The 236,416-nt window shown below is 47.8% G+C and overlaps 1 protein-coding gene, 1 non-coding gene and 1 pseudogene across 8 annotated transcripts; 1 reads left to right on the top strand and 2 right to left on the bottom strand.

The window, feature by feature from the left end:
* Nucleotides 1-788: 788 nt before the first annotated feature.
* On the bottom strand, nt 789-145,603 carry NCOA3 (nuclear receptor coactivator 3). 7 transcript variants are annotated; one of them, XM_062204317.1, is made up of 24 exons: nt 145,503-145,603; nt 76,577-76,657; nt 38,873-39,009; nt 36,049-36,153; nt 35,111-35,283; nt 34,271-34,371; nt 32,634-32,808; nt 31,658-31,846; nt 31,363-31,464; nt 25,976-26,116; nt 25,599-25,746; nt 24,546-24,937; nt 23,256-24,118; nt 22,373-22,508; nt 19,638-19,832; nt 18,253-18,510; nt 18,032-18,158; nt 16,659-16,830; nt 9,524-9,817; nt 5,971-6,075; nt 3,544-3,772; nt 2,818-2,992; nt 2,350-2,491; nt 789-2,077 (listed from the first exon to the last, which is right to left on the bottom strand). In XM_062204317.1, the coding sequence occupies exons 4-24, from the start codon at nt 36,141-36,143 to the stop codon at nt 2,066-2,068; spliced, it is 4,224 nt and encodes a 1,407-aa protein (XP_062060301.1). In that variant the 5' UTR covers nt 36,144-36,153; nt 38,873-39,009; nt 76,577-76,657; nt 145,503-145,603; the 3' UTR covers nt 789-2,065. The 7 variants fall into 7 exon arrangements, with proteins under 7 accessions (XP_062060301.1, XP_062060299.1, XP_062060303.1 ...); XM_062204315.1 differs by lacking the exon at nt 38,873-39,009; XM_062204319.1 differs by lacking the exon at nt 38,873-39,009 and having other exon boundaries at nt 3,544-3,769.
* LOC133768202 (BTB/POZ domain-containing protein KCTD1-like) lies at nt 95,287-95,980 on the top strand (annotated as a pseudogene).
* LOC133769267 (small nucleolar RNA SNORA14) lies at nt 133,117-133,249 on the bottom strand. The gene has a single exon (XR_009867158.1). It is a non-coding gene; the product is annotated as a small nucleolar RNA SNORA14 (small nucleolar RNA).
* Nucleotides 145,604-236,416: the final 90,813 nt, after the last annotated feature.

Below are 236,416 nucleotides of genomic sequence, written 5' to 3'. Positions count from 1 at the left end.
CGTCCTTCCCCCTCGAACGCCCCACACGGCCAGGGCGGCGACCGAGCTCTGCCTCTGCTCTGCCTTCCCCGGACGGGAGAAGGTGTCTGCAAAGAACGATGCTTATTAACTGTGTAATCGAGGGGGAAGAAACTCGCGATGCTTAGACATTGTTGGGAAAATAAAGTCCCCCCAGTGGTGGCTCTGGAAACATCAGGGCTCACGTCCTCATGCCACAGAAGTTGAATGACCACACCTTCAGGGGGACATCCACAAAGTTAGCTGAAGGTGTTAAAACATTTTTTAAATTTACCTGCCTCGATTATTGCTAGAAAATGATGCCAAGGCGGGCAGAGAGATCTGAAATTCACAGATATTCGTTCAACTGTTGGAACCTAATAAAGTAACCCTGATAAAAGGAATTAAACTTGATTTCCCCTCCTACTCCCAATTACCTAGAACAGGTGCCAAGGAGAGGCAGCCTCAGGAAAGAGTAAAATGGAGAGGGGATGGGCAGGGACGCTCAGTGGGACTGTGGCTCTGAACCCCAGCAACGCTGTTCTGGACACGGCGCTTAGGAAGTCACCCTGACTGTTCTACCTCAGAGGCGTGCAGCACCAGCGGTGGGAGCAGAATGGCAAGGCAGCGGAGCAGGCACCAGGAAGCGCGCCCAGGCTTGCACTCCTGCGACCTCAGTGTGGGATTCAGATCCTAGCAACCAAAGTCTTAGTGCGCTCCTAGAATGGATGAAAAGACAATTAAAAAAATAACTGCTGTTGTTATAGACTGCTTAAAATCCAAGAGATTCCTTTTAAGTCAAATCGCTTGTTTTTAATTCCTGATTTTAAGTGTTTATTTCCCCATATCCATTCTTTCCCAAAATTAACAAAAGTGCTTAGTTCTGGTGGAGGAATTTAAAATGTAAATGCCTACATCTAAACAAATGATCTCTTAAAAAGCATGGAGATTGGGAGATTGGAAAGGGTGAGGCGGCAAAGGCTGGCGGAGGACAGGCTGCCTTCACCTCCCCCGCCCCCCGGCTGCACAACTCCGGGGTGGCCCGTGTGCCAGCAGCCGCGCCACACTGAGCTTACAGAAATCAACAATGTTAAATATTTCGCTTCACAAACTTTGTAAAAATGAGTTGTGATCTACAAAAAAAGGTATATACATATTTTACATAATACAATATCTTAAAGGTCATATTTACAAAAAAAAAATATTCACAGAAACACTGCAGAATTCTGATTCAGAATGCAGTACCTGGCCTTGAGTTTTCAGAGTTTATTTTCAAAAAGCATTATTGCTCTACCATATAGGCAAAGGGTGACACTAATATTCTTTAAAAAATCATAGTTCTTGTCCAAGAGATTAGACAAAAACCAGGAATGTGGTTCATTCCTCAAGACCTCAAGAATATTGCATTTATCCATTACTTTTTAAATAAAGTGCACACGGCTGCACATCAGCATGTGAAAACTTTGCTACTGCTGCAATTAAATACTGTCATCTCGTTTTCCCTTCTGAAAGCCAGCGACCATCAGTGACAATTCCCAGAGGTGAAGGATTACAGAACATGGGGGCAATCAGTCTTCAGAGGAGAAAGCCCGGGACACAGAGACAAGGGACAGAGTCGCTCCGCACCAGCCAAGGGCAGAGCAGGAACCACTTGGTGACAAAACACAGGACGCTTGGAACTGTGCTCTTTGTCCAGTACTGCAGGGAGAAACCGGATGTTCTCCTCTGCTTCTCCAGTGTTGTCTGGCCCACCTATTTGAGAGACGTTGGCTATCAAGGCAGAAAGAGGTGACACTCCGTGGCTCCAGGATTACATCCCTCGGGGGCAGAACGTCAGAAAGACTTCTGTTCCGAACGCGGGGATGCACAGGGTGGGAGTACAGGTAGGTGTTGCACGTCAGCTTCAAATCCAGTCCTGCTCAAACAGCATCACTTGGAACTCCCTTGACGGGGCTCACAGCCGGTCCCTTCTTCAAGTCAGACCGCGCAGAACGAGTCTTCCCTCCCAACAGTCCACGTGCGGTGTCACCTGTACACTGATCTCCTTAGAGGGCCTGGTGTCGAGACGTCAGCAGTATTTCTGTTAACAACCAGAAAGAACAGGAATAAAACGGGCACTCAGCACAACAGAAGACAAGTCCCAGTGTCGACAGTGATGGCCTGCAACGTGGCCTGGCGGGCTCCGACCCCTTAGTCCCCAGTGCCAAAGTGTTCTCAATTACTGTACTTTAAGTGATGCGAGGACATCCGAGTGAAATCCTACACGGGACCTTCGGATTACAGGGGAGGGAGGGAGGCAGTGGTTCTCTCCAGAAAACAAGAACTTTCTGAAAAAGGAACAGATGTCCTTACCGGGTCAGGACCCATGGGCATGCCGGCCATGGGCATGGGGCTCACGTTCATCTGTCCCAAGTGGCCAGCGCTGCCGTTCATGTGCACCATCCCGTATGCTGCAGGGTTCGCCTGCTGCGCGAACTGCTGCTGGGCAAAGGAGCTGCAGAGAAAGTGCGGCATTAGCTCGGGAGTCACTCAGCGGCTCGGGGCACACAGGGCGAGCCCATCACCACGTTAAGACCACCTAGGTAGGAAATACTGGGAGAGGATCCTGCCCACAGCCAGTCTTCCACTTATGCTGCCTGTACTCGGGGCCACTCTGGGCTTGTGTGCAGTATGACAGGTTCTCAAAACGGACACAACCGACACCATCTAATAGCCCAGGCCGTCTGAGCTCCCCACCCAAGCTGGCTGAAAGCGCAGAGACGTCGACTCCCTGGCCTTTGGCACTGGGATGTGAAGGCTCCTGAAGTCGCTGGTCTTTACCTGCTCCTGGCCAGGCCTCCTGACGGCCAGCCCTTCATCTCTGAGGACTGATACATGGGTGCAGTCTGAGGGTGCTGCAGCATGGGGTTCTGGGAAGGACCCATCCGCGATGACATCATTGCACTAGGAGGACTAGCCACTCTTCCAAAGGTTGGGTCTGGCTGTTGTCCCATTCCTTAAAAGAAAACAGAAAAAACTAAGTGCTCCGGCATCACTTTCCCATCCTTCGGGAACAGGTGCTGATAGGAAGTGCACAGGGTGTCGCCTCCCAGCTACGCCTGCTCCGGACCGAGTGACAGCCACAGTGGTGGGCTCACCACAACAGAAAGGCTGCCCATCTAGGGCACACGAGGGCCACCGTTTCCATGGTGATTCTGTGCCCAGGGACTCACTCTAGTCGCACCAACGCCCCTCGCATCCCAAGATGGCTGCATCCAGAAACGTAAGCTGTGACCCCTTGTGTCCCACAGCCTCTCGAAGGCAGACCAGCAGAGAAATCGGCCTCACTGTAAGACGCCCATGCAGTGGGAGCCCGGAAGCCCCCATGGTCCATTCCTGCCTCTGACCTGGCCAGGCCTTCTGATACCACCGAGTTCCCACCCTGGGGCACAGAGGCAGCAGTGAGACAGGGCGAGTGACGTCTGCTCCTCAGGTGTGCCGATCTAGTGACGCTCACATCTTTCACAACGTCACTCGGGGAAAGCACACCCTCCCCACCCACTTTACCGTAATTTGGTGGATATGGAAACTGCTGTGGTGGCGCCTGTGGCATCGCAGGTCCTGCCAAAACCCCATCCATGCTGGGGGAGGCGGTCACATTGGGGGGCGGGCTGAAGGCTTGGGTTTGCTGCTGCTGCTGCTGCTGCATCAACATGGCCACCCTCTGCTGTCGGAAGTGATGACTGAGCAGCTCTCTGCTGCGCTGGGCAACCATCTGGGCATTCAGAAAGCCCTGCTAACACCCAAGGAGCAGTGCAGTTACATATCCATAACACGATCCAGCCAGTGCCCTACACACGGGACCCCACAACACATCGGGGGCAGGGAGAAAACCACCCAGTGTCTATGCACCAGTCTTTACGATAAAAGCTTTTAGGCTGTTGGGGGGGGGGGGGGGGGAGACCTGGAGATTATTTGTAGCTAGGAAACACAGGGAGACAAGTTGTCACGCTTTTAATGTAGCTAGAAACACTTCTCACAGCGACAGAACAGTTAGCATAAAATCTGAGACAGACTCTTCAGAAACCAGGAAATAAAACTGTTTCTTAAAGGGCAAGACAGAGTGTGCTGGGTGGTAGAGGAGCGAAGCGGGGGGGGGGGGGGGGGGGCACAGGGCTGTCTCCGAGGACCCGCCCCAGCTCCTGCGCTCTCTTCTACTCCTAACAGAGGCAGAGAAGACCCTGAGGCTGTCTCCGAGGACCCGCCCCAGCTCCTGCGCTCTCTTCTACTCCTAACAGAGGCAGAGAAGACCCTGAGGCTGTCTCCGAGGACCCGCCCCAGCTCCTGCGCTCTCTTCTACTCCTAACAGAGGCAGAGAAGACCCTGAGGCTGTCTCAACTCTTCCGCTGCAGAGCATCGTTTCCAAAAAACACACTCGCATCACCCTTTTCGGAGGACATCTAACAGCTTATACAGGACGTCTGATTATCAAGAAAATAGAGAGGTTCTTCTAAGTGGGCATAGTGAAAATCAGGCATTTCACAGGTTTAAAAAAAAAAAAAACCTGGTTTCCTACCCCAGAAGGTGACTGTCATGTAGTCATCTGCCTCATTCACATTAAGAAAATACCTGGGCACCCTTTCCACCACTGGCTGCAGACACAGAGTTTAACATTCCCTGCCGTTATGGGAAACAGGTCATCCCAGACTCATTGAGAATGGAATTATATATCATTTTCTTTTTCTTTTTTTTTTTTTTTTTCAGAAAGCTTTTATTTAGTGAATATAAATTCCATAGGTACAGCTTTAGGAATTTCTCCCCCGATACCCGCCCTCCCACTCTCAATCCTGTCCCACCTCCTACTCCCTCTCCCATCCCATTCTTCATTAAGATTCATTTTTACTTATCTTTATATACAGAAGACCAACTCTAAGATTTCAACAGTTTGCACCCACACAGACACACAAAGTATAAAGTACTGTTTGAAGACAAGTTTTACTGTTAATTCTCATAGTACAACACATTAAGGACAGAGGTCTTACATGGGGAACAAGTGCACAGTGACTCCTGTTGGTGATTTAACAACTGACACTCTTATTTATGACGTCAGTGATTACCCAAGGCTCTTGTCATGAGCTGCCAAGGCTATGGAAGCCTTTTCAGTCCACAAACTCCGACATTATTTGACAGGACCATAAGCAAAGTGGAAGTTCTCTCCTCCCTTCAGAGAAAGGTACCTCCTCCTTTGATGGCCCATTCTTTCCACTGGGATCTCACTCACAAAGATCCTTCATGTAGATCATTTTTTGTCACAGTGTCTTGGCTTTCCATGCCTGAATGCTCTCATGGGCTTTTCAGCCAGAAATGCCTTAAGGGCTGATTCTGAGGTCAGAGTGCTGTTAGGGTGTTTGTCATTCTGAGTCTGCTGTGTGGCCTGCTTCCCAGGTTGGCTCATTCTCTCTGTTTTAATTCTATGTATTGTTATTACCAGATACTTGGTCTTATTTTTGTGATGCCTTTGACACTTAATGCTAGCTATATGATCAGTTACACACTTAATATGAACACTTGAACATGTAGGATGGCATTAGTACCACCCAGCTTAATGGGATTTGGAGTCCCATGGCAAGTTTTTAGCTTTATCCTTTCTTTATACTTATAATTACCAAAATTTTACCTAATGACCCTGTGGTTTCACAATCCAGGAACATAGAAATGTTTACAGGTTATTTTAAATTCCTAAAAAGCCAAGAGACAGCTGCTATACATTAAAAGATACTAATCAGTGACTTTAACGAAGACCCCCTCCTCCTTCTCTGATGCCTGTCATCACCAGCAAGAGAGAAGAAGGGAAGAGAAAACGCTTGATGGGGCTACAGAATGGCTTCTTACAGGAGAAATTCGGAATTGGTCTGTTTAACACTCACTGGGCACCAAGCATGGGTCCTGCCTGTGCTGGGGATGGGCACTGAGTGAACGTGGAGAATGGCTCACCTGGGAGCTCACCTGGGGCTGCACCATGGGCCTCATCACTGCAGCACCACCAGCAGCTGGATTTTCCATTTTCATTTCGAGTGCCTGACGGCTCTGATTCAAAAACTGAAGCAAGGCAGGTTCGTTAGAATGCAAGTGAGCACGTTAACAAGCCCCAAACAGCTCTCCAAACCCTCAGCACCAGCGCCTAAGGTCAAGACATCTCCAGATCCATTGATGTGGCTAAGCCACATCTAACTGGACCAGTACACTTTCCCATGCAAAAGGTTAATGACGAGGTGGATGTTGTGTGTGGCACAGTGGTTACGCTGCTGCTTGGGGTGCTTGCACCCTATTATCGGAGTGCTGGTTTGAGTCCCAGCACCTCCTGCTTCTGATCCAGCTTCTTTGACAGGCAGAGTGGATAGAGAGAAAGGAAAGAGAGAGAAAGGTCTTCCTTTGCTGTTGGTTCACCCTCCAATGGCCGCCGCGGCCGGCGCACTGTGGCAGGTGCACCGCGCTGATCCGAAGGCAGGAGCCAGGTACTTATCCTGGTCTCCCAAGGGGTGCAGGGCCCAAGGACTTGGGCCATCCTCCACTGCCTTTCCAGGCCATAGCAGAGAGCTGGCCTGGAAGAGGGGCAACCGGGACAGAATCCGGTGCCCCAACCGGGACTAGAACCTGGTGTGCCGGTGCCACTAGGCGGAGGATTAGCCTGTTGAGCCACGGTGCTGGCCTGATCCAGCTTCTTAATGCAACCCAAGAGGCAGCAGGTAACGGCCCGAGTGTTTGGGCCCCTACCACCTACAAAGAGGCCCAGATGAAGTTCCAGGCTCCTTCCCAGCCCTGGCTGTTGTGGGCATTTGGGAAATAGACCAGCACATGGAAAACAGAGATCTATCTTCATCTCACCTTCTTCCCCACTGGCCACTCAAGAAATTGAAAATAAACATTTAAAAAAAGGTTAATGATGAAAAGTTCTTGCCTAGTATATAAAGCCTTACTGTTTGGCACTGGGAGAAAAATCAAAGTGCAACTGTGCAGTTTAAAGAGTATCTTCAAGGGGCCAGCGCTGTGGTGCAGTGGGTTCAAGCCCCGGTCTACAGCACCAGCATCCCATATGGTCACCAGTTCAAGTCCCAGCTGCTCCACTTCCAACCCAGCTCTCTGCTGTGGCCTGGGAAAGCAGTGGGAGATGGCCCAAGTCCTTGGATCCTGCACCCACGTGGGAGACCCGGAAGAAGCTCCTGGATCCTGGCTTCGGATCAGCACAGTTCCAGCCATTGCGGCCTTCTGGGGAGTGAACCAATAGATGGAAGACCTCTCTCTGTCTCTGTCTCTCTCTCTCTGCCTCTCAAATATATTTTTTAGATTTATTTTTATTTATTTGAAAGAGCTACAGAGAAAGATCTTCCATCCGATGGTTCACACCCCAGATGGCCGCCACGGCCGGAGCTGTGCCCATCCAAAGCCAAGAGCCTCTTTCTGGGTCTCCCACGTGGGTGCAGGGGCCCAAGGACTTGGGCCATCTTCTACTGCTATCCCAGGCCATAGCAGAGAGCTGGATTGGAAGAGGAGCAACCGGGACTAGAACCGGCGCCCATACGGGATGCCAGCGCTTCAGGCCAGGGCTTTAACCCACTGCGCCGGCCCCAAATAAATAAAGAGCATCTTCAGGATTACTCAGGCACTTGGTTGGTCCCCACGCCTCGTGGTGTGGGAGGTCTCTTGGCATGCTCCTCTGCCCACAGGCCCCTTCTCCCTTGCAGCCTCTGGTCTACTCCCTGGGAAAACCTGGCATGAAACTCCTGGTTTAAATCCCGATTCCTTTCTCCCCGAAATAAAGCTGTCCCTTTCCTGTGCGTTTCTCTCACTACATCAACACTAAAGCTTAAAAATAAATAACTAACTAACGAGCACCTTCAGGATCATTCAGGTACCTCAGGAAATAGGTTTAACGTGATCAGAGTAATAGTGAATAAAGTATTTCCTCTGCTACCTTTCCCTAAGTAACTGCTAGTGAAAAGGAAAAAAAGATAAAAAGTAAAAGGATACAATGGACCCATCGCCACAGCTTTCCCAAGTACCTACACTGACTTTAGGGTTGTTCGTGCAGCGGAGAGTCTCGAGCTCAATGGATCCAAAGGCAGCTTAGTTCTGCCACATTTAATGACAGAATACTCAAGACACATGCAGTAGAAATTAAATCTTGAAGCATTTGTGGGGAGGCAGGAGTGTGGCCTAGTAAGATGCGCGTGCACATCAGAACAGTGTTTGAGTCCCAGCTCCAACTCCTTCCTGCAGCTTCCTGCCAACAGAACCCCTGGAGGCAGCAGTTTGGCTCAGGTGGTCGGATTCCCCCACCTGAGTGGGAGACACGGATTGGGCTCCCGCCCTTTGATTTCAGCTTCCCAGCCACTGTGGACATTTAGGGAAGGGAGCCAGAGGATGGGAGCTTCCTCCCTCTCTGCCTCTCAAATAACTTTTTTTTTTTTTTTTTTTAAAACGTGTAGAGTTATAGACAGTGAGAGAGGGACAGAGAGAAAGGTCTTCCTTCTGTTGGTTCACTCCCCTAATGACCGCTACGGCCAGTGCTGCGCCGATCTGAAGCCAGGAGCCGGGTACTTCCTCCCGGTCTCCCATGTGGGTGCAGGGCCCAAGCACTTGGGCCATCCTCCACTGCCTCCCCCGGGCCACAGCAGAGAGCTGGACAGGAAGAGGGGCAACTGGGACAGAATCCGGCGCCCCAACCGGGACTAGAACCCAGTGTGCCAGCGCCACAGTCAGAGGATTAGCCAAGTGAGCTGCGGCGCAAGCCAAATAACTTTTAATTAAAATTAAAACATTAGTTGGGGGTAAGGAAACAATGACAGAACAGAAATCTTATCCTAGGATATTAATAGAAAGCTCCGGTTCTATAAAACTTCTAGATACCAGAAGTTTCAGAAAATGTGCTAAAATCAAGGTTTAGATATTTGGTTACTAGTATTAAGGACTTTAAGAAAACAAATTACCTACCTTTAAGAAATCAATGATCACATTATTCCCCCTAACAGAATTCCTTCTGGTATGTGTGCCTTTTGGACCTATCCAATGGAATGTTCTACAGAAAGGTGTCCATGGGCCAGCACCGTAAACCTCCCACCCCGACCACTGGAAGCCCATGTGGATGCCAGTTCAAGTCAGTCCTTGGGCCCCTGACACCCACACTGGAGACCCAGAAGCAGCTGCTGCCTTCAACCTTGGAAGATTCCTTCTCTGTGTGTGTGTGTGCGCGTGCGCGCGTGTGCATGCGTCCCTATCTCTCTAGCTTTTTCAAATAAACAAATCTTTAAGGGAAAAAAAAAAAGAGGTATCCAATTCTAAAACAACCACTCTTAAGCAAACAGCCATCTGTTACAAATCTTAACACAGAAAGATTTCCTTTACTTGACAAGAGAGAGAGAGAGAGAGAGAGAGAGAGAGAGAGAGAGAGAACCAGTGGAAAGAGCTCTGAGGAACATAATCCAAAAGAAACTAAAGCAGTGAGGCCAGAAGAAAGGCAGGTGGGCAACCCAGAGGACATGACTGTTACCTGCTGGCCCTGCAGCCTCTGTTGAAGCTGCATTCTAAGCTGCTTGGGGGTGTTTGTCCGGGGTCTCATCATGCTGGCCCTGGGGTGCACTCCTTGAAGAGGGAAGCTGCCCTGCTGGTTCATCTGATTCATCATGGAGTTAAAAGACGGGGACTGTCCCTGCAGATTAAAGCCTCCTTGCATGGGAGGCCCCTGTGCAGGGTACGGCTGCCCATACAACGCTGCCTTCTGTTCCATCGTTACTGCTGCTTCTTGGCCTTGGAAAGCATCCTGTTTGGGCTCCAGAGCTTGTCCCTTAACATCAAACACACAAACAGAACAGTGAAGTACATCCGTGAAAGCAAAGGAGGCTTTAAAGGTGAAACATGAGCAACCATGCTGCAGAATTCCAAAAACAAAATCAAATTTATTTTCTTACCATCTTAAGTCTCATACCCTATCAGTTCATGGCCACGACCTAGTGCCTAGCACAGAATCTCACACAGGGAGACACTCAAACATTGTGTGAGCTAAATATTCACAACGTATTAAACACTTGGAGAAACGGTATTTGTTCCAGATCAGACTTCTGTGCCAACAAACAAGTATCTCCCAAGCCAAGTATAAATCAATCTAAGGCACTGCAATCAGTGAATTCTCCTGCAGTTTAGATTTCTGAAGGCAGCAAGGGGCGATCTTCAGGAGAGGGAGAGGCAGGTAAATCAGCAAGTGCTCACACGTTCCCTTGGCATGTATTCACCAGATGAACAGAACCTACAGGAGGCCATCTCGGCACTCTCACGGGGAACAAAGAAATCACTATGCTCAGCAAGTACTGACGAGACCATGTGGAGGCCGTCACTTCCTGTGTGCTAGGACACGCACAACAGCATCCAGCAGGTGGCAGGAGAAAAAAGTAAAAACCCTACTTTTAAAAACTTTTATTTATGGGGCCGGCACTGTGGCTCACTAGGCTAATCCTCCGCCTGTGGCGCCGGCACCCCAGGTTCTAGTCCCAGTTGGGACACCAGGTTCTAGTCTCGGTCGCTCCTCTTCCAGTCCAGCTCTCTGCTGTAGCTTGGGAAGGCAGTGGAGGATGGCCCAAGTGCTTGGGCCCTGCACCCGCATGGGAGACCAGGAGAAGCACCTGGCTCCTGGCTTCAGATCGGTGCAGCACCGGCCGTAGCGGCCATTGGAGGGTGAACCAACAGAAGGAAGACCTTTCTCTCTGTCTGTCTCTGTCTATAACTCTACCTGTCAAATAAAAAAATTTTTTTTATTTATTTGAAAGTCAGAGATAGAGGTCTCCTCATTGCCACTCACTCCCCAAATGCCTGCAGCAGCCAGGGCGAGCCAGGAGCTCCAGGTCAAAGCCAGGAGCCAGCACTTGAACCTGGATCACCCACAAGGAGGGCAGGGACCCAGCTGTCTGACTCATCCCTTGCTGCTCCCAGGGCACACGCTGCCGAGCAGAGCTGCACTTGAACGCAGGCATCGCAACTACTGCACAGAACCCCCTGTAAAATAAACTTTCTGCAGGAGGAACCTGCCTGCCGTGCCACAAGGCTCTCGGTCACAGGCTGGAATGCTCACCCAGCATGCATCAGCACCCCTGACAAGCCCCGACTTCACCCTGTGGGAGTCCGCGACTCCACTGCTGGTTTTCTTCTCCCTCTGGCCTTCCTTTGGACGAATAACAAGAATTTGTATCAGAGTTCAGCCCCAGACTCTCTTCTCTCTACTTGGGCATTCTCACCCACACGTAATAACAGGAAACTTTTGCTTCCAACACAAACATCTCCAAGTGCTTAGTTTTATTTATGCAAATAAATGCCTGCTTTCCATCATTATCTGGACACGCCAGGCACCTCAGATGTCCCTGTGCCACTCTCCATGGCCACCCCACTCCCCACCCCAGGACTCAAAACAGCCATCCTGACTCTTCACCTCCTCCCTTTCCCTGTGTGCACACAGTCCACCAAGTCCTGACAGCTTTTCCACCATGACGTATCAAGCACCCTTCCTTTCTTTGCACATCACTGTTCCCTACACGTTTCTTGGACTCTCGCAATAACTGGCACCCAAGCCTCTGCTCTGTTCCACCACGCCCTCCGGACGGCAGTCAGAGATCTCCTAAAGCAAATCAGGCCTGAAGATAAAATATGGCAGACTACCCAGGCATGTGTGCATGTACCTTTCTCTTGTGAATACTACTAAAATGAAGTAAAGAACATAGCCAGAAAAAATAATAAACATAAATATATTTAAATATAAATTTAAATATAATATAAACATTTACATTAAATTTATAAATATAAAAATAAGGAAGGCGACCAGATAAAATACTTGATAGGTATCTAGAAGACAGGAAGTGCATGAAGGAGTAGGAGCCAACTTCCACAGCAGAGAAACACAGGCCTCGTGTGCCGGCAGGAGAAACACACATACGCGAAGTGAGCAGACGGAGCCACAAGAACCAGAGAAGCTGGACAGGAGCCAGCAGAGGACCAGGTTCAGGGCTGAGCCCGAGTGAGCCAGGAGTCGGAACAGAGAAACAGGGAGTCGACCACTTCTCTGACCACTTCCTGCCTCCCTCAAAGCCCAGGTTCAGGAGCTCCAAGTGCAGCAGAGAGCAAGATGAGGGAGAGGCCAAAGACTGGAAACTGTGTATCTTACATATTGGTGATTTCCAACAAAACTCTGTACTTTGTAATTTTATATTCCACACCATGAGATCATCCTCTCGTCTCCCCAGCCTGGCTTGCTAAAATGCAACCACGCAATAAGATTCCCAGGCAAGAAACGGAGCCCTCGTCTCCAGAAAACACGTAGACAGTGCCTGGGAGGTGGGACGAGTGGTTTCCACAAGCTGCAATCTGGGGACTCCTAATTAAAAGCCCAGCTCCCTATCCCTTCCTAATAATTCTTTGTAAATGTGAGCAGGACCAGTTGTCTTTACGGAGTCTCAAATCAACTTTTTCTGCTTCTTTAATTTGAGATACAGAGAGAGTTCTAATTTACTGGTTCTCAACCCAAATACCCACAATGGCAGAGGTGGGCTGGGCCAGGCTGAAGTTGGAAGCTAGGAACTCAATCCAGGCCTCCTACCTGGGTGACAAGAACCTACTGCTGCCTCCCAGGGTGTACATTCGCAGGAAGCTGGAGTTGGGCGGAGACAAGATGTTGGTATCCCAACGGTGCCTCAACCACGAGGCCAAGTGCCCAGCCCCAAATCACCTTTTTAATGCATCATTCTTAGACAGTGAACAATCATCAGATATTTGAGAAAAGCTTCAAACATAGAAGTGACTCCAATAAATAGTAAGGAACTCAAATGGCCACACACGTAAGAACAGGAATCTGAACGGAAAACAACTCAATGATAACACTAGATGCCAGAAAACTACAGAAGAACTTTTCAACGTTCTAAGAAGAAATTATTTCCAACCTAAAGTCTAATGCATGACCAGACATGCAGGGAAGACAGAGCAAACATACTTGCAGACACAAAAATACCCACACATTTTTTATCTCATACAGTAGAAACAGATACATTAATAAAAGCTATGTTGCAATAAAACAAGGAGTAAACCAAAAAAATGACTCGAGACCCAGGGAACTGGTAGCCCAACACAGAAGAACAATGACAAGCATGGAGTAAAACAGAAGAGACTACAGGACAAAGGGAAGGAACTGCTGGCTTTTTAACGTGTTTGAACATGTGGAAAAAATGAGAAATGGTATAGTTTCCTTAGACTACCTATCTGGCGGACAATTATCATTAAGTGGAAACAGCGAAAAAGAAAAGACTATTACCAACTAAAAGATATAAATGATACACACGCCACCCTCGACACAGCAATAAACTGAACTCTGGAACTACTGACTGTGGCAGCCCTAAGTGTGCCGCGGCACACAGCCCATGCTCCTGTACGATGCAGAGACGATCGGGCACGCTGGGGCACACCGCGGGGAGAGGCGAGAGCAGCTCAGAGCCGCAGCTTCCAACCTAAAACTCGGAACTTCAAAAAAAGCTCTAGAAGAACCCAATCACTTTTCACTAGCAGCAAACATGATAGCAATGTACATGAAATAACACCTCTCTAGGGCTGGCGCCGTGGCACAGTGCGTTAATCCTCTGCCTGCGGCGTTGGCATCCCATATGGGCGCTGGTTCTAGTCCCAGCTGCTCCTCTTCCAATCCAGCTCTCTGCTGTGGCCTGGGAAAGCAGTGGAGGATGGCCCAAGTGCTTGGGCCCCTGCATCCACATGGGAGACCGGGAAGAAGCTCCTGGCTCCTGGCTTCGGATCGGCGCAGCTCTGGCTGTTTGGCATTTGGAGACTGAACCAATGGAGGGAAGACCTCTCTCTGTCTCTCCCTCTCACTGTCTATATAACTCTACCTCTCAAATAAATAAAAATCTTTAAAAAAAAAAAAAAAAAAAAAAAGAGGCCAGCACTGCGGCTCACTTGGCTGGCTAATCCTCTGCCTGTGTTGCTAGCACCCCGGGTCCTAGTCCCAGTTGCTCCTCTTCCAGTTCAGCTCTATGCCGTGGTCTGGGAGGGCAGCAGACGATGGCCCAAGTGCTTGGGCCCTGCACCGGCATGGGAGACCAGGAGGAAGCACCTGGCCCCTGGCTTCGGATCGACGCAGTGTGCCGGCCATGGTGGCCATTTGGGGGGTGAACCAACAGAAAAGGAAGACCTTTCTCTGTCTCTCTCACTGTCTAACTCTGCCTGTCAAAAAAAAAGAAAGAAAAGAAAAAAGAAATAACAACTCTATCTACACTGTATACTCTGTGTGACTAATTTTGTTTTGGAAGTATTAATTATATATTTTGCTGTAGAAGTGTTTGAACACAAAACTCAAAACTCTACAAGGGGTATACTATGTAACATATGGTATCTTTGCACCATTTCCTCTTACTAAAATCCAAAAACTCCAGAATTCCAAAGAATACCTGGCCCCAAGATTCTCAGATAAGAGATTATAAATGTGTAATCGATTACTTACCAGGAATTCAATAGATATAGACTAAAGTTGATAAAGAGACAGCTAATAAACAAAATAAGCAAAAACAAAATGAGCAAAATAAACAAGGAGTGGAGTTTCATTACCTCCAGAGGAGAGCAAGTAACTGGTATTTCAATAAAACTATTTTGGGGCCAGCATTGCAGCATAACGGGTTAAGCCACTGCCTGTGACGTCCGAAGCCCACGTGGGTACCAACTTCTGAGCCAGCTAATAACGTGCCTGAGAAGGCAGCGAAAGTTGTCCCGAGTGCTTGGGCCCCTGCACCCAATGGGAGACCCAGATGGAGCTCCAGAATCCTGGCTTCAGCCTGGCCCACCCCTGGCTATTGAAGCCATTTGGGGAGCAAACCAGCAGATGAAAAGAGCTCTGTCTCTTCCTCTCTCTGTAACTCTGCCTTTCACATACATCAATCTTTAAAATTTTTATTTTTTTATTACACACTTTTCATATCAAGTGACAAATAGACTGTTTTGCAAAAACTAAAAAATTAATCACACATAGAAGGAAAACAAGTCTCATCACTACCCAGCTTCAAATTCTTCTATGGCTTCCCAATTCTGTAAAAAACTTTCCAATTCCTCAAAATGGCTCTGTGGGGGTGGGCATTTGGTCCAACAGTTGGGACACTGCCTGGGACACCTGTATCCCATACCGGAATGCCAAGTTTGAGGACCTGCTCCTCTTCCCATTCCAGCTTCTGGCCATACCCTGAAAGGCAGCAGGCGATGGTCCAAGTGCTTGGGACCCTGCCCCACACAGAAGACTCAGACTTAGGCAGACCGAGTTCCTGGCTTCAGCTTGGTCCCTCTGGGGCCCAGCCCCAGCTGCCGCATTTGGGAAGTGAACCAGCGGACAGAACATTGATCACGGTGTGGGAAGTGAACTAGCAGATAGAGTATCTATGTATGTGTGTCTCTCTGACTTTCAAATAAATAATTTTTTTAAATAATAAAAACTTAAAATGATGGCTTTGTGGATCTGGGCCTCCACTGGCTTCTCTAACATCATTTAACATCACTTACCCTCTGCTCTGCTGATACTCACTTTCTAGAATCCCTAAGCTCTCTACCTCCTAAGGACTTTTGAGTTTGCTCTTCTGGGATGCGCTCCCCAAGCTCCCTGTGTGGCTGGCTCATTCTCATCCTTCATGTGTCAGCCCCAGAAGAGCCTTCCTGGCCACTCAAGTGAGCCCTCACTTATTCTTTATCTCATTCCCCTGGAGTTGAAAACAAAGAACTTTTTAAACTAAAAAACAAAACTGAAAGCAATCTCCACTACAAAGAAAGAAAACTAATTTGCAATACGTTAGACAACCACCATCCTTCAAATCTCAACTCAAACATTTTTTTTAAAGAAAATTTTTATAACCTACTCACCCCTGCCCCTACCCAAAGAACAGGTCCTTCTAAGACGCAGCCTCCAAGCACCAGATGCCTTTCCTGCCACTTCTGTTACACCACAGGCTCCTTGCCTGATGTCTGCTTTGCCTGTCGAATGTGAGCTTCGCGAGCAAGAATGACTTTGCTTACTACTGACCCCTCAGCCTGACTGTCACACAGAAGACAAGTATTTTTGAACAAAGGAACAAATATATAATCCTCTAGCAAATAAAATAAAATCCCCATCCAAAACTATAAACACACATAAGTGCATCTGTTTCAGATATACATCTACCGAATGCATCTATTTCAAAAACACAGATTTGTGAGTGGTGTTTTCACAAAACTGGAGACATAAACAGAAAGAGGAGACAAAGGTACTGCATTCAGATCTGGTTTAAGATAATAAACAATGTACAGAGCGCATAATGGTTGGCCAGGTAGCAAAGGTAGCTATGAAAACAAGAACTCAAAACAAAAAGCAGGACTTTTTAAATTATATAGTAGTTTCACTAAACCTTTCTGTGCTTGACTAGAGTGTAACATCTTTATAGAACAGTAGGTTGCTCGCTGGAAGTGACATCACAGTCAAAAAGTTTGTTTTCTAAACTTGATGCTATGAATGCAGTGAAATAACACGAGTAGGAAAAACACGTCGTACAGGCATTCTACATGGCTCTGTGCGCACATGCACCCTGTGCGTGGTGCACACACACTCCTACTTCTCGGTTAATGCAGCCTACCTGATTCACAAGTTCAGGGATGCCCAGGGCTCTGTCAATTTCCTCCAGGCCTGTGGCATCTGTGTTGCTCAGCAGAGTGTGCAGCTGGTCCAACAGTGCTCTCTCATCACTCTGGCCCTCCAGGTTAGAAGGTGGTCCAAGGAGATCATCCAGGGAATTCCGAATAAGGGGCCTACAAAGTGACTTGCAATCATTTTCAATAGTACTTTTTCTTTTCTTTTTTAAAAAAGACATTAGCTCATAGTATCCATGTGTACTATTTTGAATGTACAATAATACCTCACATGACTAAATAGTAAACCATGTAATAGAGAACAACATACGGCATCAGTTTAAACCTAAGACCTACAGTTTTAAAACTTCACCAGGTCATCTTAGAATACCACACATAGCTCCAACCATATTCTGCCACCAAAAAGGATCGTCAGACCTTAGGCTTTTGGAGAACAGAAGAGACTGGGGAGGGTGCTATTTTCAAAACAATAGAAATGGTAGTAATTATGATACTTGAAAATTTGGTAAGGCAACAAAAGAAGAAAGGACAGATACACTGAATTACCATATTATTTACTGACAGCAGCTACACAACTGCCAACACAGCTTTGTTCTACTTGACCCACACGACTCTCACTGACAAGCAGAACACAAGTCCACACACCCACAGCAACGCGCCAGTTCTCCACCACACAGAAGTGTGCATTTGAAACTATTTGTGCACCACTGCACAGAGAAACATTCAAGTTAATAAGCTCATGAAGTTGTCGTACTAACTACTGCATAAAGTGGTTGTTTTTTCTTTATTTACTGCAGAATTTGAGTCACAGTTAACACTGACAATAATAGTCTCTTACATGCAAATAAGTTACTGAGCTACATCAGATACAGACTGAACCTATACTCTTTCACAGAATTTACAAGGGCACTACAGTGTACCTTCACCATCATCACTGAAATGTTTAAACAATTTTAGAAAAGAATTAGCCAACCCATAAAAATTAATTTTCCAGAAAGCTAAGGCACCTTTTATACAATCCCTGGGGCGTGTATCTATCTTGTCACACGGACACTAACTTACCCCCCACCCCCCCAACAGGGAATTCTGAAAGACAAGCATCCAGGACAGGCTCTGAGGCCTGACCTGAGCAACACTGACGGCTGCGACGCAGCTCTCTCCGTCCCCTCTGACAGGAGCCAACTGCTTTGCCTCAGCCTCATTGCTCCTCACTGTTCGGAGCTGTGCCCCGCAGCAGCCACGTATCTCAGTTACAGAGAATTTTCCCATTCTCTTTCAGATTCGTTACTATGCTCATACTCTTTTTCTAGATAATCCAACACTAAACATTTTAGGCAGAAGTCAAAAAACAAAGCCTCACCTATTTTGAGTGCTATGCGGGCCCTGTTCCATGGACAGCATGCCATCTGGCCAGGAACCTGACTGGTTAGACGGTGCTGCTTGGCCATAAGGATTGACCCCCATTCCCATGGGAATCTCACTAGGCCCTGGGGAGGAAAAACCACAAATTTCTAAATAAGCCAATATCAGAAACTACTCTAAAATGCCCAATGTCCTTGTTTTAAGGACGGGGACACTTACTCATTTGAACCATGTGCTGCTGGGGCTGCTGCTGCTGCTGCTGCAACATTGGTCTCGCACCCGGGACGCTGTCGGACCGCAGAGGCAAGGAGGGCACAGAGCCCCCCAGGGCAGGTCTGGGTAAAGACGCGTTGTAATCTGCTGCTCTTCCCATGGGGCTGGAGGTCATAGGCTCCATTCTGGCAGCCTTCGAGCTCGGCAAGCCCCAGTCTCCCGAAGGAGGAGTCGGATTCACAGGCACACTTCGGTTTGGTCCACCTAAAACAGGCAGAAATCATTAGGTCTTCCCCATATTATAACGAACTCTTCCTTGTATCATACCAGTGCGGTCATAACATTCATCAACCTTGACAAAAAAAAGTATCCTGTCATCCCAAGAACAGGGGTGACCAACTCTGCCCAGTGCTGATGGGTTACTGTTCTCACGTGTCCAACACAGAACAAGACCAACAGTTTAAACAACCAAAGCATAGAATAAATGGACACGCATGAAAGAATGCTCATGTTAAGCCTGGTACCCAACAAATATGTATGATTTTTATCTATCAGTTAAAATTTTAAACATGAAAGCTGGGGGCTGGTGCCGTGCCGTGGCAGGTAAAGCTGCTGCCTGTGGTGCCAGCAGCCCATACGGGCGCTGGTTCAAGTCTGGCTGCTCCACTTCCCATCCAGCCCCCTGCTGTGGCCTGGGAAAGCAGGAGATGGTTCAAGTGCTTGGGCCCCTGCACCACATGGGAGACCTGGAAGAAGCTCCTGGCTTCAGATCGGCTCAGCTCCGGCCATAGCGGCCATCTGGGGAGTGAACCAATAGATGGAAGACCTTTCTCTCTCTCTCTGCCCCTGTGTAACTCTGCCTGTCAAATAAATAAGTAAATCTTTTTTTAAAAGATTTTTATTTATTTATTTGACAGGTAGAGTTACAGACAGTGAGAGAGAGACAGAAAGAAAGGTCTTCCCTTCGTTGGTTCACTCCCCAAATGGCTGCTACAGCCAGAGCAGAGTCGATCTGAAGCCAGGAGCCAGCAGCCAGGAGCTTCTTTCTTGGTCTCCCACGCAGGTACAGGCACCCAAGCACTTGGGCCAACCTCCACTGCCTTCCCAGGCCACAGCAGAGAGCTGGACTGGAAAAGGAGCATCCAGGGCTAGAACCCGGCATCCATATGGGATGCTGGCGCCGCAGGCGGAGGATTAACCTAGTGCGCCACGGCGCCAGCCCTGTAAATAAATCTGGAAAAGGAAAAGGACCAGGAAAAAGAAAAGAAAGCTGGGGGGGAGGGAGACTTACTTACTACTGAGTCCCAATTATTTAAACAATTTTAAGTGTCTTAAATTTTCTTTGCCAAAAAGAAACTTTTGATCCCAAATACTAACTAGAAATAACATACCCGTATTTGAGCCATAACTTTCATGGGTATCCATCACTCTGGGGTTCCCACCCAACACAGGCTGCTTTGGTAACATGGGAAAAGCACTCATGTTCTTTACTGGGGGACTTGAGCCAGCAGAAACAGGGCTGTCTAGAGACGCCGCTCGGCCGTACGGAGGACGAATGGACTGCACAGATGGTGGGCTTCTCAAACCTGTGAAAAACAGAGGCACAACACGTGTACACAGATATCCCCTGATAACACAAAAAATTGAGCACAAGACATAAACATTACAACTCTCCAACCAAGAGTGTCTGCCTCTCATGAAAACAAACACTACCTTCCTTTATAAACGAACACTAAGGAGAGGGTTTCATGCAGTGGGTTAACAAGTCTGCAACCCATACTAGAGCACAAGTTCAAGTCAGAGCTGCTCCACTTCCAATCTAGCTTCCTGCTTATGTGCCTGGCAGGCACCAACAATGGTCTAAGTTTTGGGCACCTGCCACCACTGTGGGAAACACAGATGGAGTTCCTGTTTGCTGGCTTCAGGCTGGCCCAACCCTGGGTGTTGTGGGCCTTTGGGGAGTGAACCAGTACACGGATTATCTGTTGGGGCTCTGCCTTTCAAGAGGATAAAAGTTTTTTAAAAAAATTTTTTTAATTAAATAAATAGGGGCTGATATGTGCTTCAGCACATTAGATTGCCTCTTTTTTTTAAAGATGTATTTATTTATTTGAAAGAGTTACTCAGAGAGAGAAGGAGAGGCAGAGAGAGAGAGGGAAGGAGGGAGGGGGAGGGAGGGAGGGAGGGAGGGAGGGAGGGAGAGAGAGAGAGAGAGAGAGAGAGAGAGAGAGAGAGAGAGAGAGATGTTCCATCCGCTGGTTCACTCCCCAAATGGCCACAACAGCTGGAGCTGGGCCGATCTGAAGCCAGGAGCCTCGAACCTCTTCCGGGTCTCCCAAGTGGGTGCAAGGGCCCAAGGACTTGGGCTATCCTCCACTGCTTTCCCAAGCCATAGCAGAGAGCCGATCAGAAGTGGAACAGTCAGGACTCGAACCACTGCCCATATAGGATGCCAGCATTGCAGGCGGCGGCTTTTACCTGCTACCCCACAGTGCTGGCCCCTAGATTGCCTCTTGCGAGACTGGTATACCATAGTGGAGTGTTGGTTAGAGTCCCAGCTGCTCCACTTACAATTCAGCTCCCTGCTAATGTCCCTGGGAAAGCAGCAGAGAATGCCCCATACTTGGGTTCCTGCATCCACATGGGAGACCCAGATGGTGTTCAAGGCTCCTGGCTTCAGCCTTCCCCAGGTCTGACCTCTTGATACTGAGTGATTCTGTCCTCCAAGATGCCTGGGAATCTTGCACATTCGCTGTATGTATCCCCCTGCCCATTTAGTAACATTTTGCTCGCTAACTGTGTGTAGCCACTGTAGCTACCCCAGTAGCATAACCTAATTTTGGGATTGGAGAGTGGGATGGACAAGAGAAAACTGTAGCACCGTGGCTGTTGGGCACTATGGTGCCGCAGGCTAAGCCAGCACTTTTGACACCAGCATCACATAGGAGTGCTGGCTGCTCCACTTCTGATCCAGCTCTCTCCTAATGGGCCTGGGAAAGCAGCACCTAAGGTTTCTGCATTGCTTAGTATTGCGAAGTTCACCAAGGTTTCAAACTCCTGGAGCTTCTTCCACATGTGTACTTAATATTTTACAGTGAATATAACCAGATAGGTTGTCTTCTAATCAAACAAGTAATAACATTCGGAATTTCTCCATAATCTTGTTTTCTTTTCTTGTTCCAATCTATTGGACTGAACTAACTACTCATTTCAGTTTAGGAAATAGTGCCACTGAAAATAAATCATCATCATGAATTATTCCTTCACATTTGATACATACAACATATCCTTGTTAAACTGATAAACAAGTAAACACATCGCAACAGGAGAGAGGTTCGGAAAGAGCCAGCAAACACCAGAGAAGAAAAGTACCATGTGTAACGACAAGACTCCCTAGGGGCCAAAGAACAGAGGTTTTTGTTTTTGTTTTTTTAAGATGTGTTTATTTATTTGAAAGACAGAGAGAAAGGGAGGGAGGGTGGGAGGGAGGAAGAGAGAGAGAGAGAGAGAGAGAGAGAGAGAGAGAGAGAGAGAGAGAGAGAGAGAGAAATCTTTCATCCATTGGTCAGCTCTCCAAATGGCCACCTTGGCTGGGACTAGGCCAAGTAGAAGCCAGGAGCCAGAAGCCAAGAGCCTCTTCTGAGTGCTCTTGTCCAAGTACTTGGGTCAAACTCGGCTGTTTCCCAGGCACATTAGCTGGGAACTGGACTGCAAGTGGAGCAGCCTGGACTTGAACTGGCACCCACATGGAAGGTCAGTGTCACAGGTGGCTTAACCTGTCATGCCACAATGCTGGCCCCCAAAGAACAAGTTTTAACCTATAGTTTGAGTTGTTTTTTAATCCAATTCTCTGTGACTAAGAAAAATATATGTCCTAATACCCCAACACCTACTACTCATCTAGAATAATCAAAGATGGACATACTGACATAGTAATTAGAAATGGGAATTTAAAGCAATCAGGAAACCAGATTTTTAAATCACACACATTAAAAACTGGCATAAGAAACAGAGGCAGAGCACCTGTTGTGCAGTTATGTTAGTCACCGCCTGCCTCAGTGTCACAGTACACAAGCGTGCAGCAAAGTTCCAGACAGCAAAAACCAACCTGTTGGTTCTTTCTTACCCAAAGAATTCGTTCCTTGAAACATCTGTTGCTTAGTCCCTAGATGACTACCATTTGTGGATACAGAATTGTTGTAGAAGTCAGAACTGGTTAGATCACCAAGAATAGCATCTAGATTGTCCAACTCTCCAGGTCCCTGAAAACAAAACTTTAAAAATTAACCTGTATGCATTACTAGATACACAAATACACACATACTCATCAGAATACAGGAAATGGGAACAAGTAAACACGAGTTCTCTGAAGTAATAATGCCCAACTTTTAAGCTGGCTTACATGAACCCCATCCCTATTCTTGTTCATATGACGGCTTCAACCACTGAGACAGGTCACTGGATTTGGGAGCAATCCCAAAAGAGCTTTGGTCAATAAATTCGGTATACACCAGGTTAAACGAATTTAAACCCACATCCTAACTGTAAGACCGCCCAAGCCTTTCATGCGTTCACAGCTGTAAATTACCACCTTCTGGTGTTCCTCAAGTGGGATATGGGGAATGATTACATAGAATGGAATTGGATGCATGAAAGTTAATTACTGGGTAACAATAAAAATTATGTTGTTCAAATCTAAAGTTTTTTCCTGATAATTTCTACCATACCCTTAATGACCCAAACTGTTCATTCCAACCAAAAACATCTCCATGAGAAATTTTCAAACTGACCACAAAAAAAGTTACACTTACATTTTAAAATATATACATTTGATATTTCTAAAATGCAGCAGAGTAACTTTACTGAGGCCCAAAACAATGACAGAACAAAAGCAAGAATCATTTCCACTGACTCAACCTGAGATAAAAGATGGTGGTGCACAGCACATCATCTCCCTACTACAGGAATGAAAGGCCGAGACACAGTGACCAGGCTGGCAGACAGGTTACCTCTTCACTCGTTTCCGTCTTGACCTTGGAGTCCTTCTCCTGACTCGAGCTGGGGGTGGAGGAACTGCTGCACGGGTTCCCTTTGCTTTCCACCAGGTGGGGCTGCAGCTCCCTGGCGAGCGCGTCGCTGGGGTCGTCCCTGTCGAGCAGGTACCTGAGGAGCGCGTTGTTCTCCTTCTTCTTGGGACTCAGCTGCTCCTGCTTGACACTCCCCTCCCCGCAGGAGGCCGCGCTGCTGGTGTCCTTCCCGGTGGCCTCGGCAGTGATCTTGGCGACTTCGGCTGGCGAGTTCCCATTCTGCAGCAACTTGTGCAGAATGCGGTGCTTCTCCTGCAGCAGTGACCCGTGCATGTTGGAGGTGGAGGACACGCCCCCCGGGGTCGAGGAGGAGACTCCAGAGGGGCTGGTGACGCTAATGGAGGAGTCTTTACAGCTGGAGTCGAGCGGGGAGTTGGTCAGGGAGGAGTGGCTGCGGTCGTCAGAAGAACAGGTGAGCAGCTGCAGTAATTTCTTGTGGCCTTTGCTTTCCAAAGGGCCCCGCTGGCTCTCTGGCCCCTCAGCACTGCTCTCCTTACTCTCTTTGTCGCCGAGGTGATCTCTACTGTTTGACGGGCAGATTGAACTCTCCACTGGGTTCTGCTCACAGAAGAAGCCTAAGGGACTTTTGGAATCCTGACTGCTCCCTTTATTTGGCTGGGTTACATTCATATTTGGAGAGTTGTCTAATTTGGGGCCTGGTGAAGACAGCGTGGATAAGAGAGAAGTCCCCACGCCCTCGCTGATGGCTTGCAGGGCACTGAGAGAGCTGCTGGAAAAGCTGTGGCTCCCGCTGCTGCTGGCAGATCCCATGGGAGAGTGCACCCCTGGATTTGAGAGAAGTTGGGGAAAGAAGCTATCAGACTAACAAAATGCCACTTAATTCCTCAAAGTTCCTACTATAAGATAAATTACAGTGACAACAGAAAGAAAAGAAGCCACTTAAAGACAAAGAGCAGACGTGTAAGTGCTGCACTGGAAGCGTTTCGGCTCAATCCCCGATTCTGGCTCCTGACTTCATGTTTCTGCTAACACAGGCCCTGGGAGCAGCCGGTGATGGCTAAAGGAGAGGGGTCCCTGACTCATGGGCGAACCTGGATAGAGTTCCCAGCTCTGGCCCTGGCCCAACCCTGGCTGTTATAGGCATTTGGGGAATGAACCAGCAGGCAGGAGTTCTGTCATTGTTCTCAAATAAATAAAAAATTTTTAAATAACTTAAAAAAAAGAAAGAAAAGGAAGTGCCCACATGAATACCTGCAACAGGAGAAAACTGATGTGACGCCATCTTTGGACTACCGCGGTTACGAGGAGAAATCATGATGCTCTGCTGGCTGGGGCCCAGACCAGGACTCCCGTGGGGGGGGCTGCTCACGCTGAGCCCATAGCTGCTGCTCTGGAACGAAGACGGCGACTGCATGCTTGGCCCAGGCGGCAGTGAGGTTATGGTGCTGGAACCCCCATACCGGGCTCCACTCATCTGCCCTGTGGGGCTGGGGTCTGCCAAACCATAGGCCCTGCTGCTCAGCATCTGTAAGCCTTGGTTTGGTGACATGTTCATGCCACCTACAGAACTGTTACACGCAGGTGCAGGAGGTCGAATGCCTTGTCCAACAGAGCTTGGGTTTGGTCTATACCCGTTCTGTTCTCTGCAGAGAAACAAACATCAAACATTCACTGCCAATATAGGTATTCACTGAAGCCCTGAACCAGACTTTTCTTTTTAAAAAAAGATGGAGTAACTGCCTAGGAGTATAACTTCTTCAATGCTAGTCCAACACCTAGTGATAAATTCAATTTAGGCACTGATCAGTTACTAACCTAATAACATACTTTACAACAAGCATGAATACCACACTACAGCACTGTTAACCAGAATCTTAGCTGGGCTCTACTGGAGTTGCCACAGGAGTTAACCTGGAGGAACTTGCAAATTACTCAGGAAAATGAACAGGTGGATATCCTCCCTTCAGGCACTGCCCATTTACCATTAGCAATACCAATAGCAAGAATCTTTTGTTCTTAAAGCATACTTTTAAATTTTAAATTCAGTTTCTAAAAGCAATATAATATATCATTTGAAATGAAAGGGAACAGACATAATCAGATTTTATATGCTCTTTTATCCACAAGCTTTCCTAGGGAGTAATTATTTAATGAATACTTCTTTTCACATAAAAATATAACCTTAAAGAAAACATACCTTAATCTAGGCATCTAAATGCACGTCACCTAATCCAACCTTAACACTGAAACATCTTGAAAACACTGCTGCATTTAGTCCAAGAACACACTAGAACATTTCATTACCTCTGAAGAAAGTGAGTTGACACAAAGCCATGCCGGTCATTTGTTACAGGATTCCGGAAGAGTTTGCTCTTTGTCTGTGCTGTCACTATAGTGCCATCAGCCAGGGAAAACCGATACACTGGGGTTTCTGCATGGCCATGTATATATGCTTTGGGGAAAATATTCCAGCATTAGTAATGACAAGCAGCAAAATAAACCTACGTAAGGAGACTGGACTTGCAGAACTATGGGTAAGCAAAAGTGTGCTCCAGAACAATCCCCCAACACACACACACGTGCACGCGCACACACACACATACACACTATGGCAGTCACATGTATAGTTAGTGTTTCATAGCACACCCAAGACAGCGACGAATCAATTCAAATATCTGTACCTTCTTGATAGTGACGCTTCTGGGTCCCTGGCTGTCCATCATTAAGGCTAAAAAACCTCTGGATACACCTTCGGATGGTATCTTCAAAGCCAGGCCTCATGGAGGACCTCAGAGAATTTGTGTCTATGTTGACAACCTTTCCTATTCAACAGAAAATAAAGATTTAAACCCAACCCAGAAGTACTCACTGGCTTAGCAGTGTGGAGTAAAAGACATTACATCTTTGCTCTACCTCCTCTGCTCCAAATATCTGTTACATCCAGAGCTTTTCTTATCAGGGACAAAGTCGATAGAATACACATTATTTGGTCTTTGTCCAGGTTCCTGGCACAGAATTTCTAGAAGTCTTGGAATTTCCTATGTGACCAGAGTGTCCTGTGTCCTTTACCAGCTCAGCTCCTTTGATCCAGCTGGGTTTATTCCAGAGAAGTGACCTGGGGTGGCAGACTCTGGAAGGCCAGGACAGTGGGCGGGGCCAATAATCACTAAAAGAGCAATGATTAGAGGAGAGAACTTTCGGCACCACCCACTGAACGCCAGGAAATGGGGGAGGAGGTTTTGCTGGAGATCAAGCTTCATAAAAACCTTCGAATAAAAGATCGCATGCGCTTCCAGGCTGATGAACATCAAGGCGCTGGATGGGCTGCACGCCTGGAGGCGGGACTGAAGCTCTAGGCCCCCACCTTCACTCTGCCCATCAATACTTGGTTCTACACATCTCTTCCACCTGGCTGTTCCTGGGTTCTATCTTCTACAACAAATCATTAAACATAAGCACTGTTTGATTTCTTGAGCCATTCCTGCAAATTATCAGACGTGAGGAGGGGGTCAAACAGAAGTAGAAAGCTGCCTACAACTGGCATCTGAAATGTGGGCAGCTTTGTAGAGCTGAGCCTTTAGCCCTCAGGATCTGGAGGAGCTTAAACTGTGGGACACCCAGTGGTCCATGTGGGGAGAGCCCCAGTCAGTGTCACAGTGACGCATGAGCACACAGGAACAGGGCTCTCAGATGCTGTGTGAAACATGAGCGACTCACACAGCTCCTCCTCCCTGGATGCTCATGAGAAGTCCAGACAGTCTGAGGTTTGTCGTCACCCAGCAATAAACCTATCCATAAAACTGCTTGTCTGAATAAACTCTGCCTGCAACCAGGAGGGAAGAGAAAACACTGAAACACACAGAGACCATTTTTCCATCCGAAAAGTCCCTCATCTTTGTACACTTAAAATCTAAACTAAGAGAGTTAATCAAATACCCATTTCCACACTTTTTGCAAGTTTCTGACAACTTCTGTTTAACATCAAACATACTGGAGAAGCCAAATTCACATACTGAAAAGCACTATGAAATAAATGAAGGTGTCCTTAAAGACTGACTGAGTCTTTTTGCTCTTAACAGCACCAGGGAGACTAGCAAGAACAAGCACTTCACAAAACAGAGCAGAAAGGGAGCCCCCTAAAAACCGTGCCATCTGTTTCCCAGGGAAGACTGGTATGCACCAGCTGTATTCAATGTAAGAAATACTGGGGAGCCAGTGCTGTGCAGCACCAGGGTAAGCTGCTGCTGGAGACACTGGCATTCCACCCTGGAGCGCCAGTTCAAGTCAGGCTGCTCTGCTTCCCCACTTCCAACCCAGCTCCCTGCTAATGCACCTGGAAAAGCAGCAGAAGGCGGCTCAAGTGCTTGGGCCCCCGCCACTCCATGTAGAAGACCAGAATAGAGCTCTAGGCTCCTGACTTTGACTTTACCCAGCTCTGGCTGTTGAGGCCATTTGGGGAATGAGTCAGTAGAAGGAGATTCTCTCTCTCTCTGATACTCTTTCAAATAAATAAAGAGTTAAATAAATCTCTTAAAAAAAAAAAAAAAAGATTTGTTTATTTGAGAGGCAAAGCTACAGAGAAGGAGAGATGGCCACAATGGCCAGAGCTGGGCTGATCCAAAGCCAAGAGCCAGGAGTTTCTTCCAGGCCTCCCACGTGGGTATGGCTTTTCCAGGCCATCTGCAAGGATCTGGATCAGAAGTGGAGCAGCCAGAACTCGAACCAACGCCAACATGGGATGATGGCAGGGCAAGAAATGGCTTAACTCACTATATCACAGTGGCAACCCCAATAAATCTTTTATGAAAAAAATATTAGCAACACTGAAGGAACCAAAATTATATTTCATAGCCTCAAAAGTTGTATTTATGTTTTGAAGTGAGTCTTGCTAATCTGCAGAATGAAAGAAGTTGGATTTAGAAAATTCAAACCCATTACTGAGGATGCCCAGGGCAACAGCTGTATGACCAATGTCCATGGATGGATTCTGTCCACAGCAACATGTGCTCCACAGTCAAAATGGCAGACGAGGACTGAACCTCATGTTGTGGTCTTATACCACAAAGGCTTCGCTAAAAATGCAGTGCTCAGATCCAGGCAATCTCATGCCACAGCAAATCCCAAAGAGAATGGAAATCATGACCCGAGATGTGCAACTACCCTGAAAGAAGTGGTAGACAAACTGACTCAGGACAAATTGGAAGAGACATAAAATAGGTCTGTCAATCCATTTATCCTCTATAATACAAGGGGTCTTCGGAAAGCTCATGGAAAATACATGCTATGAAAAATTTATTCATGGTTTCCAAAAATTTTTGCTCCAAAACAAATCTATGTTTTAAATTAATTTTTCCATAAACTTTCTGAAGTACCCTCATATGATCACTACAGCCAAGTTTGGACTGGGAAAATTCACAGAGCTTCCTTAATTTTCTAAAAGTAGCTCTAGAAAAGCTACTAGGAATGAGAAAGGAACAGATGTGGAATAAGCCAATTGATAAGCCATCAGTTTAAGAATCTATTTAAAATTCAGACTTTTTAAAAAGAATTATTAATTTGAAAGGCAGAGTTACAGAGAGAAAAGAGAGGCAGAGAGATCTTCCATCTGCTGGTTCACTTCCCAAATGGCCACAACCGCCAGGACTGGTCCAGGCCAAAGCCATGAGCCTGGAACTCCATCTGCATCTCCCACCAGGGTGGCAGGGACCCGAGTACTCGGACTATCTTCCACTGCTTTCATCAGGCACATCAGCTAGGAGCTAGACAGGAAGTAGAGGAATCAGGTCTCAAACTAGAGATTATATGGGATGCTGGCTTTGCAAACAGGGGTTTAATCTGCCGCACCACAACACCGGCCCCTAAAATTCAGATTTGTAATGAAAATAAGTAAAAGATCTTATTAGTGGGGGAAACAATGACAAGGAAGAACAAATGCACTCCAGAAAAAATACCTGTGCACTGTGAAAGAATAAAAAGATCTGTCCTAAACCACCTCCTCTGAGTTTAGCCTTAAGCCGCGTGACAAACACAAAACAGACGCTCAGAAAATGTGCACTGAATGACACGCAGAAGGGCAGAGGACACAATCTCTCCAGAGCGTTAAGTGCAGCAAACTACAGTGAAACAGAGCACAGTCAGAAGGTGCCACAACTATGGCAAGACAGCTCTGTCTTACACTACGTCAACCAGAAACAATAACACTTCTTATTTAGTATTTTCTAACCTGTGTAGTTGCTGTGGTTTGCATGTTTGAGATCCCCCAAAGGTCCATGTGTCAAAGGCTTGGTCCCCAAATGGTGCCACTGAGAAGAGACTGTGCTCTTGGAAGGTCCTACTCCTAGAACTCTTGGGTAATCCTCCAGAGAGGATAGGCCCACTCCAGTCTCTGCAGCTGGCTCCCATCATGATGTGCTGCCACCTGCTGGTTCTGACCAGAAGGCACAGACGCCTCTGATGCCCAGTCTTGAACTCTGGACTCCAGAACTGCGAGCTAGTAAGTAGGCAGCCTGTGTCCAAGCGTGCCTTATCACGATGAGAAGCTCACTAACACAGTCATGAGGTGGGCATCAGGCCAAGTGGTCAAGATGCCCACATCCCAATCGGAATGCCAAGGTTCAATTCCTGGCTCTGGATCCATACTCCAGCTTCCTGCCACTACAGATCTTGGGAGGCAACAGGAATGGCTCAAGTAAGGTGTTGTCCTTGCCACTGACATAGGAAACCTGGATTAAGTTCCAGGTGTCGACCCTGGGACCCAGGCTACTGGCGGCATGTGGGGAATAAAGTAGTGAATCGGACTATATGTGTGCTCTGTCTCTCAAGTAAAATTTAAAAATAATAAACATACTATTTTTACGATAAGGGAAAATATTTGAGAAAATGTAAAAATGTTCCGTTTCATCTACTTGAAAGGCAGGACATGAGAGAGATGGATCTTCTGCCCAGAAGTGGAGCCACCAGGACTCAATCTGGCACTCTGATGGCAAAGCAGACTTCTTGGGGGCAGCTTAACCCACTGCACCACAACACCCACCCCATGAATTAACTTTTTTTTTTTTTTTTAAAGATTTATTTTACTTATTGGGGCCAGTGTCATGGCATAGCAGGTAAAGCCACCATCTGTAACAATGGCATCCCATATAGGTGCCAGTTCATGTGCCAGGTGCCTCACTTCCAATCCAGCTCTCTGCTCATGTGTCTCGGGAAAGAAGCAGAGGATGGCCCCAGTGCTGGGGCTCCTGTACCCACGTGGGAGGCCCTAGATGAAACTCCTGGCTTCGGACTTGCCCAGCTCCTTCCAGTGAGGCCACTTGGGGAGTAAACCAGCAGATGGAAAATCTGTGTCTCTCCTCCCTCTCTATAACTCTACCTTGCAAACAAATAACTATCTATAACCTAATAATAAATTATACCAACCAATAAATTATATTTAATGTAATCATACATATATAGTTTTTAAAAGATTTATTTATTTATTTGAAAGGCAGAGTTACAAAGAGGCAGAGGCAGAGGCAGGGAGAGAGATATCTTCCAACCGCTGGTTCACTCCCCAAAGCCAGGAGCCAGGAGCTTCTTCTGCATCTCCCACACCGGTGCAGGGGCCCAAAGACTTGGGCCATCTTCTACTGCTTTCCCAGGCCAGAGCAAAGAGCTGGACTGGAAGAGGAGCAACCGGGACAGAACCAGCACCCCAACCAGGGCTAGAACCCAGGGTGACGGTGCCACAGGCGGAGGATTAGCCAAGTGAGCCGCGGCGCCAGCCAAAAATGTATATCTTTATAATAAACAGGTTTAAATAAAAAATACTAAATTCTGATGCAAAATGCTATTCAGAGAGAAAGTCAAGTATCTTTAAATTTGTGGACAAATTTAAGCATCAAAGACAACCACTCAAATACTAATAGCTTTACAGTAAAATTCTTGGAGGGTTATTTAAGAAATACAGAAAATACACAGAAGGCATTCATGAGGTGGGCGCAGGCACTCACATGACAGTGTAGTACACATGGTAGAACAGTCAAGTTTGATTAGCGTTTCCAAAATGAGAATGCGCACACACAGCTTTTACCTGAAAGATCGTGCCTAGTAATAAAGCTCTCGGGGTTAGACGGAAACGCTCTCTCTCCCGTGGTAATGCGGCGTGCCACACAGATCATACAGGACTGCAAATCTACGATAAAAAATGCAACCAGATAAGGACTTCGGGACATCTCTGTTCAAGAAGCAAGCAAGGACACGGAGCCCAACGAGAAGAGTCACAGCAGTGGAAGCCACACAGCTCCAAGTTCGGCTGCTGTTTATCCCACGAGCAATATGTGAGCATCCCACGAACACGAACACCCCAAACACGTGACCGCTCTTACCTTCTCCTTCCTCCATCATAGCCCGGGGCTGAGACAGGGCAAAACACTGCATTGTCTCATGTCTCTGGCGCATCTCAGGACTGGCGTTCGTATCCTCCAGAAGACCATGCGCTGCTTTCACCAGCATACGGCAATTGAATGTGTGGCTCTTTTGTCTCTGGGTCTCATTTGACCAGGAAACTCCATTAACTTTGGAAGACAGATTGAAATTACTTTTGAGAAAGCTGGTAGCCGAGTCAATGCTCATCAAGAATCAAGATGCATTTTCTCATTACCCGTGCCTTCCATAATAATGACACTAATGCTTCACAGAGGCAATATAGAAAACATTTGGATAATTCCAACTTGAACAGAAATCTCACTGAATACTTTGTAACTCACTCCACACTTTGATCCCATGAAAAAACAAATTTTCAATTGCCCAAAGCCATATTAGAAGAGTTTGCTATTGGAGCTGGCATTGCGGCACAGCAGGTTAAGCCATGGCTGTGATGCCAGCATCCAATATGAATGCCAGTTCTAGTCCCGGCTGCTCCACTTCCTATCCAGTTCCCTGCTAAGGTGCCTGGAAAGGCAACAGAAAATGGCCCCTGCCACTCAGGTGGGAGACCCAGTTGGAGTTCCAGCCTCCTGGCTCTGGCCTGGACAAGCCTCAGCTGTTGCAGCCATCTGGGGAGTGAACCAACAGATGGAAGATCTGTCTCTCTCTCTCTCTCATATATATATAGATATGTATATCTATATATATGTATGTATGTATATATGTATCAAGAGATAGAGACATAGAGATGCAGACAGAGATAGAGATAGAGATGGCTCTGCCTTTCAAATAAATTTACAAAGCAGGTAGCTATTAAATACTTGCTTTCTACACAAGTTTGATCTGTGATTTCCTAACAGGTACATTCTGTTTTTAAAGAAATGATCAAGGAAAAAAATTTTAAATATATTTAGAAAATACACATTAAGAGCCTACCTGTAGATTTTGGTAAGTTCTTAAGAAAATCCTTCCTATCTTCTTCATGTAAGATATTGTAGACACTTGTGTTAACCAGGTCCTCCTGCTTATACTGCAGATATTGTGTAACATTTTCTGACACAAATACAATGTTTCCATCTCGATTCACCACAAACAGGAAACCATCCAATGCCTACCAAGGGATCGGTGAATACAGGCTGTTAGTGACGGCTGTAGTCCCCACCTTCCTATGCTGAAACCCTGGCTCTCCGCATGGCTGTGCCCACAGGTGGGACCTCTCAGAGTAACTAAGGATAAAAGAGGTTGTAAGGGACTCTGGTCAGTATGACTGGCATCCTAGTAAGTAGAGAGAGATGCCATTGCAGGGACACACATGCAGAGAAAGGGCCATAGCACCGAGAGACAAACCAGCGAGAGAGAACTCAATGAGAGACCATTCTGCCGACACCTTGACCTTGCACTTCCAGCCTCCTGAATGGCAAGAAACAAATCCCTCTGCTGTTAAAGCCCCCCAGTCTGTGGCACTCTGTCATGGTAACCTTAGACTAAGACAGCAGCCTTAACCATCAATAGAATTTGGAAAAAAAATTAGTTGACAAGAATTACCGCAGGGGCCAGCACTGTGATGGAGTGGTTTAAACCGCCGCCTGCAGTGCTGCCATTCCACCTGGGTGGCAGCTCAATTTCCGGCTGTTCCACTTCCCATTCAGTTCCCTGCTACTGGGTCTGGGAAAGCTGCAGAGGATGGCCCAAGTGCTTGGAAGACCAGATGAAGCTCCTGGCTTCAGCATGGCCCAGGTCCGGCACATGTGGCCATATGGGGCGTGAACCACTGGATGGAAGATTCATTCTCCCTCCCAATTCTGCCTTTCAAATAAAACAAATACAACTCTTTAAAAAATTATGTCATATAATCTGTATACTATTATCACATGAATTTCAAGCAATGTGGTCTTTATGTAATACCACTGTGTACAGCTCAAATTTTACAAAAATAAAAACTACGACAAATAACAGTGAGCTATCATTTTACTAACATCATTGCTAACACCACTAGGATCATAAAAAAGAAAAATAAATTGAAGGGGAAAAAAGACATCTAAGGACAGCATACAGGGCTGGCGCTGTGGCGCAGCGGGTAAAGACGCCGCCCGCAGTGCCAGCATCCCATGTAGGCGCTAGTTCTAGTCCCGGCTGCTTCACTTACTATCCAGCTCTCTGCTATGGCCTGGGAAAGCAGTGGAAGATGGCCCAAGTCCTTGGGCTCCTGCACCTGCATGGGAGACCTGGAAGAAGCTCCCGCCATTTAGGGAGTGAACCAGTGGAATGGAACCTCTCCCTCTGCCTTTGCCTCTCTGAAACGCTGCCTTTCAAATACATAAATAAATATTAAAAAAAAATGTGGATGGGCCCCTGCTACCCATGTGGGAGACCCAGATGGAGATTCAGTACCTGGCATCAGCCTGGCCCAGCCCTAATTGTTACAGCCATTTGGGAAGACTGAATCAGCAAATGAAAGACCTTTCTCTCTGTATCTCCCTCTCTACTGCTCTGCCTTTCAAAGTAAATATTTAAAAAATAAGTATCAACAAGGCACAACACAGTACTGGATGGCCAAAAATCTCTACACTTGCCTGAAGTAACAGGGGTCCCAACGCGTCTTTATCAATCACTCCCTGGCCCGTGGAAGACACGTCAGCTTTCTGAACGTCATCATCATTGCAGATAGTTTTTCCTGAAAAGACAGAGACAATAGTATGAATATAGCAGGTTTTTCGTTACAGATTAAATCTACCTTCGATAGTCCATCAGACACAAAGACACAGATACATCCATACAGAACATTTCCTGGTAAGAGATAATGCTACAGTTTTAAGTTAAAATTAAACTTTGTAGTGACCCGGGAAAGCTAAATGTACTATTCCATGGCTTCCCGAAAGGAAACTAACATGTGACAGGGTAGCACAATGACCTTCTTCCAACTCTGATCTGTTTCCTAAAGGACAAAGATGGTCAATCCATCATCCTTTCCCAGGCACTAACGCAATCACTTGTGGTCTATCTAACCAAGGTAGCAAAAGGGCCAAACGCAGGGGCTGGCATTGCAGCCCAGCATGCTGAGCTGCCGCCTGCAACTCCAGCAACCCATATGGGCTCTGGTTTGAGTCTTGGCTGCTCCACTTCAGATCAAGCTCCCTACCAATGACCGGGGAAAAGCAGTGGAAGACGGCCCAAGTGTTTGGGCCTCGGCCACCCATGTATGAGACATGGATGAAGCTCCTGGCTTCTGGCTTTGGTCTGGCCAAGCCCTGGCCATTGTGGCTATCTGGGTACTGAAGCAGTGAATGGAAGATCTCTCTCTCTTCCTCTCTGTAACTCTTTCAAATAAATAAATTTTTAAAAAGGGGGGAAGGGTAAAATATAAACAAATAAGTTTCTCCCAAAAGACTTGAGTATTTCTTACTTTGTATTACCTTGCTCTTTTATCTGACGAATCTGTCTTACTGTTTCCTTTAAGATCGCACATTTATCTGGTTTGACATTGAAAGTATCAATATCACTAAGATTTGCAGATATCAGTTCAGCCAGCTCTTCGATATATTTACTCTCCTGCTCCCGTCTCCACTTTTCACCAGTGCAGGCAAGACTAAGAAGAAAGGAAGAAAGCCATGATGTCCCCATCGGAAAACAGCAATGAGAGGAGCCAGCTCTCTGAGCAGCAGCACTTTCATATGGAAACAAACTAATCTCAGCCAACAGAAATGATCAAAACACTGCATGGGAGAATCAGTATGACAGGAGAAATTCACACAAACCTAATTCAATTCCACCTTTTTGTTAGGTGTCCTTGGGCAGAGCTAGTCTCAGTTCCTTTATCTGGAAAATAGGAATAAGTAATCTTACCTAGCAGAGATAATGAAACAAACAAAGTATAACCAAAACAGGGATGGCTACGTATTACTCATGGTGAGGTTCTGTTAACTGTGGAATGTTTATTTTTCAATTTTCACATTAAAACTCATAAGATACTGACCTTTGCAAATACTTAAATCTACAGAGTGGCACCGCACAGATAACAGTATTTTGTTTCTTTCTGGTTTTTAAACTTTAATTTTATTCAGGAAAAGAAGAAAATGTCACAAAGTCAAAATAAGAACTTATAATCTCTAAGGACACTGAAGATTCTTATAATAACCTTGATCATCCACCCCTAAGTCCTCCACCCTGGGAGTGGATTCTTAGAGTACCAGGCTGTTGCCATAATTTTCTACCTTCTATCTGAATCAGCAATTTTGAAAGCCTCTAAAAAGAGTCTAGCCAGAGAATAAATAAATGGAAGCTGCAATGCAATCCCCTCACGGAAGGAGCTGGGCAGGGGAGCCCATGAGGCTCCTGCGCAGCAGTCACGTACCCTGGTCCCGGGGTATCACACGGCAGCTTGCGCTTTCGCGATTCACTGGCCAGAGGATCCAAGGAGTTTTCTCCCAGTCCACTCATCTTGAACATACATCAGCAACTAAGAAAGAGCAAGAAATAAGATAGAAGCATTATAAAACACCCATGACTCAATGAAGATGTTACATGACTGACCGTATCTGGTAATTCAGTACTACTTTGATTTCTAAATTGTTAGATAATTCCCAACACTCTTCATCATAAATTACTATACTGAAACTACCCAAATCATATTCCACTGTAATTATTCAGAATGTCTAGCTCTGAAGCCACACCCCAAATCTGAGTGTGAATTCAATTCCAGTCCCTGCTGCTCTGCTTCCCATCTAGCATTCCTGCTAACAATGCCTGGGAAAGCAGCAGGTGATGGCCAAGTCTGTGGGCCCTGCCACCCCACGTGGGAGACCCGGATGGACTTCCAGGCTCCTGGTTTCAGCCTGGCCCAGCCCTGGCTGTTGTGGCCATTTGGAGAGAGAACCAGTGGACAGAAGATCTCTTTCTCTCTCAGTCTCTCTCTCTCTTTCTCTACAACTCTTTCAAATAAATAAATAAATAAATGTTAAAAAACGAAAAGAATAATACACCATCCTCATATTCAATAACAAGAAGAGACAGTCAAGTCTTCAGAGTTGACAAAATCCTAAACTTTATTTATACTCAAGTAAAGCACAAATAAAATCTTCTCTTGTAATTTGGTAAGAGGTCTTCAAATGATAAAAGTCTAGATTACTTAAGGTCTTTTCTGGTAGCACTCTTTCCCTTTGTATCATTCCATTCATACTGATCACTCAGTGAGCTTTTTCTTCTATTACATCAAAAGAAACCTAGACTATGTAAATGACATTGTAAAACTCTTCTTTGAAAGTAGACATAAAACAATGAAACTCCTGAGGTTAGGGAAACATTTTGACAGTGATCCACAGCAACAATTATTTTGATATTGACTGATGGAAAAATAGTATATTTTGGTTAAAGTTTTATTGAAGAAAAAGATAAATGAGATTAGTTTTTCTTACTGAGAAAGAGAACCAACTTTATTTTTTGTCACTATTTATTTACATTTTTGTCATCACACACAAAAAAGTTGATTCAATCAAAGCCACGGTTCTCAATGAATTCCAGTTAAAGTTTTTAACAAAAAAAGCCAATTCAGAGAATTAACAAGAGGACTGAGAAGTTTATTATAAATATGAGGTCCCGGCTTGACTCCATTTAATTTTCTTAAATATTCCTAAATGTCCACATGGACGTGATCCTCCAGGACAAAGGGACCACAGAAGGTGCTGGAGAACCAACTTTAACACACAGTAGCTTGTAATTCAAGACACCTACAAAGCCTTTACTTACTAAGAAAGTTTATCTGTAGTAAACGCTTGTTTAGGACAAGACAATGAGAACCATTGAATTGTATGTCAATAATCAAAGTCCAAATAACAAATGTCCACTAGGTGGCAGAATACTACCAGAAAGGAAGACAGGGCAGTGGAGGCCGGCCCAAGTGCTTGGGCCCTGCACCAGCATGGGAGACCAGGAGGAAGCACCTGGCTCTTGGCTTCGGATTGGCGCCACACCGGCCATTTGGGGAGTGAACCAATGGAAGGAAGACCTTTCTCTCTCTCTCTCTCTGTCTATAATTCTGTCAAATAAAAAAATAAAAAATAAAAAATTTTTAAAAAGATTAAAACATAAAAATTAAAAAAATACAAGATGCTGATCACACTTAAAATATGGACTTTTAAAATTTAAAATCACATGAACAATAATCAGGAATTCTAGACAATATAACTGTCTCTGTAGTTGTACTTGATATACACTAAATACCAATGAAATTCATTTTATATTTTGGTAGTAAAGCATAAGGATGAAAGGCTGAAATGCCTCAAAAATTTGTATTTTTTCCCTTGACATGATTTTAAATGAAAAAGAGAAAGTAACTTAAATTTGACTGAAAGTGACTCAATATTATGATTTTAAAGCATAACTCAGAATCGCACAATCTCAGGAAAACTATATTTTCAAAAATTTCAATGTCAAAAAAAGTCATCATCAGGTCAGCATTGTGGCATAGTGGGTAACCCCACCACCTGCAACATGGGCATCCCACATGAGCACCGGCTCAAGTCCTGGCTGCTCCACTTCCGATCCAGCTCCCTGCTGAAGGCCTGGGAAAAGCAGCAGAGGATGGTTCAAGTGTTTGGGTACCTACCACCCACATGGGAGACCCAGATGAAGCTCCTGGCTTCCATTTGGCCAAGTATTGGCCATTGTGGCCATCTGGGAAGTAAACCAGCAAATGGAAGATCTGTTTTTCCCTGTAACTCTTTCAAATAAGTAAAAACAAAAAGCCATCATCATAAAAGACAAAGTGTAAACAGTACAGATCCTAGACTGACTGGATCCTGTACTAGACAGAAGAAAATGCTATGAAGAACATTGAGGGACCTTCGCTGTGGTACAGTGGGTTAAAGCCCCAACCTACAGCACCAGCATCCTATCTGGGCGCCAGTTCAAGTCCCAGCTGCTCCACTTTTAATCCAGCTCCCTGCTATGGCCTGGGAAAACAGTGGAGGATGGCCCAAGTCCTTGGGCCCCTGCACCCATGTGGGAGACCCAGAAGCAGCGCCTGGCTCCTGGCTTCAGATCGGCTCAGCTCCAGCCATTGTGGCCATTTGAGGAGTGAACCAGCAGATGAAAGACCTCTTTCTCTCTCTCTACCTTTGTAAAATAATTTAAAAAAAAAAAAAAAAAAGAACATTATTGGGTTCGGCGCCGTAGCTCACTTGGTTAATCCTCCTCCTGCAGCATCAGCATCTCACATGGGTGCTGGTTCTGTCCCGGTTGCTCCTCTTCCAGTCCAGCTCTCTGCTGCGGCTCAGGAGGGCAGTGGAGGATGACCCCAAGTGCTTGGGCCCTGTACCTGCATGGGAGACCAGGAGGAATCACCTGGCTCCTGGCTTCAGATCCGGCCGTTGCGGCCATTTGGGGAGTGAACCAACAGAGGGAAGACCTTTCTCTCTGTCTCTCTCTCTCTCTCTCTCTCACTGTCTATAACTCTACCTGTCAAATTAAAAAAAAAAAAAAGCATTATTGAATCAATAACAAGACGAAAATGGACAAAAATGGACAACAGATAAAAAGTGTCTGATGAATGTTAACTTACTTAATGTATGAACTATGTTTATGTAAGAACTACCACTATTATTATTATTTAGTCCTAAGCAGCCATCATCTATGCAAATGACCCTGAGAGGATGGCAGGGATTGTAAGGAGACCAGGCAGCGGGCAGGAGGAGAGAAAAAGGAGCGCAAGGGTGAGGAAGGTCTGGGAGCGATGCTGACACAGGCTTTTCTTGGAGCGAAGAGAAACTTAACATTCCCTTTGCACTACTCCTTTTCTTACAAGTCTGTCTTAAATTTAAGATTACTTCTAAATTTTAAAATTTTACTTTGATCTTTACAATATTCATATTTTAAAAGAGTGATTCCTTAAGCACAACAGAATTCCAGCTACATATCAATAGCTACAATTTATAGTTCAATATAAATCAATAGCTAGGCTTTAAATTTGGTTGTTTTAAACTGAGTGGTAAACTATCCACTGAGTAATAGTCTTTTATTTCAAAGACACAACTTATGTTAGATATTTATATTTATATTACTCTATATTAAACATTTCCTTACTTTGGTATCAAACACAGTTGAATTTCTAAAACTGAATAGCACTTCTTTCAATTGAAAGACATGTTAGTCTGTATTTTCAATATTATTTTCTTACTTTGCTATTAAATATGAGCTGAATCCTCGGTACAGTGTACAGTATTATAATACATAATATATGGCCAATAAATGTTTTCAACAGAGGCTGGCATTGTGCCATAGCAGGTTGGGCCACTGCCTGCAACGCTGGCATCCCACATGGGTGCCAGTTTGTGTCCCAGCTGCTCTACTTCCGATCCAGCTCCCTGCTAATGGGCCATCATCCACTGCTTTCTCAGGCACAAGTGTTTGAGCCCTTGCCACCCACACCCACATGGGAGACCCAGAAGGTCTTGGCTCCTGGCTTTGGCCTGGCCTGGCTCCCACTGTTGTGGCCATTTGAGGAGTCAACCAGCGGATGGAAGATCTATCTCTTCCCCTCTCTCTGTAACACTGCCTTTCTTTTTCTTTTTTTTTTTTTTTAATTAATTAATTAATTTTTTTTTGACAGGCAGAGTGGACAGTGAGAGAGAGACAGAGAAAGGTCTTCCTTTTCCGTTGGTTCACCCTCCAATGGCCGCCGCGGCCGGCGCATCGCGCTGATCCGATGGCAGGAGCCAGGTGCTTCTCCTGGTCTCCCATGGGGTGCAGGGCCCAAGCACTTGGGCCATCCTCCACTGCACTCCCTGGCCACAGCAGAGAGCTGGCCTGGAAGAGGGGCAACCGGGACAGAATCCGGCGCCCCGATCGGGACTAAAACCCGGTGTGCCGGCGCCACAAGGTGGAGGATTAGCCTAGTGAGCCGCGGCACCGGCAACACTGCCTTTCAATAAATAAATAAGTAAACCTTTTTTAACAATGTTTTGAGTAAATGTAAGGAATATTCAACTATCACATTTAGAAATTCTTTCATTCAGATCTTGCAGATAATCATTCAATGTAAATAGAAACATTAAACATAATCATTATATCATTAAACATGATAATTTATCAAACATGATAATCTCCTAAGATGGAAAAAAATCAGTAAGCATAATTATCACTCTAAATCCAAAATGCATACATGCCATTTGTGTCAATGGCCATTTACATGGATAGAGAAACCTAAACATATCCTAAGCACACATACACACACAGCTCCTTCTCCTGGCCTGCAGGAACAAGCTATAACATACATAAGCCCTCAAGATCTCTCTGCTACAAAGTTTACTCTCTCATAGATCCCTGATCCCCTGGTCACAAAGGCAACTATCCAGAACAGTACTAATGCAAAATCCTAAGTCATAACCACAGAAATGGCATCTGCCCGAACACGTACAGCTACTCAAGATACAGCATATTCCCCATACTGCATTATTTTATTAACAGGTTTGACAAATGTAACAAGTTACAGCAAATTTACTTCAGAAATAAACAAGATCAAGAGTAAATAACAAACTATTATAACTCAAAAATCAAAGTAGAGCAAAAACATCCGTCCTAAATTTCATTAAATTCAAGAAAATGCTCCACAGGAAAAAAAGTATTTCTGCCCTCAAAAACGCTCAAGTCTGTAGAGTACAGTTCATTAGCACAAATGACTCACACTCCGCACACCTTCCACTTGACATTAATCTAGTTATAAACTAAACCCTACAGACAGCACTTGTTTTACTGCCAAAGCTGCTTTATGCTTCTGGTTGGGAGGAGAGGTAAGGGCACCTAGGAAACTTCATGGAAAAATGAATCCACAGGTAAGGGAGGACAAGCACTTGGGCGTGTAAAGACCGGAAACACCCACATCAGAGGGCCTGGGTTCAAGTCCCTGTTTCAGCTTCCTGCCAGTGCACACCCGGAAGGCAGCAGTCGGGTCCCTGCCACTGCTGTGGGAGATCCAGACTAAGCTCTGGGCTGCTGCTTTTGGCTTGGCTAAGTCCCGATTATTGTAGAACAGGAGGAGTAAACCACAGGAGGGAAGTTCTTGCTGTCTATCTCTGCCTTTCAAGTAAATAAATAAAAGCTTAGTTTACTTTGGTACAAAAAAATTTTAAGGGACCATTGTGGCATAGTGGGTTAAACTGCAGCCTGCAATGGTAGCATCCCATATGAGTGCTGGTTCAAATCCTGGCTGCTCTACTTCCAATTACACTCCCAGCTAATGTGTCTGGGAAAGCAGTAGACGGCCCAAGTGCTTGGGCCCCTGCCACCCACACGGGAGACCCAGCTGGAGTTCCAGGCTCTGGCTTCAAGTTGGCTGTTGCAGCCATTTGGGGAGTGACCAAACAGATGGAAAGATTTTTCTCTCTCTCCCCATCTCTCCCTCTCTTCCCCCCACCCTCCCCACTCCCTCTCTGTGTCTTTCCTTCTGTTTCAAACAAATGAATAAATCTTTATAAAATTTTTTTGAAAGCCATGGCATATGAGAGCTGTTCAGAAGATTTGTAAAAAACGTGTATAATACAAAAACTATGAATAGATTTCAAAAAGTTTTGCACCCAAATAAACATCTTCTAATTACACTTTCCACAAACTTTTCTGAGTACTTTGGTAGATTACTCTTTTTAAGGTATAAAAGGTAAATTATCTAGCATAAGCACACTAAACTTACACCATTAGAGTCAAATCACATGGACCTGGCCCAAGAAATTCTCAGTTAAGAAACACAGATCAGTAACAACTTATGCTTTTACATCTTAAATTAGAACACATCTAGTTTGTAGGATATATGGAGTAAGAAAAATCCATACACAAAGGGGAAAAATATAGCAGAATCTCATAGTATTTTTCAAGGGACAAAGTTCATGTTGAATGGGGGAAACCCTACAGGCTGCCTCCCAGTGTGATTCTCAGAGTATTTTTTTTTTTTCAAACAGGTAATTCTGGTTTATCTCCCAAACGCCCACAACAGCCAGAGCTGGGTCAGGCCAAAGCCAGGAGCCAGAAACTCCACAGCTACTGGAGCTGCCTGCTCCTGCTGCCTCCCAGGGGGTGCACTCTCAGGAGCAGGGCATGCATCCCAGCACTGACACAGGATGCAGGGCTTCCAAGTCACCTCTAGACTACTACACCAGATGTCTGCCCCTCACAGTCGCGTGATTAGGAAAAGCTATCTATAGCCCTGGTGGCGCTGCCTGCATCGCTGCCACCGACCCCAGCCCTGCTTCTGCCACTAGCACCTCGGAACCTCTTCAACGAGCAGACGTGCTCCTCAGTTGTGTGGCGCTCTTGGTCCCACATGTGTGGACTTTCCGAAGAGCAGTGGAGAGCCACAGAGCTTTCTCCGAGGTTCTGACCTGGATGGCATTCAGTAAACTGGGGTGCCTCATGCTATTGCCTTGGAAGTAGAACTTGAGACGGGATCTAAACTGTCGTACATATTAGCGAACATGTTGGCCTGGTGACTAAGTCTAATGAAGCTTCCTAAGGGGTGCTGAAAAGCAGTTTCACCAGGCCATGAGATGCACAGATTTGCAACCTCTCTGCTGGGGTTGTAACTAACTTATTTGGACATTTAGCAAAGGATTTTTGTTGTTTAGCATTTAAAGTGTGCTTATCAGGCCAGCGCTGTGGCTCACTTGGTTAACCCTCCACCTGAGATGCCGGCATCCCATATGGGTGCCGGATTCTAGTCCCAGTTGCTCCTCTTCCAGGCCAGCTCTCTGCTGTGGCCCGAGAAGGCAGTGCAGGATGGCCCAAGTGCTTGGGCCCCTGTACCCGCATGGGAGACCAGGAAGAAGCATCTGGCTCCTGGCTTTGGATCGGCACAGCACCAGCTGTAGCAGCCATTTGGGGAGTGAACCAACGGAAGGAAGACCTTTCTCTCTGTCTCTCTGTCTATAACTCTACCTGTCAAAAAAAAAAAAAGTGTGCTTATCATTTGTACCAACTGACCTTTCCCAAAATCATGCAATGTTGAGTTGGGTCGTAAATCTATTCCCATGCCAGAATCTTATCAATACATAAGAAATGTAGAAAGATTAGGTGCCAAAATATCCACAACACTTGGGTATTTTTAGTATCCTGCAGAATTAGAATCCCACGAACTATGAACGCTGTAGACCTTATGTGGTTTGTTCCTTCAGTCATTGCAAACACTGAAAGTAGGGACTCAATGGTTATTTGCCTGCTCATTTCATGTTTATATCTCCCACAACCACTGGTTATTTTTAAACCAAGTCTGATTATTTAATGTTTCTATAAATCTCATTCTTTGCTATTAATAAAACCTCCATTTTTAAAATCTAACTGTACAGAAGCACATCTTCAACATCTTCAGACAAAAAAAAAAAAGCCTTTCAGTTAACTTAACATTTGCACACGAGGTGCAACTTCACAGGGAGGACCTGAAAAAACAACAGAGGGGCTTACTAAATATTTTTAGTTAAACGTTGCCTTTGTCTTGCACAAAACATGTAGATGAACCTCCTTAATTTAGGAAATATTTTTTTTTTTGACAGGCAGATGGACAGTGAGAGACAGAAAAAAAGGTCTTCCTTTGCCATTGGTTCACCGTCCAATGGCCGCCATGGCCGGTGCACTGCAGCCGGCGCATCACACCAATCCGAAGCCAGGAGCCAGTTGCTTCTCCTGGTCATCCATGCGGGTACAGGGCCCAAGCACTTGGGCCATCCTCCACTGCACTCCTGGGCCACAACAGAGAGCTGGCCTGGAAGAGGGGCAACCGGGACAGAATCTGGCGCCCCGACCGGGACTAGAACTTGGTGTGCCAGCGCCGCAGGCAGAGGATTAGCCTATTGAGCTGCGGCGCCGGCCTTAATTTAGTAAATATTTTTAAGAGGGACCAGTGCTGTGGCATAGTGGGTAAAGCTGCCATCTGCAGTGCCAGAATCCCACATGGGTGCTGGTTCAAGGCCTGGCTGCTCCACTTCCTATCCAGCTCTCTGGTATGGCCTGGGAAAGCAGTGGAAGATGGCCCAAGGGGGCACCTGCAGCCGTGTGGGAGACCCAGAGGAAGCTCCTGGCTCCTGGCTGAGGATCAGCTCAGCTCCAGCTTTTGTGGCCATCTGAGGAGTGAACCAGCAGATGGAAGACTTTTCTCTCTGTCTCTGCCTCTCTGTAACTCTGCATTCAAATAAATAAATAAATAAATAAATCTTTAAAAAATATTTAAGAGGTAGAGATGCTTTGTTATTGTAGCTTAAAAAAGACCATAAAATTTCTGAAATTCTTTTGATGTTTTCCATACTTATTAAAAGTTGTTTACCAACTTATTTCTGTTTGAAGCACGTCATTTTTCTTCCCAATCTCTTGCCAAAAAGTGGGTTTCTGCTAATGAATTGGGCAGAATCTAATATTTTACATGCCTTTTGAGCTGTGTAAGTTGATATTTGAATATCTGATAATTTGTTTTATTATGTAATTGATAAAACAGTAATGTGCATTAATATTAGTTCAACCGTGTACTTCTACTGTGTACGAATGCGTGGTTACAGTTCTATGGGAGAAATAATTTGTCAAGTGTTCACCAGCTTGTGTAAGAGCTTAAATATCTAAATAAATAATGAAACATTTATCATTAAAAAAATCTAAATAATCAATTAATATCAAGCTTCTTCTAAATACTGCTTTCCTACAGCTGAAGATTATCACCTACATAGATGAATAGGATCAGGACATAGCTGTACACACACACATACCCCAATTCACAGTTTAACTGGAAATGATATTTAAACGATCTTCCAGGTTAAATATAATCCAATCAGAGATGATTTTTGCAAGCCTCTTGTACACACTATAAAAAAGGACTAGAGTGGGGAACTTTTACTGAATCAGAATCAAAAGCAAACATAAATGCAATATTTCAACAGGACCTCCAGCACAGATTCTTGTGCCACTTTTGCAATTATTTCCCTTATCTGAAATGTTTTTATTGAAAGAGGTTTTATGTTATATGACTTAGATGTATTAATGTGACAATGCACACACTTAAGGAGATTCTGTGCAATTATTCAAATACAGAAGAGTAGCAACTTAGGATACCTTTCAATGCTACTTTTCTGTTATTCCAAAAAGTCAGAAGCACATGCATGATATGTTGTAAAATGAGCAAGAAGCATCAAGATACTAGATAGAATGTTTTGAATAAACACCATAGGCCTTTCTATACGTAACAATCAAGCTATGAAATATATTAAAACTTAGGCAGCCACAGAATATAATTGTTAGAAATAAACATTCATGAAATAATTGAGGCTAAAAAGCAGCAAAGGCTCATACTTGTAGCTCAAAAATGACAAACTTTGGCGGATGACTTGGAAGTATTAGCAGTTTTCTTTTTGGTTATTTGGGGTTTAGACAGGAGAAAAGCTTGATTATATACAAATGGACAAGGACACAGGAAGTACTCTCTGTCCAAAAGGAAAAGATATCAATCAACAATACCAGTGTGTTCACTCTGAGCAAGAAGTTATCTTGGAGACCTAAGAAATGTCATGCTATGCCAAAATGGGGGTAGATTTGCCAGTAAACCTCAATTGGTATAGATATCCGCTAAAATATATCATTTTTCCTGAACTGATTAGGGAGAAGGTAACTTTTGTGGCAATATAACACTGGGCATATCATACATTGGTAATTACACACAAGTAATATACAAAAGTACATATTATTCCTCTGGAACTACAATATATTTTAATACTTCATAACCAACAAAATACTTGTATATCAAATATCTCTTGCAGGGCTGGTGTTGTTGCTCAGCAGGTTAGGCCACCACCTGCGACACCAACACCCCATATGGGTGCCAGTTCAAGTCCTTGTTGTTCTACTTCTGATCCAGCTCCCTACTAACATGCCTGGGAAAGCAACCGAGGATGGCCCAAGCCCTTCGGCCCCTGCACCAACCTGGGAGACTCAGATGAAGCTTCAGCCTGGACCAGCTCTGGCACTGCAGCCATTTGGGGAGTGAATCAGCAGGTGGAAGATACCTCTGTCTCTGTCTATCCTTCTGTCTTTCAAATAAATAAATCTTTAAAAGAAATATATTTCTTGGGTATTTTATTCACCACCAGCACCATCACCACCACAAAAACAAACCAATGAATCACATTTCCAGCCAGTTAGCAGAATCAGTAAGAGCACGGACGGGCTGTGACATCCATAGTGCAGGGGCACGTCATATAAGGCTCAAGGACAAGAAGCTGCTTGACTTGGGCTGGTGCTAAGCCTGCTTTTCCCCTCATGTTCCCAAACCTAACTATTACTCTCCAAGTCACTGGATTAACTGATTCCTCTGATGGCCTAACATGATTGGCCATGACCTTATCTCCACTTCAACCAGACAGTGGTTCACACAGCAAAAAGAAACTGAGGGGCCAGTGTTGTGGCCATTTAGGGAGTGAACAAGCAGATGGAAGATAGCTCTCTCCCTCTGTCTCCTCTCTCTCCCTCTCTCTCTCTCTCTGCCTTTCAAGTAAATAAATCCTAAAAAAAAAATAGAAAATTTGAGATCAGAAAAGCAGAAAATATACCCCTAAAGGAGAGTCTGCCAAGTATTTTTATCCCTGGGTTTGTCAAGATTCAACACGGAGGCCAAGGACTTCCGGATGCCCCAGCAGGTACTCAGCTGGTCCTCTGAAGTCTGCCCTCTTGCACAACACCTGGTTAAACATAGTAATGAGGGAGACGTTCTCCGCATCTCCTGAGAATCACAGTCACTTAACGAAATTTTTCAGTCAACATCTGTGGATTTGAATTGATTTACTGAAAACTGCTTGAAAGACCACAAAGAGCTGAGACTGCTCCAGTCAAAAACAAGACTGGCTGGAGGGCGGGGTCGGCCAGGAATCAAAGCTTCTGGGAGGAACTCGAGGCATCACACACAAAGGCTGCACTGGAAACTCAAGTTATAGATTAGCATCCCTACTCAGACAACTCAGCCGCAGCTACCGTTAATTAATCTAAAGGCTTAGTTCTACACGATCATTTTTTCTAAAACACCAAAATAAAAGGCTTTTTTGTATGTTACCCGTATGCTGAGTAGTAAGTACAGCTCCAGCAAAACTGGCACTGTGGAGGGAAAAACTGAGTGGTTGCCCCTCTTCCAGGCCAGCTCTCTGCTATGACCCGGGAAGGCAGTGGAGGATGGCCCAAGTGCTTGGGCCCTGCACCCCATGGGAGACCAGGAGAAGCACCTGGCTCCTGCCTTCGGATCAGCACGGTGCGCCAGCTGCAGCGCACCGGCCGCAGCGGCCATTGGAGGGTGAACCAATGGCAAAGGAAGACCTTTCTGTCTCTCTCTCTCACTGACCACTCTGCCTATTAAAAAAAAAAAAAAAAAAAAAAAAAAACCAAAAAAAAAACACCTGAGTAAAAATATAACCAGTTGTATCCAGGGGTCAGGGGAAGAGACAGGTACATAAGCCTTCTTCCTCACCAGCTGGATGATTCTTCCAAGCAGGGTCTCCTGCCTTTACGCTTCCTGTTAACCATGGAAAGGAGGACAAGAACCACAGAGTGACTAGGAGAAAAGGTTTAAATAAAAACAACATGGCAATACCCTTTTGTTAAGCTGCTAATAATTGATTATGTCTAGTAGGATACAGCATAAACCAATAATACAATCAATTTTCAGCTTGATTCAATTACAGCTCAAGCACTAGGCACTTTAGGTCCAAGAAACAGAGATGAATGACACCATAAACTAACCCTCCAACTAGCAGAAAACATATAAAAAATTCCAATGTTGCAGTACCACAGCAACCCAACCAATAGGAAACCAAATAAAAAGTATGCACCTGTCACCTACAACAAACTACCCTGGAGAAGATGACACACACAAGCGAACAGTATGACCTTAAGTCCTGCTAGTTTCTCCACATCTATCTTTATAATTCCAACACATCGGGAAAGAGGCTAGCAAGGAACAACAAAGTAAAAAAAGCAACGGATATAAACTGAACTGAAAAACATTTGAATGTAATTTAACTATTTCATGCAAAAAGTTTCGTTCTCTCTTCACCATCTGTACGCTCTGCCTTTTCACTCTTAATCAACAGGCTGACTGTAAGCTCCTTCAAATTTATCCTCAGGTTTAAAACTGATGAATTGGAAGTCAAACACCACTCCTCAGGGGCTCCGATCCCATAACTGGACATACCAATTAACAAACGCAGGTGTTAGTTTCAACTGGAAGCTGTTGCCAAGAGACTTCTCAACCTCTACATGGACAAAAAAGTGGAAGTTCACAAATATACACTGTGCAGAAGGAGTTAATTCCACCTAAATTGAATTACCCTCTCCTGACAGCATCATAACTAGCTGTTTAACTCTTGTTTTAGGGTTACACTGACTCCTACAGTTTAATGCACTGAATCTATCTGCTCTCTAAGATCTAAATTTATAAACTTCAATTCAGCTTCATTTTAAATATGAGTCATCCCTTTTTTCATTACCACCAGCAGCAGCAGCAGCAGCAGTCACCGAAGTGATCTACATTCAAAGTTTTCACAAAGGACAATCTCTGCAACACTTCCTATTTTGTTTTAAACCTTAAGTCACTCACTTGTTTTTTTTTGTTTTTTGACAGGCAGAGTTTGACAGTGAGAGAGAGAGAGAGAGAGAGAGAGAGAGAGGTCTTCCTTTGCCGTTGGGTCACCCCGCAAATGGCTGCTATGGCAGGTACCAGTTTGAGTCCTGGCTGCTCCACTTTCTGATCGTGTTCCCCTCTAATGCTCCTGAAAAGTGGAGAATGGCTCCAGGGCTTGGGCCCCTGTATACACCGGATGAGGCTCCTGGCTTTGGCCTGGCCCAGCCCTACTCTTTGCGGCTGCGCCAATCCAAAGCCAGGAGCCAGGTGCTTCCTCCTGGTCTCCCAAGCAGGTGCAGGGCCCAAGCACTTGGGCCATCCTCCACTGCACTCCCGGGCCACAGCAGAGAGCTAGACTGGAAGAGGAGCAACTGGGACAGAATCCGGCGCCCCAACCGGGACTAGAACCCGGTGTGCCGACACCACAGGTGGAGGATTAACCAAGTGAGCCGTGGTGCCAGCTCACTTGTTTTTAAATCTCTCATATCTCTCTAGAATATTCCTATAGATCTTGTTGCACTGTCAACTCTATTGAAAATATCCCAGCTGGCACTGCGGCAAGGTGGGTAAAGCCTCTGCCTGCAGTGCCAGCACCCCATATGGGTGTTCAAGTCCCAGCTGCTCCACTTCCAGTCCAGCTCCCTGCTATGGCCTGGGAAAGCAGTAGAAGATGGCCCAACTCCTTGGGCCCCTGCACCCACGTGGGAGACCTGGAAGAAGCTCCTGGCTCCTGGCTTCAGATTGGCCCAGCTCCGGCCGTTGCAACCATTTGGGGATTGAACCAGCAGATAGAAGACTTTCTCTCTGCCTCTGCCTCTCTGTAAGTCTACCTTTCAAATAAATTAAAAAAAAAGAAAAAGAAACACCTTGAACCTCTCATAGAAAGTCCCTCCAACCCCCTTTTTCAAAAAAAAAAAAAAAAAGGATTTATTTGAAAGTCAGAGTTACGGGGGGGGGGGGGGGGGGTCCGTCCATCTGCTTATTCACTCCCCAAATAGCCACAAAGAGTAGGGCTGGGCCAGGCCAAAGCCAGGAGCCTCATCCCGGTCTCCCAGGTGTGTACAGGGGCCCAAGCACTTGAGCCATTCTCCACTTCTTTCTCAGGAGCATTAACAGGGAACATGATCAGAAGTGGAGCAGCCAGGACTCAAACTGGTACCAAATGGGATGCCAGCGCTACAGACGGCAGCTTAACCTGCTGTGCCATAGCACCAACCCCAAGTTCTCCCTTCTTTATCCTAACGTTCTTTTCATATTTTCATTGTAACATTTTATACACTACATTCTGTTTCTATTTACTTTTCATCTCTGTCTATATTTTTTCTAATTTCTTCTAATTTTTATTTATTTAGTTTATCTGAGAAATAGAGAATCTCCCAACTGCTTATTCATTCCCAAATGCTCCCAACACCTGGCACTGTGCCAGGTCAAAGCCAGGAACCCAGAACTCAATCCATGTCTCCCATGTATGTAGCAGAAACCCAACTGCTAGAGCCGTCCATCACCTGCTGCCTTCCGGGGTTCAGCATAGCAGGAAGCTAGATCAGGAACCAGGAAATGAATCCCAGCACTCCAGTGTGGGATGCAAGCACCCTAACAGATATATTAAGCACTAGGTCAAGTACCTGCCCTATCCACTCTCAGTATTTTAAGCTTTAAATCAATATAAAAACTTGTGTAAGACTCTTATTACAAACTTCTCTTTTTTATTACTTGATATCACCATTCCCCTAGTTCCTTTTACCAACTCTTATTCTTCTTTGCATTCTCTTTTATCTGTTGTACTGTGATCAAGCCCATGCCTTCCCAAATTCAGAAGTCCATTGTGGAAGGAAAGGGGAGGAAAAGAAGTCACAAACTTTATAGAACACTTTCACTACTTTGATGTGTCATTTTCCATTTAGGTATTCCCTGCCGAACATAGTGCCTTCTGGCTGCCTATCCAATAAAACTCAAGGGCTTGAATCCTTCCACAGCTTGACTATGATATAATAAAAGACAATACAGCTTCACTGGAATCAAACTTAAGAGTTCATCCCAGTATCACTTCAGGTACATACCTTTCACCTGTGAAACCCTGTCACATGTACAACTGAGGATAATCATACCTTACATTTCATGTCTATTTAAGGATAGAAATCTATACACAGCAAGCAACTGACAGTGGGAATAATGGCGATCCCTCCAAAGTACACAACACCAAGAACAAAGATGTATGTTCAGCAACACTAATTTTGTTCTCATTTGAAATACAAGTAACTACAAATATCCCATACGGCAACCAATTAAAAAGATTCAGACACACAGCAAATTAAGCAGAACTATTCAGGCTATTTGAAACTTACAGATAGCTGACTGGAATTCAAAACATTTTCCCACTGAAATATAGTGGTGAGTGGCAGCTAGTAGCTAACACAGTTATGAAAACAGAATAAACCAAAAATATTGTCTTAAGAACCCATGATGAGATAAGTAAGTGCATCAGGGCTGCTGAAAGCATAAGAGTTAAGCCGCTGCCTGCAACCCTGGTATCCCACACGGGCACCAGTTTGAGTCCCGGCTGCTCCAGTTCCAATCCAGCTCCCTGCTGATGCATCTGAGAAAGCATCAAAAGATGGCCCCAAGTACTTGGGCCCCTGAACCCACATGGGAGACACAGATGAAGCTCCTGGCTCTGGCCTGGCCCAGCCTCAGCCATTACAGCCATCTGGGAAGTGAACCAGTGGATGGAAGATCTCTGTCTCTCTGTAAATCTGCCTTTCAAATAAAATAAAACTTTAAAAAAAAAAAAAAAAGACTCTAAAGACGACATTCAGGTATCTTCAAAGGTACTAGGTACATACAATACATAACATCCCTGGATTTGTGCTTTAATATTTCTTTGACAGACATAAATATACCTATATCAAAAGTATTATTTATACGTAAGGTTGTCCCTTTGGCACATGATAAAAATATACACAGCAATGAAAACAAGAGAGAACAGGGAAACAAAATATTTTAGCCCCTACTCATCCCCAAGAAGAAAGAGCTGGGGGCCGGCACTATGCACTGTGGCACAGCAGTTTAATGCCCTGGCCTGAAGCACTGGCATCCCATATTGGTGCCGGATCAAGACCCAGCTGCTCCACTTCCAATCCAGCTCTCTGCTATGGTCTGGGAAATCAGTAGAAGATGGCCCAAGTCTTTAGGCCCCTGCACCCACGTGGGAGACCTGGAAGAAGCTCCTGGCTCCTGGCTTCAGATTGGCACAGCTCCAGCTGTTGTGGTCAATTGGGGAGTAAACCATCAGATAGAAGACCTCTCTCTCTCTCTCTCACTCTCTGCCTCTCCTCTCTCTGTAACTCTTTCAAATAAATAAATAAATCTTTTTTAAAAAAGTAAGAGCTGAAAGAAGAGAAGCAGTATGGAGATAGAAGGCAGGTGAGCACAGAGTAGAATAAAATCTGATATAAATTCAATTTTTAAAAAAATAATGTGGAGCCAGCCCTGTGGTGTAGTGGATAAAAAAAGCTGCCAGCTGCAATGCTGGTAACCCCATATGGGCACTGGTTCAAGTCCTGTCCACTCCACTTCTGATCCAGCTCTCTGCTTTGGCCTGGGAAAGCAGAGGGAGATGGCCCAAGTTCTTGGGCTCCTGCACCTGCGTGGGAGACCTGGAAGAAGTTCCTGGCTGCTGGCTTCGCTTGGCCCAGCTTCCACTGTTGCAGCCAGTGGGAGTGAATCAGTGGATACTGCACAGTAATAAATAGAAGCATACACCTCAAAAGGTCCAGGGGCAAGCGCTGAGGTGCAACAGGTTAAACCACCACCTGCAACCCAGGAATTCCACATGGGTGCTGGTGCCGGTTCCAAATCAGTCCTCTGCTGATGTGGCTGGGAAAGCAGCAGAGGATGACCCACATACTTAGGAGACCTGGATAGAGTTCCAGACGCCTGGCTTTGGCCTGGCCCGATCTCGATCACTGTGGCCATTTGGGGAGTGAACAAGCAGATGGAAAATCAATCAATCAATCTCCTTTCCCTACCCCCACCCACAACTGTGCCTTTCAAATAATATCTTTTTTAAAAATATCCACAAAGAAAGTAAGGAAGCACTTTCACATCATGAACCTTTGGGAGAGATGGGGAGCACTGACCAGAAGGTTAGAAAGTATCAAAACCTAAACTCTAAGCAACAGTTACCACGTTATTTGGAGCTAAAAATCTTCACCACTAGGTCCCAACTACCCCAGGGAAATTTACAGCAACCACAGTACTCAAATGACTTAAAACATGATGCAGGCTGGGTTTTTCCTTGTTGGTGTTCAAAGGTCAGTTTTGGGATTCCTGACTTTATAAAGCTTCTTTTTGTTCTTCACAAAACCGATTTATGCATGTCTAGTAAATGAAGCAAGCGCTACCTCATTTTTTTTTTTCTTTTTTTTTTGGTTAGAGCACACCTGAGGCACAAAAATTTAATTACAAACTTCTATAAAATCAGTCATGCAACTAAATTGGTTAAAACCAAAACCTAGGGACTGGTGTTTTTGTACTGCCACTGCTCACAATGGCAGCATTCCATAGGAGTGCTGGTCCCAGCTAATGTGCCTGAGAAACCTGCAAAGATGGTTCAAGGGCTTGAGCTCCTGCTACCCATGACATGAGAGACCCGGATGGAGTTCTTGGCTCTTGGCTTCAGCCTTGGCCATTATAGTCATTGGGGATTGAACTGGCAGATGGAAGACTTCTCCCATCTCTATAACTCTGCCTTCCAAATAAATTAAAACATAAAACTGCTCCATTTCTGATCCAGCTCTCTGCTATGGCCTGGGAAAGAAGTGGAAGATGGCCCAAGTCTTTGGGTCCCTGCACCCATGAGGGAGACCTGGAAAACACTCCTGGCTTCGAATCAGCTCAGCTCTGGCCGTTGCGGTTATCTGGGGGAGTGAACTAGCAGATGGAAGACTCCTTTCTCTCTCTCTAGCTCTACCTCTCTCTGTAAATCTATCTTTCAAATAAAAATAAATAAGTAAATGAATGAATAAGTAACAATCCCATGGCCAGTGTTGCAGTACAGTGGGTTAAGCTACTACTTGTGACATTAGCACTCAGGTTCAAGTTCTGGCTGCTCTGCTTCCAACCCAGCTCCTTGTTAATGTACCTGGGAAGGGAGTGCAACATGGCCCAGGTACTTGGGTCCCTGCCATCCCAGTGCTGACCAGGATGGATGGACTTCCTGGCCTTGGCCTGGCCAGCCCTGACTGTTGCTGGCACTTCAGGAGTGAATCCACAGATAGAGGATATCTCTGTTTCCCTCTCTGTCACTCCTTCAAATAAATCAGTAAGTCTCTAAGAAGAATTCTCACCAAGTGTTTTAAAGAGTAGTCAATTCGGCCGGCGCCACGGCTCAATAGGCTAATCCTCCGCCTGCGGCGTCGGCACACCGGGTTCTAGTCCCAGTCGGGGCGCCGGATTCTGTCCCGGTTGCCCCTCTTCCAGGCCAGCTCTCTGCTGTGGCCCGGGAGGGCAGTGGAGGATGGCCCAAGTGCTTGGGCCCTGCACCCACATGGGAGACCAGGAGAAGCACCTGGCTCCTGGCTTCGGAACAGCGCGGTGCGCCGGCCGAAGCGGCCATTGGAGGGTGAACCAACGGAAAAGGAAGACCTTTCTCTGTCTCTCTCTCTCTCTCTCTCACTATCCACTCTGCCTGTCAAAAAAAAAAAAAGAGTAGTCAATTCAACATATTGTATATTGTTCAACGAGACAAAGAAAATATCATTTCCCATGTTATATGCTGGGGATGAACTGCTGGTCAAAACAGTCAAGATTTTGTTTGATTTTTGGCCTTCAAGAAACTGATGACTCAGTGTGAGGGAATCAACAAACTATTAAGTACGTCATCACAACTCCTAATATGTGCTGTAAAAAATCCTTACTAAAAATTAATGGCTAACGTGTGATTCAAAGGCAAGAACAATTGGTAACAAAAAAATTATACAGCTATTCAAAGTTCTAAATCTCTGCAGTAAATCTAGTTGTTTCTACTAAAAGAGATTAAAATTGGCCAAAGTTTACTGCTTGGCTCATGCCTCCCTCAATTTAAGTGGGACAGATAAGAGAAGCTACAACTGGGTTTGAATGTGCTACAAAGTACCAAAATTGAGTCACGAAGATACAGAAAACCTAAATAAATCAATAACCAAGAAAGAGATGGAATCAGTGACAAAGACCCTCCCAACAAAGAAAAGCCCAGAACTGGATGGCTTCCCAGCTGCATTCTACCAGACATTTAAAGAACTAATTTGAGTTCTCCTCAAACTATTCAAAGTAATTGAAAGAGAAGGAATCCTCCCAAACTCCTTAAATGAGGCCGGCATTAATTCCACTTTAATTCCAAACCCAGAAAAATATACAATAAAGAAAGATCTATAGTCCAATATTCCTGATGAACATGTAGATGCAAAAAGCTTCAACATAATACCAGCTAACTGAACCCAAAAACACATCAGAAAGATCATTCACCTGGACCAAGCAAGATTCATTCCTGGTATGAAGGGATGTCTCAACATTCACAAGTTAATAAATGTGATGCATCACATTAACAAATTGAAGAATAAAAACCATGACTACCTCAACAGATGCAGAGAAAACATTTGATAAAATACAATACACTTTCATATAACAACTTAAGCAAATCAGGTACAGAAGGAACATTTCTCAATACAATCAAGGCACTATATGAAAAACCCATAGCCAGCATCCTATTGAATGGGGAAAGATTAGACGCATGTCCACCAAGATCCAGAATCAGACAATGATGCCCACTTTCATTACTGCTATTCAATATAGTTCTGGAAGTTTTAGCCAGAGCCAGTAGGGAAGAAAAAGAAATCAAAAGAATACAAACTGGAAAGGAGGAAGTCAAATTATCCCTGTTGCAGATGACATGATTCTATATATATATATGAACCAAAAGACCCCACTAAGAGACTACTGGAACTCATAAGAGAGTTTAATAAAATTGCAGGATCTAAAAATTAACTCACAAAAAACAATAGCCTTTGAATACACAAACACCACAGCTGAGAAAGAAATTGTAAGATCAGTACATTCATAATAGCTACAAGAAAATTTAAATACCTTTGGGCCGGCGCCGTGGCTTAACAGGCTAATCCTCCGCCTTGCGGCGCTGGCACACTGGGTTCTAGCCCCGGTTGGGGCGCCGGATTCTGTCCCGGTTGCCCCTCTTCCAGGCTAGCTCTCTGCTATGGCCCGGGAGTGCAGTGGAGGATGGCCCAGGTGCTTGGGCCCTGCACCCGCATGGGAGACCAGGAGAAGCACCTGGCTCCTGGCTTCGGATCAGTGCGATGTGCCGGCCGCAGCAGCCATTGGAGGGTGAACCAACAGCAAAAAGGAAGACCTTTCTCTCTCTCTCTCACTATCCACTCTGCCTGTCAAAAAAAAAAAAAAAATTTTTTTTAAATACCTGTGGGCCGGTGCTGTGGTGCAGTGGGTTAACGCCCTGGTCTGAAGTGCCAGCATCCCATATGGGCGCAGGTTCAAGACCTGGCTGCTCCACTTCCGATCCAGCTCTCTGCTATGGCCTGGGAAAGCAGCAGAAGATGGCCCAAGTCCTGGGGACCCTGACCCCGTGTGGGAGACCTGGAAGAAGCTCCAGGCTCCTGGCTTCGGATTGGCACAGCTCCAGCCATTGCAGTCAACTGGGGAGTGAACCATTGGATGGAAGACCCCCTCCCCCAATCTCTCCTCTCTCTCTGTGTAACTCTGACTTTCAAATAAATAAATAAATCTTTAAAAAAAAAATTTTAATACCTTGGAACAAATTTAACCAAGGATGTGAAAGATCTATCTCTACAGTGAAAATTACAAAACATTAAAGATATAAATAGAAGACATACCAACAAAAAAATGGAAAAGTCATCCGTGTTTGTAGATTAGAAGAATCAATCAAAATGAGACCAGTATTGTGATGTAGCACATAAAGCTGTCTCTTGCAACACTGGCAAGCCATGTAGGTGCTGGATAAATTCCCTGCTGCTTCACTTCGGATCCAGCTCACGTCCAGTGCAGCTGGTCATTGCAGCCATCTGGGGAGCGAACCAGTGGATGGATGATCTCTCTTTCCTCTCTCTTCTCGCCCCCTTTTTCTGTCTCTCCCTCTTTCACTGTAACTCTTTCAAATAATATTTTTTTAAAAGCAGGGGAAACTTTCTCTGGGAGAACTGGGAATATTTTCAATAGAGTTGACAGTGTAACATGATCTTTAAGAATAGGAATATTCGGCCTGCGCTGCAGCTCACTAGGCTCATCCTCCACCTGGCACCCCAGGTTCTAGTCCCAGTTGGGGCACTAGATTCTGTCCTGGTTGCTCCTCTTCCAGGCCAGCTCTCTGCTGTGGCCCGGGAGTGCAGTGGAGGATGGCCCAAGTGCTTGGGCCCTGCACCCCATGGGAGACCAGGAGGAAACATCTGGCTCCTGTCTTCGGATCAGCGTGGTGCGCTGGCTGCAGCGGCCATTGAGGGGTGAACCAACAGAAAAGGAAGACCTCTCTCTCTGTCTCTCTCTCATTGTCCACTCTGCCTGTCAAAAAAAAAAAAAAAAAAAAGAATAGGAATATTCTAGATAGATATGAGAGATTTAAAAACAAGTGAATGACTTAAGGTTAAAAACAAAATAGGAAGTGTTGTAGTGATTATTCTTTGTTAAAATTCTCTCTCCCTCACCCTGTAGCTGTGTCTTTCAAATAAATTAAATAATAAAAAAGAAAATCATCAAAAGGTACATGCTACCCAAAGCAATTTACAGATTCAATGTGATCCCAAACAAAAGATCAAGGATATTCTTCTTATATCTAGGAAAAAAACAGTGCTAAAATTCATATGGAAACACAAGAGACCCTGAATAGCTAAAGAATCTTAAACAACCAAAAACAAGGCTGGAGGCATCACAATACCAGATTTCAAGACACATTACAAGGCAGTTATAATCAAAACAGCCTGGTACCGGCACAACAACAGGCATGAAGATCAATGGAACAGAATATAAATCCCAGAGGTTAATCTAGGCATCTACAACCAACTGATCTGTTACAAATGAGCTGAAATCAATCCCTGGAGAAACCATCCAACCAACCAAACATCTTCAACAAACATTACTGGGGAAATTGGATCTACACATGCAGAAGCATGAAACAAGCCCCACCTTGAAACTTATACAAAAATCATCTCAAAATGGATTTAGATCAAAGATCTAAATCTGTGACCTGACACCAAATTACTAGAGGAAATCAGGGAAGCTACAAGACACTGGCATAGGCCAAGGCTTCTTAGAGAAGACCCCAGAAGCACAGGCAATAAAAGACAAATGTGATTTTATCAAGGTAAGAAGCTTCTGCACTGCAAAGCAAACACTCAGCAAAGTGAAGAGGCAACCAACACATTGGAAAAAAATATCTGCACACTCTGCAACTCCTAAGGAGTTAATATCCAGAATCCATAAAGAGCTCAAGAAATTCAACAGCAAAACAAACTATTCAGTAAAGAAACGGAAAAGGGGCCAGAACTGTGGCACAGCAGTTAAGCAGCCACCTTCGATGCCAGCATCCCATATGTGCACCAGTTCATGTCCTGGATGTTCCACTTCCAGTCTAACTCCCTGCTAATGGCCTGCGGATAGCAGCAGAAAAATCTTCATGTGCTTGGGAACCTGCACCCAATGAGGGGCCCATAAGAAGCTTCTGGCTCCTGGCTTCAGCCTGGCCCAGCCCTGGCCATTGCGGCCATCTTGGGAGTGAACCAGTGGATGGAAGACTGTCCTTTCTCTCTCTTCCTCTCTGTAACTCTTTAAAAATAAATAAATCTTAGGAAGGAAGGAAGGGAGGGAGAGAGGGAAGGAACAAATAGGCAAAGGACAAAAACAGGCATTTCTCAAAGGATGAAATTTAAATAGCCAACAGACACATGAAAAAATGTTCAAGATCACTAGCCTTCAGGAAATGCAAAACACAAACAACCAAAAAAATCACAGTGAGGTTAAATCTCCTCCCAGTTAGAATGGCTTTCATCCTAAAATCAAAAACAAAAAATGCTAGCAAGGACACGGGGGAAAAGGTACCCTAATGGACAATCGGTGGGAATGTAAACTAATAAAACCATTATTGAAGTCAGTACAGAGATTCCTCAGAAATCTGAAAACAGATCTACCTACCATATGACCCCACCATCCCACTCCTGGGAATTTATCCAATCAAAATGAAATCACCATATGAAAGAGTTGTCTGTATCTCCATGTTCATTGCAGCTCAATTCACAATAGTTAAGATATGTAATCAACCCAGGTGTCCATCAACTGATGACTAGATAAAGAAAACTGGAAAAGAAAACATATATACACTATGGAATTACCACTTGCTTATACTCCTGCGGAACTACAGTTTCCAACTTCTTGTTGAATACTATGATTAGTGGTGAATTAAGCCTGTGATTATAGATTTTTTTTAAATGAGTAAAAAGAAACAGAAAGTTACTCCCAATCATTTTATAAATTTCTCTAATATTCACTGAACAATTTGAGAGTGAGACGTATGCATGATGATCCTTTATCTATAATAGTTACCCATACTTATTTCAGGGTATATTGACTAACAATAAAGTTATTCTCAAATATTGATAAGGGGAGGGGAAGGGAGGAGACAAGAAAGGAAAACAAATATGTCTATGGACAAAGACACAAAGCAAACATAAAGCAATGAGTTTATAACTCAAAAACTGAGTTCTAGGACCACAAACAAGCAAAGGCAGCCAGGAAATCAAATCACACACAGGGTAATAAATGAATGCATGGTTCATAAATAGAAAAAAAAATTATTTTGGAAGGAAGGTAGGAAAAGCTATTAACAATAGCTAAGGTTGCCGTTATACCAAACTGCCACCTGCAATTGTAGAGGAGGTACTACATACAAAACCTGAGTCATTCATTATCTCTGATATTATAGATATAATAGACTCCTAGATCCAAACCACCAGGTATGATGGCAATGGATGAAAGCAACAAAAATGGAGGGACAGATGGTAGGGAGCAGGAGACACATCAAGGAGGACATCAAAACAAAGAAAGGAAAAATTAATTTCCCACTCAAGATGCAAACCATACACCAATATTACAAAGTATATTTTGAAAACGAGCCAAGAAAGATATCTAAGATATTCCTGGAAAACTAATTCAAGATTTTATTTTATTAGGCATTGAAATGAGTTTCAAGTAAATGTGCATGATCCTTAATGAGATAAAAAACTAACAGTCATGAATTTTTAAAAAAAAAAAAAAACCACCAAAACAGAATGGATGTAAAAAGAATGATAAATTTTCATAAATTATTTTGAAAAAGTCATATTGCCCATTATCTGAGCACCAAACAGCCAAACTCTGGATAAATCTGGTTAGAATGGCAAATTCTGAAATGGGGTAGATAAGGTTAATTCCTAGAATGGCAAGAGAAACACATGCGTGCATTAGACAAGAAGCTGATGAAACCAACCAGAGTGAAGCTCAGAGAAGCAAAGTAGCAGAAAGAACAGATTTTTTTTTTTTTTTTTTTTTTTTTTTTGGACAGGCAGAGTTAGACAGTGAGAGAGACAGAGAGGTCTTCCTTCCGTTGGTTCACTCCCCCAATGGCCACTACAGCTGGCGCTGCGCTGATCCGAAGCCAGGAGCCAGGTGCTTCCTCCTGGTCTCCCATGCAGGTGCAGGGCCCAAGCACTTGGGCCATCCTCCACTGCCCTCCCAGTCCACAGCAGAGAGCTGGCCTGGAAGAGGGTCAACCAGGACTAGAACTTGGGGTGCCGGCGCCGCAGGCAGAGGATTAGCCAAGTGAGCCATGGCACCGGCCAGAAAGAACAGATTTGAGGCCAGCACCATGGCTTAACAGGCTAATCCTCTGCCTGCGGCGCCGGCACCCCAAGTTCTAGTCCTGATTGCCCCTCTTCCAGGCCAGCTCTCTGCTATGGCCCGGGAAGGCAGTGGAGGATAGCCCTTGCATGGGAGACCAGGAGAAGCACCTGGCTCCTGCCTTTGGATCAGTGCGGTGCGCTGGCCGCAGCGGCCATTGGAGGGTGAACCAACGGCAAAAAGGAAGACCTTTCTCTCTGTCTCTCTCTCTCTCTCACTATCCACTCTGCCTGTCAAAAAAAAAAAGAACAGATTTGAGTGTCAACTGAATCCCATTAGGAGCTGACAAAATTTACACCTCTGTGCCTCAATTTCCTGTTCTCTAAAATGGACACACCACTACCACTGTAACCTCCAATAAACCAAAAAACACTTCAGTGTCTGGCAAATGGTAAATGCTTCTTGAAAAGCGAATCCCATGGAGCCAGCACTGAGGCACAGGGGGTTAAAGCTCTGGCCTACAGCACTGGCATCCCACATGGGCACCAGTTCAAGTCCTGGCTGCTCCACTTCCAATCCAGCTTTCTGCTATGGCCTGGGAAAGCTGTAGAAGATGGCCTAAGACTTTGGGCCCCTGTAACCACATGGGAGACCCAGAAGAAACTCCTGGCTCCTGGCTTCAGATCAGCTCAGCTCTGGCCATTGCAGTCATTTAGGGAGTGAACCAGTGGATGAAAGACCTCTCCCTCTGGCTCTACCTCTCTCCATAATTCTGTCAAATCAATAAAATAAATCTTAAAAAAAAAACAAAAAAAAAGAAAGAAAGAAAGAAAGAAAATCAAATCCCTCAAGAATCTTAAGAGCTATTGACACAATGTTCTTTAAAAAACATATTTCTGCCTCAAACTATAAAGTAGGTTGGTTTTCAATCCAGATAAATTCAGGAAACAACATATTTGTGTGTTTTTAAATTCTTATATTAACTGCATGACTTAAGCAAATTATCTAAATCTTGGTACCTTGAGAGGATTAAAGAGCAGTCTCTTGGAAAACACTGTTGAAGATGCTCTTGGTCCAGTTTTCTGCTGTACAGAATGCCTGGGACTGAGCAATTCAACAAGAACTGAGATTTACTTGGCTCCTGGTCTGGAGGCTGGGAGGTCCAAAAGCAGGGCATCAGCTTCTCGTGAGAGTCTTGGTCTGCACCGACCTGCAGCCAAAGGGGAAGCCAGCACCCAAGAGGGGACAGGACTTCACTTTATGCCAAGAGTCTAAGGGCTGGCATCGCGGCACAGCGGCTTGGGCCAGTTCCAGTCCTGGCTGCCGCTTCCGATCTTGCTTCCTGTTACTACGCCTGGAAAAGCAGTGAAAGAGTCTGAGTACGTGGGACCCTGCACCTATGTCGGAGATCCAGACTGAGCTCCTGGCTTCAGCCTGGCCCTGCCTTGGCTATTGTAGCCACCTGGGGAATGAATCAGCAGATGGAAGATATCTGTCTCTCCCTCTCTCTGTGTGATTCTGCCTTTCAAATAAATAAAAAATCTTTATTTAAAAAAAAAAAGCCTATTCCCTTGGTACTAGTCCACTTGCAAAATAATGTCAATCCAATACTGAATTACTTTTTAAAGATCCCAACTCTTAATATCATCACAATGGTAATTAAATTTCAAAACACATTTTAGGCCGGTGCCGCGACTCACTAGGCTAATCCTCCGCCTGCGGCACCGGCACACCAGGTTCTAGTCCCGGTCGGGGCACTGGATTCTGTCCCGGTTGCCCCTCTTCCAGTCCAGCTCTCTGCTGTGGCCAGGGAGTGCAGTGGAGGATGGCCCAAGTGCTTGAGCCCTGCACCCCATGGGAGACCAGGAGAAGCACCTGGCTCCTGGCTTCAGATCAGCGCGGTGCGCCGGCCGCAGCGCACCGCCGGAGCGGCCATTGTTGGGTGAAGCAACGGAAAAGCAAGACCTTTCTCTCTGTCTCTCTCTCTCTCATTGTCCACTCCTTCAAAAAAAAAAAAAAAAAAAAAAAAAAAAACCACACACACACCCAAAAAAAAAAAAAAAAAACACACACACACACACGTTTTAGAGGGGACAGTCTAACCACAGCAGATGCTAAGATAGACCAAAAAGGGCTGCTTTTTTTTTTTTTTTTTTTTTTTTTTTTTTTTTTTTGCATGGTTGTTTAGAGATTTTATTTGAAAGGTAGAGCTACTGACATGGAGAGAGGGAGGGAGAGAGCTAGAGATATTGATCTTCCATCCACTGGTTCACTCCCCAGATGGCTGGAGCTGGGTCAGACCAAAGCCAAGAACCAAGAGCTTCATTCTGGGTCTCAGACCCACGTGGGTGCAGGGGCCCAAGCATTTGGGCCATCTTCTATTGCTTTCCCAGGCACATTAGCAGGGAGCTGGAACAGAGTGGAGCAGCCAGGAATTGAACCAATGCCCATATGGGATGCTGGCACTGCAGGCTGTGGCTTAGCCTACTACACCCAGTGCTGGTCCACCAAAAAGATTCTGACAGAGGTCTTGAATTGTTCTTATGTAAACACCTCAAATAATTTCTTAAAATATCTGATATTGTACATTTCTGTCAAAAGCATTTATAAAATGGGCAGGCCCTGTGTTGTGCTGGGTAAAGCCACTACCTGCAGTGCTGGCATTCCATATGGCTGCCAGTTCAAGTCCCGGCTGCTCCACTTCCAATCCAGCTCTCTGCTATGGCCTGTGAAAGCAGTAGAAGATGGTCCAGGTGCTTGGGCCCCTGCACCCATGTGGTGACCCAGAAGAAATTCCTGTCTCCTGGATTCAGACTAGCACAGCTCCAGCCGTTGTGGCCATTTGGGGAGTGAACCAGCAGATGAAAGACCTCTCTCTGCCTCTCTGTAACTCTGCCTTTCAAATAATTTTTTTTTAATTAAAATAAAAGCTTTTATAAAAGAAGAACTATTATTAAATGGGGCATATGGGTCATAAGGATGATTTCACCCTTGAAAATTCAGGTTAACATTCATCACTGATTGCTACCTTTTCCATAACTATAAAGATGGCAACTTAACTAGCCTAAATTTAAAATTCCTTTCACTATGCATCATTCTTAGTAACATGGCTTGCTTTACAAATGCCAGGGGAAAAAAATGGAAAGGAATTCAGGCTTCTTATATTTCAAATGGAACTGAGAAAGAGCTATTTAAGTAATGAAACACAATTTACATGGTACTGTCATTTCACAAAACAGATTTATCAAAAACCTGACTAAAAATCCTCATAAACCATCAAATTTCAAATTCCTTTCCAAGACCTAAGAATCAAATCTTTACACTATTGAAGCATGTCTGGAAATGAAAAGACAGTAGGATTACAGCTGCGCATGGCCAATTTATCTTCTGAAGTCAAAGCATGTCTCTTATTATCTTGCAGCAAGTCAATTTGATCTGCATACCAATATATCAAATGGCCTAAGTATGTGAAACCTACACCAACCACAAAAGGTATCATTTTTAATTAAAAAGTTTGCTAACATATTATGAAACCTTTTTACTTTTATTTGAAAATTCTTTTTAAATTATCACGATCTAATTTTAAAGATAAAGGCTAAGTACTAAGACTAGAAATCAAACAATTCTAATTTTATTATTTTTTAAAGATTTATTTTATTATCTATTTGAAAGGCAGAGGGGCTGGTGTTGTGGCGTGGGTAAAGCCACTGCCTACAAAGCAGGCATCCTATGGCACTGGCTCGAGTGTCCCAGCTGTGCTTCTTCTGATCCAGCTCCCCGCTAACGGCCTAGGAAAGCAGAAGGAGATGGTCCAAGTCCTTGGGCCCCTACCATCCATGTAGGGACCCGAATGAAGCACCTGGCTTCAGACTGGCCCAGTCCTGGCCATTGCAGTCATCTGGGAGTGAACCTGTGGATACAAGATCTCCATCTCTTCCTCTCTTTCAAATAAATAAATATTTGCGGGGAGTGGGGGAATATTCCAACTACTGATTTGCTCCCCAAATGGCTATAATGACCGAAGTTGGGTCAGGCGCAAGCCAGGATCCCAGAATTCCATCCAGGTCTCCTACATGGGTGGCAGGGGCCCAAGGACTTGGGGCATCTTCCTCTGCTTTCTTAGGCCATAGCAGGGAACTGGATGAGCAGCAGAGTAGCTAGGACTTGAACTGCTGCTGATACAGGATACTGGCACCATAAGCAGTGGCTCACTCCACTGTGCCACAACACCACTTGCCACACGACCCCCAATTTTATTTATTTTACACTTCAGTAAAGTTAAATAACTACCTTGGAGTGGGTGTTTAGAGTGCAGTTAAGATACCACATGGATCACCCATGTCCCATTTCAGAATGCCTAGCTTGAGTCCAGGCTCCACTTTGATCATGCTTCCTACTAATGCACACCCTGGGAAGCAGAAAACGGCTTAAAGTACTTGGGCCCCTGCCACTCACACCAGAGATTCAGACTGTGCTCCCGGATCCCGACTTCAGCTTGGCAGAGCTCCAGCTGTAATGGGTATCTGTGGAGTGAACAAGCAGATAGAAGATATTCCTCTCTCTGCCTCTCCTTCAAATAAAATGAAAATAAAGTGTTTAAATTAAAATAACTAGCCCTATAAATATCAAAAAGTAGTTGAATTAGGGAAAAAATTTGTTCCTATAATTTGATTTTCTATATTAGGGCCAAATTCTATGAATAAATTAAACAAGGGTTAAATCACACAATATTAGAACAGTACTACTTAAAGTTTTGGTGGTTTTTTTTTTTTTTTTTTGTTGTTGTTGTTGTTGTTGTTGTTTTTTGACAGGCAGAGTTAGAAAGAGAGAGAAAGAAAGAGAGAGAGAGAGAGAAAGGTCTTCCTTCCGTTGGTTCACCACCCAAATGGCTACTACAGCTGGCGCAGTGCGCCAATCCAAAGCCAGGAGCCAGGTGCTTCCTCCTGGCCTCCCATGCGGGTGCAGGGCCCAAGCACTTGGGCCATCCTCCACTGCCTTCCTGAGCCACAGCAGAGAGCTGGACTGGAAGAGGAGCAACCGGGACAGAATCTGGCGCCCCAACCGGGACTAGAACCCGGGATGCCAGCGCCGCCGGCAGAGGATTAGCCAAGTGAGCCATGCGCTGTCCCTTATATTAAAGTTTTACTTCTAATAGTTTAAAACTCTAAGGAACACAAAATTCCACGGAAATAAATTAAACAGTCTACATTGTTGATCTTCAGATGCTTGTCTACTTAGGTTTAAGATACGAAGCTTTTCAAAGATTTATGGTTTCTTTTATTAATGACAAGCAATACACGATGGAAAATATATATTTAAAGCTTAGAAACATATGTTGAGCATGTGTGCACATGCAAAGCTTTCAAAGTTGCTTTAAAATATGAAAATAAGGATTCTGTTATCATAGAAAGATGTCAGCTTTCAAGCACTCATGTCCAATACATCCTATTTTTCACAAAGCAGAAACCCAGAAAGGGCAATTTTTTAAATCCACCAGCTGCATGCAATGGTTATTTACAGCAAATTCTATTCAAGGTCAGAAGTTTAAAGGCTTTCAATATCAACTTCTAAATAATACAGGCTTTATATGTTAAATATTATATAGACTCAAAACTATATTCTTATTAAAACAATCTTTGAAAACAAAGACAATACTTTCATAAGAAAGTAATTAGGAGTTTGGCACATGAGAGAGCCATTTTATTACAGTGACAAACTGGACTATCTGCATAGCACTTCACTTTTCAGATCACTGAGCTGATATTTAGGTCAATTATATTTCTTAATTAAGTTGCAGACTTAAGTATCACAGGCACTACAGCATAACTGATTTCTGAGTTTTTTTATGTCTATATTTGCCCAAATCCAATATAACTGTCAGGTTTTATGAACAATTATCAAAATCTTATCTCCATCCATTTTCATCAAGAATAGAAAAAGGGTGACTGGGTTATTATAGTAGTTTGAGTGGTTTGTTAATCATATGATAGAAGAATTTTACATTCTTAGTTTTCTTCACATATTCTGAATGCATCATCCTGAAAGCAAAGCAGTTCAACCTTCGGTCTTTGATAACAAAACACAACCATCAACAGGAAGTCCCTTTTAAAAGCATCATTTACAGAGTATATGACCAGTGATTTTTTTAAAACTACCTTTTAAAATAAACCTTTCTATGACTGAAACTAAATCCAAAATAGTTAAACATTTAAAACTACAAATGCATTAATATTATCATACACATCACAGAAACCAGGCTCAGGCACCTCTGAATTTCCTGTCAGTCATGAGTCAGCAATCAGTCATCCATTCACAGCAGAAAAGACGCTTAAAGGCTTGAAAATAATAAAAAGGTGACGAGAAAAGAAGCAGTCAAACCATCTCAAAGTAACCATGGGTTTTTCATTTCTTTTTTTTAAGATTCATTTATTGACTTGAAAGGCGGGGGCGGGGGGGGGGGGGGCAGAGTGAACCATCTGCTGGTTCACTCCCCGAATGGCTGCCAACAGTTGTTGGGGCTAGGTCAATCCAAAGCCAGGCGTCAGCGGCTTCTTTCGAGTCTCCTTTGTGAGCGCGTGGGCTCAAGGACTTGGGCCATCTTCTGCTTTCCCAGGTACATCAGCAGGGGTGCTAGATGGGAAGTAGGGTAGCCAGGACCTGAACCAGCACAGGGGAGGTGACCCACAGGTCGCGGTTTTACCCGTTACGCCACAGCACCAGCACCAGCTTTTCTATTTCTGACCACAGTAATTATTTCTCTTTAAATAGCAAATCCCTTGAAATGATGACTTTTGGTAGTTTTTTTAAAAAACCTTTTGTTATATCTAAATCAACATTTGCTCTCAGGTTTATATCAATTTTTTTTTTTTTCCATTTTCCATTATTTGAGAGAGAGAGATACACAGACCAACAGAGTTCCCATATGCTGTTTCACTCCTCAAATGCCTGCAATAGCAGTGGCTAGGCCGGGACAAAGCCCAGATCCTGGATCTCAATTCAAGTCTCCCAGGAACCCAATTACTTCAACCACCTTGCTGCCTCCCAGGGTGTACATTACCAAGGAACTGGAACCAGTGGTACAGCCAGACTTGAACCCTGGCACTCCCATTTGGATGGGGCAAGGACGCAGGCATTTCAACCCTAAGCCAACATCAATCCCTTCATTTCTTTTTATTTCTGAGTAACAGTTCAAAAAGTTTGTTGAAAACAGATTTAAAAGATGTTTAATTTAGCTCAAATTTCCTTAAATCCATGCATAGTTTTTCCATACTATGCATTTGCATGAGCATTATTTTTAAAAATTTATTTATTTGAAAGAGTATTTTTTAAAGATTTTTTTAAGATACCGTTTCTTTTTTTAAGATTTATTTATTTGAAAGGCAGAGTTACAGAGAAGGAGAGACAGAGATCTTCCAACTGCTGGTTCACTCTCCAGATGGACACAACAGCCAGTGCTGGTACTGGAACTCCATCTGGGTCTCCCATATGGGTGGCAGGGACACAGGCACTAGGGTCATCATCTGCTGTTTTCCCAGACACATCAGCAAGGAGCTGGATCGGGAGTGGAGGACCCAGGACACAAACCGGATATGGGAAGCCAATGTCACATGCAGCAGCTTCACCAGCTGTGCCACAGCACCAGCCCCTCCATGAACATTTTGAAGATCCCTTGATGACCACTTAAGTTGTAGATTTTTTTTTAATTACTTATTTGAAAGTCAGAATTACAGAAAGAGGGGTAGGGGTAGGGGTAGAGACAGAGACATGTACTCCAACCGCTGGCTCATTCCACAGATAGCAGCCATGACCAGGGCTCGGCCAAACAGAAGCCAAGAGCCAGGAGCCGCATTCAGGTCTCCCACGTGACTGGCAGGGGCCCAAGCACTTGGGTCATCCTCCACTGCGTTCTCAGGCCATAAGCAGAGAGCTGGATTGGAAGTCTTTGGGCCCTTGCACTGGCGTGAGAGACTCAAAGGAAGCTCCTGGCTCCTGGCTTCAGATCCGCCCAGCTCTGGCCATTGAGGCCACTGAGTGAACCAGCAGTTGGGAGACTTCCCTCTCTCTGTCTCTGCTTCTGCCTCTTGTAACTCTGCCTCTCAAATAAATAAATATTTTTAAAATTTTTTATTTGATAAGTAGAGTTACAGACAGAGAGAAGATGAGACAGAGAGGTCTTCCATCTGCTGGTTCACTCCCCAAATGGCCACAATAACCAGAGCTGGGTCGATCTGAAGCCAGGAGCTTCCTCCAAGTCTTCCACGAGGGTTCAACGGCCCAAGGACTAGGGCCATCTTCTACTACTTTCCCAGGCCATAGCAGGGAGCTGGATCAGAAGTGGAACAGCTAGGACTTGAACCGGCGCCCATATGGGATATTGACACTGCAGGCGGCGGCTTTACCCACTATGCCACAGTGCTGGCCCCTAAAATTTACTTTTTCTAAAGAAGTACTGCCACATAGAAAGAAAATTCCTTTATCAGCATTTTGTTTTGTAATATTGTAAATACATCAAAAGCCAGATGAAATGACAATGTATATCAATCTCATATTAGAAAATGAATCCTAGGGGCCAGCACTGTGGCATGGTGGATTAAGACATCACCTGCAAGCAACACTGGCGTCCCATATGGGCACAGGTTCTAGACCCGGCTGCTCTACTTTCAATCCAGTTCCCTGCTAATGCACCTGACAAAGTGGCAGAGGATGACACAAGTGCTTGGGCCCCTGCAACCACATGGGAGTTCCAGGCTCCTGGCTTCGGCCTGGCACAGGCCCAGCCATTGCAACCATTTGAGGAGTAAAGCAGTGGATAGAAGATCTCTCTTTTTCTCCCTCTCTCTATAACTCTGCCTTTCAAATAAATAAGTCAACAAAAAATCTTAGAGAAAAATGAATCCTGGGGCCGGCACCGGCATCCCATATGGGCGCAGGGTTCTAGTCCCAGTTGCTCCTCTTCCAGTCCAGCTCTCTGCCATGGCCCGGGAGGGCAGTGGAGGATGGCCCAAATACTTGGGCCCCTACACCCGCATGGGAGACCAGGAAGAAGCACCTGGCTCCTGGCAGTGCGCCGGCCACAACAGCCATTTGGGGAGTGAACCAACGGAAGGAAGGAAGGCCTTTCTCTCTGTCTCTCTCTCTCACTGTCTAACTCTGTCGAATAAATAAAAAATAAAATAAGAAAAATGAATCCTAAAAGAGCCATACAAAAGAATACAATACAGTAGTAAAAATAAATTACACACAACATGGTTGAATCTCACAAGTCATCATTTAATTTAAAAAGCAAGAATTACATTCATTGTATTTTTGTAAAGCACAAAAACTAAATATTGCTCAGGAACACAGTCATACATGGACTAGTAAAAATTTTTTCAAAGGAATTACTAATTCAAATATTTGGATCAAGTAATCGGGTACCTGCTTCCCACATGGGAGAAACCTAGACTGCAGTCCTGGCTCAGTGTCAACTGCTACAGGCACTGGGGGAGTGAACCAGCTGACGGGAGTGCCCTCGCCCCACTCCTATTCTTGAATTATAAACATAAATAAATAGACAAAATGGCTGTTACTTCTGGGATGGAAGATGAGTTCAAGGAGAAACACCCAGAATGCAGGTGCACATTAATGATACTCCCATTCTTAAATTTAAGCAGTAGGTCCTTCCAAACACACTTCCTCACACGTACAATATAACCTTATTTCTATTTTAAAAATATCTGATGTTTAAGTAAAATGAACACTATGAATGAATAAATAATCTAACATTTGAATTAGATATTATGACAAATGCAATCTACTTACTACTCCCATTTAACCCTCATAACAACCTTATAATATCAGAATAGTGACCGGATGAAAGTTGAATTCAACATTATCCCTATTTAATTAAAGAAAGCAGAGAGAAGCAAAATAACTCATCCAAGGTCATACATCTAATAAGTAGTGCTAGGAATAAGAGCCAAGTCACAGAGCCAGGCTCTTAACGATTCCCACCAAAAATAGACAAAATTAAAACAAAAACTATGTCAGCAAATATCCCACCCTTTCTCTCAGTATAACCACACCATGCATTCTCAACAGAACTGGCTTAAGATTCCCAACAATAGATTACTGTTTTTTAGCCAAACCTACTAGAATTTCCAAGCAGGCTAAGGAAAGAAAACAGAAATAACAGCAGCCCATCACCAACCAAGGACTATATATTCTTGACCTATCCCTATAAACATCTTTTAAAAACAATTTTATTTTATTTTAAAGATTCATTTATTTATTTGAAAGATAGAGTTACAGAGAGGCAGAGGTTGGGGGGGGGGGTGGGGGGTGGTCCCTCCATCCACTGCGTCACTCCCCAAATGGCCACAACAGATGGAGCTTGGCTGATCCAAAGTCAGGAGCTTCCTCCAGGTATCCCAAATGGGAGCAGGGGCCCAAGGACTTGGGCCATTTTCTATTGCTTTCCCAGGCCATAGCAGAGAGCTAGATCAGAAGTGGAGCAGCCAGGACTTAAACCGGCACCCATACGGAATAACAGCACTGAAAGCAGTAGATTTACTGGCTAAAAACAACTTTAAATATCTTTATTTTACCAAAATTTTCATCTCAGTCTGACTAGTTATCATCACCCACTTATACTGAGCAAGGAAGCAGCAGCTGCCTGGTAATTAAATGGCTCTGAAATAAAGTACCAGATCTGTCAATCATAGAAACCCAAAGCTGTAAAAAACCTGAGCTCAGGGACTGCATTGTGGTTCAGCGAGGGCCACTGCCTGGGATGCTGGCATCCCATGTGAGTGCTGGTTTGAGTCCCTGCTGCTCTACTTCCAATCTAGTTCCTTGCTAGTATGCCTGGGAAAGCAGTGAAGACAGCCCAAGTACTTTGGCCCCTGCCACACACATCGGAGACCTAGATGAAGTTCTAGGCCCCTGGCTCCAGCCAGGCCCAGTCCCAGCCATTGCAGCTGTTTAGGGAGTGAACCAATGGATATAAGATCAATCACTCAATCTCTCTCTCTGTAATTCTGCCTTTTAAATAAATAAGTCTTATATAAAAAGAGAGAGAGAGTGAGCCTGAGATCCTCAGTAAAACAAGCAAGGAAACTGATGCCAAAATGAAACTACTACTTCTTCCAGTGTCCATGCTGGAAAACCGACATTCTGTGTTCTGTGGCTTTAAGTTCGGAAGTATTATATCTAGGTAAGTAATGACAAAATTAACTAGTGTCCATTTTCCCACATACAGACAACATAAACCTAAAAGCAATTCACCTGCCACAGGCATTTAGTCTAGCAGTTAAGATACCCAGGTCTTGTATCAGAATAACTGGGTCCGGTGACCAGCTCCTGACTCCAGCTTCCTGTTAACACAGGCCTTGGGAGGCAGAAGTGACGACTCAAGTAACTGGGCTCTGCTATCCACATGGCAGACACAGGTTAAGTTCCTGGCTCCCAGCTTTGGCCTCAGCCTTGGCTTAGCACCAGTCACTATAGGCATTTGGGGTAGTGAGAGAGCAGATGTGAACTCTCTCCATTTCTGTCTCACTGACAGATTTTTATTTACTTTTATGTACTTGAAAAGATAGAGTCAGAGAGCCAAAGACAGACAGAGATCTTTAATCCACTGGATTATTCCCAAAATATCCCATGTGAGTGGCACAGAACCAAGTACTCCAGGTATCCTGCTGCCCCCTAGGGTACACTGTAGGAAGCACAGCCAGGGCTCCAGCTCAGGCTCCAGTGAGTGATGTGGGCATCCCAAGTAGCTCTTTAACACCACTGTGCCAAATGTCCACCCCCTCTACTAAATTTTTTTAAAATCCTAAGAGCCAATAGTTCATCTCTTGAAAAAATAAAATAAAAGCAATTCCCTTAAACCGTTAAGAGTTAGTTTATAAGATTTCCATGACTTTGGTTCATATTTTAATTAGAATAAAAGCAAAATTTATAACCAAAATAGCTCAACTTTAGTGATTCAATCCAAATCAAACTAGAAGACAGAGATAAATAGAGTTCTAACATTCCAAACTAGAATGCCATTTTTGTGCCAGTAATAACTTTTCTTCATATCAACATTCTCTACAAGGTATGGTACGTAACTTCAGAAACCAGAATTTTAGCAAAATGTTACATAAAGCCATTTTGATAATTATTACCTCTGTGGCAATGTTTCATTCGTTTATCAAACTATACTGACATAAAAAATTAGCGAAAGAAATTTTCATGAAGTTAAATCCACCAACTTTTAAGAGGCTGACTTCAGAAAGTTAATTTCAAGACAATGAATGATCTCACAGCTTGAGATTCCAAAGTCAAGATTTCAAAACTTCTGTGGTTGGAACTGAATTTTTGTGTTGAATACCACAGACACTTTCAGGACTGGAGGAATGTCATCTAAAAACATCAGTTCAAAGTACTAATGACTTCAGGGCTACTTTAATTCTTCAATAGAAAAAAGATTTATTTTATTTATTTGAAAGGAAGAGGAACACAGAGAGAGGGAAAGAGGTGAAGATCTTCCATCTGCTGGTTCACTCCCTAAATGGCTGCAATGGCCAAGGTAGGGCCAGGCTGAAGCCAGGAGCCCAGAACCCCATCCAGGTCTCCAACATCGGTGGCAACAGCCATCTTTCACTGCTTTCCCAGGTGCATTAGCTTGGAGCTGGATTGGAAGGGCAGAAGCAGGGATTCAAAACAGAGTTCATATGGGATGCCAGCATCACAGGTAGGGCTTAACCCACTGCCCCTCCAAGTCTCTTTTATACACCTAAAGTTGACACTTCTTTAAACACGACCAAGCGGCCGGCGCCACGGCTCACTAGGCTAATCCTCCACCTGCGGTGCTGGCACAGCGGGTTCTAGTCCCGGTTGGGGTGCTAGATTCTGTCCCGGTTGCTCCTCTTCCAGGCCAGCTCTCTGCTATGGCCTGGGAGTGCAGTGGAGGATGGCCCAAGTGCTTGGGCCCTGCACCCGCATGGGAGACCAGGAGAAGCACCTGGCTCCTGGCTTTGGATCGGCGCAGTATGCTGAACCAACAGGAAAAGGAAGACCTTTCTCTCTGTCTCTCTCTTTCACTGTCTAACTCTGCCTGTCCCAAAAAAAAAAAAAAAAAAAAAAGACTAAGCAAAAGAGAATTACACAGTTCTGAATGAAATAATGAGAAATTTAGTTATTGCTTTAAGTATAATTTTTAATACTCTTATCTGGAGCATATATGAAAAATATATTTTGCTTTCTTCATCAGTACTCTCCAATTTAAAAATTACGTTTTTGCAAACTGCAAATTATTTTAAATAGCATCTGATTCTATCCCCAAATTTCAAGGGAACAAAGTTTTTAAGTATCAGCAGGCATTTGGCCTAGCAGTTAAAATACTGGTCAACCCCGCACCCCAGGTCCTGCATCAGCTTCCTGCCAGTGCAGACCATGGGAGGCAGTATTGATGGCTCCAGTGCCAGGGTCTCCCCCACCCACAGGTCTGGCCTCAGCTTCCTGCCAGTGCAGACCATGGGAGGCAGCATTGATGGCTCCAGTGCCGGGGTCTCCCCCACCCACAGGTCCGGCCTCAGCTTCCTGCCAGTGCAGACCATGGGAGGCGGCATTGATGGCTCCGGTGACGGGGTCTCCCCCACCCACAAAGTGCAGACCATGGGAGGCAGTGTTGATGGCTCCAGTGACGGGGTCTCCCCGACCCACAAAGTGCAGACCATGGGAGGCAGTGTTGATGGCTCCAGTGACGGGGTCTCCCCCACCCACAAAGTGCAGACCATGGGAGGCAGTGTTGATGGCTCCAGTGACGGGGTCTCCCCGACCCACAAAGGAAGCCTGGATTGAGTTCCTGATTCCCAGCTATAGTCCCAGGTGGAAGCCACTGCAGGCGTTTGAGGAGTAAACTAGGGAATGGGAACTCTGTCTCTGAACACAAATAAAAATTTAAAGGCAGAAGGGCCAGCATCGTGGCATAATGGGTTAAGCTACCACCTGAATGCCAGCATCCCGTTTCGACACTGATTCACGTCCCAGTTGCTCTACTTCCAATCTGGCTTCCTGCTCATGGGTCTGGGACAGCAGCAGAAGATAGTTCAAGTCCTTGAGCCCCTGCCACCCACGCAGGAGACCCAGATGAAGCTCCTGGTTCCAGCCTGGCCCAGTGCTGGCTGTAGTGGCCATTAGAGGAGTGAACCAGCAGATGCAAGATATCTGTCTCTGTCTCTCCCTCTCTGTAACTCTGCCTTTCAAATAAATAAATCTTAAGAAAAGAAAGAAAGGAAGGCAGTTAAGAGAGGGTGATCTTCCATCTGCTGGTTTACTCCCCAAATGGCAGATATTAAAAGACTCAGAATATTAAGGCCAATTTAAAAATTACATATACACATACATACACACAGTGAAAACAGTAAAAACAGTCTTCTCTACTTTTCATGTCAATAGTGGCATTCTGCACAGCTTTAATATATGTCAATTGATTTATGAAGATAACTAGACCTTAAGTGTTATAACAAATAATTCTCATTCTCATTAGCTGTGACAAGTCTATTATTAAGAAACACAGGGTACACTTGATTCAAGAAGATATTACCTAGGGGTCTGGTACTTGTTCCTGACTTACAGGGACCAATCTCCCCAGTAAGACAGACTGCTTCTTAGCAGATCAAGGGCTTATTCAATTAAGAAAATTGAGAAAAAATGGCTTCACCCAAAATTATGACTACAGCAAGTTAAATCTGATAGAGTTGACTTAAGAGGGACCAGCAATATGGCACAGCGGATTAAGCCACTACTTCAGACACCTACATCCCACACTGAAGAGTCCCAGCCCCTCCACTATAATCCCACCTCCTGCTAATGTGCCTGTGAAGGCAGAAGATGGCCTGAACACATAGACCCTGCCACCCATGTGAGAGACCCAGATGGAGTTACAGGCTCCTAGACACAGCCCAGCCTAGTGCCAAGTATTGCAGCCATTTGGGAAGTGAACCAGCAGATGAAAGCTTTCTCTCTCTGTGACTCCCCTTTTCAAATTAATCATTTAAAAAAAAATTTTTTTTTAATTACCAAAAAAAAAGGTTACTAGCTAGCTCAAACAATCTGGGGAAATTAGACTACAAGGTAAACCATAAACCTAAATTGAGGACGACACGGAGTTTTGACCAAACGCTACTAAAGCATAAGGAAAAAAGGCAAGTTTCCTTTCTGCCTCCCGCCCCGATTTGTGATGTGATGTTTATGTACATGTATATATTCCAAGTTTATTCATTCAACTATTATAAAAACATTAAGCATAAAGCAAGTTTAAATTAAAACACAAATTAGAGAAATTATCTTTAGGAGGTTGAAGCAGAAAAATTACAAAGAATCAATTAAAGTAGAACTGAATTACCTGGCTAACCAGTCAAATGATGTCCAGGTAGCAGTTATTTTTATTGGTCTCTGTGTTCACTGTTCAACAAGTATTTTGATCCTGAGAACAAGAAAAAAAAAAAAAAAGGCAGGAAAGGGTTAAATTGTAATGCTCTTTTCTTCATGTAAGCCTTATTATTAGTCACAAACACAAATTACCTGTTCCCACCCTTCCCTTCCCTGGATATATGAAACAAACAGAAGCTATCAAGTACAGACTCCTAGGAATTTGAGCAAAGGCCTTATTTTGCTATTATCATTCTTACACTTAAAAAGTCAGGTATGATACACAATATTCTTTGTCCACAGTATGCAAAATTGAACCCAGATAATTCGAGATTGAGATACAGAAAACCAGTTCCAAGTCCTGAAAAGTGATCAAAACTAATGGGTACGGAGATGCCCTCAACATGTCCAAAATGAATGCTCAACAAAGTGCAAGTAAGATGACATTAATACCCTGGCAGATGCTAGTGTATAAGTGCCCTGGTCCCAAAAAGATCAATTCCTACCACGTGGAGGGATAAAGCAAGCACAGGGGAGCAAAGGGGCACAGATGTTTCCTTGGCCTCATCATAAAAGGATGCATTTGGGTCACCAAAAAGTAGTATTTCTAAATGGGAAATCGAGGAATGGTGTTTCCAAAACAATACGCAATAGAATACACGAACATGTAAACACATGAAGAAGCTAGGGAGCAGGTTCTGATGTGACAAAGAAATGAGCAATAAAAACATTCACCTCAACTTATGAATTTCCAAATGTAACAACAGAGGAGCCGGCACTGCGGCACAGCAGGTTAAGCTATCATCTGCAGTGCCGGCATCCTGTATGGCGCTGGTTTGAATCCCAGCTGCTCTACTTCTGATCCAACTCTCCGATAATGTACCTGGGAAAGCAGCGGAAAATGGCTTGAGTGCTTGGGTCACTGCACCCATCTGGGACACCCACATAAAGCTCCTGGCTCCTGGCTTCAGCCTAGCCCAGCCCTGGCAGTTACGGCCATTTGGGGAGTGAACCAGCAGATGAAAGATTGTCAATCACACATACAAAAAACCAAATCCCACTGACATAAAAACTGAATATGAGTCTTTCCAAAATATTAGATAAATAAGAAGGTAGAGAGACAAAACTAATTAACTAGAATGTACAGAAAGGTGACTGGTGTGGGGCTAGAGTTGTGGTGTCGCGGTTAGACCACCCTGTGACTTAGCAATCCAGAGTGACAGCCTCATTGCTGTTTACTTCCAATCCAGCTTCCTGCTAACGTGCCTGGGAAAATGACCAATGGCAGCCCAAGAACTTGGGTCTGGGCCACCCACAAAGGAGATCTCCAGGTGGAGTTCTTGGCTCCCAGTTTTGGCCTGGCCCAGCCTAAGCTATTGGGAGACATCTGGGGAGTGAACCAGCAGATGGTTCGCTCAGCCTTTCAAATAAATAATTTTTTTTTTTGACAGGCAGAGTGGATAGTGAGAGAGAGACAGAGAAAGGTCTTCCTTTTTGCTGTTGGTTCACCCTCCAATGGCCGCTGCAGCCAGCGCATTGTGCTGATCCGAAGCCAGGAGCCAGGCACTTCTCCTGGTCTCCCATGCGGGTGCAGGGCCCAAGGACCTGGGCCATCCTCCACTGCCTTCCCGGGCCATAGCAGAGAGCTGGCCTGGAAGAGGGCCAACCGGGATAGAATCCGGACTAGATCCGGACTAGAATCCGGGACTAGAACCCAGTGTGCCGGCGCCGCAAGGCGGAGGATTAGCCTGTTAAGCCACGGCACCGGCCAAATAAATTTTAAAGGAAAAAATGGTGAACGATGGGATCTACGATATCAAAATCTGCATCACCAAGGGGGCAGGGTGGGAGGAATGTCAAACTGAGCTCTGTGGGGCTGGCACTGTGGCGTAGCAGGTAAAGCCACCACCTGCAGTGCCCGGCACCCCATGTGGGCGCTGGTTCTAGTCCCAGCTGCTCCATTTCTGATCCAACTCTGCTATGGCCTAGGAAAGCAGCAGAAGATGGCTCAAGTCTTTAGGCCCCTGTACCCACGTGGGAGACCCTGAAGAAGAACCTGGATTCAGATGGGCCCAGCTCCAGACATTGCAGTCATTTGAGGAGTGAACCAGCGGATTGAAGATTCACTCTCCCGCTCTCCAACAGCCTTGTAAGTAAATAAATAAGTCCTTAAAAAAAATAAAATGAGCTTTGTTGATGGCTTGTCTGAGAGGTGCCTGGAGGCCAGAACAAAGCATCAAACTGAGGGTGGAGAGTTGAGAGAAAATTGGATCTATATAATGCTGACGCCTGGAAAACACCAACAGGACAAAAAGCGGCCACTGAATATTATGGACGTGTTTTTCTTCTGCTGTTGAACATGGAAGGGGACAAGGGCTCCATCATTAATCATATTAAACTCATTGTTCTTTCCAGGCTGCTACTGGCATTGCTCCCAGGGGTTGCCTACTCACTGTCCTGAAATCAGAGATGGAGGAAAACCCAGTATCATCCACTCATCTAGAGAGTAATACAGAGAGTAAGCTGGTTCACCAATCAGATTTCCAGTTAAAGGCTGCATAACATTGCTGATAAATACAACATTCTTATAGTTGATATATTTATCAAGTAGTAAACAAGTTGTATGTCAAAATTATAACATATTTCACTTGCAAGAATCAACTACACCCAGTATACAGCTACAATGAAAGGAGGAAATGAATGTAAGTCAAAATTCTATGAAAATTTAAAATTCCATAAAAAGGTGCCATTTTAGCTTTATAAACTTAATTTTAAAGATTTTACTATTTTTAGTCCTTTAGAAATGTTTTCGCAAGAGCAGACATTACAGCATAGAAAGCTAACTCTCATTTGGGATGCTGGCACCCCTATATTGCATCCCATATCCAAGTGCGTGGGGTCAGGGTCCCAAGGCTTCAGATCCAGCTTCCTGCTGATGCACACCCTAGAAAGCAGCAGGTGATGGCTCCAGTACCTGGGTGCTTGCCACCTATGATGGAGACTTGGACAGAGTTCCTGGCTCCTGGCTTCAGCCTGGTGCAGGCCCTGCTGTTACAAGCACTTGGAGAGTAAGCTACCAGATGGACTATCTCTCTCTCTCTCCCCCCCTTCTCAAATAAAAACTTTTTTAATTTTTTAAAAAATTTATTTATTTGAAAGACAGAGTCAGAGAGAGGCAGAGGCAGAGGCAGAGGCAGAGGCAGAGAGAGAGAGAGAGAGAGAGAGAGATCTTCTACCAGCTGGTTCACTTCCCAGACGGCTGCAACCGCCAGAGCTGGGCCAATTGGAAATCGGGAGCAAGGAGCCTCTTTTGGGTCTCCCATGCAGGTGCAGGGGCCCAAGGACTTGAGTCATCTTCCATTGTTTTCCCAGGCCATAGCAGGGAGCTTGATCAGAACTGGAGCAGCCAGAACTTGAACCGCCATCCATATGGGATGCCCTGGAGGTGGCAGCCCTGCTATATCACAGTGTTGGCCCCAAAATAAACCTTTTTTTGAAAATGTTTTTGGTATCCAGAACACTGGTAAGACATCAGCAACAGATTTTTTTTTAAAACAGTATCATGTTTTTGATGGGGGGAGAAGGAAAAAGTATTACATTATATGCATATTTTATAAAATAAAAACAGGTTTAAAAAAAAAATCTGACATGAGGCCAGCACTGTGGCATGGCAGGTTATGCCACGTCTACAGCGCAGGCATTCCATACAGGATCCGGTTCAATTCCTGGCTGCTCCAGTTCCAATCCAGCTCCCTATTAATGAGCCTGGGAAAGCAGCAGAAGGTGGCCCAAGCACTTGGGCTCTGCACCTCATCTAGGAGACCCGGAAGAAGTTCCTGGCTTCAGATTGGTGCAGCTCCACCTGTTGCAGCCATCTGGGGAGTGGACCAATGGATGGAAGACCCTTCTCTCTCTCTCTCTCTGTAACTCTGCCGTTCAAATAAAATAAATCTTAAAAAAAAATAAGTGACACATATTACACTTATCCTATGACATATACTAGAAAGGATCAAGATGACAATTTATTCTGTGTAGTTATTTAATAAGTTATAATCATAAATAATTTTAAAATTATAATAAATATTTAGTTCTATACATAGTCAACCTGAAAATTTAAAAGATGAAGAGAAAGCAGGGCCGGCGCCGTGGCTTAACAGGCTAATCCTCCGCCTTGCGGCGCTGGCACACAGGGTTCTAGTCCCAGTCAGGGCGCCGGATTCTATCCCGGTTGGCCCTCTTCCAGGACAGCTCTCTGCTATGGCCCGGGAAGGCAGTGGAGGATGGCCCAAGTCCTTGGGCCCTGCACCCACATGGGAGACCAGGAGAAGCACCTGGCTCCTGGCTTCAGATCAGCGTGATGCGCTGGCCGCAGCGGCCATTGGAGGGTGAACCAACGGCAAAAAGGAAGACCTTTCTCTCTCTCTCTCTCTCTCTCTCTCTCTCTCTCTCTCTCTCTCTCTCTCACACTATCCACTCTGCCTGTCAAAAAAAAAAAAAAAAAAGAGAGAGAGAGAGAGAGAGAGAGAGAGAGAGAGAAAGCAGAATCCTTGGCTTTAGAAATCTGAAGTTTTATAAAATCCAGCTTACTGAAATGACCTTGCACAAGCATTTCATTCAATTAACTGCTTGCTTTGTATCTGTTAGATGCCAGGCACTGCGCTGGTCCTTAGAAATACAAGCAAATCATGGTTCCTACAATGAATGAGGAAAAGCGAAGCAGGTATGAAGAGCCCCGCTTTATAACTTCCCTGAAAGGAAGGCCATGTTCATCCAGTAAGCACTTGCTGAGCATCCGTGTGCGACATTGAGCTAGACACAGAGATAAAAGAACCCTAAGTGCAGGGCATGGCCTGTGAGAGTACTAAGAAGGAAAACCTGCCTTGCCATTTTCACAGGGTCGTCACTATTCAAATGTGAAAGCAATTTATCTCAGCCCCAGCCCAATAAAGGACTAGTGAAAACATGTACAATTTTTGCAGTTATTGTCCAGACTTATCATAATCAAAGTTTAGTTTCTTTAAAATAAAAGGCAAAAGAGGCCATCTATGTAAAAATTATATAGATGGAACACAGGAAACATTAAATGGGGTATATAAAGGTAGCTAAAATTGAAAACTATTTTTAAACCAACATATCCAGAAAATTACGCCATACATTTGCTTACACATTGATACTGTCCAGTAATTGAAAAATAGCATTAAATGTTTTTGCAATTTTTCAAATTACTTTGAGATTAAGAACAAAACTAAAAAATCCCGTTGGCAGACCAGTTTACTAGCAGAACCCGTATCTTTGGCTGCGCTAAAGTCAGGAATGACATGGTTACTGAAACAGCCATGCACGCCGGCAGCCTGCTAGCGCATGTCCTGCCTCCCCCCTCCCTCCACCCTCCTTGGCAAAACTGCAAGCAGTGCTGCACGATCAGGCAGAATAAATACAGGAAAGAGGGGTGGGGGGGGGGGGGTGAGCAAGGCCCTGGGCTCCACCAGTGGAAGGCGTTCCACAAGAATTGCTACAGGGTCAAAAGTTTACAGTGGTTTCAATTTCACCTTTTAGCAGCCAATCAGGAAACAGACTGCATGCTGACCCCTCGGGCTGCAAATGAACATTAACTCATTGGCTACCAGGATTGCAAATACTCCTTTTCTTGTAAGGTTTTTCTTTTGCTTTTCTTTATTTAAGGGCAGAAAGGGACTGGGAGAAAGCAAAGAACATCTTAAGTTCAAGATGACAATTTTATTTAAGACCATGTCTTCTAAACAGGTGCTAGAGGGGACAATCAAGTAATTATTTTTCTCCTTGAAATAATTGTTATTATATCCTATAATAACAAACCAAGTATCAACACAAAGAATGAACTTAAGCAGAGATAGAATTGCAGTCTCATGGAGGTAAATCCAAGAACAATACCAAAATAATAGTAAAAGAGTGCTGGTTGTGTTTTTAGTAATGATATTTAATTGTTTACACCCAAATTTTTCTAATTGCATGGATCCCCAACCCCTCCCCAAATCATTAATATAAATGTGGAATATGCCCATCCTTTTCATATTATAGATCTACAGAAATGTAGGTACAGCTCTTAAAGTTTAACTTTCTTTTCTCTATTTCTCCCCCAAACGCAGTACCCAGTATTCCTCTACATAAACTCAGGATGAAACCTCTGGCAATAGATCCAACTGCATCCCTCACTAATTTTTTTCATGTAAATTCCTTCCAAATACAGAAATCGATAAACTAACCCATTAAATACTATTTTCTTTTTTTTTTTTTTTTTTAGAATACTAGTTTATTTATTTATTTATTTATTTGACAGGCGGAGTGGATAGTGAGAGAGAGAGACAGAGAGAAAGGTCTTCCTTTGCCATTGGTTCACCCTCCAATGGCCACTGCGGCCAGCGCATCTTGCTGATCCGAAGCCAGGAGCCAGGTGCTTCTCCCAGTCTCCCATGCGGGTGCAGGGCCCAAAGACTTGGGCCATCCTCCACTGCACTCCTGGGCCATAGCAGAGAGCTGGCCTGGAAGAGGGGCAACTGGGATAGAATCCGGCGCCCCAACCGGGACTAGAACCCAGTGTGCCGGCGCCGCAAGGCGGAGGATTAGCCTGTTAAGCCACGGCGCCGGCCTAAATACTATTTTCAACATTCTATATTTAACACTGAACAAGGCTAAAATGAAGATCTATACTATATACACTTTAAAGTACTACACTTAAAAACCAGATTTAAAAAAAAAAAAAAAAAACCTAGATTGCCTTTGAAGCACTACAGGATAAAAGTATAAAATAGCTGTATTCACTCCTCTCTTATCCAAACATGTCAATTCTAAATCAACAGATAGTGATTGTGTAGCTAGCAATATTTCTCACTGATACAAAAGGCAGCTGACTTTTAGCATTCTACTGATTTAAGTTTACACTTAGAAGCCCCTATAGGTATCATCACGACCTAAAAAAACAATTTCATTTAAGATTATTAGTTCTTATCCAAACCAGCAAAGACACCACAGAAATTTCCGAAAACCCCTAAGTACCCAACATGCAAAAGTACCTTAACTTAGTATACAGCCAAAATGCCCCTAGTTTACATATACTATATAGTGTATAAAATGTGCATAGCAATTTAATGACAGTGTTAAGACAGTAAGTAAATGTAATGCTGATATAGTTATTTCTTAATTTAGCATTAAAGCAAGTAATTTTCTAGTTAGCACTACCAAACCTTCATGATTTAAGTTTATGCATATTTGGCAATAAAGAGTCTATAATTTTAAAAAAGATCTAGTTGATTTTTAACATAGTTTGCAAAAGCTTTATATATCTACATTAAATTAGAGGAGTCTTCTGTATATCTTCCTACAAGATGGCCTCATTCTGAAAGAAAATGGATGTGATAAAATTTTACATCAAGTCAGCATGTTAGCAAGAAGCTTTTTTGTGTGTTCTGAATTTGATTAATACAAGCCAAGGTCACTTCCTGAAAGATGCCTACCACTGCAGCTGCAGGCAAGCCAGGCTCCAGCTCAGGCTGGGGGAAGGGAGTGGGTAACAGCATCTATTACCACTCAGAGAGGATTCCCTCTCTGCAGCTATGCTGGGCGAGGGTGGGGGCCACAGTGGATCCAGCATAGTAAAATTAATATCACTGGCATATTAAAATATTCCTATTCCTTAATATTTAAAAACAAATTTAATCCAATATATAATTTTTCATATCAAGATTATATCAAGGATATCCTCCCCTATGATGTGTAAAAACATTTCACTTTATACCAAATCATTTAATGCCAGACACTGAAGTAAACTTAGCATTCAAGACAATTTAACCTGTACTTGCTACACAAAGTGCCTACAAAGGAAGGCACAGGTCACTGAAGAAAACAGAATCAGACAAATTTCTTTTAAGCCACGTGGTTTTATATAAAACTCATCAATGCAGAAATCTAAAACACAAAAGCCTGAATTGTAAAACTTTTATTCTGAAATTCAACTGAATTATCAACATTAATACAAATATTATACCTCTATGCCCCCCCCCCAAAACAATCCACATCAAAATACACATTATCAGCTACTAGACAATCAACCTCTCCTTGAGTAATTAATAAGAAAATGTATGGAGTAGTTACTATGCACAGTTAGGAAAACATATTAAATAAAGACCCATACTCTTTAAGGCTCTCTATACATTGCTACCAACTGGATAAAATGTTAAACATGGTCAGCAAATTTTGCAATTTTCTATATGTAACCTTGGATAATTTAGATTGACTTTGTGTGCCTTTTTCCAAATGGGGATTACATGTGAACCATAATATTCCACATATAATCAGCAAGACATCTCTGTTTTTAATAGTTGTAGAACAAAACATAGCTTCTCTCTCTTTGCCCCCTTATCAGCATGTTAAAGGCATTACTTCTATTTCCTACATGAATTTAGAATATAATTTTGCCCCTCCCCTGTGGTCCCCACCTTTTTTCTGATTGAGGTTTGGTTCAATAACTTCAACAGAGAGTGAACAAATTATGTTAGACTCTCAAGTCCAAACAAACTGATACTTTTTTAAAAGTCTTTTACTTTTCAATGACTGACAGGAAAGGGCTGCTATTTAGTGAGCACAGAGCTTTCTGTATATGCAAACAGCTTTTTGAACCATTTTAGGAAAGGAAAGGCAACCAAATAAAAACACTCTGTGAGCACTCACTGAATTCAGACAACCTGGGGGGTGGAGTGGGGCTAAGAATAAGAAAGGCACTCAGAAGACATAAAGAAGCTCAGATCCATGCCTTTGAAATGGGACAAATCCAAAGAGGCACAAGGGGTAAATTAGTTATTCATACTACCTCCCCCCAAGAAACCTAGTGGGGCAATGAAGGGGGTGAATTTTTCCTCAATTTCTCCTGGCCTCCATTTTCTTTTTTTCCCCACCACATAAATCATTCCCAAAATAACAAAGAAAGCACCGAGTTGAAACAGTAACCAGCTAGTTTCTTGTCATAACCAGGACAAGGGAAGTGCAATCGGTCCCTCTCAGCTCCAACTAAATCTTTCCTCTCCCCTGCTTTTATCCAAGTGCCCAATGCATGCCTCACTTGGCAAGCAACACAAATTAAACTCAGGCCACAGAAGCTTGTTGCCTGGTCTTCCTGGACCACTGCAGTTTGTGTGCCAAAAATAGAACCAGAAAGGAAATATTGACTATAAAACAAAAGCAAACAAAATAGTGGCCTCCAGATCTTCTGGCTCTGCCAGAATGGTTTAAAAAAAAAAGAGAGAGAGAGAGAGACTCAAATATTTCCTATGGGCTGAAACTGGGCAGACTGGCTGTTCCTTAATCAAAATATTCTGCTTAAAATTTTTAAAACATCTTGTAAACTATTATTACTCAGAAATAATGTAAGAATGTCATTCTCTTAACTTTTTCTTTTTCTAAGATTTAGAGGAGAGGCAGAGCGAGAGCGAGAGCGAGAGCGAGGTCTTCCACCTGCTGGTTCACTCCCCAAATGGCCGGAGCTGTGCTGATCCAAAGCCAGGAGCCAGGAGCCTCTTCCGGGTCTCCCATGTGGGTGCAGGAGCCCAAGGACTTGGGCCATCTTCTACTGCTTTCCCAGGCCACAGCAGAGAGCTGGATCGGAAGTGGAGCAGCCAGGACTCAAACCAGCGCCCATATGGGATGCCGGCAGCACCACAGCGCCAGCCCCTCTCAATTTTTTAAAAAACACTCAGACTGGGGCTGCCATTGTGGCACAGCATCCCATATGGGCACCAGTTCAAGTCCTGGCTATTGCACTTTCCCATCCAGCTCCTTGCTAATGCGCTTGGGAAAGCAGTGGAAGATGATTCAAGTGTGTGAGCCCCTGCACCCACAGGCCAGATGGCGTTCCTGGCTCCTGGCTTCAGCCTGGCCCTAATTATTGCAGGCATTTAGGAAGTGAACCAGTGGATGAAATATCTCTTTCTCTCCTTGTCTCCTTTCTGTCACTCTTTAAAAAGAAACAAAGAAGGTCCCAGCGTTGTGATACAGCAGGTTAAGCCACAGTCTGCAATGCTGACATCCCACGTGAGCACTGGTTTTGATTCACACTTGCTCAGCTTCTGTTCCAGCTCCCTGCTGATGTGCCTGGGAAATCAGACCTGGCTCCAGCCTGGCCCAGCTCCAGCCATTGCAGCCATTTGGGGAGTGAAAAAAGCAGACAGACGATCTCTGCCTCTCTCTGTAACTCTGCCTTTCAAATAAATAAAATATATCTTTTAACATTTTAAAAATAAAAAGAGACAGAGACAGAGAGAGAGAGAGAGAGAGAGAGACACGGAGGGAGGGGCAAACTAAGGGATTCAGGTGATCACAACAGTGGACAATCAAGATTAAGGTGAAAGGAAGTTCCCTGCATGCCGGCCATGGCCATTGGAGGGTGAACCAACGGCAAAAGAAGACCTTTCTCTCTGTCTCTCTCTCTCTCTATCCACTCTGCCTGTCAAAAAAAAAAAAAAAAAAAGTTCCCTACATTTGACACAAAATCCAGTTGGCTGAGATCAATACATGTGAACTTTTTTTAATGTGAGATAAAAGATCAGACACTCCTGGAAGGGGGGGAGAGGGGGAGAGGGGGAGAGAGAGAAACTCCTATGTGCTTGTTTACCCCCAAAATACCTAGAAACCCAAAGCTGGAGCCAGGATCTCAACCCATATCCCGGTGTGGGCAACAACTCAACCACTTGAGCCATTACTGCTCATTAGCAAGAAGCTGGAGTCAAGAACCAGAAATGGGTATCCAACCCAGGTTCTACAATGAAATCCATGCATCTTAACCATTAGCCCAAACCCCTGTCCTAGAATATATTTTTTAAACACCTTTTTGTAGGTTTCATACACCAAAAACATGCACACCATGAACACAGTTAAACTTCAACTGGTCAAATGTGGTAAAATTTAAACATCTAAATAATAATGGCAAGGCAGGAATCTGTCTCAGCGATTAATAGCCCACTTGGGACAGCCACATCTCACACGGGAATATTTTACATTCAATGAACCCACCTCAGGCTGGTGATCCCAGCTTCCTACAGTGCAAACCCTGGAACACAGCAGGTGACGCCCCAAGTAACTGAGAGCCAGCTCCCAGCTCCCATCCTATTCAGGGGCTCTTGAGGCATTTGGGAACTGAACCAGAAGATGGAATCACTCTCACTCTTGGCCTTGCACACTCTCTTTGCCAGAAAAACACATCTTTAAAAGATAATAGTAAAGGATTACAATCTATGGAATAAGCCAAAAATTAGTCCAAAATAAATATAGAGAAATGTCTTCCTTAGAGTAGAAAGCTTTCTATAATAAATATGGAAGCAATGATGGAATTAGAAAAATCAACATTTGGCAAAAGCTGTAATAATTCATTCACAATTCAAGAATCATCAAAAGCAGTTAAAAGCTTCAGAAGTTATGGCATATTTCCATAACTAGACTCAAAAACTCATAGGATATCTTACAGTATCCTCCCACAAATAACCATACAGTGAAGCAGCAGGCAACACCTTGATCAAGTGGTCAGATACTGCAGTAACGGACAAATCTCATGCACATGGTTAGACTAAGAACACATCACATCTACTTGTTTTCTCCTTCAAAAGTACAGCTGAACATGAACATGCAGAACCATGCCCCCAAGAATTGAGGGACCTCCATAAAATAACCGATCTACAATCCTCAAAAGTATCAATGTCATGAAACAAAGATCACAAACTGTTTCAGATTTGACTGAAAATTATAACAAATAAACACATGAACTTTGATTTCTTTTCATGTAAAAGGACATTGAGACAACTGATGAAACTTGAATAAAGCCTATAAATGATTCCATCAATATTAATTTCCTGACTTTTATTATTAGTTTAATAATGTAGATCAATGCATTCCTTAAAAGATATATACTAAAGTAGGTATTTTGGAACTTATTTTAAAATGGCATAGGAAAAATAAGCATATATAACAAGGAGGAAGCAGATATACTATAATAAATGTAAAGATTTGAAGATATACAAAGAATTCTGAGTACTCTTTGCTCATTAGTCTTGCAACTTTCTTTCTAAAATAAAGGGAAAATACAAAAAAAAATTAACAGTAAGTAACAGGGAGAAAAATTTTAAATTTATAAACAACATAAGAAGCTCTACAAGATTAGTGAGGAAAGACAAAGCAGGAAAATGGGCAAAGTATCAGAATGGGCAACGTCACAGTAGTATAAACAGCCAAGAAACACATGAAATAAATAATATTTGTATATAAAATTATGTTAGTGGCAAAAATTAGTAACTTTTTAAGATTTCTTTTATTTGAAACACAGGGTTAGGCTAAGCCACAGGAGCCAGTGACCTCGATATCTGGGCCATGACTTGCTGTGTCCCATGCGCCTTAGCCGAAAGCCGGAGAGGAGGCAGAAGGGCCTGGTTTGAATCAGGCTCTCTGATACGGAATGCAGGCATCCCAAGCAGTTGCCTGATCCACTAATCCACAATACTGGCCCAAAAAATTAGTAAAAGTGCATGTTCTTTTAGGCTGAAGAAATCCATGACAAAGACTATAGAAAGGTATACAGCAAGGACACTCAGCATAATATTCTATATAGGAATGAAATAAGGTGGGGAAATACATAGTGAGCACCAGCAGGGGAATTTGAACTCCAAATTTTTTTATAAGATTTATTTATTTTCAAAGTCACACAGAGAGAGAGAAAGATCTTCCATCTGCTGGTTCATTCCCCAGATGGCAGCAGTGGCCAGGCCTGGGCCAGACTAAAGCCAGGAGCCAGGAGCTCCATGGGTGGCAGGGGTTCAAGCAGTTGGACCATCTTCTGCTACTCTTCCCAGGACATAGGCGGGAGCTGGATGGAAGTGGAGCAGCCGGTACATGAACTGGCACCCATGAGATGCCAGCTGCACAGCTGGCAGCTTTACTCACTACTCCAAATCACTGGCCCTTTACACTCTAATTGGATGTGAGAGATCACAGTTTTTCTATTTGTTGAGTACACACCCAGAAACTGGCACATGACATGTCCATTTCCTGAATTAACAGCCAAGTGGTTAAAAAAAAGACATCCAACAATGTCACATCACATAGCCATGGAAGAGAATGCAGATTTTCATACATAACTCCATGAAACAGCAACTGAAAAAATCTGCAGGCAACATAACATGGTTGCTTTAACATCAGAGTATTTCTACACAGACAGAAATGCTTATACTTGGGGTAGAGAAAGGTACATACAATTTTGATGAGCAACTTAAATGAGGAAATGCTTTTATTACTGTACTTCCTCTTGAAGAGCAGTTTTAGGTTCATAGCAAAATACACCCCCACACATGCATATCCTCACCCGTTATTAACAACCCCCACCAGCGTGACAAACTTGTTCCAACTGATGAATCTGCTACATCATTTATCAAGTCAAAACTGCTGTACTTTCTCAAGCAGTAGGATTACGAATTACATGTTATCAGTCTTTTTTAAACAAACTATAAAGACAATGTTAAATTATTAATGTAATATAAAAAGAATAGATCAGGAAAACAGTAACATTTACCAAGAGTCTTAAAAATCTTTGATCCAGGGGCCAGCATTATGGCACGGCCAGGTAAGCAGCCACACCAACATCCTACAGTATGTGCTGTTCGAGGCCCAGCAGCTCTACTTCCAATCCAGCTCCCTGATAATGTGTCTGAAAAGAGACAGCAGAGGATGGTCTAAGCTCTTGGGCCCCTATCACCCATGTGAGAGGCCAAGATGGAGTTCCAGGCTCCTGGTTATGGCCTGGCCAAGTCCTGGCCATTTCGGCCATGTGAAGAATAAACCAGTGGATGAAGATATCTGTCACTTGACTTTCAAATAAATAAATAAATCTTTAAAAAAAAAAAAAGGATGATTCAGAACCTACTTCCAGTCAGAGCTGTGGCATGGCAGGTAAAGCCACTCATGCAACACCAGCATCCCACATCCTACTCGGATGCCAGTTCGAGCTGCTCCACTTCCAATCCAGCTCCCTGTTAAAGTGCCTGGGAAGGCAGCAAAAGATGGCCCAAGTGCTTGGATTCCTGCACTCACATGGGAGACCCGAATGGAGCTCCTGACTCCAGCCTGGCCCAGCCTTGGCTGTTGAGGCCATTTGGGGAATGGAAGATATCTGTCTCCGTCTTTCCTTCTCTTTCAAATAAATAAAATATTTTTTAACAGAAGAAGTGTACACAAAGTCTATGGTACCAAACACTCACACAAACATTACTTTTAATAATCACAAATGGAAGGGGGCACCATGTGGTGCAGTAGTTAAGTCACGGCTTCGACACCCACATCCCTCCTCAGAACGCCTGTTTGAGACCTGACTATCCCACCTGCCATTTCAGCTTTAACGTGCACCTTGGCAGGCAGTGGTTATTGGCTTACATACTTATGTCCCTGCCACCCACGTGAATGACCGTTATGGAGTTCCTGGCTCCTGGCTTCAGCCTTGCCCAGCCCCAAAGATGCTGCTGGCATTTGGAAAGTGAATCAGCAGATGAAAGATATTTATCTATCCCACACCCCTTTCAAATAAACAAATCTTTTTTTAGAAGATTTATTTATTTATTTATTTGAAAGGCAGAATTAAAAGAGGCAGAGGCAGAGAGAGAGGGAGGGAATCTTCCATGCTGCCACCTGCAGTGCCGGCATCCCGTATGGATGCCGGCCCATTTCTGATCCAGCTACCTACTGACATACCTGGGAAAGCTGTGAAAGATGGTCTGAGTCCTTGGGCCCCTACTACCCACGTGGGAGACCTGGAAGAGGCTCCTTGCTCTGATCAGGCCTAGCCTGGCCATTGCAGGTATCTGGGTAGTGAACCAGCAGATGAAAGATGGATTGAGCAAGCATTCTCTCTCCCTTTCTCTGTAACCTGGACTCCCAAATAAGTCTTTAAATACCAATACTGTATTAGAATTAGTTTATTAATTACAATAAATGTACCATGTACCACACAGTAGGGAAACGGAGGGGGAAATACAAAGTAAATGGGAAGTATAGAAAAATTTAGCATTGAGCAGATAATATAACTATAAACTTGTTACTAGAAAAAAACAGTTTATAGACTTTTTTCCCCATCATATGAATACCAAGGGGCTGGCACTATGGAGCAGTGGGTTAATCCAAAACTGCAGAGCAGGCATCCCATAAGGGCGCCCGAGTCCCAGCTGCTGCACTTCCAATCCAGCTCCCTCATGTGCCTGGGAAAGCAACGGAAGATGGCCCAAGTACTTGGGGCCCTGCCATCCATGTGAGAGACACAAATGAAGCTCCTGGCTTTGGCCCTGCGGCCATTTGAGGAAAGACCAGCAGATGTAAGACTGATCTCTCTCACTTCCCCCTCTTCCCTGTCTCTCCCTCTAACTCTGCCTTTCAAGTAAATAAATGTTTTCTAAAAAAAATTCAAAAAAGGTATCACTTGATAAAGTACTACATAACACAAATTAAATAAGCAAGTTTTGCAATTCTTTTAATAACTGAGTTGCATAAAACTTTCAAAAATAAGGATGCAGAGTTTCAACATCACATTTTTGCTTATGTAAATAATGCCATCCAAAGCTCCCAGGAGGAAAACTCGTGTGAAAAGTCTTCAAAGATTTAAGGTGGGGCTGGCGCCGTGGCTCAATAGGCTAACCCTCCGTCTTGCAGCGCCGGCACACGGGGTTCTAGTCCCGGTTGGGGTGCCAGATTCTGTCCCGGTTACCCCTCTTCCAGGCCAGCTCTCTGCTGTGGCCTGGGAGTGCAGTGGAGGATGGCCCAAGTCCTTGGGCCCTGCATTCGCATGGGAGACCAGGAGAAGCACCTGGCTCCTGGCTTTGGATCAGAGCGAGATGCGCCGGCCGCAGCGGCCATTAGAGGGTGAACCAACGGCAAAAAGGAAGACCTTTCTCTCTCTCTCTCTCACTATCCACTCTGCCTGTCAAAAAAAAAAAAAAAAAAAAAAAGATTTAAGGTGACCTTTGGGTTAATAACCCTAGCAAGCTGGTTCTCAGCAGTGTATGAGTGTATGTATGTGTGTGTGTGTATATATATTTTAAAGATTTGAAAGGCAGAGTGATAGGGAGAGAGGGAGAGACAAAGAGAGAGATGTTCCATCTGCTTTGTTCACTCCTCCGATGGTCGAAATGGCTGCAGCTGGGCCAGGCAGAAGCCAAGAGCCACCCGGGTCTCCCAAGTGGGTGGCAGGGGCCCAAGCACTCAAGCCATCTTCTATTGCCTTCTCAGGCGCATTAGCAAGAATCACAACAGTAAATATAAACTTGCTCTTTGTCTTAATTAATCAGTGTAGAAGATGTTTTTCTCTAAAATTCTCATTCAATTATCCCTAAGGCTTTGCAATCCATCTGCATAACAAAATTGGAAGATTCTTTTTTTCTGTCAACTCAAACATCTAACAAACATCCATGTGCCAGGATGAATATACTGTAACAAAGAATTTTTGCCTTGTCAAAGAGATTGAGCTGATTATCCAAAGAAAATCTATTCCAATAAACTTGCTGAGAGGAATACCAAGTACATAGTGAGAAAATATACAAGCTTAAGTATATATTAGAGAGCTACAGATTGTTAGTGATCCACCCAAAAACCTCAGAGCTCCTTTACCAAGAAGTACTCTTAAAAAATAGAGACGTATTTTAATAGTTTTGGAATAAGCTCAAAAGGCACAAATGCGTAACTAAAATGAATCAATAAGCTCTTTAGCAAAAGCAAAGAAAATATTTTCAATCAGTTTCACAAATGAATCCTTATCCCCAACAATAATCGAAGAGTAGCTGGGTAGATTCAGAAAAGGAAAGCAATACTGACCTTGACAATTCCTAAAAATGACCAAGCCTGCAAGCACTAAGGAGCACCTAAGGTGCTGCTGCTTAGTACACCACTATCTTTTCAGACACATGCACAAACAGGAAATGCCACTTTTTTTTTTTTTTTTTTTGACAGGCAGAGTGGACAGTGAGAGAGAGAGACAGAGAGAAAGGTCTTCCTTTTTGCCGTTGGTTCACCTCCAATGGCTGCTGCGGCCGGCGCATTGCGCTGATCCGAAGCCAGGAACCAGGTGCTTCTTCCTGGTCTCCCATGCGGGTGCAGGGCCCAAGCACTTGGGCCATCCTCCACTGCCTTCCTGGCCACAGCAGAGAGCTGGACTGGAAGAGGGGCAACCGGGATAGAATCTGGCGCCCCAACCGGGACTAGAACCCGGTGTGCCGGCGCCGCGGGTTGAGGATTAGCCTATTGAGCCACGGCGCCAGCCCAAGGAAATGCCACTTTTAGCAAAGGTTGTAGGGAGTAGACAACTTGCACGTGGGCAATTCTTTCAAACACTAGAATGGGAAAATATGTTCAGGCTTTCAAAGCAAAGATACCATTAAACCTCATATGTGAACTTACAGTTTCCCTTTTTAAAGATTTTTCTTTTATAATTTTTAATTAGTTTTTAACAGATTCAATAGGCTTTTCAGATACAATTCTAAGAATATAATGGTATTTCCTTCCTCCCTTCTTCCCCAGCTTTCCCTCTCAGCATTCTTTCCTCTCCTTTTCTTCCTTTTTTTAGTTTTTGAGATAACATTTTTTAAATTTGCATTATAGTACAAAAGGCTTAATGAATGCTTCAAGCCAGCCCTGTGGCCTAGATGGTAAAGCCGCTGCCTGTGACACCGGCATCCTCCCCACATGGACACTGGTTTGAGTGCCGGCTTCTCCACTTCCAATCCAGCTCCCTGCTAACACACCTGGGAAAGCAGCAAAAGATGGCCCAAGTGCCTGGGCCCCTGCGCCCACATGGTAGCCCCAGAAGCAGCTCCTGGCTCCTGGCTTAGGACAAGCCCAGCTCTAGCTGTTTTGGCCATCTGGGGAATGAACCAGCAGATGGAAAATAGATCTCTCTCCCTCTGTCTGTCTGTCTGTCTGTCTCTCTCTCTCTCTCTCCTCTCTGTAACTCTGCCTTTCAAATAAATAAATAAACCTTTTAAAAAAAAAAAAAAAAAAAAAACCTTGGGGGCAGCACTGTGGTGTACCACCTGCAAAGTCATATGGGTGCTGGCTCAAGTCCCGGCTGCTCCTCTTCTGATCCAGCTCTCTGCTATGGCCTAGGAAAACAGCGGACGATGGCCCAAGTGCTTGGGCCCCTGCACTCATGTGCAGACCCAGAAGAAGCTCCTGGCTCCGGATAGGCTCAGCTCTGACCATTGCGGCCATTTACGGGGTGAACGAGCTGATGGAAGACTCTCTCTCTCTGCCTCTGCCTCTCTGCAACTCTGCCTTTCAAGTAAGCTTAATGCTTCACCCACTAAGAGGTTTAACAAGCAAAAAGACCCTAGTTTAGTGGGGATACAGACAGTGGCTGTAAACAATAACTGAATAGAGAAGTTACCATTCACCCATATACTGTAAATTTTAAAGGAATCAGATTATTAAAACTACAGTAGAACATTCTTACACACTGGTTTGACAAAGCCATAAAACAAAGTTCTATAAAGCTCTATTTGGGGCTGCCCCACACACAGGCTTCTCGTTGCAATACCCAAACCTGCCCTAAACCCCTGGCTGCAGAGGGTAACGAAAGAGGGCATTGCTTACAGAAGCGGGTGCGCCCCACCCTCCTTCCGGCCCTCCCTCAGTCCTGCCCGGGCAGACATGTCCAGACCTCTGATCACTAGATCCCCCACAACTCCACTGAACAACCAAGGCATCCCCATGCCAGCACAGCTCACAAAGTTCAATGCGCCCGTGTACATCAACGTGGGCGGCCACATGTACAACAGCCTGGACAGCCTCACCAAATACCCCGAATCAAGAATCAGAAGGCTTTGACGGCACAGAGCCCATTGTCCTGGACAGTCTCAAACAGCACTATTTCATCAACAGAGATGGACAGATGTTCAGCTATACCTTGAATTTTCTATGAACGTCAAAACTCCTCATTCCTGATGATTCCAAGGACTACACTTAGTTATATGAAAAGACAAAATATTTTCAGCTTCAGCCCATGCGGTTGCAGATGGAAAGATGGAAGCAGGACAGAGACAGTGGTCGCTTTGCACGGCCCTGTGAGTGCCTCGTGGTGCAGGTGGCCCCTGACCTCAGAGAGAGGATCACGCTCAGTGGCGACAAGTCCTTGACAGAAAAGGCACTTCCGGAGATGGCTGACATGATGTGCAACTCCGGCAACGCCAGCTGGAATCACGACTCCACGCAGGTCATCAAGTCTCCACTCAACGGCCAGGTCAGCTCAACTCAGTCCAGGTCCTCGGGAGGTTGCAAAGAAAGAGGAATGGAAATTGAGGGCCCCTGCGGGGGAGGAGTGGACTCGTCACTCCTGTGATCTGGATAAAGCAAGAGCCCCTGGACAAATGGACTTATTTCTTACACACAAAGAGGAAAACACACACCATAAAGAACGCAAAAAGAAAACGGACATTTATGTGCAGCTGCGACGGCAAACCCAAGTCCTGGACCTAAAATTGAATAAAAGACACGTTTAGATCCGATAGAGACCACACCTATATTCATATGGGAACAACTGGAGTAGCGATATCAAGGTGTAAAAAATACGTAAGTATGTATATATTAAAAGGTAGGAAATGTAAAAAAGAAAACAAAAAAAAGAAAAAAGGTAATAGCTACACTTGGTGCTGTGATGGCCATGAAGCGTCCTGGGCCTCCCAAGGCCTCTGACCAATAAACAAGGAGTGAGCAGGAGGTCACAGTCCCCTAGGTTTCCATCGCCAACAGCCATCCGTTGTTCATTTTTCCTTTTTCTTTTTTTTTTTTTTTTTAAAGACACCTTGAATTCAGTTCCTTTTAGTTAGAGGTTTCATGTCTGTCTCTCTTTAGGCAGGGACCAGGCAGGATTTCAGAAAAACTCTGAGCACATTGCATTTAAAGAATTTTAGACATGAAATTTTAAATATGATTTGTACAAAAGTCACCCTTTTTTGTGTGCCTCATAGATGTGAACTTTACTTTGTTTTTAAATGGATCAGTTTTGCAAAGGGGCCAGAATTATTACTTGTTAGACTTGCTCCAGTTTGAGTCTGCTACTTTCCTATCATTTTTCAAATTTTATAACATATCAAATACAATAAACTGATTTAAAAATAAAAAAAAAACCTTATTTGGGAGCCGGCACTGTGGTGTAGCAGTGTCAACATCCCATATGGGCTCCACTTCTGATCCAGCTCTCTGCTATGGCCTGGGAAAGCAGTGGAAAATGGCCCAAGTCTTTGGGCCCCTGAGCCCGCATGGGAGACCCAGAAGCACCTGGCTCCTGGCTTCAGATTGGCTCAGCTCCAGCCATTGCAGCCATGTGGGGAGTGGACCAGTGGATGGATAGATGGATGCAGATAGACAGACAGATAGATATTCTAAGCAAACAAGTCTCTCTGGTGATATAGTTATATTATAGCCAATAAATTAATTCATTCATGTATAAACCTAGCAAAAATTCAATTCTCTAAATCCTACAATAACATTTTAAACTGAAATAAACATGAAGTTTTTCTAGTCAGCATTTTTCTTAAGTATAACTAGTCAATGAAAAGCAACAGCACATTATTAAAAATAAGATAATCTCAAATTCAATGAACTGCAGTTGCTAACATCTAACATATCCCCTATAATCCAGAAGAGCCCAAAATGAACTTACAATCTTTCAAATCACCTACTACTTGTATTTGGTTATCCTATATTAAAAATGGTTTTGGGGGCCAACGTTGAGGCATTAAGAGGTTCAGCTTAATGCCTGCAATGCCAACATCCCATATGGGTGTCGTTCAAGCTCAGCTGCTCAACTTCCGAATCACCTCCCTGCTAATGCACCTGGGAGAAGCAGTGGAAGATCACCCAAGTGCTTGGGACCTGCAATAGCTTCTATAGGAGCAGTCACTTGGCCTAGCAGTTAAGCAACTGGTTGGGACTTCCTCGTCCCCTATCAGAGTGCCCAGTTCACAAGCTCTGGCTTCACTCCTAACTCTAGTTTCCTGGGAGACAACAGACAGAGCCCTCATCGCCCATGCAGGAGACCTCGCCTGAGCTCCTGGCTCCTGGTTCCTGGCCTCAGCCTGGCCCAGGCTTGGCTGTTGCGAGATTCGAGCAGTGAACCGGTATGGAAGATCTGTCTGTCTCTATCTCTCTGCCTTTCAAATAAATTAACTTAGTCTAATTTTTTTGTGATATCTACTGTAATCTGGCTCAAATTTTTTCAGTAACTGCAACACTTACCAAAAGGTTTAAAACATTTCTTAAACCAGAACTTTGTTAGATGAGCTCTTCCTGCTTATAATTCATTTAAAAAGGGGAGGGGCACACTATTTGGCCAAAAAGGACTTATTCAGTTTTTTCCTAAAATACCTTAGACTGATATGTAGACAAAAAAAAAAAAATCTGTATAGCATCACATACTAATGTATTTTTATTAGATGAAAGTGTGTCTTGTATACAAGTAAACCCATACAACATCTACTACTTGTCACTCTCATTACTTTACTCACACCATTCTGATCCCAAAGAAACAAGTTGTTTAAATTATGTTAGCCTAGATTCTACCATTAAACTGTCCATGGATGAGAAAACTAAACTTTAGCTAGGTTAAAATAACTTGTGTGGGAAACCCAGATGAAGCTCCTGGCTCCTGGTTTCAGCCCAGCCCTGGCCGTTGGGGCCATAAGAGGAGCAAATCAGCAAAAGGAAGCTCTCTTTGTCTCTCCCTCTTTCTCTCTCAAAATAAATAAATCTTAAAAAAAAAAAAAAATCACATGTTCAGGAGCAGGCCAAAGTTCAGTCTAGTGGTTAAGATATCCATATCCATATCCCACATGGGATTATCTAGGTTTTGGTTGTTAAGATTTATTTTAGGCCGGTGCCATGGCTCACTAGGCTAATCCTCCACCTGCGGCGCCGGCACAACGGGTTCTAGTCCTGATTGGGGTGCTGGTTCTGTCCTGGTTGCTCCTCTTCCAGTCCAGCTCTCTGCTGTGACCCAGGAAGGCAGTGGAGGATGGCCCAAGTGCTTGGGCCCTGCACCCACATGTGAGACCAGGAAGAAGTACCTGGCTCCTGGCTTTGGATCAGCGCAGTGAGCCAGCCGTAGCGGCCATTTGGGAGGGGTGAACCAACGGAAGGAAGACCTTTTTCTCTGTCTCTCTTTCTCACTGTCTAACTCTGCCTGTCAAAAAAAAAGATTGTATTTATTTAATTATTGGAAAGGCGGGAGGGGGGGTAGTGGAGAGACATCCGCTGGTTCACTCCCCAGATGGCCACAACAGCCAGGGCTGGGTCAGGAAGAGGCCAGGAGCCAGGAGATTCTTCCAGGTCTCCCACATGGGGAGCATGGGCCCAAGCACCTGGATCATCTTCTACTACTTTCCAGGGACATTAGCAGGGAGCTGGATCAGAAATGGAACAGCCAGGACTTGAACCAGCTGCCCATATAGGATGCTAGTGTCGCACGTGGTGGCTTTACCCACTGCACCACAAAGGAGTACCTAGGTTTTTTGGTTTTTTAAATATTTATTTTATTTGAAAGTCAGAGTAACAGTGAGAGTGGGAGAGAGAAGAGAGATCTTCCATCCATTGGCTCACTCCCCAAATGACCACTTTGGATGGAGCTGGGTCAAACTGAAGCCAGGAACCAGAAACTTATTCCAAGTCTCCCACATGGGTACAGAGATCCAAGTACTTGGACCACCCTCCACTGTTTTCCCAGGCACGTTAGCAGGGAGCTGGATTAGAAGATGAGCAGCCAGGAATCAAACCAGCATCTATTTGGGATGCCAGCGCTGCAGGTGGCAGCTTAACTCAACACACCGCAATACTGGGCCAGCACCCAGGTTCTAAGACCCAAGTCCAACTCCCAATTCTGGCTTCCTGCAAATTCCTGCCACATGGGAGACCTAGATTTCATTCTCAGCTCCTGGCTCCCATCTCCCTTCACAGTTCAGCTCTGATCTTAGTATGCATCTAGTAAATGAACCAGCTGCATGCACTATGTCTCAAATTAAAAAAAAAAAAAAAAAGATTTATTTTATTTATTTGAAAGAGTTACACAGAGAGGTAGAGACAGAGAGAGAGGTCTTTCATCCGCTGGTTCACTCCCCAGATGGCCACAACGGCCGGAGCTGCGCAAATCTGAAGGCAGGAGCTTCTTCCAGGTCTCCCACGCGGGTGCAGGGGCTCAAGCACTTGGGCCATCTTCTACTGCTTTCCCAGGCCATAGCAGAGAGCTGGATCAGAAGAGAGAGAAGTAGCCGGGACTTGAACCAGTACCCATATGGGATGCTGGCGCTCTGGCCAGGGCTTTAACCCGCTGCACTACAGCGCCAGCCCCTATCTCAAGTTTTTTTTAAAAAATCTTAAGTTCAAACATAATACATACAAAATTCTTAAACTACAGGAGACAATGGAAAATGGCTTATGATGGGGGTAAATTGCAACTCACCCTCCAATTTCTTACATTAAAATCCTAACCCCAGTAACATAGAATGTGACTGTACACAAGTATTCGGAGATAGGATGTTAATAAAGTACTTAAGTTAAAATAAGGTCATTAAATAAATCTTAAAAAAAAAAAATCTATTTGAAAGTCAGAGTTACACAGAGAGAGGAGAGGCAGAGAGAGACAGAGGTCTTCCATCCACTGGTTCACTCCAAAACAGCCAGAGCTGAGCCGATTCGAAGCCAGGAGCTTTTTCCAGGTCTCCCACGTGGGTACAGGGTCCCAAGGACTCAGGCCATCTACTACTACTTTCCCAGGCCATAGCAGAGAGCTGGATCGGAAGTGGAGCAGCGGGTATTGAACCGGTGCCCATATGGGATGCTGGTGCTTCAGGCCAGGGCGTTAACCCACTGAGCCACTGCACCTGCCCCAGGTCATCAGATCTGATTAAATCTGACTGGTATACATATGGGAAGAGGAAATTAAGATACCAACATTCACAGAGAAGATCACATACAGACACAAGAAGCCAACCATGCATCTACAAGTCTTAGAGGTTTCTGAAGGCAACCTTGCCAAGAAATTGGTTTTTGTATGTCTAGCTTCCATAACTGAAAAATAAATGTCTGTTGTTTAAGTCATCCAGTCTGGAGAACTTTGTTATGGTGGCCCTAACATAGATGTCTGTCTAATAGCAGATTGGGTTTACAGACCACCATTGTTTTTCTAATTGCAGTAATTGGTTCCTCAAGTTAGTCTTAGTACCACTTAGAAATTAACATACTTTCAAAGTCAAAAAAATCAAGGATCTAAAGCCAGAGTCAGAAATTATATAAGCAGGGGGCCTTGTTGTGCCTGCAGAGCCAGCATCCTATATGGGCGCCAGTTCAAGTCCTGCCTGCTCCACTTTCGCTCCGGCTCTCTGCTAATGCACACAGGAAGGCAGTGGAGGATGACCCGGTGCTTGGGCCCCTGCAACCACATAGGAGACCCGGAAGAAGCATCTGACTTCATCCTGGCCTAACCTTGGCCATTGCAGCCATCTGGGGAGTGAACCAGCAGATGGAAGCTCTCCTTTGCTGTCTCTCCCTCTCTCTGTCAACTCTGCCTTTCAAATAAATAATTTTTTTTTTTTTTTGACAGGCAGAGTTGGACAGTGAGAGAGACAGAGAGAAAGGTCTTCCTTCCATTGATTCACCCCCCAAATGGCCGCTGCGGCCAGCGCATTGCGCTGATCTGAAGCCAGGAGCTTCTTCCTGGTTTCCCATGCGGGTACAGGTGCCCAAGGACTTGGGCCATCCTCCACTGCCTTCCCGAGCCATAGCAGAGAGCTGGACTGGAAGAGGAGCAACCAGGAATAGAATTGGCACCATATGGGATGCCGGCGCCACAGGCAGAGGAGCAACCTAGTGAGCCACACAGCACCAGCCCATCTTTGTGAGCTTTTAAAAGACCTCTTGCATACCATGTATTTTATTTTCAAAACTATTATTGCACTTGTGGTATTTAGACTATGACTGATGTGAAACACTATTAGCATTTTATGCATCAAATAAATAACTATTACTTATTTTGAAAGAAAACATCTATATTCTGAGTTTGTATACATACCTATTAAAAGATGGTCCCTTCACTCTTGCAATTTGTATGCGGAATACAGACCTTGGAATCACACAGATAAGGACCTAAACCCATGTTGCCATTTATTAGTGACATGGCCTGAAGCATATTATTTCACCTCTCTGACCCTCAAATTCCTCAAGTGTAAAAGAGATCACACTAATATCTTACAGGATTACCAGGATTAGAGAGTCAAGTTAAGCACTTGGCACAATTCCTAACAAAAGGTAGGCACTCAATAAATAGTAGCAATGGTAACATTGTGATCCAAGGAAAATGTGCATAAAAAATAGATGTCACTATTAAACAGGGCTGTAAACATTAATAAAAACTTTCTGGAAGGCGGTTTTAAAATATCTATCCAAGGCCAGTGCTGCAGCTCAATAGGCTAATCCTCCGCCTGCAGGGCCGGCACACCGGGTTCTAGTCCCGGTCGGGGCACCGGATTCTATCCCGGTTGCCCCTCTTCCTGTCCAGCTCTCTGCTATGGCCCGGGAGTGCAGTGGAGGATGGCCCAAGTGTTTGGGCCCTGCACCCCATGGGAGACCAGGAGAAGCACCTGGCTCCTGCCTTCGGATCAACGCGGTGCGCCACTGGCAGCGCGCCGACCACAGCGGCCACTGGGGGGTGAACCAATGGAAAAGGAAGACCTTTCTCTCTGTCTCTCACTATTCACTCTGCCTGTCAAAAAAAAAAAAAAATCTATCCAAACATGAAGCATATCTCTGACATACACAGGCCCAGAAATTCAACTTCAAAGAATCTGTTCTATAGAATATTTGCACAAGTGGCTAATGACCAGAGAAAGCATGTTCTTTTTGGCACTGTTTTAACATCAATCAATAAAGGCTTATTATTAGACTATGTCATCTATATTAGCCATTATTTTTAAAATGAAGTGTATCTCTACATAATGACAAAAAGCAGTGGCAGCATTAAGTATAATATGATCCAACAGAGTAAAAACTGTTTATACAAATACTTGCATGGAAATGGCTATGAATAGATGTGCTTCTGAAACATAAATAGCTTTCACTTTTCACTCATATCTTTGTTTTCTGAACTGTACCATACTGGTACAGCAAATTACACCACCACTGTGATGCCAGCGTCCCGCATCCAAGTGCCAGTTTGAGTTCTACCTGCTCCACTTCTGAGCCAGCTTCCTGCTCATGACGCACCTCTGAAGACAGCAAGCATGGGAGTCCCAGGTGGAGTTCCCGGCTTCTGGTCTAGACCTGGTTGGTGCTGCCACTGGAGAGTAAATAGGCACATAGAAGACCTCTCTTCTCTTTTCTCCCCACCCCCCACTATTCTGTCACTCCTCCTTTCAAATACATAAATTTAAAAAAAAAATGTTTAAAACTCAGGAGCTAGCATTTAGCCTAGCAATTAACATGCCTGCATCTGCCCACAGCCCACATCAGCATGCCTGGGTTCAACTCCCAGCTCTGGCTTCTGACTCTAGCTTCCCTGGGAGGAAGCAGTGATGGCCCAAGCAATTGGGTTCCTGCCACCAACACAGCAATGAGTTTCCAACTGTAGCTTCAGCCTGGCTCAATCTCAGACACTGTGCACATAGAAGGAGTGAACCAATGGATGCAAGTTCTATCTCTGCCTCTCAATGTTTTTATTTAAATTTTTAAAAGCCTAGTTAAATATGTATCTGGAATACAAAATTGCTTTAATGATACCAAAGAAACAAATCTGTATTTAAAATTACACAAATCAGTTTGAAATATTCAACATTGTAGATTAGTACAAACTGCAATTCTCCTTTTACTGGAGATAAACAAAATTTTACAAGATGCTGACACTAGAATTATGAAAATTCACAATCCAAATGGGACCACCTTGTTTTGTAGATGAGGAAAATTAAACCCAACACAGCAAGTGACCTGACAGATAAAGGATCAGCGCAGGGCACTGGCCTCTCAGTCTAACATCCTTATTTCTATATAGGTTGTTGTACATCACAGCTTACAGAGTTTTAAATCAATGCCTCTTTCCAAATGAATTAGCAAAAATTAGTACCATAACTATGCATAAATGAAATAAGGCTTATACTACTATCTGGCATTTTGCAAAACTATTTATAGAGCTCTGCATTTACTGCAGTTTCAAGCATGTAGAAATGACATGACCAGACACTGCAAAGGCGTCTGTGGGCAAAGACAGGTGAAATGTTTGAGAACTAATTCATCCAGCTCCCCTGGAAGTTCCACAACCACTTACATTCTAAGTAGCTAGAAGATCAAATTTTCCAGTCATATATGTTCAAGTAGCATTTCATTTGTTTCACTGGCTCTCTCCTTTCTACAATGCTTCTCATCTCTGATTTCAGTCACTTTCCAACCTCATGGAGGCCATGATTTTTCTATCCCTAAAACAAGACTAATAATAAAGACTACAAGGGGCATTCTCTTCCTATCTTCTTTTATTAAATAACAGTTTGATAACAATATACAAAGATCTTTAATGAACAGCTTTTATTGCATAACATCTATATTTAGCTAAAAGATAAAAACTCAAAGTTAGGACACAGAAAATTAATAGTATAAGACAAAGTGTATGAAATAAAAATCGGGTAAAAAACAGATCTTTAAAAGCTAGTTTGCAGAAAATTCAATGATCATTCTGTTCTTTTATGAACAAAGGTCGAAGCAACTGGCACCTTCAAGGTGCATTTACCAAAAAGAAATATTAAGGAATCTTTGCTCTTACATCAAAAATGAAATCTTAAGGGGTATATATGCAATAACCTGAAGTTGCTAGATGTTAAAAAGGCATAATTGTTATACAATCAAAGCATTATAATATATGACTGTGGTTGATGTATAGATTTACCGTTACCATTTCCCATTAATCTGGAAGGTTAAAATTCAATATCAAAACAAAATATTTTATCAACACTATTAACATTAAATACTGTTTAAAAGTATAATTTTTCTCGAGATGTTTAAGGTGATGTGATAATTAGCTTCGCTTTATCCACTCAGTGTTGATATTTTTCTTTAACAAAATCCAAGTATTCAGAGCTATGAGTGATGAGTGACCTTGAGACAGCGCTGGGAAGGAAGTCACCATGGCAACACTACCACAAAAGTGCCTCATCCTTAGCAAAAGGACTAACCTGGTACACATCAGGATTTAAAAATCCTGAGAACTAGAGCTTCCTTCACGCCAAAAAAAAAAAAAAAAAAAAAAAAAAGGTTTTTAAAAATGCTTACATTAACCTTTCCATTTCAGCCTTCCTATTTATAATTCATGGATGATGATATATACAAATACATTAAATTATCTTAATGATGAAACATTAGATCATGCAAAAATTTTTCTCTTATTTCTAATGCAGGAAAATTACATTGCTAAATTATAAGAAAACTATAATCTTTTTAAATACACATTTAAATTTTAACAGAATCACCACTATTCTAAGCTTCCATTAATCACTGCCAAAAAGCAGCAAACATTTCTTTTCCAGCCTGCACCTTGATAAAGAAAACATGGGGGGGGGGGTTCATTTTAAATTCCAAATACAGAATATGTATTAGTGATTTCTTTTACAACACTAAAGCTCTTGACATTTCATGTTTTTATAAAGTTGATGTCTTTACTTCAGACATAAATTAAATAGGTTTTTCTAGAAAGCATATTCCTTGATAGCTAAGAATGTGGCACACTTTTCATTTTATCACCAATGCAGCCAGCATAAAGCTTAACACCAAACAGGTACCAAAGGACTTCAGATTTTTTTCTAATAGATCTGCAAAAAGAATCTAGAAAACGTGCATGCCATACAACCTTAAATTGACATTTACATTTTTCAAATTTCAATTTCAAAGTTACAAAGCAATAATTTCCAAGATACTATATTTGCATCTTTATAAAATGTTCTATCATTCCTACTTATTCCAAGGAACTAGATTATCATAATTCCTCACTAAGTCAGAAGTTTTAAGGCTCTTTCTCCTAGAATGCAAATTTCTGTTCCTCTTCACCCATAGAATCTGATCATAATGAAATACTATTTTATGCTTGGGCGCATTTTATTGATCATTCTACCTCTGAAACAAAAAAATAAACTGGATAGTTAAATTACATCTGATCATAGGTGCTAAATGTTGAAAAATATTTTATCTGGAGCTATTTCTGCAATCATTATGATAATTATATCCTAATTGTTCCAAACATTTTAAGAGTCTTATTAAATATATACAGTTTAACATCATGAAAACTGTTTAGTTGCGTATGAAGGGAAGTCCATACCATCTTCCTCTGCCCAGGTGCTTTTTAGTTATAAAATTGCTGACGTAAGTAGGCAAATAAATGGAAGGAGTCATGTGAAAACAGTGCCACTCAATCATTTCAATTCAATCTTAATTACATGGCAAAAATCTCAGTGAACAATCAAAATTTTTTTCATGTTCTTTCAGAGCAATCTGATAAATTCCTCCTTCAATTTTGATGGAAACAGAATGGGAAACCACCTGATAATGGTTCACTCCCCAATTGGCTGCAACAGTTGGAGCTGCACCAATCCAGAGCCAGGAACCAGGAGCTTCCTCCGGTTTCCCACATGGGTGCAGAGGCCCAAGGATCTTGAACTGGCGACCATATAGGATACTTGCGCTTCAGGCCAGGGCATCAACTCGCTGCGCCACAGTTTCAAAAACAACTGGAGGGGTGGGGCAGCACTGTGGTGTAGAGTATTAAGCCTCCACCTGTGGTGTCAGCATCCACTATGCGCACTGGTTCCAGTCCTGGCTGTTCCACTTCTGACCTCAGCTCCCTGCTAATGGCCTGGGAAAGCAGTGGAAGATGATCCCTGTACCCACATTAGAGGCCCAGAAGAAGCTCCTGGCTCCTGGCTTCACATCAGCCCAGCTCTGGCCGTTTTGGCCATTTGAGGAACGAACCAGTAATAGAAGACCTCTCTCTGTAAATTTGCCTCTCACTCTCAAATAAGTAAATATATCTTTAAAAAAAAAAAAAAAAAAGAGGCCGGCGCCGTGGCTCAACAGGCTAATCCTCCGCCTTGCGGCGCCGGCACACCGGGTTCTAGTCCCGGTCGGGGCACCGATCCTGTCCCGGTTGCCCCTCTTCCAGTCCAGCTCTCTGCTGTGGCCAGGGAGTGCAGTGGAGGACCCCATGGGAGACCAGGATAAGCACCTGGCTCCTGCCATCGGAACAGCGCGGTGCGCCGGCCGCAGCGCGCTACCGCGGCAGCCATTGGAGGGTGAACCAACGGCAAAAGGAAGACCTTTCTCTCTGTCTCTCTCTCTCACTGTCCACTCTGCCTGTCAAAAATAAAAAAAAAAAAAAAAGAAGAAGAAGAAGAAGAAGAAAGAAAAAACCTCTGAAAGAACAATCAGGAGAACAAGACTCTGTAACTTTCTCAGATCAACAAAAAAAAATTTTTGACAGGCAGAGTGGACAGTGAAAGAGAGAGAGAGACAGAGAGAAAGGTCTTCCTTTGCCATTGGTTCACCCTCCAATGGCCGCCGTGGCCGGCACACCGCGCTGATCCGAAGCCAGGAGCCAGGTGCTTCTTCCTGGTCTCCCATGCAGGTGCAGGGCCCAAGCACTTGGGCCATTCTCCACTGCACTCCCGGGCCACAGCAGAGAGCTGGCCTGGAAGAGGGGCAACTGGGACAGAATCCGGTGCCCCGACCGGGACTAGAACCCGGGGTGCCGGCACCACTAGGTGGAGGATTAGCCTGTTAAGCCACGGTGCCAGCCAGATCAACTTAAAATTTTAAGAGAACAGAAGTTTACTAATCTGGGGGCCAGCGCTGTGGCACAGCAGGTTAAAGTCCCAGCCTGCAGTGCCGGCATCCCATATGGGCACCCATATGGGCTCCTGGCTTCAGATCAGCCCAGCTCTGGCCGATATGGCCATTGGGAGAGTGAACCAGTAGATGGAAGACCTCTCTCTACCTTTTTCTGTAACTCTTTTAAATAAAATAAACCTTCAAAAAAAAGTTTACTAGTTTGGAAATTTATTCCTTTTTAAATAGTCTATTCCTTTTTAAATAGCCCTTTAGAAACAACCATCTACAAATGTAAAGAAAATAGAGGACATAAACACTTAAAAAATGTTTCCCTTCAACTGAATTAGACATCAAATACTTTTAAACACAATGTTACTTGATACTAGCAACAAAAAGTTAACCTATAAGTAGCATTAGAAAACCAATTTAAAGAAGCTGATATATCCACAACAGAAAACTACAGTCTAAAAATGTTCAGAATATATTTTGATATGATCCCATTTCTTTTTCTTATATACCGTTTTATGGAACTTATGCAGATAAAAAGACTAAAAAATACAGACACCAAAATGATATTCCTGAATTTCTTACTCTAAAATAAGTCTTTGCAACACCTTGAGGTGTTTTATGCAAACCCAAGGGAGAAAATAGTGATTTTTAAAATGTTCTCATTAATAACCGACAATTTTTAAAGCACATTAAACGGCATTTTTTAGAGATTTAATAACCCTAAAAGATCTCATCATATTCACAATTGACGTCCTTGCTGCTGTATTCCACTTTGTTCCTGACAGTGGTGTACAGAACAGCACCGCTTTTCTTGGGAAGACCATCCAATAAACTGATACACTCCTTTCCAAACTACTACCACTCTCTTAGTTTGCTAAAACAGAATTACAAAAAAATTTGGGAAGTGTAACATGCTTATATACTTTTTAAAAGCAACCTGCAATCATATTTTTTAAATTATTTTTGGTTTTCATAGGTCAGTCTTTTTAAAAAAAAAATTTTTTTTTTTTTTTGACAGGCAGAGTGGACAGTGAAAGAGAGAGAGACAGAGAGAAAGGTCTTCCTTTGCCGTTGGTTCACCTTCCAATGGCCGTCGCGGCTGGCGCACCACGCTGATCCAAAGGCAGGAGCCAGGTGCTTCTCCTGGTCTCCCATGTGGTGCAGGGCCCAAACACTTGGGCCATCCTCCACTGCACTCCTGGGCCACAACAGAGAGTTGGCCTGGAAGAAGGGCAACTGGGACAGAATCCGGCACCCCAACCAGGACTAGAACCCGGTGTGCCGGCGCCGCAGGAGGAGGATTAGCCTGTTGAGCCATGGCGCCAGCTTAAAAAAATATTTATTTGCAAGTCAGAGTTACAAAGAGAGAGAGGTTTTCCATCCGCTGGTTCACTCCCCAATTGGCCACAATGGCCAGAGCTCCATCGATCCAAAGCCGAGAGCCAGGAGTTTCCCCTAGGTCTTCCCATGTGGGGTGCAGGAGCCCAAGGACATGAGCCATCTTCTATTGCTTTGCTAGGTCATAACAGAGTGCTAGACCAGAAGTGGAGCAGCCAGGACTCAAATGTCTACGATACACCAAACACTCATCTAAGTGTTTGAGATCTATCAGTCAGCAAGAGGAGAGCAGAGGTATGCTTTATCAGGGAAAATCATGTGACCATTAAATACAATAAATAAAAATGTTAGTATATTAGAGAATTAGTATTATGGTAGGAGAGTTTCTAGTATTACTTAGGGTTGTAAAGGTGGGCTTCAGTTACTATGAGGGTAAATTTTGAGACTAGCAGTTAAGTTGCCAGTTGGGCAGCCAGCACTGTGGTACAGCATATTAAGACACTGCCTCTGGGGCTGGCACTGTGGCACAACGGATAAAGCTGCCACCTGCAGTGCCGGCATCCCGTATGGGCACCAGTTCAAGTCTCGGCTGCTCCACTTCTGATCCAGCTCTCTGCTATGGCCTGAGAAAGCAGGGGAAGATGGCCCAAGTCCTTGGGCCCCTGCACCCACGTGGAAGACCTGGAAGAAGTTCCTGGCTTCTGGCTTCAGATCAGCGCAGCTCTAGCTATTGTGGCCATTTTGGGGAGTAAACCAGAGGAGGAAAGACCTTTCTCTCTCTCTCTCTCCCTCTCTCTCTTTCTCTCTCTCTCCAGTCCAGCTCCAGCCATTGTGGCCATTTGGCGAGTGAACCAGCATATGGAAGACTTTCTCTCTGCCTCTGCTTCTCTGTAACTCTGCCTTTCAAATAAATAAGTAAATCTTTTTAAAAAATGAACAAGAGACAGGAATAAAATGTTTGATCAGAGGTTATCAGAGGCAAGTCACACAGGGCTTCATAGACCAAAGTAAGGACTTTCAGTTTCACTCAAGTAAATTGGAGAACCCCTGCAGTGTTTGAGGAAAGGAATGACAAACATTTTTAAGTTTTTAAATGATCCCTGCAGCTGTAATGTTACAAACAGACTGTATGCAGCAAGGGTTAGAAGCAGGAAAATCTGCTAGGGTGTTAGTACAGCAACTCTAAAGAGATGCTGGTTTAGTGGAAGTGTGGAGATGTGATCAAACTCTAGATGCAGGGCAAGAGCTCGGGAGTTCAGTTTTGAACATATTGAGTTTGAGATTTCTGTTCAAAATCCAGAGGCAAAGGTTGACAAGTCAACTAGACATGCAAATGAAGACACAGTAGAGAAGAGTGGGTATCTGGTGCAGCAGCTCAGATTCAGCCTGGCACAACCACATATCAGAGTGTCTGGCTTGCATCCGCCCCCGATTCCAGCTTCCTGCTCTCGCAGGAGGCAGCAGGTGATGAGCCAAGTATTTATCTGGGTCCTTGCCACCCATATGGCAGACCCAGATCGAGTCCCCAGCTCTTGGCTTTGAAATGCCACAGGCCTGGCTGCCACGGGCATCTGGGAAGTAAACCAGAAGACAGGAGATCTGCCTTTCCAATACAATAACTAGTAGATTTTTTTTTAATTAAAAAAAAAAAAAAAAAGAAGAATACTAGAGACTTCTCTTACACAAATACACATACAAAGAAAGTCCACCATAGGTATAGTAAGGGTCCCAAAGAAGAAAACCAAGGCAATGAAACAGCAAAAACAAAAAAGCTAACAAACAAAAGCCTACAAAAAAACTCTTCCAATATTGGGGGGGGGGGGGAGGTCTTGAAAGGACTCCCTGCATACTTATAGAAAAATGAGTCAGACCAACCAATATCAAGACATAAAACTACTATGATGAAAACACTTCAGGTATCTAGACAAAAAAAAAAAAAAAAAAAAAAAAAAGTTAAGTCACTCAAAGAAAAAAGATTGGTATGGGCACTGGACACAGCAGTGAAGACACAGCTTAAGATGGCCACATCCCACACTGGAGTGCCTGATTCCAGTTCACCTCATCCACTTCTGATCCAGCTTCCTGCTCAGGTACACCTAGGAGGCAGCAAACAATGGTTCAAGTACTTAGGTCCCTACCTCATACATGGGAAATCCAGATGGAGTTCTGAGCTCCTGGCTTCAGCTTGGCCTAGCCTATGCCTGGCTGTTGCAGGCATTTGGGAAGTAAACCAATGGATGGAAGATTTCTTTGTCTGTCTCTCTGCCTTTCAAATGAAATAAATATATATACATGTATAATAAGTAGGTGTATATTTATGTACACACACACATACAGGTTGATATCAGACTGTAACAGCTACACTCTACACTAGAAGATAATGAAATATTTCAGATACTCCGGAAAAGAATAACTAGCCAAACCACTTCTTAAATAATAAAACTACAGACAAGTTTCTCAAACACAGTGAAACTCAAAGAATACTGCTTCCATAAGCTCTTCCTGCAGAATTTGTTAGAAAAAATAATTTCAGGGGCCAGCACAATCATGTAGTGGGTAAAGCTGCCACCTGCATTGCCAGCATCCCATATCAGCACCAGTTCAAGTCCCAGCTGCTCCACATCTAATCCAGCTCCCTGCTAACATACCTAGGAAACACTGGAAGATGGCCCAAACGCTTGGGCCCCTGCACCCACATAGAAGACCTGGAAGAAGCTCCTGGCTTCACATCGGCCCAGCTCCAGCCAATGCAGTTATTTGGGAATGAATCAGGCAATGGAAAACTCTCTCTGCCTCTGCCTCTCTGTAACTCTGCCTTTCAAATAAATCTTTTTATAAAATTACTTTCAGATATCTCAAATAACTGCAAAGCCCACATCAACATAAAATGGTGGTAGAGGGCATTTAGCTTAGGAGTTAAGATGCTGGTCATAGGGCAAGCGCTGTGGCGTGGTGGGTGGCCTCTAGTGCCAGCATCCCATATGGGGGGTGGTTCAAGTCTCAGCTGCTCCACTTCCAATAACAGCTCTCTGCTGTGGCTTGGGGAAGCAGTAGAAGATGGCCCAAGTCTTTGAGTCCCTGCACCTGCATGGGAGACCTAGAAGAAGCTCCTGGCTTCAGACAGGCGCAGTTCCAGCCGTTGTGGCCCATTAGGGAGTGAAACAGTAGATGCAAGACCTCTCCCTCTCCCTCCCTCTCCCTCCCTCTCCCTCCCTCTGCCTCCCTCTGCCTCCCTCTGCCTCCCTCTGCCTCCCTCTGCCTCTGCTTCTCTCTGTGTAACTCCAACTTTCAAATAAATAAATAAATCTTTTATTTTAAAAAATGATCCTGGTTATGGCACCCAACCCATTAGAGTAGCTGAGTCAAGTCCCAACTCTAACTTCCTGCTAATGTGTGTGCTGGGAGGTAACCGTATGGGAGATTTGGGTGGAGTTCCTAACCCCTGGTTTCATACTGCCCATCATGGACATTTAGGGATTGAACAAGTGGATGAGAACAGGTTTTCTCACTCTCTACCTCTCCAGTGACTTTTAAAAACTAGAATATTCTGGCTGATTGCCTTAAATGATATTAAAAAAAAAAGTATTACTTTAAATCAGATGCTGGGGCCGGCGCCGCCGTAGCTCAATAGGCTAATCCTCCGCCTGCAGCACTGGCACACAGGGTTCTAGTCCTGGTCGGGGCACCAGATTCTGTCCCGGTTACCCCTCTTCCAGGTCAGCTCTCTGCTGTGGCCTGGGAGTGCAGTGAAGGATGGCCCAAGTCCTTGGGCCCTGCACCCGCATGGGAGACCAGGAGACGCACCTGGCTCCTAGCTTTGGATCAGCACAGTGCACCAGCCGCAGCGGCCACTGGAAGGTGAACCAACGGCAAAGGAAGACCTTTCTCTCTGTCTATCTCTCTCACTGTCCACTCTGCCTGTCAAAATAAATAAATAAATAAATAAATCAGTTGCTGGGAAAGAGAACAGTTAGTAGGTTAGTCCAACAGTATTCCAAAAAACAAATGAATAGAACTCAGTTCTATTACATAAAAGTTTAATATAAAGACAACTAACTAGAACAAGAATGCAAACTTAAAAAAAAAAAAAAAAAAAAAAACACGAATGCCTCTGGCATTGTGGCACAGTGAGCTAAGCCAAGCTGCTGTCTGCAACACCAGCATCCAGTTTTGTAGCATCACTTTCAATCCCACCTTCCTGCTAGTACACCTCAGAAAGCGGCAAAAGATGACCCAAATATTTGTGTCCCTGCAACCCATATGGGACACACAGATGGAGTTCCAGGCTCTCGCCTTCGGCCTGGACCAGCCCAGGCCATTCATTTGGGGAGTGAACCAGCAGGTGGAACATCTCTCTCCCACCATCCCACTTTGCATTTCAAATAAAAAATTTAAAAGATTTTATTTATTTGAAAGGCAGAGTTACAGAAAGAGGGCGAGAGAGCAAGAGCAAGCGAGAGAGCAAGATCTTCTATCCACTGGTTTACTCCCCCAAAGGCTGCAATGCCCAGAGCTAGGCTGACCTAAAGCCAGAAGCCAGGAGCTTCTTCCAGGTCTCCCATGTGGGCACAGGGGCCCAAAGACTTGGGGCATCTTCCGCTGCTTTCCTGCGCACATTAGCAGGGAGCTGGATTGGAAGTGGAGCAGCCAAGACTCAAACCAGTTCCCATACAGGATGCCTGAATCACAGGGGTGGCTTAACCCATTTATGCCACAAGACCAGCCCCAGTAAATAATTACCAAAAAAAAAAAAAAAAAAAAAAGATACATTGTCACAGACTTCCATACCCAGCTATGAAAAATAAAAACAAGCCCAAAAAAGATAAATAGAGACAAACAGAAGAGCTGGATCCTAAAACAGATAAAAAGAGGAAAATATGATAATACTTGTATTTAGTTAACATTACTGTACCAATATTAACGTTAGTTTTGATCACTAAAGTAGGGGAATCTGAATGAAGAATATAAATACTCCATTTTTTGCATATCTAAAATCATTTCCAAAAAAAATCTTTTTAACTTGGAAGTCAGTGTTACAGGGGACAGGGCAGGGAGGATTTTTCATCCACTGGTTTAGTCCCCAAATTGCCACAACAGCCAGGACTGGGCCAGACCAAAGCCAAGAGCTTCATCCAGGTCTCCCACATGGTGCCAGCTCTTCAAAACAGTTTGAGTTGGAGAAGAAATTTTTTTTAGCACTGAAGAATGCAAATAAAACTTCTGTTATTTTTAAATGTACTAAGAAATAAGAGGGTAGGGGGCTAGTGCTGTGGCAGAGCAGGTAAAGCCATCACCTGAGACACCAGCATCCCATAGAGGCACTGGCTGAAGTCCCAGCTCATAGTTTGGGCATAATTTGCCTTGGATCTCTTTTCGTATACTTTATAGTTGGGCCTGTGATGGTGTACAGACTTTCTTGTCTTTATTCTCTGAACAATACAGTATAATGACTATTTGCAGATAATGTACACTATATTAGGTTTTACAAATCTATTTAAAGTATACAGGATGATATGCACAGGTTGTATACAAATATTACACCATTTTTAATTAGAGACTTAAATATATACAGATTTTGGTGTCCATGTAACTAATCTCCGTCAAATATAGGGACAACAAAGAGACAGGGAGAGACAGAGAGAAAGAGATCTTCCATCTGCTGGTTCACTACCCAAATGGCCACAAAAGCCAGGGCTGGGTGAGGCTGAAGCCAGGAGCCTGGAACTCCATCTGGGTCTTCCACACGGGTGGCAGGGGCCCAAGCACTTGATGATCCTCTGCTGCTTTCTCAGACACATTAGCAGGGAGCTGGATAGGAAATAGCCAGCCAGTACTTGAACCAGTGCTCATATTGGATACTAGCACTCATATGGGATACTAGCATCATAGGTGGCAGCTTAAATCATGGTGCCAAGCCAGCCCCTTATCAATTTTTTTTAACAAGAAAAAAATATTGAAAGAAAAAACAGGTTGAATAACATTCCCCAGACCAGAGCCAGTGTCACAGAGCTGCATCCCATCTCAGAGTCCCAGCTGCTCTGATTCCTCTGATTCAGCTCCATTCTAATGTGTCTAGGAAAGCAGAAGGTGACTCTGTCCTTGAGTTGTGATGCTCAGACAACATCTGGATGGATTTCCAGGCTCCTGGACTCCGCCTGCCACCGCCCCCAGCTGTTGTGGCCCAATTTGGGAAGTGAACCAGCAGATCAAAGTTCTTCCTCTCTCCCTCTTTCTCTCAATGCCCTGTTTTTCAATTAAAATAAATTCTTACAGGGGCCAGTTTGTGGCATAGCGTGTTAAGCTGCTGCCTGCAATCCTGTTCTCCCATGTGACCGCTAGCTGGAATCCTGCCTATTCCACTTTCAATTCAGCTCCCTGTTATTGTGCCTAGGAAAGCAGTGGAATATGGTTCAAGCACCTGGGTCCTACCACCCATGAGACTCAACTGGAATTCCAGGCTCCTGGCTTCAGCTGGGCCCAGCAGTTGCAGCCATGTGTGGAGTGAACCAGTGAATGGAAGATTTGTTTTCACATCTCTCTTTCTCTAAGCCTACCTTCCAAATAAATAATTTAATTAAATAAATCTACAAAAAATACGTCAGGTCCACTTTGCAGCTTTTCCACTTTCTAAGCTTTTACTACCTGTTAGTCTGTAAAACAAGTAACACACTGTAAAACCTAATGCTGAGCTCAGAGTCTGATCTGGGAGCCCACCCTGAAACACTGCCAAGCACATCCTCCTGACTCGGTGGCCCATTCTTTACTTTCTGCATATCTTCAATGATATTCCTAGTTCCAAAATGTAGAAAATACTAGTAACATAGGAGGATTAGTGCTTCTTCCTAACTTTAAAAGAAGTTCACCATGAACACTAGGAGTCACAAAAAACAACCTTGGCAACGGCTCAGAAAGTGGTACTGATTGTTCATGTGGCACTCCAGGCAGTCAGGGACGGGAGCTGCCTTCGCTTTTCACTCAGAAGTCTTCTAACAAATGAGCGCTGGGCCAGACTGCGGCAGAGTGCGCTAAGCCTCCACCTGCGGCGCCAGCATCCCATATGGGTGCAGGTTTGAGTGCCGGCTGCTGCTCCACTGATCCAGCTCTCTGCCTCTGGCCTGGAAAAGTAGCTGCAGACGTCCCAAGTGCTTGGGCCCCTGCATCCACGTGGGAGACCCAGAAGAAACTCCTGGCTCCTGGCTTCGGAGCAGCCCAGCTCCCGCCACTGTGGCCATTTAGGGACTGAACCAGTAGATGGGAGACTTTTCTGTCTCTCTTTCTCTCTGTAACTCTGCCTCTCAAATAAATAAAATCGAAGGAAAGAAGGAAAGAAGGAAGGAAGGGAGGAAGGAAGGAAGGGAAAAGAAAAGCAAAGCAAAGCAAAGCAAAGAGAGAGGCCGGCGCCGCGGCTCACTAGGCTAATCCTCCGCCTTGCGGCGCCGGCACACCGGATTCTAGTCCCGGTCGGGGCACCGATCCTGTCCCAGTTGCCCCTCTTCCAGGCCAGCTCTCTGCTGTGGCCAGGGAGTGCAGTGGAGGATGGCCCAAGTCCTTGGGCCCTGCACCCCATGGGAGACTAGGATTAGCACCTGGCTCCTGCCATCGGATCAGCGCGGTGCGCCAGCCGCAGCGCGCCTACCGTGGCGGCCATTGGAGGGTGAACCAACGGCAAAAGGAAGACCTTTCTGTCTGTCTCTCTCACTGTCCACTCTGCCTGTCAAAAAAAAAAAAAAAAGAGAGAGAGACAGAAAGAAAGAAGTGAGTATCTTCTCCATCCACTTGATACCACAGAAGCAAATACATATAGAAAACATGATTTCTTTTACTTTTCAAAGAGTGGTAGTTCCTATGCTCTCACACAGAGGAAAAACTAAGATATGAAAATTATTTATGTTTAGCTTGCAGTTCCATTTGCAATAAACAATAATATGATTTACAAGTAAAGTAAATAATCTCACTAACTGAAAATATCTCCCAGGAATTCATTTCAATCCTTCCCTAGATAACTCCAGCCTCAAGCAATCTCTCCTTCCTCCAAACTCCAAAAGCAATTATTTGTACAATTTATTTGGCAATTAATCCTGCACTGCCTTGTTAAACCTGTTCCATTAGTCTCTGAAATGTTATTTAAAACTTCAGTAGTTATCTAACTCTTGTGTTTATTTCTCACCTCCCCAAACAGACTATAAATTCCTTGAAACAAAAAAGGCTTTTTTTTGTATGTACAGATACACAGAGCAACTAATACACAGTAAATATATTTGTTATATTTTTAAAAAGGGAAAAATCCATTACATTAAGAAAGAACTTACTCTTCAAGCTAGAACTGACAAGCCAATGACCTATTTTGTTGATCTGACTCCTAAAGCAATGTGCGGTGGTAAGAAGCACATGCCTATGAAATCTAAGAGACGCAAATTTGGATTCTCTACCAATTTCTAAATTTCTCAACTTAATCCATGAGCTTCTATTTCTTCATCTCTAAAATGAGAAGAAAAAGGGACCAGGGTTATTGCACACTAGGTTACGTGGACACCTGCGACTCCGGCATCCCTAAGAGGGCACAGGTTTGAGTCCCAGCTGTTCCACGTCCATCCGGTTCCCTGCTAACACACCTGGGAAAAGCCGCACAAGATGACCTAAGGACTTGGGCCCCTGCCACCCACGTGGAAGACCCAAATAAAGCTCCTGGCTCTGGCCTTAGTCCCACCCGTTGCAGCCATTTAAAAAGTGAACCAGGGGCCGGCGCTGTGGCATAGCAGATTAAAGCCCTGGCCTGAAGCACTGGCATCCCATACTGGTGTCAGTTCTAGTCCCAGCTGCTCCTCTTCCGATCCAGCTCTCTGCTATAGCCTGGGAAAGCAATGGAAGATGGCCCAAGTCCTTGGGCCCCTGCACCCACGTGGGAGACCTGGAAGAAGCTCCTGGCTTCGGATCTGCATAGCTCCGGCCATTGTGGCCATCTGGGGAGTGAACTAGCAGATGGAAAACCTTTCTCTCTGTAACTCTTTTCAAATAAATAAAAATAAATATTAAAAAGTGAACCAGCAGATGGAAGATCTGTTTCTGCCTTTCTCTAACTCTGCCTTTTAGATAATCAAATAAAATCTTTTAATATGAAATGATGATATCATAAGCCTCTGGAAGGTTTTGACTGTTAAATGACAATTTATGTAATACCTCTGGTATTCATTATTTTATAGATTCTTAGAATTTTTTCATGTTTTTGTATCTGAAATCAGAATGTGTCATATTGACAATATATCATAGTTTAATTGGCAATTTCACAATTTTTCCAAATAGTATATAAAATAATATGCTGTATACCTGATGGCATCTTTCATTTAAAAGATTTAATTTTGGGGGCTGAGGTCGTGGTATAGATAGGCTGCTTCCTGCAGTACCAGCACCCCATATGGATGCAGGTTATCTACTGGCTGCTCTACTTCCAGTCCAGCTCCCTGCCAATGTCCTGGGAAAAGCAGCTGAAGATGGTCAAAAAGTGTCTGGGCCCCTGCTACCCATGTGTAAGAACCAGATGAAGCTCCTGGTTTGGCCTGGCTCAGCTCCAGCCTCTGCGGCCATCTGGGGAATGAACCACGGGATAAAAATGTCTGTCTCTCCCTCTTCGTACTCTTTCAAAGAAATAAATAAATCTTAAAAAAAATTGCAGGATGCTGGTATCATACGCAGTGTTCCCTGCCCCCATCACAACATTTTGTTTTAGGGATTTTATTTATTTGAGAGGTAGAGTTACAGACAGTGAGGGGGAGAGACAGAGAGCAAGGCCTTCCTTCTGCAGGTTCACTCCCCAAATGGCCGCAACGGCCAGAGCTAGGCCGATCCAAAGCCAGGAGACAGGAACTTCTTCCAGGTCTCCCATATGGATGCAGGACTTGGGCCATCTTCCACTGCTTTCCCAGGCCATAAGCAGAGAGCTGGATTGGAAGAAGAGCAGCCAGGAATAGAATCGGCACCCATGTGGGATGCTGGCGCTGCAAGGCGGGGATTAACCTACTGCGCCACAGCGCCGGCTCCGGCACGACATCTTAAGCTTGATGAAATTTAGTCATAGCTGGCAGCATCCTCAACAAATACTAACTTCACCTTCTTCCTCCCTCATATCCATTCACACACCATTATAGTAAGAAACAACTCCTTCAGATATAAGATGGAAATACCACCAAATCCAGAGTGCTCAGCACTCTGCCATATGGTATGCTCAACAGACAGAAACTTCCTCTACCACTACTCTGAATGTATTCAACAAACATTGAAACACTTGCCACCACTACTGTATGCCTGCCACCATTCTGAGTATCAAGGATAGGAGTAAACAAAACAGATGACTCCCAGTGGAGAAACTCTTATGTTCTACTAGCGTACATAATGTCTATGGGACAAGAAAGGAAAAGTCAAAATTCACAATTCAAACAACATATTGTCCCACAGGTTGAAAAAGTTAACTAAGTAAACCAAAGAAAGATACTAAAATACAACAACCTTGGTCAACCATTGCAATTCCATCAAAAGGCAAAGTGAAGTCTTAGAAGCAGGACACCTGAGCTAATTTTTCACTCTAAATAAAGGTTTGGGAAAAGTCAAACAGCCATAACAGATGCTGAAAGCTAAAATGGGGTAGAGGTAGGGGATAATTTCATGCCTAGTTTCAAAAAGCAGAACACACAACAGTTAAGAAGCCCATATCCACATGGGATTCAGTTCCCAGCTCTGCTCCTGACTCCAGCTTCCTGCTAATGCAGAGCTTCGGAGGCAGCGGGGTGGCTTGAACAACTGGGTTCCTCCCACCAAGTAGTAAGTCCTGGACAGTATTCTGGCTCCCAGCTCCAGCCTGGTCCAGCCCCGAGGCATCTGAAGAATGAACCACTCACTGTTTCTCTTTGAGAAGGGCCTAAAGCTGGAAATTCAAACCAAGTCTCTCAGATGGGTAGCAGGAACAGAATCAGTTTAGCCATCACCCCTGCCTCCCAGGGTTCCCATAAGCAGGAAGCTAAGAACTAGGTACATAAGCTCTTTTCTGGTAGAGGGCTTTTTTCACTCAACTTTGTATTTCCTAGAATGTTTTACATGTGCCAAGTAAGCAATAAATATTCATTATTTATAAAACAAGTCTTGGGGCCAGCGCAGTGGCATAGCGGGTAAAGCCACTGCCTGCAGTGCTGGTATCCCATACAGAGGCCAGTTCAAGTCCCAGCTGCTCCACTTCCGATCCAGCTCTCTGCTCTGGCCTGGGAAAGCAGTAGAAGATGACCCAAGTCTTTGGGCCTCTGCACCCGCATGGGAGACCTAGAAGAAGCACCTGGCTCCTGGCTTCGGATCAGCACAGCTTCAGCCATTGAGGCTATCTAGAGAGTGAACCAGAGGATGGAAGACATCTCTCTCTCTCTCTCTCTCCTCTCTGCTTCTTTGTAACTCTACCTTTCAAACAAATAAATCTTTAAAAAAGAAAAAGTCTTATAGAACTGAAAAACATTTAATGAATTTTACACGGAAAATAATTGAGGAAAATAACTATCCAAAGAACTTATCCTCAAAAGATGTTGGTAATCTAAAGTAAAAGGCATATTACATTACATTCTCCTACCTTGTTCTCAAGTTTAAGGAGAATACAACTGAATTCCAAGAATATTCAGAAAGTTATTAATCACTGAAGACGAATTCAGCGGTTTCCAATAAAATGGTGCTCACTACCTAGTTAAGGATACTAGTGAGACATTGATTATATATAGCATCTTTTTTAAAAAAAAAAAAAGTTATCTATTTGAAAGTCAGAGAGAAGGAGAGGCAGAGAGAGAGCGAGAGAAAGAGAGAGAAAGAGAGAGAGAGGTATTCCAACCACTGGTTCACTTTCCAATTGACCACAACAGCCAGAGCTGAGCCGATCAGAAGCCAGGAGCTTCTTCCCAGTCTCCCACGCGGGTGCAGGGGCCCAAGCACTTGGGCCATCTTGTACTGCTTTCCCAGGCCTCAGCAGAGAGCTGGATCGGAGTGGAGTAGCCAGGACTCAAACCAGCATCCATATGGGATGCCGGCACTGCAGGTGGCAGCTTTACCCGCTACGCCACAGTGTCAGCCCTGCTATACACAGCATCTTGCAGTAGGCGCCACAGGACCAGTTTGACAGCACAGAATAGAAGCTCAAGGAAATAATCACGAGTTCAAATGGACAGGAAGAACACAACAAAAGACAGGGCCAGTGAATCTTGGATGCATAGTCTGACAAGAAAGAAAAATGAAATAAATGTTTCCAGCTGCTCAGGCCAAAAGTGTTTGAATCACCTTGAAGTCTTCTCCCAACCCAAGTCAAATTAAAAAAAATAAAATAAAATAAAATAAAAACACTGTTGATTATACCAACAAAATACACACAGTCTGACAACTCATCACCTCCACTGCCATAAGCTCCTGGCTCCTGGCTCCTGGCTCCAGATCAGCGCAGCTCTGGCCATTGCGGCCAATTGGGGACTGAACCAGCAGATGAAAGACCTCTCTCTCTCTCTCTCTCTACTTCTCCTTCTCTCTGTGTAACTCTAACTTTCAAGTAAATAAATAAATCTTTAAAAGAAAAAAAATTGTTTGTTTGAAAGGCGGTGGGCAGGGGGGAATCTTCCATCCACTGGTCCACTACCCCAAAGGACCACAGTTGGCCAGGGCCAATCTGAAGCCCCGAGCTTCATCCAAGTCTCCCATGTGGATGTCAGGGACCCAAGCACTTGGGCTATCTTCTGCTGCTTTCCCAAGCACATTAGCAGGGAAGTGGATTAGAAGTAGAACAGGGGCCGGCGCTGTGGCCTAGCAGGTAAAGCTGCCACCTGCAGTGCCAGCATCCCATGTGGGTGCCAGTTCCAGTCCCAGCTGCTCCACTTCCAATCCAGCTTGCTGCTATGGCCTGGGAAAGCAGTAGAATATGGCCCAAGTCCTTGAGCCCCAGGACTCATGTGGGAGACCAGAAGGAAGTTCCTAGCTCTCAATCAGCTCAGCTCCAGCCGTTGCAGTCATTTGCAGAGTGAACCAGAAGAATGGAAGACCTCTCTCTCTCTCTCTCTCTCTCTCTGGCTCTACCTCTCTCTGTAACTCTGTCTTTCAAATAAATAAAATAAATCTTTAAAAATAAGTCGATGGGCCGGCGCCGCGGCTCACTAGGCTAATCCTCCGCCTTGCGGCGCCGGCACACCGGGTTCTAGTCCCGGTCGGGGCATCGATCCTGTCCCGGTTGCCCCTCTTCTAGGCCAGCTCTCTGCTGTGGCCAGGGAGTGCAGTGGAGGATGGCCCAAAGTCCTTGGGCCCTGCACCCCATGGGAGACCAGGAGAAGCACCTGGCTCCTGCCATCGGATCAGCGCGTGCACCGGCCGCAGCGCGCCTACCGCGGCGGCCATTAGAGGGTGAACCAACGGCAAAAGGAAGACCTTTCTCTCTGTCTCTCTCTCACTGTCCACTCTGCCTGTCAAAAAATAAATAAATAAGTCGATGAGAAGGTTGCTGGTAATCATTTTTTTAGTTTGTAAATTTCTGTGTTTTTATGTATTCCATATGAGCATGAATTAATTTTATAATAAAATTATAATAAAAAAGAATGCTTTAGTTGGAAGAAAAAAATCAATGATCTTTTTGGAATAATCAAAAATATAATTTAAAACTTGTAACAGTTTCCCATTTCACACAAAGTAAAAAGCTTCAGTCCCTACAAATGTCTAGAAGGCTCCACGGTCAGCTCTCCGATATCTACCCTCATTACTCCTGTGCTCGTTGTGCTCCCACCCAAAGGCCTCTGTTCTGATGCTTCACTATATAAAATGTCCTCCATACCCAATTCTGCACTCCAATATTCACAAGAGACACATCCTAGGCCCTCTACTCAATTATTTCTCTGCAAAGATACTGTGACTGCCCATCTAAAACTCCAACACACACAAACACACACAAACCAATCCCCAGTATTCTTACACGACTTTATTTTTTCCATCACCATTCTGGTCACTGTTAATATTCCTAACATCTAGAAAAGAGCCAACACTTAGCTAACACTCAGTAAATCTTTGTAGAATAAAATAAAACAGGGCAACAGGGGTCTGCATTGTGGGGCAGCTGGCTAAGCCACTGCCTGCGATATGCCAGTCCCTGCTACTCCATTTAACAATCCAGCTCCCTGCTACTGTACCCAGGAGAGCAACACAACTGGCCCAAGTCCTTGGGCCTCTGCACCAACGTGGGAGACCTGCACGGAGTTCCAGGCTCCTGGCTTCAGCCTGGCCCGGCCCTGGCCATTAAAGCCACTTGAGGAGTAAACCAGCAGATGGAAGATTTCTCTCCCCCTCCACCAGCCCTCTAACTCTGCCTTAAAAATAATTAATAAATCTTAAAAAAAAGAATACATGGAACAGAAATGAGGACTTTTGGAGGTTGTGAGGATATGTATGTTTCAGGGGTCAAACACTACAAACTCAATCTCTCAGAAGCAGGGAAAAAGAATCCAAATATAAATAATACTTGATTAACAGTCAGCAACCAGAAAAAGTGAGAGACTCGAAGAATGGAAGGTTGACAGTGGACAAGAAGGCAATTGGTCAGAATGAAATTTAGGCTGAGAGGGGAGGGATAAAACAGCTGCAGACAGAGTAAGGGTTGAGAAGGGGAAGTGCAGGAAGAGCTCAGGAGCAGTGTTACACACACAGGAAACGTCAGCAGGACCGAAGAACTACACTAGGGAAGAACAGCTCACAGGGAAGGAAGGGGTGGAGGACACTCACATTGCCTCAGCCCTATTCCTGTTCAAATCTAAGACCTTGGCGGGCGCCGCGCCTCAATAGGCTAATCCTCTGCCTTGCGGCGCCGGCACACTGGGTTCTAGTCCCGGTTGGGGCACCAGATTCTGTCCCGGGTGCCCCTCTTCCAGGCCAGCTCTCTGCTGTGGCCCGGGAGTGCAGTGGAGGATGGCCCAAGTGCTTGGGCCCTGCATCCCATGGGAGACCAGGAGAAGCACCTGGCTTCTGCCTTCAGAACAACAAAAAAAAAAAAAATCTAAGACCTAACCGTCTAGAAAAAGAGATATACTTAGCCATTAATATGGTTCAAAATGTGAGTAACTTACAAATGTTTCAGACACATGCATCTGTTGTACCACTTTGAACCTTCAAATTCTTCAGTGCAGACATGCAAAGTTTAAAAGGTTAATTCATAAAACCTGAATTCCTCCATTCATTCCTTAATATGTTAGACATTTGTCAAAAAAGAGATGAAATAAGATGGGTAATTATAGTTTATCTGTAACCCCTTCATTGTTCTGCTCTGCCAGTTTACAGAGCAAGGCAACCTAAGCTTCCATCATCGGGAAAACAAGATAACACTGTCTTCCAATCTCAAAGAGTCATTCAGAAGACACAGAATCAATTTTAATGTAAAGTTTGCTGACTTGTGAAAGATTAATAGGAAACTAAAATAGTTAATATATTAAATGTTTCTTTAATCATACCAAATCAATATTGAGCTTAAATAAATCTTCAAAATTTGCTTTTACTTTTCAGAGTATTATTCTACATACTATAAAACCCTATTAAATATTATTTACACAGCACTATCAAATAATTATATATCTTCTCAGATGCATAATAAATCTGAAATAAAAAAATCAAAATCATTTAAAACAGGAATCTGAATGACAAGAGTTTTAAAGAAGTCTGCAACTTTAGTGTTTATGCCCAAATATTCAGGCAGAGATAAAAGAAACATACAATACCTTAGATGTGCAAAGTTACGCACTGCTCATTAAAAGCTGGCCAGATGCCATCTTATCATTGATAGAGTACTTCACATTGCTCTCAGGGCACAACTGCAGTTGCACAGAACCCAGCGGCATAAGCCTGTCTGCACGTCATCACGGGAAGTAGTGGAAAATTTCACAGGCTGACATCCAGAACGTCTGCGGTTCTTTTTCATGTTTCTTTCTTCCTACAAAGCAGTTATTAGACTAGTAGTCACATTTTTTAAAAGCTGGAAATTTCCACTGTTTCTTTTTTAACTTGCCATCTTAAGCGTAAATTGCAAAATGCTCCAAAATTCCAGCATGACAGAAAGAATAATCCAGACAGGAAGGAATTAAGATATGTATCTTCAAACTAGGGTGAAGGGACGGGTAAAGTCACCTGGGATGTGTCTTGCTTTCTAAACAAGAAAAAAAAGTGTTCATGGAGACAATTGATGGTTACAACTTAATATAAACAGAAAAATGTGAAAACACAATGTGAAGCCAGGATTTTCTAATCAGGTGATTGAACAAGCATTCAAAGCCTAATGCTTTTGAATGTATCCAGATAGCTGCAGTAGCCAGGGCTGGGCTAGACCTAAGCCAGGAGCCAGGAGCTCTTCTAGGTCTCCTACGTGGGAGGCAGGGGCTCAAACACTTGGGCCATCTTCCACTGATTTTCCCAAGCCATCAGTGGGGAGCTGGATCAGAAGTGGAGCAACTGGGACACCAACCCGTACCCTTAAATAGAAATAAACTAAAAGGGGCCGGTGTTGTGGCACAGCAGGTAAAGCTGCCACCTGCTACACCACCATCCCATATAGGCACCAGTTCGTGCCCCTACTTTTGACCCAGCTCCCTGATAATGAGAAAAGCAGGAGATGCCCCAAGTGCTTGCACCCCTGCCATTCACATGGCACATACCAATGGAGTTCTAGGGTCCTGGCTTTGGCCTGGCCCAGTCCCAGATATCCTTTGGATATCTGGGGAGTGAACCAATGGATGGAAGATCTCTCTCCCTCCCTCCGTTACTCCGCTTTTCAAATAAGTAATTTTTAAGAAGACCCTTTGAAATATACAACAGATGTACATGGGACAAAGCAAAAGGTGTCAAAGGGTGCATTATGAAAAAGCAAGTCACCTTTCCTCTCCTGCAAGAGACAACCATTGTTATCTTACTCTAGGCATTTATTATTTATGTATTTACATATGCTTTAAGTTTTTAAAAAATTTGTTTTATTTTCAAAGGCAGAAAGAGTGTGCTAGTGAGTGCTCTCATCTACTGATCCATCCTCATATGCCTTCAATGGCTGGGGCTGAGAGCCAGGAATACAATCCAGGTCTCTCCCATGGGTGGCAGTCATCAATTACTTGAGCCATCACTGCTTCCTGTCAGGGTCTGCACTGGCAGAAGCTGGAGTCAGCAGCCAGAAGTGGAAACCAAACCCAGGCACCCCGATGTTGAGACACGGCCATCTTAACTGCTGAACTCTCAAAGCCATGCACATACTTTTAAAAAGTTTTTATTTCTCTCACATTTGGGGGAAAGCTTTATAATGATATATAGCATACATTCAGAGAAGTTTGCAATTATAGCCAAATAAACTTTTATAAAATGAAGACACTCCCGTAACTAGCACTTAGAAATTCTACTCTGTATTTTATATATTTTTTAAATGGTCTTGGAGAATATCTCGTATCTATGTGATTTATAGCTGCCGAGAAATTTCTAGGGGCAAGTACTGTGGTGTAGTGGTTTAGGCTGCCTCCTGCCAAAGCATCCCATATGGGTGCCTGTTGGAGTCTCAGCTGCTCTACTTGCAGTTGAGCTCTCTGCTATGGCTTGAGAAAGTAACAAAAGACAGTCCAAGTCTTTGGGCCCCTGTACCCACATGTCAGACTCAGAAGAAGCTCCTGGCTCCTGGCTTTAGACCAGCCCAGCTCCGGCCATTATGGCCATTTGGGAAGTGAACCAGCAGATGGACAGTCTCTCTCTCTCTCTCTCTCTCTCTCTCTCTTCCTCTAACTCTCCCTTTCAAATAAATATTTTTTTAAAAAGGGCTTTAAAAGTATATATTTTTGGAAGTAGAATGTTGTATCAAAGAGTATGAATTTTTTTTAAATTTTATTTATTTATTTGAGAAGTAGAGTTACAGACAATGAGAGGAAGAGACAGAGAGAAAGGTCTTCCTTCTAGTGGTTCACACTCCAGATGGCCGCAATGGCTGGAGCTGCGCCGATCTGAAGCCAGGAGCTTCTTCCAGGTCTCTCATGCAGGTGCAGGGGCCCAAGCACTTGAGCCATCCTCTACTGCTTTCCCAGGCCATAGAGAGAGCTGGATCAGAAGTGGGGCAGCCGGGACTAGAACCTGCACCCATACGGGATGCGGAGAGGCAGGCGGAGGATTAACCTACTGCCCCAAAGAGTATGAATTTAAAAAGACAGTGCAACTTGCCTCCTGGCAGAGTTTGTATCAATTTACAAAGCCATCAGCAGGGGGCCAGCACTGTGGCACAGCAGGTTAAAGCCCTGGCCTGCAGCACCAGTATCCCATATTGGCTGTGGTTCAAGTCCCAGCTGCTCCACTTAGGATCCAGCTCCCTGTTAACGCGCCTGGGAAAGCAGCAGAGGATGGTCCAAGTGCACACCAAGAGTAAATTGCTTGAGAAATTATATTCCAAAGAATTTAGAAGTTACTATATATATATATATATATATATATACACTCAAGTGGGGATTAGCAGACCATAAATTGTGGGCTGATAAGAAAACTGAATTAAGCATTAGTTTGTTCAAAAGGACTTGAAGATTTACAAGAGCTAACTAAAGGACTTTGATGGACAGTGGAAGGAATTGCAACATGAGGACTTCCTTAAATAAAAATTAATTAACTTTTAAAAAAAAAAAGTGGAGCAGGCAGGACTTGAAATAGTGCTTTGATTTGGGATGCCACTTCAGATGGTAGCAGCTTAATCTTCTGCACCATGACATTGGCCTCTAGTGTGTTTAAAATGTACCTATATATGGGGCCAGCACTGTGGCGTAGTGGGTAAAGCTGCCATCTGCAGTGCTGGCATCCCATATGGGTACCGGTTTGAATCCTGACTCCTCTACTTCCGTCCAGCTTTCTGCTATGGCCTGGGAAAGCAGTGGAAGACGGCCCAGGTACTTGGGCCCCTGCACCCATGTGGGAGACCCAGAAGAAGCTCCTGGCTTCGGATTGGCACAGTTTCAGCTGTTGCAGCCATTTGGGGAGTCAAACAATGGGTAGAGGACTTTCTCTCTCCGCCTCTATAAAAAAATAAAATAAAATGTACCTAATAACACTGGATTGCATTTTTTTATTTTTTAAATATGCTTGTTTGAGGTACAATTTACTTACAGTAAATTCATGTAAGCACACAGTGTGAGTTTTGGCAAATGTAGACACCTTTGTTATCACAATCAAGATGCAGAACATTTTCTTCACCTAGAAAATTCCTTCTTTCTCTCTTGCAGTCCGTCCCTAGAACCATCAACTTACTTTCTATCATGAAATTTTTTTTTAATTTATTTGACAGATAGAGTTGGACAGTGAGAGAGAGAGAGACAGAGAGAAAGGTCCTCCTTTCGTTGGTTCACTCCCCAAATGGCCACCACAGCCGGCGCTGCACCAATCCGAAGCCAGGAGCCAGGTGCTTCCCTGTGATCTCCCACGCGGGCGCAGGGGCCCAAGCACCCGGGCCACTCTACTGCCCTCCTGGGCCACAGCAGTGAGCTGGACTGGAAGAGGAGCAGCAGGGACTAGAACCTGGAGCCCATATGGGATACCAGCACTGTAGGCGGAGGATTAGCCAAGTGAGCCACGGCGCCAGCCCCTCTATGATGAAATTTTGACCTTCATTGAGGTATAACTGACATCTAATTAACAGTTTTGTGTGTGTGTGTGATATATATATATATATATATATATAAATTTGAAGCTTATTTTTACTTGAAAGGAAGAGAGAGATCTTCCCAAACACCCGCAAAAGCCCAAGGTAGGCCATGATGACATCAGGAAGCAGGAATTCCATTTGGGTCTCCCGCATGGGTGGCAGGGACCCAAGTACTTGAACCATCATCTCCTGCCTCCCAGGGTGCACATTAGCAGGGAGCTGGATCAGAGGGGAAGTGGGACTTGAACCTAGGCAGTCCTGATAGGGGATGTGGGCATTTCCAAGTGACAGTTTAACCCACTGCAGCACGTTTACTCCCGCCTATATCTAAACCGCATAAATTAGTGGACTTAAGTAAGTTCCTAGAAAAGAGGAATTAAACGATAAGTTCATTATGGTGCAAAAATTCTTAGATCTATGCAGTTTTTTTCATAATAGGCATTTTTCTGTAACCTTTTTTGTATGGATGGATTTGAAAGACTTTTTGCCTCAAAATGAACTTATCTTTTAATCCCACTTCCATGAACATTCTGTATGTATCCAGCTGTGAATCCATTACCACAATTATAATGATGGACATACCCACTGTACAGCTGGGCCAGGCTAAAGGCAGCAGCCTGGAACTCCATTTGGATCTCCCACCCAAATGAGTGGCAGGGGCCCCAGTACTTGGCCCATCCTCTATTGCTTTCCCAGGTACATTAGCAGGATGCTAGATGGGAAGTGGAGCAGCTGGAACTCAAACCAGCACCCATATCAGATGCTTGTGTAGCAAGTTAGGCCTGTAATCCCCAGTTACTCCACATTTTCATCAATACTTGGTACTATCATTCTTTTTAATATTAGCATGTACAATGGTATTTTTTTTTTTTTAGTTTCCCTGATGGCTAATGTTCAGTATCTTTTCTTGTACTTATTTGTCATTTGCATAATGAAGTCTCTTTTTATATCTTTTGCTCATTTTTCAGCAGGAATGTTTTATCTTCTCATGGAGACCTAAGTTCTTTATTCTAGAGGCAAAGATATTTTTGGATATATGCGTTAAAAATAGTTTCTTTCAGTCTGTGGCTTCACTTTCATTAGTGTTTTTGAAGAGCAGAAGGTTCTAATGTCACTAGAGTTAAATTTGTCGATTTTTAATAAGTTCCGGCTAGAGCAGACACTCAGCCCAGGGGTTAAGATTCCATGTCCTACACCTGCACTCCTAGCTCCAGCTCCTGACCCAGCTTCCTGCTGCTGCAGACTGAGAGGCAGCCGCGAAGGCTCACGTGATTGGGCAGCGACTCTCATGGGAGACCTAGATTGAGTTCCCAGCTCCCAACTCTGCCCTGGCCCAAACCCAGCTGTTGCAGGCATTTTCAGGGTAAACCAGAAGATGGGGAGCTCTCTGTCTCTTAGTCTCTCAGTCTCTGCTTCTCACATTTTCTAAAAATTGTTCATGCTTCTTTATGTTAACACAACTTTGCCAAACCAAGTATCCTCAATATTTTTTGTAAAAAAAAAAAAAAAACTATATATGTATTTATTTATGTATTATTTACTTGAAAGGCAGAGTTACAGAGAGACAGAGGGAAAGAGATAATCTTCATCTGCTGGTTCGCTCTCAAATGGCCCCAACAACCGGGGCTGGGCCAGGCTGAAGCCAGGAGCCAGGAGCTCCATCTGCTCTCCCAAGTGGTGGGAGTGGCCTAAGTGCTCATCCCATTCTGTACTGCTTTACCAGGCTCATTAGCAGGGAGCTGAAATCAGAAGTGGAACAGCTGAGACTGGAACTGGAACTCATATAAAATGCTGGATCGCAGGCAGCAGCCCAACTTGCTAGCCACAACACCAGCCCCTTTCTTCTGTTTTATTCTAGAAAGTTGTATATTCTAGTTGTATTTTTTTTTTTTAAGATTTATTTTTTTGAAAGTCATAGTTAGAAAGCGATGGAAAGACAGAGAGCAAGATTGTAATCATGTATCCGATGGTTCACTCCCAAGATGGACGCAACAGTCAGAGAGCTGGGCCAGGCTGAAGCCAGGAGCTTCATCTGGGTCTCCCCCATGGATTCAGGGGCCCAAGCACTTGGGCCACCTTCTGGTTTTCTCAGGTCATTAGCAGGGAGCTGGATATAAAGTACGGCAGGCAGGTCTCAAATAGGAGCCAATATGAATGCTGGCATTGCAGGTAGGAGCTTTACCCACTATGCCACAATACCAGCCTCAGTTTTAGCTCTTAAACTGAGATTTTTGATTTTTTTGAATTAGCTTTTGTATGTGAGATAAAGCCACAGTCTGGGATTTGACTATCAACTTTTTCTATCACCACTGGTTGAAATCAGAGTAAGTCTTCCAACTTTATTCTCTTTCAAAGTATTTTGTCTGTTCTAGAGCCTTTGCATTTCCATATAACAGTTAAGATCAATTTGTTGATTTCTTTGGTTTTCCATCTTTAAGGATTTTATTTATTTGAAAGAGAGGTAGAGACAGAGAGAGGTTTTCCATCCATTGGTTCACTCCCCAAATGGCTTCAATAGTTGGAGCTGAGCTGATCTGAAGCCAGGAGCCAGGGCCATCTTCCACTGCTTTCAGGGAGCTGGATTGCAAGTGGAGCAGCCGGGACTTGAACCAGAATACAAATGGGATGCCAGCACTGCTGGCCAGGGCTTTAACCCACTGAGCCACAGCACCAGCCCAAACTTGTTAATTTCTTTAAAATGTTTTTGATGGTGATCACATTGAATCAGCTGATCAATTATGAAAAAATTAACATCTTAACAATATTACACCTTTTATTCCATAAACACTCTTAACAGTGTTTTGTAGTTATCAGTGTACTAAGGTCCATATTTTAAAACTACTGAAGCTATATAGTTTATCATATTTTAAAGATTTACTTATTTTGGGGGTCCGGCGCCGTGGCTCACTTGGTTTATCCTCTGCCTGCAGCACTGGCATCCCATATGGGCGCCAGGTTCTAGTCCTGGTTGCTCCACTTCCAGTCCAGCTTTCTGCTGTGGCCCGGGAAGGCAGTGGAGGATGGCCCAAGTCCTTGGGCCTCTGCACCTGCATGGGAGACCAGGAGGAGGCACCTGGCTCCTAGCTTCAGATCACCATAGCTCCGGCTGTAGCAGCCATTTGGGGGGTGAACCAAGGGAAGGAAGACCTTTCTGTTTCTCTCTCACTGTCGAACTCTGTCAAATAAGTAAATAAATAAATAAAAAGATTTACTTATTTTAAAGAGCAAAAGAGAGAGCGCGTGCAGTTCTACCTGCTGGTTCAGCCCCAATTGACTACAACAGTAGGGTATGGACCAGGCCAAAGTCAGGAACTTCATCCTGCTCTGCCACAAGAGTAGCAGGGGTCTTCTGCTGCTGCCTTCGCAGGTGCATTAACAAGATGCTAAATCAGAAGTAGAGTAGCTGGGACTCGAACCAGCATAGGATGCTGGTGTCATAAGTGGTGACCTAACCTGCTGTGCTTCAAAACTGGTCCCTTCATTTTTATCATTTAATTTTTCATTTTTGAACTGAGATTTTATTATGTTGACGTTTGTGCATCATTCCACATCATCTTCAGCCAAGCTCTGAGCAGTTAGCGATTCTCTTATTTTGAGGAGTATTGTCAATAGCATATGGGACACTGGTGGTGGAAGAGGATGCTGAATACTTGATGGTCCACAGCGTTCTCATTCACCTTGAGCTAAAAACTCTTTACCAAGCTGTATTTCTTCAATGAAGAACTTCTGAGGGGCCGGCGCTGTGGCGCAGTGGGTTAAGGCCCTGGCCTGAAGCACCAGCATACCATATGGGTGCCGGTTCTGGTCCCAGCTGCTCCTCTTCCAATCCAGCTCTCTGCTATGTCCTGGGAAAGCAGTGGAGGATGGTCCAAGTCCTTGGGCCCCTGTGCCCGCATGGGAGACCTGGAGGAGGATCCTGGCTCCTGGCTTCGGATCGGCACAGCTCTGGCCATTGCGGCCATCTGGGGAGTGAACCAGCAAATGGAGCACCTCTCTCTCTGTAACTCTTTCAAATAAAATAAATCTTAAAGAAAAAAAAAAAAAAAAGAACTTCTGAACAGCTTCTGTGTCTTTAAGGTCAGGTAACTTGGAAAGTCCAGCTCTCTTGGCAAGCTTCTGTTTCTTTCATGATGTAAAATTCAAACACTGTTTTGGCTGAGCAACTGGACAAGTTGCAAAAATATTTCTTATTGCAACAAATTGACTCCTCTATTGTTGCAAAGGAACATTCCTACAAAACCGAAGTGGACAGGAATGGTTTTGGAAAGTTTCCTTCTTGTAAATCTTTCTTAAAATATGTCACAGATGGGGCAGGCATTGTGGTATAGCAGGTATAGCCATAGACTCGGATGCCAGCATCCCATGTGGGCACCGGCTCAAGTCTCAACAGCTCCACTTCTAATCTAACTCCTGCTAATGGTCTGGGAAAAGCAGCAGAAGATGGCCAAAGTACTCGGACCCCTGTCACCCATGTGGGAGACTTGGATGAAACTCCTGGGTTTGGCCGAGCTCAGCTCTGGCTACTGCTACTACCTGGGGAGTGAATCAGAGGATGGAAGATCTCTGTCTCTCCCTCTAATTCTGACTTTCAAATAAATAAATAATTTTTTTAATGCAGCAGGTACGAAATAAGACTGAACCAAGGAGAAGCACAACCCTTCGGACTCCACTGTGATTTCTACAGCATTCACTCATACTTTGCAAGCATTTACAGTGAGGCTACCAATATTATTTTTAATTTTTAAAGAATTAGAGATAGCCTATCTGTTGGCTTACTCCCCAAATAGCTGCTGAGTTGGGGCTGAAGGCAAGAGTTAGAAATTCAATTAAAGATTTCCCTCGGCCGGCGCCGTGGCTCAGTAGGCTAATCCTCCACCTTGCGGCGCCAGCACACCGGGTTCTAGTCCCGGTCGGGGCACCGATCCTGTCCCAGTTGCCCCTCTTCCAGTCCAGCTCTCTGCTGTGGCCAGGGACTGCAGTGGAGGATGGCCCAAGTTCTTGGCCCCTGCACCCCATGGGAGACCAGGATAAGCACCTGGCTCCTGCCATCGGATCAGCGCGGTGTACCGGCCGCAGCACGCCTACTGCAGCGGCCATTGGAGGGTGAACCAACGGTAAAAGGAAGACCTTTCTCTCTGTCTCTCTCTCACTGTCCACTCTGCCTGTCAAAAAAAAAAAAAGATTTCCCTCATGGGTGACAGGGACCCAACTACTTGAGCCATTACCTGCTACCTCCCAGGGTTTGCACTAGTGGGAAATTGAAATGGGGTATTGAACCCAGGTACTCTAATATAGGATGTGTCTTAACTGACATCTTAGTGTTAAATCAAATGCCTACTTCAGTACTGGTTCTTAAATTTCAGTTTCTACTATTTTTGCTAGTATGTCAAAGTGTAATTTATTTTTGAATACTGACAGGATCTTATAATCTTGCTAAACATTGTTTTAAGACTTATCTATTAGAGTTACACAGAGGAGAGGCAGAGAGAGAGAAATTACAAATTACAAGAGTTACAAATTTTATAGGGCTTGCTTTTAGGGAAAGTATACACTTTCCATATTTTTTGGAAAAGGTTATGAATATTCGAGAGATGAGTGTATATGTCCACTAAATCATCATATATGTTACATACATCCCAAGTTTGGTTGGAGATGGAAATGTAAGCATTATAATTAAGGGAGGCACTGTTGGGCTTTTATGTGAAGAGGTGACATTGAGGACTTGCCTGCAGCTAGTGTACAGATTCATTAAACCCTCTATTGCTGAACTGGGGTTTGGAGTTTCTGTATACCCACACAGTGTGGCTTATAGCAGCCTGCAAGAATATCTGTTCTCAACTAGAGTTGAGTTAAGGTTGGGTTACTCCATAGGTGTTGATGATGTTTTCTGAGAATAAAACAATTTTACTTCATTGTTTCCAGTCAGTATGCCTTTTCTTTTTTCCTGCTTTATTGTAATGGCTAGTGCCTTCAGTACATGTTGAATGCACATTTGAACGTGGTAACCATTGATAACATTTTAGTTGTAGGTTTGCTGATCTGCTTTCTATCAATATAGCTTTGCATTTTGTCAAATTTCATTTACATTTCATCTAACTGGAACCATACAGGACTGCTTCAGCGCTTTCGCTCAGCTTCACCCTGTGAGAGTCACTCATGCTGGGTGTATCAGGAGTTCTACTATTGCTTGGTATGGATATGTACAATGCTGTATTTTGACAGTATACTTAATAGCTTACTGATTTACCAATTGAGCAACATTTTTGTTGTTTGTTTTTGGTTATTATGAGTAGTGCTGCTACTGAACATCTAGATTCAACTCTTAGTGTGGATATGATTGCATGCCAGGAGCTGGGATTGCTGGGTTATATGTTAAATGTATGTTTAAAGAAATGGTGAAACTGTTTACCTGTTAACGGTAAGTGATTGTACCATTTTGTGTTCTTGTTGGCAATACAGCTAAGTTCCAATTTTATTTCCTCGCTGACACGTAGTATTAATAGTCTTACATTTCAACATTCTGGTAGATGTGTAATGACATCTCACTGTAGTTTTAATTCAAAATCCCTTTTATGGGGCCAGTATTACGGCATAGGGGGTAAAGCACCTGATGTCAGCCTCAAAAGATATTAAGTGACACCATTTGCAAGTGCATCTCTGTGCTAAGATTTTTTAATAGACTTTTTTTAAAAAGTGTTTTAAAATTCCCTAAGAAGCTTCAAACTCTTAGACAATGAAGAACAATGTGAAAATTTCATGCCTTCAAGCAGTCAAGCACAGGAAACAGTAAGGTTTTTTTTTTTAAAGATTTTACTTTGAGTAAATAAAATTTTAAAGGGGAGAGGGGGTGGCAGCACTATGGTGTAGAGGGTAAAGCTGCCGCCTGCAGTGCCAGCATCCCACCACATGGGTGCCAGTTCTGACTGTACCACTTCCCACCCAGCTCTCTGCTATGGCCTGGGAAATCAGTAGATGACCCAAGTCCTTGGGCTCCTGCCATCCACATGAGAGACCTGGATGAAGCTCCTGGCTCCTGGAGCCAGCTCAAACCACTGTGGCCATTTAGGAAGTGAACCAGAAGATGGAAGAACTCTCTAGCATGCGCACATGCTATCTCTCCCTCTAACTCTGCCTTTCAAATAAATCTTAAAAAAGGGGGATGGGGGTGGGGATTGTTGTTGGGGCACAGAGGATGTGGGCTTGGGATGCGCACACCCCACACCAGAGTACCTGGGATTCAGTGAGGACACCACTCCTGATTCCAGATTCCTTCTAATTTACACCCTGAGAGGCAGCAAATGAGGGCTCAAGTACTCAGGTCCCTGCTACCCACATGGGAAGCCAGGACTTTGTTCCTCGCTCCTTGGCGCTGGCCTTGCCCAGCCCCAACTTTCAGGCATCTGGAGAGTGAACCAGCAGATGGAAGAACTCTTTCTGCTACTCTTTCAAATAAGTGAAAAAAATAGAATTTTTAATAACTTTAAATTTTTTAAAAAGATTTATTTATTGGAAAGGCAGAACTGGTTCACTGGTTCACTCCCCAAATGGCTACAATGGCTGGAGATGGGCAAGGCTGAAGCCAGGAGCCTGGAAATCCATCTGAGTCTTCCACATGGATAGCATTGGGGCTACCTTCTGCTGCTTTCCCAAGCACATTAGCAGAGAGCTATGTAGGAAATGGAACAGCCAGGAATCAAACCAGCGCTCATATGGGATGTGCATATCACGGGCAGCAGCTTAAACCTCTGTGCCACAAAGCCAGCCCCTTTTAAAAATCATTCTTCAGGGGCTGACACTGTGGTGCAGCATGTTAACATCCTGGCCAAAGCACTGGTATCCCATATGGGCGCCGGTTTGAGACCTGGCCACTCCACTTCCGATCCAGCTCTCTGCAATGGCCTGGGAAAGCAGTAGAAGGTGGCCCAAGTGCTTGGGCCCCTGCACTCGTGTGGGAGACCCAGAAGCTCTTGGCTCCTGGCTTTGGATCAGCATAGCTCCACCCATTGCGGCCAGTTGGGGAATAAACCATCGGATGGAAGACCTCTCTCTCTCTTTCTCTCTCTCTCATAGCTCCACCCATTGCGGCCAGTTGGGGAATAAACCATCGGATGGAAGACCTCTCTCTCTCTCTCTCTCTCTCTCTCTCTGTGCCTCTCCTCTCTGTGTAACTCTGACTTTAAAATAAATCTTTAAAAAAAAAAAAAATCAAAAGCACCCACTGAGCTTTGTTAATAGCTCATCTTGAGCTGCCCACATAAATTTAAAAAAAAAAAACTTATTCTTTAATGTCCTGCACCTGATAACCTGGTCACAAGTAACCCCTTTCCTCCTCTGAACTGGTCTGCCATCTTCAGAGGTAAAAGCAATGTAGGGCACACTGCTTTGTATTAAAGTAATGCTGGGTACCTGGTTGTGCACCCTTGGAGGTCAAAAACCTTGTTAATTCTTACAGTGCATTAAACAGTAAAAGCTTAATAAATACTAAATCATCATACATCGGCATATGGGGAATGGGACAGCCACAGAATAGCAAATTAAAGTTTAAGGCCAAATTGTGGTGTGCTACGCAGCTTAAAGAATTGTATGTGGAGGGGGCTGGCGCTGTGGCGTAGTGAATTGGGCCTCTACCTGTGGCGCCAGCATTCCATATGGGTACCGGTTCAAGTCCTGGATGCTCCAATTCTGATCCAGCTCAGCTATGGCCTAGGAAAGCAGTGGAAGATAGACCAAGTACTTGGGCCCCTGTACCCACGTGGGAGACAGAAGAAGCTCCTGGCTCCTGGCTTCAGATCAGCCCAGCCACTTAGGGAATGAACCAGCATCTCTCTTTCCCTCTCTCTGTAACTCTACTTCCCAAATAAATACATTTTAAAAATCCTTAAAAAAAAATCATGTGGAGACTATTTTATACTTTGGAGAAAGAACAGAAATACCTGCGGTTACTGTGCAAGTTACAGATTACAGGTTTACCTAATGTGGGATCCATACACCTAAGGCTTCCACCAGCCTAGAAGTGGTTGTGAACTTTGAAAGTACTTCCTGAATTCCTCTTTAATGATTCTCAATGCAATTGTTTTAAAACTGGCCGTACTATATCAAGAGGAAACAACCGGCCTTCCAAGATGTATGTGCAGTTATTCTCTCATTGATGGAGCTGCGTTCTCCTAGATGCAGCCAAATACTCCAACAGCAGTGGACACAAAGTCATTTGGTATACAGACTAAAAACACAATTTGGTGAAGAGAACGCTGGGTAATCCTTAAAACATTTTCAAATGAAGTTGCCAAATTCCAATCTGCAAATAAAACCAAGCTGATATAGCTACTCTACAGGGTGACTTAAATTCAATAATCCATTTCACCAATGACAACTTTACTGAGGGGAAAAAAAATTCCTTTGTTTTCTTACTCTTGAAAACTGGGTGGAAAACCTTTTTTTTCTGCCAAGGGCCTTTTGGATATTTATAACATCATTTCATAGGCCATACAAAATTATCAACTTAAAGTTAGCCTGCTACAGATTTATTGAATTTCAAATCCAGCCTAAGGTTGCCTTGACAGGGCCACACCAAAGGATTCTGCGGGCCTTAACCGCCTATGAGCCAGTGGTTCCCCTTCCCTGCCCTAGAATATTGGGGTTCAATCCCCCCCAGTGTGTATGTGACAGAGATGTTTTACCCATTTATGACATACTATGGTAAAGTCAGTAGTTCAGTCATCCTGTCCTGTATTTTCTTTAACTGATTTATTTAAAAGAGCTCACATTCACTCATTCATTCTCCAAATATTCACAAAGGCAGGGCCTGAGCCCAGTCAAAGCTGGAACCAGGAATTCAATGTGAGTCTCCATGTGGATGGCAGAGACCCATCACCACCTGGGTGCAAACCTAGGCACTCCGATATGGATGTGGGCATCCCAAAAGGAGTCTTACCAACCGCTATATGCCAGCCCCAAAAACAATTTATGACTAGCACTCTGAAAGCTGCACCTGACTTTACACTGTAATCTCACATAAAGAACTGAATTCATTATGTTTGGTAATATAAAAGTTTGGTCATATAAATGTTTGGTCAATAAACGTTTGGTCATATAAATATTTGGTCAATAAATGTTAAGTTAAAGACCATTCTACAATTCTATATGATTCCTTAAGTTTACAGAATTTTCTTTAAAGAGTTTTTTTTTTTATAAGTCAGAAGTTGAAAGAGATAATCTTCTGTCCACTGGTTCACTCATTAAATGGTGGCAACAGCGGTGGCTGGGCCAGGCTGAAGCCAGGAGCTTCTTCTAGGTCTCCCATGTGTGTGCAAAGGCTCAGGCACTTGGGCCATCTTCCACTGCCTTCCCAGGTACGTTAGCAGGGAGCTGGATGGGAAGTGGCACAGCCAGGACTCAAACCTGTGCTCATATAGGATGGCAGTGCAGATGGCAGTTAAACCTGCTGTGCCACAGTGCCGGCCCCACAGAATTTTCTAACACAAGCAATCTTGGATAATGATATCTCTGTTTTATAAATTTTTTTTTTTTGACAGGCAGAGTGGATAGTGAGAGAGAGAGAGACAGAGAGAAAGGTCTTCCTTTTTGCCGTTGGTTCACCCTCCAATGGCCGCTGCGGCCAGCGCATCTGACTGATCCAAAGCCAGGAGCCAGGTGCTTCTCCTGGTCTCCCATGTGGGTACAGGGCCCAAGGACTTGGGCCATCCTTCACTGCCTTCCCGGGCCATAGCAGAGAGCTGGCCTGGAAGAGGGGCAACCGGGATAGAATCCGGCGCCCCGACCGGGACTAGAACCTGGTGTGCCGGCGCCGCAAGGCGGAGGATTAGCCTGTTAAGCCTCGGTGCCGGCCTCTGTTTTATAAATTTAAAAACAGACCCAGAGACACTGATCTGCCCAAATCTTACAGCAGCACAAGCTTACAAACTACTTTGAATCCTTCACTGCTAAGTATTCTTTCCAAAGTAACGATTATGGATCAGGTACCAAAAGAGGAACAATTTTCACATGAAGAATATTTTTAAGTTCTGTTTTGAAACTGAGCTGCGGCTGGTGCCATGGCTCATTAGGCTAATCCTCCGCCTGCGGCGCTGGCACCCAGGTTCTAGTCCCGGTCGGGGCACCAGATTCTGTCCCGGTTGGGGCACCAGATTGTGTCCCGGTTGCTCCTCTTCCAGACCAGCTCTCTGCTATGGCCCGGGAGTGCAGTGGAGGATGGCCCAAGTGCTTGGGCCCTGCACCCCATGGGAGACCAGGAGAAGCACCTGGCTTGTGGCTTCAGATCAGCGCGGTGCGCTGGCCGCAGCGGCCATTGGAGGGTAAACCAACGGTAAAAGAGGACCTTTCTCTCTGTCTGTCTCTCTCACTGTCCACTCTGCCTGTCAAAAAAAACAAAAAAAGAAAGAAAGAAAGAAAGAAAGAAAGAAAGAAAGAAAGAAAGAAAGAAAGAAAGAAAGAAAGAAACTGAGCTGCTATTCTTTCCACCAAGAATTATGAACTTGCACTTATAAAACTATCAATTTAGATTTAGATTATGGTATGTGTTTGCTCTAAAGTAGAATAATTTGGTTTCAAATCTCATTTAAACAGCAAAGAATACTTACTCCCAAAGCGCCCCTGCCTCTGTTGTTGTTGCTGTTAAAACCCTTTCCCTCCCCTCCCATGCTTTCTCCTCTTTTGTACTGAAGTACTCAAGTGCGCGAGATGGAGAGACAATGCCACAGTTCAACTGCGGGCTTCCTGCCTACTAGTCAGTCACTATTCTTAAGACTTGAGAACCTTTTTTTTTTTTTTTTTTTTTTTTTGACAGGCAGAGTTAGTGAGAGAGAGACAGAGAGAAAGGTCTTCCTTCCATTGGTTCACTCCCTAAATGGCCTTGACGGCCAGAGCTGCACTGATCTGAAGCCTAGAGCCTGGAGCTTCTTCCTACTCTCCCATGCGGGTGCAGGGACCCAAGCACTTGGGCCATCCTTCACTACACTCCAGGGCCACAGCAGAGAGCTGGCCTGGAAGAGGGGCAACCAGGATAGAATGCGGCGCCCCGACCGGGACTAGAACCCAGGGTGCAGGCGCCGCAGGCAGAGGATTAGCCTGTTGAGCCACGGCGCCAGCCTTCCCATTACTTCTGACCACACTTTTATGGTGATGTTAATAAACTGATGAGGTTGTTGAGATAAAACAATGGGCCGGTGCCACGTCTCACTAGGCTAATCCTCCGCCTAGAGGCACCGGCACACCGGGTTCTAGTCCCGGTTGCCCCTCTTCCAGGCCAGCTCTCTGCTATGGCCCGGGAGTGCAGTGGAGGATGGCCCAAGTGCTTGGGCCCTGCACCTGCCTGGGAGACCAGAAGCACCTGGCTCCTGCCTTTGGATCAGTGCAGTGCACCGGCAGCACCTGTCTCTTTCTCTCTGTCTGTCTCTCTCACTATCCACTCTGCCTGTCCAAAAAAAAAAAAAAAAAAAAAAAAAATGGAGCTGCTCAAGACATGTCGGGGGGAAAGAAATTATCTGCTCAGTTCAACATCAAGTTTTTTCCTCTTTAAAAGTAAAAGCATTAAAAATGGAAGATCCGTGAGTAACAACTTGTCAAGTCACTTCATAAAAAGAATTTTTTCCAGAACCTCTAACACCTCTAACAAAAACAAAAAGACTAACTTATTTTAAACAATATTTAATAAAGACTAATCCCAGTACAACAAAATAATTTCACTAGTCCCCTGGAGTTTGTTATAATGGGATTTAACCTGTACACTCAACATTCAATTAACCATAAGGCTTATCCTAATTGAGGATTATGCTGGCTTCTGCAGGCCTTTCCCATCCATCCATCCACCATGCCAACTCAGCTGCCACAGCTACCAATAGCAAAGCCCCAGGGAGCAGATTAGCCATTACCATGTGATCCCAGGCCAACACTCCCTTCTCCCGATCTCCTACATAGAAAATCAAGGGTTAAACTGAGCCATCTAGTCAGTCTGCTGGCCACAGTGACACCGCATGACCTCCACTCAGAGCCTTTCGGCATGAAACTAGGCATCAACGGACACTTGACAGCAACAGCAGACAAGAATGGCACAGCCTCTCCTGCCAACACAAAAAAGAAAAAATAGGTGGACAGGTGTTCTGAACACAAAATCTGAAAAAAGGCAAACCTGAAAAGACAGTAGTCCGTTTCCCTTTAGAATATAGGCAAAACCTGCTTGCTGGTCAGGTCAGACTCCTCTCCCCTGCCTCTAGGCCACAAACTTCACTACAGTTAGCTGCACAGACCTTTTTGACTTCCCCCGCCGTATACCACCCAGGCCCGCAGCGCCTACCAAACCGAGTTAAGGCCGAGCAAGGTGGCAACTGGCAGTCTGTAGCCTACGATCATCCAGTGCACAGATAAATCGGCTCTCTAGACCCCGCAAGTCTCCCTTTCTGCTCCTGCTGTCTGCTGGCCGTTTTCCTCCTCATTTCACAACTCTTCACCGGAAGGTAGGAGAGGGAGAGGCGATTAAATTCAAGTAGATTCCATCATTTGTTACAGGACTGAAAATAACGTTGGGCTGTGGATAAACTATTCTTGACTCAAAAATAATCATTCAGCTACCCTCTCAGAAAAACAATGAACCAAATGCATTTACCTAGCAAACATTAATAAACTGATGCAATAAGCCTCATTAAAACACAGCCCGGGGCCAGCGCTGTGGCACAGTGGGTTAAGCTGCTGCCTGCATCCCATCCAACCCGGCCGCTCCACTTCCAAATCAGCTTTGTGCTCACGCACCTGGGAAAGCAGCAGCAGACAGACCAAGTGCTTGGGCCCCTGCATCCATGTGGGAAACCAGGGAAGAGTTCCAGGCTCCCCCAGAAAGCACTCATAAACTGGGAGAAAATGCCTACATTATAGTACAGCACTCCATCTCAGTGCTATTCTTGAGAACCTAAAACCAACAGTCACCTATTTTTCCAATCTGTTGAACTACAAGAAATAAGCAAAGTTTATCCACATTTCCAGTACTCATTTTCCGTATCCAGAGCTTTAACCACCCAATAAGAAAAAATTCAGACAGGTACAGGAAACCTCTGGTTTAACCCATGAGAAACTACAGTACCTCTTCCATCATGGGCAACCACTCTGCTCTTCTGGCCCCAGGCAGCACTAAGGAGTAACAAGTGTATTCAATTGTGGCCAATCCGCTAGGCAGAAGAGGAGCCACTGGAGGCTATCCTCATTCTAAACTTGCAACAAATTAAAAGTTTTCAGAAGTTCTATTCCTCCTCTGGCCAAGGTTTAAAACTGTGTAGTTTTAAAAATGCAGAAAGTCCTGAAGCCATGTAGTTTAACAACCAATTAGTAAGAGGACAATAGAAAGGGATGTTTTATCTTACCCTATTGTCTAAACTAAGACATTTTTATTCTTTGAAAAGACTTTTCAAAAACACAGAATTCAAGTTAAAAGAACCTATTCTAGAATCAAACTGCTAATGCATAATAGAATTCTTTGTCAAAGAAAAATTTATCTTTAACGTCATGTCCCTAACATAGCAAGGAAGTTTACTTCAAAAGACCCAGAAGGCACTACTTAGGCACCACCTCAAGAACCACTATTTACACACCTCTTAGAAAAAGGGAGGGGGAAGGGGCTCACTTGGCTAATCCTCTGCCTGCGGCGCCACCACCCTGGGTTCTAGTCCCAGTTGCTCCTCTTCCAGTCCAGCTCTCTGCTATGGCCTGGGAAGGCAGTGGAGGATGGCCCAAGTGCTTGGGTCCCTGCACCCGAATGAGAGATCGGGAGGAAGTACCCGGCATCTGGCTTCGGATCAGCATAGAAGCCATTAGGAGAGTGAACCAACGGACAGAAGACTTTTCTCTCTGTCTCTCTCTCACTGTCTGTAACTCTCTGTCTCTCTAACTCTGCCTGGCAAAAAAGAAAAAGGGTCCAGGGTTCACTCACTTTTTCTCGAATTAATTTAAACTTATTTGCATAAGGGGCAGGAGGTGCTTTACAGAAATAATTTTCTATGGGAGGGAAATGTACAGTATAATCACTTTCAAAATATGGTTTACCTAATATCATCCCTAATGCCCTAGCTCAAATATCACTGAATTTTTAATGAATTGTTAGTAAATTTTAAAAGCAGCCATTCTAAAACTTCTAAAAAGGAAACCTTGCTGAAGTTGTTTTGCATTTGCAAAACCTCTGTAGTTAAGTAATATTTTCTAGCAGAAACATTGCCTGGAACTGCTCTAGAAACTACAGCCTCCCCGCTTGGTCGACAATCCCATCTCCAAAACGTACTTCTATACGCCAAACGGCAGCGTCCGCCTTTTTTTAAACGCTGTTATTTCTATCAATACACAAAATACCTCTGCAATTTAGGATCACAGGCAATTTACATTACTGCTCATTGAAATGCAGGACCCAAAGCAACCTCCATTGACTGCAGCCGTAGTGTTCAATATCATCTTACATGCAACAAACACGGGATTCGTCTCACGTGCAAACAATGAGCCCTGGCAGAATTCTCCCTGCTGAAGCCCCACAGAATGTAATTTCTTCAAGGGTATCAGCAGATAAGGCAACATCACAATCCATTCAGAAAGGGTTTCTAACAGCTAGCAGGCTTGTCATTAAGAAAACAATGTCCCCATCACAGTTTCCCTTGCTTCTGTTCATTCCACTTCCCCGCTCCTGGTTGCCAACAGGGGTGTGCATCCACTGAACATCTCAAAATAACCATCCCGAAGACCTCGGATGCTCTAGAAACTAGTAGCAGGCATCCCTCCGAGAAGGGGGCACTGCACGCTTCAGAGTGGAGGAGGGAGGCTTCCTTTTCCAATCTTTGTACCTGTCTCAGCAAACACAGCGTCCGCGCGCGAACAGTTCTCGCAACTTCCAGGTCTCCACTAGCATTTCAGAGCTTGCACAATTCGCAGAAGACCTAGGGTCCCCCCCTCCCCCGGTCGTCTTCAACAACCTGCTGCCACAACCGCCGGAGCTCCCCTGCGGCCAGGGACCGGTCAGCCGGTCCAAGGCCGGGCATGGCAATCAACGCGAGCCAGCAGTCTCCCCGGCTCCCACCGCCGCCCATCTCGACCCTCCATTCAAAGCCACTGCAGCAAGACAGCTGGCGCTCGCCTTCCTGTTGCTGCGCGGCTTAATAACAAAAACAGGTTGGCCCCAAGCGCTGCTCAGAAACTGCAAAAAGGAAGTCCTCGCATTCAGAAGCGGAGGAAGGGGAAAAAAAAAAAAAAGTTTAGACTTCGAGATTATCTCGGACCCTTCGAGCCCGTCCCCCCGGGCATCGCCAAGTCCGCCGGCCCGGGGGCCCCCGGGACGACGCCCCCTGCCCCTCGCGGCCGCTCCCCGGGTTAACTTTTCCACCCCAGGTGCCCTCGCCCTGCCCGGGAAGCGCCCGAGCTTCCCATCGGCTGCCGGGGCCGGCGGCAAAGGCAAGGGCGAGACCGTCGGTTTCGAGCATCGCACGCTGAATCAATGAGCGACCGAGGCGAGAGGCGCGCCCGGCCCCGAGCGCGAGCGCAGCGCTGCTAATAAAGACGGCGACCCCCGACTGCAGCCCGCAGCGGCCCCCCGGCCGCTCCCCAGCCTGCACGCCGGCGCCCCGGCCGCAGGTCCCACGGAGGACCGCTCGCGCTCGCACGGTCGCTAAATGCCCCCGCGCAGGAGCAGAGCCGGCTCGCAGCTCCACCCCGACCCCGGGGCCGGCTCGCGGGCTGCGGCGGGGGTCCGCGCGGCCGCCCCCAGCCCCTCCGCAGCCCCGCCGGCGGACGCGGGCCGCCCGGGGCTGGGCGCTCCAACTTCAGCGACGGGCGGGCGAAGCGGGCCCCCCAACTCCGCGGGAAGCCCTGGGCGCGGGGACCCCCAAAGCCGGCCGCAGGGAAGCGGCGTGGCCCCGGCACCCCGAGACCCCCTCAGCGCCTCGGCAGAGCCCGGGGGACTCGCCCTCTTCCCCGCGCCTCGCCCGCCGCCGCCGCCGCCGCCTTTATCTCCACTCACCGCCGGCCGCCATCTTCCTCGCAGCTCAGCTTTAAATCGGAAACTCGCCGCTCACCCTGCAGCCGCCACCGCTGCTGCTGCTGCTGCCGCCGCCGCCGCCGCCACAGCCGCCGCCGCCGCCGCCACCGCCTCAGCCGCGGCCGCCGCCGTCGCTGCACAGGAGCTGAGGCGGCAGCCGCTGAAGCCGCGGCGCGGGGGCCGCCGGGATTTGTAGTCCCGCGGCCACGCCCAGCACTACTGGTCCCAGGGGGCCTTGCGCTCGCGGCCGCGGGGTCCGGCGCCGCGCTCGGGCTTCCGCGGCAGAGGGCGTGGCCTCGTGCGAGCCTCGGGGCGGCGTGGGTCCCCTCCGTGTGCGGGGTCCGGGGCAGTGGAATGCGGTCCGGGCCCTGCCCTTCATTTTTTTCATACTTGGCCTCCGAACGTCTGCGGAGCGCCCATTGTGTGTGAAGCCCAGACCCTGAGGGAACGGGGCGGCGCGGGGTGTGCGGCCGGCGGCGGTCGCCCAGCCGGGACCACGTCATCGAAGACGGGGTTCTTAAACCCGCGGACCCCGGGACCGGGCGGAGAGCCCGACGCGGCAGATGAGGCTCGGCTGCATCCGGGTGCGTGCGGATCGTGTGCCGGAGGCCGACGCGGGGTCTGAGGCCGAAGGGGCAGCGCCGCCGCCGGCCATCGTCTGCCCCCCGGCCCGGGCAGCCGCCGCCTCAAGGCTCCCCCGGCCTCCGGAGCCCACGCCCCGGGCGGCAGCCAGAGGCAGGCGGTAGAAACCCAGTGAGGTTCGTGTCTCCTGCAAACCCCTGCGGGAACCTGCGCAGCCCCCGCACAGCTGCCTCCCGCCCTTAGCCACTCCCTCCTCATGCTCACTGCACAGTGCGGCACCCTGGAGCCCTGGGGTCGCATGGCCGTTGTCGCCGTGGCCGGCCTGGAGGTGCGGCACCCTGGAGCCCTGGGGTCGCATGGCCGGCCTGGGCGTGCTGCCCCCACCCCGGAGCCCTGGGGTCGCATGGCCGGCCTGGGCGTGCTGCCCCCACCCCGGAGCCCTGGGGTCGCCGTGGCCGGCCTGGGCATGCTGCACCCCCGGCCACCTTGCACCTGCTATTTCCTCTGTCGCATAGCCCACACTCCTCTCCCCGTCCAGATGTCAGCCCCCTCTTCCGGGCAGCCTTCCTTGATTGCTCTGTTTTAGGTTCCTGACCACGGAGCCCGGCCTGCTATCCCTCTCCCCGGTCTCACTGCCCTTCAGAGCACTCTGATTGTTGGGAACACCCTCTATGGCTGTTGGCTTACCTTGCTTGTGATCTCCCTTCCTCACGAGCATGAAAGCTCGGTCAAACTCCTGTTCTCGTCTGTCCCCGGATGCATCTTCAGCACCCACGGCAGAGCTCAGTCAATATTTGCTGCGTGGATGAATTCCCTTCCTCACAAACCGACAAATAAATGCTGTGCTGCCTGCTCAGATCCAGAGAAGGGACAGAATGCCACCTGAGCAGCTGCACCTGGCTCCCAGGTGCTCCCCGGACATCTCTCTCTGGCTCTTGACAGGCCACTCCCCACCCAGGAGCCCAGGGACCTTCGAAATACCATGTATTAAAGCCCGCTACTTCCAGCTGGACACTTGCCAATGGCATCCCATTGCATCTGAGATAAAACCCAGACACTAACTGACCTGGTCTCCACCTTTCTCTCTGATCTCAAATAACATACCCCCCCCCCCACCGCCAGCCCCCATTTCTCATCCCAGGCGGGACACTGGCATGCCTAAACATGCCAGGCCTCTTCCCGCCTCAGGACCTCTGCACTTGCTGCTCCCTTTGGCCTTCTCTTTTTAATAAATTCATCTGCATAGATTCACTTTACCTGCCTGTATATTTTTTAAAGATTTATTTATTTGAAAGGCAGAAATAGTGCTCGCTTCGGCAGCACATATACTAGCGCTCCGGATTTTAAAAGTTTTTTATTATGCATTATATCAAATGACCACTGTCCAAGTGGAAATTAAGACTTTATGTAGTTTTTATATGTTGTAATATTTCTTCAAATAAATCTCTCCTATAAAAAAAGAAAAAAAAGAAAGGCAGAAATAGAAAGAGAGAGAGAATCTTCCATCCTCTGGTTCACTCCCCAAGTGGCCACAACGGCCGGAGCTGTGCTGATCTGAAGCCAGGAGCTTCTTCCAGGTCTCCCACGTGGGTGCAGGGGCCCAAGCACTTGAGCCATCCCCCCTGCTTTCCCAGGCGCATTAGCAGGGAGCTGGATGAAAGTGGAGCAGCCGGGACTTGAACCAGCAACCTTGCGGGATGCCAGCGCTGCAGGCAGAGGCTCACCCTTCTACACCACAGCACCGGCCCTGGACTGCTCCTCCTCTTGCTCCCTGTTGTCATCCAGGTCTCTGCAGGTTTTCTAGACACACTGCGATGCTTTACGTTCCTCCTAATGAATTCCTCCACCCAAGTTTTTTTTTAACCATCTCTGTCTCTGAACAAAAGCAGAGAATTTGTTTAGTTCACTGCAGTTGCCCCAGCACCTGGCCTTTAGAAGGCACTTAACAAATACTTGTGGGGCCGGTGCCTTGGTGCGGTAGGTTAATCCTCTGCCTGCGGCACCAGCATCCCATATGGGCGCCAGTTCCAGACCCAGCTGCTCCACTCCCGATCCAGCTCTCTGCTGTGGCCTGGGAAAGCAGTAGAGGATGACCCAAGGTCTTGGGCCCCTGACCCCACATGGGAGACCCGGAAGAAGCTCCTGGCTCCTGGCTTCAGATCAGCGCAGCTCTGGCTGTTGTGGCCAACTGGGCAGTGAACCAGCAAATGGAAGACTTTCTCTCTCTCTCTCTCTCTCTCTCTCTCTGCCTCTCTCTGTAACTGTCTTTCAAATAAATAAAACAAATCTTAAAAAAAAAAAAATACTTGAAAAGAAAAGGGAAAGGAAATTGAATTATTGGCTCAAACAGACATAAAGTCCAAAATACATATTCTGAGGCCAGTTCTCGGACTAGGGGTTAAGGGCCAGTTAGGATCCCTTCCATGTCGGAATAGCTGGGTTTGAATCCCAGCTGTAGGTCCTCACTCAAGATTTTCCTAATGCAGACCCTGGGAAGCAGGGTGATGGCTCAAGAACTTGGGTCCCTGCCATCCGCCTAAGAGACCTGGATGGAGTTCCTGCCTCCTGGCTTTGGCCTGGCCCTGGCTGTTGCAGGCATCTGAGGAGTGAACCAGCAGGTGGATGATCTCTCCCTACCCCCTTCATTCTGCCTTTCAAGTAAATAAAAACAAAATAACTTTCTAAAATCGAGGGTGGGTATTGCCCTGCTGCAGGTGAAGCCAGCAGGTCAAAGAGCCCTGTCCAGCTAGCCTTGTAGCGCAGCAGGTTAAGCCGCCACTTACAACACCAGCATCCCAGATGGGTGCCTGTTTGTGTCCTGGCTGCTCCTCTTCTGATCCAGCTCTCTGCTGTGGCCTGGGAAAGCAGTGGAGGATGGCCCAAGGTCTTGGGCCCCTGCATCCTTGTGAGAGACCCATAAGAAGCTCCTGGCTTCTGCTAGTTGCCGCCATTTGGGGAGTAAATCAGCAGATGGAATCTATTTCCCTCTCTCCCTGTCTCTCTGTAACTAAAAACAACAACAAAAAAAAGCTCATCTCTCTCTTCTCTCTCACTCTCCATCACTCTGCCTTTAAAAACAAGATTGATGGATTGATTTACTTACTTGAAAGGCAGAGAAAAAGGGAGACAGAGAGATCTTCCATCCCCTGGTTTACTCCCCAAGTAGCCACAATGACTAAGACAGAGCCAAGCCAAAATCAGGGGCCAGGAGCTTCTTCCAGGTCTCCCACGTGGGTGCAGGAGCGCAGGTACTTGGGCCATCTTCTGCTTTTCCAGGCCACCAGCAGAGAGCTGGGTTGGAAGTGGAGCAGCCGGGACATGAACCGGTGCCCATATGGGATGCTAGTGTCAAAGGAGGTAGCTTTACCTGCTACACCATAATGCCAGCCGCATGTCACTCTGCCTTTCAAATAAAAAAAATAAATCTTAAAAAACAATTGGAGCCGATCGAGTGACATGCTCTGGGAGATGGTCTTGAAGATAACTGCCTTCACCCTCCCTGCTGTCCACAGACGACGTCTCCGGAAGTGGCTGACTTGATTTTCTCTTGCTTGACTTGGAGTTGGCTCTGTGACTGGCTGGTGGGAATATGGCGGGACTTCCAAGCCGAGGCTGGAGATGACTGGCAGCCTCCGCTTCTTTCCTCTTGGAACGCAGCTGCCATGCCGTGGGAAGACCACCCACATGGTGAGACAGGAGACATTGCACTGGACAGCCCTGGTGAGATCCCAGGCAAGAGCCAGCCGAGCTGCCTGCCGTGAGTCAGCCCTTTGGCACGGTCCGGTCTCTGAGGCTCCAGGTGACTTCAGCCCTGGCCAAGAAGCCTGAAACAGAAGAACCATCCCACGGAGCCCAGTCAACCTACAGAATCATGGGTGACATTAAAGTGATTGTGCGGGTGGACATTGGACATAGCCGTTCCTAGCCACTTGGCTAGCCAGATCCCATATCCAAGCCCCACATCCAAGTCCCCTATCTGACCCTGCTTCCGATTCCAGCTCCCTGCTGGTGCCCACGCAAGGAGGCCACAGGTAACAGCTCAAGCACTGGGGTCCCTGCCACCCACATGGGAGACCTGGATTGGTCAGGACATGAACCCAGGCTCACAAACTCATGTTCTTACCTATTCAGCTTGGCTGCCTTTCACAGATTGCATGAACAATAAAGACATTTAATTGTCTCCCTGTAGCATTTGTGGAGGTAGAGTTACAGAGCACGATTATCAAGGACCAGAATCTTACAATTTTTCTGCTCTATCATCTTCAGCAAATTGACTGTCTGTCCCTAGCTTTTAGCCTCATGGTCACAAGATGACTGCCATAAGGCATCAGCTCACAACCAAATCCAAATAGCAGAAAGACGAATGTGTCAAGAGCAATCTTCTATCACCCTTTCTCTCTTTCTTTCCAAATATAAATTTTTTTCCAAAATTGCCCCCTTCTCCCTGCTAAGCAAAGTTCCCCTTACAGCTCATTATGGTAGGGAACTAGGCCAGAGGCCACCCCTAGAGAATACGGAGACGCAAGCATCTGTTATTTCAGCCATGGGCTTCCACTGAGTGATGAGCGAATGCCTCTCAGTTCTCAGTCTCTGCTTCTGCCCCTCCTGCTCTCACAGTGCCCCAAATTCTTCTCTCTTTTCTTGTGTTACAATAGAGCCTCATGGGGTTGGAGCTGTGGCCTAGCGGGTTAAGCTGCTGCCTGTAATGCCGGCATCCCATACGGGTGCTAGTTCAAGTCCTGGCTGCTCCACTTCCAATCCAGCTCCCTGCTAATGGCCTGGGAAGACAGCAGAGGATGGCCCAAGTGCTTGGGCTCCTGCAACCGCAGGGAAGACTCAGAAGAAGCTCCTGGCTCCTGGCTTCAGACTGGTCCAGCCCTGGCCATTGCGGCCAATTGGGGAGTGAACCAGCGGATGGAAGACCTCTCTCTGCCTCTCCTCTCTCTATGTAACTCTGACTTTCAAATAAATAAATAAATATTTAAAAAAAAAAAAAAGTAACAAAACCAGCCTGGCCAGTTAGACAGTGAGTACCAAGCCATAACTCTTAACCGTGAGACTATTTTTTTTTTTAATATTTAGTTTATGTATTTGAAAGCCAGAATTACAGAGATAGAACCACTGGGTCTCCCCCACGGATGCAGGAGCCCAAGGACTTGGGCCATCCTCTACTGCTTTCCCAGGCCACAGCAGAGAGCTGGATTGGAGCAGCCAGGACTCGAACCAGCACCCATATGGGATGCCAGCACTGCAGGTGGCGGCTTTACCTGCTACACCACAGCGCTGGCCCTGGTTTTGTTACTTCGAAAGCTGTGTGATAATGTCTAGTTGCTTGAACTCTCTGTGTCTCCATTTCCTAAAGTAAGAGCAGTAGTAACCATGATAATTCACACTTCATAGGATGTTATAAGGATTAAATAAAACAATCTGGTGGAGGTCCTGAAAATGGTGTCTTGTGTCAAGTGGACGGGTGACAAAGGTTAGCGGTGATTAGGGATGGCAGTTCCAAACTTGGGGTTTGGAGGGGTTCATACCGAGGGTTGGTCACAGTTTCCTGCGTCTTCCTCCCACTGCACCTCTTTAGCATCCTTCCAGGCTGAAATGTTCCTGCAGACAACGTAGACTGCTCAGGCAAATGCCGAAGCCCTGAGCATGCCCACGACTCTGTTTTGAAATCGCCTGAAAGTGAGCTGGCCTGGGGCCCAGGCTCTACCCCAGGCTCTCCTCTATACCACTCTGCGCCCAGGGAAGCACACAGCTAGGGGAGAGGGAAAGACAGATGCCACCTGGGGCCCGTGAATACTTGTTGTCCTGCTGTAAAGGGAGAGGAAAACACCCACCTCTGAGAAAAAGCAGCTGAAGGCCCAGCTTCGGTGGTGAGAGCGGTGTCAGGGTTTCCACCCAGTGTAAGCTTGTTCCTGCTGCTGCCTGTAAGCCGAGGTCAGCCCAGGGCCGTGTGGGGCTGCCGTGCCAGAGACAGGTGGGACGTTGGAACGGGCACCCGGATCCCGCCCCACCACCTGCGATGGCTGTCCAGGCTGGAAGAGCTAGAAGCCTAACTCACTTTTTTTTTCTTTCCAGGATTATAGATTGAATATATTTGCTTTGGGAAAAAAATAATTGAATATCAAATACTTAAAAAGAATTGTCCCGAGGTAGGATAACTAAAATAAAGAAGCAGTGTTGGGGGGAGGTGTTGTGGAGCAGCGAGTTAAGCCACCTCTGGTGAGGCCCACACCCCATGTCAGAGTGCCTGGCTCCAGTCCCAGCTGCTCCACTTCCTGTCTGGCTCCCTGCTAATGAACATTCAGGGAGGCAGCAGGTGGCAGCCTGAGTGTTTGGGTCCCTGCCACCCTCGTGGGAGACCCAGTTTGAGTTCTGAGCTCCTGGCTTTGACTTAGCCCAGCCCCGACTGTTTTCAGTATTTGGGGAATGAAAGCTCGCTCTCCTTTCTCTCTCTCTCTGCCTTTCAAATAAACAAAGCATACCCATTAAAAAAGAAGACAGCGTGTTGACAAGAATGAGGAAATTGGAGCTTGTAAGTGCGACTGGAAAGTGGTGCCACCATTTTGGAAACAGGCCCTAGCAATTCTCCTCCTAGGGGTGTGTGTGTGCCCAAGAGAACGGAAAACAAATATCCACACAGAAGCCTGTATGGACACACTCACAGCAGCATTACTCCTGATGTCTGAAACAACCCAAAGGACCACCAGCTGATGAACAGCTGGACACAGGTGGTGTACCCATATGATAAACACAAGTAGGCAAAAAATCAGATGAGGTATTGGTGCTTCCTCTAAGATGAGTAAACCTTGAAAACAATGTGCTGAAAGAATGCAGACCCAAAAGACCATATTTGGCCGGCGCCGCAGCTCACTTGGCTAATCCTCCACCTGCAGTGCCGGCACACCGGGTTCTAGTCCCGGTTGGGGTGCCGGATTCTGTCCCGGTTGCTCCTCTTCCAGTCTAACTCTCTGCTGTGGCCCGGGAGTGCAGTGGAGGATGGCCCAAGTGCTTGGGCTCTGCACCTGCATGGGAGACCAGGAGGAAGCACCTGGCTCCTGGCTTCGGATCAGCACAGCGCACCGGCTGTAGTGGTCATTTGGGGGGTGAACCAACGGAAGGAAGACCTTTCCCTCTGTCTTTCTCTCTCACTGTCTAACTCTGCCTGTCAAAAAAAGAGACCATATTCTATATGAGTCTACATATATGAAATGTCCAGGATAGGCAAATTATAGAAGCAGAAAAAAAAAGATTCATGGATGTTAGGAGGAACTAGAGAAAGAAGACCAGGAACTGCATGGTGGGTCAAAACCCATTTGAGGGTGTGGAGATCAATGTTGGGGAGCTTCTCCACTATGTTTAAAAACGATAGTGAAATATTACCAAATATCAGAGGAGATCTCATGTAGTGCATATCATCTCTTGGCTTTTTAAAAAAATTATTTATCTATTTGAAAGGCAGAGTGACAGGGGTGGGGGAAATGAGATCAAGAGAGAAACTGAGACAGAGACAGAGACACAGAGCTTGCATCCGCTAGTTCATTCCCCAGATGGCTGCAACATCCAGGGAGGGGCCACACCAAAGCCAGGAGCCTGGAACTCCATCAGGATCTCCCACATGGGTAGCAGGGGCCCAAGTACTGGGGCCATCCTCCTCTGTTTTCCCAGGCGCATTAGCAGGCAACTGGATCCGAAGTGGAGCAGCCAGGACTCAAACCAGCACTCATTTGGGATGCAGGCATCACAGGCAGTAGCCCAGTCCATTGTGCCACAATGCCAGCCCTTGTCTCTTAAACTTTTTATCTCAAGTTTATATAGACATACAGTGTGGCCCAGTGATTAAGTCTTGGCTTGGGAAGCCAGCCTCCCATATCAGAGTGTCTGATTAGAGTCCTGGCAACTAGAATTCCAATCCAGCTTCCTGCCAGTGCACACCCTGGGAGGCAGCAGATGATGGTTCAAGTACTCAGGCCACTGCCACCCACATGGGAGAGCAGGATGGAGTTTTAGGCTCCTTATTTCAGTCTGGCCCATCCCTATCTGTTGCAGCCACTTGGGGAGTGAACCAATGCATGGAAGATCTCTGCCTGTCTGTCTCTCTCTTTCGAATAATATTTAAAAATAAGGCACTGGCCAGCGCCGCGGCTCAATAGGCTAATCCTCCACCTGTGGCGCCAGCACCCAGGTTCTAGTCCCTCTTCCAGGCCAGCTCTCTGCTATGGCCCGGGGAAGGCAGTGGAGGATGGCCCAAGTGCTTGGGCCCTGCACCCACATGGGAGACCAGGATTAGCACCTGGCTCCTGGCTTCAGATCAGCGCGGTGTGCCGGCCACAGCAGCCATCAGGGGGGGTGAACCAACGGTAAAGGAGGACCTTTCTCTCTGTCTCTCTCTCTCTCACTGTCCACTCTGTCTGTCCAAAAAAAAAAAAAAAAAAAAAAAAAAAACCTAAGGCACATGTTCATGTTCTAGCACAGTGGGGTTAGCTGCCACTTGAGACATGCAGCTGGAATAGAGTCCTACCTCTGCTTCCGATCCAACCAATGCACACTCTGGGGGCAGCAGGTGACGGCTCACCTGTCACCTGAGTAGGAGACCCAGATGGAGTTCCAAGCTCCTGGCTTCTGTTGCCTGGCCCAGCCCCAACTGTTGTAGGCATTTGGGAAGTGAACCATAGATGGAAAATCTCTTTGTCTCTCCCTCTCTCTCTCTCCCTCTGGTGACTCTGCTTTTCAAATAAATAAATAAAACACAAGGTGAAGTGTATTTAGCACTGTGATTCCATAGTCACAGGCTGGACCACACCAAGCTGGGGGTAGCTCTTTAGCCCCCATTTTCTTTTCCAGAGCTTCAGACTCCCCCCTCCCGCCCCCCCCCCCCCCGGGCTTGCTACAGAGAACTGAGAATCCAGTAGCCTCAAGGTGAAATCTCAGTGGGAAGTGAGACCCACTGCCGGTGGGCAGCACAGGTTATGACATCACAGTTGTTAGGACCCAGTCCAACCCTCACCCTTCTCCAGAAAGAGAGAAATGTGAGGCGTGGCCATGCTGCAGCGGGATCTCCCCACCGGGCTCAGGGCTTTGTGGCCTTCTTCTCCCCTTTCCTCTCTTCCCCTCCTTTCTTTTGAAATCGGCGCTGATGCCAACTGCTGAGGTGTTAACCAGGAGAGGCTCAGTGGCCGGCGACCTAACACTTTCTCGGCTGCAATGACGCAAAATGATGGGGATTCCGGAGAAACAGCCCTGGGAACTTTGAATTTGCTCTCCTCCTGCGCTAGCCTTGTGCTGTCTCTGAGGACACTGGGCAGCGAGCCAGGCTCCTGCTTAGCCCCGGACCGTGATGCTGCACCCCCGACGCCCCTGCAGTGCGCTGGGCCACAAAGCCAGGACGTTCAGGAGGCTGCTGCGTGAAATGCATTTTGGGCCGGCGCCACGGCTCACTAGGCTAATCCTCCACCTGCGGTGCTGGTACCCCAGGTTCTAGTCCCGGTTGGGGCGCCGGGCCCTGCACCCGCTTGGGAGACCAGGAGGAAGCACCTGGCTCCTGGCTTTGGATCGGCGCAGCGCACTGGCCACAGCAACCATTTGTGGGGGTGAACCAATGGAAGGAAGACCTTTGTCTCTTACTGTCGATCTCTGCCTATCAAAAAAAAAAAAAAAAGCATTTTGACTCCCAATGTAGCAACCCCACTGGAAATCGAGGAGCATCGGCACCTACAAAATAACACACATGCACGCGTTTGCACATGTGGCTGACCCCAGTGCTGCTTTGCCACCCGCACTGCTCTGCCTCTGATTGTTCCTTAACATCAGGTACCTGGGAGACCTTTTCTTACTGGGCTTTTTGTTTGGTTTTGTTTTTTAAGATGTATTTATTTAATTGAAAGGCAGAAAGAGGGAGAGGTGGAAGGAGAAAGAGAGAGAGGGAGAGAGAGATCCTCCTTACGCTGGTTCACTCCGTAAGTGGCCACAAGGGCTGGGGCAGGGCCAGGCCAAGCCAGGGCCAGGAACTCCATCCAAGTCTCCCATGTGAGTGGCAAGGGCCCAGGTATTCGGGCCGTCCTCTGCTGCTTTCCCAGGCCCACTAGCAGGAAGCTGGATCAGACGTGGAGCAGCCAGGACTTGAGTCAGTGTGCAGATATGGGATGCCAGCAACATACAGAGCAGCTTAACCCAGTGCACAACACTGGCCCCGTCTCCAGGTTATTAAAAGTTGGCCAACTGCGGCCCTGGAATCACCCAGTTCCTTTTCTTTAAATGAAGTTGGGTCTTTACATCATGACAGCTTATTTAAAAGGATAAACCCTCTTCCAATTATTTAGTAATTACAGAGTAGGAGCATTGCAAGAGTGAATGTGCTGGGGCCTGAAACCCAGATCTATGCCAGGGGTGACTGTGTGAGCTGAGCTATGCGTGCAGCTTTCCAAAAGAAAGGAGACAAAACCCTCTGGCTATTATCAAACAACTGCATGCAGAGTTGCTCTGCTCCTAAGCCGCGATGCTTCCCCAACCACAGGAAGAGCCTCTGCTCACCCCGCAGCCGAGCGGGTTAGACGTGGGCCTCAGCCCCCGTGCGCAGCCAGTGCACAGGAGCGCAAACACATCTGGCTCGGCAGAAACCAGGTACAACCCTCAGAGTCCCACGAAGGGTGGATTGTAATTAGAAACTACAGAGTGGATCGGCGTGTTAGCGTGAGGCCTGGAAGCGGAAGGGGTAAGGGACCGAGGGGACGAGGACAGAGGGGCCGAGGACGAGCTGTGATGGACAGAACGTGCGTACTCAGCGCCTGGAGGAAGAGAAAAAGCAGCAAGAAAGTCAAGTGCAGGAGACCATTTCCAGCCACACAGCCACTGAGAGCGCCCGACACGCCCTGCCCCCACCACCAAAAGGCTTTAAAATTCTGGGTAAAGGATCACAAGAATTCTTTCAAACGAATAACCAAGTTCACGAGAAAGCAAGGGAAGTCCCCAGACACCAACAAACAAGCAGTCGCTGTGAGCTGATCCTGTGATGGCAGAAGAAAGGCTGTGGGTCTCAGAAAGCCAGGGTCTGGGGCGGAATGGAAATGCGAGGGCAGGAAAGGAGGCGGAGGGGGCTCCCACGACGGAAACCGCACCAGCACAGGAGCCTCCTCCCGGAGCTCGGAGGCCGTGGACTCAGCAAGGCTGGGATCTGACCCCAGAACCTCCCCGGAGAGGAGGCTTAGCTGAACACCGGCACAGCAGCGAGCTGAACACGTTGACGTGTTTTATCTCTTTCCATTTCACGTGAAGGGCAGAGAGACAGACGCAGAGACAGAGAGAGACCTTGCATCTGTTGCTAACAGCCAGGGCTGGGTATTTATGAGTGCTGAGTTTGTCGCCTCTGGCTACTGTAACAAATAGTTGTGAATGGAAGACTTCAAGCACTGCCAAAGTCTGCTCTTAGCGCGATGCTGGCCGCCGCGGCAGCCATTGGAGGGTGAACCAATGGCAAAAGGAAGACCTTTCTCTCTGTCTCTCTCTCTCACTGTCCACTCTGCCTGTCAAAAAAAAAAGTCTGCTCTTAGGGCCCTGGAGGCAAGGAGTCTGGACTGGGGTCTAGAACCAAAGGCTGCATCCCTCTGGATTCTGTAAATGGGGAGAATGGGCTTCCTCCTGGTCTCCCACGCAGGTGCAGGGCCCAGGCACTTGGGCCATCCTCCACTGCCTTCCCGGGCCACAGCAGAGAGCTGGACTGGAAGAGGAGCAACTGGTTCAGAATCCGGCGCCCCGACCGGGACTAGAACCTGGGGTTCTGCCAGCACCAGCAGCTGCCTCACTTCCGCTTCGTTTCCATTGTCACATCTTCTCCGAGGCTGACCCTCTCGCTTCCCTCCTAAAAAGACCCTTGTGGATACTTTGAGTCCTTCCAGGTAACTCTGGATAATCTTTCCATCTCGAATTTCTCAGCTTCATCCACCTTCAAAGACCTTTTTAGGAGCGGGCATTTGGCACAGTGTTTAAGGTGCCACACGGGGTGCCCGCACCCCACAGCAGAGTAGGAGGGTTCAGTTCCTGGCTCCGCTTCCCATTGCAGCCTCCTGCTCATGCACACCCTGGGAGGCAGCGGGTGATGGCTCAGCACTTGCCCCACCGTAGGAGACCCAGATTGAATTCCAGGGTCCTGGCAACGGCCTGGCCCGGGTTTGGTTAGCGTGGGCATTTGGGAAAGTGAAGCAGCAGGTGGGAGATCGCTGTCTTCTGTCTCGATGACTTTGAAATAAATAAAACTTTTAAATGGTTTTTTAAAAATTGAGATCTTCTTTACCATGTAAGGTAACGTCTTCAGAGGCACTTACTCTAGACCAGGAGATAGAAGGCGAAATGCAGAATTGTGATGTCAGGAACTTAAATTCTAGCCAGCAGAGACATAGGGAGGGGGACAAAGAACCCCAAAGGCAACAAATAAACAAAACCATGTCAGGAAGTGGTGAGCGCTGTGAACGAAACAAGGCACGGTGATGCACAGAGGCTGGGGGCTGGGGGGCCGCTTCAGCGTGTCTGGCCAGGCTCCCACAGAAGGTGACGTTTGGGTGACAAAGGAATGCTGAGAAGATGGCAGGTCTCACACTGTCTGTGGAGAGGGTGCTGCCAGCAGAGGAATCAGCAGGTGCACAGGCTGGGGGCGTCCCAGGAGCGCTGCCCTGGGCGAAGGGAGGCTGGCCTGTGGGTCCCTTTCTCCTGCGTGCACTCAACGTTTGGCCCTTGGTGACTTCCCGGAAGCAATGGTAGCAAGGTAAAATCCCTGCAGAGGTCCTCACCGCCAGCCCCCCCTTTCTAAAGCACATCAGGTGAGTCTGCATTTCTTGCAGGCAAAAGCTCCAAACACAGGACGGCCACCGCTGTGAGAGGCCACGGCAGGAGCAGCTGCAGCAGTTCCCCAGGACGTTCGGCGGAGAGAAACCACGCCGTTCAGCAGTCCCACTCCCAGGTACGCACCCAAGAGCGCTGAAAACAGACGTCCACACAAAAACGTGCGCGCGAGTACGTGTGGAAGCTCTCTTCATCAGAGACAAAATAAAAGTGGAAACAACTCCCTCCCCTGTCAGTTGCGGTGTCCCTCGGGTGGGATGCTATTTGGTGGCACGAAGGAACAAGGCATTAGTGTGCTCCACAGCAGGGACAAATCTTACAGCCGTGCTAAGCTGAAGATGCCCAGTGAGGCTGGCGCCGCGGCTCACTGGGCTAATCCTCCGCCTGCAGCGCCGGCTCCCCGGGTTCTAGGCCCGGTCGGGGCGCCAGATTCTGGAAGCTCCTCTTCCAGTCCAGCTCTCTGCTGTGGCCCAGGAAGGCAGTGGAGGATGGCCCAAGTGCTTGGGCCCTGCACCCCCATGAGAGACCAGGAGGAAGCACCTGGCTCCTGGCTTTGGATCAGTGTAGCGCCAGCCATAGCGGCCATTTGGGGGGTGAACGAACGGAAGGAAAACCTTTCTCTCTCTCTCTCTCTCTCTCTCTCTCTCTCTCTCTCTCTCTGTCTAACTCTACCCAGTATAAGAGGCCACACATAGTACGAGTCCATTCATACAAAATGTCCAGAATAGCTAAATCCATCAAGTCGGAAAATGGGTTCGTGGGTGCCAAGGATAGGAAGTGGAAGGGCTGGGAGGGAACTGCCCATAAGTAGAGTTTCTTTGGGGGGGGGGTGATAAAAATTCTGTAGGGGGGCAGAGTGGTGGCATAGCTGATTAAGTCACCACCTGTGATGTTGGCATCCCGTATGAGCACCTGCTTAAGTCCCAGCTGCTCTACTTCCAATCCAGCTCCCTGCTAATGAGTCTGGGAAAGCAGCAGAAGACGGCTGGCACAAGTAGTTAGGCTCCTGCCACCCCCATGGGAGACCTGGATGGAGTTCCAGACTCCTGGCTTTGGCCTGAGCCAGCCCAGCCATTGGAGCCATTTGGGGAGTGAACCAGAGGATGAAAGCTCTCTCTCTCTGTATATCTGCCTTTCAAATAAATAAATAAATCTTTTTTAAAAAAATGCTGTGGGGCTGCCATTGTATCATAGCAGTAGGGCCACTGCCTGTGACACTGGCATCCCACATAGGAGCTAGATCAGAAGTGGAACAGCCAGGACTCGAACCAGCGCTCATATGGGATGCAGGTGGCAGCTTGACCTGCTGCACCACAACGTCATGCCCTCGTGGAACAGAGCACAAGCAGATTTGAAGCTGAAGGCCTCTACCAGGCAAGCGTACCCAGCCAAAGGCAAACACCTATGTGGCTCCACTGTCTATTCTCACTCTTATCTTTGCTGTGCAGCAAAGGATACAAGATTTTCTGCTCATCTGTTGGTATAATGTTTCCTTTTAAGATTTTTTAGTTATTTACTTAGTGAAAGGCAGAGAGACAGACAGAAAGAGAACATCCTACATACATCTCCCACCTGCTGGCTTTCTCCCCAAATGTCCCCAACAACCAGGGTTGAGCCAGTCAGAAGCCAGGAGCCTGGGACTCCACCTGGGCCTCCCACACGGATGGCAGGGACCCAGCTGCGTGAGTGATCACCTGTTGCCCCCCAGAGTGTACAGCAGCAGGAAGCTGGAATTGGGAGAGAGCTCAGGCACCCTGATATGGAACGTGGGCGACCCGAGTGGCACCTTCACCACACACCAAATGCCCACCCTTAACGTTTCCTTTTGAAATAAACTTCATATAACTGAAAATAAGCCAGGGACACAGGCAGTGTGAGGGTACGGCGATGTCACAGAGCAGGAGCCAGGGACACAGGCAGTGTGAGGGTACGGCGATGTCACAGAGCAGGAGCCAGGGACACAGGCAGTGTGAGGGTACGGCGATGTCACAGAGCAGGAGCCAGGGACACAGGCGGTGTGAGGGTACGGCGATGTCACAGAGCAGGAGCCAGGGACACAGGCGGTGTGAGGGTACGGCGATGTCACAGAGCAGGAGCGAGCGGCTCTGGGCAGATGGAAGTGGGAATATCGTCCATTCAGCCCCTTTTGCAGCCAAGAACCCTCGGGCCCGGAGCAGGCAACACCATCCCGTATTTTCTCGTGGATGCTGACGACCTCGCGCAGCCGTAGCATTGGTGAGCCATGCACTCACCGTCAGGAACTCCTGAGGCCTCCAAGCCAGCAGGCGTGTCCGGGGCTCAGGTCCTGAACTGCCCAGGGGATTGTATTGCACATTCCCCCATTGGACAAGATCGTCACCTTTGACAGACACCGAGTGGCTACCCTCTGGTTTTTTCCTTTGCGTGTTTTCTAGCTTAATTGGTAACGGGCATAATACACACTTCCCCATCTTAACTTTTTTCATCTTGGACATTGCTTCACTCATCCTTTAAATACAAAGATGTCAAGCCCAGGGTCCCAGGTGGGGGGTGGGGACAAGGGGCAACAGCCAGGTGTGTGCAGGCCAGGGCGGCCCCTAGTGAGCCTGCTGTGTGTGGGATAAGCTCCCAAAGCACTAAGGCCAGACAGGAGGCAGGGGCTGGGCAGGCAGGTGCTTGTTGGTCGTAAGAGACGTTTGCCATTTATTCTTTTTTTTTTTTTTAAAGATATATTTATTTATTTGAAAGTCAGAGTTACACAGAGAGAGCAGAGGTAGAGAGAAAGAGAGGTCTTCCATTCGCTGGAGCTGTGCAGATCCGAAGCCAGGAGCCAGGCAGGAGCTTCTTCCGGGTCTCCCACGTGGGTACAGGGGCCCAAGGACTCAGGCCATCTTCTACTACTTTCCCAGGCCATAGCAGAGCGCTCGATTGGAAGTGGAGCAGCCGGGATTAGAACCGGCGTCCATATGGGATGCCTGCGCTTCAGGCCAGGGCGTTAACCCGCTGTGCACCGGCCCCTGCCATTTATTGGAACAGCAGCGGCCACTGGATGTGTACTCAGCGGGGGTGGGGGCGGGTCATGATCGGCCTGGCATTTCTCAAGGATCTGGCTGGCAACTGTGGGGGCTGAGGCAGGCATTGGACAGGATGCCAGAGAGAAAGTGCTGCCGCCTTGCAGGCGAGAGGGGATCTGGGCTTGGACCAGAGCAGTGCAGGGGCCATTTGTATTGGAACAAGCCTTCCGGCTGATTCTGATGCATGTCCAAGTTTTACAAGATTGGTTTAGGCTCTAATTCTGGAGGGGGGGGGAGGGGCTGTAACTGGCTGCTGAAAATACAACTCAGCATAATTAACCAGCCCCTAAGAGAAGTGGCCAGGCCGCCAGGGGGGTCCTGCGAAGAAGTGACCCTCAGAGAGCAGTGTAGACAGAGAAGAAGTGACCCTCAGAGTGCAGTGTAGACAGAGTGTGAATAATCTCCGGGTGCAGCTGCAGCGGAGACCGTGAGAGACAAAGGGAGCGTTCTCAGCTTATCAGAGAAAGGGAACAATGTGGGACGTGCCTGGAGCAGCCTCCCATGGGTGTGGCTCCCCAGCCCCGCTGCGAACAGGCCTTATCTTGAACCAGGGAAGGATTGCCTGTGAGGAAGTTGGACACAAACAATGGCACTTCAGGCCTCGTTGGAGAGAAGGGAGCTATGTGCAAAAGTAACACAACAAAATTATTACTCTGTAAGCAGAGTTCCGGCCCGAGAAACCACACTACCGGAGGGGGGAAAGACAGGACACAGAAGTGCGCGGGTGCAGAGGCCCCCGAGACCAGGGTTGGAGTCTGGGGTCACCAGGAAGAAGCACAGGTGACCTCGGAGGCCTGGGACTGCCAGCTGTTATAAAGCACTAACCGTTCCTTAATGACACATAGATCATCCTCACAGGATACGACCCAAAAATGTTTGCACTAAATCTAAATCTACGGGGAAAATATCAGAAATCCAAATTAAAGGACATCCTGTAGAACAGGTCTAAACTAAGAAAAAAAATTTTGAAAGACAAAAAAAAAAAAAAAAAATAGGGGGAGGGCATTTGGCTTAACTGTCAACATTCCTGTCTTCCCAGATCAGAGTGCCTGGGTTCAAGGCCCAGCTCTGCTCCAGTTTCCTGCCCCTGGGCACCAGGTGATGATTCTAGTACTTGGGTCTCTACCCCAACATGGGAGACCCAGATTGAGTTTTGGGCTTTTTGGCCTGGTCCAGCGTTGGCTGTTGCAGGCCTTTGGAGGATGAACCAGCAGATGGTTCGCAAACAAAAATAAAAATTTTATTAAAAAGCAACTCGGGGCCAGCGCTGTGGCGTAGCTGTTAAGCGGTTGCCTGTAGCTCTGGCGTCCCATATGGGAGCTGAGCCCCAGCTGCTCCACTTCCGTTGGAGCAGCAGAGCGTTGATCTGTAGGGCAAGTTGGATGAGGGGGCTGGCATTGTGGCACAAGGGTCAAGCCAGTGTCCTTGTGCCCTTGTGACGCCAGTGTCCCCTCGGTGTTAACTGAGTTCCAGCTGCTCTGCTTCTAATCCAGCTCCCTGCTAATGCACCTGAGAGGCAGCAGAGGACGGCCCAAGGACTTGGGTCCCTGCCACCCATGTGGGAGACACGGATGGAGCTCCTGGCTCTTGGCTTCAGCCTGGCCCAGCACTAGCTATGAGGGGCACTTGGGGAGTAAACCAGTGGATGCGAGACATCTCTGTCTCTCCTCTCCCTAACTCTGCCTTTCAAAAAAATGAAGAAATCTTTTTAAAAAATCTGAATGAGCTGACAGTGTTTGAATGTTGGTAGATTTCACATAAGCATCTGAATCTCTATCAGCTTGTGACTTCTCATGAAATATGTGTGAGTAGATGAAGGAACAGGGTCTATTCTTCCTGCACGGTCAATATAAGGATGTGGAAAGGGACATGAGCTCTCCGGTTTGCCGCAGTCCACACTATTCCCTGGTGTATTCCTGTTGGTTCCTGTTGAGCATTTGAGTTGTCACACCTGCCAGTAAATTGTACTCCACCTGAGCTGAGATTATTTATTTTGGTTTTCATTGTATCCCTGACAAATAGCACAGCACCATACCGAGTATTTAATAAAGCTGAACAAGGAAGTAAGGAAGGCAGGCAGATAGGAACGCTAACAAAATCTCATTTGATCAGAGCCAGGCAAAGGGCCAAAGTGGGTTTCCTTACCCTGTTTTGCCAGGCCCAGAAGATGAACGAGGACATTTTGTTTTTATTGTTTTAAATAAAGTTGTATTTATTTATTTGAAAGGCAGAGTTACAGAGAGAGAGGGAGAGACACAAAGAGATTTCTTTCATCTGCTCATTCACTCCCCAAATGGCTACAATATCCAGGGCTGGGCCAGGCCAAAGCCAGGAGCCTGGAGCTCCATCCACATCCCCCAGGTGGCTGCAGGGACCCAGGCACTGGGCCATCTTCCCCTGCCTTCCCAGATGCACTAACAGGAAGCTGGATTGGAAGTGGAGCAGCCGGGACCTGAACCAGCGCCCATATGGGATACAGGCAGCAGCCTAACCTGCTGTACCACAATACCGGTCCCATGAGGACACTTTCTTTCTTTTTTTTTAAAGATTTATTTATTTGAAAGTCAGAGTTACAGAGAGGCAGAGAGAGGAGAGAGATCCTCCATCCAATGGTCCAATCCCCAATTGGCTGCAAAGGCTGGAGCTGCGCCAATCCAAAGTCAGGAGCCAGGAGCCTTGTCCGGGTCTCCCACGCGGGTGCAGGGACCCAAGGACTTGGGCCATCCTCCAGTTTTCCCTGGCCATAACAGAAAGCTGGATCGGAAGTGGAGCAGCCAGGTCTTGAACTGGCGCCCATATGGGATGCCAGCGCTTCAGGCCAGGGTGTTAACCCACTGCACCACAGCACTGGCCCTGGACATTTTCTTAAATGAAAAAATCCATTATCCATTATCCATATTTATCAGTACCAGTCATTTTAGGTATAAAGATGCCTTTAATTTTTTAAAGTTTATTTTCATTTATTTGAAAGGCAGAGAGATGAAGATCTGCCATTCACTTGCTGATTTATTCCACAAAGCCCGGAGCAGACAGGGCAGGGCCAGGCTGAAGCCAGGAGCCCAGAACTCAATCCGAGTCTCCCAAGTGCTTGGACCACCTTCACGCTGCCCCCACAGCTGGAACTCGAACCCAGGCATTCTAACCCGGGATGTGGGCCCCCCAAAGAGCACCTTAACCGCTGCCCCAAACACCTACCCCAAAGGTGCTGGCTTTTTTAAGAGATGCGCTTGATAGATTGTAACAGGCATTCTTTTCTTTATCAGCTTTCACTTTTCACTGATGAATGCAAAAAGGGTGTGTGGGGTTTCTGGCGGGTGGCTCTCAGGTACAGACAGGAAAAGCAGAAAACACGCCTTGAACTTCCCCTCTGGGTTAATCAGCTCACTGCATGCCATCAGCTCCCGCGAAGTGAGCACTTCAAGCTCCAGGGACAAACCAGAAACAACTCCACGGTGACATGAGCCGCTGACCCTCGGGATCACACGTTCATAACTACAGGAGAGAAAAGAAAATGAAAAGCCGACACACACACACACACACACACACTCTTCCCGCAACTGCACAGGGTTTCAATCAGCCTGCTCAGCAAAGCCAGCCTCTTTGTAAATGACAAGCGGGCCTCTTTCAAGGTCGCGGGTTCTGGGTACCACTCTGGGGTCTTGCCTGGGCTGCCAACTTTTTCAAGTCTATTTGGCAAGACTTCAAAAGCCAGCTGCTCTGGCCGCCCTGTGCTTTGGGCAGAGAGCTTGAACACACAATGCCTTCCCTCCCCAAAAGAAAGAACTTCGAAAATACATTTGCATATCGCCCCTTAGGGTTCGAAGAGGCTGCGCATAAAGAGTGTTTGGGCATTGAAGCTACACCTGGAGGCAGCAGCAGCTGTCTGTACTTTGAAAGTTCCTCTACTTTACACGCAAGGGAGGTTTTGTCCAGTGTGGTTCAGCCAAACACAGTTCCGGCAGAGAGTCTGCTTCTACTAGAATTCCCCGTTTCACTCACTCTTGTTACACCTCGGGGACTTTTGTGTTACAACCACAATCCACCTTATCATTACTTACAGAATATTTGTTCTTCAAACTGAGTTGCTTTTTAAAAAAATGTATTTCTTTTTTGAAAGGCAGAGTTACAGCGTAAGAGAGAGAGAGAGAGAGAGAGAGAGAGAGATCTTCCATCTGCTGGTTCATTCCTCAAATGGCCATAATGGCCAGAACTGGACCAGGCTGAAGCCAGGAGCCCAGAACTCCATCGTGGTCTCCCGTGTAAGAAGCAGGGACCAAAATACTTGAGCCGTTATCCACTGCCTTTCCAGGTGCATTAGCAGGGTGCTGGATTATAAGCAGAGCAGCCAAGACTCGAACCCGTGCTCATATGGGACACCTGCACTGCGGGTAGTGGCTTGACCCATGGCTCCAGCCCCTTGGCTCACAGTGTAATTCAAAGTTCTTTGAAAAGGAACTCACATGGTCGGCTTCTCTCCCTAACTCAACCGTGGCTTTCTCTGGAGGGCCGGGATCACCCTCAGGATGCACTGTGACCTCCTGTGGTCCGGGGGCAGGCAGACTCAGGCCTGCTGAGCCCAATGCTGCATCCCAGAGCCTCCCAGATGACTCATGCGTCTGAGAAGCAGCGGCGAATGGCCTAAGTGCCCAGTGCAAGCCGCAGCCACACACAGACATGCACTGCACATATGACCGCGGCCCCGTGAGACCACAGTGGCTGAAATGGTCCTGTGGCCTAGTGACATCACAGCCGTCTCAGGCTGTAGTGCAACATGCATGTTTGCGGTGATGCTGGTGGAAACAAACATGGATAGCACCCTCAAAGGGTCTCCAAAAATCCATGGAAATGGCTACATGCGTGGGCTTCACAGTATGTTTGCACTAAAAGAAACCTGTGTTTTAAAAAGTTTATGATTTATTTGGGTGGCAGAAAGAAAAACAGGAACAGAGAGAGAAGAGGTCCTACCAGCTGGTCCACCCTCCAAAGGCTGGGGGCACGGAACTCCATGCAAACCTCCACATGGGTGGCAAAGATGCAACATTTGAGCTCTCATCACTGCCTCTCGGGGTGCAGGTTAGCAGGAAGCTGGGACTGGAAGTGGAGCCAAGACTTGAACCCAGGCGTTTTGACATATAGTTGTCCCAACCAGAGGCTTAAACACTGGAGGCTTGGCCGGCACCACGGCTCACTAGGCTAATCCTCCGCCTGCGGTGCCGGCACCCCGGGTTCTAGTCCTGGTCAGGGCACCGGATTCTGTCCCGGTTGCCCCTCTTCCAGGCCAGCTCTCTGCTGTGGCCGGGAGTGCAGTGGAGGATGGCCCAAGTACTCGGGCCCTGCACCTGCATGGGAGACCAGGAGAAGCACCTGGCTCCTGGCTTCAGATCAGCGCAGTGCGCCGGCTGCAGCACGCCAGCCAGGGTGGCCATTGGAGGGTGAACCAACGACAAAGGAAGACCTTTCTCTCTGTCTCTCTCTCTCACTGTCCACTCTCTGCCTGTCAAAAAAAAAAAAAGAAAGAAAGAAAGAAAAAAAAAAAACCACTGGAGGCTTATAGTTTAATTCCATTTTCCACATACTTTCTGAAGCGACCTTGTACAATTGTGTAAAGCACATATTTCTTGGGAATGATAATAAGTGACTATGCTACCAGCTTATGTATTTCCCATACTATACTTTTTTTTTTTTTGACAGGCAGAGTTAGACAGCGAGAGAGAAAGACAGAGAGAAAGGTCTTCCTTCTGTTGGTTCACCCCCCAAAATGGCCGCTACGGCCAGTGCACCTCGCTGATCTGAAGCCAGGAGCCAGGTGCTTCCTCCTGGTCTCCCACACGGGTGCAGGGCCCAAGCACTTGGGCCATCCTCCACTGCACTCCCGGGCCACAGCAGAGAGCTGGCCTGGAAGAGGGGCAACCGGGATAGAATCTGGTGCCCTGACCGGGACTAGAACCCAGGGAGCCGGCGCCGCAGGCGGAGGATTAGCCTAGTGAGCCGTGGCGCCAGCCCATACTATACTTTCTATCATTGTTTTGGTGTGTACTTGTATTTACAAAAACAGCCTCCTGTAAAGCCACGTTCCTCACTGCGCCCGCACCAACCCCATGTACCTGGTGGCTACTGCTTGCGCTGAGTGCCTCACGCGGTCCCATCCAGTGACGGGCCTCTGCCAGCCAGGACTGTGCAACACAAGCTCCGATCCCACACCGTGACGGAATCACCCGGGGACACACTCCTCGGGATGTCCCGCTGTCCTCACTGGCACGTGACCCTGCGGGAATCAATGAAAGAACTAGAGAAAGTCCAAGGGGCTTTAGAACTTGGCTGCTCCGGTGCAAAGCATGCTGGTGCTGGGTTGTCGGGATCATCCAGTCACTCACAGAGTCTAAACTGGCAGCATTCGGGCTGCTTTCCCCCATTCTTAAGGAAATAAGCTCATTTTCCTGGTTCAAGAGGTAGTCCCAAAATCTAGGCTTGGCCAGTCAGGGCTTTCCACTCCTCCCAGGTATAGTAATTGGTTCAAGGCTGGGGTTGCTGTCCAAGCCAAGTCTCTAAGACTGAATTCTTAAACTTGTACTGCCTGGGAGATGTATTTTCCTCTGGAGATGCTAACCTGGTAGGAAGTATGCTGGGAGCTTCCGGGGCCACCTCTGGGTAGGAGCACTTAGGAAAGCAGAGACAAGAGATGAATATAGAGGGGCCATGTACTGAAGACATTGTCGTCTGGGTCCACCCATGCCTGAAGCTGACAAACTGGGAAAACTTTTGAGCTGTGAAAGCCAATACAATTCTCCCTAACTTCTTTCTTTGCAGTCATTTGCTGACATATGCTGAAGTAAGGCCTACACCAATATCTATAATCAACGGCAGTGTTTATGACAGTCTGCTGTTGGTCTACTGAAAACCCATCCACCTTATTCGATCAGAATTGTGCTCATGGCCACGTGTTTGCTTTTCTCCTATGGCCGCATGCTTCCGAGGGGACGAGTGCCTGTCCACCTCCAGCCTGCAAGAGAATCATATGGATGTGAGCCAATTATGGGAATCAGTGATTGGTCAGGGCATTGTCATGTGATGCCACCCAGCCAATAAAACAAGAGGAAAAAAAACTACCCGGTGCTTCTGGGGAAAGCTTTTCTTGCTAACAGAGACACGTGGTGCTGTGACTTGGATGTCTGGAACTGTGGCTGCTATTCGGCACCATGAATGGGCAACGCTAAAGTCCTGAGGGGCAGAGAGCGAATGCAGAAAGCTCCTGGCCATGTTGGAACTGACGGGAACCATGTCTGCCTGTCGCTCCTCTTTGGTTTTTTGCTCTCTCTCTCTCTCTCTTTTTAAGATTTGAAAGGCAGAGGAACACAGAGAGAGGGAGAAACAAAGAAAGAGAGAGAGAGAGAGAGAGAAAACTTCCCTATGTTGGGCGAGGCCCAAAGCAGGAGCCATCTGGGTGTCCCATGTGGGTGGCAGGGGCGCACGCATTGGAGCTGTCATCTGCTGCCTCCAAGGTACATCGGCAGGGAGCTGGATCAGAGGCTGAGCAGCCAGGACTCGATCTGGGCACTCTGATACGGGCTGCCAGCTTCCCGAGTAGTAGCTTAACCCACTGTCCCCCCGTGCCCACCCCAGACTTAACCCACTATCCCACCGGGCCCACCCCAGACTTAACCCACTGTCCCACCGTGCCCACCCCAGACTTAACCCACTGTCCCACCGGGCCCACCCAAGACTTAACCCACTGTCCCACCGTGCCCACCCCAAACTTAGCTTTTAACTTCATTTGCTGCAAACTTGGTGAAGTCCCCTCGTATTTAGGGCTTTCTCTTAAAAGAAAAGAAGCTGCTTGCCTCGAGGACCCTCAGATACCTCTTCTGTCTCACTGCCTCGGTCACCGTCACGGTCACGTCTGTGAACCTAACAGCAAAGCTAAGGGAAAGAAGACGTACGTTGGTTGTCTTAAACCTATTAGAACCCAAGCTCGGAGCTGGTGATACAGTAAATCCCACATGGGATATGGGTGTTGGTATTTTGTGGCCCCAGAAGGGTGCCTTGGAAAGATTACAAAAGTTCACTTAAGTTCTCTTGCAACCCAAGAAGCCGTATGACTTTGGGAGGAAAAAAAAAAAAAAACCGTGGCATTTGTTCAACATGGTGCTTAGCATTGTGGAGGATTAAGAAAATGTATACCACATGATCCCTGCTCTCAGAGAATTTACCAGGGAGATTAGCCGGCCCTCAGTAGATCAGCTGGGAGACCTGCCCTTCCAAGGCTCTATGTTTGGCTGAACGTGGAGGAGAGGAACATCAGCCACTGCGCCCGACAGACCGACATTGCAGGCTCGCTCGGAGGGCTTTATCTCTCGCTCGCAGGGCCGGCTGGTGCTGGCTGCCAGTTGACTGACGGCTCTCTTCCGTCCCTGGGGCTCCATCATTGTTGTCTGCATCCAGCGGGGACGAGGACGGGGACAAAAGAAGGGAGCGGGCACACGTTTCTCCGCTGCCTTGCCCAGCATTAACGCCCGTTGCTTTTGTTCCCATTCTATCCGAATGAGCGAATCCCACAGACGCAAGGGGACGGGGAATCCACGTGGCTGGCTGCATTCCGGTGACAACTCTATATCCCTGGGCTAGCTCGCTGCTTCTGCCGCTCCGACTTCGCCCGTCAGCGTGGCAAGCGCCCCGAGAGGAGGCAGAAGCCCCTGACCTCCCAGCTTCCGTTCTAACTTGGGCTCCTACAGAATGGCTCCCACAAAGGCGGCAGGGGCAGTGGGCCGTCTGCCATCAGTGCGCTGGTGAGCCGAGAGTACGCCGTCAGCACCCACAAGCTATCTGCGGCGTGGGCTTCCAAAGCTGGGCCGCAGGCGCTCACAGACATCCTGAGGTTTGCCATGAAGGAGATGGTGACTTCACAGGTACGCACGGACACCGGGCTCATCACAGCTGTCTGGGACACAGGACTATAGAACGTCCCACACACCGCACCTGCCCAAAAGGGTCCAGAAAACTGATGAGGGTGGAGACTGGTCAAACAAGCTGTGTATGCACCTGTCACCACTTTCAACAACCTACAGTCAGTGCGGATGACAATGGACTGAGATTAAAGTGATGAAACTGAAAATAGATAAATAAAATAAAACACTTCCCGAAGTGTCTCGTTGTCCGCATAACTGTCATGTAGGGCCAGATAATTCTTTGTTGTGGGACCGTCCTGTGCCATGTGGGTGCTGAGCGGCACTCCTTGTCTGCACCCACCCACGGGCTGCCAGTAGCTGCCCCAGCCCAGCTGGGACAACCACAAATGTCCACAGATGTTGCCGAATGTCCTCTGGGGCACAAAACACTTCCATTCCCTAGAAAGTTCCCTCTTACCCTTTCCCAAAGTCAAAACTATTCTGCCCTTGATCACTACTCGTTTTGCCTGCTTCTGGACTTCCTACCAATAGAATCATGCAAAATGAACTTTTTAAAAATTTTTCATTAAAAGATTTATTTACTTATTTGAAAGTCAGAGTTATAGAGAGAGAGAGAGGGAGAGACAGAGAGAAATATTCCACCTGCTGGTTCACTCCCCAAATGGCTGCAACAGCCAGAGCTGAGCTGCTCTAAAGCCAGGAGCCAGGAGCTTTCCCTGGGTCTCCCACGTGGATGCAGGGGCCCAAGCACGTGGGCCATCTTCCACTGCTTTCCCAGGTGCATTAGCAGGAAGCTGGATCAGAAGTGGAGCAGCTGGGACTTGAACCGGCGCCCAGATAGGATGCCAGCCTTGTAGGCAGTGGCTTTACCCACTGCACCACAATGCTGGATCCAAACTGAATTTTTTTTTCTTTAAGATTTATTTATCTGTCTGAAAGTCAGAGTCACATAGAGAGAAGAGGAGTAGAGAGAGATCTTCCATCTGCTTGTTCAGTCCCCAAATGGTTGCAAAGGCCAGAGCTGGGCCAGGCTGAAGCCAGGAGCCAGGAGCCAGGAGCCAGGAGCTTCTTCCAGTCTCTCACATGGGTACAAAGGTACAAGCACTTGGGCCATCTTCCACTGCTTTCCCAGGCACATTAGCAGGGAGCTGAAGCAGAAGTGGAGCAGCCAGGACTCAAACCAATGCCCATGTGGGCTGCTGGCATCACAGGCTGCGGCTCCACCTGCTGTGCCACATCGCTGGCCCTCAAAGTGAACTCTTTTATATCTGACTTCTGAGTAGTAATCCACTACCCGATTATACCATCATTTATTTGTCAGTCCTCTTTTTTTTTTTTTTTTTTTCAGATTTTAGTTTTAATTATTTAAGAGGCAGAGAGAGAGAGAGAGAGAGAGAGAGAACGAGCCCATTTACTGGTTCAGTCTCCAAATGTGTGCCATAGCTCCTGGCTTGGGCGAAAGCCAGGAGCCAGGAATTCGATGCAGGTCTTCAGGAACCCAACCACTTGGGCATCACTGCTGCCTCCCAGCGTGTCTGTTGACAGAGCTGCAGTAGTCAGGAGCCAGAGCTGGCACTCAACCCAGTCCGGCTTCTTGTGATGAGCATTTGGTTGTTTCTGATTTGGATTATTATGAAACAAGTTTCTGGGAATATTCTTTTGTTTTTTAAGATGTATTCACATGAAAGAGTGACAGAGAGAGAGAGAGAGAGAGAGAGAGAGAGAGGAGATCTTTCATTTCCTGTTCACTCTCCAAATGGCTGCCACAGCCGGGACTTTGCCAGGCTGAAGCCAGGAGTCCACAAGTCCATCCGGGTCTCCCACAAAGTACCCGAGACCTTGGGTCACCATCCACTGCCTCCCAGGCATGTTGGCAGGGAGCTGCATGGGAAGTGGAGCAGCCGGGACTTGAAGCCCTGCTCCGGCATGGGATGCAGGCTTCCTAGGCAGTGGCTTACCCTGCTGTGTCACAACGCCTGCCCGTCTGTGAACACGCCTGAACAAACGTTTTCACGGGCACGGCGTTCATTCCTCTTACTCCAAGAGAGGAATTGCTGATGCAGAAGACAGGTGTCCGTCTAACCGCACTAGACACCAGAGCTGGCCTTTGGAAAGAACTTTCGCTGAGTGGTGTGGGGCGGCTCCGCAGCCAGCAGCTTGCTCATGGCCTTGGAGCCCACCGCACCGTGCTCACCTCTGCCCTGGCGACTGTGGGCAGGCGCCTTCCAGACGTGGCGCATGGGACTTGCTCTGCTCCCGGTGCCTAAATGCACAGAGAAATATGAATGGCTAACAACAGAAAATGGTGTTGGAACCGTGGGAACCAGCGATTTTGCACAGCTTTGGGAGATGTTGTTTATTGTAGTCTGCCTGAAACTGAGACAAAATTGAAAAAACAAGATGAGATTGGTGCTTCGGAAAGCGTGAAAGCTGCTGGTGAACGCTAGTCTCCTCTAGCAGGAGACGTAGCTGAAGTTAATGAAGCCCTTGCAGACAACCCAGGACTTGTCCACAGCTCCTGTCCTGAAGACGGCTGGCTGATCAAGGTGACACCGAGCAGCCTTCAGAACCAGATGAACTAATGAGGGAAGAAGCCTGTGAGAAACACATAAGACCTGTTGAGGAATGCGAGCGGAACCCTTACATGAACCGGCAGGGACTAACCTCATCCAGCCCAGTTTATCCTAAATTAGTGGCGGACAGGACTCACAATAGCAACTTTTAGCAATATTGATGGGAAGAAATACTACTTCCCACTCTGCTACTGGGAGAAAACCTCCCCTAACTTTGTAAATGATTGTAGATGAACACAATATGCATCTTGTTCACATACCTTGCGATTTTCCTACTAGGCTCTAGGCACTAGTATTCAGAATACATGAAGTTATCTGTGGTGAAAACTAGTTATACAAATAATGTAATCCAAGGATAACATTGTTGTCTTAAGCCTTATGTAATACTGTAACTTGCTTATACCCATCCCTGGACTGGGGTCAAAATATGTACTGACCTTTCCATCGGGAGTAGCTGGGGATGCAGAACAGGTTTTGCTAGTTGTACAGTGCCAGAGAAACAACAACGCTATCTTAATTCTGCAATATTCGGCATTTGCTGGTGCTGTTTTATACAGGGAACTAAGCAAATAAGAAACATAATAAAATCTTCAACTTTCTCATTAAAAAAAAAAAAAAGAACTTTCTAGGTTTTTTTATTATAAATGGAACACATAGGGGCCGGCGCTATGGCACAGCGGGTTAAAGCCCCAGCCTGAAGTGCCAGCATCCCATATGGGCGCCGGTTCTAGTCCTGGTTGCTCCTCTTCTGATCCAGCTCCCTGCTAATGCACCTGAGAAAGCAGTGGAAGATGGCCCAAGTCCTTGGGCCCCTGCACCCATGTAGGAGACCTGGAAGAAGTTCCTGGTTCCTGGCTTCAGACTGACACAGCTCCGGCCAGTGCAGCCATCTGGGGAGTGAACCAGCAGTTGGAAGACCCCTCTCTCTCTCTCTCTCTCTCTCTTTCTCTTTCTCTCTCTCTCTTTCTCTCTCTGCATCTGCCTCTCTGTAACTCTGCCTCTCAAAAAAAATAAAATAAAAATGAATCTTAAAAAAAGTAACACATATTCATGGAAAATATACATAATACAGTAACAATATCCTAATTTTAAGTTGAGCTTTATTTTTGATTGACACAGAATTGCACATATGGATTTCCACTTGAGTTTTGTTGAGTACTTACTCCGTGAGAGCATGGCTGAGAGGCGGGAGTGTATGCGCTCACTGATTTCTCACGGCATCCCTGCGAAGCAGTTGCTATGACGACCACCATCTCTACTTGAGCAGCAGACCGCTGCCCGCAGTCACACGGCCTCTGAGAGTTCAAACCACATGTGACCCAAGGCCACCTGGCCTCCTGCTGTGGTCTGAGCCACAGCTTCGCTGCCTCACCACCCCCTCGCCAAACCACTGGGAGGCAAGTAAAGTCCTCACACCTGTCCCTTCGCCCTTCCTCTCAGCCCAGCTAATCCCCAGCACTGTGAGTCTTGTCTGCTGGGTCTTTCTAGAACATTCTTTCTCTGTAGGCAGCAGATCTGTAGCAATCAAGGGCTGAACAACATGGCCTTGAGCTTATCTCTGGACTCTCCCTGCTGCCCAGGAAGGCAGCAAACACCAGAGGTTGGGGAGCGGAAGGCACTGCGCTCCCACAGCAGTGAGCCCTGCAAAGGCACTAGCCCCAGGGTGGGGCCTGCGTGCCGCACAGCAGTAAGACACCCCGCACCAAGGGCCTGGGTTCAAGTCCCCGTTCCGCCTTCCTGCTAAATGCACACCCTGGGAGGTAGCAGGTGATGGTCCCAGAAGCTGGGTCCCTGCTGCCCACAGGGGAGACCCGAATGGTGCTCCAAGCTCCTGGCTTCGGCCTGGCCCAGCCCCAGCTGTTGCAGCCATTTGGAGAGTGAACCAGCAGGATGAGAGCTCTCTCCGCCCTTCAAATAAATCAAAAATCAAACAAGAAAGCAGCTCTCCTGTGTCTACAACCTCTCCAGACGCAAAAAGGGATCTCCCGCCTCCTCACCTCTGCTTCCCCTCTGGCCTGGGTGCAGGGTGATGATGCACGGGACCGGGGCCCACGGGAGCCCCCAGCATCTGCGAGAGAAGCCAGGGCTCTGGAATACGGAGGCTCCCCCCACCTCTCCCCTCCCCAGCATCTCCAAAAGGAACACAGAGTGCTGGGAAGCCCCACGGAGCCTGAGCCAGAGCAGAGGGGAGGGCGAAGAGAAGAGGGCACCGTCACCAGGCAGACCACCAGGCAGACCCTAGAAGGGCCATGGCAGGACTGGGTGCGGAAAGGCCACCATCCCCAGGCCCCCTGCTCTGTGTGCGTGGGATCGCTGCTAGCTGTCTGGGAAGGGGCTGTTCCTGAATGTTCTAACAGTGTTGCAAACGTGCCTGTACCCACCAAGACATTGTTTGCTTTTATACCAAATGGAAACAAAATGTGAGGAGCCTTTTTCACTTGCCTGGACATTTTGTCCGGAATTTCTTCTTGCTGGAGATCCTATGGCTTGACAACAGACAACCTCAGCACGCTCAACCCCCTTAGCTTAAAACCCTTCCAGCTCCTTCCGGGACAGCAGCTTCTGAAGTCGCAGGTGAACCCACAGACCTCCTCGAACGCATACTTCCCCGGGCGGCTCTCAGACACGGGCAGCCTCACGGTCGTCTGGAAACCTGCTGAGTGCACAACTCCCCCCTCCCCCATCATCTTGAAGACCTGCTGAGTGCACACTCCCCCCTCCCCCACCGTCTGGAAGCCCTGCTGAGTGCACACTCCCCCCTCCCCCACCGTCTGGAAGACCTGCTGCGTGCACACTGCCCCCCCCCATCATCTTGAAGACCTGCTGAGTGCACACTGCCCCCCCCCATCATCTGAAGACCTGCTGAGTGCACACTCCCCCCTCCCCCACCATCTGGAAGACCTGCTGAGTGCACACTGCCCCCCACACACACACCCCACCACCAGGAGAGGCCGAGTCAGGAGGTGAGGGGTCAGGACCTCTGGGGTTCTCAGGCGCTGCTTCTGCTCAGGGGGGACCCCGAGAACTGCTGGCTTCCCTGTGGCCCCACCTGAGTCATTCTGGCTGATCCCCACCTTTGCCCAGGAGGAATAAGCCGCCGCACTCCCCCTGGCCTTCTCCGACCTTTGTCCACACCACAGCAGGGCATCTTTCCCGGTCAGTGTGATGTAGAGCTCGCCAGTCAGCACTCGAACTCAGGCCCCTGGTTTAACTCAGGCCCCTGGTCTCAACGGCTCTGACACTGTCGATTTTTCTCAATCCCCGGAGAGCACCCCTCCCACAGGGCCTTTGCACAGCCTATTTCCTCTGCGTAGTAAACTCCTCCCATGTAACCTGCAGGTCACACCCCAGGCTTTCTTCAGGGTCCTTGCCTTTATCCCATACTGGAACAAACTTAATTAATTTTGTAAAGATTATTTGAAAGGCAGAGTTACAGAGAGAGAGGGAGAGGCAGAGAGAGAGGTCTTCTGTCTGCTGGTTCACTCCCCAGTTGGCTGCCAGGTCCGAGCCAGACTGAAGCCAGGAGCCAGGAACTCATCCAGGACTCCTAGGTGAATACAGGGGCCCAAGCTCTTGGGCCGTCTTCTGCTGCTTTCCCAGGCACGTTGGCAGGGAGCTGGATCGGAAGTGGAGCAGCCGGGACTCGAACTGGCGCCCATATGGGATGTAGCATATCAGAGGCAGTGGCTTAACCCACTACACCACAACAAGAACAAACGCCTTAAGAAAAATGGTCCTTAGCAAAGGTGGCACTAGTGCATGGTGGGAAGGGGTTCTTAGACATCTGTGGCGGTCACAAGGATAAGGGGACACCATCAACATTAGTGGGCTATGACTAGGGATGCCAGAGGCTCTGCCACTCACAGGAGACTTTCTCGCACAAAAATAATTCTTCTCACTTTTTTTTCCCCAAAGAATTAAGCTCTTATTTAAAAAAAAAAAAAAAAACTTTTAAAAATTTGTTTCAAAGTTAGAGAGAGAGAAGGAGAGGGAACAAGCACTTCCACTCACTGGTTCACTCTGCAAATGCTCACTACAGCCAGGGCTGAGTCAGGCTGCATCCAGGAACCCCAAACTCAACCCAGCTCCCACGTGGGCCATCAGGGACTCAACGACTTGGCCATCACCTGCTGCCTCCCAGGGCATCCGCAGGAAGTGGGAGCTGGGACCTGGGCCTCGGTACCCCGACGCGGGACACGGGCGTGCCGAGCTGGGACCTGGGCCTCGGCACCCCGACGCGGGACACGGGCGTGCCGAGCTGGGACCTGGGCCTCGGCACCCCGACGCGGGACACGGGCGTGCCGAGCTGGGACCTGGGCCTCGGCACCCCGACGTGGGACACGGGCGTGCCGGGCAGTGCCCACCCCCAGACTGGAATTTAGAAATTAGTGAAGTAAAGCCAGGCAGCCGTGAGCCATGAGCTGTGGCTTTTGCCCTTGCTCGGAGTCCCTCTCCACGGCTTCCTGGTTCCTGTGTAAGTGACTCACCGGAAGCTGCAAGTGCACACCAATGGTTAACGCTTATGTAACGCTGGCTGCCCGCCAAGCCCTCTTGTTAATATTTTACAAGGATTAACCTGTTTAAATCTTTCAGCAGTCTCGAGAAACTCCGTGCTGTCATGGTGCCTGCTGTACACACGAGGAGACCAGAGCACCAGGGGCTCTCACCACTCGGCCACAGCCTCATCGCCGGGGAGGGGTGAGGCCAGGGTTGCAACCCCCACCCTGCCCGTCACTGTTTTTTAGTTCTATTTTTCTTTTTTAAAAGATTTATTTTTATGTAGTTGAAAGAATTACAGGGAGAGATAGATAGAGAGGTCTTGCATCCACTGGTTCACTCCCCGAATGGCTGCAGTGGCAGGAGCTTTGCCAATCCGAAGCCAGGAGCCAAGAGCTTGCTCTGGGTCTCACATGCGGGCGCAGGGGCCCAAGGACTTGGGCCATCCTCCACTGCTTTCCCAGGCCACAGCAAAGAGCTGGATTGGAAGTGGAGCAGCCGGGACTTGAACTGGCGCCCATGTGGGATGCCAGCACTTCAGGCTGGGGCTTTAGCCCACTTCTCCATAGCACCGCCCCCCCTATTTCCCTTTATATATTATATTTGAAAGGCAGAGAGGCAAAGAAAGAGACAGAGATCTCCCATCTGCAGGTTCACCACTCAAATGCCCACAAAAGCCACAGCTGGGCCAGGCTGAAGCTGGAAGCCTGGAACTCAGCCTGGGTCTCCTACGTGGGCAGCAAGGACCCAGGCACTGGAGACGTCCCCTGCTGGAAGCTGGAATCCAGAGCGGAACTGGGGCTGCAGTCTGAGCCCTCTCCTATCGGACCCGACCATCCCGGGTGGCGTCTTGACCACTGTGCCGAATGCCCGCCCCTCCTCATTGCTTTGGTAATGTGTCCCCTGCATTGGCTGAGCATCAGATGACGGGAGAGTGGGGGTGGGAGAGCACGATGAGCAGTGCTCCCTCTAGAGAGACCTGGGGAGTCCTTGGAAAGAACAGGTCACGTGTGCTGTGGACCGGCTGTGCGAAAACCACAGCAGAGCCACCACCACGCAGGGAGCTTCTGCACAGACGCCATTGTGCACTGCAAGAAAAATGCAGGAGAATCTCACCTGCTCTGCTCCAGGACCTGGCCTCAGCCTCAGGGATGTCGCTGTGCAAACATGGCCACAGCTGAAACCCAGCGCAGTGGGGTGGAAGAGACCGCTCAAGTTCTAGAGCCCACCGGGGCCGGCGCTGTGGCGCACTTGGTTGATCCTCCGCCTGCGGCGCCAGCATCCCATATGGGCACTGGTTCTAGTCCCAGTTGCTCCTTTTCCAGCCAGCTCTCTGCTGTGGCCAGGGAGTGCAGTGGAGGATGGCCCAAGTGCTTGGGCCCTGCACCCCATGGGAGACCAGGAGAAGCACCTGGTTCCTGGCTTTGGATCAGCGCAGCACCAGCCATAGCAGCCATTTGGGGAGTGAACCAACAGACAGAAGACCTTTCTCTCTCTCTCTCTCTCTCTCTCTCTCTCTCTCACTGTCTGTGGCTCTACCTGTCCAAAGAAAAAAGAAAAAAAGTTCAAGAGCCCAAATGTTGAGAGATCTTGCAGCATCCATGTTTACTCTCTTGGAACTCCACCCTGAGGCCCCCAGAACAGCAGAAGCTGGTGAGTGCAGGAGCACAGGGTGACAGACTCGGAGCCACCAGGCTGTCGCAGGAGAGCTCATGACCAGCTGATCCTCCAGCTAAATGCAGTTGTGTGGGCCCAGTGGGTAAAGCCACTACCTGTGGCACCAGCATCCCACGTGGGCCCTGGTTTGTGACTCGGCTGCTCCAATCCAGCTCCCTGCTAGTGTGCCTGGGAAAGCAGCGGAAGGTGGCCCAGGTGCTTGGACCCCTGCCACCTTTATGGGAGACCTTGACAAAGCCGGCTCCTGGCTTCAGATCAGCCCAGCTCTGCCTGTTGCAGTCATTTGGGGAATAAACCAGCGATGGAAGATTCTCTCTCTCTCTCTCAACTCTCTAACTCTGCCTTTCAAATAAATAAATAAATATTAAAAAAAAAAAAAAAAAGCCGGTGGTTGGGGTGGGCATCTGAGCTAGTGGCTAAGATGCTGGTTAGGACGCCCACGTCTGGAGCTGTGCTTGTGCCGCAGCAGGCTAAGCCTCCACTTGCGAGGCCTGCATTTCCATGGGAGTGCCAATTCCAGGCCCGGCTGCTCCACTTCCGGTCCAGGTCTCTGCTAAGGACCCTGGGAAGGCAGCGGAAGATGGGCCACGTGCTTAGGCCCCACGCACACGGGAGACCCAAATGAAGCTCCAGGCTCCTGGCTTCAGCCTGGCCCAGCCCTGGCCATTCCAGCCGTTTGGGGAGTGAACCAGCAGATAGAAGATTTCTCTCTCTCTCTCTCTCTCTCTCTCTCTCTCTCTCTCTCTCTCTCATTCTATCTTTTAAATAAATAAATAAATCTAAATAACAAAAACCAAAAAGACACCCATGTCTCCACAATAGAGAGCCTGGGTTTGATCCCTACCTTTTGGCTTCTACTTCCAACATTCCCATTAATGCAGACCCTGGGAGACAGGGGTGGCGTCTCCGACAACTTGCCACCCATGTGGGAGACCTGGTTTGAGTACCAGCTCCTGGCTGGACCAGGCCCATTGCTGGCATTTGAGGGGTAAACCAGGGAATGGGAACATTGGCATTCTCTCTCTTCTCAAGTACATTAAAAAAGAATTTTTTTAAAAGAGTTAGTGGTTTATTGTGACTTCATAAAGGGAACCTCAAAAATTGATAGTTGCCAGAGGGTTTTAAGAGACAGCTCTGTTTTCCTTGATGTTGTTAAGAAAAAACCCAAAGAAGAAAATACTGCATTTTATTACTCCTGTGGTTTGAGAAGAATGAGACCAAACAAGGCAATTAACTTGTGAGGGCCCCGCCCCTCAGTCCAGGGGCTCTCCCGCCCCGCACAGCCACCTACAGAGCAGTAGGGTCAACAACAGCCCCGGCCTCACCTGAGAATTGTCACCGTGTTTAAACACACCCTACAGTGTGCAGACAGCGCGCTGTCTCCTTGTCACTCATCGGAACCTCCGGTCGTTAAACCAGCAGCAGAAGCTCTCAAGGAGTAAGGGAAGGCAGAGAGGGAGGTGCTGAGCCTACACCTTCCCCAGGTAGATCAGTCCTCAGCGAACTCCGCCGAACTCGGCTGGACAGGTCCTGCTTCCAGCCCCAGGCGCCAAACCTCCAGCATTCCTCCCAGCGCAGGTTCCAGCTTTGGTGGGACCTGAGGCTTATAGAAGAACCTCTGTCCTTCCTTCCTTTCTTGTTTTTTTGTTTAATAACTTGCTTTGTTGTTTTTAAATTTGTATTTATTTGAAAGGCAGAGAGAGAGAGAGGAGATCCTCTATCCACTGTTTCACTCTCCAAATGCCTGCAACAGCCAAAGTGGGCCAGGCTGAAGCCAGGAGCCAGAAACTCCATCTGGGTCTTCCACATGGGTGGCAGGGACCCAAATACTTGACAGGTCACCAGCTGCCTCCCAAGGTGCACATTAGCAGGAAGCTGGAATCTGGAAACGGAGACAGGACTTGAACCCAGGCACTCTGATGTGGCATGGAGGTATCTGAAGAGTTTTCTTAACGACTAGACCAAAAGCGTACCCCTATAGGGCCCTTCTTTAAAAGAGATACAGGCTCAGTACCGGATGATGGCAGTGCACCTGACAACACAGCCCAAGCTAATGGAGATGGAGACGCTGATGGAGACACAGCTGGAGCCACCACCAAGTCACTACCAGGTTCCTAACCCCCTGAAACTCAGAGATGAGTGTTTATGGTTTGTTTTTTGTTTTTTAAGATTTATTTTATGTATTTAAAAGGCAGAGTTAGAGAGAGAGAGAGACAGAGAGAGAGACCTTCCATTCACTGGTTCACTCCCCAGATGGCTGCTACGGGCCAGGCCAAAACGAGCCAGGCCAAAGCTGGGAGCTAGGAGCTTCCTGTGGTCTCCCATGTGAGTGAAGGGGCCCAGGCACTTGGGCGGTCCTCTGCTGCTTTCCCAGGCCATAAGCAGGGAGCTGGATTGGAAGTGGAGCAGCTGGGACTGGAACCAGCAGGATGCCGGTGCTGCAGGTTGGGGCAACTACACGCACTCGACACTTACCCAGTGGCCTTCCCACCTCCACTGCTCAGCTGAGCCCTGTTGCTTCGAAGAATATGGGGCACAGATTTGGAACTCAAACTATATGTGCAGAACAAATGAGTTATAAGACCCTTACAAGTGTGATAGTTCAGGAGCTAGCACCGTAGCACAGCGAATTAAGCCACCATCTGCAGTGCTGGCATTGCATATGGGTGCCTTTCGTGTCCCAACTGCTCCACTCCCAACCAGCTCCCTGTTAATGTGCCCAGGAAAGCAGCAGAGGATGGCCCAAGTCCTTGGGTCCCTGAACCCACATGGGAGACCCAGAGGAAGCTCCTGCCTCCTGGCTTCGGGTTGGCCCAGCCCCAACCATTGTGGCCCTTTGGGGAGTGAACCAGTGGATGGAAGACCTCTCTCTCTGTCTCTCCCTCTGTCTATAACTCTGCCTCTCAAATAAATCAATAAATCTTTATATTCTCCATAGTTTCAGCATATCAAGTGCTGCAATGCGATGCCGACTGAGAGAGTGAGCTGCCCACGTGTGTCTGTCCACTCAGGGCAGTGTCTCCAGCGAAACAGGAGCCGTGGCAGAGTACAGGGCACAGCGACAATGGCGGGCTGCCGCCTTCATCACCAACGGTAACAGAGCCACAGCAGGCTCTTGTCGGGGGAAAAAGCTTAAAAACAACAAAACCACTTCAAAAGTGTCCAGAGACTCAAATTTGGAACAAAGGGGGTGTGTATTTCTTTTCATGCATTATATTAAAATGTTGGTTTTGTTGAGCCTATGTAAAAACAATTAATTCGTGGTTCACATCCCACCCTCGAACAATTACAGAATCTCAGACTGACGCACACAGTGCGGGGCCTGGCGACCCAGAGGCAACCGTGGGCAGCTCCTGGTGCAGCGCCTGCTTCCAGTGGTGCCTGTAGTCAGTCAAGGTCAAAGCTAGCCAAGGGTCCCAGCAGCCGGGGGGTGGAGGCCATTCATGGAGCCGCTCTGGCTTCCTCTGAACGCTCCAGTTGTCTGAAATTGCAATGATTTAGAAGGATTACGGATATTCTAATTAGGCCATGTATAATTTAATTTCATAGTGGTGAAACTTGCAAGGTCTTCTAACGGTACATGAAACAAACATTTAAGCCTTTGCAAATGAACAGACTTGTCCACTGAGTTGTTATTCACAAAACCCTGTTCCGCTCCAAGCAGTGCATGTGGGACGTATTACGTGTTCAATAAATTAATAAAGTCGTCGACTTCAATGGGAGTTAATTAGACACTGAAAAGAGAAGAGAGAGAGAAAGCCTCCCTCAGAACTTCCATGAGCACCATCTCTTTGATCACCTCCGGGTCTCTGGACTCCGCTCTGCCTGAATCCGTGTGTGAGCCGCCTCCAGGAGCGTCCATGTCACTGATCTAGCCTCCAAAAGACTGTTTTCTTGTAAAACTACTTATTTAGTATTTGAAAAGGCAGAGAGATCTGCTGGTTCACTCTGCAAATGCCAAGGCCAAAGATAGGAACTTGGAGCCCCACCTGGGTCCTCCACGCACGTGGGTGGAAGGGACCCCGAAACTTGCGCCATCGCAGCCGTCATCTGCTGCCTCCCGGGGTGTGCGGAATCAGCATGAGCAGGAGGCTGGACCTGGAAGCAGAGGAGCTGGGACGCAGGCAGGCCCTCTGAGACGGAATGTGGGGTCCCGAAGCGGGTGCTTGACCAGTGCGCCAACCGTCCACCCCAGCACTCACTTTCTCCCTAGGGCTCAACCCATGTGTTCTGCAGGGCTGGTTTCACTCTCGGCTCCAGAGACTGTATGTACCTGGAATACTAGGATAGTGTTCTAAATTCCCCCAGCCACACTCATTAGATCAGAGAGAAACATGACCCAGATGGATTCAGCTGGGGTTGTGGCTAATCCATAGCACTCTCTCTTTTTATTTTTATTATTATTTTAAGATTTTATTTACTTATTTGAGAGACAGACAGAAAGGTCTTCCATCTGCTGGTTCACTCTCCAGATGGCCACAGCAGCCATCCAAAGCTAAGAGCCAGGAGCTGCTTCTGGGTCTCCCACACGGATTCAGGGGCCCAAGCACTTGGGCCATCTTCTGCTGCTTTGGAAGAGGACCACCTGGGACTTGAACTGGCGCCCATATGGGATGCTGGCGCTGCAGGCAAAGGATTAACCTACTGCGCCACAGCGCCGGCCCCTGCCGCTGCTCTTTTTGCTCTCCTATAGCTTCGACTTTTCCAGAGTGTCATAGATTTGGAATCATATGATGCGCAGCCTTTTCAAACTAGCTTATTTCATTTAATAAGATGATGCACTTAAGGTATTTGAAAAGCAGAGTGATAGAGGGAGAGACAAGAGAGAGAAAAAAAGAGAGGTTTTCCACCAACTGGTTCACTCTCCAAATGCATACAACAGCTGGATATGGGCCAGGCCAAAGCCAGGAGCCTGGGACTGCTTCCAGATCTCCCACGTGGGTGTCAGGGGAAATTGGGCCATCTCCATTGCTTTCCATGCGCATTAGCAGGACGCTGGATTGGAAGTGGAGCAGCGGGGACTCAAACTGGCACTCTGATGTGGGATGCCGGTGTCACAGGAGGCAGCTGAACCTGCGGTGCCACACGCCAGCCCCTCATGGCGTTTTGGAGCCAGATAATCCTCCAGTATCTGGACTGGCCACAGTTTGTTTAGCCATTCGCCTTCTGAAGGACATCTCGGATGTTTCCAAGTTTTAATGATTACAAATAAAGCTGTTATATTCATTTGATTGCAGGTTTCTGTGTGAATTTAAGTTTTCAACTCATTTGGGAAAAGACCAAAGAGCACATTTGCTGTATCGCATGGTAAGAATATTCTAGTTTGGGGGCTGGAACTGTGGCATAGTGGGTAGGGCTGCCGCCTGCAGTGCCAGCCTCCCAGGGTAGGTTGGCAGCAGGCTGGGTTTAGGAATGGCACTAGGACTTGGATCCAGGAACTCCAACATGGGACAGCTCTCCGCTATGGCCTAGGAAAGCTGCAGAAGATGGCCCAAGTCCTTGGGCTCCTGCACCCGCGTGGGAGACCAGGAAGAAGCTCCTGGCAGGCCCAGCTCCAGCTGTTGCACCCATCTGGGAAGTGAATTAGTAGAAGATACCTTTCTCTGGGGCCGGCGCCATGGCTCACTTGGCTAATCCTCTGCCTGTGGCACCGGCATCTCATATGGGCACTGAGTTCTAGTCCCGGTTGCTCCTCTTCCAGTCCAGCTCTCTGCTGTGGCCCGGGAAGGCAATGGAGGATGGCCCAAGTGCTTTGCCCTGCACCCGCATGGGAGACCAGGAGGAAGCACCTGGCTCCTGGCTTTGGATCGGTGTAGCGCCGGCCGTAGCGGCCATTTGGGGGGTGAACCAACGGAAGGAAGACCTTTCTCTCTGTCTCTCTCTCACTGTCTAGCTCTGTCAAAATAAATTTTAAAAAAATTAAAAAAGAAGATACCTCTCTCTCTCTTTCTGCCTTTCAAATAAATAAAAATTTTTAAAAAGAGCATTCTAGTTTTTCAGAAGTGGCCAAGCTGTCTTCCAAAGTGGATGCGCCATTCTGCATTCTCACTGGCAATGAATGAGAGTTCCTGACTCCCCATGTCCTCCTCAGCGTTTGCTGGGGTCACTACTTTGGATCTTATTCATTCTGATAGATGTCTGGAGGTCTCTCATTTTAATTTACAGTACCCTGACAATGTATGATGCTGAGTATCTTTGCATAAGCTTACCTGCCATCTGAATATCTTCTTCATGTTTTTTAAATTTTAGTTTATTTTTATTTATTTGAAAGGCACAGAGACAGAGATCTTCCATCCAATTCACTCCCCACTAGAACCAGGGCCGGGCCAGGCTAAAACCAGGAGCCAGGAATTCAAGACAGGTCTCTACCTGGGTGGCAGGGACCACCTGCTGCCTCCCAGGGTGGTGTTGTCGGCAGGAGGCTGGGATTAGGAATGGGGCCAGGACTTGGATCCAGGAACTCCAACATGGGACGGCGGTGTCCCCACCGGTGGCTTAGCCTCACGGCTGTCCAGCTGCCCCTGCTACAGCCTTTATGCTCACACGTCCCAGCTGCTTCTCAACACATGGCTTCATTCACTCTTGCCACATCACGTTGTCAATCAATCTCTTTTTTTCAGACGAGGAAACTGAGACTACAACAGGTGAAGGGACTCGCTCAAGGATACCGTATTAGAACAGAAGGCAAAACCCAGTGGGCTTAGGAGTGGAGACTCCAGAGGCTCACTGGGTTGCCAGGGTGCAGGCAGGGCCGGCTTCAGGTATGGGTGGATCCAGAGACACACAGACGATCGATCACTCCTCTCCCTGTCGCTTGTGCCATTTCCTTTTTCTTAGCTTAATTTTTTTTTAAAGATTTATTTATTTATTTGCAAGGCAGAGTTAGAGAGAGGCAGAGAGAGGTTTTCCATCCGCTGGTTCACTCCCCAGTTGGCTGCAATGGCTGGAGCTGCGCCGATCCGAAGCCAGGAGCCAGGAGCTTCTTCCAGGTCTCCCATGCAGGTGCAGGGGCCCAAGGACTTGGGCCATCCTCCACTGCTTTCCCAGGCCACAGCAGAGAGCTGGATTGGAAGAGGAGCAGCCGGGACTCGAACCGGTGCCCATATGGGATGCCGGCACTGCAGGTGGTGGCTTTACCAACTCCACCACAATGCGGGCCCCTGAGCCTCATTCTTACTTGGGTTCCTGCTCACTGAGGTCCACAGCAGACACAGCCCCATGTCCTGCGAAGCAATCATGGTAGAAAAAGAACACTTCTCTTCCAGTATTTCCAGAAAACATCCCAACCTGGCTCTCACTGGACTGCCTTGGGTCACATGTGCATCTGTGTGCCAGTCAGCCTCAGTGGAACCAGAGACCAAGTGGGGGTGGGGAACCCCCAGGAAACCTGGAGTGCCGCTTGGAGGAGGAGGAGGAGTTGCTGGGTGAGTGGGACTACAGACAGTTTGCAGAGTGGGCCGCAGGGTGGCCCGGGCAGGGCTGTGCCGGGAGCCCAAGGTCCCCATTGCTCAGCTCTGCGTGCACCACCAGCGGCCCAGCTCTCCCTGTTGCCTAGGAACGCAGCTTCAGAACCACAAAACGTAAACACTGGCTACAGAGGATGGTGAGCAGGGCGGGGCGGGCCCTGGCAAACACGGCGTTTGGACTTCGTTCACCTCAGAAGGTGTGCAGACCCCACGGATGACATTCCAAAGCAGATGTCAGGGAGGACACATGGCTGCTTACCTGGGGAATGGGAACGGCTGGGGGATCGGAGCTGGGCAGAGGTCCCCAGGTTTTAAAACGCTGAACCCCGAATCCTGCAGACAGACGGGTTCCATGAAGATTCCTCCCTTCCGCTCTTCCTCTTCCTCCTTCTCCTCCCCTCTGGTTCCTGCCGGCTTCCTGTCTGTTTTCTCCCCTGTAGAGACAGCTTCAGTGCGGTGCAATTCACACCTCCCAGAATCCACCCCTGAAGTGCACGATTCCTGATTTTTGGGTTTTTTGTTGTTGTTGTTGTTTGTTTGTTTGTTTGTTTTTTGACAGATAGAGCTAGACAGTGAGAGAGAAAGGTCTTCCTTCCATTGATTCACCTCCTGAATGGCCACCACGGCCAGAGCTACACTGAGACAAAGCCAGGAGCTGGGTACCTCCTCCTGGTCTCCCATGCAGGTGCAGGGGCCCAAGCACCTGGGCCATCCCCCACCACCCTCCTGGGCCACAGCAGAGAGCTGGACTGGAAGAGGAGCAGCCGGGACTAGAACCCGGCACCCATATGGGATGCTGGCACCGCAGGTGGAGGATTAGCCAAGTGAGCCACGGCGCCAGCCCCTTTGGCAAGTTTTTAATATGACAGCTTCTTCACCACCCCGCTAAGATCTCTCAGGCCTACTCACCCTAGATCTCCATGGCCACACCTCACCCAGGCCACCGCTAATCTACTTTCTGTCTACAAATTGTTTTTTCTAGTTATTTCTTCTCTGTTGATGTTGATTGTCGTTCGTGATGCTAAAAGCAAGACAGTCACGGTAAAGTGGAGAAATCACAGAGAAATGTTTGACACAACAGTGAAAATCCAGACGCTGTAGACATACACAGCCCCGCTGGGGGCTGGGGGCTGGGGGGTCCCGCCTGGGCTGGGCTTACAGCAGGCTCTGTTACCGGAGAAATTGCAGGGTTCTTGTCTTCACGCAAAAAAGAATTCAGGCGTGAGACAGAGAGTAGTGGGAGGTAAAATAGCAAGGTTTATTAGGAAAGGGACATCCATAAGGCGGATGGGCACCTCTCCAGACAGAGCCTGAGAGACTGGGGGGCGGGGGGGGGCGGGGCAAGGAGCGAGGTTACATGTTGAGTGGAGAGATTACACCTGACCAGGCCAGGCAGGCGGCTCAGCAGAGAGGCAGAGGGCTGAGCGCACAGTCCAGTTGAGGCCGGGAGGTGGGGGGGTGTTAAGGAGATGGGTCTTGCTTCCCCACCTCTGCTCCTCTTGGAACAAAGGGCTTTTTGGATGTAAATAGAAAAACTTCTGTCTTGAAGGCCTGACACAAAGGACTTTATGGATGCAAATGTTATCAGACAGGAGGAAGGGAGCAGGGTGTTTGAGATGCAGATACTGGGCTGCACCTGGGAGATTGTGGAAGCTTGTCAGGCAGGAGGCAGGAGGGGTGGGGGCCTCCACCTGGCAGGTTATCAGGTGGAAGGGGGCAGGGCAGGGCAGGATGTCAATACCGGGCTGCTCCTGAAACCCCATCGGGATGACCCCGAGATGCAGCATATGCGGACATAGATGTCTTCTCCTTAGGCCCATTACACACACATAAGCTCATAACTGACTTCCTACCTCACAGCTCTTCCCTGCAGGTGTGGAACAATTCAAAGATGGAGGCATAAAGAGGCACAGGAGAGCAGGATTTACCCAGAGCCAAACCAAAGTGCAAACTCAAGCACCAAGTCATGTGTGGACAAACAGCCCACAGCGCCAAAAAGCCCCACAGGAAAGCGCCCACCAGGGAAACAGCGCCCACAGCAAGGCCAGGCCTTTATAGCCTGCAGAGGCAAAGGGGTGAGGGTCGGGGTGGAACTCAATGAATATTCAGAAGGGGGCGGAGTTTGGGTGGAGCTCAAGCCCCACCCAGTTCTGTGCTGTTTTTAGGAAATATCGGAAGTGTCACAGTGTCAGATGCATGCAGGGACTGGGAGTGCCCCCCCATGGAAGTTTTATTAAAATGAGTTAAACAGTACAGGGTGGAGAGAAACATCCTGCAGCCGTGTTGGGTATTTCCAGCTGGCGCTGGTTCCAAGGTCACAAGATTGGGGACTTGCATTTTCCGCTGCCCGAGAGGGCTGAGGGGCTTGCTGGTGCATGGGAGGGGGCCATCGTGGTGCACACAAGGGGCGTAGTCATGCAGCCAGGCTGTCCGATGGGCCAGCCACAGCTGTCAGTCAACCACCAAGCCGCACTGGGTCGGGGAAGTGGTGGGGCTGGGGCTGTCAGACCTCAGCTCCTCTGCCTAACTCTGTCTCCCCACAACACTGCCGACATTCGGGTCCGTATCATTCTAAATGAAAGGTCAGAGAGAGAGCATTCTCCTGGGTAAACTGCACTGACCCTCAGTCCCGGTGACAGACTCTGGGGTGGCCCTGTGACTCAGGCACAGCCAATCTCTTCCTTGAGCTGCTGAAACCAAGGAGGTAAGAATGTGTGTGTGTGTGTCCTGCCGTCAAGAATACGAACTATTAAAATGTGCTGTTTGGGGGCCAGCAGGTTGGTGCTGGCAATCCCAAATGGGCACTGGTTCGAGATCCAGCTGCTCCACTTCCGATCCAGCTCCCTGCTAATGCACTTGGGAAAGCAGCAAAAGATGGCCCAAGTGCTTGGGCCCTGCATCCACATAGTTCCTGGCTTCAGCTTGGCCCAACCCTGGCTGTTGCAGCCATTTGGGGAGTGAATCAGCTGATGAAACATTTCTCTCTCCCTCCCTCTCTCTCTCTCTCTCCTCCTATCTCTGTAACTCTGCCTTTCAAATTAAAAAAAAAAAAAGATTTTTTAAAACTGTGCCGTTGTATAACCTGCCTTTATTCTTTACTTGAAAAGCGGAGAGAAAAAAAAGGAGGGAGAAAGAGAGACTGGCAGACAGCTCCCAACTGTAGGTTCACTCCCCAGATGCCCACACTGACCAGGCCACGGCTGGGAGCTGGGGATACAATCCAGGTCTCCCACGTGCGTGGCAGGAATCCGGTGACTTGAGCCATCACCGCTGCCTTCCAGGGTGCACAGAGGTGGGACAATGCTGTTGGGAGCTGGAGCTGAGAGCAGAGGCAGGCTCTCCGGTGTGGGATGGCGGTGCCTTAACCACTAGGCTAAATGCCACGCTCAGAACTTCCTTTTCCCCCTCTAAGCGGTGAGCATGCTAGCCAAGTGTAATGGAAAGAAATGCACCTGCCAGCGCCACGGCTCAACAGGCTAATCCTCCGCCTGCGGCGCTGGCACACCGGGTTCTAGTCCCGGTTGGGGCGCTGCATTCTGTCCCAGTTGCCCCTCTTCCAGGCCAGCTCTCTGCTATGGCCCGGGAAGGCAGTGGAGGATGGCCCAAGTGCTTGGGCCCTGCACCCTATGGGAGACCAGGAGAAGCACCTGGCTCCTGCCTTCGGGTCAGCACGGTGCGTCGGCCGTGGCAGCCATTGGAGGGTGAACCAACGGCAAAAGGAAGACCTTTCTCTCTCTGTCTCTCTCTCTCACTGTCCACTCTGCCCGTAAGGAAAAAAAAAAAAAAAGAAAGAAAGAAAAGAAATGCACCTGACAGACCAGGCAGGCGTCTCAGGACAAGCCCGGGGCCCTCGTGCACTGAGCCTGGAGTTGTCATGGATTTGGGTGGGGACCTCCATTTCTGCTCCCTCCTCCCTGTCTGGGAGGTCCCTGGGTGGAAGGCTTCCAGGGCGTGGAGATCCTGAAACTCCACAGCTTGCTTTTTAAGTTTGCGAATGTATTTTGAGGACAGCTTTCTTAATCAGGTCATCGACCTTAACCACCTTTATTTTAATCATCGTACAGCCGCCCTGTGCAGCTCTGCCGTATTTCATTCAGGCTCCTCAGATCATCCCCTGGACCATGGTTTTAAAGGGGCTGGCGCTGTGGTGTAGCAGGTAAACCCACTACCTACAGTGCCGGCATCCCATACGGGCGGCAGTTCTAGTCCCAGCTGCTCCACTTCTGATCCAGCTCTCTGGTATGGCCTGGGAAAGCAGTGGAAGATGGCCCAAGTCCTTGGGCCCCTGCATCCACATAGGAGACCCAGAGGAAGCTCCTGGCTTTGGATCGGCACAGCTCCGGCCGTTGCAGCCACTTGGGGAGTGAGCCAGCAGATGGAAGACTTTCTTCTCTCTCTCTCTGCCTCTCTGTAACTCTGTCTTTCAAATAAATAAATAAATATATTTTTAAAAAATAAGATAAAGAATGTCGACTCACATATCTCACACTTCAGGTCCGAATCGTTGGTGGGCTGTGAAACTCACCCGTGGGTTGGGACCAACACTGGACTCCTGAGTGGACAACTGGATCGACGTGGAACAGAAGACATCAGAACGCAGGGAAGGACACAGCAGAAGCCCCCGCTTGCGCGTCAGTGGGCGTGGCTCTCCGTGTAGGAAAGGTGTGTTGCCCTGTGCATCACTGTCCACAGGGTTGGAAGCAGCTGTCATTGTCCACAGGGTTGGAAGCAGCTGGGGCTGTGCCGTGGTGACGCGCGCTCCCATAAACCAGCACTCCACTTCCAGAAGATACACTTCCCTCCGTTCCTCATCCCAGCAGCAAAATGACAAACCCCGGAAGCTTCCCTTCGTCCTGGCAGGAATTAAAAGGAATTCTGGGCCATCTTAGGTCCTTGGGATTTTCTGTCCGAGAAGGGACAGGGAGTTGGGATTTGTTGTCAGTCTGAGGACCTCACCCATGAGGTGACCAGAGGACCCAGACAGAAGGCAGGCATGGGGTGCTGCGGTGAAGAGCCTACATCCCACAGCAGAGTCATGGGTTCGAGTCTCGGCTCTGCCTCCTATTCCTGTCCGCAGATACACACCCGGGGAGGCAGCAGGGGATGGCTCGGGCGGCTGGGTCCCTGCCATCCACCTGGGAGACCTTGAGTTCCAGGCTCCCGGCTTCAGCTCCCCAGCCACGGGGAGAGAAGCAGCAGGTGGGACATCTCTTGGTCTCTTTCTATGTCGCTTTCACATAAACAAAATAAATAAATTAAATTGGAAAGAGAGAGAGAGAGAGAAAGACACCAAGACAGATGGCCTTGTTCAAGTTTACAAAGGCCTGGCTTTTCTAATGTTCTCTAAGAAGCAGAAAGAAAATTCTCCGTTTATTTTTGAGTTCTTCCTGAGCCATTTAATTTTTAAAAAGTCCTCATGGAATGGTCGTTCAATATTAAATAAGAACTTTCTATTTCTAGAAGCATGTGAAAGATTGTTTTGTTCTTTAATCTAGAAAAGGGATCTGCGAGCTGTTTATGTAAAGGAGCAGATAATAAATATTTTAGACTTTATGAGCCCTCGGCTGCGATGACTCAATCCCGCCGTGGTGGAGCCAAGCACCCATAAACAAAATGTAAATGAATGAGCAGGGCTGTGCTCCAATTAAGCTTTATTTGGGGATGGTGAAGTTTGAATTTTATAGAATTTTCATATGTCACAAAATATTATTCTTTTGATTTTTTTCTTGAGCCACTAGAAATGTGAAAAGCATTCCTAACTCACGGGAACAAAGCAAAGAATAAGTTTATGTTCATGAAAGAAACGTGCTCACCTTTTAAAATCATTATTTTTACTTAGCTTTCTGAAGAGGTATAATTTGACCATGGTTCAGAATTCCAAAGATACAAAGAAAAATATCTTCCACACCCTACGCCTGAGCCGCACAAGTCCCCATCCCAGACGTAAGGAATGGGTCCAGTTTCTTGGGGACACTTGTAGAGATTGTCCATGAATGACAAAGAAATTACGTGCTCACCTGTACGCTTCCTTCAGATGCACGCTGTTCTGCGCCCCGCTTTCTTCCCTGGCTCTTGGAAGTCCTATCATAGTAGGGCCGGCGCTGGGGCACAGTGGGTGAAGCCCCCACCTGCAGTGCCGGGCATCCCTCATGGTCGCCAGTTTGAGTCCTGGCTGCTCCCTTTCCGATCCAGCTCTCTGCTATGGCCTGGGAAAGCAGTAGAAGATGGCCCCAGTTCTTGGGCTCCTGCACCCACGTGGGAGACCCAGAAAAAGCTCCTGGCTCCTGGCTCTGGATCAGCTCAGCTCCAGCTGTTAGAGTCATCTAGGGAGTGAACCAGTGGATGGAAGACTCTCTCTGCCTCTGCCTCTCTGTAACTCTGCCTTTCAAATAAATTAATAAATATTTTAAAAATATGTCATAATATAGCAAGACAGAGAACACTACCTCATTGATTTCTCAGCCTATAGTATTCCACTGTGTAGCTCAGGGATCAGCACACGGAAGCCCCAGGGCCAAATCTGGCCACCACCTGCTGTTTTGTAAATAAAGTTTTATTGGAACACAGCTATGCCCATTGAGCATATATTATATATGATCGCTGTTTTTAAAAAATTATTTATTTATTTGGAAGTCAAAGTTACACAAAAAAAGAAGAGGCAGAGAGGTCTTCCATCCACTGGTTCATTCCCCATTTGGCCACAACGGCTGGAGCTGTGCCAGGAGCTTCTTCTGGGTTTCCCACGTGGGTACAGGGGTCTAAGCACTTGGGCCATCTTCTACTGCTTTCTCAGGCCATTAGCAGGGAGCTGGATCAGAAGTGGAGCAGTCGGGACTCGAACCAGCACCCATACGGGATGCCGGCATTGCAGACAGAGGCTTAATCTACTACACCACAACGCCAGCTCCAATGAATCTTTTCTTTTTAAATGTATGTAATGCATTTGTAATTTTGCTAGAAATTGTCAAATCATGTCCAAAAACAGTATTTCAATTTGCATGTACTCCCACCAGCAGTGAATTTTCTAACACACTTGCTGACTTTTTGATCTTTGTCAAACTGGCAGGTTAAAAATGGCATGTCAGCGTCATTCCAATTTTTGTTTCTCTTATTGCAAGTGGATTCATTTCCCGGGGATGCAATGACAAATTACTGCAAATTCGGTGGCTTCACATGACAGAGACCCGGCCTTTCTCAGCTACGGAGGCAGAGACAGAAGCCACGGTGTCAGGAGGCTGCACTCTCCCGGAGGCTCAGAGGAGGCTGCCTGGCTGTGTCTGCCTTCCGCTGGTGGCCGACCATTTCTGCTGCTCCTTGGCTGGCAGCTGCCCGGCCCCAGTCCCTGCCTCCAGTGCCCCCTGCCCGCCTGTCCTGTGTGTCTGTGGCTCTAGGTCCAGCAGTCATATCGGACTGAGGGCTCACCCTTTCCTTTCGGCATCTGCAAAGATTCTATTTCCAAATAAGGTCAGATTCGCAGGTTCTGGGTGGACGTGAACTTTTGGAAGACAGCATTCCCCTCGGTCAGTGAGTAAAGTCGGAACTGGTTCACTTTTTTTCATTTGCAGCTGAACTGTGTGCGTCAGACCGATCACTACTTAGATGAATGGGCTCATTTAGTAGCTGGGGGTCTCCGCTCTCCCGGGCAGCCCCAGCACATTCGCTCCCAAGCACGACAGAACACATAGCCTACTGTTAGCCACAGGTGAGTTTCCTCCGTGGACAGCAAGTTTATGCATCCAGAAAGTACTAAAACGATTTGACAAAACAACTTGAACGGGGAGGAAAAGAACTTTCCCTCTTAAACTGTCATAGCTAACATTATTATTACTATTATATTTGTATATATTTCTCTTACTATACTACTTCAAATATTTATGGGTGTGTACGAAGAAGCAGGCACGTGTCTAAGTCATCTACCTGGATAAATACAGTTAGGCCTTTACAGATGAAGAAACTGAGGCACAAGATAGCAGCCATGAAGCAGCAGGTGCAGGTTGGACCCAGGGGATCCCACTCCAGCCCTCTCTACAAATTTCATCAATGAAGCTACAAGGGAGGGAGTTGCAGTCTTTTTTTTTTTTTTGACAGGCAGAGTGGACAGTGAGATAGAGAGACAGAGAGAAAGGTCTTCCTTTACCGTTGGTTCACCCTCCAATGGCCGCCACGGCTGGCGCACCGCGCTGACCCGAAGGCAGAAGCCAGGTCCTAATCCTGGTCTCCCATGGGGTGCAGGGCCCAAGCACTTGGGCCATCCTCCACTGCACTCCCTGGCCATAGCAGAGAGCTGGCCTGGAAGAGGGGCAACCGGGACAGAATCCGGCGCTCCAACCGGGACTAGAACCTGGTGTGCCGGTGCTGCTAGGTGGAGGATTAGCCTGTTGAGCCACGGCGCCGGCCTAGTTGCAGTCTTAAGAACTAGGAGTGTTGGGGGCTGACTCCGTGGCACAGTAGGTTAATCCTCCACCTGCAGCGCCGGCATCCCATTGGGCACCAGTTCTAGTCCTGGCTGCCCCTCTTCCAGTCCAGCTCTCTGCTATGGCCTGGGAAAGCAGTGGAAGATGGCCCAAGTCCTGGGCCCCTGCACCCATGTGGGAGACTGGGAAGAAGCTCCTGGCTCCTGGCTTTGGATCGGTGCTGCTCTGGCCATTGCCACCATCTGGGGAGTGAAGCAACAGAAGGAAGACCTCTCTCTCTGTCTGTAACTCTACCTCTCAAATAAAATAAATAAAACCTTAAAAAAAAAAAAAAAAGAACTAGGAGGGTTTTTCCTTTCCCCTCTCCGTTAGGTTTTAAAATATTAAGCATCAAGTTGGACATCCTGCTCAGCCTTGGACTTCAGCTTGCTCCTGAGCTATCCATGCCGGCTATCACTCTGACCTTCTCTTTCTTGTTATCTTCTTCTTCTTCTGTTTTTTCTATGATCCACTTCCGCAGCACCCTTCCTTTAACCCAAGCTGCTGTCTCAGATCAGGAAGATCAAGAGCCATAAATAACTTTTCTGTGAATTAGTCGACAGGAAGTTCAACCTGATCAGATCCTGCTTGTCAGTGCCGAAGCAGAAACCAACCAACGCCAAACCCCCCATGTCAGGGCTCTCTGGGAGTGAGCGAGGCAGCGCCCGCCATCCCGAGCCTCTGTGGACAGACACACTGCAGAGAACGCTTGCCTGCACCTTGAAGGAATGGGCGGCCTGCAGCAAGCCCCCTGCTACCTAATCACTACGCGGGGTGGGGAGGAGTGAAGTGCTAGAACTGTGTACTCTGTGCTACCACAGCTTCTGGTCTCAATGGCAGAAAATCCATCAAAAATCTATAATCACATTTTCCTCTTAAGATACACTAGGGGAGCTGGCGCTGTGGCGTGGTGGGTAAAGCCGCCGCCAGCATCCCATATGGGCACTGGTTCCAGTCCCGGCTGCTCCACTTCCGATCCAGCTCTCTGCTATGGCCTGGGAAAGCAGTGGAAGATGGGCCAAGTCCTTGGGCCCCTGCACCCACGTGGGAGACCCGGAAGAAGCCTCTGGCTCCTGACTGTGGATCGGCGCAGCTCCAGCCGTTGTGGCCACTTGGGGAGTGAACCAGCAGACGGAAGACCCCCCACCCACCCCACCTCTGCCTCTCTGTAACTCTGCCCTTCAAATAAGAAAATAACTCTTAAAAAAAAATACAATAGAAAGTGATACATTTTCTGCTTTTATGCAAGTTCTTAATTGAACCTGGTTGACCAGTGTAAGAGGCCCGCCTACGACAGACCTTATTTTTGGGGCAGCTGCTACGTGCTGGGAGGGAGGAGGCAGATGCTGCAAGCACTTCCTACTGCCTGTGCTTATTTGAATAACTGGGCCTTGAGTGACAGTCAGGGCTCCCGGAAACTCGGGGAGAGCTCGGGAAGCCTGGAGCGGCTGCCAGCAGCAGCTGTGGCAGTGAGGAAGCTGCTCCAGGCACCCCATCAGTGAGCGCAGGAAATAACTCCCCCTCCCCACGGACACGCACCAGAGGGGCCTTCAAGAAGTTCATGGAAAATAGAATTGAAAGAAGAGAGATTTTTGGGTGAAAAAATAGGAACCCATGATATAATGCACATTTTTCATGAGTTTTTATGCATGGATTTTAAAATTTTTTCACCAAAATAAACTTAGCTTTCAATTACAATTTCGGTTAACTTTTAAAAACTTGTTTAAAGTTTACTTATTCTAGAGGCAGGGGGAGACAGTGGGGGCCCTCTCATTGGCTGCTTCGTTCCCCAGATGTGCACCGGGGCTGGGGGACCAGGGCTGGGAGCCGGTTCTCAACCTAAGTCTCCCACAGGCGCAGGAACCCAGCTACTTGAGTGCTAGCTGCCACCGCCCAGGCTCTATACCAGCAGAGAGCCGGAGTCAGGAGCCAGAGCTGGAACTGAACCCAGGCACTCCCACGTGGAACGCGGGTATCTCAGCTGCTGGCTTAACCACCAGGCCAAACGCCTTCCTCCCATGCACTTTTTGGTGCACCTCAAATAATATGATTTTATAGGTTATTAGTATAATATATATACTTTTATGTATGTGTATACAATGTATAAGAGTAAACCCAAGGACCAGCACTGTGGCGTAGAGCACCTGCTGTGCCAGCATCTCACATGGGCAGCAGCTCAAGTCTCAGCTGCTCTGCTTCCGATCCAGCTCTCTGCTATGGCCTGGGAAAGCAGCAGAAGATGACCCAAGTCCTTGGGCCCGTGCACTCACGTGGGAGACCCTGAGAAAGCTCCTACCTCCTGGCTTCGGATTGACACAGCTCTGGCCATTGTGGCCAACTGGGGAGTGAACCAGCAGATGAAAGACCTCTCTCTCTCTCTCTCCTTCTCTGTGTAACTCTGACTTTCAAATAAATAAATCTTTTTTTTTTTTTAGTTGACAGTGAGTTGACAGTGAGAGAGAGAGGGAGAAAGGTCTTCCTTCCGTTGGTTCACTCCCCAAATGGCCGCTACAGCTGGCACTGCGCTGATCCGAAGCCAGGAGCCAGATGCTTCTTCCTGGCCTCCCATGTGGGTTCAGGAGCCCAAGCACTTGGGCCATCCTCCACTGCTTTCCCAGGCCACAGCAGAGAGCTGTACTGGAAGAGGAGCAACCGGGACTAGAACCCGGCACCCATATGGGATGCCGGCACCGCAGGTGGAGGATTAACCAAGTGAGCCATGGTGCCAGCCCCCCCAAATAAATAAAGCTTTAAAAAAAAAAAAAGAGTAGGCCGGTGCCGCGGCTCAACAGGCTAATCCTCCGCCTTGCGGCGCCGGCACACCGGGTTCTAGTCCCGGTCAGGGCACCGATCCTGTCCCAGTTGCCCCTCTTCCAGACCAGCTCTCTGCTGTGGCCAGGGAGTGCAGTGGAGGGTGGCCCAAGTGCTTGGGCCCTGCACCCCATGGGAGACCAGGATAAGCACCTGGCTCCTGCCATCGGAACAGTGCGGTGCGCCGGCAGCAGCGCACCTACCGCGGTGGCCATTGGAGGGTGAACCAACGGCAAAAAGGAAGACCTTTCTCTCTGTCTCTCTCTCTCACTGTCCACTCTGCCTGTCAAAAAATTTAAAAAAAAAAGAGTAAACCCAGTATATATAATGCAGAGTATATATATGTGAGTATACACAGTATATACACATACATACATACAGTAATAATAAATTATATCATTTTATATAATGGTAGTATTTATTCTAACACAGTATTATATATGCTATATAATATATATAACTCATGGATATAACATATACTATATTCCTTAAAAATAGAGAAATACATAAATATAACAAAAAATGTAGTGTCTATTAGGAAGCAATGACTCAATTAAAGTTTTTTTTTTTTTTTTTTTGACAGGCAGAGTGGACAGTGAGAGAGAGAGACAGAGAGAAAGGTCTTCCTTTTTGCCGTTGGTTCACCCTCCAATGGCCGCCGCGGTAGCGCGCTGCGGCCGGCGCACCGCGCTGATCCGATGGCAGGAGCCAGGTGCTTCTCCTGGTCTCCCATGGGGTGCAGGGCCCAAGGACCTGGGCCATCCTCCACTGCACTCCTGGGCCATAGCAGAGAGCTGGCCTGGAAGAGGGGCAACTGGGACAGGATCGGTGCCCTGACCGGGACTAGAACCCGGTGTGCCAGCGCCGCAAGGCAGAGGATTAGCCTACTGAGCCGCGGCGCCGGCAGTTTTTTTTTTTTTTAAGAATTATTTTTATTTATTTGAAAGAGTTATAGAGAGAAGTCGAGCCAGGGAGAGAGAGAGGTCTTCCATTCCACTGGTTCACTCCCCAAATGACCACACAGCCAGAGCTGAGCTGATCCAAAGCCAGGAGCCAGGAGTTTCTTCCGGGTCTCCCACACAGGTATAGGGACCCAAGGACCTGGGCCATCTCCTACTGCTTTCCCAGGTCGTAGCAGAGGGCTGGATCGGAAGAAGAACAGCCAGGACTCAAACCGGTACCCACATGGGATGCTGGCGCTGCAGGCTGGGGCTTTAACCTGCTACACCACAGCGCTGGCTCCATCAATTAAAGTTTATTATTATTGCCCTTTTAAAATGTTTTTCTTGATAAGCAAAGAGAGACCCAGAGAGAAAGAGACAGAGGAAGCTCCCACCTACTTGTGCATTCCACAAATGCCCACAACACCTGGGGTTGGAGCTGGGACCTGAGAAGACAAGCCAGGTCCCCCATGGGGTGGCAGGGACACAATGACTCGGGCCTCCCAGAGTGCACGCTAGCAAGAAGCTAGAGTCAGAAGTGGAGCCAGGACTCCAACCCAGGCACTCTGATATGCGTGGCTGGTGCCCCACGTGACATCCTAACCACTACTCCAGATGCCCACCCCTCCCTTTGTTGACATCAAAATGCTTCCAGAAATTTCCCAAAGTCCCCTGGGGAGCAGAATTGCACCTGGCTGGAATCGGTCTGTTAGGTGCGCCTACAACAGCCTACGTCAGCCAAGCGCAGCCCCGAGCCCTCCCGGGAGTAACACAATCAGAAGTGTGACACGGGCACTTGTAGAATTCCTAGGTGCATACACGGATGTGTGTGCCACCACAGAAACAGGCGATGTTGTGGATTTCTTAACACAAACATAACATTGTAAATACGATGCCTGTCCTTTTCCAAAGACTTTTTCCCTCAGAGTCTTGAGATCTTTTCACGTTAGTATGCACAGATCCATCCCCACTGTGTCAGTGGCTCCACGGCAATGAGTGCTCTGGCTGCTTCCCCAACGCCCTCTGGTTTTTCTGAAGGTGCCTGGCTTCTGTTCTGGTCACCACACCTCCTCCTTTTCAGCTCATGTAGTTTGGGGAAAGCTGACGGAACACCCAGCTCTCGGTGTGACCACCTAGAAAAGACCCACATTATTCTGCGTAGCCAGTCTCCCAGCCACAGGTATTTGGCCAAAGATGGGCATGTGTTTGAGCAGGTTAAGTTGCCACTTGGGATGCCCACAGCCCATATCAGAACACCTGGTTAGGGGTCAGCATTGTGGCACAGAGGGGAAAGCTGACACCTGTGATGTGGGCATCCCATATGGGTGCTGGTTCTAGTCCCGGCAGCTCCACTTCTGATCCAGCTCTCTGCTATTGCTTGGAAAAGCAATGGAAAATGGCCCAAGTGCTTGGGCCCCTGCACCTGCCTGGGAGACCTGGAAGAAGCTCCTGGCTCCTGGCTTTGGTGTGGCCCAGCACTGCCATTGTGGCCATGCAAATGGAAGATCTAGCAAATGGAAGATCTCTCTTTCTCTCTTTCAAAATAAATAATTTTTTAAAAATAAAATAAAAAGAGCACCTGTTCAAGTCCCAGCTACTCTGCTTCCAATCTAACTTCCTGCTAATGCACCTGGTGGGTGGCATGTATGGCCCAAGGACTTGGGTTCCTCACCCACATGGGAGATCCAGATGGAGTTCCAAGACTCCTGATTTCAGCCTGGCCCAGCCCTGGATGTCGCAGGCTTTTGGAAAGAACTAACAGTTGGGAGATCTCCCCTCACCCTCCGCTCCCCTCCCCTCTCCTCTATCAAATTTGAAAGTCAGAGTGCTAGAGGAGAGATGGAGAGACGGAGAGACAGAGAGACAGAGAGAGAGAGAGAGAGATCTTCTATCTGCTGGTTTGCTGCCCAAATGGCTGCAATGGCCAGGGCTGGGCCAGGATGAAGCCAGGAGCTGGGAACTTCTTCCGGGTCTCCCACGTGGGTCTGGGGACACAAGGACTTGGGCCATCCTCCACTGCTTTCCCAGGCACATTACCAAGGAGCTGGATCAGAAGTAGAACAGCCAGGACTTGAATCAGTGCCCATATGGCATGCTGGCCCTACAAACTGGAGGTTTAACCCACTGTGAAACAGTGCTAGCCCCAATGAACAAATCTTAAAGAAAAAAAATGTGAGATGAGCACGTGGCTCCTTTTAAGCCAATGGGATGTTCTAAGGCATCTAGTAAAGAAATTGTCTCTCCCTCCCTGAACATGACTGAGGGATCATGTGAGTCTTGGAGCTGTGGCAGTTGTCTTGTCACCATGAGGTTGGAAGCTAGCTGCTGTTTCTGTGTACTTCCACAAGAAACACAGCGGACAAGTGGAAAGGAGTCTTACCCTTTACAACACCTTCAAGCCACTGGATCCATGTGTCCGTGGACTCTCCAGGTTTGTGAGCTACGCCTCCAGGGTACCCCAGCCAGCATTCGATTTTCTATTATGTTTAGCCTCACGTATTCTGAAGGGTCCCATCCCAAGACAGACCTGATATAACCATCACCCTAGGAGTGGACATGTAAGTTGTTTCCAATTTTTCCCTTTGGCCATGTATTTTTAATTCAGACTTGTTCTTTCAATTCCTTTACTTAGATGATAAAAAGATCACTTATTCTTTCTAAAAACACTGCGAATGTTCACCAGACACTCGTACAGAGGCTGACCCCACACAGAACAATACCTGCTCTGTGCTCAGAGAGCTTGACTTCTTGTGCAGTGGTAACAAACAAAATATCTAAAAAATGCAATCTGACATAACACACCCAGTACACACATGTACTGAAGTATCACACGGTACCCCATAAGTATGTCCGATCGCTGTGTGGCAATTCAAAATAGAGATATATTTTAGGAGGAGTGGTTGTTTGGTGTAGCAGTTAGATGTCATGTGGGGTGCCTCATTCTGTGTTGGAGGGCCTGGTTCAAATTCTGCCACTGCCAGTCAACTTCCTGGTAGGGTCTCCCTGAGGGGACCCTACCACCCACGCTGGAGACCCAGCTCGAGTACTGGGCTCCTGACTTCGGCCTGGCACCGCCCTGGCTGTCTTGGGAGTGGACAGAAGATCTTGTCTCTGTATCTCTCTGCCTTTCAAATAAAATGAAAAATCAACACAAATGTTTTTTAAAATAACATTAGGTGGGGCCAGCGCTGTGGCGCAGCAGGTAAAGTCACCGCCTCCAGTGCCAGCATACCATATGGGTGCTGGTTTGAGTCCCAGCTGCTCCACTTTCAGTCCAGCTCCCTGCTATGGCCTGGGAAAGCAGTAAAAGATGGCCCCAGTGCTTGGGCCCCTGCACCCGCGTGGGAGACCTGGAAGAAGCTCCTGGCTCTTGGCTTCTGATCAGCACAGCTCCGGCCGTTGCAGCCACCTGGGGAGTGAACCAGTGGATGGAAGACCTCTCTCTGTCTGTCTGTCTCTCTCTGTCTCTCCTTCTTTCTGTGTAACTCTCCTTTCAAATAAATAAATAAATCTTTTAAAAAATTGTGTAATGATAGTCATAATACAATGTCATATATAACACATATTTATGTAATAAATGCATAGTCATAATGTCACGTAACAGTATATGCTAAATGATAAGCTGACTGTTAAGTTTACTGGCTGAAGTGTTGGTTTTCGCCGGTCACGGTTCTCTGGCTCCACACTCCACACACGAAGGCTCTGCCCTTGGCAGAACGTGGCCGGGAAACCTGAGCGTGGTGAAGCTCCTTACAGGATCAAACACCAGCGGCTCGAGCGGCCTCTGGGGCTGTGTTTCAGGATGTGACTGCGGGTTAACAGCTCCCGAGGAGGGGCGCGCCAGTGTCGGGCCATTAGCACTTGTTAGCGCTCCCTTTATGAAAGCAGCCAGGGACCGGGTTACTAATTCCCTCTTTCAAGAAGGCTGATCAGCATCGTTAATTAACACAGCTGCTATGGAAAAGTAATCAGAGATGGAAGGAAACAAGTTGAAAGAAAGGTTCTGGGCAGAGCCATTGCCTGGTGGCTAAGACACTCAGCTCCCACGTCGGAGTGCGGGTCCAACGCCGGCTCAAGTACTTGGGTTCCTGCCACCCTTGTGGGACCCTGGGCCTGCATTCCCGGCTCCTTGCTCCAGCCTGGCCCAGACTGGCCACTGCAGGACTCTGGGGAATGAAGCAGCCGAGGGGAGTTCTCTCTCCCCGCCTCTTCAATAAATTTTTAAAACAAATGACAAGAAAATATTAACTGCATGAGGGCACCGGTTTAGAAGTGGGAAGCATTAAACCAGGCCTCTGCCAGCTCCTGTTGACAGGAATCGACATATGTCTGGGGCTTGTTGCTTATTGCTTGTAATATATTACATTTCCCCCAGGCTATTTAGCTCTTGACATTAAAAAATAGTTCAATTTCCTCTTTTGTCTGGAAAACAATTGTGCAATCATATCAATTTTTTTTCTTTATGGTTTGAGTCTGTTCCACTCTTCTCCCCATCAATACCATCAGTGGTGTTATTCAACCTTTAATTGCTGTTGGGATTTTAGGGTTCCTAACAAGCCACATCCTCTTCTCTCACCTGAATTCAGAAAAGACCGGAAAGCAAATGCTGGTCTCGGAGGGAGAGCGCACGATGGCCGTTTTCCCTGGCTTTGTGTCTGCAGCGCTTCACCTTGAATGTGAGCTTCTCACTCAGCAAATCTCCAGGTCATGGATACACAGCCCCGAATCTTTGCCTTTGATACAACAGAAGCTCAGCTCTTGTTCCTACAAACGCCGTAACAGGGGTTCCCGAGCAGTGCAGCCTCTCCCCAGCCGAGTGAAGACCCAGGAATGCACGTGCTGCAGCCCCGTCTAGTCCTTTCCTTATAACGCAAAGACACCCCACCCCACCCCCCACCCCCGTGTAGCTGGCCAGGACGCAGCGTGCGTGTAGCGGCACCAGTGAGCAGGCAGGGGTGAGAGGGAGGTTTCAGGGACATGAGACAGATGCGAATCCTGACTCCCCGAGAGGGGCAGAGATCCTGAATTAAACAAACACACAGGAGCAGAAAGGGCCACGCAGAGCCTGGGGTGGGAAGCATGGCTGCACCTGCTGTGGTCCCAACACTGCTTCCCATTCCAGCTCTGTGCGAGGGTGCACCTGGGAGGCAGCAGGCAATGGCACAAGTCCAGGGTCCCTGCCATCTATGCAGGATTGAGCTCTGGGCTCCTGATCTCAGCCTGGCCCAGCCCTAGCTATTGTGAGCATTTGGGGGAGTGAACTAGCGGATAAAAAATAAACAAACAAGCCACAGGGACACAGACCTCAGTTGAGGTATTTTGCTAGGGCACCCCAGACAAATGAAGACATCATCTACAGGAGAAGGCCACCTCTCAGTTCCAGCAGGGGTTGCAGGGCAGGATGTGGGCCCAACGTGATGGCTGGAGGCTGGCGAAAGATGAGCTCCGAAAGTCCGGTGTGTGGCTCACTCCTGGGCTGGGCTTCATCCTGCAACCACCCATGGGAAGCTGGGGTCTACAGCACTGGGCCGAAATATTCCAGCTCTGCCAACCCCGGCCTGGGTGGGGAAGTAGGGCACTTCCTCCTCCCATCGGGATAGGGAGGGGCAGGTGAGTCATGCGGGTGGGGCCTGGGGAGAGGAAGGGCGTGGCCCGGGGCCGGGGCGGTGGCTCGCCAGCGCAGGGCTGCACTGAATGGCATTCTGTCCTCTGGTCCTGTTATCAGCAAGGGCTGAGTCTGGCTGCTCACAAGACCAGAGCCTTCCTCAAAGCCAGAAACGGACACGGAGCACGAGCCAGCGATCTGGAGGCTCCTGCTGCACACACCTGACTCTGCACCTGAGAACTCTGCCTCTCCAGAGGCCGGAGCGTGGGGGACCTGTCCCCGGAGCAGCCCTCAGCCACCCTGAGTGGGGCCTGGGGTGGGTGTATCTGACGTGTGTCCGATATGTCTCAGAATTTCCCAGAAGCCCCCAGGAATTTGCACCCGACTTGCTTGCAGAAGGAACCTACTACAGAGCACAGACCTGGTGGCCTCCTTCCCTGCCCCCTTCCAACTCCTTTGCTGCAGCTTCCTGGGACCACCTCCCAAAGACCCCTGCCCTGGAGCCTCTGTCTCTGGCTGGCTCCTGGAGGAACACAACCCAAGATGGGGTCTCCCTGGCTGGCAGCAGCGCTGGAGGGAGGCCAGGGAGCAGGAAGCAGACTGGCCTTACCCTGCTGAACAGACACCTGCCACTCACTGGGAACTCGGGGAGGTTGAGAGAAGCCCAAGACACTTCCATCAAAAACAAAAAACAAAACAAAACAAAAACCAGCTTGCTATGTCAGCACCCCACATGGGCGCCAGTTCGAGTCCCAGCTGCTCCATTTCCCATCTAGCTCCCTGCTAATGCGCCTAGGAAATCAGTAGAAGATGGGCCAAATGTTTGGGCCCCTGAGCATATGTGGGAGACCCAAAAGAAGCTCCTGGCTTTGGGTCAGCGCAGACCCCGTGATTGTGGCCACATGGAGAGTGAACCAGCAGAGGGACGATGTGTCTCTGCCGTCCTCTCTCTCTAACCCTGCCTTTCATATGAATGAATGACTCAATCATAAACAGGGTCGCCAACATCGTGGCTGGCGCATATCAGTGGCAGGCCCCTCTGGACGGGGCGGCTGGGCCCAGGGCCCTGTGGTGCATCCCGCAGCTGCCCTGGCCTGTGTCTCTGCGGGAATGGGGGAGGGAAGAAGACCAGGAGATGAGTCGGGGAGGAGCCTGGAAACCCTCGCTGGCCCTTTCATGAACTCCTCCCCCCCCCCCCCCCCCCGCCGTGAAGCAGCTTAATCCAATTTCTTCAGGGTAACGTGGTTAGGGGCTCCCTCTCCTTCTGCCTCCCGCCGCCCAGCGGCCCAGCATGCGTTTTCCCCGGAGGTTAGCGGTAAGGAAGCAGAAGCCTGCCTGTGACACCCGGTAGTGACCCTGAGCGAGCGCGGGGCAGACAGGCAGCGCCATGCGCTGGGAGGGGCCTCCTTGGGCGGGAACCAGCCCCTCCCTGCATCTCGCACGCACATTGGAGACACCCCGCTGGCTCCATGCTCCCTGGGCCCTGCCCTGGAGGGGTGACGGGCAGCAGAGGCCTGGGTAAGGAGCTTGCTTTGGGCCCCCACCATCCAATGCGGCCAACCCCGGGCCATTCACAAACCCAGAGAGAGCTGTGGGGGGTGGGGGCTGGGCCATGAAGAGAGGTGTGGAAGGAGGGAGGGGCATCCTTTATCCTACATCCTGGGGCTTGGGAGAGAGGCTGGGAATCAGATGGCCAGTGTCTGGGGCAGACAGCATCTTGAATGAGGAGCACTTTGCTTTCTGCATTTTCACATCAAGTGTGCAGTGCACAAAGTACGTGAGTGATTGCTCTTGTTGTTCGGAGAAGTGGAGTCCGCCACAGACGAGGCCAGACTCCCTCTAACCTCCACAAGAGAAGCACAAGGACTCTACGCTTTCCATCACCCCCGGCCTGCTGCTCCCGGGAGCAGGTGCTGGCTGCTGTCCAGGGAGCCCGGACGGCGGCACACAGTGCGAGGCTGCCGGGCCACGCCCCGCTGAGACCTGCCTGCTCCTTGAAGGGGCGGTGCCCACGGACGTGTCAGTCCCCACGTGGGGGCTGTCTAACTTGGCCTGCTGCTTTAGGAGGCTACTGTATGTGTCTCCAAGCATTTGCATCCATTTCTCTATTTGATCCCTGAAACCCACGTATGAGCATCCTTGATGTGAACTCCAGACAAGAGCGCCGTCCTTCTGCCAGTGCCTTTGGGTGTTAAACAAGGACCGAGGACACCCTACATGACTCAGGGTCACTGCCCTCATGGTGCTGCCTGCCTGCCTCCAGAGGGTCCGCCTTTGAGAAAAGTCCATCAGCTTCCCACACCTCAGCTCCTCCCAGCACCGACCAAGTCTCTTCTCTGCACAAAGCCTATTCTGGTCTCCTTCTTTCATTTCTCTCTGTATTTTCATTTTAAAGGCAGAGAGACGCAAAGAGGCAGAGAGCGAGCACGCATTTCCATCTGCCGCTCCATTCCCCAGAAGCCTGCAGGAGCCAGGGCTGAGCCTGCTGAAGCCAAGGACGTGCAACTCCATCTGGGTCTCCCACATGGGTGGCGGGGAGCCAAGCATCTGAGCTGCCACCCACTGCCTCCCGGGGTGTGCATTGGCAGGGAGCTGTGTTGGAAGCAGCGGAGCCGGGCTCGAAGCAGCGCTCTGACATGGGATGCAGGGTTCCAAGCACAGTGCCCACCCCCTGGGCATTTTTGCAGTGCTCCCAGGTGATGCCATTTTCCAGGTTTGGTTGAGAATTCCTGCCTTAAAAGTTGATTTGGGTCTGGTGCCACGGCTCACTGGGCTAATCCTCCGCCTGCGGCGCCGGCACACCGGGTTCTAGTCCTGGTTGGGGTGCTGGATTCTGTCCCGGTTGCCCCTCTTCCAGTCCAGCTCTCTGCTGTGGCCCGGGAAGGCAGTGGAGGATGGCCCAAGTGCTTGGGCCCTGCACCCCATGGGAGACCAGGATAGGCACCTGGCTCCTGGCTTCGGATCAGCGCAGTGCGTGCGCCGGCCGTGGCGGCCATTTGTGGGGTGAACCAACAGAAGAAAGACCTTTCTTTCTCTCTCTCTCTAACTCTGCCTGTCAGAAAAAAATATATAGTTGATTTGGGCGCAGAGTCTGCCTGAAGAAACCAAATGAACACCAAACCTACCTTGCGGAGCACCGCCCCCTCCCAACCCCTCTCCAGGGTGGCCAGAAAAGGTGCAGCCTGCGAACTGCGGCACTGGGCATGGCGCAGCCCTCCAGAGTGTCTGGCTGGTCCCTTCTCTGGGCACCTGCTGTCATCCAAGGCCATGCCGTAGGCTGGGCCCCAGCTTGGTCCAGTGCCCGACACCTCTCTGGTGTCCACTCCCAGCTGCCTCCAGCCCCACATCCTCCCCACAGCGCACGCACGTGGGGAGCAGGCAGGGGGGCCGTGGGGTTGCTAATGGTGCTCTCTCTTCAGGGCAGGGAAACCATACACGGTGCTCCTTCCACTTGGGGTCTGAGCAGGCGCCCACCAAACCCCTCCTGCTGCGTTTCCCTCCAAGGCACACCTCTCCCCTGTGGTCTGCAGCCCTCATGGTCCCGCCCCCATCACAAACCACTGGCCTGCAAACCGGAAGCTGCAGGCTTCCCCCTCCTCCTCCCCCCTGCTCTTCCTCCCCTCCTCTCCCCCTCCTCCTCCCCCTCCTCTCCCCTCCCCTCCTCTCCCCCTTCCCCTTCCCCCTCCTCTTTCCCCTTCCCCTCCTCCTCCCCTCCTCCCATCCCCCTCCTCTTCCTCCCCTCCTCCTCCTCTTCCTCCCCTCCCCCTTCCTCCCCTCCTCTTCCCCTCCCCCTCCTCCTCTCTTCTCTTCAATCTTTGAGGTCACTATTTTCTGAAGGCATTTTCAAAAACTATGTAAATAAGTACACTTAAAATATTTATTTATTTGAAAGGCAGAGAGACAGAAAGAGATCTGTCCATTGGTTCATTCCCCCAGAGGCTAACAATGGCTGGGGCCGGGCAGGCTGAAGCCAGGAGCCTGGAACTCCACCCAGTTCTCCCATGTGGGTGGCAGGGACCAAGCACTTGGGCCATCTTCTGCTGCCTTCCCAGGCGCATTAGCAGGGATCAGAAGTGGAGCAACTGGGACTTGAACCGGTGCTCTCATGGGATGCTGGCATTGCAAGCAGCAGCTTAAGCCACTGTGCCACAGCACCAGTCCCACTCGCATATTTTAAAAAATAAAATCTAAAAATAGTAGGAAAGACAGGTGTTGTGGAGCAGCAGGTTGGGACCCCAGCACCCCATATCGGAGAGCCTGGAATGGAGACCTGTCTGCTCTTCCGGTCCAGCTCCCTGCTCATGTGCCTGGGAAGGCAGCAGAGGACGGGCCAAGTGCTTGGGTCCCTGCACCACATAGGAGAACCATATAGATCCAGACTCCTGGTTACAGCCATCTAGTGAGCGAAACAGTGGATGGAAATTCTGTCTCTGCCTCTCCATTTCTAATTCTGCCTTTCAAATAAATAAATAAATCTTTAAAAAAAAAATCATCGCCAGGCACAGACGGAAGTTTTACATTTCCCCTTGGATCTTTCACTTTGCTTTTGCTCCCCTCACAAAGCTGGGTCCTAATGTATTGGATGGTCCTGCTTCAAAGTCTTTTCCTGATCTCTGTTTGGTACTTCTTGGAAACAGTAATATATTCCATAATTGAAATGAAATTATTTTTGGGGCCAGCGCTGTGGTGTAGCGGGTTAAGCCACCACCTGCAATGCCATCATCCCATAAGGGCACTGGTTTGAGTCTCCGCTGCTCCACTTCCAGTCCCGCTCTCTGCTAATGTGCGTAGGAAAGCAGCAGAAGATGGCGCAAGTGCTTGGGCCCCTGCAGCCACGTGGGAGACTTGGATAAAGCTCTTGGCTCCTGGCTTTGGCCAGGCTCAGCTCTAGCCATTGTGGCCATTTGGGGAATGAACCAGCAGATGGAAGACCTCTCTAACTCTGCCTTTCAAATAAATATTTTTTTTTTTATAAAATGAATTTTTAAAAATATTCTGTGACCATAGTAAATGTTTTAAATTTTTCTTCTGGGTGGAGTAAAGAACAATTATGATCACCAGTATCACACATCACCCTTCTGTATGGTGACTTGGAAGTTTGTTTTTTGGATTTTTTTTAAGATGTATGTTTTTAAGTGACCAGGGGAAGGCAGAGAGAGAGAGAGAGAGAGAGGGAGGGAGGGAGGGAAGGAAGGAGGGAGAGAGAGAGAGAGAGATCTTCTGTCCATTGTTTCACTGCCCAAATGGCCACAACGACTGAAGGAAGCTGGGCCAGGCAGAACCCAGGAGCCTGGAATTCCTTCGGGGTCTCCCACGCGAGTGCCGGGGCCCAAGCACCTGGGGCCCAAGCACCTGGGCCGTCTTCCACTGCTTTCCCAGGCCATCTAGCGGGGAGCTGGGTTGGAAGCGAAGCAGACGGGACTGGAACCAGCTCTGACACTGGATGCTGGTGTTGCGAGCAGCACTGGGCCACACGCCAGCAGTCAGGGTGGCAGAAGCGAGCCCTGTGCCTGTCCTTTGCAGCGGGGAGAAGGGCCCTGCGCCCACACAGTGGGAAAGGACAGTGGCTGAGGAAGGGACAAAGGGAGTTTGAAGTTTCTTTCTTTTTTTTTCCAGAGCAAGCCCATTGTTTTCTCAATGACACTTATTTCAAGTGGTCTGGGAGGAGGGGGCCTGAACATTTTGGAGGGGTCTAATTAAAGCTGCACCCCCTTCCCTCTTTTTTTTTTTTTTTTAAGAACTGATTTTTATATTTCTGAATGGTAGAGGCAAAGATGATCAGAGAGAAAGAGAGATCTCCCATCCACTGGTGCATTCCCCAAATGCCCACAAGAGCCAGGGCTGGGCCAGGGCAAAGATGGGAGCCTGGAACTCCATCCGGGTCTCCCTGTGAGTGGCCCAAGCACGCCCAGGGTGCCCGTCAGCAGGAAGCTGCATGGACTCACGCAGGGCACTCAGACGAGGGACCTGGCATCGCAAGCAGCGACTTACCTGGCGCTCTAAGCCCCTTCCCGTGGGAGGGCCACGCCAAGCCTTTCGGGACATTTCCAGGGGTAGCCACAACCTGCACTGATGGTATGTTTTGCTGCTGTAGAAAATGCTGACCCCATTGTTGTTGTTCAATTATATTGTCACTGAATGTGCTATAAGCCATGGCTTCCTGGTAATCACCACACATCACTTTGTAAAAGGTGAGAAAAGCGAAGCTGACACATTGTGTCCCATATACACAGGCATTTTGATGAGACTGGGTTTCACGATAAATAATACTGACACGAAATTCTATTTCTTTTTTTTTTTAGGCTGGGGCCCAACTAGAGTGCAGTTCTCTGGGGTTCAGACTGGCAGAGGCAAGATGCCCCCATTTCCCCTGCTAAGGAACTGCCTGTTCGCCAAACCTTTGGATCAAATTCTATTTCACAAACAGGCACTTGGACTCGTGTTCTAGCCACCAGCTGGGACAACGGCATCTCACACCAGGGACTGAGTGCAACTCCCAGCTCCACTGCTGACGCCAGCTTCCTGCTAACGCAGACCCTGGGAGGCAGCAGGTGACGACTCAAGGAGCTGGGGCCCAGCCCCCGCCTGGGAGACCCGGCTCCCAGCTCCAGCCTGGCCCAGTCCCAGCCCTGTGGCCCCCCGGGCGGTGAACCAGCCGACAGAAGCTCTGTCTTCTCTGTGTGTGTCTCTGCCCCTCAAATAATTAGTTAAAATAAAATCATGTTTTATGGTTATTATAATTTCTATTTTGTGTTTTCCTCTTTGTATTTTTTTGAAGATTTATTTATTTGAAAGCCAGAATTACAGAGCCAGAGAGGCCTTCCATCCATGAGTTCACTCCCCAAGTGGCCGCAATGGCCAGGGTGAAGCCAGGCCAAAGCCAGCAGCCAGGAGCTTTCTCTGGGTCTCCCACGCGGGTGCAGGGGCCCAAGCACTTGGACCATCCTCTGCTGCTCTTCCCAGGCCACCAACAGGGAGCTGGGTGGGAAGTGGAGCAGCCGGGACTCCAGCTGGCGCCCACGTGAGATGCGGCATCGTGGGTTATTTTCCTCCCAGACAAGAAAGCAGGAGGCGGAAGTGGTCATTCAAGGCTGCCGCAAGGGCTGGCACTGTGGCATAGCGGGTAAAGCCGCCACCTGCAGTGCCAGCATCCCATATGGGCACCAGTTCGAGTCTCAGTTGCTCCACTTCCCATCCAGCTCTCTGCTGTGGCCTGGGAAAGCAGTAGAAGATGGCCCAGGTACTTAGGTCCCTGCACCCGCGTGGGAGACCCGGATGAAGCTCCTGGCTCCTGGCTTCAGCACAGCTCTAGCTGTTGCAGCCAACTGGGGAGTGAACAAGAAGATGAAAGACCTCCTCTCTCTCTCTCTCTCTCTCACTCTGCCTCGCCTTTTCTCTTTCAAATAAATAAATCTTAAAAAAAAAAAAAAAAAAGGCTGCTGCAGGTCATCATCACCTCAGGCTCCTTTGTTCTGCCTGCACTGCCTTTTGCAGGTTGGTTTTCATCTCCCGAGTGCAAAGTGGCTGCACGCTTCTAGGCATCACATCCATGTTCCAGGCAAGAGGTCTTGCTGGTCTCATCTGTCCCCATTTATGTTGGGGAAGGGAAAAAAGCTTCTCTAAGAACCACCAGCAGGCTTCCTCTTCCAGAGCTGTCCCTTGTGTAGGAGGCAAAGGAAGCCAGCAAAGCCACTTCAGCTTTCTGGCTTCTACCCAGGGAGAAGAGTTCCGAGGATGCGTGTTGAGAAATCCAACCTGTAGCAGCTGCTGCCGGAGCCGCGAGGCACAAATCCCCAAACACTGACTTAGTGCAGAAAAACAGCTGCTGCTTTTGTACAACCAAGCCACTCCAGTACGACGGCTAGGGGAGCCAGGGGGCGGGGAGAACGGTGTTGGGGTGTGTGTGGACTGGGGAGACGCCTTCCTGACGGCCCCTCCCCCAAGGTGGGGACTTGGGTGGTTCCTGCTCCTGCATTGGCCAATCCCCCTGCAGCGGAACCGCCATGTGCACTTTTCCACGTAAGAGTCCGCAAATGGAAGGTCTCCCCGCCCCCATTGCTCTGCCTGACCAATAAATAAAAACGAATCAGTAAACACAAAACAATGAAGGAACAGGGGAGGATACCATGTCCAGCAGCCGGCAGCCCCAGGAGGGCAGGTAGGAGCCGTGTCTCCGAGGAATGCGGAGACCCCGGTGACCAGTGCTGTGGCACAGCCGGGTAAGTCACAGTCTGTGACATCAGCACCCCACATGGGCGCTGGTTCAAGTCTCAGCCGCTCCACTTCCAATCCAGCTCCCTGCTATGGCCTGGGAAAGCAGCAGAAGATGGCCCTGCACCCACATGGGACACCTTGATGGAGTTCCAGGCTCCTGACTCGAGGGTGGCCCAGCCCTGGCCGTCGTGGCCATTTGGGAAGTGAACCAACAGATGGAAGATCTCTCTCTCTCTCTAACTCTGCCTTTCAAGTCAATCAATGCATCTTTTAGAAAAGAGGTATTTGTTCTCCTGGGGTCCCTGGCCTGGAGCTGCAAGGAGCCATGTACAGACACTACACCGCGTAAGAAGCACTCGGTGGTGAGAATCCCAGGTCTGCCCAGCTCACACTGCCTGAGGTCCTTGATCCTGGAGAGTCTGCACCTGGAGCATCCGTATCCGCCCGATCATACAAGCCAGCAAATGCTCTCTGTGCATCAACACGGGCTGCTGATTTCCCACGGTAAATCCCTTGGCCTGCCTCTGCAGAGGCCCTCAGCCCCCTCCTCACACACCTGCCTCTCCTAACCCGCAGGCTGCCTCCAGACAGGTCAGCAGGGCCAGCATCTCCATCCCCTGGACGAACAAGCCTGATTATAAAGGAACGCAGGAAACCCATCCATCACACCCCCTCTGAGGTTCAGGAATATTTGGGCCTGGACAAGGCTTCCTCACCGGGATGCCCTCCAGGTCTCGAGGCTCAGAGAAACCAAACTTTCCTGTTCTGCACACTGCTGGTGTACCACAGCAAACGCCCAGACCTGGGAGGAGCCTCTGTCCGTGGGGTGACTTGCACAGGAACAAACTCGGGCTGAAAATAGCAAACTAAAGTTAGCCGAGATGTTCCGACTCGCGGCCACCTTCAGGAACATCCTGTCCGGGGGAAAGGATATTTAAGGAGAAAGGAAGCAGCAGGGGCTCCGCTCAGCCGGGGAGCAGAGGAAGGACAGCTCAGACAACACAGAGTGTGTTCCACACAGCTGCTGGCAGGACGTGCAGCTGGGAAGCGCCTACTGTGTGCACGCATCTCGCGCCTTGGTGCTTTCCAGCTGCCTTTTACCCACCCCTCCCCCTTCCCTGCCCCGAGGGAGCAGGCTTCCTCCGCCCCCTTTCCTAAAACTAACACCCCCTCCCCACCCCCACTCCCAGGGTGGAGCCAGTGGCAGAGCCGGAACTGGAACCCACACTCCCTTGCGTCTAGAATCACAGGCACAAATGCATTGGTGTAGGAGTAAAAGAAGAAAGTCCCCATTCATAAAAAAGAAATCTAGACCTACCTATAAGTGCTCTTGACCACAAGGAAATCGCTTCGATTCACATCTACAGTCAAAAATGCTACCACAATAGAACTATTTAATACAACACTAAAAAAAGCAAGCGCTATGTTAATACCCATTTTACAGATGAGGAAACCGAGATTCAGAAAAGTTCATTCTGCAGGCACTGAAATACTGCGTCTTGCCCGTGACTCCGCACCTTGAACCTGATATAGTAGGCGCTCCACGGATTCGGAGGCCCGCATCTAGTGCAGCGGGTTACGCCGCCACCTGCAATACTAGCACTGGTCCGAGTTCTGGCTGAAATCGGATTTTAGACAACACATCTCACCTCTACCTCTCTATGCTCTCCGGCTGTAGGTTCCACACGGTGGAGTACGTGTTAACACGGCACACCCTGTCTTGCGTTGAGCAGTATCTCCCGAAAAATGAGTGTTCGCACACAACCTCAGAGTGAACTAACCTGGGCGTGAGGCTTCACAGATGTGACGGGCCCAGATGAGGTCATGTGGGTGACGGAGGCAGAGACTGGAGGGACGTGGGCCAGGCCGATGGAGGCCAAGGACCACTGGCAACCACCGAAGCTAGGCGAGAAAAAGCAAACGGATGCTGCCTGTGGCCCCCAGACACATGCAGCAGGCGTCCTGACTTTGGAGGTCAAGATAACTTCCTGCTGCTTTAAGCTCCTGTTCCATTCACTTTTGCTTTGTTTGTGATGGAACTTTGTTACAGAGCCGTGGAAACTGACATCCACCCATCACAATTTCCAAAGGGGCAGTCACGTTTTTGAGAGACACAGAGGTCTCCCATCTACTGGTTCACTCCCCAAATGCCAACGCCACACTTTGCTGAGCCCCAGTCCGGACCTCGCACAAAGGGGGCAGGAACCCAATCACCCAACTCTTTGCCTGCTGCATCAGCAGGAGGCTGGGGTCGGAGCTGGAGCCGGGACTTGGCCGCAGGTGTCTTAACCGCTAGGCTAGGGCCCTGCCCTCCGCACTGCTCTTGGCTCCTTATCTCAAAAAGCCATCATCGCTGAGGTTCTCTCTCCTGCTCCAAGTGACTGGTTTTTCAGCGTAGATTGCACTCATCTCCTGGGAGCTCTTTACTCTGGTTAGAAATATCACAAAGAGGAGGCCGGCCCCGTGGCGCAGTGGGTAAAGCCACTGCCTGCGGTGTTGGCATCCCAAAAGGGTGCCAGTTTGAGTTCCGGCTGCTCCACTTCCGATCCAACTCCCTGCTAATGGTCCAAGTGCTTGGGGCCCTGCACTCACATGGGAGACCTGCAAGAAGCTCCTGGCTTCAGCCTGGCCCAGCTCTGGCCATTGTGGCCATTGGGGAGTGAACAAGCACCTGTGTGTGTGTGTGGAACTCTGCCTTTTAAAAAGTAAATCTGGCTGGTGCGGTGGCTCAACAGGCTAATCCTCCGCCTGCGGCGCCGGCACCCCGGGTTCTAGTCCCGGTTGGGGCACCGGATTCTATCCCGGTTGCCCGTTTTCCAGCTCTCTGCTATGGCCCGGGAGTGCAGTGGAGGATGGCCCAAGTGCTTGGGCCCTGCACCCGCATGGGAGACCAAGAGAAGCACCTGGCTCCTGGCTTTGGATCAGCGCGATGCGCCGGCCGCAGTGGCCATTGGAGGGTGAACCAATGGCAAAAGGAAGACCTTTCTCTCTGTCTCTCTCACTGTCCACTCTGCCTGTCAAAAAAAAAATATATATATATATATATATATATATATATATATACCCTTAGAGATCATTCTGTACCAACAAAAAAGAGCTTCCTCATTGTCCGTTTCCCCTGCAGATGGGAACTTAGGCTGTTTCCACTCTGGCAAAAACACTGTACGTACTTTGTTCCACATGTGTGCCAGTACATCTGTGACACAAACTTCAGACAGCAGGACTGCTGGGTCACAGGGAAAATGCCAGTGCACTTTTGATATTATTGGAAAATTATCTCCATATGGATTCTTTTTTAAAAAATAGTTTCTTATTTATTTATTTGAAAGGCAGAGCAACATAGAGATATTTCTTTTATCCACCGATTCACTCCCCAAATGACCACATGCGAGGCTGGGCAAGGCTGAAGTCAGCAGCCAGGAGCTCCATCTGGGTCTGCCCTGTGGGTGGCGGGGGCCCAAGCACTCGGGCTGTCCTCTGCTGCTTCCAGGTTCATTAGCAGGGAGCTGGAGCAGAAGCAGAGCGGCCAGGACTCGAATTGGTGCTCTGATGTGCAAGGTGGGCATTTCAGGCCACAGCTTAATCCCCACGGCACAGACGGCCTCCTTTTTAAAAAATATTTATTTATTTGAAAGTCAGAGTTACACAGAGGGAGAGGGGAGAGGGGAGAGGGAGAGGAAGAGGGGACAGGGAGGGGGAAAGAGAGAGGGAGAGCTGGGTCTTCCATCACTAGTTTACTCCCCAATTGGCCACAGTGGCTGCAGCTGCACCAATCCAAAACCAGGAGCCAGGAGGTTCTTCCGGGTCTCCCACATGGGTGCTGGGGCCCAAGGCCTTGGGCCATCTTCTACTGCTTTCCCAGGCCACAGCAGAGAGCTGGATCAGAAGTGGAGCAGCCGGGACTCAAACAGGTGCTCATATGGAATGTGGGTTCTGCAGGCAGCTGCCTTACCTGCTGTGCCACAGCACCAGTCCCATTTGCTGAGATTTAAAAAGCCAGATTTATTAGAGTCAAAGACCTCCAGCCAAAGCAGCATGGGGGGCGTGGTTCCGAGAGAGGAAAAAAACCGAAGGGGCTGATGGTAATGGTACAATTTGGGGAAAGAAACCATCAATCCTTAAGGTGGGGACAGACCCAACAAAAAACCTGATTTACAATCCTTTACCCTGTCTGCTGCGCATAATAAAACAAAAGAGCTATCACAAGCTCCTTTGTTTCCACAATACACTGGGCTCCCTTGCTATTCTCATGATAAGATTGGAAGCTTCTAAAGAATGGGCAGGCAGGCACTTCTGACCTTGCTAAGGATAACTTTTGGGGGAAACATTTTCCACCCTTGATTTCCAGGCTGCCTACTAAACCATCTGCCTCCTCACATTCCCCCCCCAAGAAGAATGGACCCTAACATCTGTTGGGGGAACTGGGGGTGATCACTCTGGCTGCTTCGTGCTGAGTGGACGCCTCTTGACCACAGCACAAAGCAGCCAGCCTTGTTAGTAAAATGGGACCATCTTCCCAAGCACAGCCTGCCTTACTAGGAGTCAGGTGACCAAATGGCCCAATCACAAGCATCCGCTCCACCCCCACCCTGAGGGGATTCTCCGCTCCCACGTCCTTACCTCTGCAAAGCTGTATAAGACCTGTAGGGCCCGGCACTACGGCACAGTGGGTTAAAACCTTGGCCTGAAGTGCAGGCATCCCATTTGGGCACCAGTTCGAAACCCAGCTGCTCCACTTCTGATCCAGCTCTGTTGTGGCCTGGGAAAGCAGGGGCCCAAAGATTGGGGAGTGAACCATTGGATGGAAGACTTCCCTCTCCCTCCCTCTCCCTCTCCCTCCCTCTCTCTCTGCCTCTCTTCTCTCTGTATAACTCTGACTTTCAAATAAAAAAATATTTTTTTTTTTGACAGGCAAAGTGGACAGTGAGAGAGAGAGAGAGACAGAGAGAAAGGTCTTCCTTTTTCCGTTGGTTCACCCCCAAAATGGCTGCTGCAGTCGGTGCGCTGTGCTGATCTGAAGCCAGGAGCCAGGTGCTTCCTCCTGGTCTCCCATGCGGGTGCAGGGCCCAAGCACTTGGGCCATCCTCCACTGCCTTCCCGGGCCACAGCAGAGAGCTGGACTGGAAGACGGGCAACTGGGACAGAATCTGGCGCCCCAACCGGGACTAGAACCTGGGGTGCTGGCTCCACAGGTGGAGGATTAGCCTAGTGAGTCACAGCGCTGGCCAATAAATTTTTTTTTTAAATAGCATCTATTGGGGCCGGTGCCACAGCACAGTACGTTAAGCCTCTGCCTGCAGTGCCAGCAGCCCGTGTGAAAAAAATTACAAGACCTGTTCTCCCAGTACAGGCTGCGTTCTCTCCCGCATGGGCGGCAGCCTGTCGGGTTTCCCTGACCTGACAATAAACCTTTTCCCTTACTCTGGTGTTGGATGTGTTTGTGGTGGCCTTTCCTTTAATTTTTTTTTAAGAATTATTTTATTTATTTGAAAGACAGAGATAACAGAGAGAGGTAGAGCCAGAAAGAGAGAGGTCTTACATTCTGCTGGTTCACTCCCTAAATGGCCAGAGCAGAGCTAATCCAAAGCCAGGAGCTTCTTCCAAGGCTCCCACATGGGCGCAGGGGCCCAAGGACTTGGGCCATCCTCGACTGCTTTCCCAGGCCATAGCAGAGAGCCGGATGGGAAGTGGAGCAGGTGGCAGCTTAACCCACTACACCACAGCACAGGCCCCAAACCACAACATCCATCCACTCACCAATGGACGGATATTAGATTTGCCACCAATTTAGGGCTATAATGAGGATTCGCAGGGGCCAGCATTGTGGTATAGAAAGTTAAGCCTCTGTCTGCATTGTTGACATCCCATATGGGCACCGGTTCAAGTCTCAGCTGCTCCACTTCTGATCCAGCTTCCTGCTGATGTGCCTGGGAAAGTAGTAGAGGACTGTCCAAGTGCTTGTGGTGGCCATCTGGGGGAGTGAACCAGTGGATAGAAGATTCTGTTTCTCTCTCTCTCTCTCTCGCTATCTCTCTCTTTGCCTTTCAAATAAATAAATAAATCTTAAAAAAAAAAAAAAAAAAAAAGGCCAGCGCCGCGGCTCAATAGGCTAATCCTCTGCCTTGCGGCGCCGGCACACCGGGTTCTAGTCCCGGTTGGGGCGCCGGATTCTGTCCCGGTTGCTTCTCTTCCAGTCCAGCTCTCTGCTGTGGCCTGGGAGTGCAGTGGAGGATGGCCCAAGTCTTTGGGCTCTGTACCTGCATGGGAGACTAGGAGAAGCACAGTGCGCCAACTGCAGCGGCCATTGCGGGGTGAACCAACAGAAAAGGAAGACCTTTCTCTCTGTCTCTTTCTCACTGTCCACTCTGCCTGTCAAAAAAAAAAAAAAAAGACTTGCAGTGGACATCACTGTGCCAGCCTGGGTGGACACAGGCGATCTTGCACCTCGGAGTTGCTGTGTCTCATGGTAGAGGTGTGTTCAGTTTTCTAAGGAGTCACCAATGAGCACTCCAAGGTGGCTGCTCCCACCAGCAAGACAGGAGAATCCTAGCTGCTCCCTGTTCCATCATTATTTGGTATAGTCAGGTTTGCTTTTTTTGTTTGTATAGTCATCAGGTTCATTGAAGTCTAATTTCCACCTTGTTGAGTTTGGTGAGTTTTGACAAATGTATATGGTCAGGTAAACACCATCAGAATCAAAACAATAGAAGTATCTGGACGCAGCTTGCTTGGTCAGATGGTAACTGTATGTTTATAAGAAAATGCCAAACTGTTTTCCCAAGTGGCTGCACCGTTTTGCACCCCCCCCCCCAGCAGTGAATGAGAGTTCACCTGCTCTGTATTCTTCCCACCCTTTGGTATTCTCAGCTTTATTGCTTTTGTGTGTGTGTGAGACAGACACACAGACATAACTCCATCTGCTGGTTCACTCCCTAAACACGTGCAAAGGCAAGGGCTTGGCCAGGCCAAAGCCAAAGGCAGAAATTCAACCTGGTTCTCCCATCTGGGTGACAGGGCCCCAACCCCTTGAACCTGCCTCCCCGGGTCTGCACTAACAGGAAGCTGGTGGCAGGAGCCACAGCCAGGCATTGAGCACAGGTACTCCGGTAGGACGCAAGCACTGAACGGCTAAGCGAAATGCGCCCCCCTATGCTGGATACATCTTGTATAAGGTATGTGGTAGAAGTTGACCTAATCTTTTTTCTAATTAAAAGAGGCGGGTCTGGCGCTGTGGTGTAGCGGTTAAAGCCACTGCCTCCAGTGCTGGCATACCATTTGGGTGATGATTCGAGTCCCGGCTGCTCCACTTCCGATCCAGCTCTCTGCTGTGGCCTGGGAAAGCGGTAGAAGATGGCCCAAGTCCTTGGGCCCCTGCACCCACGTGGGAGACCTGGAAGAAGCTCCTGGCTTTGAATCAGCACAGCTCCAGCCATTGTGGCCAACTGGGGAGTGACAAGCAGATGGAAGACCTCTCTCTCTCTCTCTCTCTCTCTCTGCCTCTCCTTCTCTTTCTGTGTAACTCTGACTTTCAAATAAATAAATAAATCTTTAAAAAAAAATTAGGAACGTCAACAAAACAGCCAAGATCCAAAGGGTGGCAAGAAGGTGGAGCATCCAGAATTCTCATTCACTGCTGGCAGGGATGCAAATGGTGCAACCACCTGGGAAAACAGTTTGGTGTCTTTTTATGAAGTTAAACATATATTTATCACATGACCAAGCAATTCGGCTTCTAGATACCGCAAGTTCTTTTGTAATTAGAGTGCTGTTCAGTTAATAGAACAGTTATTTTGTAAAAGCTGCATCACAGACAATTGAACAAACTCCTGACCCCATACATAACTTACTCGTGCTGTGCACCAACAGGAACCTGCTTTAAATTTCCACGCCAGGGCCAGTGCTGTGGGCCAGTGGGTAAACTACTGCCTGCGGGGCCGGCGCCGTGGCTCACTAGGCTAATCCTCTGCCAGCGGTGCCGGCACCCCGGGTTCTAGTCCTGGTTGGGGTGCCGGATTCTGTCCGGTTGGCCCTCTTCCCGTCCAGCTCTCTGCTGTGGCCCGAGAGTGCAGTGGAGGATGTCCCAAGTGCTTGGGCCCTGCACCCACATGGGAGACCAGGAGGAAGCACGTGGCTCCTGGCTTCAGATCAGCGCAGCACCCTGGCCATAGCAGCCATTTGAGGATGAACCAACGGAAGGAAGACCTTTCTCTGTGTCTCTCTCACTGTCTAACTCTACCTGTCAAAAAAAAACCAAAACTACTGCCTGTGGTGACGGCATCCCATACGGGTGCCAGATCGGGTCCCGGCTGCTCCACTTCCAATCCAGCTCCCTGCTGATGTACCTGGGACGGCAGTGGAGATTCGCCCAACTGCATGGGCCCCTGTGCCCATGTGGTAGACACACATGAAGTTCACGGCTTCATCCTGGCCCAGCGGCCATTGTGGCCATTTGGGGAGTGAACCTGTGGACAGAAGATCTTCCTCCCTCCGTCCCTCTTTCTTTCTTTCTGTAACTCTGCCCTTCAAATAAAAATAAATCTTAAAAAAAAAATTTCCATGCCAACTGACAACCCCCAGAGTATCCAGGCCAGGTTGGTGATGACTGAAACCCCCTGGCCAGGGCTCTCCAGAGCCACACTCGGCAGTGTGTTAAGTGTACAGAAAGGACATGGCATGGTTTAAACCCCAATCTGACACACTGCCTGACACTTGGGTTCTCTCTCTAAAAGGAGAGCGCTGTGTGCGGGGGTGGGGGGTTACAAACAGCAACAACACGACTGTGCTAGAGCCAATCTCTTCATCTCCTCCTCCTCCTCCTCCTCCTCCTCCTCTTTTCAGGCTTGATCACTCCCTCTTGGCTGTTTCAGAGAGAGAGTCGTTCATTCGTTCACTCGTTCATTCCCCAAAAGGCTGCAACAGCCAGGACTGAGCCAGGCCGAACCCAGGAGCCAGGAGCTTCTTCCGGGTCTCCCACATGGGTGCAGGGACCCAAGCACTTGGGCCATGTTCCACTGCTTTCCCAGGCACATTAGCAGGAAGCTGGACTGGAAGTGGAGCAGCTGGGACTTGAACCGGCGCCCATATGGTGTGCCAGTGCTGCAGGCGGTGGCCCGGAGTCAGGTCTCCTTAGCTCGGTGTGCAGCAGCCTCCTTTTCGGATTCTTCCCGCCCCTTAGCAGCCTCCTCGTCCTGGGGCCGTGCGTCACCTGCAGCAGGGGCCACGTGTCACCTGCGGCAGCGTTACTGCACCCTGCTCCCAGGTTCTCAGCCACATCACCCACGGACGGGCTGGAAGTTCTCTTTCCGTTTTGGGGGATGCTCAGAGCAGAGCAAGAGGCTGGAGCAGCAGAAGGCCCCTGGGACATCCTCTCCGGAGCAGGAGCCTGTCGGCAGCGGCCCCGAAGGAGCTGCCGGCAGCAAGAGCAGAGGCAAGAAGAAAAAGCTCCCCGAGTCACCCAGGAAGACCAGCAGGGACGTCCCCGGGAGGGGTGACCCCAAGGCACCCTCTGCTGACCTGTGTCCTCACCCAGTAAAAACAAGCTCACAAAAACAAAACAAAGAGAGGCGCCAAAGGCTGCATCGGTGCACTGGGGTCCTCGCTTTCCTCTCTTCCCTGCAGCGGGGTCAGGTTCTGTTTCCTCCTCGCTGAGCCTCTTCTGCCTCTGCCCATCTTCACAGCTGCCCTCTGCTTAGCAGCCATGGACTTGGCCCCCCCGCCTGTGACTCCCTAGAACACTCGGAGAGCGGATGGAAGCCCCTGCGTGCTGCTGCCTGCGCTCCGGCCGGGACTGCACAGGGAACGCACGGCCGCTCCGGGGCCCACACTCAGCCAGGCCCAGGGTTGCCCAGTGCCCACCTGCCTGTCACCGGGCCCAGCACTGTCCCTGTGGAGCTCAGGGGACCGCAGTGGCTGTGAGAGCAGGAGCCACCCGCAGCCTCCAAGTTCTTCTTTCTCAGTTTTGGTATCTGATTTGTCCCTGCAACATCTTTCTTTAATTTATCTTTTCTAGCAACAGTGTTGAAAGACAAAGCTTTCTTTTCTCCATTAAATCAACTCGATACTTTTATCCAAAAAGGTTGGCCATCTATGTGTCTGTCTAAGCTGTACTCTATTCTCTTCCAGGGACCTGTTTATCTCTCCTTCCTGCATTTATCTTTTGAAAGAGAACCAGGAGAAAGAGAAGTATCAACCTTCCATCCACTGGTTCACTCCCCAAAAGGCTGTAGCAGCCAGGGCTGGACCGGGCTGAAGCCAGAAGCCTGGAGCTCCACCCGGATCTCCCACAGGGGTGGCAGGGACCAAACCACCGGAGCCATCACCTGCTGCCTCCCAGGAGAGCCTCAACAGAACCTGGATCAGAACAGAAGCAAAGTAGCTGGGTGGGTGCTGTGGCACAGTGGGTTAAAGCCCCGCCTGCAGTGCCGGCATCCCACATGGGCGCCCGTTCAAGTCCCAGCTGCTCCACTTCCAGTCCAACATCTCTGCTGTGGCCTGGGAAAACAGTAGAAGATGGCCCAAGTGCTTGGGCCCCTGCACCCATGTAAGAGACCCGGAAGAGGCTGCTGGCTCCTGGCTTCGGCCTGACCCAGCCCCAGCCATTGTAGCCATTTGGAGAGTGGATCAGCAGATAGATCGATCTCTCTCTCCTCTCTCTCTCTCTCTAACTCCTCTGCCTTTCAAATAAATAAATAAATATTTTTTAAAAAAAGCCGGTGGTTGGGGTGGACATCTGAGCTAGTGGCTAAGATGCTGGTTAGGACGCCCATGTCTGGAGCTGTGCTTGTGCCACAGCAGCCTAAGCCTCCACTTGCGATGCCTGCATTTCCATGGGAGTGCCAATTCCAGGCCCGGCTGCTCCACTTCTGGTCCAGGTCTCTGCTAAGGACCCTGGGAAGGCAGCGGAAGATGGGCCACGTGCTTAGGCCCCACCTGCATGGGGGAACCCAGATGAAGCTCCTGGCTCCACCATGACCCAGCCTGGCTATTGTGGCCTTTTGGGGAGTGATTCGGCAGATGTCTGCCTGACTCTCTCTCTCTCTCTCTCTCTGTAAACTCTTTCACATGAAAAAATAAAAATGTTACCAAAAAAATCATTTCAGCCATGTCTAAAGCCTTGTGAAGCTCCTGCGCTTCCAACCCCCATGAGTAAATAAACTTTAAGACATTTTATCTATTGGTTTGTTTTTATTTAAGACCATTTGACTTGGCCCAGCGTGCTCTCTGCTAGATATGAAAGAGTTAATGCAGGAGACAAGGACAGGCCTCAGGGGACTTCCCAGGCCAACCTTGGACACCACCCTGGGAATCCCTCCCCTCCGATGCCTCTGTGCAGCCCCTCTGTGCAGCCCCTCTGCGCAGCCCCTCTGCCCAGCCCCTCTGCGCAGCCCCTCTGCGCAGCCCCTCTGCGCAGCCCCTCTGTGCAGCCCCTCTGCCCAGCCCCTCTGTGCAGCCGTCAGCAGGTCCCCAGGGAGCAGTATTTTTCACACAAGGATTATGACCCACTAGTGAGTCATGAAATGAATTCAGTGGGTTGTGTCCAGCACTTTTTTGATTAAATCGATGGAACAGAAGAAATAGAAGATATTAGAATTTCCTGTATCTAAACTGCTACCTTTTCCTTACTGAGAGGCACTTTAATGTGGTTTATGTATAGCAAATAAAACATATTGAACACTCCTCACATTTTATAGATGATCTTTTAGGTCAGGTGCTTTGAAAGTCAGCCTGACCAGGTAGAGTAACAAGTTGAACTTTGAGTTCTTTACTACCAGGGCTGGCGTTGTGGTGTAGCGGCACCTGTAGTGCCCGCACCCTATATGACACCTGTTAGTGTAATGGCTGCCCCTTCCTCAATCCTGCTCTCTGCTATGGCCTGGGAAAGCAGTAGAAGATGACCCAAGTGCTTGGGCCCCTGCACCCACATGGGAGACCCGGAAGAAGCTCCTGGTTCCTGGCTTCAGATCAGCGCAGCTCCGGCTGTTGCGGCCATCTGGGGAGTGAACCAGCGATGGAAGACCTCTCTCTTGCTCGCTCGCTCTCTGCCTCTGCCTCTCTGTAACTCTGCCTTTCAAATAATGGCCGGCGCCACGACTCACTAGGCTAATCCTAGCCGGCACCCTGGGTTCTAGTCCCAGTTAGGACACCAGTTCTGTCCCGGTTGCTCCTCTTCCAGTCCAGCTCTCTGCTGTGGCCCAGGAAGGCAGTGGAGGATGGCCCAAGTGCCTGGGCCCTGCACCCACATGGGAGACCAGGAGGAAGCGCCTGGCTCCTGGCTTTGGATGGGTGCAGTGTGCCAGCCGTAGCAGCCATTTGGGGGGTGAACCAACAGAAGGAAGACCTTTCTCTCTGTCTCTGTCTCTCTCTCACTGTCTAACTCTGCTTGTCAAAAAAAAAAAAAAAAAAAAAAAAAAACTCTGCCTTTCAAATAAATCAATAAATCTTAAAAAAAGAATTCTTTACTACCTTAGACTAAGTTATAATTCAGGACTGTTTATAAACAGCTATTTGGAAACACACAAAATTGAGGGGCTACTGTGTAATTGTGTTCAGTAATGGTGCTTTTGCCAACTCATTAGGACTAAAGTAGAGGAGATACACCATCAGCACAAAATGTCTACGTTATCTGATCACAAGACTCAAGAGAATTAAAAACAAAATTACAGATCATGGAAAAAAAAAAAAAAAAGGGAGAGAGAGAGAGAGACCCAGCTCCTGAGCAGAAGCCCCGGAGGGAATGGCCAGGGGATGGCCAGGCAGCAGGTGAAGTCCTGTTCGCCTGCTCCGTAGCTCCCTCTGGCATTTCCCATGGCATTGTCTGCATCACAGAGTCCAGGGAAAGCACTGGCAAAGGCAGAGTCTCCTCCAAGGACCTCAGGGGCTGGGCCGGCGAAGGCTGACTTCTGTGGGCTGTGTCGAAGGTGCCGAGAGCTCTTGTGTTAATTATCTCACCCCGAAACTTCCCTTGGGGCTCCTGTTAGATCTGGGACAGACTGTAAATAATTCATTTCTGAACGGTAATGCATACATACCCTACCGCCGGATAACTGAAAATCCCGCATCAGCAGAACTATTCATGCAAAGAGCACCTTTCAATCTGCACACGGTACCTCCTGCGTAACTGGTAACAGAAGCCAAAGTGACTGCAATTTAATTCTGTACTACATCCTGTTTGATTGTAATGCATCAGAAGTAAGTTTATGGGGCTGGCATTGTGGCATAGCAGGTAAAGCCGTCACCTGCAGCGTTGGAATCCCACCCAGATGGGCGCCAGTTTGAGTCCCAGCTGCTCCACTTCCGACCCAGCTCCCTGCTAATGCGCCTGGGAAAGTAGCAGATGATGTGAGTCCCTGCACCCACATGGGAGACTCAGAAGAAGTTCCGGGCTCCTGGCTTTGTCCTGTCCCAGCCCTGACAGTTGCGGCCATTTGGGGAGTACACCAGCAGATGGAAGATCTCTGTCTCCCTCTCTATGGCTCTGGCTCTCAAAGGAGTAAACACATCTTTATTAAAAAAATCAGTCTTTAAAAACAAACCTGCTGGGGCATGGCAGGTAAAGCCACTGCCTCATTTGAGTCCCAGCGTCTCCACTTCTGACCCAGCTCTCTGCTATGGCCTGGGAAAGCAGCAGAGGATGGCCCAAGTCCTTGGGCCCCTGCACCCATGTCAGGGATCCGGAGGAAGCTCCTGGCTCCTGGCTTCAGATAGGCCCGGTTCTGGCAGTTGTGGCCATCTGGGGAGTGAACCAGAGGATGGAAGATCTTGCTCTCTCTTGCTCTCTCTCTCTCTTTCTATAATATATATATATATATATATGTGTGTGTGTGTGTGTATCAGAGAGAGACATAAATGTTAAAACAAAATTTTTAAAAACTGCCTAAAATGATACCCATATTTAAATGTGTGAACATATGACTTTTTTCTGTTTAAGATTTATTTAGTTGAAAGCCAGAGTTATAGACAGAGGAGTAAAGATGGAAAGACAGACAGGGACTGAGAGATCTTCCATCCACTGGTTCAGTCACCCAAATGGCTGCAAAGACCAAGGTGGGGACAGGCCAAAGCCAGGAGCCAGGAGCCTCTTCTGGGTCTCACACATGGGTGCGGGAGCCTTGTACTTGGGCCATCCTCCGCTGCAAGGAGCTGGACTGGACGTGGAGCAGCCGGGACATGAACTGGCGCCGATATAGGATGCCGGCATTGCAGGCCGTGGCTTAACCCACTGTGCCACAGCACCGGCTGTGCGACTTTGAAACATACATTAAAGATATTCATCATAATCTGCTACAGCTGAACAACTCTTCCTGGGCCACACCTGCCATCGGCCTCTCCACACAAAGCTCTCGTCGATTTTATTTCGGAATTACCCATCTCTGGAAGTTACTACTCAGAGAAGACCAAAAAAAAGTAGGAGTGGTTATAAATACAGATAGCACAGGGGTGCGCATTGCAGCATAGCCCTGTAGATCATTTCATTTTGTCACAAAAAAATTTTTTTAAATTCACCTGCAAGATTTTTTCACGATATGTATTGTCTGTGAACTTTTCTGAAGATCCCTCACATGCGTGGATTTTCTTTTCTTTCTTTTTTTTTTTTTGGCAATCAAATAAGCTTAGCTTTTAATTCCATTTTCCACAGACTTGCTGACATTGCCGGGCGCGCGCGCGCGCGTGTGTGTGTGTGTGTGCACGAGTGCACGCACGCTTGGGGACCCTGAATACCAGGAGCTGGACGGAGAGGACTGCGCCCTCACTTTCCTGCACCGTGCATTTCTCACTTTCCCAGCGTCACCTGGAATCCTCTCAGGTGCCTAGCAGAGGCGTCTGGACGTCTGCGCGGTGTTCTGGCGTGTGAATACTTTGCCACTGTCCCCGTGAGCAAGACTGCACGGCTCTTCCTGCACACGCATCTCGTATTTCACATACATCCTACATGTCGATGTACCACATATGCACACTGACTGCCGAGAACCAAACCTGTCCCATAGAAATGCTACAGTGCAAAAAACATCGCAAAATGCTCTGACAACTCACAAACGCCCAAGGAGCTTCCGCACGGCCACCAGTGGTGACTGGGGTCGGTATTGTTCTCCCTGCTCTCCCTCCTCTTCCTCTTACGTCTCTTCCACTTTCTTTTTTTTTTTTTTCCACTTTCTTTTATTTATTTATTCATTTATTCAGTTTTTAAAAAGCTGTTTTTTATCTGAAAGGCAGAGTCACAGAGCGAGGGGCACAGAACCGGAGAGATCTCCCACCTGCCGGTTCACCCCCCAAACAGCCCCAACGGCCAGGGCTGCACCAGGCCAACGTCAGGATCCCAGAATTCCATCCGGGTCTCCCACACGGGGCAGGGGCCCAAACACTTGCTCCATCTGCTGCTGCCTTCCCAGGCGCATTAGCAGGAAGCTGGATATGAAGTGGAGCAGCCGGGACTCAGCTGGCTGGTGCCGAAGGCGGCGGCTGAAGCCACCGTGCCGGTTTCACACTGAGGTGAAGTTCACGTCCCACAAAACGAACCATGAGTGATACTCAGCATGGTCTCAGTGCTGTGTAACCGCCGCCTCTTTCTGCTCGGACACGTTCCCATCTCCCCACAAGGAAACCCCACGCCCACTGAGCTGCTGGTGCAGAGAGCAGGCCGTCGGGCACCTGGCAGCCGCGTGGACCCAGCGGCCGGCACGCACGGACCCGCTGGCTAACTGGATTCATGAACCCGCCTTGCAACAACCCTGCCTTCCTCATAGACTGCACACTGCTAAGCCGCTGTGGACCTACAGAGACAGGACGGCCAGGACTGACCCATCACCCAGGGGCCCTGTTCTAGAGCACTCTGGCTTCTCTGTCCGCCTGCGACAGACACAGCCTGCTGGCTACGTCAGCCACTGCCCCAGCCTCTGGCCCGCTCGCTCCACCTACTTAGAAGCTGGAAACCCTCACGTTCGCTTTCCCACGTTTCTTGGCAGCAGCGTCTGCCACTGTGCTGTTGGATTCCAGGAAATGTTTGCTTTCCTGATTTAAAAAAAAAGACAGCCATGGCTGGCTCCTGCCCTCTTCCAGCCTCTTCCTGGAATACAGGGATGGAATACTGATGTGATGCCTGGAGCTACGGCAGCTGTCTTGCTGCACCAGGAAAGAACCTCCAGTTCTGGGATCGCTCCACCAGGGGGAGCAGCTTGTTTTGATAGAAATATGAGCCCCTCTTAGGTTTTCTGCTGTCTACAGCCCCAAACGGTCTCAGCTGTTACGCTCCTCAGGTGCAACCATCACATGCTGTGATTGTATCAATGATTTTCTTACGCTAGACGACTCAGCGCCCTTTCCCCAAAGTGAAATATGAACAGGCTGTTTGAAAGCTAGGAGCCACCCCCCCCCCCCCAAGATCTCTTTATGAATGAATTGGAAATTTAAGAATTAAAAATGGAGGTTAGGGGCCGGTGCTGTGGTGTAGCGGGTTAAACCTCTGCCTATGGCGCCAGCATTCCTTGTGGACACCGATTCAATCCCAGCTGCTCCACTTCCAATCCAGCTCCCTGCTATGGCCTGGGAAAGCAGAATTAGACGGCCTCCACGCTTGGGTCCCTGCATCCGCATGGGAGACCCAGAAGAAGCTCCTGGCTTTGGCTTGGCCCAAGTCCAGCCGTTGTGGCCATCTGAGGAGCGAACCAGTGGGTGGAAAAGCTCTCTCTCTCTCTCTCCCCCTCTGTGACTCTGCCTCAAATAAATAAACAAAATCCTTTTTAAAAACTGGAGAGAGATTAAAAACCCAACCAGATCCCTCGTTACAGAGGCTGATGTTCAAAGGGATGGCCAAGGGTCATGGGTGGCCACTGTACCCAGTGTTTGCCAGGCGGCCTCCTCCTCTTAGCCACGCCAGTAGGGGGACCACTGGGTTCCGTGGGGGTCTGCACAGTTGTCCACTGCGCTGACCCTTCCACGGTACTATGGGGTAGGCAAAAAGGCACCCACTACCGGCTCCAAGTCTTATTTTTTTAACTGAACCATTTTATATATTGAGATTTTTAAATTTTTAAAAATGTATTTATTTGAGGGACAGAGAGACCCACATCCACTGATTCACTCCCCAGATGCTCACAGTGGCAGGGCCTGGGCCAAGGCTGAAGCCAAAACCAGGAGCCAGCAGCTCCGCCCAGGTGGCCCCATGTAGCAGGAGCGCAGGACCTGAGCCACCCCTGCTGCCACCCAGGTGCAGGAACGAGCAGGCGGGGGCTGGGCCCTCTGACCCGAGCTTTCCCCGTGTCTGACCCAAAAACCCAGCCCAACATTTAATTTTTTATGTTCTTTTCACTTCTTTGGGGCCCCCTTAATTCTGCTGGAAGATTGTCCGAAGTATAGACTAAAACCATCTCTTGGGAGGAAACCTAGGACGATGGCTCCGAAGTTCAAATAACAAGACCTGCCTCTCTGCCCCCTTCCCCCCACCCCCCGCCCCGGGGCACCTGGCCGCGTCCACCGAGCAGTCTCCCTGTGCTGACGACGCCAAAGTAAATGAACCAGAGTCTGGGTTTACCTTGCAGGTGGTGGGCAGGAAGCAGCAGGTGTGTCCTCAGGAGAGCCAGCGTCCACCTGTATAAGTGCCCAGAGGCGGCAGCCACACTCGCCCGGACAGAGCACCCATGCTTAGCTCCCTGGCTCGCTGCTGGGCCCGTGAGCTCCCGCGGCTTTCCCATAAGCCTCCGTCAGCCGAGGTCGGCCCAGGTGGGGCTCGGCTGCCTGCAGCCAGGAGATACAAGGAGGAAGCTGGCAGGTGCGCAGACCTCCCCGAGGGAGAAGGCAGCTGGGTGTGGATCTGAGGCCCGAGGACGCCGCCCATCTTATCGGCCCTTCGGCTTGAAGGCTGGCAACTTTAAAAAGAAGCATGTATCACTCTTCGTGAATACAAAAAAAGCAAAGGCCAAAGATAATGCATCTATCATTTCCAGTTTAAATTGGTTTTGGGGGATGGGACGCGGCCTCCTATGGCAGAGGGCCTGGGTCACAATCCCAGCTCTGCTTCCAACTCCAGCTCCCAGCACCCTGGGAGGTGGCCGTGACAGCCCAGCTGCCGGCGTGCCTGCCTCCCACACCGCCGGAGACTTGGATTGAGTCCCGGCTTCTTTCTGTCTTTGGCCCGGCCCAGCCCAGCCCGGCCCTGAATGCCAGGGACATTTAGGGAGTGAACCAGGAAGGGAAGATCTGCCCCCTCCCTCAGCTTTTCAAATAAAAAAACCTGAAAATAAAAAGTAAAAAGTGGGATTATTGTCACAAAGATGACGCTAACGCGCTAATGTCCTCACCCTCAGGGTTTCTCCGGGCCCAGCAGCAGCACACTTTCCAGAAAGAGCAACACAGAAGACAGCAGTCCTGGAGGGCTGTGGACGAGGCAAGTCTTGGGCACCTGTTAGGTCTCTGTCCCTGCAGGACTGTGGCTGGGTTTTAGCGGTGTGACCTGATCGCCTGAAAACAAAAAGGAGCAAAATGAAGCGACCACGAATGAATACATACGCGCCACTCAGCTTGGGATTTGAGCTTAGTGGGGCCTGGGGTGCTGTGGGCGGCGGGTGAACCCACTACCGGCAGCATCGGCATCCGCTGTCAGAGTGCCCGGTTCAAGCCCGGCTGCTCCGCTTCCCACCCAGCTCCTGGGAAGGCAGAGGAGGTCGGCCCAGGCGCTTGGGCCCTGCACCCACGTGGGAGACCTGGATGGAGTTCCAGGCCAATGACTTCCACTTCCTCCAGCCCCGGTTGTTAAGGGCATTTGGGGAACGAACCAGTGGATGAAAGACCTCGCTCCCTCTCGTCACCCTGTCTTTCAAATAAATAAATAAATATTACAAAAAAAAAAATTGAAAAAAGAAAAGGAAGGAGGAGGCTGGCGCCGCGGTTCACTAGGCTAATCCTCCGCCTTGCAGCGCCGGCACACCGGGTTCTAGTCCTACTCAGGGCACCGGATTCTGTCCTGGTTGCTCCTCTTCCAGTCCAGCTCTCTGCTGTGGCCTGGGAAGGCAGCGAAGGATGGCCCAGGTCACTGGGCCCTGCACCTGCATGGGAGACCAGGAGGAAGCACCTGGCTCCTGGCTTCAGATCAGCGGCCATTTCGGGGTGAACCAACAGAAGGAAGACCTCTCTCACTGTCTAACTCTGCCTGTCCAAAAAAAAAAAAAAAAAAAAAAGGAAGGAGGGGTGAGCTCTCTGTCTTCCTCTTTTTTTATCAGCAGAAGCTGGAGCAGCCATGCTGGCCCGTAAGGGGGAAGCCACACACTAAGGATACTGAACCACAGGGTAGAGGGCGTTGCCTGCACAGCCACGGTTCCTTGTATATGAGGACTAAAATTTTCTTTTTTGGTCTTTGCACAGCTGTAGAGCCATATAAAATAATCCTTACCCATGTTTCTGCTATGGTCTCTAAGCATTAAATGGAAGGTTCTAGAAGTAATTAACAAGTTTGTAAACAACTTTCATGACAGTATGTTGTATTAATCGTTCTATTTTGTTATTGTTATCTTGTACTGTGCTTCATTTATAAACTCAACTTTATCAGAGGTATGTATCTTCAAAGGATAAAATTACAACAATTTAATTTGAGAATCTTAATGGACTTTCTTTAGGGGATTCGAGAATTGAGTCAACACTTCTTTACGTAGAATAGTGCTGAGTTCCCAGGGGCTGAGTAGAAGAGGTGGGTTTTATAGACAGGCAAGGACCGAGACAAGCAGAACGACTGATCTTTGATTTCAGTTACTTTCCCTGTGAGACAGAACAATAGCCAAGCCACTGCCTGGTCCACAGCGGCTGACGCTGACTTGCGCTCCCCATGCCTGCGGGAGCGGGCAGAGGGAAGGTGGCTACCGCGCCAGCCAGGACTGGGCGGCTGGGGAATTCTGCCTGTTATCTCTCTCTCCTGACTTCTCGGAAGGACAGATGACAACTGGGTTTCAGTTGGGTAACCTGGAACCTTAGCATGGGTGACTCCATTTTTATTTTTAGGCTGGACTGTGGGGCCCCTGTGTAGGAGCTTAGTCCAAACAAGTGGCTTCCTATAACGTCTGCTTACTGGTACAAAAGGGGGGGGGGGCACACTTTGTCCAGGGTTTGGTACTGCCCACCTCTAGGGGTCCTGGAACACAAGCCCCGAGGATCAGGGGAGACTAAGGCACTAAGGCACCGAGGGAGTTACTTGTATCCTTATTATCCCCCTGTAGTTCCCAGCATCATCGTGTTAGGGACCTAAAGTGTGCCCTACCCATGGAAGCCCTACCACTCAGGGTGTGAGGTTGCAAGTGATGGAGACCACGTCTGGTTAAATTAAGCAAAGGAAGACATTTATTGGTAGAATATGGGGTCGCTCACTAAGAGGGAAGGCAGAAGAGCTAGTATTTGGAAGGCCAGGATTTGGGGCAGGTCCTGGAATCCAGGCGGCAGCAACCAGTTAGCTCTGGAGTCCAGTCCTGGAGGTCAGCTATGGTTTGTGAGGTGGGGTGGGCAGGGAGGTCACAGTCCCCAAGCACATCCAGCAGTGACACTGGAGCTGAGAGCGGGATGAGCCAGGCCTGTGGAGACATGGGAAGAGGGCATCCCGTGCCCAAGTCCTCAGAAGGGAACTTTGCAGAGGCACAGGGGGAGCGGCTGTGGGAGCATGGTGTCCCAGGCAGGGGACACGCTAGGTGCAGGAGAGGCCGGGGCAAGGTCACAGAGAAACCTAGGGGTCACTGCCCAGGGGCAAGGTCACAGAGAAACCTAGGGGTCACTGCCCAGAGTTCCAGTGCGAGTCTGGTTGTTATGGGAAATAATGGAGAATTCTAAGTAGGGAACGGAAAGGATTTATTTTTTCAGACCTACCCAAAACTGATGGCCCTGGGGCGAGGATGGAGACAGGGAGAGAAGAGGCGGGGAGGTGGTGGGGCAGCCTCGCTCAAGAGAAGTGGGAGCTAGAGAGAGAGCCAGAGAGAGCCAGAGAGAGAGAGACAGAGAGAGAGAGAGAGCCAGAGAGAGAGAGAGAGAGAGAGCCAGAGAGAGACAGAGAGAGAGAGAGAGAGAGAGAGAGAGCCAGAGAGAGACAGAGAGAGAGAGAGAGAGAGAGACAGAGAGAGCCAGAGAGAGAGAGAGAGAGAGAGAGCCAGAGAGAGACAGAGAGAGAGACAGAGAGAGAGCCAGAGAGAGACAGAGAGAGAGAGAGAGAGAGAGCCAGAGAGAGACACAGAGAGAGCCAGAGAGAGAGCCAGAGAGAGCCAGAGAGAGAGAGAGACAGAGAGAGAGCCAGAGAGAGAGAGAGAGAGAGAGAGAGCCAGAGAGAGACAGAGAGAGCCAGAGAGAGAGAGAGAGAGCCAGAGAGAGACAGAGAGAGAGAGAGAGAGAGAGAGAGCCAGAGAGAGACACAGAGAGAGCCAGAGAGAGAGCCAGAGAGAGCCAGAGAGAGAGAGAGAGAGAGAGAGACAGAGAGAGAGCCAGAGAGAGAGAGAGAGAGTGAGCTTCCATCCTCTTGTTCACTTCGCAGGTGCCCGCAGCAGCCAAGGCTGGGCCAGGCTGAAGCCAGGAGCCGGGAGCTTCTTCCAGTCTCCCACGTGGGTGCAGGGACTCAAGTGCCCTTTGCAACACCAGCCAGCTGCAGTCCCGGCTGCTCCACTTCCAATCCAGCTCCCTGCTAATGTCAGCTCCCTGCTCCCTCCTCTGTCTCTGCTAATGGGCCTGGGCCCCAGATGGAGTCCCAGGGTCCTGGCTTCAGCCTGACCCAGCCCTGGCTAGTGGAGGTATTTGGGGAGTGAGCCAGCAGACGGAAGATCTGTCTGTCTCCCCCTCTCTCTGTCACTCTGCTTTTCAAATTAATAAGTGAATCTTTAAAATGATAAAGCCAGAGAAAGGAGTGGGGCAGTGAGGAATTCCGGTTTGGACATCCGGGACAGTCCATGCACTTGGATGTGTGCAGAGGACAGGCAGTGTTACAGGGACGCATCACCTAGAGATGCCACTTACAAGGTGGGCACAGGCGGGCAGCTCCCTGGGACGCCCCGAGGTCCATATCCGAGTGCCTGGGTTTCACTCCCGGCTGCAGCTTCCTGCTACGCAGATCCTCTAACTCGGTTCCTGCCTGAGCTCCCAGCACCCAGCATCAACCTGGCTGGGCCCCTCCTGTTCAGGCATTTTGGGAGTGACCCAGCAGATGGGAGCTCTGTCTGTCTCTCTGCCTCTCAAATAAATAACTAAACATTTAAAAAGCCTTGGCACTGGATAAGACCATCGAGAAAGAGAGCAGGACCCACGACCCAAGTCCGGGGCCCTCCGCGGTCAGCACACACAGTCCTATTGCTTATCCACCGCGCCCACTCTCCACATACTGCCCCTTTGTCCAGTTCCACTTCTCAGAGGCCGCTCTCCCCTTGTCACTTCCCGTCCCCTCCTCACGCCATCCTGGCCAGGCTGAAATAAATATTGAAGTTCCTCAAAGTGTGTCAGCTCACTGAATACCAGAGCAAGCGCCTCCCAGAGAGGAAAACAGAGATGGCCGTCCACCGTCAAGGCCATGGCCGCGCTCTCGGACACTGGGGCCATGGCCACGCTCTTGGTCACCAGGGCCACAGCTGTACCAGGGCCATGGCCACGCTCTCAGGCACCAGGGCCATGGCTGGGTTCTCAGACACCAGGGCCACGGCTGTACCAGGGCCACATCTGCGCTCTCGGTCACCAGGGCCACTGCCACGCTCTCAGGCACCAGGGCCACGCTCTCGGTCACCAGGGCCACAGCCGTACCAGGGCCATGGCCACGCTCTCAGGCACCAGGGCCACGGCTGGGTTCTCGGACACCAGGGCCACGGCTGTACCAGGGCCACATCTGCGCTCTCGGTCACCAGGGCCACGGCCACGCTCTCAGGCACCAGGGCCACGGCCGGGCTCTCGGACACCAGGGCCATGGCCACACTCTCAGACACTAGGGCCACGGCTGGGCTCTCGGACACCAGGGCCACGGCCGGGCTCTCGGACACCAGGGCCACAGCCGCGCTCTCGGTCACCAGGGCCACAGCTGGGCTCTCGGACACCAGGGCCATGGCCACACTCTCAGACACCAGGGCCATGGCTGGGCTCTCGGACACCAGGGCCATGGCCACACTCTCAGACACCAGGGCCACGGCTGGGCTCTCGGACACCAGGGCCACGTCCGCGCTCTCGGTCACCAGGGCCACAGCCGCGCTCTCGGACACCAGGGCCACGGCCGCGCTCTCGGTACCAGGGCCACAGCCGCGCTCTCGGACACCAGGGCCATGGCCATACTCTCAGACACCAGGGCCACGTCTGGGCTCTC

This window comes from Lepus europaeus, chromosome 10 (genome assembly GCF_033115175.1).
Source record: "Lepus europaeus isolate LE1 chromosome 10, mLepTim1.pri, whole genome shotgun sequence".
Classification (NCBI taxonomy): domain Eukaryota; kingdom Metazoa; phylum Chordata; class Mammalia; order Lagomorpha; family Leporidae; genus Lepus; species Lepus europaeus.
Note: the sequence above shows the minus strand (reverse complement) of the source record. Positions and strands in the feature narration are given on the sequence as shown.

Excerpts from the sequence above, each read along its gene's own strand:
- NCOA3 (XM_062204317.1), bottom strand. The coding sequence starts at position 36,143 with ATGTTCAAGATGAGTGGACTGGGAGAAAACTCCTTGGATCCTCTGGCC. Across the intron at positions 18,159-18,252 it reads GCAGCACATGGTTCAAATGA|GGCCTAGTGAGATTCCCATG; the intron begins GTAAGTGTCCCC and ends TTTCCTCCCCAG. Across the intron at positions 9,818-16,658 it reads TCCCTGAACTTGTGAATCAG|GGACAAGCTCTGGAGCCCAA; the intron begins GTAGGCTGCATT and ends TTTGATGTTAAG.